The sequence below is a fragment of the Aedes albopictus genome, chromosome 1 (genome assembly GCF_035046485.1).
Source record: "Aedes albopictus strain Foshan chromosome 1, AalbF5, whole genome shotgun sequence".
NCBI lineage: Eukaryota > Metazoa > Arthropoda > Insecta > Diptera > Culicidae > Aedes > Aedes albopictus.
The window spans coordinates 60,036,430-60,324,787 of record NC_085136.1 but is presented as its reverse complement, the minus strand read 5'-3'; the positions used below and the strand labels follow the sequence as shown (position 1 = coordinate 60,324,787).

At 42.1% G+C, this 288,358-nt stretch overlaps 11 protein-coding genes across 19 annotated transcripts; 6 read left to right on the top strand and 5 right to left on the bottom strand.

Moving 5' to 3' along the window:
- Positions 1–52,703: 52,703 nt before the first annotated feature.
- On the bottom strand, positions 52,704–214,444 carry LOC115269373 (fragile X messenger ribonucleoprotein 1 homolog). 7 transcript variants are annotated; one of them, XM_062844633.1, is made up of 14 exons: positions 214,412–214,444; positions 86,333–86,385; positions 86,116–86,263; positions 85,884–86,047; positions 85,631–85,811; positions 85,497–85,567; positions 85,094–85,150; positions 68,266–68,413; positions 68,045–68,194; positions 67,848–67,994; positions 67,574–67,787; positions 67,108–67,503; positions 66,132–66,209; positions 52,704–55,576 (listed from the first exon to the last, which is right to left on the bottom strand). In XM_062844633.1, the coding sequence occupies exons 1-14, from the start codon at positions 214,427–214,429 to the stop codon at positions 55,122–55,124; spliced, it is 2,280 nt and encodes a 759-aa protein (XP_062700617.1). In that variant the 5' UTR covers positions 214,430–214,444; the 3' UTR covers positions 52,704–55,121. The 7 variants fall into 7 exon arrangements, with proteins under 7 accessions (XP_062700617.1, XP_029733900.2, XP_029733901.2 ...); XM_029878040.2 differs by lacking the exon at positions 214,412–214,444 and adding an exon at positions 99,884–100,041; XM_029878041.2 differs by lacking the exon at positions 214,412–214,444 and adding an exon at positions 99,884–100,041 and having other exon boundaries at positions 66,132–66,206.
- Positions 130,945–166,733, top strand: LOC115269374 (carbonic anhydrase 1-like). Its single transcript, XM_029878046.2, has 4 exons — positions 130,945–131,365; positions 148,849–148,935; positions 165,280–165,438; positions 165,682–166,733. The coding sequence occupies exons 1-4, from the start codon at positions 131,335–131,337 to the stop codon at positions 166,326–166,328; spliced, it is 924 nt and encodes a 307-aa protein (XP_029733906.2). The 5' UTR covers positions 130,945–131,334; the 3' UTR covers positions 166,329–166,733.
- On the top strand, positions 172,885–174,138 carry LOC109427544 (carbonic anhydrase 1). The gene is made up of 2 exons (XM_019703112.3): positions 172,885–173,341; positions 173,405–174,138. The coding sequence occupies exons 1-2, from the start codon at positions 173,059–173,061 to the stop codon at positions 174,067–174,069; spliced, it is 948 nt and encodes a 315-aa protein (XP_019558657.3). The 5' UTR covers positions 172,885–173,058; the 3' UTR covers positions 174,070–174,138.
- Positions 182,453–183,377, top strand: LOC115256413 (transcriptional activator protein Pur-alpha-like). Its single transcript, XM_029854912.2, has 2 exons — positions 182,453–182,822; positions 182,879–183,377. Exons 1-2 carry the CDS (start codon positions 182,520–182,522, stop codon positions 182,945–182,947), a joined length of 372 nt encoding a protein of 123 aa, XP_029710772.2. The 5' UTR covers positions 182,453–182,519; the 3' UTR covers positions 182,948–183,377.
- Positions 183,528–196,600, top strand: LOC115269375 (heat shock 70 kDa protein cognate 2). Its single transcript, XM_029878047.2, has 4 exons — positions 183,528–183,675; positions 184,202–184,396; positions 194,406–194,801; positions 194,863–196,600. Exons 2-4 carry the CDS (start codon positions 184,223–184,225, stop codon positions 196,207–196,209), a joined length of 1,917 nt encoding a protein of 638 aa, XP_029733907.2. The 5' UTR covers positions 183,528–183,675; positions 184,202–184,222; the 3' UTR covers positions 196,210–196,600.
- Positions 196,729–204,904, top strand: LOC109427542 (uncharacterized). The gene is made up of 4 exons (XM_029878048.2): positions 196,729–197,174; positions 197,245–197,378; positions 203,918–204,041; positions 204,104–204,904. The coding sequence occupies exons 1-4, from the start codon at positions 197,022–197,024 to the stop codon at positions 204,902–204,904; spliced, it is 1,212 nt and encodes a 403-aa protein (XP_029733908.2). The 5' UTR covers positions 196,729–197,021.
- Positions 204,916–205,999, bottom strand: LOC109427473 (3-hydroxyacyl-CoA dehydrogenase type-2-like). Its single transcript, XM_029855142.2, has 3 exons — positions 205,823–205,999; positions 205,599–205,763; positions 204,916–205,541 (listed from the first exon to the last, which is right to left on the bottom strand). Exons 1-3 carry the CDS (start codon positions 205,829–205,831, stop codon positions 204,948–204,950), a joined length of 768 nt encoding a protein of 255 aa, XP_029711002.2. The 5' UTR covers positions 205,832–205,999; the 3' UTR covers positions 204,916–204,947.
- Positions 214,445–214,540: 96 nt separating the features above from the next.
- Positions 214,541–252,852, bottom strand: LOC115253538 (3-hydroxyacyl-CoA dehydrogenase type-2). Of its 2 annotated transcripts, none has more exons than XM_029878051.2 (3): positions 252,241–252,852; positions 220,320–220,484; positions 214,541–215,391 (listed from the first exon to the last, which is right to left on the bottom strand). In XM_029878051.2, exons 1-3 carry the CDS (start codon positions 252,247–252,249, stop codon positions 214,798–214,800), a joined length of 768 nt encoding a protein of 255 aa, XP_029733911.1. In that variant the 5' UTR covers positions 252,250–252,852; the 3' UTR covers positions 214,541–214,797. The 2 variants fall into 2 exon arrangements, with proteins under 2 accessions (XP_029733911.1, XP_029733910.2); XM_029878050.2 differs by lacking the exon at positions 252,241–252,852 and adding an exon at positions 221,099–221,674.
- Positions 227,109–252,244, bottom strand: LOC115256405 (TAR DNA-binding protein 43). Of its 2 annotated transcripts, XM_029854886.2 has the most exons (3): positions 251,642–252,244; positions 228,944–230,572; positions 227,109–227,966 (listed from the first exon to the last, which is right to left on the bottom strand). In XM_029854886.2, the coding sequence occupies exons 2-3, from the start codon at positions 230,484–230,486 to the stop codon at positions 227,908–227,910; spliced, it is 1,602 nt and encodes a 533-aa protein (XP_029710746.2). In that variant the 5' UTR covers positions 230,487–230,572; positions 251,642–252,244; the 3' UTR covers positions 227,109–227,907. The 2 variants fall into 2 exon arrangements, with proteins under 2 accessions (XP_029710746.2, XP_062700618.1); XM_062844634.1 differs by having other exon boundaries at positions 227,389–230,572.
- A 12,352-nt stretch (positions 252,853–265,204) lies between the features above and the next one.
- LOC109427539 (transcription initiation factor TFIID subunit 3) lies at positions 265,205–276,773 on the bottom strand. Its single transcript, XM_019703104.3, has 3 exons — positions 276,396–276,773; positions 273,002–276,328; positions 265,205–266,607 (listed from the first exon to the last, which is right to left on the bottom strand). The coding sequence occupies exons 2-3, from the start codon at positions 276,325–276,327 to the stop codon at positions 265,455–265,457; spliced, it is 4,479 nt and encodes a 1,492-aa protein (XP_019558649.3). The 5' UTR covers position 276,328; positions 276,396–276,773; the 3' UTR covers positions 265,205–265,454.
- A 163-nt stretch (positions 276,774–276,936) lies between these two features.
- LOC109427538 (cell division control protein 6 homolog) lies at positions 276,937–278,587 on the top strand. The gene has a single exon (XM_019703103.3). It carries the CDS (start codon positions 277,091–277,093, stop codon positions 278,480–278,482), a length of 1,392 nt encoding a protein of 463 aa, XP_019558648.3. The 5' UTR covers positions 276,937–277,090; the 3' UTR covers positions 278,483–278,587.
- Positions 278,588–288,358: the final 9,771 nt, after the last annotated feature.

Below are 288,358 nucleotides of genomic sequence, written 5' to 3'. Positions count from 1 at the left end.
ATCGAGTTCAAATCCACACATGTAACTCATGAATATTAGGGCAATAACCTGTCAAAAAATCAGCATGATTGATAAACGCATCACAATATAACAACATTTTAAACTTTGTTGACAAAAAGTTAAAATTTATACCATTTTTTTTCATACAAAATCGACCATCGATTTTTTTTTAAATAAAAACGTTTTTGTTCATTACACCACATGTACTTCATATTCCAATGAAGAACGAGTGGATTCCGTGCCTTGTTCTCTCGGCCTTATAAAGGGTTAAGATTCGAACTCGAGACCCGTCGATTGACAGCCACATGCCTTCCTACCTACGCCATCCTAAAGATGATGAATTGCAGCTCTCAAATAAAAACATAAACTACCCGTGGTTTAATAATGATCAGACTTCAACCCCTATTCAGCAGTGGAGAATTAGCACAGAACCACAGAACATTATGGTTAACAACTGAACAACAGATTAATTCAGCTGTTGTTCACTAAAAAAAATACGTGTTTTTCATCATGTACTCTGAGTCGAAGTACGATGAAACGAAAGCGCTTATTTGACTTGTGAAAAACACATTATACAGATACATGTGCTAATATTTACATGAACTTAACAAAAAGCAGAAAAAGGACTTATTAAACTATATTGTAAAGGAATTACTGCGAGTCGAAAAAAAGTCTTATTAAATGCTTGAAAAGTGTTTTAAATTATCATTGTTTATACCGATACGAAAAGTTGAACATTGGCTACTTTTTCAATTGGAAATGCATTTGTGCAGTAATGTGTACAGCATAATTTTAGTTGAGCTATAATTACTATTATAAAGCAACAATTCAGCATGCATGCATGTTTGCGGCTTGCGAATGTTAGTTGGGTTGCTATAGATTTTTGAAAAGCTCTTTTCCAAAGAAGGCTTAGAATACTATTTTCAAGTAAGCTTGCAAAGCTCCTTACCAAAGAAGCATAGAAGGCGTCTTCCCAAGACAGCGGTGAAACTCCAACGCAAAGAAGCTTGTAAAGCTCATTCTCCAAGATGACTGCCAAGAAGTGCTTGAAATTTTCAACTAGATTTTGAAAATAAAAACCTTTGATAAGAAGCTCACGTAACATTTTTCATTTACGTCATCACTCGATTTGCAGAAGCTTCTGCATCTTACGAGCGACTACCACCCAGCTTCTGGTGAAGCCCTATCTTCCTGCAGCTGTAATTATCTCCTCTGAAAAGCAAAAAAAAAGCAATCATATGAAATCACAGTCCGCAATCTTCCTCCTACACGTACGATTTACCTTTGAGGGTGTGTTACTTGTGGGAAGCGATGGGGTAACAGCATCAATTTTTGACCCAATCCATTACTAATAATTTCTGGGTAAAAAGCTTAAGATTAATAAAGAAAATACACAAAATTCAGGTCATTCAAATGTTACTCACCAGAACGCACGTTATACAAATCTATGTTGAAACCAGATAGAGCTAACTTAAGTGCTGTTCTCCAAAACATGACTGTGGCCTACTATGGTATTGCAGTTTGAAATTCTCCACAGTACTCTCACTCGCTGAAATCTAGTGCATTTCCCCTATCCAAGGTAGCTAATCGCAATTAGACCTCCGCACGTTGCTATCGACAACGGTGCCCGGTTCCTCCTACACAGGAAGAACATCGTTTATCAACCGCTTCCGGGCAAACCGGGCTTCCTTCTATCGCCCAAGACCGACTTGAAAACAGACAGATTTCCACCTCAGATTGCCTCACAGCAAATTCCCACGCCCCTCCGCAAAAACCGCTCAAACTAGCAACCGAAGACAATGCCACTGAAATCCTATAGCAACGCCGCAACGCAACCATCATCAGGAGGACGCAAAGCCAACTGAGATTGTTTCCATAAAGTGAAGCAGATTGAAGTAAACCACCGTGGGCGAAAGAGTGCTGAAGAATGAAACACACCGATTGAGTGTATTTATAATCGACGCCATCTTTTTTCCCCAGCATTATGAATGTCCTTGACAGATGACAAGAAAAAAAAAACATTGCATACACCTTAATCTATTGAAACAAAACAAAAATGAAGCAATTTTTAAAAACCAATCGGAATCGTTCCCCATTCAAAATTTAAGAAATAAAAAGAAATCAAAACAAATTCAGAAAATTTCAATTCTATATGTGTGCGTGTCCGTAAAAGTGCGAAGCATGAAAAGTAATTCGAGAATCCCATTCAGCTATTAAAATTAAATAATTGAAAACAGATAAAAAAAACTATTGATTAGCTAACGTGATAAAATGAAAGTGAAGACACTAATTTGAAGCAAACAGATGAAAAAAAAACAACAACAGTTACATGTATTAAATAAAAAAAAACTGCATCACAATCTTGAGATGATGAGAAAAAAATCAACCCAAACCAACAGTCGAAGACCGTATTTTTATTCCTCACAGTCGCCTCTCCTACACACACTGTCATTCCACTCGCTTGTTACGTACGTACTAATCGGCATCATTCTGATTTGTTCGCCGTCATCGCTATCATTCTCATTGCGTAACGTGTAAGTGGTACACCTACCTTTTATATCATTTTCGCCCGCTAGAGTTCGATTTTTGCGACACAAATATGAATTCGCCATCTTTTAAAATGCTAGTGACTTTTTAGAGAAAGAAAAATAGATCATTATAACATTTAACAACAAAAAAACACCGGTGCGCAACTGCTTTATTGAGGCCTAAATTGAGGACATGAGAAATACAGCAAAACGAAGAAAAATTGTAACCATCTTGGCTTCTTTTATTTTGCTTTGAGTTTGAGCTACCTTCTGCAACAGTTCTTGAGTTCTATTTGTGTTATTCGAGCGATTGCATCAGCGAAACGGCTGCAAGCAAAACGAACGTGATGACCTTTCCCTGTTTCCCTTTCGATTCGATCGAAGCAAGCGCGCTGCACGGTAATGTGTCGTCGTCCGTTGCGCCCGTTGCGCCGTTGGTATGGAGACGCATGGTTGTTCATCTAAGCAGTCCATTCGAATGGCACGTGGAGATGGGTGCAGGTATAGACAACCATGCGTCAACATCTTGGTCAACATAGGTTTCCTCAAGTGTTTTCTTTCTTCCGTCGCTACCGATAGTGAGTAACACGTATACACGTTAATAAAAAAAAAGTAACACGCATCGAAGAATTGTTGAAAGGTAAGTTTCATCATACTCTAAGCTAAGCTTTAACACAGAGCCTCATCAATCTTTGCCAAATCGGTTTGTAAAAAGGGCACTGCATTGGCACTGCACTGTTTTGATTTTGTATGAGATTTTGACGTTTATTAGCCTTGTTGTTTACAAAATATCTGTAAGAGTGAAAGGAAGGTGAGAGGTTCATGCAGTGCCCTATGCCAACCTACCTTTCTGGTGAACAGTGGATTCAAATGTTTGGCAACCCAACTCAAAACAAAAACAAGACGACGTTCAGCAAGTAAACCATTCAAAAGTGATCATCTAGTCTTTAAAACCGTCATTGGATTAAAAAGACACTACACCGTCTTCGGCCAGAGGCCGCACAGACTGAACATAACTAACATTAGACAACGGACAACACATGAAACACCCAGTGCCCCAGTGGAGTATTTTCCGTTTGACGAAAAGTTTTCCCCTACTGGAGCGGGAATCGAACCGACACTCCGAGGCTTACGAGACACCTAAACGACTGACGCCGCTAACCGCTCGGCCACGTAGCCCACCAATTAACTTTGAAGATGAAGTTCTCTGCCGTGTCGGGACAAACTAAAGGACGAAAGAATTGCATATTCTAGAAGCTCCTTCAAATTTGTACCGAAACAACGTCACAGGCAATCCAGAACTGTGAGCCCCAAGCGAAACAAAAAGTAGAGGGCACCCAATTACCAAAAGTGTCCGTAAATTTGCTGATTGCATGGCTTAAAACAACGCTCGTCCGCAAAATGGTGCTACTCCAGAGAAAAATCTGTCAATCCTCCAGGGATTCCTTCAGGGATTTCTCCAGGTATTTATTCAGGGACTTCTTCAGAAATTCCGCCAGCAGATTTCACTGAAGTTGATTCAATAATTACCTTCATCTATGTAGTAACTTTGCCTTTATATCTCCATACACACACACTCCCATATAGCCCATATAGCCGAGGCGGTAAACGCACGGGTATTCAGCATGACCATGCTGAGGGTGACGGGTTCGATTCCCGGTCGGTCCAGGATCTTTTCGTAAAGGAAATTTACTTGACTTCCTTGGGCATAGAGTATCTTCGTGCCTGCCACACGATATACACATGCAAAATGGTCATTGGCAGAGGAAGCTCTCAGTTAAAAACTGTGGTAGTGCTCATAGAACACTAAGCTGAGAAGCAGGCTTTGTCCCAGTGAAGACGTTACGCCAAGAAGAGAGAGACACACACACTCTATCATAGCCCAAAGAAATACCATAGTATCTTCACCCATTGTTCCGCGTAGCCCCTCCGAATTACCCAGTAGCATGCCGACCCTGTAGACCCAGTTCTAGGGGTCTCATGCTACTGAGCTAGTTATCCGGGAGTATCGGTTTAACCACTGGGTCGATTGAGCAGTCTGTAAGTCTCAGTTAGTCTCATTCTTCAGAGATACATCCAAGAAGTTCAGGGGATTCTTTCTTCGTTCATTCCTTCAGGTATTCTTTTAAAAGCTCCGTTAGGAGTTTTTCCTGGAGTTCATACAGATATTCCTCCAGGAATTTCATCAGGGATTCAATCAAGATGTTCTTCTGGGACTCCTTCAGGAGTTCCTTTAAGCATTCTGCTAGAAGTTCTATTCGAGGTTTCTCTTGCAATTAATTCAAGTAATCCCCTAGAAATTTCTCCAGAGATTCGTCCAGGAATTTCTTGAAACCCTCCAGGAATTTCTTCAGGGATTGCTTTGAGGATTCCGTCAACATTTCCTTCGGGGATTCGTCCAACAAGGTCTCTACAAATTTTATCGGAAATTTTTCTTGGAGTACCTTCAGAGATTTCTCCCAGATCTCTTAGTGAGTTCTTTCTTTGAATTCTGATGAATATTTTCATTGACTTCATCAAGAATTCCACCAGGAACTCCTTTAATGATTTCTGCAGGAATTCTTTCAGGAATTTTGCGAAGATTCCTCTAATAAATTCTTCTTGAATTCCTTCAGAAATTTCTTCAGCGATTTTTCCCGAAACTCTTTGAGGGGATTCTCCTGGAATTACTGGAGAGATTTCTCTAGGAACTCGTTCAGTGAGCTTTTCCAAAATTCCTCAAAAGAGTTTCTCCAGGAACTCCTTCAGGGACTCCTTCTGGAATTCCTCCAAAAAATCCTTGAGGAATTTTTCCTGGATGTCCTTTGAAAAATTTCTTCTGGAATCCTTCGATAAATTTCGCCTAGAGCTCATTGATGATTTTTTTTTCTGGAATTTCTTAAAGGATTCATCCAGGAGCTCCAGGGATTTTACCAAGAGTTCCATCAAGGATTCACCAGAAATTGATTTAGGGATTTCTCTAGAGATTCTATTACAAGTTTTATATTTTTGTCATTTGTCCCATTTTAACTGGTAAATATTGTCCTAGTTAAATTCACATTTGTAGTACTCTGGCGTAATAGAGCATCATAAGATCTCATCAGTCTTATTTGATGGCCTCCATTCAGGTCATTTCGGACTATGATTAACTAGAAGACATGTATAGGGCACTGCACTGTTTTGATTTTGTATGGGATTTTGACGTTTCTTGGCCTTGTTGTTTCCAACATTTCTGTAAGAGTGAAAGATAAGGAAAGAATTTCATGCAGTGCCCTATAGACTCTTCCCGAACAGGCACACCAAAGTGTAGACGTCTTATATTAAAACGAGATTCAGGGTGCCCCTTGGGATAACAAAAATCCTATTTAAAACTTAGGCTATGAAAGCAACTAACGATCAGAACAAAAAGGAAACCTGCCTGAAAACATACGATGACAGGATCAACTGATGGACCAACAACATTTACGAAACCTCATCCTCCTGTGATTGGAAATTGTTATCCATTAGGGTAACAGGGCAAAATATATGTTCTGTTTTGTATATTTGACCACATGTAATGTTCTAATTTATTACGCATTTGAGGTGCTCCACTACAACATGTTATATTGTTATGCAGTAGTTCTTCGTTGTTTTTTCGTAATAATTCCTCCAGGAATTTCTTCTTGAAATCCTTCACATTTTTTTCCTGCAATTCTTTACGAGATTTCTCCTGAATTTTCTGGAGAAATTCCTTTCGTAATCGCTGAAGAGATTTTTCCAGGAACTTCTTTAGAGCTTTTAGAGATTCCGGGATTGCTGGAGAGATTTCAATGTTTCCTCCAGAAAATCCTTCAGGGATTTCTCATAGAATTACTTCTCCAGGAGTCCCTCCATGGATTTCTCCAGAAAATCCTCCAGGCATTTCCTAGAAACTCCTTCAGGAATACCTCCAAGAATTCGCTTAGGAACTCCTACTGCAACTCCTTCGGGGATTTCTCCAGTTCCTTCAGGGATTCATCCAGGAAGTTCTTCATGGATTTCATCACGAATCTCTTCAGGGATTTCTCCAACAATTCCCCCAAAAATCTCTCAGGAACTCTTTCAGGAATGCCTCTAGAAAATCCATCAGCTTCTCTTGGAGTTCATTCAAGGATTCCTCTACATGTTTCTTCAGGGACCCCTCCATGAATACCTCCAGGGCCTTTCCATGGTATTCTTTGAGGAATTTCTCATGGGATCGCTGGAGAAATTTTTCCAGGAACTCATTCAATTACTGACATTCCAACCAAATCTGGAAGATTTTTAAAGGAACCACCAAAAGAAGTTTCTAATGAAAATGATTTTCAAGCAATTTCGGAAGCAAAACTGGAAAATGCTCTGCAGCAATTTCAAGAATTTCTTGAGATAGGTATTCCTGAAGGAATGCCAAGAAATAAATCCTTAAATGATGTCTGAAGAAGCTCTAGAAAGAACCTCAGAAGGAATTCCTGAAGGGTCTGAAAGAATCACTGAAGAAAGGTTTCAATAAATTCCAACCCGTAAAGGAATATCTAAGGATCTTCTGGGAAACCTCTTGAGGAACTTCTAGAAGAATCTCTTGCGGAATTTCTGAAGAAACGCATGAGTAAAGCCCTGGAGGAATTCCTGAAAAAAAAACGCTAAGGGAATACAAAGAGAAATGAATGAAGGAACCACTCAACGAAATCCAACAAAAATTTTGATATTTCGGTATACCCAGAAAAATCTTTGAAAAATATCCTGCACGAATCTCTTGAGGAATTACTGAAAACAAAACTGTAGAAATCTTTGCTGAATCTTTTGAGGGAATCGCTAGAGGAATGCCTTAAACTCTCCAAGCTTTTAAGGACAAGGTATTTGGAGTACATTGCTCAAAACTTCTAGAGCACCGTTTTTTAGAACCGTTGAACGGATTCGGATGAAAATGCATCACGCTGTTGACAACCACTGAACAATTAGCGTGATGCATTTTCATCCAAATCCATTCAACGGTTCTAAAAAACGGTGCTCTAGAAATTTTGAGCTATGTACTCCAAATACCTTGTCCTTAAGGCATTTCTGCAGAAATTGAACTGTTTTAGTAAATAGCTGGAAGAGTATCTGACGAAGCACCTGGACATATTTTTTGAGAACTTCAAAGCTGAATTCCTGGAAAAACTCTGAAAAAAAAACTGAAAGACATTCATTAAAGGATTTTTGGATACCTATATCTTTGGACGAATTCTTGCTGAACTCTTGAAAAAAGTTTCTGCAAAAATTCCAGAAAAAAAATCGTAAAAAATATTTAACGCAGAATTTTTATCCGAATATTTGTTGAACAGTATTCTTTGAGCTCTTTATCAAAACTCCAAAAATTGGCTTCTTTAGCGGTGTTGAGATAATTCCTTATTCTGAATCTGCATGCCAAACTGAGCCGAAATCCAAATTTTCATGAAATTTGATGCCCGGGAACCTATTTTAAAATCAACTTGAAGTTTGTGTGGGAGCGATTTGTCGAATCACCCCTTGTCGTTGTTTGTACTGGGCGGAGCTGTCAAACAGTTGCCCAGCTGTCAAAAGGTGATTTCAAAAAATTTCTTTGAAATTGATTTTAGGTACCAAAATAAGGTTCTAAAAATCTGTAAAAAAAAAATCATAGTGGCTCAGAAAAAGGTGCTCTTTCGTATAAAATCGAAAAATCAGTATAATTTTCTTAATTTAAAAACCCAATTCCGTAAGGAATTAACCCAGGAATGTCTTCAGGATTTTTTTAGAGATTTTTCCGAAAATTCCATCGGAAACTTCTCCAGGAGTTCTTTGAGAGATTTCTCAAGGAACTCCTTCCAGAATTTCACCAGGAATCCATACAGATGTTTCCCGAGGGACTCCTCCAGGAATTTCTGCAGGAACTCCTTCAGGGATTCCTTGTAGAACGCTTCAGGAACTCCTTCAGTGATTTCTGCAGGAATTCTTCCAGCAATTTTGCGGAGATTGCTCTAGGCAATTCTTCTAGCATTCCACCAGAAATTACTTCAGCGATTGTTACCGGAATTCTTTGAGGGTATTCCCCTGGAATCACTGTAGACATCTCTCCAGGAACTATTTCAGCGAGTTCTTCTCAAATTCTTAAAACGATTTCTCCAGGAACTCCTTCAAAGATTTCTTCTGGAACTCTTCCGAAAACTCCTTGAGGGATTTTTCTAGGAAGTCAAAAATTTCTCCTGTAATCCTTCGATAAATTTTGCCTGGAGCTCCTTGAGGATTTTTTTTCTGGAAGTTTTCGAGGGATCCATCCAGGAAATCCTCCAGGGAGAGCTTCACCAGGAAGTGCTTCAGAGGCATTCATCCAGAAATTTCTTCAGAGATTCCTCCAGGAATTTCTTCTTCAAATCCTTCACAGATTTTTGCTAGCATTCTTTAAGAGATTTCTCCTGAATTTGCTGGAGAAATTTTTAACGTAATTGCTGGAGATATTTTTTTCCAGGAACTTCCTACAGGAACTCCTTCGAGGATTCATTCAGGGATTCTTTTAGAGACTCGGGAATCACTGGAGAAATAAGTTTCCTCCAGGAACTCATTCAGGAAATTCTCATGGAATTCCTTGGGGGATTTCTCAAAGCGTTTCTGTAGGGATCGATCCAGGAAATTCTTCGTAGACTTTTCCAGGAATTCTCTTCAGGGACTTCTCCAAAACTTTCTCCCAGAAATCTTTCGGGAAATCTTTCAGGAATCCCTTTAGAAAATCCGTCAGGGATTTGTCTAGGAGTTCATTCCTGAATTCCTCTAGATGTCTCTTCAGAGATCCTTCCATGAATACCTTCAGGGATTTTCTCTGGTATTCTATGAAACATTTCTCATTGGATTGCTGGGAAGAGTTTTCCAGAAACTCTTCAAGGACTTCACGAATTTAGAGATTCCTCTAGAAAATCCGTTAGAGGTTTTTGCTTGAATTCTTTGACTAATTTATCTTGAATTTGCGGGAGAGATTTCTCCTTTAATTGATTCAAAGATTTCTCCAGAAACTTCTTTAGGAGTTCTCCCATGAGTATCTTCTGGGGTTCCTAGAGTTCCATAACGGATTCCTCCAGGAGTTCCTTATGTAGTTTCTCTAGAAGTTCCCTCAGTGATCTCTCCAGGATCATATTTCAGGCATTCTTGCAAGAGATCCTTCAGAGATTTCTCCGGGGGTGTCTTCAAGGATTCCTCCTGGAGTACATTTGTGGATTTCTCTAGGAGAGTATTCGACTTTTGAACTTACTTACAACTTACTTTCAGTCCTGAGCACCCACGGTGGTGCAGAGAGCCGAATTGAAAGATCTCCATTAGTATGGGACACGATTGTATGGAAAAAATAAATCCTCGCTCCAGTCGACTTTTTAGATCCCATTTAGGTCCCATATGAACTGTACAAAATTTCAGCGCAATTTACAAACTAAGCTATGAAAGACCCCGGTAGAGTAGATGAACATAAGAACTTCAGAAACATACGAAAAGACACGACGAGGATGACCAAGAAAATGTTTAAACATGTTTTTTAGCCATTTTTCATTTCTTGATTTAAATGGGTTACCTTAATGTTTGCCTTACAACGGAACATCTCACAAAACTAAGTTCAAACCCTCTGCCGGAATGATTTCAGGGTGCATACTGCACATATTATACATATATAGTAGTTTCTATATGAAATTTTCATTGCTTCAAAGATTCTGTTATTATATTGATGTTCTAGATTCAGAAATCTAGTGCGAACTTTTGCCCCACTGTCGAGGTTTTAACAATGTCACTTTCTGTAAGAAGCACTAGTAGTTTATTGTTTATTCGAGTGCACCTCTCGAACTACTATGGAATAACGATTCTCCGACGTCAAGAGGTTATGAGATTCTTCTTCTTCTTGTTACTACAAATTCTTATTCCAAAAGGTCCAAAAATTCTATCAAAACACTTCGAAATACATTTTTTTTTTCGCATAACTCTGCCAAACCATAACGAAATCATTCCAATTTTTATTGACGAGTAACTGACCTGATTATGTGTCGAACCCATACAGATTTGTTTGTGTTCTTAACTTGTGCTCAGAAAAAGACCTACTGCGAACTTTTGCCCCGTGCGAACTTTTGCCCCGCATTACTCTACCAAGATTTGGGAGGAGGAAGTATTACCGGAGGAATGGATGGAAGGTATCGTGTGTCCCATCTACAAAAGGAGCGACAAGTTGGATTGCGGGAACTATCGCTCGATCACACTACTTAGCGCTGCCTACAAGATACTCTCTCAAATTTTATGCCGCCGTCTATCACCGATTGCAAGAGAGTTCGTGGGGCAATATCAGGCTGGATTTATGGGTGAACGCGCTACAACGGACCAGATGTTCGCCATCCGCCTGGTGTTGCAGAAATGCCGCGAATACAACGTGCCCACACATCACTTGTTCATCGATTTCAAATCGGCGTATGATACAATCGATCGAGAACAGCTATGGCAGATTATGCACGAATACGGATTCCCGGATAAACTGATACGGTTGATCAAGGCGACGATGGATCGAGTGATGTGCGTAGTTCGAGTATCAGGGACACTCTCGAGTCCCTTCGAATCTCGCAGAGGGTTACGGCAAGGTGATGGTCTTTCGTGCTTGCTGTTCAACATTGCTTTGGAGGGTGTAATAAGAAGAGCGGGGATAAACAAGAGTGGGACGATTTTCACGAAGTCCGTTCAGCTGCTTGGTTTCGCCGATGATATTGATATTATTGCTCGTAAATTTGAGACGATGGCGGAAACGTACATCCGACTAAAGAGTGAAGCCAGGCGAATCGGATTAGTCATTAATGTGTCGAAGACAAAGTACATGATGTCAAAGGGCTCCAGGGAAGAATCATCGCGCCCGCCTTCCCGAATTTATATCGACGGTGATGAAATCGAGGCGGTTGAAGAATTCGTGTACTTGGGCTCACTGGTGACCGACGACAACGACACCAGCAGAGAAATTCAGAGGCACATTGTGGCAGGAAATCGTGCCTACTTTGGACTCCTCAGAACTCTACGATCGAATAAAGTTCGCCGTAACACGAAGTTAACCATCTACAAAACGTTGATTAGACCGGTCGTCCTCTATGGGCACGAAACATGGACCCTACGTGCAAAGGATCAACGTGCCCTTGGAGTTTTCGAACGGAAGGTGTTGCGTACCATCTAAGGCGGAGTGCAGATGGAAGACGGGACTTGGAGAAGGCGAATGTACCACGAGCTGCATCAGCTGCTGAGAGAACCAACCATCATCGTCCATACCGCGAAAATCGGGAGGCTACGGTGGGCGGGTCACGTCATCAGGATGTCAGATAGCAACCCGACTAAAATGGTTCTCGATAGTCATCCGACCGGTACAAGAAGACGTGGAGCGCAGCGAGCTAGGTGGGTCGACCAAGTGGAGGACGATCTGCGGACCCTACGCAGAGTGCGGAACTGGAGACAAACAGCCATGGACCCAGTGGAATGGAGGCGGCTACTATGTACAGCAGAGGCCACCCCGGCCTTAGCCTGACCGGTAAGGTAAGGTAAACTTGTCGGAATTCGTGAAAAAATTTCTGGAGAAATTGCTGGACGGATTCTTGGAGGAATGTCTGGAGAAATCATTAGAAAAATTCCTGGAGGATTTTTTGGAAGAATTCTTGGAGTATTTTCTTGAGAAAGTCTTGGAGGAATTCTTGGAAAAAGTCTTGGAGTAGTTCCTGGAGAAATCCATGAGGGAATTCTCGGAGGAAACCCTGGAGTTATCCCAGGAGTATTTTCTTGAGGAATTTCTGGAGGTTTCCTGAAAAATAAAGGATTTTTTGGAGGATTTTTTTTGAATAAATTCTTGAAGGAATTTCTTGAAAAAATCCTCGGATGTATTTCTGGCAAAATTAATGAAGGGATTCTTGGCAGAAATCTTAGAGGGTTCTCTGGTGAAATTCTTGGGGAAGGTCTAGTAGGAGTTTTTAAAACTCCTGGAGGGATTCTTGGAAGAAATCTAGACAGATGTCTTGGAGGAATTCCTTGAGGAATTCTCGGGGGAGTTCCAGATATTATAAGAGGAATTCCTGAAGGAATTTCCGGAGAAATTTCTGGTGAAATTTCTAGAAGAAACTCTGGTGGAATCCCTGTAGGAATTTCTGGAAGAATCCTTTGAGGAATTCCTGAAGATATCCCTGGATTAGTTGTTGAAGGAAATCTTAGATGAATTCCTGAAGGAGCTTTGGAGGAATTCATGGAGAAATGCCTGAAAGAATTCCTGGATAAATCTATGGAGGAATCCATGGAGGAATTGGTGAAGGAATGCCTGATGGATTTCTTAAGGAATCCCTGGAAGAATTTCAAGAGAAATCGCTAGAGGAATCCCTGGAGAAATTCCTAGGAAAACTTCCTGGAGGAATCCCAGAATAAACTTCTTAAGGAACACTTGGGAAAACATCCTTGAGGAGTTTTCAGGCAACTCCTGGAAAAATCCTTGGAGAACTTCCGTGAAATCCCCGGGGAATTTCCAGAGGAGTTCCTGAGGAACTTTCGGAGGAATTCCTGCAAGATTTTTTGAAAGGTTCCTAAAGTAATTCCTGAGAAACTCCTGAAGGAATTCCAGCACTGCTTCTGAAGTAACTTTCAAGAAACTGCTGGGAAACTCCTGAAGAATTTCACGGCAAGACCTGAGACATTCCCTAAGAACTTGTAGAGGTATTCTCGGGGAGCATCACGATAAATTTCTGAGGGACTCCTGGAGGAATTTCCAAGGAACGCCTGGAGGAATTCTTGGGTAATTTCCGACACTTCAAAATACCATAAAGATCATTTGTATGTCAGTGTATGCACAAGTAACAAAGAAATACTCAAAATGTTATGACATACAAGAGAGGTAATCGTGAAAGAATTACATCGATTAAGTAAAGAGATACAAGAGTAGAACTTGTAGATCTTGAAGGTCTTTATTCCAGAATGATCTAGATCACCTAGAAGTGATTGTTGCTAAGTTATCAAAATTGCACTCTGAGGCTCCAAGAGTAGCGTAGATTATATATTCCACGAGCATTCGCTACATTAAAAATATCCTAGAATTTACAGATATTACGACCCATACTTCAAAATACATTGGGTCCATGTGAATGCAAGTGGACACCCAAATAGCAACAAATAGAGATTCTCGTAATATAATAAGGTGCAGAGTGAAAAAAAGCAAGAGTAGAGCCTGTAGACCTTGAAGGTACTAATTTCAGAATAGTTTGGAAAACCTGGAATATCCCATGCATGTACCAAAAGTATTATACAGGGTGTTCAATAAGTTCGGATACACCATATAACTTGAATTAATTTCACATCTGTAATTCAGATTTTCAAAGTAAATGTATTTGCTGAAAGGTCATATAACACTGATCAAATATAGCATATGGTTTTGAATAAAGTCTTTTTCTACTTTTTTTTATTAGCCTTAGATGTATCTAAAGTTTGTTAGTTCCGGCACGCTGGAATAACTTTCGATAAGTAGCTCAAGCTACAGAAGTCTAAAACGTTGACTTTTGAGTTTACATCTCACTATACTAAATTAGAATAACTAAATTAATAGACAAAAGCTTTACACTGCTATTTCAGTGATGATATGGTGATAAATTTGCAAGTTTAGTCAAAATGTGCTTAAATCTTTGAAAAACTCATAAATACATTATATAAAGCCAATTATGGTTAAAATTTGCCACAATAGGGATATAATCAAGTTTTGGAAAAGATAATGATAGATTAAACTGAGATATAACGCAGCCTTGCTTTTTGACAAAACAAAAATCATTAAAACAGGTACAGCGGCAATTTTAGCAATTTTAAAGATCAAAATAAAATGAGTCCGTACTTCACCCAATCTGAATTTTATAGATTATTTCGTATGGCCATAGTTGCTACCACTAATGCTGAGGACAACAACCTAATTTGATTTAACTTAACACCATTACTCAATAAAAACTAGACGAAATACCAATGACAGACGTGCGTGCCGGCTGAAAGGATCTTGAGACACATTTGCAATTATTACAAAAGGATAAAGGACAGTTTGTTTCAAAACATATACTGTATTTGATCAGTATTATGTGAGCTTTCAATTAATACATTCACTTTGAAAATCTGAATTACAGATGGGAAATAAATTCAATTTTACTGTGTATCCGAACTTATTGAACACCGTGTAAAGGGTAGTACGGTCAAATTTTGGTCATACAGTTTTTTTTCATAACTTTAGACTATGTACACCAAAATAACTGATTTTTGGACCAGTAATGGTACGTTGTATGTAGCTTATACCATAAAATTTTCATCAAAATCGGTTCAGTATTTGCGGAGATATTGTTGAATCCTGAGATCTGCCATTTTAAAGTTTTGTACAAAGAGGATTCAAAAATAAGAACACATTTCTACTGTTTTATTTATATAGGCAGAAAAAGTTGACCGATTTCAATGAAAATTTTTCAAACGTAAAATATGCATGTCAAAATGTTGTGTAAAAATTTCATTCAATTTTATCGAGCCGTTACAAAGTTATATTTTTTATGTAGCACCCGGTCAGTTTTTTCATATTGAAACTGCTACAACTTTGAAAGTATTCATACAAAATGGCTCAAAATTTAACTAAGAACATATTTTTATAATAGTATTATACTGATAAATTTTCATAACAATCGGAGCAGTATTGGTAGTTTTATAATCAAAAATGTGATTTACTGTCCTTCAATTGCCGAAAATTTACTATGGAGCGCTTTGTACAAAATTTTAAAAAGGCAGGTCGTTGGTTTTATCTATATATCAACCAACACTTAATGGATTTTGATGAAAATTTTATGGTATAAGCTACACATAATGTACCATTACTGGTTCAAAAAATAGCTGTATTGGAGTACGCAGTCTTAAGTCTTATGAAAAAAATGGTGTGACCAAATTTTGATCGTGCCAGCCTTTAGCTGTGTACTGAGGTTCCATCAGCAGTATAGACTACATTCCACGATTTTTTTATACAACTAAAGCATGATACAGTATGTAGATATCGTTACCCAAACTTCAAAGTGTATTGGAGGCCATTTGTATTTCACGGGATGTCTAACTACCACAATATCAAGTTGTACATAGCATTGCGAGGTCTAATGGACATCAGCGTGACTAAATTTCTTGAACAGAGTGAACACAAACGATGGTAGATGTTGTAGATCTTAAGAAATTGTATTACAGAATAGTTTGGATGATCACCCAATTCATGTACCATGAATTTTCTAGGATTGCTTTGATGCTTTTTGACTGAGTTCCGTAGACTATGTTCTGTGATCAATATGGTTATATTTGGTATGAGGAAGATGTCTGGGGTTCAAAAATGGCCACCATGATATCCACGATAGCGGACTTAAATCCAAAATGGCGGCTCAAAATTAAAGATTGCGACTTTTTTTTAAAGAAATTAGGACTTTAACATCAAAAACCAGATATACGATATGGTTTCTGATGTCATGAACAGAATTTTTGTTACAAGTATGAAAGTGCGATATTCATCAACATGCCACTTGAGTTTTGTTGAAATGGGGTTTCGAAGGCACGAGATAGGCGCCATCATCACTAGATGGATTAATTAGGGTTTATTTTGTGTGTTTAGGATAGCACCAAAGTAGGAAGGACCACGTGATTTGGCCTTGGAAGCGAAATTTACGGCATACTTCCGAAACCCCACACTTCCCGCATATGAGGTGTGGCATAGCTAATGCATATCTGGAAGATATTATGAGTTCGATGCTGAAACAAATGAATGAAAGTCTACAAAAGAGGAAGGATGAAAGTCTACAACTTGGTGTATGTGCTTTATGAGCAGGCTCTTATAAATTCTCTAGCCTTTAAAATATAAAAAGCTGCTTCACCTTTAGATAAAGTTTATGATGAATGCGACGATTCCCGCCCTAAAAATCATCGTTTGACAAATATGGCACTCACTTATAACGTCATCGTCATATGCTCATTCAACCGTTAAATTTAAAACTTGATTCTGGGTCGGTCCTATCCCGTGCCCAACGAGCTTGACACCGTAAAGAACCTCATCTAATATTTACCTCCCACCGCAGTCTCATACGCGACCCGGAAAAATTACTTCATTCTTTTTTATCACTGTCAATGTTGCTTCCTCTACCTTACCACGTGATGCGGTCCCTGGGACTCCCAAAGACGACGCCGACAACCGTCGTCCATCAGTCAAGGTGAGATCGCACATTTCATCATCATCCCGTACCGGGGAGACCACCCGCCCCGTCGTCCGTCATGGCACACACCTGGTCTGCATGTCCGTGTATGACGTGTTCTTCTCATCATACCCACTCCCACTCACTTCAACCTGCCCACTTGTCACCAATTAGATGATGGATGAGCAACACGCTCGGACTAGAACAACCGAAGATGGAAGGACGACCGTCGACGACGACGATGATGAGCAGGTGAATAAGTTATAAAGTTTCATCGCCACAAACATGCATTTTCCACCCGACACCCGGTCGTCTTCCTTCGCTCGCTTTGGGATGTGATGGGTCGGAGCCGGCGGAGAAAAGTCCCCGGTATCAAATGTCCTGGTTTCAATCATTCTCTTACCTTGGGAGCGGCGCCGCGGCGGTAGCTCGCCGTTCATCATCCGTCTACCCGTCCATCTGATGCCGTCAGAAGAAGTGTGGCACAGCGACAGCGGAAAAAGCACGAAACTTTTCTCCTTTTGCTCTTTTCGTACAGAGAACGACTACGCCGAGACAGGGATGATGGTCGGTTTTCCACTTGCACCTGATCTTCACGAGTACATGTAGGAGGGTAGGCCCAGTCCATCATACGAGGAAGCATTGAACCAGATGAGGAAAAGGCGAAAAGTTTTTCCTGCTTTCTCTGGGAAGGTACGTATACGTAGAAACAAAAAATGGTAATGATGTCACGTTTTTTTTTTGCCAGGCTGCGATGACAGTTGGTGTTCAAAAGGAAGAATCATGACGGTGTTGGGCTGCTGGGGCTGCTGGAGCTGGTTGGTTGAAATGAATTGGAGCGAACAGGTCATGAGAGGCTGATGAGTCAAGCGCAGAGTGGTCACTGGAAAAACGAAAAACTTCTCCAGGTGATTTGTAGCTGTCGTTTGTTTGCCGGGGTAATGAGGTTTGGGACTAAGTAGTAGTAGCTATGGCAAGTAACCTTTGCTTTCTAGATGTGGTAAAGTTTTTGGAATATACTGCAAAGGTAGAGGACCCATTATACATAGAGCGTTAGAGAGCATCCTTTAACGCCAACGCCATACTCCATTCTTCATGCACACCACCGCAGATCGTCCTTAGCTCGCAGCGCTCGAAAACTTCGAGTGCTTGCAGGTACTTCTCAAGCATGGTCCATGTCTCGTGTCCGTAGAGGACCACCGGTCTTATTAGCGTTTTGTGCATGGTACATTTGGCACGAAGGTGATTCTGTTCATACCGGAGCTTCTTCTGGAGCCCGAATTAGGCACGACTTCCACTGTTGATGCGGTTTCGTCTATCATGTCTATGTGACATTACCTCCTGAACGAATCTAGTCGTGTTTTGGTTTCCACCTTGCAGCATGTACAAATGTTCATGTCAATTGGATTGAATCTAACTGAGTTATAGCAGCACTTTGTTTTTCACGCAGGCACCACCAATTTGACCTTTGCTGCTTCGCGTTTCAAGCTGGTGCACAGCTCTGACACCGTTCCAAATTTTCTGTCATAATGTTCATGTCATTTGCGGATGACACAAATTGACCGAAATTTGTGAAAATCGTACCCGAGCTTTCTTGCCTGGCTAATCGCATCCTATCGCATCACACTTTCTTCTAGAGCGATGTCGAAGAATAGGCATGAGAGTCCGTCATCTTGATCTGAATTACGCCATACCCAGCTTTTATCTAGCAGCTTCACAGGGAATTTATTTAAAAGTTTCACTGGAAGTTCTATTACGAATTATGTTGTGAAAACCTGTAGGACTTTGCCGGGGATTCTTCCTTTTTTATTTTTTTTTTTTTGGGTTTCAGAAGCTACGTGACAGCTTATTTGTCAAGGCTGAACCCGTTATTCAAATTTACCCGTTATTCAAATTTCATCTCTACAAAGACCAATGTTTAGACAGTGTTGTGGTGACTTAGCATTCTCTGTGAAACTGACAACACTGATTAGTGAGCAGAGCAAAAGTAAATTGTATATTGTTGGATGAATAGGTACCGGAGCAGAGTAAAAAAACATATTTTGATACGGAGATCAAAAAGTGATGTTTGTTTGTTTTGAGATAAGAGGTAAAAGTACTGAACATAATATCTCAATTTTACTCCTGGAACATCATCATCATAGCACATTTAGCTCTTGGTAAGATCTAACCAATAGCAGTGAGCTATTTGGTTGATCTTTAAATATCAAATTTTGCTATTGGTTAGATGGTTCAAGAACAAATTTTTGCTATTATTTTCAGTCCCGAGCAGATGAGAATAGCAAATTAATAACTACGAAATAACAAAACCTGTTTTTTATATCTCGTTTTGTTATTAATACATTATCAATGCAAAACATTCCGAAAACACATTTTGTTGGACAATTTCATTTTGTTATGATCAAGCAATTGGTGTTCATCCATTAAATAACACTCCTCTAATATGTTTTGTTTCAGTAAAAGTTCTGCTACTATTGTGCTATTAGGACTGTACACATATATGATTAAAAATAGCAAAACAGTTTCGAAATCAATCCCAATTAGGACATTTCGTTTATGTATAGATACGAACAACTGCAACTTATTCCATTCTTTCTTGAGTTAGGGTAGGACGGGGCAAGATGGCCACCCGGGGCAAGATGAGCACCCCTCCGTTTTACTACTTTTAAGATGAATTTTGCCCAAACAACTTCAAAATCCGTTAGAATAATGTTCTTCCTGTTTGTAAACCTGATAAAAGGTACTTCATAATGAACGAATTAAAAAATATCGTCAAATAAGTCAATAGCATGGATTTTTAGCATTTTCTTATAAGAAATCATCAGAATAAAATAAGGTTTTTATGTCAGAATCAAATTTTTACCATAATTCTGGTTATCAGCCAACATTACTAGCTTACTGCAAAGCATTTTAATTTACATTAGAAAATATTTTCTAAAAACAAACATTAAAATTTATTCAATTTTAGTTATTTACCTATAGTGGGGCAAGATGAGCACCCCTGATGGTAATATAGAAAATATTTTGAAATTATTGTAATTTATTTATTTATTTATTATTGAGAATTTCATCCGACAGTGATGTCTTAATGAATAAAAATATACAACTAATTGAACATAACACGTGTTAGAATAGCCTTAAACCTCTTAGTCGTAATATTAAAATCAAACAAGTGTACTACTTCGTTGAAGCACTCCATCATTGATCGCACCGGCTCTTGGGATGCATAATCACGGCGTCTGAAAGGCAATCGGAGGAATTCGGGGCGACGAAGAGCATATCCAGGAACGTTGAAGTTGATCATCTGAAGCAAGTTGGGCGCGTCAATCTCCGCCGATAGAAGTTTTGCTACGAACATAGCCTTAGCCCGTTTTCTTCTCTGCTTCAAAGTTTCCAGTCCTATCAATTCACAGCGGCTCCCATACGGTGGCAGATTTAAAGGGTCATTCCACGGCAAGTTCCGTAACGCGAACCTGATGAACCGCTTTTGAACGGATTCTATCCGGGAGGCGACAGTGCTGTGATATGGATCCCATACAATCGATGAGGTTTCGAGAATAGGTCGAACGAGACTAACATACAACGATTTGAGCGTATACGGGTCTCTAAACTCTTTGCACAGTTTGCTCACAAACCCTAATTGACGGCGTGCTCTGTCGATAACTTCTTCATGGTGATTCCTGAATGATAGAGCCGAATCTAGCGTCACGCCAAGATCACGAATTGATTCGGTTCTGTTTAACAATTCCCCGTCAATGGTGTAATCAAACGGCACATGACTCATTTTGCGGTGGAAACTAACGACAAAACATTTGGGGATGCTTAGTTGCATCTTATTAGCACTGCACCACTGTAATTCTTCGTCCGGCTAAACAGGTGTTCCGACACAATTATCTCAAACAACTTTGAACACGCACAGAGCGATGTAATACCACGATAACACCGTACATCGTTTTTGCTGTCCTTTTTATGCACCGGAAACATAAACGATGCTTTCCAACGCGTAGGAAAAGTTGAAGCTCTTAATGAAAAATTGAACAGATAAGCGAGAGGCTCCAGCAATTGCTGACTGCATTTCTTCAGGATACATGCGGCGATTCCGTCAGGTCCAGGCTGATAAGACGACTTCAGCTTTTTTACTGCTTTTCGCAAGGATTCAGGTGACACAACGAACATAGTAACATCTACGCAATCAGCTGGCGTCAATTGCAATGCAGCATCAGCACTTCCGCGGTTATTGGCAAACACGGAACTGAAGAAAGAGGCGAACAGTTCACATTTTTCGGGCAGGCTATTGGCACGTTGGTGGTCCAGATACATTGACGACGGTAAACCTGACTCTTTGCGTTTGGATCTCACGAAGTTCCAGAAGCTTTTGGGATTTTGCTTTAGATTACGTTCTGTAGAGGCGGCGTGTTGTCGATATAGTCTACAGTTCAGACTACGGTAACGATGGCTGGCGAACTTGAATGACAACTTGTTCATCGGTGTGCGGTGTTTACGGTATACTCTATTGGCTGCGTTGCACTTCCGCTTCAGAAGTCTCAGTTCGGCGTTCGACCAAGCTGGCTTTTTCGGGGGACGACGTTGTGGCACAAACATCGCAAATGCGTTCTGGGGGATGTCCGTGAATTTCTCAACAGCTTCATCTAGAGTAGTGCAACTAGTCACAATTGACCAATTAACCAGTGTCAGGTGTTCACTCAGTCCACTGAAATCTGCTTTTCTGAAGTCTAATGCATTGAAATCGAAGTCGTCCTCGAATGCATCCATCGTTGGACCACAGTTTTCGACGCAAAACAGAAAAGGTTTGTGATTGGGATCGATTGAAACGAGAGGATCGTCAACTTCTTCAATAGTGGAAACATTCACCAACTCTTCACTGACAAATAGTAGATCCAAGACGTTGCCGTACTGATTCTTCAAGTCATTTAGTTGCCACATATTGTTTGAGCTCATTCCGTCAAGCAATGTTACGTTGGACTGTGTTAGAGATGAACAGGCGACGTCCACGGAACATGTGTGATCCACGTGTCGTATCCAGCGAATTCCTGGACGATTGTAGTCACCAAATACTGCCGCTGCATCATGTTTGGAAGATGACATCACGGATTCCATGCAGGATATATGGCGGTCAATAAGTTGTGCATCGGATGCTTTATCCGGAGGAATATACACCGCTCCAATTGCAAGATTGCATCTATTCGTTCTCAAGGACACCCACACATGTTCAAATCCAACTTCATCGACTGGAATCAGGTTGGACGGGATGGTGCACTTCACCGCGATGAGTGTACCGCCAGAACGTGTTTTGGTACTTGTCAGCGGCGTTCGGTCCCCGCGATAAACCATGTAGTCATTGTTGAACAGCATGCACGACGGAATCACTTCATCTAGCCAGGTCTCAGTCAGCACAATCACATCGTATAGTGAAGCAGTGACAGCCGTGTAGAAATCCTCAATTTTCGTTCGCAGTCCTCGAACATTCTGGTAATAAATCGAGACACCAATGCTCTGTTCGTCGGAGTTGTTGATCATTTGCGGCACTGGCTCGATAGTAGGCGCAATATCGATATCGTCATCACCATCTTGCGAAGCTTGTGCTAGGGTAACTGGTGCAGTCGTTAATGAGCTAGAAGCAATGCACGGATCAGGGACCGCTGATTGATTACAGGAGTTAAACTTGCCTTCAATTTCTAGTTGGAAGACCCTTCCACCACTCCCACACGCAGGGCCGGGACGACTGCAGAACGCTGGCTGGAATAGCTCGACTGCGGTGGGGGGCTTCAGAGCTTCCATGAAGCCGACATCAGTGCGTCCCAGGGTTGATTTCATTAGCGGAGACGTTGGAACAGATACAAGTTGGCTGGAAGCGATGAACGGATCAGAAGACATCGAGAACGTTACTTTATCGTACTTGCCTGGAACATTCATTTGGAAACCCCTAACACCACTCCCACACGCAGGACCGGGACGACTGCAGAACGCTGGCTGGAATGGCTCGACTGCGGTGGGGGGCTTCAGGGCTTCCATAGGGCTAACATCGATGCGTCCCAGTAGCAGCGGAGGCGAGATTATGCGATTTTCTTCCTTCGAGATACGGTGAATCACACAGGAGTCTGGCTGATGTCCATTTGATTGGGTAGCGAGCGGCGGAAGTTTTTTGGTTGTTCCATAAACTCCCTAAACGTCAGTCCATCCAACCAAGTTGACGCCAATAAAGCTTGTTCTTTCAGCAATGGATCGAGGCCGATTTTGAATGAAACAAACGACATGTTCGAAACATCCTTCCCTTTTGGCACCAGGCGAATCACGTCGCACGGCGAAGAGAGATCCAAACAACGAGCCACAATCTTCTGCACATCATCGGGTGAGATGAGTGGTTGGAAACCCGATAAATATAGCCAGAATTTTGGCGGTGTCGGTGTGGGCATGATAGAACCGATTGATAAATCGCTGAGATCAATGGTTCTCGTACCACGATCGGTATTTAGAGCAGTAGAATCATATTGCTCAGCTTCCACCCGAGGACGTTTTACTCCGACTTTCGGCCACTTCCGAAACGAAGGTGTAATCGATTGATTCACCCGATTTCCACTGAGTTGAGCTGACGACAACACATCAACCTTCTTAGTTAATTTACCAACGGCATCAGCAAGCAGCTGCACTTGGGATGATAAATTATCCGGCGTATCACCCGCGTGAGCGGAGGGCTGGGCATCCAGTTTATCTTGCAGGTAGCATTTAATACTCCGACCGTTCAGTTCAACCCGGCAGTCGTTGCAAAAAAACACCGCTTTGCCCTGCGAGAGAATGTCTCGATTGGCACGGTGATTGAATCCACAGCACTGCTGGCTAATGTGGAAAAAAGCATCACAAAAGCCGCACCGCACGGGCTCAATATCGTTCACCTCCAGTTTGCATTCTTTGCATTGTTTCTTCTCCATCTCCATGACTGCTAGTATATCGGGAAATATAGCAAATTTATTTCCGATATTTTTGCTTCTTCGAAACCGATATTAGTTTATCTTGGGCACTTGAAGAATTAACTTTTCGCAATACAACGGACGCGACAAACGTTACGAATTTTAGACTAATTACACGACGAAAAACATCAAAAATAGTAGACGACCAATATGTGCGTGATTGTTAACGAATCGTACACTATAATCCACTGAATAGTGCCGAACATTGGTTTCCGTAACCTCTGCAACTATTTGGTTGAGTAAATTTCTAAAAATAAGCAACCTAATAATCGTTTATTGATTTTCGGGTCATTTTGTATAATCTATATATCTATATATATATATATATATAAATGAGTTAGAAGACCCTTTGAGGCAACAAAACTCACGAACGGGTGAACCAATCAGGATGACTCTTGCATGGTTTGATTCGTATTCGTAATGGCTGTGTTTATATGTATAAAAAGTTACGAAAATCAACTAGAAAAGTAAGAAAATTGATAAATTACTGATTTTTCATGAACTGGGAAGAAAATCAACATGATCTAAAATGAAACCAATCTAGAGTGCGGTGCTATTTTGAGCTCAACAATTGTCAAACCTCCACAAGATGGCAAGACAAAGTTTGCCGGGCCAGCTAGTGTATTATAAAACCGTATTTTTTTTTTTCAATAATCGAAAAAAATGATAATTTTAGAACGTGATACCATAGCTATACACAAAGTTCACTATATCAATCACTGTATGACCAATTTATTGTTAAAATATTGGGATTTTAATGAATTGCTCTTCTTGCCCCGTAGCATATTCGAACCGACCATAAAACATCTTTTTTGTTTAGTCAATTAATCATCCTTATTGTGAATTTTGAACTCTCCCATGTTTATGGGTGATAGAAAACAAGATATAGAAAAGAACTACTGAGAGGTACTTTGAAAAATTGTGTTAACTTTCAATAAACTCAACGTGATCCTTAGGGTGCTCATCTTGCCCCGCCCTACCCTACTTCCCAACTAAGAGAGAACCTGCACATTTACTTTAATTTTCTATGAGCACTTCCAAATTGACTGAGAGCTTTATTTGGCAATAGCCATGTTTACATTTGTGTATTGTGTGGCAAGCACGATACTACTCTACGCTTACTTTAGGAACAATTGGTAGACTTTCTGGAATCGTGATAGGAATCTCTAAAGAGATGCGTGGAAGATGTGGAGAAATTTCTGAAAGAATCATCTTAGGATTTTTTTGGATAAATCTGCAGATAAATTACCATAGAAAACCTGGTAGAATTTTCAGAAAGCCTGGACGAAGAATCCTAGACGAAGTTTTCTATAAAAGTCTAGAGAAATTCAAAAGTATGTACTAATCCTCGGAAAAACTTCAGCAGAAATCCTCGGAAGAATCTACGAAGAAGTTCATGGACATTTTTAGGAACTTCCGAGGAATTTTTAGAGGAGCTTTCTGAAGAAATCTTTTTTTGACGAATCCTTGTAGAAATTTCCGGTGTAAACTAAAATATGGAATTATAACTCACTCTGTTATGAGTTTGATATCATAACAAATGTTGCTCTCGGATTATTATCAATAACATATAAATTTCAAAATATGTTATTCAAATATTTTTCAAATTCACTGTTATGAAGTTGTTATTGAATCTAACAAAATAAGTTATTGAAATGGTTTTCCAGGAACATTTTTTTGTTATGATGTTTGTTATTTTGCCGCTTATGACAGGCATTTTTATAACATAATATGTTATGTTAATAACATAAAAATAACGGATCATATTACTCAGTTATTTTGTCAAAATAACGCATTTTATTATGCTGTTGTTATTCTCTTCTGCTCGGGGTACTTTTACCTCTTATCTCAAACAAACCAATATCACATTTTGATCGTCAGTACTTGAACTCTGCCCGGGTAGACACTTTAATTCCTAGACACTTAAATCTCTGCTGGTCTCCCTGAAGAAGTGCCTGAACGAATTTCTTAAGGTATATCTGGACAATTTCTGAATGAATCTGTGATAGATTTTTTGGAGAGCTTCTAGAGGAATTTGTGGAGAAATTTGTGAGATAATTTCTGAAGAAATCCCAGAAAAAAAAACTGAAATAATCTCCAAAATATTTCTTTTATTTGGAAAGATTTTTGAAGGAATTCATGTAAGAAATCCCCATATCACAAAGTTTCGCTATTGCTCGTACAAAAGAACAAAAAATAGTTAAACTCAAGAAGATAACTTACTTTTTCTACATACAACATTACCTCTGGAGGCTGAAAAATCATAATTTTCACTCTGATATACTGATATATTAGTAAAATGATGTACATAGTTATGTTATTATGTTCACGAGGGCGGAGTAAGAATTTCCTAGAATGAAAAAGGTGATTTTTCTTCTAAGTTCGAGGATCACAATATTTTGAAAAACGATACAGATAACTTTTCTTTTATATATGATGCCGCAAATAATTCCGTGAAAAACCACATCAGCAATCACTACAGATATCATAAATGAATCTTCCGCCCTTTAAAAATTATCAGCATTATCATTTATTTCTTACTCAATAAGAAATGGGAGCGCTAACAGAAATTGAAATACGAGAACGGAAGTTTTCATATTGTGAGCGCAACCATAAAAGAACTGAAACTAAAGCAAGTTTATCCTACATATATGAGGGCGCATACATGCCAACTTATCATGCAATTGGTAGGGGGAGACGAGGCCTCTCAAAATCAATTCAATGCGGACAAATTCGACGCAATTCATTTTCAAGTGAAAATTAGAGTTTTACGCTGAAAAAAGTTTCATTTTTTCAAGCTTCTCGCTCTACCCAACAACGACAAAAGTTAGCCCAAGGTTTTGGGAGATAAACCCCTCCAAATACCCAAGTACCATATATTAGACGCCCCTCCATCTTTTACTGAAAATACGGAAAACTTTCTTTTTTCGCCTTTTCTGGACAGGGCGCAAAACTATCGAAAAAATCTCCAAGACGATTTTTTACATTCAACAGGGCGGAAACTATTTTATCACATGTTTTTCTTATATTTGCCAGGGCACTCATACTGGGAGTTGGAAAGTTTTTTTTTTTACTTCAAGAGCTGATTACTCAGTGAGTAACTTGGAGTAACCACGATGACACCACTGGAACCCACTATACCCTAACTTAAATTAAAAGTCAATAACTTTGAAACATTGACTCCCATTCCAATTGATTTAAACGACGCCCCTGATAGAGATATCATAGGTAAATTGATAAGAACAAAACATTTGTCTGAATTTGAAAAAAATTAACTAATTGATACACTTATAAAAAATCATAAACTTCGTTTAAAAAATAATGAGAAGCTCACCACGACAACAATAATTAAACACAAAATTCCCACAAAAGATGATAACCCAGTATATTCAAAAACATACAGATACACGCACCAATTCAGAAAAGACGTTGAAGATCAAATCAAGGAAATGCTCGATTGTGGAATTATTACCCCATCTACAAGCCCTTATTCGTCCCTAATTTGGGTTGTCCCGAAGAAAAAGGACGCTTCTGATAAACAAAAAAATCGAGTCGTAATAGACTAAAGAAAGATCAATGAAAAAACGATCAACGATAAATTTCCGATGCCAGAAATTGAAGATATTCTAGATAATCTAGGAAAATCTCAATATTTTACAACATTAGATCTAAAGTCAGGGTTTCATCAGATTGAAATGGACCCTGCAGACAGTGTTGGTAAAAACTCAAATTCTCAAATCTCATGGTTGAGTTGTTTCACGCGCGATTCTTGACTCGCCAAACTCATCGCCGAAAAAATCATGCATGAGTTGACTCGCGATTTCACTCATTGCTTTATTTCTTTGTGTTCTTATTATTTACATCAAAGTTTTTAGGATTATATGATAGAACAAAAGCAAATCTAGCGTACAATAACATTGAATGCCGTTCAAATTGATTTGGATTCGTTTTACAAGCGAACGAGATTTTGGCGCTTGACTCGTGAGAGCGAGATTTTGCATGAAAATCTCGCGAGTGAGAAAATGATTCAGAATCGCGCGCGAGTTTGCTCACGCAGGAGCGGTTCATGAGTCTGCTTTGAGTGTGATTTTACCAACACTGCAGGCTGCAGATCGAGCCAAAACCGCTTTCTCGACTACCCAAGGACATTTTGAATTCACTAGAATGCCCTTCGGTTTAAAAAACGCGCCCGCCACATTCCAAAGGGCCATGAACAATATTTTATAGAATTATATCGGTTCGATTTGCTACGTTTATTTAGATGATATTATTATCATCGGACATAACCTAGAAGACCATCTGAACATCGTATGTAAAGTTCTAGAACGACTTGCCCAATTCAACCTCAAAATTCAGCTAGACAAGTGCGAGTTCTTAAAAAGGAAAACCGAATTCCTCGAGCACATCGTTACATCAAACGGTGTTAGACCTAACCCTGAGAAAATTCAAAAGATTCTCGACTGGAGAATACCGACTAACGAAAAAGAAATCGACAATCTGATTATCTGGTTATTATCGTCGTTTTATCAAAGACTACTCCAAAATAATAAAACCAATCACCAAATATTTGAAAAAGGATATACCCATCAACACAAAAGACCCGAAATACATTGCATCTTTTATACAAAATGGAAACACACCATCGCTTCGGACCAAATACTTGTGCTGTCTCAAGTTCAGGATAAAATCGAACGCCCCATCGCTTTTGCTAGTAGAACGCTTAACAAAGCGGAAACAAATTACTCAACCATAGAAAAAGCAGCACTAGCCATTATTTGGGCAATACGAAATTATAAACCGTACCTACTTGGCAACCAGTTTAAATTATACACTGATCACAAACCACTTACATTCATTAAAACATTAAAAGAACAATAGAATACTGAACTGGAGACTAGAACTAGAAAATTACCAATATACGGTAGAATATAAACAAGGAAAAACAAATGTCGTGGCAGATGCACACAGCCGCAAAATAGAAAATTTAACGGAAATTAACGCGAACATAGACGAAGGAAATCACGAAGACAACGATACTGGACAACAAGTTGACACACCCGACAACACATCTGAAGCCTTGGAAACTGTTCACTCGGCCGACACCTCCGACGATTACTTTATTAAATCGACCGAAAGACCAATAAACTACATACTATAGAAACCAGATCGTATTCAGAATATCAAGACTGAACATAGAATCAACCGTATCCCCCTTTACGAATTACAGAAGAGCAACAATCAGCATGGACAGTTACGACGAGACTTCAATGACAGCATACTTGAAAAAGTATCATAATGGGAAACAAACGGCCATCTTAGCCCCTGAAAATTTAATAAACCTTATTCAACAATGTAATAAAAATCATTTCAGTAGTTCTGGAAACAGAAGAAATGCCTTAAAACTTCCAGAAAGAAGTGCAGAAAAAAAAAACAAGAGAAGACACTTCTTGAGGAATTGCAGAAGAATGTCCTATAAAAATCTCGCAAAAAAAAAACACATTGAGAAATCTCAAAAGAAAACTTTAGGAGAAACAGGAATCTCAAAAGGAATTCCAGAGAACAAAATCCCAGAATGCCGAATGATACTTCTGAAGGGATTTCAGATGGTTCTCCAAAATTGAGCCCTGAAGAAACTCCTGCAGAGATCTAAGAAAGAACTCCTTGAAAAATTGGAAAGGGAACTACCGCAAGAACCCCAAGATGCACACCAGAAGAAAGTTCAAGAGAAATGCCTGCAAGAGTTTCTTGGGGAATCGCAGAAAATAAAATCTTCCAGGAATCTGTGTGTAGAGCTTGCTTCAACTTGAGCTTGATTGACCGCTCCCAGTTGCTACTCCAGTATCTCCAGATCAGCTACACTCACTCAAGGAATCAATGAGATAGTTGGTTAGGTCTATCAGGCATCTTCAGAGTGAGAGCATTGGTGATCATCTATATTTAGGCGAATGGCGCCTGCTGCATCATGCAATCGTTGATGATTGCAATCGCTCGTTGCCAACAGGCCGTTGAGTCAAGCGTTGAGTCCTCTGCGCCTGCACAAGGTCATGCGAATATCAGAGTGTTGATGGGAAATGTTTATTTTTGGTACAGTGTTCACGCGTAGATGCATGGATGCCTGGCGTTAAGTGATACACGGAAATAAATTTTGTTGTAGAAATTACCGATTCCATAGTAAAATTACTAACCATACCTATGATTCTCAACCGACAACAAAATCTGTTTAGTTCACTGAGATAACAATGTATTGTAGTAAATTTGACTAAGGCCGTTCGCAATGCTGTTTTATTTTGTATGGCGAGTTTTAAAAATTTTAAAACTCGTCATACAAAATAAAACAGCATTGCGAACGGTCTAAGCGCAGTAGCCTCAACAACAAAATATTGTCATTTTTTCCTGGACACGCATCTTACAACACGGTATGGTTAAAAATACAATGCCCAGCTGTTAAATTTTGATTATTTTTGTAATGTTAACAGCACTGCTAGTTAAATTGACAGTATTTTAGTGGAATTAACAGGAAATAGCTGTCGGTTGAGAATCATAAGTACGGTTAGAAATTTAACTATGGAATCGGTAGTTTCAACAACAAAAATTATTTCAGTGTATATTGTATGAAGCGGCACAGATCTTTTGATTGCATTATTTGTAGGCGTTATATGAAATATTAACACTGTGCTGTGATAAAATTTGGAAGGTAAGGGAAACGGCTTTTCAATCCGTTTCTGGTTCTAGCGATAGCAATGAACATACGAATATACATTAGATGTATGTGTAGATGAGAGAGAAAGTAGATAAAAATATACAAAGTAGGAGGGAAGGGACGAGCCAGGCTTGTAGAAATCTATGTGAAGAACAAGCTATTAAGTTAAAATTAATGAATAAAAAAATAGTAAAAAATATAAGAATTCCAGAAGCAATACATATTTACCACAAAGAATTTCTGGAGCAATTCCAGAATGATGTCACAAACCAAGTTCCAATATTGATCAAAATCTGGTCAAATGCGAAAAAAAACTCAAAAACTTTCTAAAAAATACCTAATTCTGCATGGCATTTCTTTCAAAATAAGCTGCAACCCACCATCTTACAATATTTGAAGGCAATAATAATTTATTTGACTCTTCTCCAATCTGCGTGGGTGCAATTTTCTGATTTTTTTTTTTTTGTTCCAATTTTCTTTTTTTTTGTTTTTGTTGCTTATGTGTTGCATTATCCAATGTTTCCTGCTGCCACGAATTCCATTTTAAGTGAGTTTTGTGTTTGTTTGTGTGTGTTCAATTCGAGCAATTCGAAGTGGGAGTGGGGAGAAAAAACTAGCGCTCCGCATCCTGGCTTTTACAAGCAATTGGGTTTTTTTTTGTTTGGGGAGGGGAGACTGAGGGACAAAGATTTCGGGCATCCGTTTCTGCTGCTGCTGTTGTGACTAATAATCTCTATTTACGACAAGTTTTTTTTTGTTTTTCAATTAGTTCCTAGGTGTGTGTTTCACGTATCAAAAAGAGGTGTCTACAATATTTTTTTTGTTTTGTTCTGTTTCTGGTACAACGCGTTTGTTTTCTTCGTTTGTTCACTCCTTCCGTGCGACTCGTTTCTCAAGTTCCAAGTTTCCAGAGTGGTTTTTCCTTACTTGTATAAATTTGTTCTCAATGTGTTTTTGCTTTTTTCATTTCTATAAGTTACATAACTACAATTTTACATTAAAAATGCTTCTTTTTCATTTTCATTTTTTTTATTAGTGTTCGAGTGTTTCTGTTTTCTTTGTGTCACTGTGTGTCTTCGTCAATCACTGCTCGTCCTCCATGCGATTCGGTTATTCTCCAAAATTCAAAATAAACGAACACTCAATGTTAGTATGATTTCTCGACTAGTTTGGTTATAGAATGTTTGCTTCGGTTTATCTTTTTGTTTCTTGTTCGCTTATTTTGCTTGCGTTTAGTAGTTGTCGGCATTTTATACAATTATCTTATGAGTTAGATATTTGTTTGTCATTTTTGTCGGTTTCTGTTTTCACTATTCAATTCATTTGTCCAATGTTGTGTAACATGTATGTTTATAGCAGGGTGAGTAATTTGGCATTAAATGCTCATCTTTAAATTGCTATTTACGTGGTTTTCTGTATTATTTTCATAATAGGTAGTTTACATTAATCAGTTTTATTCTTTTACTGCTGTAGTATTATGTTTTCACTATACATATTCGGTTGCAATTACGACATATAGTTGTGTTGTTTTTTTTTCTCTTTATTCTGTATTAATACGCTTTCGGGCTTTAAAAAGGGTCAAATGACACGGACAAGTGTCAAGTAACTGACCCATGCCTGACGTTTGAGCGCTGTTTGAAAACTTCGGATCATTTACATTTTTTTTTTCAAATTTTTCAATATAATAAAAAAAAACTAAACAGAACAAGATAAAAAGGAAAACAAAATGCAAATAACGAAACATGATGAAACCTCTTCTTCGGCTCGACGATCAATTATCGGTCGCAGAACCTGAGCCTGTGCGACCGTGTAGATAATTCCTCCTTTGCCCGCCAGCTTACCCGTTAACTCCTTCTAGCTAGAGCAATGAAATCTTATCGGCAACATGAACGTTTAATTTTGATTCATCCAGCAGCATTTCATGAATTAGCCTATTCAGTTTCGCCGGAGAAGCATGTTCTACAACAACCTGTTTCTGTACATTGCTTTGTGATCAATAAAGAGATGGCGGGTCTGCAAGTCGTACTCTACGAACTCATCTAGATTTTTCTTGTTTGCCCGGGTCCTCTAGATATCTCCTGTCGAATCTTCGTCACCAATTCGTTAATTATGCTGCTACGGATAACAGTCGGTTTCCATCATTGCCAAGGCCATAGTGGCCTGTCGTCGACAGCTCCACGAAACCTGTCTGTCTGGATGCATGAAGAGTAAAGACGTATGCAGTGATGGAATGTCGCGTCTGAACATCGTTGGCTCGGGTACACCGAGGTCGACACAGCTTTCCATCCCGAAACGTTCTAGCGAATGTTTATCATAGTCCTTCTGACACGGTAATCGGATTCAAAGCACTTTGTTGGAAAATTCTAGGTACTTCATCGAACACTTCGTTGCCGGTTGCTTCCTCAATTCGTTGACGTAGCACTGGTTATTCAAGAATACCTAAAAGAAATTCGTCGACACAGCCACAGTCATGATCGTTCCATTGTCAGTAGTAAACGGACGTGACAGTCGATCATTAAGTTTCTGATTTCAAAGCCCGCTAGCTTTTTATCAGTCCACATAACGCTTTCTTCAAGTTGCAGAGGCTTCTCTGACATCCGATACCTGATGAATCCCTCCGGCTACCGTAAGCCCTTTTCTCTCAGATCACCTGGCAATATGAAGCTATTGAATCTATTTGGTAGATCTCGAGGTGCAGAATAGTCGTCAACGTCAACAGATAGCGATCAGATACTGCGCCAACAGGAACTCCTCACATCAATGACATTCAAGAAGAGGCCGTCCACCATCATTTCTTGAGCTATTGAACGGCATCTTCAACATCATTTGAATTGATTGGCACAAATGTCCCAAATGGAGGATAACGTGCGTCTGGAGCCGGCCTTCTGATACCACCTCACGACAATGTTCCGCGTTTAATGTTTTATGAACGCTTCCACAGTTATTAACACGGAGGTCAAGGAAATTTAATTTACGGAAAATTCCTCCACCGTCCGAGAATCGAACCCGTCACTTTCGGCATTGTCTTGTATACCCAGTCAACCAGTGATCGTATAAGATGTTGAATAAGATGTTAAAGTGGAGGCGATATGCGTACATTTTACATGCGCCTAAATGGAGGCATGCACGTATATGGCCTTCACCTTATCATCTTGTGCAACACTTTATACGATTACTGGTTGTCTGGGTAATACCTGCGCGCTGGGACACTATCTCACAAATCTTGGAAGCTTTAACACACCACTGGTTATGATTAATTCTTGATCCTGAGAACCATTCTACGCAGCATGCACGTGTTTCCCGGAGTGCTGCCTTCACCTTTTAATCAATCCATCACGCCAGTGTCTTAGCACATTTTGGTTTGCGACCAGGTTTTCGATAGAACTACGTTGTATACTCGGTACCCCAGACAACCAGGAATCGCATAAGGATGCACGCTGTACATCGTATAAAGTACTATTTTATGTCACTATCGCATATATGTACGGCTGAGGGACAATTTCCATCGCATATGATGTTATTTTTTGAAGTTACTGCGATGTATCTGGTAAAATCATATAAGAATGCAAATTAACTTTTATAATGCATGACTACATCGTAGTAGACGACATTCCGATGTTTTGTTGCGACGAACTTTGTTTATTCGCAAAAGCGTTCGAGTGAACTCGCAAAGTGTCAATTGAATTCGCATAATTGCGTACTGCGATGATTATACGACTTCGCTTGGCGCTTTTCTAATTATGTCAGCTTAGCTCGCATTGGTCTCTCTCTCTCTTCTTGGCGTAACGTCCTCACTGGGACAAAGCCTGCTTCTCAGCTTAGTGTTCTATGAGCACTTCCACAGTTATTAACTGAGAGCTTCCTCTGCCAATGACCATTTTGCATGTGTATATCGTGTGGCAGGCACGAAGATACTCTATGCCCAAGGAAGTCAAGGAAATTTCCTTTACGAAAAGATCCTGGACCGACCGGGAATCGAACCCGTCACCCTCAGCATGGTCATACTGAATACCCGTGCGTTTACCGCCTCGGCTATATGGGCCCTATAGCTCGCATTGGTGTACAAACTAAATCGCATAAAAGTGAAAATAAACTCGTTCAAATGTACATACAAACTCGCATAAGCTAGATCGTTAACGTTGGCATATTGCGATGTGATATGTGATAACAATAAAAGAGGTGCTGTTGGAGTACCAAAAAGTTAAAAGAAAGTGAAAAGTCATCATTAAGGTTACAAAACAAGTTACAAAGTCATCATTTTTGTTTTGTTGACCTTATAATTCACTATGGGTGGTGCTAGCAAGAGAGGAGTAGTGGTAACTGTGCGGGAAATCATGCTACATCATTTTGATTTCCGAAAAATTTGCCGAACACGTACAGCGCACGGAAACCAAGTGCAATCCAACAAGCACTGAGGTGAGTTAGAATGTCATGACATTTAATCAGTGTGTTTCATAAGTAGTGTTTGGTGCTAAGTGTGAAGTGCGGCTCGATAATCCAAAGGCTATTAGTTCGATACTTAGGTGACAAGATTTTTTTTATTTTGAATATTTTAAGTCGCATAAGGTGCTATATTACGTCGCAATAGTGCATACCGTACATCGCATAAGATATCGCTTCAAGTCATATAGCGTCATTATTTTCCCGTCAATGCACGTATAGCGCCTCCACTTTTGTACGCATAAGGCACTTTTACTGCATCTTATGCGATGTAACTTTACCGTATAAAAGTACGTATAACATGAACATAAACTTCATTATACGTGCAAATTGGTTGTCTGGGTATGTTCATGTTATACGTACTTTTATACGGTAAAGTTACATCGTATAAGATGCAGTAAAAGTGCCTTATGCGTACAAAAGTGGAGGCGCTATACGTGCATTGACGGGAAAATAATGACGCTATATGACTTGAAGCGATATCTTATGCGATGTACGGTATGCACTATTGCGACGTAATATAGCACCTTATGCGACTTAAAATATTCAAAATAAAAAAAATCTTGTCACCTAAGTATCGAACTAATAGCCTTTGGATTATCGAGCCGCACTTCACACTTAGCACCAAACACTACTTATGAAACACACTGATTAAATGTCATGACATTCTAACTCACCTCAGTGCTTGTTGGATTGCACTTGGTTTCCGTGCGCTGTACGTGTTCGGCAAATTTTTCGGAAATCAAAATGATGTAGCATGATTTCCCGCACAGTTACCACTACTCCTCTCTTGCTAGCACCACCCATAGTGAATTATAAGGTCAACAAAACAAAAATGATGACTTTGTAACTTGTTTTGTAACCTTAATGATGACTTTTCACTTTCTTTTAACTTTTTGGTACTCCAACAGCACCTCTTTTATTGTTATCACATATCACATCGCAATATGCCAACGTTAACGATTCTAGCTTATGCGAGTTTGTATGTACATTTGAACGAGTTTATTTTCACTTTTATGCGATTTAGTTTGTACACCAATGCGAGCTATAGGGCCCATATAGCCGAGGCGGTAAACGCACGGGTATTCAGTATGACCATGCTGAGGGTGACGGGTTCGATTCCCGGTCGGTCCAGGATCTTTTCGTAAAGGAAATTTCCTTGACTTCCTTGGGCATAGAGTATCTTCGTGCCTGCCACACGATATACACATGCAAAATGGTCATTGGCAGAGGAAGCTCTCAGTTAATAACTGTGGAAGTGCTCATAGAACACTAAGCTGAGAAGCAGGCTTTGTCCCAGTGAGGACGTTACGCCAAGAAGAGAGAGAGAGACCAATGCGAGCTAAGCTGACATAATTAGAAAAGCGCCAAGCGAAGTCGTATAATCATCGCAGTACGCAATTATGCGAATTCAATTGACACTTTGCGAGTTCACTCGAACGCTTTTGCGAATAAACAAAGTTCGTCGCAACAAAACATCGGAATGTCGTCTACTACGATGTAGTCATGCATTATAAAAGTTAATTTGCATTCTTATATGATTTTACCAGATACATCGCAGTAACTTCAAAAAATAACATCATATGCGATGGAAATTGTCCCTCAGCCGTACATATATGCGATAGTGACATAAAATAGTACTTTATACGATGTACAGCGTGCATCCTTATGCGATTCCTGGTTGTCTGGGTAAACTTCATTATACGTGCAAATTGGTTGTCTGGGACATGTCTAGATGTCTAAATCTTTCAGAATAGGATACATACTAGCGTGATTCAAAAAATCGTTTTTACTCCACACCGCTTATTCGATTCCTAACCAGATTATATGCCTTCTTTTTGAACTTGAACTCATTTGGCTGGAAATTAAGACTGCACAAGTCCTTCAAAGTTTGTTTGGGAATTACAATGGGAAAACGATGTTTTTCATTCAATCGAACGTAGCATTTCCCCAAGTGCCCTAGTGGGTTAGTCGACCCTTGGTTATCCTAGGACTCTATCAGCTACAACTTTGCCGAAGACTCTCGCTTTGAAGGGCTTCTGCAGTCTCAATTTTCAACCAAATTAGATCAATTTGTTTGAGAAGGCATATAATCTGGTAAGTAATCGAATAAGCGGTGTGGAGCATAAACGATTTTTTGAATCACGCTAAAACATACAGATAGGATGAGGACTACTATTGATTGCCCTCAAATATCGCGACGGAGTTGCAAAATTCATGCAGTTCTTCAAGAGCACTTTATAGCTACATGGATTCGGGTGCGCTGAGTGCTACTGCACCTCGCTAGATGAAGTAGTCAGCTATCTTTCTTCGCGAATGTACTTGATTCTCATACCTAAAACATTCAAACTTTGTATGCAGACAGTAATCGTGTCTTGATCTCTAGAAGCCCATCTTGATAGTGATTTCGTCGTTGAATCGGTCGTTGCAAAATCTAGGGAACTGATTTAGGCCACACGCCGATTTCAGCAATTGACAGACTTGACCAGACTTAGCCGTGACGCCTTCTGGAATGTCCAGGAAGATCGTTTCCTTCAAACGGCCGTGGAGAGACGGACATTCATTTGATGGAAATAGTAGCATTGACGTATGACGCCAACTGCCAAAACGGTCCTAGGCTTAGTCCTTAGGCTAATAGTAGCCAGCCAAGCATAGGCGTAGGTGCATAGGCTCATCGTAGTCTTGTCTCGTCCGATGCTTCCATCATCGTCAGTTTCGTCGAACTGATCCGGTTGATCATCTTCTTCCCTCATCTCAGGTTTTCAAAGTTCTTCCGGAACGACGACTTCTGCATGCTCCTCTTTTCCATTGGAGCATCGGAGAACCAAGGGCGATTGCTGTCTACTGGTTCAGTGTCCACTTCATACGGAAAGCGAGTTTGGTCGAACTATACGTCTCGAACCTACCATCGAACCATTTCGATGGACAAACGATTAAACCTCTCTGCCGTTCCATTCTGTTGCGGAGAATACGCAACCGTTCTTCTAATTGTCAGTCATGCTCAGTATTGTGAGTTTAGTTATAAAAACTTGAGATTTATACGACATTGCGTAAGCCGTACCATGCCAGATCGGAGGATCGATAGGTCCGTACACGTCCGAGTGAATCATATCCATGACACGAGTCGCACGCTGCCAAGTTCCGTCGAAAGATTCGCGGGAATGATTGCCCTTCACCAGGCACGTCAACTTGATCAACCCCCTAAGTTGGCGCCTATGCCCTTCACGCATGGTTCACACCGATTTTATCCGGCATCGTGCCCATGCCTTCCACCATGTTCTTTTCCACGAGTTTCGTGCGATTGGTGCGATACTTTCGGAGCTTCCAAGGTTCAAAGTCGAGAATACTGCAGCATTGTTCACGACATGATCGGTTGACCCGGAATCTAAACAACAGTCGTTCATTGTGGTTCATCTTGTCATGTGTGCTCTTTCTTGTCGCACTTATGACACTTGTCGTTGAGTTTCTTCAAGATAGTCCGGTTTTCTTCCGCGAATACAATAGGGTCCTAAAATTAAAGACGAAATCTCGCTTATATTGAATAATACGATCAAGCATGGTATTCTAATCGGAATTGTACTTTACTCAAACTTGAAAAACAAAGGAATAATGAGAAAATTCGAAATAAGTAAAATGGTAAATAGTTCTACTTTGACATTTGAGGTCAACCTTGTGTGACTGAGCTCGACATTTTTCGCACTGGGGTTTAAAAAATGTTCCTATCTGACATACACGGTGAAAAAAAATCACTCAAAGTATGTGTTATAAGCTAGGGACGAGACAAAAGGCTAAAAAAATAAAAATTATATATTTTCAACTACGGTTAATAAAAACGTCAAAAAATGAGTAAATACAGGGAATAGACAAAATGATCGGGACAGGCAAAATTTTCCCTTCTCAAAAAATATTCAAATAGCTGTAACTTTTCGAAAAGTGCACCAAATATTCTCAAATTTTTAATGTAAGTGAATCAACTAGTTGTGTATCAGTGGACAAAATTTGGAAAAGATCGGGCTATTCTGCACGAAGTTATAAAGATTCTAGAAAAAGGAGTATTTATCCGATAGCCAAATTTGAGCTGTTATATCTCCGGATTCAGTGAACTGAATGCAATGAAATTTTGACCATATATGGCTTATATAATGAGCTTTGAAAAACTTTTGACTTAAATTAAAATTCTTAACACGGAAGAAAAGTATAACGATTAGATTATTTTTCTAATGAAACACCAAATTTTCTTAAATTTCAACATCGTTTCAAAATTCAAGATGCTAATTATAGTTCATTTATTTTCCCTCTAATTGTGTTGAATATAAATATGTTTTGAAAGGAAGTAACAACATAGCCGGCAATTCATTGAAAAAGTAATGGGATGCATATTAAAAATAGACCAATTTACTAAAAAATCATAAAATAAATGAAATCGCTATAATTTTTTCTCTTGTGAAAAATTTCAAGTTGAGTCAAACGTTTTGCCTGTCCCGATCATTTTGTCTATCCCCTGTATGTACTCTTGAACCATATATTGTGGTTTAAAACAAGAATCCCGATAGGACTTTAGGAGCCTATTGGCTTCTCATTCAAACCATGTTGATGCCCGAAGAGTTGCTTGAATTCTTCGCCGTTGCTTCACCTCCTTGGCCCGTAGTTGACGAATCAGGTCATCAAAACATACCCTAATCACAGACAAACAGACGTAACACTTGTGAAATTTCCATCGACCACGCTTTCAACAATCATTTTAAACCTTCATAGTTGTGGCTTTCACATCCAGAGGCACGCGCATAGTTTTTCTTTGCGTTTGACGTTTCACACTAGCGCCTTCTGTTGACGATACTGCGCAACGCAGTGTTTCGTGAAGCATTTCTACCAGGTGATGGTAGTGTGAAGTGGGCAATGGATTTTCACTAAAATTGTTCTAGGTGTTACGTCTGTCTGTCTGTGCACTAATGGTGCCGAATGAACTCTTTGTTTCATCTTCAAACGTCCAAATTGCTAAAGCTCGAAGCATCTATTTCACTGTCCGTTTGTCACGAGCGATCTCCAGGCAATCATCTCATCGATTTTGCCTTCTCGTCTGCCTCGTCGAACTTCGCCCTTTCTGCGATCACTTTCGGGAATTTTTCAGTTATTTAGTATGTTTAAGCTAAAGGAGGGGCGTAGTCTGACTTTCCAGTTTGATCAATGAAACAGGGGGTACGCAACCAATAACAGCTTCTAATTTTCTTCACTATTTTTTCTTAATGATCAAAGCGTATGCCGGCAACCATAAGCGTACCTAGGTCATGGCTCTAGGGGGGGGCCAAGGCCATCTCGATGAAGATTTTTTATACGAAAATGATACTTTTCTCCTGAATTGCGTGATTTTTTTTCCAAAATGGATTATTCTGGAGGGGGCCAGGCCCCCCCTGACCACCCCCTATTTACGCCAATGCCGGCAACTCAAGCATCTGAAAATGACGTAGTTTCGGCTTCGTTCCATCAACTTTAGTCGTGCATTGGGGTCATTATGACCCAGATAGACATGCTGAGAGTGTGCTACTCCAGCGTAATGAGCGTCAACTAATGCAAGAAGAAGGTTCAAAAGTTGGAACCGTGGTTCGAACGGGGTTTTCCTCGGCGGCTTCATCAGCATTGGCGTAACTAGAGGGGGGGCCAGGGGGCCAGGCCCCCCCCAGAATCCGCCAGGCCCCCCCCAGAAATTTTCCATGACTTTATATATGGAAATTAGAAAAAATCTGAAAACCACTGTCGTGGTGACAAACACAGATCTATATTCTCAATTTAGTTAAAAATCGGAGTTTTCGACTAGCGAAGTTGGATTTTTCTCCAAATCCGTGCGTCGGACCTAACTTCGGAAGTGGTGCGCTGTATAGCAAACAGCTATACAGCGCACCACTTCCGAAGTTAGGTCCGACGCACGGATTTGGAGAAAAACCCAACTTCGCTAGTCGAAAATTCCAGGTTCCAACTGCACGTACAGTAATAGAAATTTATTTGGCATAATATGTGTTTAAATTGACAGTTATTGGAGACAAGCAATACTTTGTACATCTTCTTTTTTAAATCGCTAAGAAATTAAATCTAAATGATAATTTCCAGGAATTCCTGGATGGGTATCTTTAAGAATCTTTGAATTTTCTAGCAGCATTACTGCAAAATATGGTAAAGTGCTTCTTAATGGTTGAATTTGCAATGGCATTCCAGCAAAAGTTTGTGAATTCCTAGTGAGAATAGATGTACGTAGCTGAAGCGTAAACGCGAGTGTATTCATTAAAACCATGCTGGAGGTGATTTCTAGTCGGACACTATTAATTTCTTTTATTTCGTGGGCCAGGGGTATTTTTGCGTCTATCAAACAACGCACAAATTCAAATGGTCATTGAGGAAGTTTTAATATATTTAAAAGCTGGTGCTGCAAGATGTAATCGTAAGTTTGAAGGTATTCATGATTGGACATGTAAAAGACTTGGTATTCATGAGATAATTGTGAAAGAATTCCTGGATGACTTTTTGGAGATTTTTTTGGCTTCTATGTCCCTCTAAAATTATCTAAAAGAATTTCAATACAAATCGCTGGAGGAATTCCTCTAGAAATCCTTCAAATTATTAAAAAAAATCTACAAGTAATCCTGAAAAAGCCCTGGGGTGAATCCCTGAAAAACATTATGAACGAAATACTGAAATTTGTTAACTAACCGCTGAATAATTAAAAAAAAAAATCCCGAGAGAACTTTCGGAAGAAATCATTACAAGAATTCTCGAAGCAATACCTGCAGGAATCCCTGGAGTAATTTGTGAAAGTATACCTGGAGGAATCCCTGGATGAATTCCTGGAGGAATCCGAAAAGCAATTATGCTAGGAATTTCAGCAAAAAAAAATCTGAAGAATCCGCATCATAAATCCCTGTAGAAATTACTAGATTTTTTTTTAGATGAATCATTGGAGGAATTTCTGGATGCATTCCTGGAGGAATCCTTAGAAGAATTCTTCAAGAAATCACAGGAGGAGTTTCTAGATGTATTTCTGGAGGATATCCGGGAGAACCTTCTGGAAAAATTCCATGCGGAATCTCTGGAAAAGTTCCTGGACTAATACCTGGAGCATTAGGGGATTTTTTTTATTATCGTACAAATTGGTATGAAGTTTCTGAAGGTTAATAAAATAAGGTAGGGATCATATATATTTGAAAAACTAAATTGAAAAAAATCAGGGTTGCCTAATTTTCCGGAAAACTCCAGTGAAAATCAAACATTTTCCACAGACACCACCTACTTTGAAAAATCATAGAACGAAGCATCATAGGCACATTTTTTTTTGTGAAATCATAAGCAAATTTTCTCAGCAATTCCAAGATGGATTTCTGGAGGAAATCCTAGAAAATTTTTTGGACAAATTCCTGGCGGATTCCCTGGAAAAGTTAATGGATTGATTGATTGATTTGTCTTTTTTAAAGAGACTTTCAGCCATTGGCTCCAAAGTTAATGGATACATTTCTGAAGTAGGCATCCCTGGAGAAGTTCCTGGAATAATGCCTGGAGCATTAGAGAAATTTCTGATGAAATTCCAAGATAAACTTCTAGAAGAATTCCCAGAGCAATTTCTGGAGGAATTCCAGGAGGAATTCTTGGAGGAATCTCACGGAAGAATCCTTAGAGGAATCCCTGCAGGAATTTCTGGTATATTCTTGGAAGAATTCCTGGTGGAATTTCTAGAAGAACCCGTGAAATAACTCCTGGACGGATTTCTAGAGGAATCCCTGGAGTTGAAATTCATGGATTTATTCCTAGAGGAAACCTGAAAGAATTTCCGGAGGAATCCCTTGGAAAAAATCCTATAGAATTTCCTGAAGAATCTCCTGAAAGAATATCGGAAGCAATCTCTAAAGGATTTCCTGCAGAAATTCCTGGAGGAATGCTGTAGGAATTTCCGAAGAAATTCCTGGAGGGATTCCTGGATCAATTTCTGAAGAAATTCCTGTAGGAATTTCTGAAGAAATACCTATGGTCCATATAGCCGAGGCGGTAAACGCACGGGTATTCAGCATGACCATGCTGAGGGTGACGGGTACGATTCCCGGTCGGTACAGGATCTTTTCGTAAAGGAAATTTCCTTGACTTCCTTGGGCATAGAGTATCTTCGTGCCTGTCACACGATATACGCATGCAAAATGGTCATTGGCAGAGGAAGCTCTCAGTTAATAACTGTGGAAGTGCTCATAGAACACTAAGCTGAGAAGCAGGCTTTGTCCCAATGAGGACGTTACGCCAAGAAGAGAGAGAGAGAGAGACCTACGGTAAATCTTGGTGGAATTTCTTGAGGAGCCCCTGGAGACACTGCGGTAGTAATTTCTGAGGAATTCCCAGAGGAATTCCTGAAGGAATTCCTATATGAATTACTGAAGGACTTTCTGAAGGAATTCCTGGAGTATTTCTGGAGAAACCTCATAAGGAATTCCCGCAAAATTTCTTAGAGAAATTTCTACAAAAATTCTTGAAAGAATCCCTGGAGATATTCTTGGAAAGAACCCTGGAGAAATCTCTGAAACTCTGGAGGAACCTTAGGAAGGATTCCTGGAGGAACTTCCGGACAAGTTTCAGGTGGAATTTCAGGAGGAATTTCTGGACAAATCTTTATAGGAAATCTTGGGGAAATTCCATGGAACTATTCATGGATTAATTCCAGGAGAAATCCTTTAATCAATTCTTTGAGGAATCGTTCAATGAATTCCTGGAAGAATCTCTAGAGGAATTCTGGAAGGAATCTATGGAGAAATTTCTGAATATATTCATAGAGAAATTCCCAAAGAAATTCCTAGAGAAATTCCTAGAGGAATTCTGAGAGGAATTTCTAATGGAGTTCCAGGAGAAATTTCCAGAGGAATTTCTGGAGGACTTACAGGAGCAATTTCAGAAGGAATTTCTGGAAGAATTATTGGAGAAATCATTGGAGGAATTTCTGGAGGAATCCATGAAATAATTCCTGGAGGAATGTGTAGAGGAAACCTCGGATACTAAATTCCTGGATTAATTCTTGGGGGAAACCCTGGAAGGATTTCTGGAGGAATTCCCGGAACAATTCCTGAAGGAATTGCTGTACGAATTTCCGAAGAAATTCCTGGAGGAATTCCTGGATCCATTCCTGAATAAATTACCGAAAGTATTCCTGAAGAAATACCTGGGGTAATTTTTGGTGAAATTCGTGGTAGAACTCCTAGAGGAGTCCCTGGAAAAATGCCTGGATGAAATCCTGGAAGAATCCCAGGAGGAATACCTGGAATAATTCTTGAATAAATTCCAAAAAGAATTTGTGGGGAAATTTTTAAAAGAATCCCCTGAGGATTTCCTGGAGGATTCAAAAAAAAATATTTGAAGGAATTCCTAGAGATATTTCAGGAGGAAATCATTCAGGAATCCCAGGAAGAACTATTGAAATATTTCTTGGATAAACTCCGAGAGGAATTCTTGGGGTAATTTCTAAATGAATCCCTGGAGGATTTTCTAGATAAATTCTTGGAGAAATTGCGGTAATAATTTCTGAAGGAATCCTGGCATTAAGCCTGGAGGAATCCCTATAGAAATCTCTGGAGGAACTTCTGGAGGAATGCCTGGAGTAACCCCTGGATAAATTCCTGGAGACATGCCTGTATCAATTCCTGGAGGAATCTCTCGAGAAATTCCTTAAGAAATCCCTGGAGGATACCCTGGGGAATTGCCTTGAAAAATCCCTGGAGAAATTCCTGGACTAATGCCTGGAGTAATCTCTGGATACATTTCTAGATGAGTTCCTGGTGGAGTTTTCAAAAGAATTCTGGGAGCAATCTAGTGGAGTTTAGAGTTTTTAGAAGAACTCCCGAAGCAATCTCTAGATGAATTGCTGGAGAAATCCTGAGATGAATCCATGGAGAAACTCCCTGGAGAAATTTCTAAAGAAACCTCTCGAAAAATTCCTAGAGGAATCCTTAGAGAAATTTCTAGAGAAATTCTTGGAAGAATCCCTGGGAAAATTCTTTGAAAAATCCCTGGAGGAATCCCTGAAGCAATTTCTGGAGAAACCTCAGGAGGAATGCCTGGAAAGTTTTGGACAAATTCCTGCAGGAAGTTCTGGATAAATTCCTTGCGGAATCCCAGGAAGAATTCCTGGATTAATCTGTAAAGGAGTTTTTGTGGAAACTCCTTGGAACTATCCCTGGAAGAATTCTTGAATGAATTCCTGGAGGAATCTCGAGAGAAGTTCTGGAAGCAGTTAATGGAGGAAATTTCTGAAGAAATGCTTAAGTAATACTTAAGTAACCTCTTGAGGAATTCCTGGAGGCATCCTTAGAGGAATTTCTAGAGAATTACTTGGAAGAATTCCTGGGGGAATTCTTGCAAAAAAAACTGGAGGAATCCCTGAAACAATTTCTGGGAGAACCTCAGGAGGAATTCCTGGACAAATCTCTATAGGAAATCTTGAGGAAAATCCGTGGAACTATTCATGGAAGATCTGCAGGAGGAATCCCTAAATGAATATCTTGAGAATCCCTGAATGAATTCCTGGAAGAATCTCTAGAGGAATTCTGGAAGGAATCCATGGAGAAATTTCTGAAGGAATTCAAGGAGAAATTTTTAGAGGAATTCAGAAAGGAATTTCTGGTGGAGATCCAGGAGGATTTTCTGGAGGAATTACTGCAGGAATCATCGGTGGAATTCCTGGAGGGATCCATGAAATAAATCCTGGAGGAATGTGTAGAGGAAACCTTAGAGAAGAAATTCCTGGAAGAATCATCGGAGGAATTCATGGAAGAATTCCTGGATCCAAACATGCCAGGAGGAATACCTGGAATAATTCTTGAAAAAAATCCGGGAGGAATTTCCGAAGGAGTTCCTGGAGGAATCTCAAGATTCATTCCTGATGAAATAAAAAGTTCGATTTCTGAGGGAATTCCAGGAGGATTTTCTGAAGAATTCTCAGGGGAAATATTGAAGAAACCGCTGAAATTCCTGAGGAAATCCTGAAATCCTGGATTAATTCCTGCGGGAGTTTCTGAAGGAATCCCAATAAGAGTTCTTCTAGAAATGTTTAAAATAATCTCGGAATTCGTTTTTGTAAGAATAACAGAATAAATTTCCGGTGAATCCCTGGAGGAACTCTTGAAGTAATTTCTGAAGAAACCCGATGAGGAATCCCGGAAGCAAGCCCCATTAGGAACTCTTTATGGAATCTCAGGAGAGCTTTCTTAGCGAATACCTGGAAGATTTTTTGTAGGAATATTCCTGGATAAAAAAAATGAAGAAATCAATGTCTGCAGTAATTGTTGAAGGAATACTAGGATCCCTAGTGGAGCGGACCTGGTGGGATGGTTAGAACACTTGACTATCACGCCGAGGGATCGAATCCCACTCCCGACAAACTCGCAAAATGTGACTTCTTCCTTCGGAAGGGAAATAAAGCGTGGGCCCCGAGATGAACTAGCCTAGGGCTAAAAATCTCGTTAATACACATAAAAAAAACTAGGATCCCTAAAGGTTTTTTGTACAAATTTTTCAAGCAATTCTTGGAGTGTTTTTTTAAGAATCTCTAAGTAAAATTTTCTTAAAGAATTTCTGGAATATATTCCTGCAGTAATACTTCGAATCATTTCAGATGTAATTATTGGAGCAATCTCTAGTGGAATTTTGGAAGGCATATATGGAGATATCCCTGTAGAAATCTCTGAATACCTGCAGAAATACCTTAAAGGATTTCTGGAGAAATTCCTGATGGAAACTTCGAAAAAAGCACTGGAACAATTACTGGAGGAACCTCTATAGATATCCCAGGACAAATCCCCGAAAAAATGTCTAGTGGAATCTCTTGATGAATTCTTGATTGAATTTCTGGAAGAAGCCAAGATGGAATCACTGAATTAAGCTATGAAAAAAAATCTTGGAGGAATTGTTCGTACTCATATAGTTTACAAAACTATGAACAAATCTGAAACAGTCATTTTGATTACTCAAAACTACAATACTGATTTGCATATTCACTTATCGGGCGCCCATCCCGCTTAAAATTCATCTCAAGTCAGGCCCCCCCTGGGCCCCCTCCAGGAAAAAATCCTAGTTACGCCAATGTTCATCAGCAATCAGTTTTGGAGATGCTTTTCCGTGTCTACAGCTTCGACCCAGTACTTCAACGGCTTTCTCGAGCCTAGCTACTTGGAGCGTGCCATTTTGATCAAAGAGCAGTTCTTCTACCTTCGCCACTCCGTTTTGCTGCGGAGTGTATGAAGTGGTGAAATGTTGACGAATCTCGTCTACTCGGCAGATTGCATGCAACTCACGCTTCTATATTCACCGCCGCCGTGGTCGGAACGTATGAACTTCGGCAGTCTGCCAAATGCGATGTTCATCATCTGGGCGTTTTCCTTGACACGTAAATGGTCGATCCTGCACTACCGTCGGCTGACTCTAGCTTACTGCGTCGTCTAGATCCAGGAAACTAGACTAGTTCCTGATCGGAACACATGTCGAATGATCTACGCATTCGACTTCGCTGCTGATCCCATTGTGAGGAAAAGAGTATGTCTGCTTCTTCCGAGTTTCTTGATGAGCCGCTGGCACCTGTAGCTGGGTTTGTATTTCACGTTGACCTTTCAACGACCTTCGGGCTGGGATGTGTTTTTTCTTCAGGGACGGATATTTCTTCAGTAGCGTTTCTGCCCCGGGTAGTAACAAAAATGGTAAAGCATTTGCTTCAGTGCCACGTTTGACTGTTTGACTCGAGCACCGAATCCAGCACAGCAGTCAAATAACGTTTCGCTACTTCATCGACCACCTTGGAGGCAATGTCCAATGTCAGCTCCTCGTCTGACCTATTCTTCAAAGCTGTGATCAGTATCGAAAATGATAACGGTAGACTCCAGAACCATGTCCCGAGCACTGCAAACTTTCACAATCCCTCGCCAGTTATCGTCAGCATAAATAAAGTACCTTTGATTTCGAAAATGTACCGCTCGATGTTCTCGTCGTCGGAGTACCGCTTGTCACAGACCCTTTAGAGTTTCGACCCTTTCGAAACTCAGCCAGGCATATTGAGCTCTTGTTGTCGCACTTGATAATCAGAGGCTCGTTGATACCGTATAGCTCACGGATGAACCCTCGCCACCAGACGACCTGTTTGAGTGACTGTGGAAATTGTCATGTATTCCGCTTCCATGGTCGATAAAGCAGCAGTTGTCTATCTTCTGGAACTCCAGGAAGCCGCTCCGCCACACTGCAGAAATACGTAACCGCTGACAGATCGCCTCGTCTCCGGAACGTTCGCCCAGTCGGCATCGCTGGGGTCGATACTGGATTGCAATCCGCCATATTGAATTTCTCGAGCAATTCCTCGAAGTACCGCTTCCTTCTGTTCGATGGAAATAGCGTGGTCGGTCCTGGTGACATGCAGCCCCAAAATCTGATTGGTTGGTCCTTCATCCGGAGTTCGTCGCACTACTGCTGTTCCACATTGTCATACACGGAGCGTTAGAGAACAAAAGAAAGTCGTCGACGTAGACCGCCACGTTGATGATCTTGCCACTTTCCATCTTGTAATACATGCACGGGTCGTACTTCGAGCGCTTCATCCCTATCCGGGTTAGCTTCTGGTCCATTGATGTTCCATACTCTGCTAGCCTTCTTCAGTTAGTAGACCTTCCTGGGTGTGGCTTCGTACCGGAATCCTTTCCGCTGCTCCATGTATATCTCCTTACCGTCCAGATCGCCTTGGAGGAACGTTGTCACAGAGTCCATCTGGTACACGATGAAATTCAGCTGCGCGGCCAGCGCAAGGAGGTGTCGAATGGTGTCGTAGCGGACAAAGGGGCAATACTTTTTGCTGTAGAAGAGACGAACCAGCCAAGGGCTGAAAATTTCTATAATATAGCTAAACTGCCGGTGGACGCATAAATGTCACATGTGCAAAAACAGACAATCGAGAAAATCGCGCCAAAGTTCGAAAAAGTAAATTGTCTCAACTATGAAGCATAAATGCCGAAACGTGTTCTAACATCAACCATTTTTTTTTATTTAGGCACTATTTTTTGTTTTAGAGCGATTTTAAAATTTCATGGGATTTCCAATAAAGTGTGACATAAACGTCACACTTCCACTTCAACGTCCACTTTTCAGAATGTGACAAATCGGCGTTGCTTTTTTTCAACAATTTTCGGAACAAACTACCTATTTTTATTTCCCTATATGATAGTACACCACGATACATGAACATGGGCTGCAAAATCTCAATATTGCCAAAAATGCACATGTGACAACTATGCTTCCACCGGCACTATGGACAGGTATAATTTTACTACAGAACACAGCTTAGCGACCTACCCTACCTTGTTGGCTTCAAAGTAATTTTACTCCAACGCCGAGCGTATAGTAGAGCACCAGCTTCGACGGTCTTGGGCGATGTTCCTCCACTTTTCCCGAACGTGTAGAGATCTTCTTCAACCGCATGCAGCCAGTGCGTTCGCGGCCGCCCACGAAGTCACCGGCTTCTACCTGGTTCGTTGCTGAATATTGTTTTCGCTATTCTTTCTTTCAGCATTCGTACTACGTATTCAGCCCACTGAAGGTACAAATCGTGATTCATGCTTCTGCACCACACTGCATTTTCTTGTTCCCCACCGAGAATTGTCCGTAGCACTTTGCGTTCAAAAACTCCGAAAGCTTTTCGGTCTACGTCCTTTAACGTCCACGCCCCGTGACCGTAGAGGGCAACCGGAAGAATCAGCGTCATATAGAGCGAATTTCGTTTGCGTTTGCATGTTACGGGACCTAAGCTGGTTACGCAATCCGTAGAAGGCCCTACACTGAAATGTGGCTTGCAGTAATGACAAGCATAACAATGTTTTTAAATTTACCATGGCAAAACATGATCATCGACTCACCAACGCTTCTTGTGTGCGTTTTGTTTCTTCTCACATCAACCGGTTCGATAGCCGAGTGGTAGCGTGCGAGCCTGGTGATGTCAAGGTTCTTGGTTCGAATCCGGTTGCCAATAGAAACTTTTTTTAATTGAAAATCGAGTCCATGGTAAAATTGAAAACATAATTCTGTTGAATTGAAACGAAAATCAGTCTGCACAAATTTAGTGGCGTTGTGTATTTAAATTGACCCTCAGAATAGTAATTTTCACCGCAAGCCGCCGTTCAGTGTACCCTCAGCTACAATACGCCTTCTCACATCACGGGAAACATCATTGTCATGTGTCACAGGTGTTCCTAGATAAACACATTCTTCAACTACTTCAAACACATCTCCATCAATCACTACCACAGCACTAACACCACTAGCCCTGCCTCTGTCTCTACCCGCTATCATATACTTCGTCTTGGTAAAGTTAATCGTTAATCTCTCTATTCAGAGGAGCACTGGCCTACACTCAGCCAAATAACCTTAAGATTTCCATAAGGCGAATTCATAATGATTCGGATGAATTTCATAAGGCCACTTTATGACGTAAAATCGTCTCACAGCTTGGCTTTTATTCATGTTTAGCAACATGGAATACTCAAGCGTCGGTAGCCGCGTGGATAAAACACGGGCTCGGTGATCCCGACGTTCATGGATCGAATCCAATCTGCATCATTTTAAGATTTTTTTGTTCTTTTCATAAGTCTATCTTATGAAATTTGTCATAGCAAGCACGAGCAATTTTCATAAGGTATTCTTATGTCATCCATAAGAATTAGTTATAGCAAATTTTCATAAGGTATTTCGATGACTTTCGTTAGTTTTTTTCGCTGAGTGTACAATCGAAGCCGATGAGATCAATATCGTCCGCAAAGCCGAAGAGCATGTGAGTGACCGTGTGTTGGTAGCGCCAAACCTCATAATCGCTCATTCGAGTGCAATGTTGAACAGCTAATTTGAAAGAGCGCATCATTTTGCTTCAATCCATCCAAGGTCACAAACGAGGGAGACATTTCGTCTGCGATCCGAATACTAGATTTTGATCCATTCAGCGCCAGTGTTGCTCGTATTATCCTTATTAGTTTCGCCGCAAAACCATGTTCTAACATGATCTGCCAAAGCTCATTTCGTTTAACTGAGTCGTACGCTGCTTTGAAAACAATGAACAGATGGTGAATCTATTCAAGTTATATTTAGGATCATTCGAAGTTAAATCATTTGATTCGTCGTTGATCGACCCTCACGAAAACCAGGCTGATATTCGCCGACGAAAGACTCCTCAAGAGGTTTCAGTCTGTTGGAGCAGGACACGCGACAGTATCGTATATGCCGATTTAAAAAAGGTAATCTCTCTGTAATTGACACACTCTCATCTGTGTCCTTTCTTGAAGATAGGGCATACTGTTGGAGGTGGCACACCCTAGTGCAACATCAACGTGGTGGCGATGGCATGCGTGACGATGCGGTTGCCAATGGTAACACACGTTTGAATTTAAGGCGTTAATGTGAAAATCAATCGCAGCAAACTGGTTGCTTTTATGTACCTCTTGTATGTTGAATTGAAATAAATCTTTCTCTTTGCGTTCAGTCTTGTAGTAGAAAAGACGTGTTTTCATTTTGCTCCCGAACCTGGTTCAGACTCTGCTAGTCCTCGAACAGGTTATGGGCCCAGCACGTGTGACCCGCCGAATTGAGAAGCAGAAGCCGTTCCTGAAAATACAGCTCAGGTTAGAAGTTCCCTGTTTTCCGGAAGCTGTCTGAAGATGGAGTGGGCACGGATCGTGAAGCTGACGAACACGAACTACGAAGCGTGGTGCTTTTCGATGCAAGCACTGCTACGACGCGAGCAAATGTGGAGGTATGTCGACCCCGGAACTCCCCCGAACCCTGTGACGAACGCGTGGCTTGAAGGAGACGAAAGAGCGCTAGCCACGATTCAACTGACGGTGGATGAGAGCCAGTACGGGCTCATCTGCTGCGATGTCTTGCTGGGTTCCAATCTAAAACTTGCTTGCAGATTTCGTTTCCACCCCTGCGAAGAGTGTGGCCGACCCAACACAGCTTTCGCTCCCAAACTTCTGTTGCTAGCGGCTTTTGTTGACATTCAGCTCACTACTTTCAGTCTAGTACATCACTGATTGCGTGCTATGGTGCTCATTCTACGAATGGAGTGACGTGACAAAAGTCAGAGTCGTATATCGAGATAAGAAGTGATGAAGTGACTCGTCGTGTAAATCAAATGCATAGTCGCCTCATTCGAATCGAGACTTTTGTCATGTCACACAATTCGTGGAATGAGTATAAATGTTTAACAGCTTGAAGGTTGTTTATAACTAACAAGCTGGCGCAGTATTGTGTCACGCATCATTGCCCATAGCGTAGAACCTAAGCATACTGTTCCGTTCAATGCATTATGGTGCTTTAGCAGCCCCAGGTATTGGTCTGTGCTGGTTTCTCTTTCTGCGATGATTCTGTTGCTCTGTTGTGTCGGATACCCGTCGCTAACATGAGGGAGGCGTCAAAACCGCCAAATCTGAAGTAGATCGATCTCACAGTAATCAGATTATTGTCATTAGCAAGTAAATAGAAGTTTGCAATACTACAGAGAAGTTGAGATAAGAACTAATGGATAACAAATCAAAGGAAAAGATATAACTGAAAGACAAACAAATGACATTTCTTTTTAAAGTTCAAAACAGAAGAAAAACCCATAACCAATTTACGCTTTTTCCAACTAAAGTACAATATACTCACAGAAATAGGTTGGCCTATATTAATAATAAATAAAAAAATATCAGTGAAAAGCCTAAAAACGATAATGTTTAGCAGTGTGTATGTGTGTGTGTGTTTGTATGATCCGAATTGAAAACAAAACTAATTTAGCTCTTTATCTCGTGTTTGTTTCTTTGTTTGCTTGTTTGCTTCTTTTTTTTTTTTGATCGCTTGATTCGCTTCTAGTTTTGTTCCAACAACGGTCGTCTAACTGCCACGAGTGGCGGTTAGAGTTACTGCGGCATACTAACACCGTTGCGTTGTTTGATTTGTAGTAGGTAGTCGTAACATCCGTTTCCAATCTGAGCTTGGAACGGTTATATAGTTTGCTCCTTTTCGATCCACTTGTAACACTTTCTCATATGCAGGAAAATGAAAAGCCTAGAGATTGTTAAGGGTGCAAATTTTACACAAAATTAAAGCAATTAAGGTCCATTTATGTTTTTGATTACATCAGTGCGCGACGGATGGTGAATTTTAACGAAACGCAGGATAGTTGATTCGATCGGGGAAAAAACCGGTTGAATTTAGATTGCTTATGCTTACCAAGAACAAAAAAACGAAAACTCGGTTAAAACATACGTTATTAGTGCAATTGTTTTATATTCCAGTCCTAGTAAAATTCCTAATCTTCCACGATCCTCGAGGTAACCTCTCGAGGTGATTTCCTGCATTTTTTTTGTTTCGTATCCTACTTCTTCTTGTGTGTTTCTTTTAGTCCAACTTCTACGCACTTCTACTAAAACTACTTCTTGTTTTCAGCATAATTACGACACGGATTTCTGCGCTAGAATACATAATGTAGTATCATTTTTTTGTTGTGTTGGATTTTTTTTTGTTTTTGTTACATCTGCCTAAACCAGTGATGACTCACATTAAGCTTCTCAAATGTTTTAGTTTCATTTTTGCTTTTGCGTGTAATACGACGGCGACGACACAAGTTGTTCGCGTAAAGAGAGGGCCGCATGTGCTGTTGTTATACGTATCGCAAGAGTCGTTTATGAACCGGGGACTTTTGCGGAACTGAAAAGAGCAGGCTCCCTGCACTGAAAACAGAAGAGCCATAAAGGTTAATTGTTAGCCTCTTAAGCAGCCGTAAGACTACTGAAGGTTCTCTTCGGAACTTTTAAGATTCTAGAAGTTCATTTCGGGCTTTCTATACAGGAGTTTCTCCAAGGATATTTCACAAAAGTTCTCATGGGATTTCTCTCGGAGTTTTTCCTGGGAGTTCTCTTAGAAGAGAACTTCCGGTTTTGCTCCCACGATGCCAGGATTTCTTTCAGAGTTTTTCAGGATTTCTCATGAACTTTGTCACAATTTTTTTTCCAGGGCTTCCTTTCGGAGTTCCTTTTTGGGAGTTCTGCAGTAGCTTTTGTTGATATTTCTCATGGAGTTCATCTTGCGATTTCTTCGAGTTTATTTCCAAACTTTTCTTCGTTGTGATTCCAGCATTTCTTGCAGTAATCCTTCCGAAATGTTTTAAAGATTTTCACGGGATTACTCCCTGAAACTCAAGCCAAAGGTGGCCTCTAACCTCTAGCGTGCGCAGCGATTTCTTTTTTCTCACTCATTCTCGTAAACAAACACGAAAAAGAAACAGATGAAAGAGGGGGCACTTTGCCTCCTCTTTTATCTCGCTCTTTTTCACTTATCAAAGAGAACGAGCGAGAAAAAAGAAAAAGCTGCGCACGCAAGTGCCTCTAACTTGAAATTTGTTTTTTGAAAAATAAATAACAAAGATTAAGAAAAATCCATCTAGTGGCAAAAGCAAGAGACAAGTGTCAAGCTTTACAAAGTTTATTCGAACCGTAACAGAAAAAAAAGAATAAAGGCGCCCCGTGGTATAAACGACACAAAAATACACGGCCTTCCCGAATATACATGATAGGTGGTGGTATGGTGTGTTGATAGTTCAATAAACGCTTCCTCGTCTATATCTCTAACGAATAGGTATTCTTCAGTGTTCTCTCGCGCGTTTTTTTGTATGAATTCAGCTTGGTTGTTCGAATTTGCTCTCATTCTTCGTTTCCGTGCATTTGCGCGGAAGCTACATTCGATGAGCAAACACCACCATCATCGACCGAAACGTTCCTGCTGCACAACTATTCCATCAAATAGTGTGTAGTATTTTCTTTTTCTGGTTTTTGCTGTTCTAACTGTTCCTATTGTTTGACCTGTCGGTTGATTTTCAGAATGTTGTATGTGTGTTGCAGTTTTTTTTCTTTTGAATACACGCAAAAATATTCATAGTAGCATTTAGGGATAGTATTCGGCTCGGAGTCCGCGCGCAATCCGAACCCGAGCGTTGTTGTTGTTGTTGTAAGTTGCGAATTGTTTGTGTGTATTGTTCTTTATGCATTTTTCTCATAGTTTGGGTAATTAACTTTGTTGATAGTTGTTTTGAATAGGTTTTATGTTGTTGTTGTTGTTGTTGTAGTGAGTGGGTGTGTGATTGATTGTGTTCTACTTGCGATTGTTTCACACTCCCACCAACAGGTGCGGCGGCAAAGCGACCAGTGCGGTTGCCTTGGCAACCTGTTGCTTACGCGATTGCTGCGCCGATTGCGGCAACGGCTGCTGTTGGGCGAAGCTTCTTCTAAGAGGAGCCATTGACCAGCGTTTCCTTGCCACCAGTGCCACCAGCATGATGGAGGTGATGGTCAGCGGTGTTGTTGAGAACAGTGGCGCCGCCAGCGGCTACCGCCTGGTTCTGCTGATTTTGCTTATGCTTACCACCACCGCCGCCTCCTCCTCCGCCTCCACCGCCACCGCCTCCTCGACCGCCCCGGTTTCGGAGGTTCTCCCGTTGACCCTTGGGCGGCGGTGGCTGCTGTTGCTGGCTATTGCTGCTGTTAGTGTTGTTCGGTACAACTCCGACACTGCTGGTACTGTTGTTGATTCCAGCGCCGCTGTGATTCTGTTGCTGCTGCTGTTGTTTGCTGTTGACGCTCGGCACGCTGCTTCCGTTGTTGTCATGATGATCTGCCGTACTGTTGGCGGTCGCGTTGCTTCCGGACGACTTAGCGTTCATCGATTGGACATTTCCGTTGGCTGTTGGAAGAAAAGTGGGAAATTCAGCTTATTAGATAAACTTAGGGTTTGTCATACCGTGCCATGCCCTAATACCGTGTGCCTCCTAATACCGTGTATTTGACAGAAGACTCAAATATTTTACTAAGTGTATTATATTTTTAACTGAGTAACTAGTTCAATCATTAGCATATCGAACATTCTCAAGTTAGGCGTGATAAATTTGGCACATATTTACAAAAAACAAGTAATTAAAAATATTTACACAATGTGAGTGCAAAGTAACAATACACGGTATTAGGGCATGGTTCCTTCAGTGTTCCAAATATCGTGTTTCGGCTAAAACTTGCAAACTGAAAATATTCTTGATACTTTTTACTTTATGAATCAATTGCACAAACCTCTAGGCAAAGTTCGACGCATAGGTTCTTTTAAGTATGAACTTAGTATGATTGATATAGTGATGATTCAAAGGACCACCAATGTATGCGGGTCACATACACGGTATTAGGAACAATGCTATGTTTTACAATTTTGATTTTAACAATGGATTAAACATTTGGAATTCCATTAATCATATTTATTATACATAATACACACAATAAGCAATAATATAGCGTTTGAAAAATCAAGAAACATAGATTATTGATTTTTACAGGGCTCTTTGAAGGGAAGAGCATCCTTAAGGTCACGGTATTAGGGCATGGCACGGTAATGATCATCCGACATTATCCTGCTCTTCTTAGCATAACAATCACGTTCCTTCATTCGTGTTACTTTTGTTCGTGTTGACCTTAACCTATCCAGCCAATATAACGTTTTACTAATGAACGAGTATGAAGTTTTGTCTGCATTAGCAGAACTACCAGAATAACTTTACCTACACAGGGATCCAACATATATTACTTGGAATTAGTTGTACCTGTCGTGTCCGAAACGTATAAGTACTAATTAGTTAGGTGGTTAATAAATATGGGAAAACTCTGAAGAGTTGTGTGCTTGATTTCAGCTAGATTGAGGAGGTACGTCCCGAGCGTCTGATCACCAAGCAAGTGCGGCTCAAATAGCGTCTTTTCTGACTTCCAGTTGCTGAGTATGAAATGCTTCTCCACCGGCAGCTCCACCACGGTGGATAGAGGACCTTAGGCCAACAACCTACTGATTCCGAAACCCAAAAAAAACGTAACAGAAACCGAAAATGAAAGATTGCGAACTGATTCAACGACAACGACATCTAGCGCGAAACAACGGACAACAATTGGAACTTGGAATGTATTAACCCTAGTCCAGCAGTGTAAACTGGCACAACTAGCCAATGAGGCATGCGTATGAAGTTTGAGATCCTAGGACTGAGCAAAGTCTGTTGGCCGAACTTTGGAGAACACAGAACGGCGTCGGGCCAAATTCTGCTATACTCTGGTCTACGATATGAACACGCTCCTTGCCACCGTGGACTTGGTTTCTTGCTCAGCGCTCACGCCCACGCTGCGCTCATGAAGTGGAAACCTATTAATGAGAGGATAATCGTAGCCAGATTCAGAACACGGGTTCGAAACCTTACCATGGTCCAATGTTACGCGCCAACCGATGCTGCCAAATTGTAAGACAAAGAGAACTTTTACAGCCAACTGAATGCAGTTGTGAACAAGATTCCGAAAGGTGATAGATAAGATCCTCATGTGCGACTTCAACGCGAAGGTTGGATCCGACAACTCTATGAGCACGTCATGAGACGCCATGGTCTCGTAGAAATTAGCGAGAACGGAGAGCTGTTGGCAGAGTTTTGTGGCAACAATGACATGGTGATTGAGGAACGCTCTTTCCCCATCAAATCGACGAAAATCAATGTGGTTGATATGCATCAGCCGAAAATGGAGACGGAGACTTCCCTGACGTGCGGAACAAATGTAGCGCTAACGTTGCGTCCGACCATCATCTCCTAATCGACGAGATCCGGCTGAGCATTGCTAGGATCCCACGACAAGACTAGAAAATCCGACACCGGCTCAACACACGCCGACTAGACGACGCTGGAACTAGAGGACCGGGCTGCGGATATTTTGGAAGGTGGAAGAGTAGAAGATCAATAGAGCGCCATCAAGTACGCCTTCGTCGCTACCGGCGAGAATAATTTGGGACAGTTACGCACCCGGAGAAAGCACTACTGGATCACAGATGACACCTGGAGGTAGACAGAGGAGCGATGGAACGCCAAAGCCGCGATAGAGCGAGCGAAAACACAAGGAGCCAAAGCCGTAGCCCGTCAGCGCTCTTCGGCTATCGAGAAGGAAGTGAAGCTCTCCTGTAGACGAGACAAAAAAGCGTTGTCGGACACCCTAGCCGACGAAGCCGAGAAAGCCGCAAACACCGGCGACATCCGTCTTCTGTACCATGTTTCACGTCACCTCAGTGTAACTAAGATGAATGCTACGATGCCCGTGAAAGGCACGTCTGGACAGTTATTGACCGACCCGGCTGACCAGTTGAAACGCTGGTTCGAGCACTTTGGAAACCTTTTTCAAGTTCCGTCCGAACCACCAACATTTCAGCAAGATCAACCAAGGGCTCGAAGCATTACCCATGTCAACACCGAAGCTCCATCAGTGCAGGAGATGGAAACAGCCATCCGTAGCATGATATCAAACAGAGCCTCGGGGGTCGATCGCATATCAGCAGACATGCTCAAAGCTGACCTCATAGTACCTGCACAACTGCTGCATCAATTATTGTGCAACATATGCGAAACCGCGATATTTCGGGTCAACTGGATGCTTTTACTAGCTGAGAGCTGGAAGCCAATGTCAGATGCCCATTTTGCCACTCTTTTCACTGCAGCAGTGTTTTCGATAACGACCCGGAAAAACCGTCCTGGAAGAAAGTTACGAACAAAGTGCAGCGTATGTCCGCCTATGCCCCAATTTTCTAGTTGCCTTAGAACGAAAGGTGCCCAGTCCATGTACGGTTGAACGCTTTAGAAATATCCAATGAGATGCCTTCCGCGTGGTGTCCTTGGTCAGAAGCTTCCTGAATAACATTGCTGAGTTAGGCAAAGTATCCTAGATGTTCCGAAACCTTGACGGAAAGCATGCTGTCGAGGGTCTAGAAGATCGTTAGCTTCTAGGTATTGTTTGATTCGACGGTTGACCATTCTTTCCAAAATCTTTCCAGCACAACAGGTCAGAGAGATGGGACGGTATTTGGATGGGTCACGAGTGGGGGTATTTGCTTTGGGAATTGGCACCACTAGGCATTCCCTCCAGATGTCCGGAAACGCGTCGTTGAGCCAGATGCTGTTATACAGGTTTAGAAGGGCGAGCTTACCTATGCTCAGTAAGTTTTTCAAAAGAGGATATCCTATCTCATCCGGACCTGCTGATTTGCCACTACTGCGTGCAAGGGCAACAAAGCCCATCTCTCTGGATGAGAATGGCTGGTCCAACGCTGGGTCTGCAGTGTGCGGAGGAACGATGAAGCTTCCTATGGACATTGTGGATGGGTTGACGGCGTTCTTGGAACTAGTTTCATATCCATCGATGGCGAAAAGACTAGATAAGTATTTGCCAAGCTCGTGGAAACGGAAATTTACACCATTCACACTACATGTGATCGATCCCAACATCGTTTGGATCGATCACATGTAGTGTGAATGGTGTAAATTTCCGTTTCCCGTCTAAGGCATTGATGTGATTCCACAGCTCTGCTGAGATTTGTGATACATTCATGCTTTTGAGGAAGTATTTTCAAATTGCGTTTTTGGCTTCGAAGATAATTTGCTTGCAATCGTTGTTAAGTGCCCTGTGCAAATGCATCGCCGAATCCCTTTCGGGGTGGTCCAATGGGAGGCGTCGAAGTCTGCGAAGTGCTTTCCATCTTGCCTTGACAGCTGCTTTGGTATTAGGGGGCATCCATTTAGTACGTCACGCCAAAAATGGGAATTTTTATCCCCCCCTCCCCCCTTCGTACGAGTTTTTCCTATACTTAATGCATTGCTTGTCACACTTTTCAGAACCCCCCCTCCCCCCTCTAAGCGTGACGTACTTTATGGATGCCCCCTTATCAGACCACCAACGTGTTGTTTTACGTCCACGATTGGAGCTTGTTCGTGGAATGGAGTTTTTGGCGGCGTCGTAGACAGTCGAAGTGAATTCGGAGAAGGTTACTGGAGAACGATTTCGCAATGATGCTCGAATTTGTGTGTCGTATTCCACCATCTAGGTCGCCTGGTTGTTTGTGGGATGGTTGCCCCGGCGGCTAAAGTAATTCATATGGGGAAGTGCAGCCATAGTCAGGCGGCCGTTGACCGATGGCCGTTTAAGCGATTTTGCGTATTCCGAACAGGTTTGGGAAAAGTGCACGTTACAGTGGCAGTGTTTACGATGGAATAGGTTTGGAAAGCTCCATCCGGAATATCCGAACACCGTTTAAGACCCCGAGGAAGAAATCTTTCCAGGTTTCCTCACGAATCGCCGACTTCATCCAATTCACGAGTTGTTGCGAATCGTGCCATCATCCATAGAGATCGGAATCGTTTACAGCTTACCGTAGAATTCCACTTGATGCTTCATGTTGTGTTCTTGGATCATACTTTGTGCAACTTCTGGTGATTCGGTTCCTACGTAAACACAGCGTAAACAGATGCTTGATGTAGGGCAGTTCGATGTTCAATTTTCGAACGATGAAATTCGAGATATCGATGTACTTGAACTTGCTTGCTACCGATCGGAAGCCGATGACGAACGTTTGGTCGACTGTTGAAGCCATTTCGCGGCTTGAGCATGTTCCGTTAATTACTTACATTCAGTCCTGGGCACCCACAGTGGTGCAGAGGGTCAAATTGAAAGATCTGCATCCTGAGCGAATGCCAGCCATCGCCATGACCTGTGGCCAGATCAAATTTCTGCCGACTTGCTTGATTTCGTTGATGAGGCTCCACGTTGAAGATCCAATTGTGAGGCCACCATGCACGAATTATACACCGCAGGCATCTATTGACCTGCACTGCCGTTCTACGCATAGTTGTCCCATGTTGAAAAACTTGAAACTGAGAAAATCGCGATTGAAGTTTCAAACAGGTTTTCCATGTTTCTTGGCCAAATGGTGCAACAAATCGGATTTAAGTTTTCATAGTATCGTTAGAAATCGCTTATATTTTCATGCCTGAAGTATTTCCAATCAAATATTTTTAAAAATATAGTGTTTTTAGCAAAAAAAATGATTAGTGGGACTGTTATGCCTAGAAATGTGGTCCTGTTGGCGAAATTTCTACGCATATCAGTCCCACGATAGTTAGTCGTCTCTTTTCACGTTCGATGTGGTCTGTTCTGTACGTTTTTGTTATATATTTTTTTTTAATAACAAACAATGTTAGCTTTCCTTATAACATTATAAGTCTCTCATGCATAAGGCTCAAATGTCTCGAGGCAAAACGGAGCCGAAAGACAACATAAGAGTGGCTTCACATTTTAACACTTTCTTAATAGTCTGGTAAGTAGGAACTAGGTGAGTGAGTTGGTGAATAAGAAGTTGATTAGTGAATTGACGAGAGGATGAATGTGAGGTGCTTCAAGATTAAGTGAGTTGGTGAGTGAGTCAGTTACGAATTAGGAAAGTTACAGCTTACAGGGAGTTGCCCCGTTAATTTTAATGTGTTGGTTAAGAGAATTGTTAAATTGGTGAGTGTGTGTGGGATAGTTAGTAACCTAAGTGACCTAAGTGAGTAAGTGAGTTTGTTGGTTTATGTGTATGTGAGATCTGTTCCGAAGGAGTGAGTGCATTAGTAAGTGAATTAGTGAGTTAGTAAATGAGTTATAAAGTATGGGTTTCGTGGCCGTGCGGTTAGCAGCGCCAGCCATTTAGGCATTTTGATATCCACGTAGTGTGACTTCGATTCTCACTCCAGTCTAAGGAAACTTTTCATTAAACGAAGAATTATTCATTGGGCCACTGGGTGTCGTACACTCAAATCTCTATTGAAGAAATAAGTCGGGGATATTTAAATGTATTCATTACGTATTATTATTTTTTTTTACCTTAATAGCTCTTCCATCGCAGTTTACGTCGAAATATATACAGTATTATCGAAATAAGCGATTAGAACGTGAGCCCAAAAACGTTATAAGGTCGGAAAGGTCATTGGGCCGAAAATGTTGATAGGTCGAAAAGGTCGCCAGGCCAAAAACGTCATTGCACCGAATTGGTCATTAGGCCGAAAAGGTCATGAAATCGAAAAGGTCTTTAGGCCGAAAATAAATTGAGGCCGAAAAGGTCTTTAGGCTGAAAAGGTCTTTAGGCCGAAAAGGTCTTTAAGCCGAAAAGGTCTTTAGGCCGAAAAAGTCTTTAGGCCGAAAAGGTCTTTAGGCCGAAAAGGTCTTTAGGCCGAAAAGGTCTTTAGGCCGAAAAGGTCTTTAGGCCGAAAAGGTCTTTAGGCCGAAAAGGTCTTTAGGCCGAAAAGGTCTTTAGGCCGAAAAGGTCTTTAGGCCGAAAAGGTCTTTAGGCCGAAAAGGTCTTTAGGCCGAAAAGGTCTTTAGGCCGAAAAGGTCTTTAGGCCGAAAAGGTCTTTAGGCCGAAAAGGTCTTTAGGCCGAAAAGGTCTTTAGGCCGAAAAGGTCTTTAGGCCGAAAAGGTCTTGAGGCCGAAAAGTCTTTAGGCCGAAAAGGTCTTTAGGCCGAAAAGGTCTTTAGGCCGAAAAGGTCTTTAGGCCGAAAAGGTCTTTAGGCCGAAAAGGTCTTTAGGCCGAAAAGGTCTTTAGGCCGAAAAGGTCTTTAGGCCGAAAAGGTCTTTAGGCCGAAAAGGTCTTTAGGCCGAAAAGGTCTTTAGGCCGAAAAGGTCTTTAGGCCGAAAAGGTCTTTAGGCCGAAAAGGTCTTTAGGCCGAAAAGGTCTTTAGGCCGAAAAGGTCTTTAGGCCGAAAAGGTCTTTAGGCCGAAAAGGTCTTTAGGCCGAAAAGGTCTTTAGGCCAAAAAGGTCTTTAGGCCGAAAAGGTCTTTAGGCCGAAAAGGTCTTTAGGCCGAAAAGGTCTTTAGGCCGAAAAGGTCTTTAGGCCGAAAAGGTCTTTAGGCCGAAAAGGTCTTTAGGCCGAAAAGGTCTTTAGGCCGAAAAGATCTTCAGGCCGAAATGGTATTTTGGCCAGGTCTTGGTGAAATGACCTTGTTCTATATGTACCTGAATTATTCGGCTTAATGACTAATGACCTAATGTCCTTTTCGGCCTTATTACCTATTCGGCCCATGAATTTTCGGCCTAATGACCTTTTCGGCCTAATGGCCTATTTTGCCTAATGACCAACAAAGCATACAACTGATTTAGCTTTTGTATTAATTTTAAATGACAAGAAATATGTACATACAGTCAAACCTCCATGAGTCGATATTGAAGGGACCATCGACTTGTGGAATTTGTCACCACTCTATTTAGCAACACTGTTTGATTTCTGTGTGCTTTAAGAAATTTGGTGACTCAAATCAACTGGAGAAGGATGGCGTGATCTTCCCGAATTAGATATCGTTTATATGTATAAATCCAACAACAACGATCTGATTATAATGTATTGTTTAAATGCACTTCTCGTAGGTTACATGTTTCTATAACTTACATTTGGAACATTGAAAGAATTCAAAGAAAAGATTTTGCAAAAGTATCACGCTATGGAGCCGACAACTATGATGTTTGTTTCTTCTACTTTACGATCAATCATCTAGTTTTGCCAACTCATGATCAGTGACAATCTCCATTGCTTCACTCAAACGATTGTCACCGGAGAACCATGGGTATGACTACAATCGGCAGCGTTGCCGCAACGAAGGGGGTTGTCGGCACAGACTCATAGAAATATCGAGTAGAGGAACTGATATCCTTTGGAAAGCTATTTGAATGGGCCATCATAGTAACCCAGAAATTATTTTTTAGTGTGGAAAATTTACCTTCATGTGTCGATATCGAGTCAAGGAACATCGACTCATGGAGGTTCGACTGTATCATTGAAATAAAATATGTTTAGAAATACAATAGCTTAAGTTTTCAAAACATTCTGCACCTTGCCTTCCTCTGCTTGTATTCGTCTTCGATTTGAGTTTAACCCAAAGGTGTTCTTTTTATTTTCTAAATTGGCGATAACTAAGCCACTCACTAACCGACACACTAATTTAATCAAATTATTGGGATAACATATTGAAATAAAAAGTGAAACTCATCAACTCACTTTCCAACAATATTTCAAGCTTGCTTAAATTCTGCAAATTTTCACATGTACCAGTCATTCAATTCAGCAACCTCTTTGTCATTATAATTGATCGGCTTCGTCATGCTTCACGACATTTGAGCCTCCTAATTAAGTTAAAATGTTTATGTTTGGTTTATGAGCTCAACGTGCATTGCAGCAATATTTGAATTTAGATTGAAACTGTAAGTTGCGAAGAAATAACATTTTTTGTTTGACTGGAAAACAAGTTTCGTTCCAGCTGGAGCGTAATGCCAACATAAAAGAAGAGTTTATACCATACAGTATTGAAATAGCCATGCTATTAGGTGACGTAAGTTACTAAAAATGCTTAATATGTCGGTTTTACGTAGATTTTTTATAGTGGGACTGTTATGCGTAGAATTTCAGTTGTGGGACAGACATGCGTAGAAATTCAGCAGTGGGACAATTTGACTTGACATGCTTTTCATTGAGTCTTCGAACAAAGTATGTTATTTTTTGATGTTATATGAAAATATACGTATAAATAGAGCGCCTGGTGCAAAAAAGTCAAAATCGTCAAAAAGTAACATGGGACAACTATGCTTAGAACGGCAGTGCAATCGTTGAGTGTTCTCCACTGATACACACAAGGTTTCACTGGCCTATAGCAGCACAGATTTCACGTTCGAGTTGAAAATTCGGATTTTGCTGCGTCGGCTAATCTGGTTGTCTTTCCATACATTTCTTAAACTCGCAAAAACAGCCCACGCCTTCTGGATCCGTGCACCTGTGCCGATCTTGGTGCCGCCATTTGGCTACCAAGATATTGGAAGCTTTCAACATTCTCCACTGACTGCCCAGCGACTGTAAAGCTGGAAGGGTTGACCGTGTTTACATCCAACGATTTGGTCTTGTTGACGTTGATGGTAAGACTTGCCGCTGAGTAGCGGCATATCAGAGTGCCGTTGAGCTAGGAGAGCACCGTCATCAGCCAGTTCGAAGTCATTTGGGAGCTCCATGGTAATGGACTGCCACAGCTATCCACGATTTGGTTAACGATCAATCGCACCTTCCAGCATCTCGTCGATTACGATAAGGAACAGTAGCGGTGCCTTGCCTCACTCCAGCTACGATCCGGATGGGATCGGACAAAACACCGTTGTGCAGTACTTTGTACGAAAATGCCCTGTACTATGCTTCAATGAGGCCGATGATTTCTCAGGGAGACCCTTGCGCCTGAGGGCTTCCTACATGTTTCCATGATTGAGACAATTGTAGCTCTAGCCTTCTGATCACCCTTTTCTCATGCTGCTACTTCTGCTACGTTTGCTTGCGTTTCTTCTGGTAAGGATCCGGCCACGTACTACCAGAGATCCTCATGAATCAGCAATAGCACGATCTTGAACATCCAGCTTAGAGTAGTTGGATCTGTTCAATTTAATCACAATAAACTAGGAAAACTTGCTATTAGAAGGCACGGAATATTGCTGATTGACAAATTGAGAGATGAAATTTGTCCAGTCTAAATAGTCTAGTCTACACATACACAGCCATTCATTGAAAGACTCCTGGAAAATGATAGAATCGACTACTTCCATCATTTTTCTTGTCATTATTATTCATTGTAGTACATCGGAGATGTCACACCGTGAACACTCTTTTTGTGACTTCAGAATCAGTTTGGCATTCTATTCCGCAGAATCATTACCTGTTCTGTGGCTTAGTTGGTTAAAGCGCCGATCTAGCGAATACGGAGTCGTGGGTTCGAATCCCACCAGAACGCGATTTTTTTTTTCATCTCTCAATTTGTCAATCAGCAACATTTTGTGCCTTCTAATTACAAGTTTTTCCATTATGTTTCAGACATACCAGCAAATCTGGTAAAATACCTGTGGAAGGGCAATATGTACCATTGAATCAAAATAAAGTTTCCAAAAGTGCTCTTTTTTTAAGCAAACTGAGATTTGAGAATAAATGGCGGACCAAAAAGGAATAACTGTGGGGAGCCACGAAAAATCATGAAAATTACAAAAGCAGCCGATCCCATCATTTTCCATAATCTGACGCCGGAAGAAGCAGGGAGAGTTCGCAAACCCTTTGTGTTATATGTGCGGGTTTCCGGTACAAAGACGTATCGGACATTTTCAAAGGGGTGCTACCGAAAACCATTTCGCAGAATGAGCCATTCCCCACAGTTCTATCTAGCAAGTTAGAACTGCAAAACGTGAGTTTGGGCATTTTCGACAGCTGGTAGACAAATTCCGTAACCAGCTTGGTATCCAGTGCAAGATAGTTCTTATAGAGCCGGTTGAATAACTTTTTGCACTACATTGGCTGGATGAGGGCTAACGATGGTTATGCTTAAATAGGATAAACACGTTTCATGATTCAGATACTTACATTTGTTCGAGTGACCTGGATTCTTCGATCTTCGGCGACTTCGAGCCGGAATTCCTTCATTCGATGAGTGACTATCTGCTGCAAAAGATATAAAGTTTGAGTGAGGTTTTATTTCATAGTAGAAAAAGGAAGTTCAATTCTTAATATTAACCTTGTTAAGACGATTTCATACACCAGTGGTCAAAAACTGCGGATCCCCACGGATTATTTAGAGATTCGCAAACTGATTTCTGATGGTGATGATGAATATGAAATAGGTACCTGTATATTTGATTCAATAGCATTCTCCCGAAGATCATTCGCCAGAGAACCATTTCCCGAAATTCCTCCGAATGTGACATTCCCCCGGAAATTTCCAGTGATAAAAGGAAGAATGCATACCTATATCCCCTAAGAAAAAGAATTCTGGGGAACAATCCATTATGGGCAGTGAAATGTTTGGAAATGGTTTTCTATCGAATAGTTTTCGAGGGAATGTTATAGAACCATTACCTTTGAGAATCTTCTGAACATACAAGAAGCGAATAAAGTTGGTATACCTACTTCTCAAAGCATCTAGACAGATGGACGTAAGGTGATTGAAAGGTGAAAGTAGTACTTTGACGAACGTTCGAATGGCTCTGTACATGTGCTCTGAGAATCATGTTGGTCAGAACAAAGAATGATGGGAATTGAACAGCTTCCACTCTAAATCAAGCAAGATAACCATCATACAAACACTTTTTGGAGCTTCCCCAATTTCATCATGAGATAGAAAAGCAAGGTTTGTAACAGTAACATTCAAAAATGCGTTTATTAGCAAAAAATACGTTAACAAGTTCATTGTTTTGTGGTCTTACTCCAAACCACATGATTCAAGTCACACATCAGTGTACCACTGGACAAACATTTGAATTCGATTAAAGACATTCATAAAACGGAGAAAAATATAAAACGTTTCCATTCCCTACTAGCTACCAGATTTCACGGTACCTACCCCTATCAACACTGTTCAGCTCCCGGTTGTTCTCCTTCTGGCTGTTCTCCACCTGATCAGCCCAGCGATCCTCATGGAACGGCTGTTGCTGCTGCTGTGACGACGACGAAGACGACGCTGGCAGCTGAGACGACGACTGCTGTTGACTTCCAATGCCGCCGCTGGACTGGCCTTGCGATTTGTTCCGATCGGACCGTTTGCTACTGGTGCCTCGTTTTTCGCTGTAGCCCCGTCGGTTACCTCGTCCTCCGCCACCGCCGCCACCACCACCACCACCACCGCCTTCGGAGTAGGTGTTGCGCTGGTCACGGTCCCGGTCTCGATCGCGGTCACGATGTTCTCCTCCGCCACCTCCTCGTGGCGCATACTCGTCGTCACCGGTGGTATCTCGACGGCCTGTACGGAAAATATTGCATTTTTTTAGATGATTCCGTATGAATGCCAACAATCGCAGGTTTCAACTCACCAGAATACCGCGGATTGTTGCCACGTCCACCGCGACCGCCTCGACCACGCATGCCACCTCGGCCGGATCGTCCACCGCCGTCCACGTCGCTACTGTACGCCCGATCCGACCGACGATTCATGGAGAAGTTCTGCATCGAGCCCATCGTTGCGCCTTGGATCGCTCGCAACTGCTGATCGATTTCCAACTTCTCCTGCCTCAGCTGTTCAACTTCCTGCAATCCAAGAACCATTATGCTTTATGTTTCCAACGAGAAATGCAACACCCCACTCACCTTTAAATGCACTAGATGATATTCGAGCAACACTTTCGCGTTGGCGATGCTCTCGACCGTACCGACAAATACGAACGGTACCTGGCCTTCCTCCCGTGGGATGCTCGGCTCCGGCTCGTTGTCCCCCTCGATCTGCAATGAGACAGACTTTGCGAAAAGTTCAAAACAACAACAGCCGAGAATGCTCGTCGACAGACCTTAACGCGCACGACGCCGCTCTTGTCTACGATCTCCTGGATGATGCGGCCGTTCTTGCCGATCACCTTGCCGACGAGATTCCGCGGGACCTGCAGCGATTCCTCGCTGTACTCGAGCATGGCGCGGGCCTTCCTGACCGCTTCGTCAGTCTGTGCAAAAGAGAAAAAAAAGTTATCGTTAGCTAACGAGTCTAGTGAGAAACGTGCAAACTTGACAATACCTCTCCAGAAATTTTGAACGTGCAGGTGTTTTCCTCGAGCTCGATGTTTAGCACACCGTCCAGCTTGCGAGCAGTCTGGATGTTAGCCCCGTGCGCACCGATCGCCAGTCCCATCAGATCCTCTCGTACCTTGAACTCGTCCGTGAATCTGGAGGAAGAGGAGCAGTAAAGAATAGAGTTTCGTGAATCATGGTGTTCACGACAGAAAGCAGGTACACATGAAATGGATGAACATGCAGTGAAATGGTTCGAATTACCAACCGAGGAGAGCACTACATAGAATGGGTGTAGGACAAGAAACTACTGGAAAATGTTAGTTCTTAATGTTTGCTGCTGCTAAATAAATAATAATAGCAAAGACAAACAGACATAGGGTGGGGCGGGGCAAGATGGGTCACCTAAGGATGGATCACCATAAATTTGTAAATACACATCGTATTGGTGTGTATTCGTCCGCTGCTCTTTAATACACTAGTTAGCTATGCTAAAAGTCGGTAGTAAAAGGTTCATTAAATACAAAATATGATGGAAAACAAGCAGTTTTAAAAAGTGATCGATTTTGCGCCGTGACCTTTTGAGTAATTCAAATTTTTTCAACGAAAAACGTCAAAATATAAGATTTGTTCCGCATTCATATATGATCCATATCCATACTGAGTAAACAAGAGCTACTAGTAAACATTTTACAAATTTATTTGGAATATAAAAAAACTTTACGATTTGAGTCGTCCTAAGGCGACTTAAAAATCGATGTTTTCACTAAAAAATTATCATAATTTTATGTTATAATTTTGAGCGTTCATTTCGCTTGATTGAAGTCATTTATGAGATAGTCTTGTAATAAAAAATAAATAACTTGTGAATGCTCCAAAAATACGTTCAAAATTGAAGGTGACCCATCTTGCCCCGCGGCCGTTTATATGGAGATTATATGGAATGTATCGCATAAGAAAAATGGCTAAAAACCATTTTATTTTTTATTTCCAATGAGAGTGAATAAGTTTACAATCAATGCCCCAAGCTTGTGTATATTCATGTTGGTCATCTAACAAAATTATCAACATAATTAAAACATGAGTAATGCGCCCGAAAATGGCACTGACCCATCTTACCCCGCGACCCATCTTGAACCGCCTCACCCTACCCTCTATAGGGAACTCATTCCCGACTCACTGCTAAACCATTTTCATTGCAGCCAATCCCTACATCTCTCCGGGATCAGTTAGAAGGTTCAGGGTTGTTACGAGAAGCGTGGAAAAAAATCCGCGCCAAATCCGCGCGAGCAAAATTTGAATCCGCGCCAAATCCGCGCGATTGTGAAATGAAATTCGCGTCAAATCCACGAGAGTGTGGAAGTAAAGTTTATTTTTTCTACATTGCGTATATATTAAACATAAAATTTGAACAATCTACAATGGTGTATAAAGAAAAGGCACTTTCAACTGAAATGGACTAATTGAGGTGGGAGCTAAACTGTTGATTCGTAAATTAACGCTGTTCATCTAAAATGTTCTAAGCGTTCTGCAATTTGAAGACGTTTTGCCACAACTCTATTTCATGTTTTTTTAGCAATGTTCCTTAAATAAGTTTTAGTAAAATCGTTGCCGCAATCTACAGAGTGTTCTTGGAAAAATCTGCCAGAGCCCGTCATTCAGGAGAATATACCAAAAGATTTGTTAAGAAATTTCTATCAAAGAAAATATTGGAAAAATTAAAAAAAAAATAACCATGGAGCTATCTATTCAAAATCATTGAAAAGACCGGAATGAAACGGGAAGAATTTCTGAAGTTTTTATATACAGTACCCGATACAAAATATGTATTTCGAGGAATTCTAAAAATAATGAGCATGAATTTGAGTAGGACATTGTGAGGGTAATTCTTAGAAATTTGAAAACAATGCTAATGTCTGGAGAATCCTAGTGAGACATTATAGAAAGAAACTTAAACTTTAGATAAGTATTACACTAGTTTACAAAATAAAACGATAGTCGTGAACTTCTGTCAACGACCAAAATTTTTGAAGCACAATTTCGAAACCGTGCTTCAAAAAATTTAAGTTTTAACTCAAAATCGAGTTTTACAACTTTTTAAAATATGGAATTTCATAAAATTCAAATATCTTGCGTTTTGTTCAACCAATTTTGAATCTTTTTCTATAAATTAAAAGCTGAATATAACACCATTCAATCATCTGAATGCAGGTTTTGCGTCAGATTGATGAAAATCAAGATATTGGCGAGTTTTGGGGGCAATCTCCTTAAATTTTATCAAAATTTCCAAAAAATTATGAAGAAACGTATTTTTTTTTCCAATAAGAAAAAAAAACAATTTAAAAATTCTTTCTCAACGTTTATTTGACATATTATACAGTGTCGGACAAAACAATAAGACCACCGGTCCTATTTCATACAAAATGGCCAAGTTTGACGATATGGTACTCGGTTTCTAGTAAACCAATTTGGCTGAAATTTTGACAGCCGACTTCGAATTATTGGAATTTTGATTTGTATCAAATTGATTGAGTTCTGTTCACTACTTCCAAAGATACAGATATACGGTGCGACAAAATTCTAACACCAGAATTCCATGATGGATATTTGTTGTCAAATCAATAAAAATGTCCCCAAATTTGAACGGCATCCTTAATTTTAGTACTTGTTTATCAATCATCAAGTATCAGATACTCTCATATATCCTTTGATCATGGCGATCTGAAAATGGTCCTATTATTTTGTCGTTTCGTATATCTGGAACTTTTAATGTAGTGAACAGAATTGAATCAATTAAATACAAATCGAAATTCACGTATCTCCATGGCGACTGCCAAAATTTCAGCCAAATCGATTCACTAGAAACCGAGCATCACATCGTCAAACTTGGCAATTTTGTATGAAAAATGGCTGGTGGTCTTATTGTTTTGTCCGACACTGTATGTGGGTGAGTTACAGTAAAAAATTCTGCTCAATCGGAGCATTGATTACGGAGAATGTGATGTGTGAAGTGAGCGACTTTGCTTAAAAATAGAACAAAAATCGATTTCAAGTCATCAACCTTGTGTGGAAAGACGAAAAAATTTCCGCTCTACTGTAAATTTTTTCCTTGGAGTTTTCGAACTCAGGGCATGATTCTGCACTAAAAACGGTCATCAGCTTTTTTTTTCTAGTTTGTTTATTTTATTGGCTCGCTTGTTTTAAATAAAACTCTACAGAGCCGAGAATCTTGCAATACAATTTGTTATTTTAAAAACTATATTGAAAACATCAATAACGCGTTCTTCTAGGGACCTTCACTCTCGGTCCGGAACCGGAACTGGAACCAGCACCAGAACCTGAAGCCGCGAATTGGGCCCGACGTTGATTAGCTTGGGGGTTGAACATCGCTTCCTGGATGGCTTTGGCCACCTGTTCCAATTCCTTGATGCCTTGTCTTCGTCTTTGCTCCTTTTCGGAATCAGTTCCACAATTGCGCTCCTGCGTTCGTTCCGCATCCGATATTTCCGGCAGATCAATATATTCTCCGTCGTCTTCCTCCAAAACTTCAATCAGGTCATCTTCACAAGTTTGGGTATCCTTAATTACTTCCGGTACACTTTCTTTTCCAGGTACGACGTCAGCGTATGAACAGGATTCCTCGTTAACTTGCCTTTTCTTATCCTGCTTGGTCCGAATCTTACGCTGAGGACAGACGTCCTTCCGATGACCAAATCCTAGACACAAAAAGCAAGTGTCCTTCAGACCTTCGTAGAAAACCCTTGCTTTTCTATCGCCAACATCTATTGATGGCGGGATGCTCTTTTCCACGTCCATGTATACTCCTCGAATCCCCGTGTACATGTGATCAAGACCCAAATCCGAAGGAAACTTCTCTCGAATCACATGTTCTATTCTTCCGAATTCCCCGAGTGTCAACGACAAATTTGCGTCAGGGAGTTCCGGTTGCAGGTCGAATACGCGGACGTACTGCATATTAGCACCTGCAATCGTCATCCTCACTGCTACTGATTTTCCGTTTTTGTAAGCAAACTGCCGCGGCTCCGTGTTTTTCCCAAGCGATTCCGTCATAGCCTCGTGGGAGATGAACTTAACATACAGTGAACGGTCTTGGGCTGCTTTATATGCTGTTTCCATTAGCATTAAATCCGTGTCCAGCTGCTTTAGGAAATTAGCTATTTCCACCCATGACGGCGGTGGACTACCCGTCGGAAATCGAAACTGTACGGTATTGATAACTATCTCACTCATTTCGATTTGGTGCTGTTTCTAGCACGGATTGCACCACGGACAACTGAAGCAAGTGTTAACGACCGACAGACAAAGCGCGCTTGAATACTGTTTCCAACACAGCGCGAGCTGCAAACCACGAGAAACCGAACTAAAAGGAACACAATTGAACCCGTCCGTGCTCGACGACGGCAGCGGTTGAACTGGTCATCAGCTTACCGAGTTCAAAAAATGCTGTAAACTAACGTTATCCACGGAGAATACCTTAGGTTCGTCAACAAATTATGTAGACTGTTAGGGGGCGGGGGAGGACTGGTCAAGCTCCATACTAATTTCGAAAATTTCGGGGAAAATTTTCGAAAAAAAGGGTGGTTCTGAAATGGTCAAAAATGAGCCTACGTAGTTTGTGGACAGCGTCTTGAGAAAATATTGAAGAAATTTCAAGAGGAACACATGGGGAGATGTCTGTACAAATAGATAATACCTTCCTCCACAGTTAAAATACTAAAAAATCCCTACAGCAATCATTGGAGGAAACTCTGGGAAAATTCCTGAAAAGATAATGTTTTATTTTTTTAAAGATTTTCTTGCTGGTTTGAAATTCCTTCAGGATGTTTTTTCCAGTACTTCTCCAGGTACATGTCCAGTTATTTATCCATGAATTCCTCAGGGTTTTTTTTTCCAAAGTTTTCATCATTAATTCTCATAGGGATTTATATGCCTTTTATATAAATTTCCTTCATAATGCTCCGATAGTTTTTCTAAAATGATCTAAGGATTTCTAATAGAAATGGCGTTATTACTATGCGGTGTACCTACATGGATTCCTGAGAAACATTTGTAATGAAATTTCTAGAATCAATTTGTTATTTATTTTTTTTTAAACTTGTATTCAGAAGATCATAAGATCAATCAATCCATGCGCGTAGCTAGTTTGTACCCCCTGTTCAAATGCCGTGCACACTTGTTATACAGTACAGCCAGCGTGCACGACTTTGGAACTAAAAATTATTATAGTTTTGTCAGAAACTCTTTCGGGAATTTTCTTTTCATTTCGATATTTTTACAGGATTTTTTTACAGAAAATAATCAGGCATTACGAAACAAATTACTCGAGAATTGTATAGATGAAATCATTAACCCAAAAAAGAAAAAAAAAATCATTCAAAAAGATCTTAAGAACAATATCAGAATAGATCCTTAGAGGAATTCCGGGGATACACCCTGAAGAAGACCCTTGATGATTACTTGGATTTTGTTATAGAATTTCTAAGAAGTATTCGGAGTAGAGCTCGAAGTTTAGTTTATTCCTCTAAATCCAATAGATAATATGTTATGTCGGATGATCATTTATAAAGGTGAAAGAGTGCTAGCATGTTTTACTTAAATACCGTAAACCGGGGTCAAATTGATCAGCGGGGCGAAATTGATCATTTGGGTACTACATTGTAATTGCATACCAGGAACTTCTAAGCGTCGCAATGATCTTAAACTTCTTACTCCATCTGATCTAGTTCATAAATGTCTAAAGATGAGCTTAGACTTTTATTTGTTTAGAAAACAGTCAGTTTTGCCTTATTTTTTTTTAGGAATTTGCAATGTATTTCTCACTTAGCTGAAATCATTGCCTCTAAACAATCGATTGCCACTAGGACTTCCCGTAATTTTTTTGTTTTAACATTTTTGTGGAGCCTTGGTTAGAAAGTTATGAAGCTATTCTGAATTTGAATAAGTTAAAAAAAAGTTCTTTTTTTGACGAAAAATTCGTTTATTGTAACAAAAAACACTATTTCAAAGGAAATTGCCTACCTTTAGGCGTTAAGGGGGAAATTTCAAAATTTAATTTTGCATTTTAAGTGTCAAATTCACTAGTTGTAAGAGTTTTGACGCGTTATTCGGGTTTAGAACAGCAAAATTAAGTGGATAAGGATTTTTATCTTTTTAACCGATGCTTAATTGTATACTGATCAATTTCGCCCCAAAGTGGCATCTTCAATTTTTTGATTTTTGAAGTAGTTTAACTGAAAATTTAAACTTGTTGATCAAAATTCTGTCACATGGTTTCATAGAGATCCACTGGGTACTGATTTTACAGAAATTCTTTTGGCAATATTTGAATTGTCACTCATGTTATCCGCAAAAGTTGTTTTAAAGTGATCAATTTGACCCCGGATTACGGTACCTATGTTGTAAAAACTAATTATGCTTCGACAATAAACTACATAAAGGTAATGTAATTATTCTGGTTTAGTTCAGAGTTTCTAGATCAATTTCGTATTGAATTATTACTGAAACATATTGCCCAAGATCCAAAGGCTCTAGGATTCATATCAACGGGAATAAAAGTTATTTCAAGCACTAAAATGGCTTAACTCTCAGTATGTTCATATACAAGAATCATAGAACAAAATTCGTCGAAGGGATTCGTCAAGCGCTGGTTGGTAGATCAAATTAAGGCAATCTCACACAAAAAACTATGATGCAAATCAGAGTAGAATCATGTACAAAATTTGCATGACAGAATAGCAAAACCAATTCCGCGCCAAATCCGCGCGAGGGCCGAATTCCAGGGGCAAATCCGCGCCAAATCCGCGAAAATCGCGAAATCCGCGCTGTTGTAACAACCCTGCCAATCCTCTCGCGTATGTTCTCCAGCTTCACCCTGTTCAGCGGTTTTATTAGTATATCCGCCAACATGTCCGCCGATGGGCAATACATCACATTTATGTTTCGTGATTCTGCCAAATCCTTCACGAAGTGATATTTGGTGCCCACGTGCTTGGATCGCTTCAGTCCTGCGTTCTCGTCCAACATCTTGATGCAACTTTGGTTTTCTTCGAAGATCTGTACTGGTTTCTGTACAGGCTCCCCGAAGTCCTTCATTAACTTTTTGAGCCAAAGCAGCTCCCGGCAACTTTCACAGCTAACGAAATATACTCTGCTTCGGTCGATGAAAATGCCACACACGCTTGCTTTCTGGCACACCACGAAATCAAGCCACCACCCGAGCGAAACAGGTAGCCCGAATTTCCGGCCCAGTCTGCGTCCGCGTATCCCTGAAGTTCTTCTTTGCCGGCACCTAATACCAGCTTCAGCTCGCTTGTCGCCTTCAGGTAGCGCAGAACCCTTTTCGCGTCCGTCCATTCCGCATTCGTTGGCTTGCTCACCTGCCTCCCAAGAATCGATGTACTCATAGCTATGTCTGGCCGAGTATTTACTGATAGATACAGCAAACACCCGACGAGGCTCTGGTACTTGTCATTGTTCGGTAGACTCTCCAACTCATCCTTTTGCTGTAGATATCCGACGTCCATAGAAATTCTTGATACCTTCGCATCCGCAAGTCCAAACTGTTCAACCAGCTTGTCGATGTATGCCTTTTGGTCCAAGCAGTAGGCGTTACCATCTTTCGTCACTCTTATTCCCAAAAAATGCTTCACCTCTCCAAGTGTTGTAATTTGGAACTCCGTAGCCAAAGCCTTCACAATCCCGTCGTATTCCTTGTCGTTGGAGGTGATGACCAGCATATCATCCCCATAGACGAGGATATACACTGTGCTGTCATTTCGCACAAACAAGCACGGGTCAGCCAGCTTCCGCCTGCTTGAATCCGAGTCGCGTCAGAACATTTTTCAGCTTCTCGTTCCAAACTCTGGCTGACTGCTTCAACCCGTAGAGGCTTTTTCGCAACCGACAAACCTTGTCACTTCCCGCTCGTAGTCCAGATGATGCCCGCACATAGATGGTCTCCTTCAAATCGCCATTCAAATATGCCGTCTTCACATCAACGTGCCTTACCTTCATTCCGTCTCGCCGAGCGACGGTCAACAGAGTACGAAGCGTCACTTGCTTCGCGACGGGGACGAATACTTCGTCGTAATCTAAACCGTACCGTTGTGTGAAACCTTGCGCCACTAATCTAGCTTCATAACGTATTATTTTACCTTGCTCATCCTGTTTCTTCTTGTAGATCCAGCGGCATCCGATCGTCTTGCTTCCTGGTGGCATCGATGTCAACTCCCAAGCCTTGCAATCCCGCAGCTACTTCAGCTCGTCGTTCATGGCAGCCTTCCAGTGATCACTCTCAGGATCACTCACCGCCTCCTGGTAACTACGATGCTCGTCCTGCTGACACTTAGCTAACCTGCCATCCGCCATATAACGTTCAGGTGGAATACCTTTCGTTGGCCTTGCTGACCGACGAGGTGTACCTGCGAGTTGCTCCTCCTGAAAGTGGTTCGACTCCTCCTGGATAGGAATGATATCCTCATCTCGGCAAAATTCATCACTTTCACTGGCATCTTCATACACAATTTAGTCTGCTCGATCGTCAAAGCCATGCACCAAATTCTCACAAGATTCATCATCAAAGCCACGGAATTCTTCTTCGCTATCGTCATCCGGACCACCATCTGATTCATCGGATTCTTCATCGGACCCGTCCGACTCCTCCTGCTCCAGGTTGCCAGTCGACCTTGCCGACTTCGTTTGTCTTCAAGTCGATGAAACGCCACGCATTATGCTGCTGGGAATATCCAACGAAAGTCATTTTCCTCGCTTTCGACTTCGCTTCGTCCGCTTCTCCTTCGGGATGAACACGTACGCCTCTGAATCGAACACCTGAACACAAGCTCATGTCCGGCTTCGTCCCGTAACAAATCTCGTAGGGTGTCTGTTGTATCGGCTTCGTTGGCAGCATATTCTGCAGACAGTTTGCCGTGTTAACCGCCTCGGCCCAGTACCGATAGTGCAATCTTGACTCAATTATCATGCACCGAGCCATTTCCACGAGCGAACGGTTCTTCCGCTCCGCGACTCCGTTCTGCTGCGGCGAGTATGCTGTCGTGAACTGCTGCTGAATGCCCTTCTGCTTGAAAAATTTGACCAACTCTGCGCTGCGATACTCTCCTCCTTGATCCGATCTAATGATCTTCGGAGGTCTTCCGAACTGCGTTTTCACTAGATGCACGATGTCCCGGATAGCATCCACCGTATCCGACTTCTTCTCCAGAATGTACAGAGTGGTATAGCGGCTGTAGTCATCGATTAGCGATAGAAAGTATCGACGACCACCAGGTGTAGCCGTATTCATCGGCCCGCAACAAGTCGGTGTGGATCAAATCCAACACTGCCTTCGACTTCCGCTTTGACTTCTTGGGGAATGGCAGCCTTGCCATCTTACCTTCCAAGCAGGGTTCACAAGTAATTTTTACTGAGCAGTTACGTACCTTGATGCCGGTTGCCAAACCTTTACGCTCCAGATCCAGAATAGCTTGAGGATCACGGTGTCCCAGCTTCCGGTGCCACTCGTATATGCAATCCTTTGCATGACACTGCCCCGAAACCGCATTTGCTCGTTCATCGGCCCTTGCTCGACGGTGCAACAGCATTCTTGTCGAAGACGACTTTCGCTCCCTTCTGAACGAGCCTGCCAACCGATACGAGATTCATGTCGAGCTCCGGAACGAAAGCACTGAGCGAAATCTGCTTTTCGTCACCACCGCCTCCGACGCAAGAAAATTTACACGATCCGACGCCTTTTACTACCGCCCGTTTACCGTCGGCAACCGTTACGGATTTCAGAGTGTCCTGCCGCTGTTCACTGAATGACACGAAATACTTCCGATTTGCGCACATATGCGAACTCGCGCCGGAATAGACGATCCATTCTTTCGTCGCGCACTCACTGGCAAGAAACGTAAAAACTTCCTATTCTGATTTGGCAAGCTTTGCCTTCGCTTGCTTTTTCGACACTTTTGTCTGTTCACGGTGCCCACTCGCTTCTGAGCTACTAGCACCTTCTTCTTTCTTCAGCCGCTGCCACAAGATGGAGTTCTTCTTATGGCCGGGCTTCTCACAGAAAAAAAACAAAACAGACCACACTTTTCTTCTTATCATCCGCGTTAAGAACAACCGAATCCACTGCCGACTCCATGTCGCATATTCGTTTAAGCAGTTGCACTTCGGTCGTTAGCGTCTTCTTCTGGCGCTGCTTTTCCAAATTGTCGCTCACTTCCTTCGCAGAATTCGTATTCCGGATGTGCCCGTGTTGACTTCTTGTCAGCAACAAACCGATCGTCGCGCGCGCTCGCTGGTCTCCATCGTCCCAGGCAGCCACCGCCACCGCGTTCGAATCGGAAGCATCCAGTTGCGGCTTCACACCCGGCGAGAAATATCCACGACGTGTCTCTACGTGTTCACTTTGCACAAAAGAACAAAATGGCTACTTCACAGGCCCATGACCTTTTGGATGGAAAATAGCAGAGAAAGCAGTAAAACACGTCTTTACATGTTAAGCCACTAGGTGGTCTCACATTCCTAGGGTGGACTTTTCCAGGCATGGTGGCATTGCATGCACGCGAGAGCACCACTTATATGTTAATGGTCGCAGCTCAGCCCGAGTAAGTTTTGCTCATGGCGAATTATCTCCCTAAATACATCGTTGTTCAAGTATGATGTTTTCCATCTGCGAGAACCTGGGGCCTAGTCGCCCCTTCATCCGCATGCTGCCTGCTGTTATTGAAGTCGATACTATAGCGAACCGGCAGATGGTCACTGTGAGTGAAGGGATCACCTAAATTCCAGTTCAAACTACTTGTTAGGCCAGGACTACGAAAAAGTAATATCGATGATCGGCCCCACTTCGTTCCGGTTAAAGGTACTTTTAGTATCGACATCTGTCAAATCGAAATCGAGCATGGCCAGTGCGTCTTGCTGGATCTGACCCCGCTGATTCGTGAAACGGTTTCCCCATTCTAAGTCACACACTATTACCACCGGTCTTCACCCTGTCAGCACAGCCTTCAATACAGTCCAGCGTCTGCGTGATCTGCTCGATCGACTACCGTGGAGACTCATAGCAGCTACAGAGAAAGACCCTGGTGACTTTGGCGACACTATCATTTGTAAATTGTAGACACTCCTGGACTATTGACCCGTTTTTCATCTCACCGTTATTTTGGACCCATCCGCCACTTAATTGTCATAACCGATGATTCAGACACTCGAGTATCATTTCGCCGGTACGGGTACGTCGACGCCAAGATTCGTGAGCTTGGCATCGCTCTTCATCGCCTTTAAGACCTCTTCTTAGTACAAAGACTTAATGAAGAAGGTGTCTCTCTTCTTGCGCTTGGCACCTAGCTCTCCTTGGCTTAGCCTTCCTAACCACCAGTTCCTATTTCTTCGACCTCTTATTTTCCAGCCTGACCACCGGAGTCCAAGGGGCGTCCTCTCTTTGACCCGTCCTAATCTGTGGTGGCTAAAGACTTACGTAAGGTCGCAAAACTCTGCTCCTTTCAATCAGGGACGAATCCCCTTTCATGCCCTACCTTCCCAGCTTTCCGGGACGCCTGGTCGGGCTCCGATTTACTGACATTATTGTCCTTCATTTTCTAGGTTATAATAACCTCGCGAGCACCGCTTAGAAGCTCATCACCTGACGGTTTGCTCGCGCGCTAGCGCAAACGCTCTTAATAAGCAATAACCGGGTTCGTGTTTATCGACTTACGAATTCTCAGCATGTCCTGCTGCGGACCTCAACTCGCTGATGTTAGCAAAACAAAACTCTTTATTTGTTTATGGTCCTCATCAACCACGTTCCATCCATGACTTCCGCCGTACTAGTCGCGCACAGCTACCACCTCATGCGTCTTTGCTCTCATTGAACAAACATTGTAGCTAATGGATCTATGAGTTTGTAGTCCAGATGTTTGACTGAAAATCCGATTGCTGCGAACAACGTCAAGCTCATTCCGATCATGTCGCACTATTGTCGGCTATCGGTGAGTCAGATATTATAACGCGGACACGAAGTTCAGCAACCATGGCGACGTGTTCTTGGACTACGAAGATCTCAGGACGCTATTTTTCGCTCCCTCACCCGAAAACCTGGATGATTGGCATAGGCGGTTGGGCCAGCTCAGCAAGTAAAAAAATGACCTAGCTTTCAAAGTATAATTCTAGGAATCCGGGATGACGAGTTGTATCGTTTGGGTTGAAAGAAAGCTGTTTTCAATTCAATTCATTTTTCTGTAGTCAATAACACTATTTCAAAGAAAGAACTTAACATTAACAATTCAGAGAATTGGATAACCTTACAACTGAGAACAATAATTCCATTTCATCAATAAAGACGTATGTACAACATTTAGAAACAGCTAGCTACGGGTAGTTCTTTTTAGGGAAAACGAGTTTCCAGAGTTAAAAAAAACCCTAGATCTCATGATTCTTAAAGCTAATATCACAGATGTTGAGGGAGGAGTGCTTCGATGAGCGGATTTGCGGACATTGCGCAGAAAGTCCTGAAGGATCTTGTAGCAATGCTAACGGTTTTTAAATTAAGAAAAAATCAATGATTTTATATTTTTAAACGAAAGAGCACCTTTTTCTAAGCCTCTATGATTTTTTTCAGATTTTTAGAACTTTGTTTTGATACCTAAAATCAATTTCAAAAAGATTTTTCGAAATCACCTTTTGACAGCTGGCCCACTGCTTGACAGCTCCGCCCAGTACAAAATGCGACAAGGGGTAATTCGACAAATCGCTCCCATACAAACTACAAGTTGATTTTTAAATAGGTTCCCGGGCACCAAAATTCATGAAAATTTGGATTTCGGCTCAGTTTTGCATGCAGATTCAGAATATGGAATTATCTCAACACCGCTAAAGAAGCCAATTGTATCAACACCAGCCAGCTTGTGGAGATCGTCGGTCGGATACCACGGGTTCAGGTTGTAGACCATCTTGAGCAGCTTGTTCTGCTTCACCTGGAGTCGTTTACGGTGCGATTTGGTGCAGTTGTCCCAAACCGTGGACGCGTAGATTAGCATTGGCCGGAAAATGCACTTGACCACCAACAACTTGTTCTTCACGAGCAGCTTCGATCGGCGATTCAGCAAAGAATGTAGGGCTTTTGTCGACCGATCCACTTTTCCAGCGATGTAGTTAACGTGTTTATCGAACTTGAACTTCGGGTCAATAATCACTCCCAAATACTTCACCTCGTCATCCCACGTACTTTGCTGGCCATTGACCATGATTGATCGACGGAGGAGGTGACGAGTGACGCGTCTCCTGGTGAAGAAGATGAACTATGCGTTGAAATTCCTCAAGGTTATTCATTGCCGTTTGTAGGTGAGTGACGACGATGTGCGGGTCTTTGTCTGACGCCAGGAACTCAGTGTCATCCGCAAAAAATGCGTATGTTACGCCGTCGACCATCAATACGTCAGAGGTAAGAACATTGTAGAGTGTCGGACTTAGCACGCCAAAAGCAATGTTGTGGGCACGCGAGTACTCACCATTTACCGAGAAAGATCGGTTCAAAAGGAAGTACTGCACGATCTTCACTAGGTAGAGGAGATTCGAGCGGAAGAGCTTGAAAACAACAGCGTCCTGCCAAATCGCATTGTAGGCTTTTCCGACGTCCAGGAGAATCATGCCAGTCGTCTTTTCCGTTTGAAACCTGAGTTTCACCTTTTGCGTTATGCGAGCGAGTTGATGCTCCGTTGAGTGTTCCCTTTTGAAGCTGAACTGCTCGGGTTGAATGCATTGATCAGTCTCCAGGTAACGCGACGGTTTAAACGGGCGAGGATTACCCTTTCGAGGACTGCTCCAAACTGCTTAGGAAGCTTTTCGGTAGGCAGTTACCTAGATTGGTGATATCCTTGTTCGCTTTCGAGTAGAAGTGCAAAACCGACTGTTGACTGCATTCAACCAGTTCCACAGCGTCACCAAGAGGCAGGCCCAGGCAGACCGCAAGCTGAAAGCCATTCCCAGCAACAACGGTAAGGAATTAATTAATAAATCGACTCAGAAGTGCTTGAGGAAGCTCGAAGTCCAGCTTCAGACGTTGACCGAGTACACACCGCAGGAAAACGTTTTGACTGAACGGTAGCGGCTGTCGTGCCAGGAAGAAGAGCCTACCTAAGAAGTCGTTTATGAGTCAGAAGCTGAAGGAAGAACTGAAGACGGGTTAGACGGTCGTCAGCCAGAGAAAATCCATTGTCAAGCACGTGGACGTGGACATCAAACCAGCATATCTAAATGGCGGACTGTAGTTCATTTTGTACATGTGGCAGCTACCGGTGACGATTTTCTGGGAATCGAGGTAAAGAAGAGCGAAGCCGCATAAAAACTGAATCAAGCGGTGTACATTCGGAAGCTTGTTTCACGGTCTAAAATGGAAGCGAAGCCATCGAAGACGCCTCTTGACTGAGAAGATGGATGAGCTGAGTCTGATCGGCGGTCTACTGTATGTAGTGGGCCAAACGAGACCGGATATTGCTTTCAGTACGTCTTCTTCCAGGCGGCATTGTACTTTCCGAAATTAGCAGGCCTCCAGTTCCAATGTTTTGTCGGAGTCCAGGCTGCAGCATGGCCGCGCTGTACTTCTTGTCGAACCAAACGTCCTGATGACTGTGTTCTACGTACCTGATCGTGTTCTCGGTTGCCACTAGGCTTCTGCCAGGGACCTATCCAAGCTCATGCTAGTCCGACAACGCTCTCTCGAGATTGTACGGGTATACAACGGTGATATCCAGTTCATTCAGCCGCTCTAAGACGTCCAAGGCGGCCGTCGGAACCGCAAACTGTTGACTACGGAGAGTTTAGGTTCTGACGTCCTTCAAACCGAACTTGATCGATTTGCGCTTTTATCTACCGTGGTGATCTCCATGTGTAATGAATGATAAGCGAGGCTGCGTTGGAAGAAGTTGCGACAAATGTCCTCTACTGTACGTAGAGGCGGATATTCTTTTTAATTAATTTCTTATTCTTAAATCAATTCAAAAACTGCACGCGCATTTCTTTTTCATGCGAGGGCCGGAACCTGAGCTCGATCTAGATGCGGCGAATTGAGCCCTGCGTTGATCGGCTGTCGGGTTTCCCATCACTCCGTTTATCGCCTTCGCCACTTCCTTCAATTTCTCCATCTGGTTTATCGGACGCCATTCGTCTTCTGAGCCTGCCCCCGATTCGCAAACGTCAGGTTGTTCTTCTTCCTCTCGTACGTTAGATAACTGATCCGTGTCTTCCAGTACTTCAATTATTTCGACCTCCGATGATTTCAGATTTGACGAAAATGTGCCTCTAGCATCCGAACGAGGTTCTTGGTCCTTCTGTTGTTGTTTCCTCGGCTGTATCCGGGTTTTGCCTTGAAGGTAGAAATCCTTGCGATGATTTGCCGCTCTACAAAGGAAACAAAATCCTTCAGTCCATCATAAAATACTCGTCTTTGCCAATTTCCGACATCAATCGTTGATGGTTTGTCGCTCTTCACATTATTGTACACGCCACGCACGCCATTGCAAATATGTTCAAGTGTCCAAGTTTCGAGTCTGGAGCGGTATTTTCGTGAGCTACATGTATGTTGTATTTTCCCGAACTTTCCCAGTTCCGACAACAGTCATCGCACAGCTCCGGCGGCATATCGAAGATTCGGACATACTGTACGTTAGCTCCAGCGATGCGCATACGCACTTCTATTGTCAATCAGTGAGTGTTCACAAGTTTCTTTGGGTCCACGTTGTTTCTCAAGCATTCCCACATCGCTTCCATAGACGAGAACTTTATGAACCTTATGAACAGTGAACGGTCCTTTGCTGTTTTATGCACTGTTTGAATTTGCATCAAATCCACATCCAACGATTAAAAAAAATCCCTATTTCCGCCCATGTCGGTCGAGGACTACCCGGAGGGAAGCAAAATTTGCGGTATTAATTAACTTGCACCGACAAATGACGCAACGGTGAATGACCGCGGCAGACGAAGCACGCACCATTTGCCTACTGACTCAGAACAATCGGATGGCAAAAACAAAGGATGACCCGTAAGTCGCGGTACAGCTCTACTATCGCTTCACGCTCCCGTTCTTCCTGCTGACGATTCTTCCTCCGGAAGCCTGCGTTCTGTCTGTCTGTCGCCTCATTCGCTTTCCCACGATGGTGCAACAATTAAGCCTATGCTGCATTCTTCTTGTTTTTCACAACCTACAGAAGTAAGCGATCTCCAGTTTGTGCCCTTTACGGATAATTTCCATCCAATCAATCGACGGACAAAATTCGTATTACCGACGACAATCCTATCGTTACATAAGAGCCTCCGCATACTGTTCTGGTCTATAAATTCTGAGCTACTTATCCTGTCTGCGGTGAACTATCTTGGTTTGTTCCTTTCCAGTTACCCTTAAATGTAGGCACCATAGTTCCAACCAGAGGATGTTTCCACAATAAACATTGGACAATTGATAGGTAGGTAATCGCTCAAAAGAATAGAATCAAAAATCAACTGGATAATGCAGGAAACTGAACAAATAGTATAATGCAGCAAACATATGTAAATGTATTATCAAATTATAGAACTAAAAAGAAATACCACATGAACTAGTGACAAGCTGCTACCTAATACTACTTCCATAGATTTGCCCATCTACTTCTACCACTACTACTACACAGAACTAAGAAGAGAGGGGAGTTTTAGTATGAATATCGACGGTAATGTGCTCGCGTGTTTCCTCAGTTTCGGTTTTAGTGTATCATATTCAATGGGATAGTAGTTTTTTTTTTTGGGGTTTAAGTTTCAGCACTAGAGTTTGGATGGATTACCTCTCGTTCATTGATTGTCCAATAAAAGCGGAAATTCTCTGATTGTTAGTAAAATTTCTGGAAATGAAACAAGACGAGAAGAGAGAAGAAGAAAAAAACAGAGCTTCGGTATTTGGGTTGATTCTTTGGTGTTTTCGTTTGGTTGGTATAGGGGAATTTGTCTGGTGGAAATTGAAGAGTCAATCTGTGGCGGCAAAATTTGAACAAACTTTGGGCTGACTAGCTTTCGATACTGCTGGCTGACTGTTACTGCTGCTATTTGCCTGGGATCAACTGTTAGCAAGCAGAATGAATGGGGTTTGATGATCGTTGGAAATGATGATTCGAAAAAGGGTTGTGTTTTTGGAAGAAGGGAATTCGTGTTTTTTCTAGGGAGTTTTCTAACAAACGAAAAGCAACTTACCCTCCAGCATTTTGTAGCTTCGTCGATTCTAGTTGTCTGGCAGCTTCTTCGGTTCGTTTCAGTAGCATCACCTGGTGACAAACAAATAGAAGCAATTGTAGATGACATTCCGAGCAGCTCTACGAACCTCTCACCTTTTGGCTCAAATTTCGGAAACACATCTCCTGGATCATGTTTGCCCTCCGTTGGGTCGCTTCGCTCCGCGATATCACCAGCAGGGTGCCCCGTTCCGGCAGGTACCTACACTCGGCGGCACCGATCGCTTTCTGGAACTCTCGATGCACGCCGTCGATTTTGGCACTGCTCAGCAAAGCGCTAAATGGGGAGAGAGAGAAAACCAGGCGTTTATAATGCTTACAGTGAAAATCCCACAAATCAGATACTCACTATTCCCGAATATCCTCGGGAACTTCGATCTCGAACCGGAAAAAGGTCTTCTCGTTGATCGGCGGGTTCGTGTTCTTTGCTCGCAGCCGGTCAGCTGACACGATTTCCGTGTAGCTGTTGTCCCAGCCGAGGTATTCCACCACGAAGAATTCGCCCTTCATCATCTGGAATGAAAGTATATCGAGTCATTATGTGATCAGTTCACGAGGGCATGGCTCTAAGGTATACGAACCTTGATGACCGCTCGCCACCAACCGCAGGCTTCGTTATCGTTGGACCGGGAGTACACCTCGACCTCCATGTGCTCGCAGAATGTGGTCGGGGTTTCGGTCGGAGGTAGACGGACTTGGCTGAACAGGAACTTGGACTCTTCCTGCCAGCTGGGTGATAGAGAACGAATAAGAAGAATGATTAGATAAGAGTATCGCTCATTTGGATCATATACTCACTCATTTTCAAATGCAACTAGGACACCATCTTCGAACACATCCGTGACAACACCCTGTGGATGAAAAAAAAATACAAAGAAAGTGTGAGTTAATTTGATAGTACAAATTTACATGTACATTCAGAATCCCTCATAATATCAAGTATTATTTGATGCAGTGCAAACGCGATTTCGACCGCCACACTCGTCCAGTTATCAACAATGTACGATACCGACGACCGCCTTCAACTACAAGTGGAAACAGGAACACAGCATATCCAATCCACCTCTTTCAGGTAGGTAACGTCAAGCTGATACGCTGTTAGGCGTATCCGGCTTCGGCTAATCGGCGAGATCTGGCTGTGCATTGCGAAAATCCATCAGACGCCGGTTCAACACACGCCGGTCCTCCGTCGAGGAACTGGGGAACTGTACTGCGGATACTCCGGAAGCTGGAAGCGTAGATGATTAATGAAACACCATCCAGAACGCCGAGCACTTTGGAAATCTTTTTCATGTTGCAGTGCATCGTTCTCAAAGTCCTTTGCAAAGTGATCCTCAGCCTTCTTCATGCATTAGCTAACACGTACCATGCTGGCGTAGAACACGTGCAGCGTTTCCTTCTGGGTCATAATAACCCCAATGCACGACTAAGGTTAACCGGATACAGGCAGCAAGCAGGATTTCGTGACGGACGATCCTGTGTGGACCTTTTTGTCAAGCCTAGTATTATCTAGGAGCAAATCAATGAATTCCAAGAATCTATCTACCTGGTGTTCATTGATTACGAAAAAGCTTTCGACCGTCTCAATCATGAAAACATGTGGGTAGCCCTCAGGCGCAAAGGTGTCCCTGAGAAAATCATCGGCCTTATTGAAGCACAGTACAGGGCATTTTCGTGCAGAGAACTGCACAACGGTGTCTTGTCCGATCTCAGCCGGGTCGTTGCTGGAGTGAGGCAAGGATGTATACTATCACCGCTACTGTTTCTATTAGGTACAATTGATCGTGAACCCAATCGTGGGTTGCTGTGCTTCGAACTGGTTGATGACGTTGCTCTCTTAACTTAACTCTGATATGCAGAGTAAGCTCAATGATCTTGCCGATCGCTCTTCGGCCGCTGGTCTTACCATCAATGTCAACAAGACCAAACTTTTGGATGTAAACACGGTCAACTCTTTCAGCTTTACGGTAGTTGCGACAAGCAGAGAATATTTAAAAAATGTATGGAAAAACAATCCGATTAGACAACTAACCACAATCCAAATTTTCAACTCGAACGTGAAATCTGTGGTGCTGTACACTCAGTAGCAAAAAAAAAGCCGAGCTGATTTTTTCTCCTAAAATCCGCCTTGTTCAATCAGCTGCAACTTTGGCAATTATCAATATTTTTGGCTGAAAATTTTACCTCCTCATCATCAATATATTGATAACTAGCTTTCCCGGCAAACTTTGTCTTGCCCAGCTGTGATGGTTTGACAACTGTTTGGTTCATTCCAGCACGGCACTCTAGATCGGTTTTATTGCGATCGTGTCGATTTTCTTCCCAGTTCATAAAAAAAATCAAGTTTTTATCAATTCTCTTACTTTTTAGATGATTTTCACAACTTTTACTACTTATAAACACAGCCACCATGAATACGAACCGAACCGTGCAAGGGTCATGCTGATCGGTTCGGCCGTTCGTGAGTTTTGTTGCCTCAAAGAATCTTCAAACTCATTTTTATATATATAGACTAGCTGTCCCGGCAAACTTTGTCTTGCCCGGTTGTTGTGATTTGACAACTGTTGAGGTCATTGCAGCACCGCACTCTAGATTGGTTTCATTTCGATCATGTTGATTTTCTTCCCAGCTCATGGAAAATCTAAATTTTTCAATTTTGTTACTTTTCTAGCTGTTTTTCGTAACTTTTTGTACATATAAACACAGCCACCACGAATACGAACCGAACCGTGCAAGAGTCATCCTGATCGGTTCACTCGTTCTTGAGTTTTGTTGCCTCAAAGGGAATTCAAACTCATTTTTATATATATAGATATAGATATATAGATATAGATATATAGATATATAGATATATAGACTAGCTGTCCCGGCAAATTTTGTCTTGCCCAGCTGTGATGGTTTGACAACTGTTTATGTCATCGCAGCAACGCACTCTAGATTGGTTTCAATACGATCGTGTTGATTTTCCTCCCAGCTCATGAAAAATCAGTGTACTTTTTCAATTTTCTTACTTTTTAAGTTGATTTTCGTAACTTTTTCTACTTATAAACACAGCCACCATGAATACAAATCGACCCGTGCAAGAGCCATGCTGATCGGTTGATTCGTTCGTGATTTTTGTTGCCTCAAAGGAACTTCAAACTCATTTTTATATATACAGAGTGCGTTACGCGTTACACGTAATGCGTTACAAACATACATATGTTAGTGAATATACAAGTAGTTTGCATAATTTACAAATTTTGGCTTGTGTAAAAACTTTATTATAAGCAAACAAATTGAGGGGTATTCACGCATCGAGGAACCTTTCCTACTATCAGTGGTTAGCATCTACATACATTGTCACAATCTACCGGACTGAGAGGCAGAACTTCGGGCCCTCCTTGGACAAATTGACGAACCTCGACTAATAGTAGGTAATTTCAACAGCCACCATCCTCTTTGGGGCTCCTGCATCCCCGATGCTAGAGGTACAATCTGTGCAGAAATCGTTGAAGATTGTGACCTAGTCGTACTGAATGACGGAACTCCGACTTTTACGCGAGGTCGAATGGACACTACAATCGATGTGTCATTGGCCAGTAGAGGAATTAGGGTGCCTGTACCAGTTATCGCACTACCTAAGGAAAACTACTTCTACAAAAATAAGAAGAAAACCGACGAATGTCGACGATATGTCAAATGATAGATTTGTTTTCATACTTTACAGGAAAAATATAAAATCTGAGCCAAACCCACTTTTACTATTTATTACGGCGTGTGCCAATGATAGGAACCCTGTACCAGTTATGGACATACTTTTTAATTTCGGTTCCACTTCGCACTATTTACATGCATTCTTCATGGGATTTGCCATAACTGGTACACTATGGCGAAATAGGGTGCAAGGAAGCCGAAATTTTAACCCTCTACTTCCCATGGTTGCTCTAGAGCACCATCGATTTTCGACGAACTCCGGACAAACGGAATTAGATGAATATGATGCAATAATTTTTAGAATATGGTTATAACCTCATAAGGTTAACCCAACTACTACCTACTTGTTTCAATAGTTGAACTATTGATAAACAATCAAAAACCTATTCATTTACAACCAAATTTTTTTTCATTGATTTCGAAAAATTTAGCCAATTTGCAATAACTTTTGTTCTACCACTTTTTTCGGAAACGCTTTTTTGGCATAGATATAGCCGTTCAAAGTCGTGGGAAGGAAAGGGTTAAGGAAAATGATTTATTTCTATCATATTTTGAGCAAAATGTGAAATTTGAATGAGTGCAATCATCTTTTATGAAAGTGATCGATTGTTCACATATTTTTCTTGATGATTTGCATCGTTAAAGGTTGAAAATCAATTATGGCGAATTTGAGGTACTATAGCCATAACTGGTACACTGTGCCTACCAATCGACTGCTGTGGTCCTGCCTTGAGGACCCCATGGGAAGCGATTACCGGCCCATTCTCATTAGTGTAAATAATAAACATCTCGACGTCCTCGGTGGTGTTATGACCAAGCGGATTGGGCCGCATTCGAATTAGCCATAGAGGAAAATATGGATAACAAAAGCCCATCTACAATCGGTCAGCTCACTACAACAATCTTCGATGCTGCTAAAAGTTCTATACCCAGGACGAGTGCTACTCCAGGGCGTTTGCTAGTCTCTCTTCAATCAGTGGCTACGATCATCATTTCATCAGACGAAACAATGTTTCATCAACATCTTTGGAAGCAGTGACCATTCCTCATGATACCTCCTCTCTGACTATAAATCAACCCTTCACCATGATGGAACTTACTTTTGCCTTAGCTAGTGGTAAAGGTAAATCTGCCGGTCCCGATGATATTGGGTACCCCCAACTGAAGCAAATACCGCGAAGGGCAAAGCAGACTCTACTAAATCTACTGAACAGAAAATTAGACCGATGACCTTTTCCCAAAACAATGGAGACATAGCCTGGTAACTCCTATACCAAAGAACGGTGCTTTTTCGACTGAACCAAAGGACTATCGACCTATTTCACTAACGAGCTGTGTCCGTAAAGTCTTCGAACGAATGGTCAACCGCAGGCTCACCGATTTCCTGCAAGACAAAAACTTGCTGGATCAACGACAACACGCCTTCCGAAAAGGTTTCGGAACAGGAACCTACTTTGCCTCTCTCGGTCAAGTTTTAGATGACGCTCTCCGAACCGATCAGCACGTAGACATAGCAGCTTTGGACATTTCCAAAGCATACAACAGAACCTGGACACCATTTGTCCTGAAACAATTGTCTGCATGGGGCCTGGCTGGGCACATTCTCCATTTTATAAGAAATTTTCTTCTGGACAGGACCTTTCAGGTCTTCATCGGGAGTCACAGGTCAAACATAGTCAGGGAAGAGACCGGAGTTCCCCAGGACTCCGTTCTCGCAGTGACACTATTTCTAGTGGCTATGAACGGAATATTCGAGGCGCTCCCCAAAGACATACATTTTTGTTTATGCTGACGATATTGTTATCGTTGTTGTTGGACATAAGCCAGTTCTACTTCGAAGAAAACTCCAAGCATCTGTCACGGCCGTCAGCAAATGGGCTAAATCGGTAGGATTTGAACTATCTGCAGATAAAAGAACCTTCACACAAATCTGCAATAACCGGCACCGAGCGGATTTGAAGCCCATAAAAATTGAAAACAAGGTAGTGCCTTACAAGATTTATTGCCGCATTCTCGGTGTCCATTTAGATCGTCATCTCAAGTTTCAAAATCATTTCAACATGACCAAAAACGAATGTGAATCCAGGGTCCGTCTACTACGATCAATAACCAGTCGTCACAACCACAATAACCGTGAAACTGCGTTGCGGATATCATCCGCGATCGTAACTAGCAAACTTCTATACGGGATAGAGCTAACTTGTCGGTCATCTGAAGAAATGCTACAGATATTAGGGCCAGTATACAATCGCTGTGTAAGAATAGCCTCCGGTTTACTTCCATCCACCCCCGCGTCGTCTGCATGTGTCGAAGCAAGAGTATTGCCATTCTACTACGTTATCGCCACTGCTATATGCACAAGAGCATTGAGCATTCTTGAAAGGAAGTATGGAGATGTAGAGGGAGTGTTTCTCCTTGGGGAGGCTAACAAACACCTTCAGGAAATAGCCCATCAGGAACTCCCCCCGGTAGCGGAATTGGACCGGATTGGAAACCAAAGGTGGGACTCGCCTAAACCAAAGGTCAACTGGGTCTTCCAACGACACTACAAAGTCGATGAAAGTTCGGCTGGAGTCCTAAGTACTTTCAAACGTGTGAAAACGACAACATTAGCCGGATATGATATAATCTATACCGATGAATCAAAGGCTGATGATAGAGTTGGTGTTGGGGTGTCAGGAATGGAACGAGACTTTCATAAACGACTGCCAGACATGTGTCCAGTTTTCTCCGCTGAGGCTGCAGCCATTCACCTAGCGGTCACAAATGCAACGGCAACTCGTACAGCGATACTATCTGACTCCGCAAGTGTTCTCAAAGCCCTTGAAACGGACCGAATACGCCACCCGTAGGTACAAGCAATTCGTGCGGCAATGAATCCTGGTATCCTCTTCGTTTGGATTCCTGGCCACTGCGGCATATCCGGCAACGAAAGTGCTGATCGGCTTGCGGCCTCAGGTCGTAACTCCACAGCTACTCACAAGGCAAATCCCCTCCCAAGACGCGAAAACTTGCGTCAAAAATATAATTACGGAAGCCTGGGGTGCAACATGGCAACAAGAACGTCATCTCTCTCTTTGCAAGGTCAAGGGCGAGACGAAGAAATGGATCGACCGAACCAACTGGAGAGATCAACGAATCCTATCTAGACTGCGAACTGGTCACACACGTATTAGTCATATGCCGTCTGGACGATTTCATCATGTTATCTGTGATGTATGTGGAATTCGACAGACCATTGAACACATACTTGCAGTTTGTCCTCAATACCAATCCTACAGAACTACATACGGACTAGACACTGGAATTAGAGACATCCTTGCAAACGACCCATCCGTAGAAGCAGCCCTGTTACTTTTCTTAAAAGATTCAAAACTCTACGAGCAACTTTAGCTAATAAATACTTAAAGTTGAAGACAGAAGCCACGACTATTTGTAGGACTACGACAATGATTTACGGAACAACAACAGCCCTTAACCAATGATGAAAAACGCACGTATGCAGGACATGATTCGCTACCAATATTTGTAACAAAATAATATCAAACTCTGTAATTATTTAAATTTGTAGGTGTAGGAGGGGCATAATTAGCAGCTTAAGCATTTTGCCACTAAATCCAGAAAATTAAGTGCAACCAATGTGTAATTTTAACGTTCAATCCTCATTTGAACCTTAACTGACAAGAGCTAATCGTTGAAATTCCGAATAAAGTTATAGGGTAACGGTTGAATTTTGGACCCCTAGAGGACATTGGTTTGAATTTAATTCAAAATCAAACAGATTCAGAGGGTATTTACACTTAATGATGATGTTAGTATGTTCGTAAAAGTCTCTACTGTCCGTTAAAAATACCTACAAGGTCATTTCTGGCTGAAAGTTTGATGAAAATAAATGATTTTTGAGGCATCAGTTTTCACTGTTTTGGACACCCCAATATATTTTGGACCCTCTTCAGTATATATTTTGGACACCCGGTGTTTAAACTCGTTTGAAAGTATTTTGGAAGAATTTGCCGCTTGAATATGATAGATCACATCCTAATTACTTGATTGACAAAGGCTGATTAGACGAACTTTGCGAATTTAGTGCGCTAGAATGATAAACGTTTTTGTTTACATCTGCAAGTTTCCTCAGCACCGCAATCTCTTTTTGTAAACATGATGCGACACTCGCTCGGATGACGAGATTGGCAAAAAATAATTTCAAGGCAAATAAGGATATTTCCAGTAAGGAAATGATTGCTGCCCGTGCAGAGCGATTTTATTTAGCAAATGATTCTAAAAATTTCCATCATCTTATCATTAAACCTGTGTAAGTTGTGATAAAAGGGCACAGGGGGTCCAAAATATATGGGGGTCCAAATTATATTGGTTACCCTAAATGTTGCAAAATTTTATGTTTTTAAAAACGTATAAAATCGCGAGTTGCGTTTTGAGGGTGGAGCATAATGAGCACCCTAGGTGGGACAGGATGATCAATACCAGTTTTGCATACAATCAAATGCTAATTGACTATTCTTGCTAATGATAAAGCATACCGTCAACAATCAATGAGAATTTGAAGGGATTACGTGGTTTAATTTGCAGGGAACTGTGGGGTTTCAAGGAGTCTTCTTTTGAGGATTTTTTAAACGGTGATAATACACAGATATGCAGCTACAAATCGAGTATTATGGCGGCAAATTGTTGATTCAGTATTATCATGAATTTGATGTTAACTAAATAAATGAAATACACAGATACTGAAAATTTCAAGCTAATAAATTGAAAGTTACAGACAAAACCTTACTATATGCATTAAAACAGAGAAAACCATAATTAAAAATCGTTTGTTGAAGATGTTTACCATTTTCATTATTTTTTCACCAGTTGCTCATTTTGCCCCACCCTACTACCAACTCTTTGAAGCATATTTTTTCAACAAAATAATTAGGCGCCGTCCACAAATTACGTAACGCTCTAGGGGGAGGGGGGAGTATGGCCGAGCGTTACGGTCCATACATTTTTTTTTAGGATTTTCATACAATAAAGCGTTACGTTTTTTTTTTTTTTTAGGATTTGCATACAATAAAGCGTTACGTAGGGGGTGGAAGCTCAGGTAAAATATCTCCTGGGCGACCATTGAAAACACCACCCCCGGCGAAGACTGCCGCTCGAGCCTAGCTATTTAGCACTGTAGTTGGAGGAAATGCCAATGCAGAACCTGTAGCTTCCGGGAAGGTAAGCCCAACTCCCTGGGTTAGTGGTTGCTAGTCTTTTTTACGGCTGGCTCGCAGGGCCTGACACCAATTGGTGTCAGGCACTGCGAGCCAGCCGTAAAAAAGACTAGCACCGGAAAATCAACAAGAGAAGAATGCGAACCGATACCAATGGCGACGACCACAGCGACGAAAAGGGACTTGCGATTGGAAGCTCGGTACGTGGAACTGCAGATCTCTCAACTTCATCGGGAGCACCCGCATACTCGCCGATATACTGAAGGACCGCGGGTTCGGAATCGTAGCGCTGCAGGAGGTGTGTTGGACAGGATCTATGGTGCGAACGTTTAGAGGTAATCATACCATCTACCAGAGTTGCGGCAACACACGTGAGCTGGGAACAGCTTTTATAGTGATGGGCGACATGCAGAGGCGCGTGATCGGTTGGTGGCCGATCGACGAAAGAATGTGCAGGTTGAGGATCAAGGGCCGATTCTTCAACATTAGCATAATAAACGTGCACAGCCCTCACTCCGGAAGCACTGATGATGACAAAGACGCATTTTACGCGCAGCTTGAACGCGAGTACGACCGCTGCCCAAACCACGACGTCAAGATCATCATAGGGGATCTAAACGCTCAGGTAGGCCAGGAGGAGGAATTCAGACCGACGATTGGAAAGTTCAGCGCCCACCAGCTGACGAACGAAAATGGCCTACGCCTCACCGATTTCGCCGCCTCCAAGAATATGGCCATTCGTAGCACCTTCTTTCAGCATAGCCTCCCGTATCGTTACACCTGGAGATCACCACAACAAACGGAATCGCAAATCGACCACGTTCTGATTGATGGACGGCACTTCTCCGGCATTATCGACGTCAGGACCTATCGTGGCGCTAATATCGACTCTGATCACTACCTGGTGATGGTTAAACTGCGCCCAAAGCTCTGCGTTATTAATAACGTACATTACCGGCGGCCGCCCCGGTACGATCTAGAGCGACTGAAGCAACCGGATGTCGCCACCGCATACGCGCAGAATTTCGAGGCAGCGCTGCCGGACGAGGGTGTGCTCGATGTGGCCCCTCTAGAGGACTGCTGGAGTACAGTCAAAGCAGCCATCAACAACGCAGCCGAGAGCACTATCGGGTACGTAGAACGGAGTCGACGAAACGATTGGTTCGACGAGGAGTGCAGAGCGGTTCTGGAGGAGAAGGATGCAGCGCGGGCGGTAATGCTGCAGCATGGAACCCGACAGAATGTGGAGCGATACAGACAGAAGCGGAAGCAGCAGACCCGTCTCTTCCGGGAGAAAAAGCGCCGCCTGGAAGAAGCGGAGTGCGAGGAAATGGAACTGCTGTGCCGTTCACAAGAAACACGCAAGTTCTACCAGAAGCTCAACGCATCCCGCAAAGGCTACGTGCCGCAAGCCGAAATCTGCAGGGATAAGGACGGGAGCCTCCTGACGGACAAACGTGAGGTGATCGAAAGGTGGAAGCAGCACTTCGACGAGCACCTGAATGGCGAAGAGAATGTAGGCACGGAGGACCAAGGCAGCGAAGGAAATGACTATGTTGGTGCAGCAGAGGACGGGAACGAACCAACTCCCACGCTGAGGGAAGTTAAGGATGCCATCCACCAGCTCAAAAACAACAAAGCGGCTGGTAAGGACGGTATCGCAGCAGAACTCATCAAGATGGGCCCGGAAAAGTTGGCCACCTGTCTGCACCAGTTAGTAGTCAAGATCTGGGAAACCGAACAGCTACCGGAGGAGTGGAAGGAAGGGATAATCTGTCCCATCCACAAGAAAGGCGACAAATTAATGTGTGAGAACTTTCGAGCGATCACCATTTTGAATGCCGCCTACAAAGTGCTATCCCAGTTCATCTTCCGTCGTCTTTCACCTAAACAGGGTGTCTACTCATAACTCAAAATAAAATTCCCTTAGTTTTCCAGGTTTTTCCAGATGAAATTTTGAAAGTTTAAAATTAAAAAAAATAACCCAAATTTTCTAAAAATTATAAAGGGTGACTTAGAATATCATCGGCAGGTTTGTTCTCTTCGTCATGAGGGATTTATGTCGGCCAAATTGCCTGAAACTTGATCATATTTAGCTTGGTTGGGAAGGATTTGATGCCAACTCTGAGTTCAACAGGTTTCCCCATGACGAAGAGAACTGCCGAAAATACGTAAGTTCCCCTACTCTTCAAAAATTCTTTCAAGATTTCTGAGCGTAATTCCTGGAATTTCTTCCAAAGTTTTTTCCTGGCTTTCCGCAGAATTCTTTCACGAGATATCTGTGTGAGTACGTTTTTTTTATCTGTATTAACGAGATTTTTAGCCCTGGGCTAGTTCATCTCGGGACCCACGCTTTACTTCCCTTCCGAAGGAAGAACTCACATTTTGTGTGTTTGTCGGGAGTGGGATTCGATCCCAGGTCCTCGGCGTGACAGTCACGTGTTCTAACCATCCAACCAGGTCCGCTGTTTGAGTACGTCCCAATATTTCTTGCAAAGTTTTTCCGATATACTTTCAGAGATTCTCGCTGGATTCCTCCTGAAGATCCATCCAAAACTATTCAAAGTTTCTTCAAGAATGTCATTGGTTGGGCCTCATCGCCATGCAGTTAGTGCCCAGATGAATGAGGGTTCGATTCCCGCTCCGAGTGATGAAATTTTTCACGAGAATAGCTTCTTATCCGCAGCCACTCCGTGTTAAGTTTCGTTCAACCGGTACAGCCGCCGGCTGAAGTCAGTGTCCATGTCTTTTTTTAGTGGTTTTCCGGAATAGCTATCCAATAGTTTGTGTCGGGATTTTTACCGATAGTTTTCCGATATTTCTCTTATTTTCCTCGCGGAACTTCGTCCGTAGCTGCTTTCAGGATTCCATGAGGTTTTCAGAATTCCTCCTTGGATGTCCTTAATATTTCTTCTCGGGATTATCATTACCTAGAACTTTTTTCGAGATGTCTCATTTTTTCTCAGGTTTTTCCTGAAGTTCCTGTCGAGATTTCTTCAATAACACTTTGCATAACAGAAATTTCCTATAAGGTATTTCGTGAGTTATCCCAGGAGACATTCTGAAGAAAACCCGTAGAAGAATCCCTGCAACAACTTTGGGAGAAATCCCTAAAGTAGTATCCCGAATCTCGGCACAATTTCTGTTAAAGATTCCGGGAAGAATTTCGGGAATAAAACAGAGAATATTTGTAAAAAAATTCAGGTGGATCACTGCAAGAAATTTGATACAACTACAAGGAACATTGCAATGTTGTCTCTGTATTATTATTTATTATTAGTTTCTTGACCATGTCATTATATCATACTTGTTAACCATCATTGGGGCTACACCCAGCCTGTTGATGAAATTAATAAACAATAAACAACAGCCAGGCTCTGAAACAATGCATGAGAAAAAATCAATGAGAAATATCAGCAATAACTCCTGTGGAAATCCCAGTATGCACTCTGGAAAAAAAAATCTTAGGAGAAAGTCCAGGGTAAATTAGGAAAACTCTGAGAGACATCTCATGACCAACTTCGGAAGGAATCTTCTGAGAAAAGTTCCAGGAGATACTCCGAGAAATCTCAGGTAAATTTTTAAAATAAAGCTCGCGAAAACTTTTAAGAAATTCCTGTTGGAGACCAGGAAGAACATCTCAAAGAAAATCCAAAGCAATTGTTTGAAGATATCACAGGAAAAAAATGAAATAAATCTCTTGAGGAACTCTTGCAGTAAATTAGTGAAAACTCCTTCAGAAAAAATTTTGTTGGCACACGTTGTTGGGAGAAGTAGTAGCAAACAAGTATAGCTTTCAATTTCTGCCGAAAGAATTAAGTTTTGACAAGTTTTAGTGTAGTTATGATTTTTTGAAGTTCAAAAATAGTCGAAAAACACAAAATTGATTTGATGCACCTCTTAAGTTCAATGGATTTGTCTGAAATTTTGACCAGTTACTTCTTTTAGGATGCCAATCAAAATATGGGGGTGGACTTGAGAATCAGAGAACATTTTTGAAAAAGTGGACAGGCCTAGTATATATACTAGTATATACTTATCGTATTCAATAAAATTACAAATTACAAAATTATGAATAGAGAGGGAAGCTTGAAGCAGCTCAAAGTAGCTTTGACAGCTATTTGTTAACATAAAAGTATAAGCAAGTTGGAGTAACCTCGAGCAAGTGCGAGTTGAATCATTGAGTTACTTTTACAGTTATTGTTCAAATAAACAACTACGAGGAAAGCCATTAAACAGGCCAAAGTCTATAATAACTTTAGTTCAAGCTACTTTTCTCAAAAACCCATCTTCAAATAGCTTAGAAATAGTCGTTTGACTTGAGCTTACATTCAAAAATCCCTGCTTTCGTGACAACCCACTGCATCATTTCAATGAAAACTTTTTAATTGCCGAATTTTAACATTTACCTTACACGCCCACTCTTCGCCAGAACCGCCAGGGCGATAGATCTTCTTCTATCACAAAAATAAATGAGCATATGGACACTTCGACCGGGGAAAAAAGGTGTAGGCATTAGGACACCCTTGACATTTCAACCCCTATTAAATTACTGGAAATAGAACTCACGGCTGGCTATAGCCTTGCCCCGAACAAGAAGGAAGGGGCAACGTCTCTTGAGACAAACCTCTCCTCCCCAACATTCGCAACACTCATGACAGTCCCGTTGCTCAAATTCGTGTCTCGTAGCCGTTTCGTCAGCCGTGTCACGGCCTACACGATGGAAACCCGGGAGATCCGGCAGCGGCTGCCTGCTACGACTCCGCCAGCACTTCCTCCTTGGAAACCCACCCAACAAACCACTCTTGACAACGTCTTGACGACGATCGAAAAATTATTGACAGCTCTTCCCGACAGCAACAGCAGCAGCAAGCCCACAAGAAACACAAACGCAAAAAAGGATGGGCCGAGACGAAGAACGGCGATCAAGAATGAAGAATCCGGACACCGCCGCCACCAACACTACTACTGTGGCCAGTCAGTGTCCGGCACGAGGTCCCATCCCAGCGGAATCGGCAAACACTTGCTTCCCCGTCGTACACAACAATGTCCCGCAAAAGATCACATCCAGATCCGTCGCGGAAAAGTGCCATTTCCCATTCATCTTTTTCCCTCGAGAAACCACGACGGGACGTCGCACAATTTTCCCGACTGGCTGCTTCTTCGTTCTTTTTTACAGTCCATCCATCCGATCCGCGGAGAAGGAACCGCACACAGCACAGCACACCACTTTTTTTCTTGCCCTCTTCTTTTTTCCTCCATGGCGTCCGACGGGCGCTCCGCGAACTCTCGCGAAAAAAATTTTCACCGCCCCACAAAGTGTCACTTTTTTCGGCCGCAGCGCGGTCGCCGCGGCCGCACTCGATTCACTCCCGCTGGGGCCCGGTCCGGCGCACCGGAAGGGCCACACTTTGACGGTACTTTCCGCAATATTCACCTTATAGTTGGCTCCGTTTTCGCCGCATACTTCCACAAAGAGTTCGTCCATTTTGGATTTGTGAATATTTCTTTCTCTTCTCCCCGCACTCACTGACACTACACTGCTCAGCAGCGCTCTTCTTCAACACTACACACAACTCTTGCGGCTGACGGCTGGCTCGCTGGCGCTGGCACCAGAAAAACTCGCAAGCTGCTTCGCGGCTCACAGTGGGACGATTCAAATTCTTGGTGACCAAAATTAAATCGTGTGATGTTGCAGCACTTTCGCAAATTTCTCGATTTCTCGAACTGGGTCATTAGCCATTGGTAATCGATAGAGACATGGGATTGAATCCCATTTCCGAGAAACTCACAAAATGTGACTACTTCCTTCAGAAGGGAAGTAAAGCGTGGGTCCTGAGAGGAACTAGCCTTGGGTTTAAAATCTTGTGTTAATAAAGATAAAAAGAATACTTTTATTTGATTTGTATGCAGCCTGAACTAGAATTTGAAGTCTATTACGCTGTTGTAAAAATTTAACATCCGATCATTAAAATGTTATAGATGTAACTTTGCGTAGAGAAAGTTTATATGCGCGTATGTAGATTGTAATGATGCAACAAGATGATTTTGTTTCATGCCCCAGCATTAGGTAAAATGAGATGCTTATGCTTATACACGAACAGTACCCCATAGACGAATTCTTAACTTTCCTCGAATGTACATTCCCTAGTTCAGTAAATGTTAACCAAAAAATCCCACCATCTATCCCACTGTGCGGTTGCCGCCTGATGGCCGATGAGTGCATGCACTGGCTTTCGGCTCGCGCTGTGCGGCTGCTGCTTGCTGGGCTGCTGTCTTTTCAGCTTTTTTATTCTTTGCTCTCAAACACGAGAACGGCGGCAGGCGAATGACAACCATAAAACGGAACAAATGAAAGCATGAAGTTTTCAGGAACTGTCGGCACAAAGAGGAGAGTGTGATGACAGTTTGCGCGAGCAGCCCAGTACGGAGGGTTAGCCTAACATTAGCCTAATGTGAGACTAACTGGCCAGCATGTTAGGCTAACTTTTTGTCTCACTTTTGCCTAATGTTAGTCTAAAATTAGACAGATATGACACACTTTTGTTAGACATGTTGCAAATTCGAAACATGTTTGTTAGTCTAACATTAGACTAACGTTAGACATGTTTTAGTATGGGCTGTTAGACGAATGTTAGGCATAGATTTTATGCTGCTTGTTTTCATTCCAGCTGTCATCCGAGCAAGAAGTGTGATTGTAGTAGTGAACTTTTATCGGCGTTCACTACTACAACCGCACTTCTACCTCGAATGAAAGCTGGACGAAACATATTTAATAAAAAAAATCGGAACCTGTTTTAATTTTAATTTTAATTTTAGTTTTAATTTTAATTTTAATTTTAATTTTAATTTTAATTTTAATTTTAATTTTAATTTTAATTTTAATTTTAATTTTAATTTTAATTTTAATTTTAATTTTAATTTTAATTTTAATTTTAATTTTAATTTTAATTTTAATTTTAATTTTAATTTTAATTTTAATTTTAATTTTAATTTTAATTTTAATTTTAATTTTAATTTTAATTTTAATTTTAATTTTAATTTTAATTTTAATTTTAATTTTAATTTTAATTTTAATTTTAATTTTAATTTTAATTTTAATTTTAATTTTAATTTTAATTTTAATTTTAATTTTAATTTTAATTTTAATTTTAATTTTAATTTTAATTTTAATTTTAATTTTAATTTTAATTTTAATTTTAATTTTAATTTTAATTTTAATTTTAATTTTAATTTTAATTTTAATTTTAATTTTAATTTTAATTTTAATTTTAATTTTAATTTTAATTTTAATTTTAATTTTAATTTTAATTTTAATTTTAATTTTAATTTTAATTTTAATTTTAATTTTAATTTTAATTTTAATTTTCATTTTCATTTTCATTTTAATTTTAATTTTAATTTTAATTTTAATTTTAATTTTAATTTTAATTTTAATTTTAATTTTAATTTTAATTTTAATTTTAATTTTAATTTTAATTTTAGTCTAGTCTAGACGATGTGCGGCGCCCGGCACTGAAAATTGGAAGCGTTTGCATACAGGTACAGTGGAACCCGGAGAAGCACGATATTGTCGGACGGAATGGGCAAGGAAATGGGTTTTAATTGCCCGTTGTGAAGATTTATAGATTTCGACGCAAATCAGGCCAAACATGTCTAAAGATCCTATCTGCAGAAGAGAGGCTCTCTTTGGTTTCGCTCTCTTTCGTTAATATTTCAGTTGTTTATTTGTTTTAATATGTTTCCAGTTCAAAACCGAATTAGCGACATTTTTTCTTTTACTTGCGCTGCTTTTGCCTTGCGTTAAACACAATGTCGGAAGTGGGGCGCTGTATTGTACACCTGGTATTCTATACAGCGCCCCACTTCCGACATAGTGTATAACGCAAGGCAAAAGCAGCGGAAGTAAAAGAAAAAATGTCGCTAATTCGGTTTTGAACTGGAAACACAATATGTTTGTCTCCTTGCATTGAAACCATTGTCTTTTGATTTGTACTGTAAAAATAGTTGAAAAGTGTACCATTACATTGCAATAATGGATCATCGAAGCCGACTTTTTCGCAACTCACCGCATCAAAACAAAAGCGCCACCGTATATGGACGGTAACACAGTGACAGCAGTCGAGTTACGTCAAACACACAAGGCTACAGTGGCGCTATCTGTTCATTTCATAGCGGCCGTTTTAGTTATTTTAGTGATCCATTGAAAGAGAATGTGAACAAAGAGAGCCTCTCAAATGCAGATAGGACCTATTGAAATGTTTGGCCTGAAATATATAAATGATAAGGCTCATTTTCAGCGTCAGTGCGTTGTTACACACCAATATTTTTTTTCGCTGGAAATCAGCAAAGTTTTGCTAAATTTTGCCGAGCTGAAAATTCAGCAATCAGTTCAGCAATAAAAATTACTGAAATTTTCAGCAATTTCGGATGTCATCGTAAACGTCAAGAGTTTACTGAAAAGATCAGCAAATTTTTGAGGATTGCTTGATTTTGACAGACGTGGGATTCGGTAGCACATTGCTGATGGATTTCAGTAAATTATATCAAAATAAAAGAAAATCGGCTTTTTCTTTATTGGTATTACAGTAGACTTTCGGTCGGTGCAAGCGGTTAAACCACCGACGAACCGACGTGACAGCTAGAACAAATAAATTCAAATTTGTTGTCCGCGACGCCATGATGAAAAATAGCCGAACACTATCGCCACCTCTATAACGGCTCGCGATTATTTGATAGCTCGACACCGAACCCCCGTGTGTTCATAGAGGAAACGGTTCGCGTCTGCGCTGATTTGACAGAAGCGATCGCTCGCTTCGGTGGCCGACCGTTAAATTTGGGGGGGGACACTTTTGAATCACCACTGTCACGTCGGTTCGTCGGTGCTTATACACTCAGTAGCAAAAAAAAAAGCCGAGCTGATTTTTTCTCCTAGTCATGTTCAATCTGCTGCAACTTTGGCAATTATCAATATTTTTGACTGAAAATTTTACCATTTCATCATCAATATATTGATGATGTATGAACAAAATTTCATATTGATAGAAATTATATATTTTAAGTTATAACAACTTATATGAAAAAATCTATTTTTGGACATACCTTTTTCAAAAATCCGTATTTCAGTGAAAAATTTAAGTAGCTTCATAAAAATTTCACTGCAGCGTCAGTAAATATAGGAAATGTTGTGGTCAAAATTTGAAATGTTTTCATCCAGCGGTTTGGACCACAGAAATCGTCAAAGTTGAAGTACTACTGTGGGTGCCTACAGTTTTCACTCCATATTGACCACGCTGAAACACCGGTGCAGAAAAAAAGCCGAGGTCAATTCGTTCCATTAATGTTTAGATTCAAGTTTTAATAAACCATCCATATTATATGACATATTTTTATAAATTTTCGTGTGGTCTGCTAGTTGTTTATGACATTCTACACGTAACAAATAGTGCGTTACGCGTTACACTTAATGCGTTACAAACATACATACACACTCAATCACGCTTCCACTGTTCGGTAATTTATTTTTTGCAATTTCTAATCGTAATAGGCTGTTTTACCCCACGCAAATCTGACAGGAAAAGGCCTACTTTCCCACACCAAATTAACAGTGCTGTAATGGTTCATTACAGCACTGATTTGCGTTGCGTAATGAACCATTACAGCACTGTCAAGTACAAGACACTGAAGACGACCTTACAGTTGAGGTCGAAATACGTATCTGTCAAAGGATGCAAATTCTTAGTGGAATTCAAAGGAACCGTACTTAACCCGATTTTCTTTTATTTACTGTTTTTAGTTTTGGTCAACTTGATAACTATGTTGATGCTTTCTGGACGCAGTTTTGAACAATTGTGACGACTGCGCAGTATAACCTGTTATGATTAGATTTTCTTTAGCATTGGCTATGAACATCAGTGTGCAGTTTGATGAAAAAGTTTTGTTAAAAATTATCCTCAAGGGTAATTTATGAAATAGGGTCCTAAAATTAAAGACGAAATCTCGCTTATATTGAATAATACGATCAAGCATGGTATTTTAATCGGAATTGTACTTTACTCGAACTTGAAAAACAAAGGAATAATGAGAAAATTTGAAATAAGTAAAATGGTAAATAGTTCTACTTTGACATTTGAGGTCAACCTTGTGTGACTGAGCTCGACATTTTTCGCACTGGGATTTCAAAAATGTTCCTATCTGACATACACGGTGAAAAAAATCACTCAAAGTATGTGTTATAAGCTAGAGACGAGACAAAAGGCTGAAAAAATAAAAATTATATATTTTCAACTATGGTTAATAAAAACGTCAAAAAATGAGTAAATATGTACTCTTGAACCATATATTGTGGTTTAAAACAAGAATCCCGATAGGACTTTAGGAGCCTATTGCAAAAAACGTTGTACGCAACTCGGTGCAGAACTCGATTTTTCCAGCACTCGTCGTAATGATCCAACTCGGCAAGCCTCGTTGGATAAATGTACGACTCGTTCTGTAAAAATCGTCATTCTGCACCTTGTTGCGTAAACTACTATTACGATTTTTGATCAGTAAAGCGAAAAAATACCGATACTTCAGTTATTCTACATAAAAATACTGACTCTCAGCAACACATTTCATTTGTTTGCTGAAGACGGTAATTGCTACTACCGGTAGCTCAGTAATACTGAGTATTCACTGAAAAGAGTGAAAAGTCAGCAAAAACAAGTGTCGACTTTCCAGCATTTACTACGTTTTACCGAGTTTTCATCAAAATTCAATGAAAACAAACTTCGCGCGCATATTGGGCAGCTGTCAAACGAAAATGTTTTTCGCAATGAAGATGGTTGCGGCCATTGAAGGAAGAAACTTTTGCTGCAACTGCGCTGCTTTTAAAGTAGATTTGCCATTGGAAAAATTGCCCTTCCCCAAATCTGATTCTTGCTAAGAAAATCCCACAAGGTAAGTTATTGGATATCTCCGCTGAGTAATGCGTTGGTTGTCAGTAAACGACAGCTATTATGGGGATGAAGTGCAAGATAAAGTGTTCGGTAATGTTGTTGTGCAAATTTACTTAGATTTACTTATAGCTTGCTCACCGGCAAATCTTTTTCCGAAAAAGCGTCTGCCATGAGGTGACGACATGGACATATAAACTAGTAATTCCAGTTCCATGAAGCATGGGGGTTCGGGACAAGGCCGGATATAAATCAAAGCTGGAACAATAGTTAGGAATCTGGAATCAACGGGAGGGCTGGGGATCGCATTAACTGCTGAAAAAATCGGTAATAAAAAGTAATATCAATTTACCGAAAAAATCCGTAATACATTGACAGCAGAATTTACTGACTAAATCAGTATTCATTTGACAGCTAGCAATTTCACGCTATACTGAGTTTTCGGTAACGAAGAAAATTACCGAGTTAACTCTGCTGTTCAAAAACCCAGTAAAATTTTACCGACTCCGGTAATCAAATCTTAGTGTGTATGTAAGTGAATATACAAGTAGTTTGTATAATTTACAAATTTTGGCAACTGTAAAAAAATATTTTAAGTAAACAAGTTGTGGGGTATAATTTAGAATCACAAAGTGTGATATAGAAAGGCATGTAATATAATATGGATTGTTTATTAAAACTTAAATCTAAACATTAATGGAACGAATTGACCTCGGCTTTTTTTCCGCACCAGTGTTTCAGCGTGGTCAATATGGAGTGAAAACTGTAGGCACAAACAGTAGTACTTCAACTTTGACGATTTCTGTGGCCCAAACCGCTGGATGAAAACATTTAAAATTTTGACCACAACATTTCCTATATTTACTGACGCTGCAGTGAAATTTTTATGAAGCTACTTAAATTTTTCACTGAAACTAGCTGTACCCGGCAAACTTTGTCTTGCCTACTGCGTTTTTTGACGTTTCAAGTCCCTAGCCAAGCCCAAGTCCCCGTTCAAAAAGTATGAAAACTCGATTTTCAAAAACTCGCAATTTTCCCATGTTTTTTGCCTAATAAACCTTCCTTGGGTGAAAACTAACAAAACAAAACTTAGACGACCCAAATCTGACCATCCGTTCGCAAGTTATGCGCGGTCCCACGTATGCCACTGCATTTATATATATATAGATAGATACGGATTTTTAAAAAAGGTATGTCCAAAAATGGTTTTTTTCATATAAGTTGTTATAACTCAAAATATATAATTTCTATCCATATGAAATTTTGTTCATACATCATCAATATATTGACGATGAAGTGGTAAAATTTTCAGCCAAAAATATTGATAATTGCCAAAATTGCGGCAGATTGAACATGACGCATTTTAGGAGAAAAAATCAGCTCGGCTTTTTTTTTTGCTACTGAGTGTACACCGGTGTACTCTTCAACAGTACTCGAACGAATATTTTTTTATTTACATTACACTTATAAACAATAACATCGATACCGTATTTGCGGCCATGGTACATCTATACAACATACAGGTAGTCTCGATTACGAAGGGTGTTAATTGAATCCTTTGGGAACGTTCATAAATTACGTCCAGCATTTGGGGGAGGGGGAGGGTCTAGAAAAGTGTGACAGTACGTGTATTAGGTATGGGACAATAGCGTGACAGAGGGGGGAGGGGGGTCAAGAAATCCCGAAAAACGATGGGCATAATAAATGAACCTTCTCTTTCATGTTTTCAACACTCCCCCTCAAGTCAACATCCGAGTATCACAGACTTTCTTTATCACAGATATGTTTAACCTGAACATAAAAACCTCTGACAACTTCTTTTCCCCAAAGTTAAAAAATCATTTTACACGTTTCGATCACCGTGCTAACGAATGTTCGGCTTCCTTACATTCTACAAGAATCCTACACATCTTTTAACATCTACATAACCTCCATGTCAACGCACACAATGCTCCCCCTATCCGAGCAACTAGTCCAATTATTGTCAACTGCTCCGTAGTCTACCAGAGTTTGACAATCACAATGCACACTTCCTTGCAGGGGGTTTCAAACTGTTATTCATGAACTGTTATAACTTTTCTATCAACTATTTTAACAACACAACAAAACTAACCCTTTCTTCTTTCATCGCCATGTTTTCTCTTCTTCTCTCAATGGCCGAAAAGCTGGTTCCTCGTATCCGTGCTGGCCATCATCGCTGGTTTCACGTTATTTCTTTTACACGATACATTTAACTGGTACTGCTTGCCTTTGTAATGTCCGACAACCGTCACTTCTCCTTCCTTCTGGATTTCCACTTTATCTCCGATGAAACTGGCGTTCATGCCCGATCTTGCTACTCGACTAACCGAGAAAAGATTACAGCTGAGTTGGGGGATGTACAATACATTCTTCGCTTCACACTTTGTCTTCTTATCATCAACATCCGCATAAAGCACCATATCTCCACAATATTCCGCCAGCATCCTTTCACCGTTTGCTACCATCACTGCTATTGGCTTCTTTAGCGGTGTTGGGATAATGTCATATTCTGAATCTGCACGCCAAACTGAGCGGAAATCCAAATTTTCATTAATTTTGGTGCCCGGGAACCTATTCAAAAATCCAATTGAACTTTGTATGGGAGCGATTTGTCGAATCACCCCTCGTCGCATTTTCTACTGGGCGGAGCTGTCAAGCAGTTGCCCAGCTGTCAAAATGTGATTTCAAAAAAAATCTTTAAAATTGATTTTAGGTATCAAAATGAAGTTCTAAAGATCTGAAAAAAAACATACTGGCTCAGAAAAAGGTGCTCTTTCGTATAAAATTAAAAAATCAAAATACTTTTAAAAATTTAATAACCCAATTGCGCGCTCTAAACGCCGTATCTCACTGAAAAAGTTGGAGTCCTTCACCATATGGTTTGTTGCACCAGAATCTACGAACCATTCCATTTTAACAAGATCTTCTTTTTCTTTCAATGCCAGGAATACCACCTCCGCGCCTTCGGACGAACGATCTTCTTCCATCACTTGATTAGTTTTGTGGTCTCGGTAATTCACTTTCCCGTTGTATTTCCGTTCGGGAACCACTGTCACGTGACAATCAATTTTTCTATGTCCTATTTTTCCGCACCGAAAACACTTCACCTTAGACCAAACATGTCTACTCGTCATGGCAACACCCTGAATATCGCCGTCAGGGGCCAACTGATTCATCTTCAAATCCACATCGAGCAAACGCTTTTTTCACAAAGTCCATTGTTACACCGCCTGGAAGAGTCTCGATCGCGGTGACGACGGAATCAAATGACGGCGGCAGCGTTAACAGCAAATGGCAAATCGCATCCGAATTTCCACCGCGGCGACACTTTCCTTCAATTCGCGAATCAAGCAGTCGAACTTTAGCAAATGTTCCGGCAATCTCACATCAACCCCTTCCACATACTTCAATGTGAGGAGCTGCTTCCGAATATACAATTGCCCGGCAACACCGCGACGTTCGAAAACTGCCCTTAACGTGTCCCAGATTCGTTTTGGAGTAACACCGTAACACAGTCTTTCACTAATTCAAGCTGATTATCAGCTATGGCCGAAATAATCGAAGCTTTACACTTCTTCTTCGCGGATCTGCGTTCCACCATTTCCTTTTTCTTTCGAGATTTCACTTCAATGGTATCGGCAGCCATCTCCTGCAACTCATCAATCTCCCGGTGGAGGCAATCAAGCAGATCGAATGTATCTAGAATGGTTTCCATCCGGAACTTCCAGTTGTGGAAGCCGGAACCATCAAACGCGGCGACCTTCAATTTCTCATCCATGCCTGGACCCATTACCTGTTGGAGGCACCACACAGCGGACAACAACAGCGGACGAGAAACGAATCGGCGGAAGGACTTCACGGACCGGGAAAGAAACTTATACACCGGTGTACCATAGACTAATTTCAAGACCTCGATGTACCAAAGAAAACGATCAAATTTTCGGTGACCAGTCCGGTACCCAATAAATATTCATAACCGTGTATTTTTTTTCCGTGTAAATTGCTTTTTGTGTAAATTTCATTTAGCGTGTTACACTGATCTGACAGCTCTGACAGTAAGGGACTAAACATAAATTATGTAAAGTGAGTACCGAGGATTGTTCACAATTTGCGAACTTGACTGCGGAAAAAATTGCGACCATGACGCCGCTGGGTGTACTCTTCAACAGTACTCGAACGAATGATTTTTTATTTACATTACACTTATAAACAATAACATCGATACCGTATTTGCGGCCATGGTACATCTATACAACATACAGGTAGTCTCGATTACGAAGAGTGTTGATTGAACCCTTTCATGTTTTCAACAAATCTTACCGCATTTGGTGCTCCCGCATTTGATATGTGCACTTTGAATGCACACATCAATATTTTCGGACGAAATAAGCAAGGAAATGGGTTTTTCTTGGGGTTTTTACCCATACAAACAAAAATTGCATTTAATGCAATCTGTATCGTCATCGCGGTTGAAACCCAAAGTTTCCCCACACGCGACAATCGGTTTTTCTCCAAACCCATGAGCGCTTGCACACTGACGTCATCATTGTCTCCTTCTCTTTCTTTCCTTCGGCGTCGGTCCATAAAGCCGTCCTTGCCCTCAAAAAAATTTGAGGGCAATGTTTACAAATTGTATGAAAATTCGATGAGGTTAGGTTTTTGATGCAAGCCTCTATACGTGAAACCTATTGTGGATTTAGCACCAAATTGGTGTCGGAAGTAACTTCATTGACTTCCGCTGGCTTTCCTGTGCGTTAAACATTACGTCGGAACACGGAGAAAAAGCAGTCCAGTTTGTAACAACCAATTTCTTTGTTATCTTACAAACTTGAAAATTAGTTGTATTTAAGTTGAGTTTGGTCGTATTAAAACAAAAATCCTAGATTGAAACGATCATTTGTATTGGTTATTTTCGCCTGTAAATATTATGCGAAAACAAACTTGATTTTGGTACTTCCAAGCCATCGTGTTAGTTTTTTGTAGAAAAAGCATAGTTTGATTTTACCAATATCCAGTTTATTTATTTCTGACCTAAAAACACGAGAAGAAGCTAAAATCTTAGGTAAATACAATAAAAGCTGCCAGTTCCACCAAACTAAGATCCCAGTTGGTGAAATATCAACGTACGATTTTGGTTTTAGCAAACTAATATTTTGGTTTGTTGCATTAGTGGTCTCGCCACCGCCAGCTTCATTGTTGTTTTTGTCAATAATGAAATATTTTTGTGTAAGAGTTTGGAATCACGATTATCGAGATTCATCCGCTTCGGCCGGGAGAAATTATTAGATTATTCATCCGGTTCTCTTTAGCAAAAGGCGGATGCTTAGCAAGCAGGTAGGTCATATTTTTTACTGAAAACTGTTCGTCATAGGATTCTAAATAGAATCCATGTTTTGTTAATCATTTCAGCTAAGAAGGCAACGAGCGTGAAGAGGGTTTTATTCACGGATATACATCGTTTCCCGTTTTCAAACCTTTCACGAAGAAGTTCATTTAAATCGGTCTCGAACCCCTCGAATCGGCCCGATTATATCTTTCGCGAAGACCATCGATCTATTGGGTTTCTGTGGAGATTATAACGACCAAGACCCAGACGCTTTCAAATAATAGAGGAAAACGGAAAAGTTCTGAAATGTATGTCGATTAAAATTGTAATATTGAATAAGCATGTTACTCATTTTTGTGCCAGCTCTTTATAGACAAAGTTCAATAAAGTGTTTCAATATGCATTTAAGAATTTTATTGTTTTATTGATTCTAGAAGAATGGAGTGAAGGGATAAGAAAGGTATTGCTGTGTATAAGTTCAACAAACACGTTGTTTAATTTTAACTAAAGTGTTCGTTTATTTGAAGCTAAATTTTGATTCACTCAAACTAAACAATTTAGTTGAATTTACAATAATTTCACTTAAATTTGGCTACTGTCAAAATTATTCAACTTTCATATTGGTAAAATCAAATAAAAGTTTGTTTGATCGAATGTCTGAGCCTTACCTTTCATTTTAGTTTGTTTCAACCAATGTCAATTGCTTAATCAAACCAATGTTTGGGTTGTGCAAAATTCAATGCGAAAGTTTGGTTGAATCAAACTAATTTTTGTTCGTGTTTACTATTTATTTTTCTCCGTGAAGTAGTGCGCTGAATAGAGCATCAGATTCACTATACAGCGCACTGCTTCCGACGTTATGTTTAACGCACAGGAAAGCCAGCGGAAGTCAATGAAGTTACTTCCGACACTAATTTGGTGCTAAATCCACAATATCGTCGGGCAGTGCGCTGGGCAGCGAATCTAGCCCTCTATCCAGTGCACTTTGCCCGACGCACGGTTTAGCAGAAAAATCGATTTTCGCGTATCAAAAATTCCGATTTTTAACTGCACGAAGAATATTTATTTAATGAGTTATGTTTTGTGAAATCCCATTTTGAATTTCAGTGATTGAGTCGTTTAGACAATCTTTTCCATCACTCAAATTAGTTGACTGATAAATTCTATGTACGCTAACCCGAGCACTAACCACATAGATTGCTGTCGGAGCTCGTCGAGAGCCGCAATCGGGTTTCAAAATTTTGAAAAATGTATTGATTTTTTAATTTTATATTAAAGAGCACCTTTTTCTGAGCCACTATGATTTTTTTCAGATTTTTCGAAGCTTGTTTTGATACCTAAAATCAATTTCAAAGAAATTTTTTGGTATCACCTTTTGACAGCTGGGCAACTACTTGACAGCTCCGTCCAGTACAAAATTCGACGAGGGGTGATTCGACAAATTGTTCCCATACAAATTTCAAGTTGATTTTTAAATAGGTTCCCGGGCTTTAAAATTCATGAAAATTTGGATTTCGGCTCAGTTTGTCGTACAGATTTAGAGTATGGAATTATCTCAACACCACTAAAGAAGCCAATTGATCGTATAGCTAGGGATTTCGAGGTAGTGCGAACATATTGCATTACTGCTGCACTATGCCCTATTAGCATAAATCACATTTTGAAGTAATTTTAAGTTGTCACGACTTAAATTTGGCATGCAAATAATGATACAATAAATTTAAGAAAAACGGTCCTCACTCACGCTATTCTGGATGAAAAATCAACGTTCGAAAACACATGCATTTTGTATAAAACAAAAGTAGAAAAAATGGGTCGAGGATCCCTGAAAGAAAATTGGGTTTTAAAATTAGGAAAATTTCATTTTTTTTTTTATTTTTAAACAAAAGAGCACCTTGTTCTGAGCCGCTATGATTTTTTTTCAGATTTTTAGAACTTTATTTTGTTACTTAAAATCAATTTCAAAGAGATTTTTTTAAATCATCTTTTGACAGCTGGGCAACTGCTTTACAGCTCCGCTCAGTACAAAATGCAACGAGGAGGGATTCGACAATTCGCTCCCATACAAATTTCAAATTGAAAATTAAATAGTTTAAATAGGTTCCCGGGCACCAAAATTGATGAAAATTTGAATTTCGGCTCAGTTTGGCAGTTTCCCACTTATTTCTGATACGGTATTCCACGTATTCCGTTTTTATCACGGTTTTCAAGTGTTTAAATTGTGGAGAAACTCCAGAGAATACAAATATGGCTGCCACAACAGCCAACTTGGACCATGCCCCTACTCACGTTTTCAAAAGCACCAATTTTAAAAATTCGTAAACAAAAGCGCTCTATTTAGAAAAGCTGTCTCATTTTGCAAGTAAACAAAGCCAGGATTTTTTTTTTGCTTTTATTAACGTGTATTTTAACATTAAGCAAATTCTGCACTTCAAAGCCACGATAAATAAGCTTCGTTTGTCAGATTCGTGCCTCTAAAGTTTGTATGCAAAATTGCAATGGGATTTCTTGACGTTTAACCTTAATTTCCAGTAAAAATTTCAGTAAATCAAGCATAATTTTTCAATCCGACGTAACTCGAGAATGTAAACAAATCCGGGTTTACTGCTGCATGCATGATTCATAAAGCAAATTGAAGAATCCACATCACTGTTTGATGATTTATTGCTTAATTTGTTTAACTAAGCATATTTTTCGAAATGACGTATCTAACTATTTTGATGTTTACAACTTTACTGATAGATACACCGTTTTGATACATGAGAAAACCAAACGACGTATCTAGCCAAAATCAAAAGTAACAGATACACCAAACTGGCACCATACAAAAGCGACGTATCTGGCATGACGTATCTCGAACCAACCCGGTGTATGTGTATTTTTGTCAAAATTCATTGTGAAAATGATATGGAATGAGTAGGTTTTGTTCCTTACCTAGTGCGTGCAATATCCCTGGTGATGTTAAGCACGAAAAAACTTATGAAAAGTCTTTTTATAAAAAACTATTTTAGTGAAATGGTCGTCAACATTGACCATGAATTTACTCAGATCAGTGAAAAAGTTAGATACGTCGATTTGAAAAATTATGCTTGAAATCTTCCGCACTAACAATTTAAGTACCGGGTCATCGAGTCAAAACAAACGCTTCCATCTCGCGTGGTGAAGCGTTCGCCTCTCCGTTTCTCTCCCGTCTCTCCACTGGACCGAGTCCGTTATTCACTCACACACACTCATTTATGTTGCATGCATGCATGCGGCTCGCAGAGAATCCGCACAACCACCACCCACCCGATGCAGGAAGCAGGTGAAGCATAACAGCATACCGCCCGTCGTCGCTTCTTTGCGTTGGTGATTTGGCGCCTCCATCGAAGCACGTGCATCGAGTCGGATTCGAAGTGAACAACCATGCGTTCTCCATTTCCAACGGTTTATTGATAGAAACACCATGCAAATGCGCTAGTACACCTAACGATTATGACTAGGGAGGTTGTCTTCTCTTCTGGGAAGATGCACTCATGTATGAAATCCGTTACGTAACTTAGGTGAAAATATTATGCATATTTCTAGCAGTATATATTTTCAACTTCAAGTGTTTGCGACGTCACGAATGCAATTGAACGAATTTAAATCCACTCCAGAGCAGCGGGGAGGTCTTGCAATATGTAAATGACTTCTCGCTTTTTCACCCTTCTGGTCCGGTGTTCGGAACGAACGACCAAGGTGGTGCAAGTGTGAGCAAGCATAAAGCGAGGTAATAATCCGCGAGCTCTTCCTTGAACTGAACTCGTCCACCTGTGCATATGAAGGTGATGATGATACTCGAGCGATGAGTCTCTCTTATCATCTTCGCTTCGCGGTCTACACTATGTAATGGATCGCACTTCAAAGAGAAAATTGGTACGCGCGGAATCCTACTTCCCGGTGGCACTACTGTATCAGCTTTACAGTCAGCGTTTCCTAACGTCTCTCAGATGCCCACTTGCTGGGTCGAATTGAAACCGTGCTGATTCCTCCCAGAGCTTGTTTCTGAAATGTCCTAGTTTTTCTCAGGATTTTTTCTTCTCGAAATTTCATTAAGAAGTATTTGCAAACTTTCTCACTACATTTTACCTGGACTCCTTCAGCTATCCTATGAGACATTCCGAAGAAAAATACATACAAAAACTTCGGGAGCAAGTATCAAAGAAATCCCAAAAGGAGCAACCAGAATCTCGGGACAATTCTGGTGGATCACTGCAAGAAACTACGAGGAAAAGTCTGGGAAAAGCTCTGAATGAAATCACAGAAGAACTCCATGAGAAATATCAACAATAGCTCCTGCAGAAATCCCAGGAGCCACTCAAGAAAAAAAAATCCAGAAGAGAAAAAGTGAAAGTATGTGTTACAATTCCAGGATGAATTCAGAAAACAAATTCTGAGAGATATTCCACACTGCAAATTTTGTTTACTGGTATTCAGCAAACTTTGCTGATTTTTTTTTGTGCTGATTTCATTCAGCAATGCAAATTTACTGAATATCAGCAATTATTTTTCAACTTACTGAACCATCCAGGAATTTTGATAGTTGATCAGCAACGTTGTGCTGAAATTCACCATAAATTTTGTGTTGGAAACGTTTCAAAAAATTTGGTGCGCAGGATCAACACCGGAAGAAATCTTCTGAGAGAAGTTCCGGGGGAAAATCTGAGAAAAATCTCTTGTTGAACTTCGAAACAAATCCCGCAAGAAACTTTTGGAAATTTTCCAGTTGATGAAACTCTAGTAGAAATCCAGGGAGAAGCTCCAGAAGAAAGCTCACGAAAATTTAAAAAATACAGAAGAAACTTCGGAAGGAATCCCGGGACGAACTCCTTAAGAAATTCTTAGAGGAGCTCTATTAGGAATCCCAGGAATAAGGATCCTGTAGCAACTCATGGGGAAATTCCGGGAAGAACTCCTGGTGAAGTCCCAAAAAGAACAGCGGAAGGAATCACAGAAAATCTTCAAGAAGAATCCCGAGAGAAACTTCAGGAGAAACTCCGAGACAACATCTGCGATATATTCTAAGAGAAACTCATGTAGAGAATTGGGCAAAACGGTGGAGGAACTCCGAGAAAATCCCACGAGGTGGCAATACCGGGAATTTCACTGGAAGGCAATTATGTAGGCTCACCGTGAAAAACTTCAGGAGAAATAGGTTGGGATTCAGGAACCCTGGAAATTTTACAAGCGAGAATATCGGAAAGAATTGTTCGAATCTAAAAAATAAGAGTAGGAATCCGGAAAAATCTCCGCGAGGAAAAAAAATAGGAAAAATACACATCTTGTGAGAAATCCTGGAAGGAATTCCAAGAGGTAGTTCTAGAGAAGTTCCACAAAGCAAATCTGACGGAATTTCAGGAAAAAATCTTGTAGCAAAGTTTCAGAAACATCTGCTATATTCAGGAGTCGGAGTTTTCCTCTTGTTTATCTAGCGTGGTTATCCAGACTTGCTTTTCACATAATCATCCAGAAGAAAATAATCATACCTACACCTTCAGGTACCAACAAGAATGATACTACTTGTAGGTAGACACAACTAACTAAGAATAGCACCAAAGCACTACCAGTAGTTAGATACTACACTAACGAGCGTAAAAGTTCCGGGAAAACTTGAAAATTAGAAGATACAGCATGTTGATTATTTTGCGAATTGAGAGATGGAATTGTGAAAAAAAATCAGATCTGGTGGGATTCGAATCCACGCCTCCGTATTCGCTAGACCAGCGCTTTAACCAACTAAGCCACAAAAGAGTTAACCATTCTGCGGAAAGCCAAACTTACTCCGAGCCCATACCATAAACACTCCTATTTTCACAATTTCAATTCAAAGTTCCATTGTACAAAAATGTCTCCAGTAACTTCTTCGGGGACTGCATCACAAGCTCCTAATGCTTAGAAGAGCTTTTACAAAAAAAAATCTCTAGGAGCTTCTTTGCAAATGTATCATTTTATAGCAATTCGAGGCAAATTCTTTAACTATATACAGCCTAATCAATGTCTATGCTCTATGATGAACGACGAAACCGATGATGTAGAGGATGCGTTTTACGAATGTCTCAACAAAACCTATGAAGAATGCCCAATGCTGACTATCACCAGAAACTGGACTAGCGGATAAGCGGGATCAACGAGAGTGATAATCTCAAAACTCTGTGGGAGTTTATCCACGGACCAATAAGTAAGGCAGCGCGGGTGGACGACGAGGACTGACAGAGGTGATGGGCGAGAAGAATGTTGCCAGATGCTGGTGTCGGGGATCCAGAGAGCAGGACGCAAGAGTAGCCGAAAAATGAATTCACTGCAAAAAGAAAAGAGAAAATGAGATTGCAAGGATCAGAGTTGATGTACACGTGCTGTAGTCCCATGCAGAGATGCCAGATATACAGATTTTTCTGTATTATACAGATTTTTCACCTTTATTTATTTATTTATTTATTTGGTTAATCAACAGGCTTATTTAGCCCAAATGATTTTATGTGTATACTTATTATCTAACATACAGAAAAATACAGTTTTTCTAACAAACACGGTGCAGAAACATGAAATGAAATAATTAAACAATTAACAACTACACAGCAAACTTAATAAGCTATCAATGATCCAAAGAAAGGTATTCTAGACAATTTCAGGGTTCCCAGTAGCCAGTTCCCCGATGCACGAATTCCCGAAATAACAATCCAGTAGGCCAAGTAGATTCCATTACAGCTCTTTCCTTGTGCTTCCAGTTCACACCAACCTTGAAAGAGATGTAGCGCAGATCCTCGTAATTACTCCACCGGGGCATTAGTTTGATAACGTCGGGTGGATCGGTTGCTTGCAGTGATTCGGTAATCATCTTACTCATGGCATCAACAGTAACGTGCTTGGCTACTCTCGTAAAGAACATCCAATACTTTCGACGCCTAGTAGATGGTTCAGCTTTTGAACCCATCAGCAATTGCGTAGATTCGTTCATGTTTACTGACGATATTCTCTGATGATTTGTGCTTGATTCAGGTGTAGAAGTAGAAGGCATCGTGAAGTGGTTTCTGTTTGGCGTTTGGGAACCACTATTCATCGTTTTCAATTCGGCGAAGCTCTGCTTTAGTGTTGAAACCTCAGATTGCAGTTGGCTGACAGTATGTTCAATATGGCTCACATGTTCGGCATCACTTCGCACGGTTGAGGCATTTGTTATTGCGGCGCTCATAATAAATCCACATTGGGCGGCGGCGATATGCCCGCGAGGAGATTCCCGCGATACAGACGCAATGTCAAAATCGAACAGAAACTGTCATCCACCCAGCAGCATCGCAGCAGCCTTCAGGCCGTTCATATAAAAACAAAAGTTAACACAATGGCAACTCAGGTGGCCAGAAATCGTAATAATATTTATCGCGACATTGATTCACTTATGTGCATACACATCACCTCGTCGGCTTTGTGTTTAATAATCGGGATGTTGTTTAGTGATGCTGCAGGGGGATACGGCTTCATCTTTCCCATTTCCACATTGCGTCTGTATCGCGTGCATCTCCTCGCGGCCATATCGCCGCAGCCTCATGTGGATTTGATATACAGTGTATCAAACAATTGTCCGTACAGCCAATTTTTTGTCAAAATACTTTTTCATTCAAATGTTAATAACTTTTTTATGCATCAATCAGAAACGCTGAAATTTTAACCAATCATGAATCATATATTAAAGCTCCATTAGTAAAATTTTGAGCAAGATCGAATAAGTTTTCTGAAAGTTATAGAACTTTTAGTAAAACTTATAAGATTTTTGAACACATTTTTAAAACATCATATCTCAATATGTACTCAATGGAATTTTTTCAATTTTTTTTGTGTTACATCTCAAACCTTAGGCTTTCATAGGCAGCCATGTTTGGGGTTTTATATTCACTACAAAAAATATGAAAAATGTGCGTTTGTAGTTGACGATGTTTTAAAATTTACCATATTTTGCACATATAATCTGCCAAACGTTTTACACCAATAAAAGTGCATTCACTGAACGAAAAATCCATAGGACCTACTCTTCATATGTAGTTTAGTAGGTCCTGTATAAAAATATATCATTAAGAGAGTTTAAAAAAGTTGAAAACACTTGGCACTTTTATTGATCAAAATATGACAAATTTCCAAATGATACTCTGAACATATACAGATTTTTCATATTTTTTGTAGTGAATATAAAACCTTAAACGAAGCAGCATATGAAAGCCTTAGGTATAAGCTGTAACACGAAAAATATTGAAAAAGTTTCATCGAGTACATATTGAGATATGATGTTTTAAAAATGTATTCAAAAATTTTATAAGTTTTACTGAAAGCTCTATAACTGTCAGAAAACTTATTCGATCTCGCTCAAAATTTTATCAATGGAGCTTTAATATATGGGTTATAATTGGTTAAAATTTCAGCGTCTTTGATTGACGTATAAAAAAGTTATAATCAATTAAATGAAAAATTATTTAGACCAAAAAATTGCTGTACGGACAATTGTTTGATACACTGTAAGCGCCGCATGTAGAATTTCTGACCATCAGGTCGCTCATAGTGGTGCGGTCATATTTTTGCAACTTGATGGAAAAGAAGAAGACTAACGCGTTTCGCGGATTTATCTTGCAAGGCACAATATTGCCGTTTGTTGTTTGCGGAACGAAGACAGACAATCATCACACAACCACAGCACATTTGCGAAATCAACACAAACTCTTAGCTGGTACTGGTTCACTTGAATACAGTTCAAGTGGTATTCTTTGCGACATCCATCACAAACCATTCGTTCAGTCATACCACCGATATGCAAAGAACATTTATTGCAACCATACGACAGGCTCATTGTAGTGTTAATGCGGAGATATTATCACAGACGGATTGGTTCTCGATAACAATGAATCCGGAGAGAAAGAAATTGAGATCACTTTTTGCACTATTTCGTTCGTTCGGTTGTACAGAATCGAATGCTAATTATATCGTAGGACGCGGCTTAACATTAGCTTGAACTCGAAGGTACATTAAATAATTGCGATGTTCGGTTCACTGCAATTTCACGCGAAATACGACAGGCAAATTCGCACAAGACATTAATGCAATCAAAGCACACACACACCTTCTATACAGACAAGATACAGAGTACAGAAAAATACAGACTTTTTGAAGTTTGATACAGATTTCTCCAGAAAGCATAAACATTAATAAATTCAATGGAAACTTTATAAATATCTGCTTAAACTTTAAAAAAATATGAAAAGTTGTACATTTTCACACATGTTTTAGAAAAATAAAAACTAGTAAAAATTTTAAACCGTCAAAAAGTAGTACATTTTTGTTAGTTTCTTTTGCAATCTAGGACTCTCGGTGTCTGCTATACCCTGAAAAACGGCGATACAGAAAAATATGTATTGATACAGATTTTTGATGAAAATAATCTGGCATCTCTGGTCCCATGTACGGGAGCCATATGACAAGCGAGCTCCCAGGAGCTCTGTACATTTTGAGACTGAAAGTTGTGCGCCTCATTTTCTCAAGATGTGTCTCATGAGCTTCGTCTCATGCACTGATTAAATTAGAAAATTTCACGCCAAAAACTTCCTAAACGAACGAGAATTGACACCTTAGCCTTTGCATTGAGAGTCCCTAGTCGTATCTTATAGACCAATAACCAGACACTTGAGTTGAGTACGGAAAAAAGTTGTTGAGGTTCTTCGTTACCAAGAAGTTGTTTTTCACTTTAGATACCAACAGCTCACGCAGCGCATGAGACGAGCTCCCCGGGAGCTATGTGCCTGGCTCGCACTCACCAAATTTTTGTGAGCCTCCTAGCAGCGCAGCACACTGCGATTTTGAAGAGCTGGGAGACAATTTGGTGCGAGGCTCGCTGTCACATATATGTACACATGAGCAATGGGAAACTCTGGCAAGGATGGAAGAGTATGAAGCAGAATGATATGCGGAGGTTTTACGAAACTGCCAATGGCGTGCGAAGAAAGATAACGCTTTCTCATGTTACGTACAACGATCACGATGGAAACTTGCTGACAGATTACACAATGGTGGCTCTCAGGAGGAGAGAGCACTTCGAGGTATTGTTGAACGGTGGGAATGGAAGAGCGACAGATATAATTCGAGTTGACGACTACAGACAGGCTATGGAACCTCCAGCGCTAGACGAGGTCAAGACAGTCATTAGAGTGCTGATGAACAACAAGGCTGCTGGGAAGGACGAATCCCTGGCAGAGCTTCTCAGGCACGGTAGCAGCTGTGTCATCAACTCTTACAGCGTATTACAGCTTGACGAAGCCGCGATGCTCCGGGAAAAATGGCGGCACTCGCGAATACCAGGTATGAGGGCACTGGAGCACGTGGCACTCTACCGTCAGGATTCCGTCCTATGTACGTCTACAGTCTCGGGTTGTCGTGATCGAGAACTGTGCCTGGCTGGGAGCTGATAGGTCCACGCAATGACTTTCGGGTCTTTCTACACGGACTTCAAGGACTACACCAAGAAACCAAGGGGTCCTGCGGGCGGTTTGGAAACCGATGGATGACGTGTTACTGATGGAGACGTTAGGGACTTTGGTCGAGGGTTTCTTACTTGGATATTTCAATTGGTCTGCCTCTTCCACAATCTATCGCACAAAACTTGCTCTTTTAAACTCCTTTTAACTTCGGCAAGTTCCTTACTTTGATATCCACTTAGCTTGCGATTAGGCTTTGTCCAGCATCCTATTTAACAGGCTGAGGCCAACTGTGAATTCCTTAGTCGGCGAATATCAGGCGCATATTCTCGATAAATGTCGGACGAGTACAAGTTGCAGACCCATCATTTGTTTATTGATTTCAAGGTGTCGTACGATTCAGTTAATAGAAACGACTTATGGCAGATTATGGTAGAACATGGCTTTCCGGCGAAGCTGATTAGACTGAATCGTGTGACGCTTGACAAATCGAAATCAAATGTACGAGTTGCGAATGAAATTCCGTCATCTTTTGTAATCTTAGACGGACTGGAAAAGGATGTTGGCGTGGCGTAGCTAGGAACTTGGGGGCCCGGTGCGGAACCAAATGTGTGGCCCCTACTTGTTACTCTCGAATGATCGTGCTGTTGTATTTTATACAAAACGTTGAAAAAATCTCGCTTTTTGTATTCAGCATTGGCGTGATGCTGGCGGAGGTGGCCAACTTACTGGCGGAAGGTTAAAAACTGTTTTCTGCATTCCTTTATGAATTTCTTAGGGCATTTCTGCAATGACACATCTCGGAGTTTCATCAATGAATCAAGTTTTTCTCTAAGAATTATGTCGAAAAAATATTTAACAATTTATTTAGAAATTGTACCAAGTAATCATTTATGAATTACTTCAACAATTGCTTCAATGTTTTCGTTAAGAAGTCTTTCTTGGATAATAATTTGTCTTCAAGAATCTTTTAAGTGGTTAATGCAAGGATGTCATTCAGTGTTTCTCCAAGCAATCCTCCAGAAATTCTTACAGTGTTGCCTTCGAGGATGTTAACTAAAGTACTTCAGAGCACTTAACCCTCTAATACCCAATCCCGCCTTTAGACGGGGTATAGTTTGAGCATTTTTGTAATTTTTGTTTCGTGGAATATCAAATTTTTTATATTTTTGGCTGATATTTAGGACTGTTTTGTATATCTCAAAATGGTTTTTAGTGTATTTTAAAGCGTATTTACATTTTTTAAAAATCGTTGAAAAATTGATGTTTTAGTCACCTTTTAGAAGTCATTGTTTATTTTGTATTGAATCGCTACAATTAACATATTTTAAATTTTTCCCAAATCATTCTATCCTTGTTTAATAGTTTAAGGGAATTGAATACACTCTAAAATTATTTTCCTTAAAATTACACGGAAAATAAAATTTTCTGTGAAAAAAATTTAAAATAATTATATTTCAATAATAGTCATAAAATCTCAAAATGTTTTCATCTCAAAAAATCCGTTCCCCAAATTGGCTTCCAGGAAAAATATAAAAGTATGGTGATGTTCAAAAATAAAAATTAGAAAAATCAAAAACTGAAATTCACGAAATCGAGAATTAAAAAGAATCATCTTCCAAAACATGTTTAAATCGATTTTAGATGACGAAAAATGATATTTAGATCAAAATAAAAAATTTTGGTATTAGAGGGTTAAAAAGATTCTGGCGAAGCCTTCATCGAGTATTTCTCGAAATATTTGTTCAGGAAGTCCACCAAGGATTCTAATAATAATATCTCTGAGGATTCATTTATAAGATCATCCAAAGGAGTTCGAGAAAAATCACTACAAAAAATTCTCCAATGATTCTTTTGGAATCAGATATTATTCCAAGAAATAACATTGGAATTCCGCCGTAGACAGAAAAGTTCTTCTAGAATTTCTTCAAAGATGTCTCCATGGCATCTTTCAGGAGATCCTCCAAATATTCTTGTATTGATTTTTCCACATAAGTCAAGTATTTCTCCATAGATTCTTCAATTATTCACTCACATAACTCTTTCAGAAAATTTAAGAATTTATTCTGGTATTTCTTTAAGCATTCATCTTGGAGTTACTTATGATTTTTTTTTCCAAAAATACCTTCTGAAATTCATCCAAGGACTCCTTCAAGAATAACTGCAATGCTTTTTTCAGGAAAATAGCTGCAAGGATTCTTCAAGGAGTTTCTGTGGAGCGGATCTGGTTGGATGGTTAGAACACTTGACTATCACGCCGAGGACCTGGGATCGAATCCCACTCCCGACAAACTCACAAAATGTGAGTTCTTCCTTCGGAAGGGAAGTAAAGCATGGGTCCCGAGATGAACTAGCCCAGGGCTAAAAATCTCGTTAATACAGATAAAAAAAGGAGTTTCTCTAAGGGGTTACTGAGAGATTCATCCGGGAATTTCCAAAAAATCCATTAGATAATAATTGAAAAAAAGGAAAACAGAAATTTCCGTAGGAATTCTTTAAAAAATCCTTATGGAACTCCTCCAACGAATTCTTCATTATCCGTCTACTCTAGTAGTTTCCCCAAGGATTCCTTTAGAAAGTTTTGCTAGCATTCCTCTGGCAATTCTCCTAAAAACTTATATCACGATTTTTGATAAAACTCCTTCAAAATTATTTGAAAACTTTTTTCCAGCAGTTTCCAGCACGCATCTCAGTCAAGAATTCCTCCAGGATTAATTATTGATTCCTCCCGGAAATTCCTCCAAAAAATCGTTTAAAAAAATGGGAGCGTATGAGCTTGTGTACCATTTTATACTGTCTTCCTCACTCCTTCGAGACAATTTCAAAACAGAGGACACAATATACGTCCAATTACCCGTGAGAGAGAGCGAGACAGCATTGAAGGGTGCACATGCTTAAAAATAAAAGGAACAGATACCGTATTTTAGCAAATCATAAAACTCCATCATAAGTTACTCCAAGGATTCCTCCTAAGACTATTTTGCCACTTTCTTGAAGAATTCTTTAAAAATGCCTAGAAGCATCCTGATCAATGCAAGGCTAAGACTTCATAGAAGATATCCATCTGAAATTCTTCAGGAAACGCTTCAAGAATTCGTACGGGAATTTTTCCAAGAATTTCTTAATTATTTCTTCAAAAAAAGCAATTAAAAGGTTCTTTCAGAATTTCTTCAAAGATCTTGTTAGGAACTCCTACGAAGGTTTCATCAATCAGATAAAGCATTCCTTGCTGAATTTATTTATTAACTTCTCCAAGGATTCTACCGATGATTTCTTTTGGGTTTTTCCAGGGATTGCTTTAGGAATTTTACCATGTTTTTTTTTTCAAAATTTTGAATTCCTTCAAAGAGGCATTTTGAAATCCCTCCCAAACTTCCTTCAGGAATTTTTCCAAAGTAGTTCATCCAATAAATTCTCTTGCGATTTCTCTAAAGATTCGTTAAGAATTAATTGTAGTATTTTTTTTGAGTTTCTTAAATTGATTTCATTCATTCATTCATTCTTAAACTGATGCTTCCAGGTATTTTACAAATAATTTGAACAAGAAATCTCACAGAAATTCTTTTATGCAAGGATTTCTTCATGTATTTATATAACTTACTACTCCTGCAAGATTTTTTCGAAGATTCGTACACAAATTCCTCTAAGAAATTCTGTAGGGATTCCCCCAGAGGATCTTTTAAGTATTTTTGCTAGGAATGCTTTAAAATTTCTCCAATAAGCTTTTCAAGGATTCAGGAATTCCTCCTTGTTATGTGTTATGTGTACATAACTGCTAACAATAATTAATATTTTCCAGGTTTTTCCCCGTACAAGTTATATTCGCTACAAATTATTGAAACGCTGAAAAATATTAAAAAAAAACAACAATTTGTCCAAAACTTTTATTTGTGAGATGTATTCATTCTACCATATTTTCTATAATGTTAAACATTTTTCAAATAGCCGAGATGAACTAGCCTAGGGCTAAAAATCTCGTTAATACAGAAAAAAAAATTCCAATTTCTTCAGGCTGTTCTAAACTTGACTATATTGTGAAGATTTGATAGAATAACCGAAATGATTAGACCAAACATGTTTCGAGATAGAGCATCCTGAACATGTATAGTTAATTTCCGATACAAAAGTAATATGAAAGATTTTTACGGGGTAACTCACAGGAAATTCGTTGAATGAATTTCCGAAGTAAATGCCAACTGAATTACCCGTAGGAATTTCCAAGAAGAAGATTTAAGATAAGTGTTGAAGTTATTCTCAAAGTAATTACCAGAGGATTTTTCGAACGAATTAGCATATCATAGCATAGCATAGCCGACCGTACACTGTCGATAGAGACGTTTAATGCGCCAGAAAAGTTGCCTGGGACTTGACAAACCTTTCATTTAACGAACTCTCGACACCTGGCCAGGTCTTACAATCAGCGGGGATGGGGAGGAAATGTTGATTAGATATCTACTCAGAATATGTCCAAGAACTTGGCCCACTTCATAGATATCTGGAGTTGGAAATTGGATAGGGTTTAATGGGGTGCTTTCCTTGGCGAAAAAGCGTATGAGAAATTGTCAGGGTTTAATCATTTACCTGGTTACCACTGAAAATGTAAACATTAGCATTAAGCAAGTCGCACAAATTTCGTAGGTAGTAGAGCCCTAGACCACAGTTATGAGGATTGCCTCCTTCCCTTCGGATACCAAAACACAAAGATTGGAGACTTATCTTTGACTTCTCGACAAGACTGACGCAATCCTCCAACAGTCTAGAGTTGTCCTGGCCTCGTCCTTGCGACTGCTGAGGAATAAAAAAGGATGGATAGTTGAACACCTAAGAAAGATGTAGAAAGTTCTACGACCTCTCAGGCCTAGGTGTCGGGGGGATATGGGTGTTGTTCTAGGTGTTGTTAGTGGAAGGGTACTCCAAAGGATGCGGTTAGGTAACGTTCAGGCACACCATTATTAGACTGCTTAGTTATCTGCCCAATACGTCCTGGTTTCCTCGTCATCTGCATTTGTTTGAAATAATTGATTTTTCGGTTGAGAATCTGAAATATTAGATAATATTACACTGACGTCGAATAAGCTACATATTAGTGATACGCTCGCCACAGATTATAGTTTTACCATATTATTTGTATCATACAATAAATTTACCTAATTCCTGCTGAAATAAAAACGTTGATTAGCAGCAAAATTGAAACAAAAATATTACACAAACATCAAAAAAGTGCATCAAACTTTGATCTTGGAGTATTTGTAAACTACTGCCTGATTACATTAGCCCTCTAATACCCAAATTTTTGATTTTGATCTAAATATCATTTTTCGTCATCTAAAATCGATTTAAACATGTTTTGGAGGATGATTCTTTTTAATTCTTGATTTCGTGTATTTCAGTTTTCGATTTTTCTAATTTTTATTTTTAACCCTCTTCGTGCATTAGGGTCATTATGACCCCTAAACGTGCACTAGGTCAGCGAGGTGCGCGCAAGCTAATGCACGAAGAAGGTTAAACTTCCCCACACTTTCATATTTTTCCTGGAAGCCTATTTGGGGTACGGATTTTTTGAGATGAAAACATTTTGAGATTTTATGATTATTGTTGAAAAATGTTTATTTTAAATTTTTTTCATAGAAAATTTTATTTTTCGTGTAATTTTAAGGAAAATAATTTTAGAGTGTATTCGATTCCCTTAAACTATTAAACTAGGATAGCATGATTTAGGAAAAAATTAAAACATGTTAATTGTAGCGATTCAATATATAATAATCAATGACTTCTAAAAGGTGACCAAAACATCAAATTTTCAATGATTTAAAAAAAATGTAAATACGCTTCAAAATACACCAAAAACCATTTTGAGATATACAAAACAGTCCTAAACTTCAGCCAAAAATATAAAAACTTTGATTTTCCACGAAACAAAAATTATAAAAATGCTCAAACTATACCCCGTCTAAAGGCGGGGTTGGGTATTAGAGGGTTAGGAAGGAAAATTTCAAGATCAAAATTTGATTTGGTAGATCTTTCGCCGCAACGCACCATTCTAAGGTGTGGGTAGATCATGGGTATACCAGAGGATTTTTCGAACGAATTGTCAAAAAAATAACGAGAAGTTGCAAACGGAAATTGCAAAGAAATCTCCGTAGAAAAAAAATCTGAAGAAGCTTGCAAAGCCATGGCTGAGGCATTGCCGAGAAATCATTGAAGAAGTTTCCAAAGGAATTGCCCAACAATTTCTCAAAAGAATTACCACAGAAAATTTTCTATGAAAATTCTAACAAACTAATCTACTCCAAGCGTTTCTGAAGGATTTCTTTCAGTAATATGCATTTACAAGAATTCCATAAAAAAATTCTTAAAGATTTCAACAAACTATTTCTTTTGGGGCTACCCCACATGATCCCTCCACCAATTTCCCAGAGGAATCCTTCAGGAATTCCTTCAAGATTTTCTTAGAACTTTCTTCAAGAGTTATTTTTACAATGCCTCAAAGGGTTTTTCTTGAAGTCCTTACAACGACTTCTTACGAGTTTGTTCAAGGATTTTTTCAGTTATACCTGAAGGGATTTCTTCAGAAAATCCTTCAATAACTGCTGTAGGAAATGTCTAAAGATCCCTAAGGTGATTTTTTTAGGTTCTCTTTCACAATTCGTAGGATACTTGCTTTAAGAAATTGCAATAAAGATTTAATCTTTTTCTCAAGCCGCGTTACAAAGATTTCTTCAGGGATTTCTCAATGCTTTCTTTCAAAAAACAACCACAAAAAAATCCTCCAAAATTTCCTCAGGGGGTCTTATAAAAATTTCTCCAAGGCCTCCTGCAGAAATTACTCCAAGGAAATCTATAGGAATTCTTATGAAAATAGTTTTTTGATTTGCACCAACGAATTTGAGAGGAATGGAGCACGTTCGGTGTAGTATTAGATTTGTAGTAATGAGCTAAATTTTAGTATGGTGAGAAGGTCAATTCTCCGTTTCTGCAATGAAATGGTGCAAAAAGCGTGGGTATTATGATTCCTTGCCTAATTTGATGCTGTTTGAGCAAAACTTTGGATAACTATGTTGTTTATGTTGCAAGAAATGAAGAAAACAACAACACTGTTGCCCAAAGTTTTGCTCAAACAGCATCAAATTAGGCAAGGAATCATAATACCCACACTTTTTGCACCATTGCAGAAACGGAGAATTGACCTTCTCACCATACTAAAATTCAGCTCATTACTACAAATCTAGTACTTCACCGATCTGTCCTATTCTTTGGGGTTTCCGCCATGGATTTCTTCGAGAAATAATCTAGGCATTTCGTAATTAATTCTTCCAAAAATTCCTTTGCTTCACGTAACTCCCAATAAGACTTCTAGTACTTCTAGTACTTCTAGTACTTCTAGTACTTCTAGTACTACTTCATAGTACTGTAGTAATCCAAGAATGTTATCAAAAATACCTCTAAAATCAACACAAGGTTTTTTAATAGATCTTAGAATTCATCTAGAAGATTATTTAAAGATTCCTTCAAAAATTCCTCCTAAAATTCCTGCAAACATTTCTACAAGGATTCCTTTGGGAATTTCTCTGAAATTCCTTTAGAAAACCTCTAAGGATCCATTCAGTTATGACTCCAAGCATGATCTCAGAAATTCATCAAAGATATTTTTCATGAGGAACTCCTGCAAGATTCCTTCTAGAAAAAGTCTCTAAAAGAACTCTTGAAGAAATTCCTTAAGGTTCATCCTTCATCCTTCAATCCTTGTTGAATGACTTCATGACATAATCCTTAAAGGACTGTATGAAGGAATTTTGAAGAGGTATTTCTGAAGGATTGCTTATAGAAATTCCTAAAAAAAATCCCTTGAAGGAATTCCTGAAGGATTCCTTAATGATTTTTTGAGAAATTCCTAAAGAAATGCTAGGAGGAGTTTTTTGAGGAAATTTCTAAATCAATGCTCAAAATAATGTCTGAAGTATTCCATGAGAAACGTTCTGAAGTTAATCTCACCTCACCTTAAGTTAAGTCAACAGCTATATTTGGTCCTGTGGTTAGGATCTCAGGGACTTTTTCACAATGCTCATGAGTTTTACTTCCATATCGAAACTGTCGTAACATTCAATTTTGTTTCTAACACATCAAAACTAAACTACTTGAATAAAGCGTGTACATTTACAATTTTTAATAATAGGACCTCAAATAAGCCATATGTGTGCTCCATTCCAAAAACTCTTGATAATCACGAAGGGCCCTTACATACCTATCAGCAGATATGCGAAGTATTGAACTTACACTTATAGGAAACTATCGCTATTCAAAGAACTTCATTCAAACTAGTGTTAGAACCCTTCCCTGATTTGGAGGCCCCCTGAATTCGGGAGCCCGGTGCGGACCGCACTCTCCGCACCCGCCTTGCTACGTCACTTTGGCGATGCTCTTTCGAACTTACTGTTCAACACAGCACTGGAAGGAGCAAAAAGGAAAGCTGGTGTGGAAAAGAGCGGAACCATTGTCACGCCCACGCGGTCGCATATGCTCCTGGGCTACGCGGTCGATATCGACATCATCGGGATCGACCGTCGGGCCGTGGAAGAGGCGTTCATACCTATTAAGAGGGAAACTGCGAGGATTGTACTTGCGATTAACACAGCAAAGTCAAGTACATAATTGCTGGTGGTTGTGAAAAGTTTGATGCTGTGGACGAATTTGCTTCCCTTGGTACTCTAGTGACGTTAGATAATGACGTTACCCGCGAGATGAGAAGGCAGAATGCGACTGCCAATCGGGTCTTTTCCTATCTGCAAAACCAGCTGAAATACTGTAGGCTACCGGAAAAAAAGACAAAACTCACGTTGTACAAAATTCTGATTCTTCCGGTCGCTTTATACGGTCATGAATCGTGGACGTAGAGAGAAGTTGATCGAAGAGCCTTCGGATTCATCGAGCGTAAAGTTCTGCGAACAATACTCGGAGGTAAACTGGGGGACGGCATCTGGCGGATTCACACGAACTAGGAGTTGTACCAAGTTAGTGAAGCGAATAAAACACGGCAGGCTGCGGTGGGCTGGGCACGTAGCACGTATGCCGGAGGGACTACAAACTAAACCCATGTTGAGCAGAGAACCAGAAAGTGGCCGTCGGCATCGTGGAAGACCACTCACACGTTGGGTTTTTGCAGTTTAGGAAGACCTAAAGACGCTTAACATTAAGGGTAACAGGAAGCGAATGGCCCAGGACCGAGAGCAGTGAAGGTGAATGTTTCATTCGGTGTAGACTCACCACTACGAGTTGTAGTCCATCAAGTATCAAGAAAGTATACTCCCCAGTTGAAATGTTGTAATTTAGCAGAAACTTCCCATTCAACCTCAGGCAGCGAACACTTTCACGCTTTCACCTTTTTTCCTGACTAGAGCAGCACTCGAGAGCAGAGATCTACTTTCTGAAGTATCATCGCCAGGATATGCAGCTGCAGGCTGCAGTTGCAGCCAAGCGGGGGATAAACCTGCCTCCTATCACCGCACCATTGAGCGCTTGTGATAACGCTAGCTGAGGCTGGGGTAATCACACACTCGCTCGCATGCTCCTCCCGGTCGTTCAGCAGAACACTCTCGCATCCCGAATTGCGCGCGCCTGCTGGCATAATCAGTTGCTCCCTCGCACGTTCGTTATACCATGTACCACCATACGCAGTCAGATGGTCGCGGTGAAGCTGAGCGCAGTCCCGTAGTCGTCGTCGTCGTAGTCTTAGAGTCAATCCATCATTATCGTCGTCGCGGGCGGCGTCGTCATCGTCGTCGTCCGTCATGCTCCTGGCTGACTGACGACGACTAGACTATCTTCTGGGAAACGCATTATAAAAAGGCACCTGTCACGACCCGGCCAGAGTTAGTCCGTCGGGAACGATCGTCGGGGGTGGACAGCCTAATCGGCGAACAAGGATACTAGTATCAAATACCAACGTGAAGAAAAAGACGGTTAAAATTTGAAACGCAACAGATTAGTGGATTCGATTCCGAATCGATTGTGGCGTAGGCAAATCAAAGTGAGATAATCGTGTGGAACACCTATTTGGGGAATTGAACGGCAGTGTGATAAGGCGATAACACGACGCCACGCCAGCGAAGGGCCGCTATTTTTAATCCTTGAAAATCCGACAATGACGTCCAATTGGCTGATCGGTTTGATTGGTGAGTGCGAGTGGCATTATTTTGAATTATGGTGGTGCGGGCGGCGATATCGCCTCTTCAATTGTTTCCCAAACGACGGTGATAATTGATTGTGATTGGATAAGGAGCGTGTTTTACAATCCTTCGTCAAACTGATGGGAACTACCGGAAGGAAACGTTCTAGAGACTTGGGTACAAACAGCTGCGCTACCAAATCTTTCTGATACCTATCCATAGTTTGTCGTGGTCGTCGGAAGCCATGACTAATTGGACAACGTTGATGATCAAAGAAGCTATCGAACGCCGAGGATGGCTTATCAGAGGCTCTGAATGCATGTTAAGTGACGGTGCCGATTTTGATTGATCGGGTTTACTGAAACGTAGTTTACGTACTGATTTGCTGACTATACTTTGTGACGACAGTATAAATACCCTTTGTCATAAATCATCGGACAATAATTATTGAACTGCCTACATGAAACACCATGAATTGAAACAAAACATGGTCAAACGGACATCTTTTTACAGAAAAACGAAATATTGATTAGCAATATGTGATTCTTTTTTTTACATTCTGGTCCTTCATTACATATTTCACATGCTGCTTGCCTACTTGTCTTCATTCTTGTTCTTCCTTTCTTCTCTCTCTATAATTTCTTCTAGTGTTTTTCTTCTCTTCACATTTTTCTAATGTTAACTTTTGTTCTTCTTATTTTTTATCACTTCTACTCATTCGTTTACTTTTTGCTGTGTGCAACATTCCTTATATTTATCTCATTACAATCATTATTTTTGTCAATATTTAAGTCGTTTCAGTATTATTCTTGTATAGGGGCATTACTAACGGTACGCGTTGTTGAACACGGTATAATGTTCTCTATAGGGTGGTATATATGTATTCAACACTTAATTGGAATATGTTTATTCGCCGAGATTTGCAAAACCGAGTAATCAACAAACATGTGAAAATTAATCAAATTGTAAATTGCGCATTTTCATTAAATTACTTTTTTGCAATTTCTCATCGTAATAGGCTGTTTTACCTCACGCAAATTTGACAGGAAAAGGCCTACTTTCCCACACCAAATTAGCAGTGCTGTGATGGTTCATTACAGCACTGATTTGCGTTGTGTAATGAACCATTACAGCACTGTTTTCAGTTTTGATCAACTTCTTGATGCTTTCTGGACGAAGTTTTGAAAAATTGTGACAACTACACAGTATAACCTGCTATGATCAGACTTTCTTAAACATGGCTATGAACATCAGTATGCAGTTTGATGAATAAGTTTTGTTAGAAACTATCCTCCAGTGGTAATTTATGAAATTGCAAAAAAAAAACGTTGTACGCAACTCGGTGCAGAACTCGATTTTCACAGCACTCGTCGTATATACACTCCCGATCAAAAGTTTGGGGCCACCCCCTCAAAAACATGTCATTTTTTAGGCCCATATTTTCGCCAATTTGCGTCCGATTTCAAAACCCTAGGTCTCATTCAAAAGATAATAAGTCAAAGAAACTTTGAACATGATTTAAAAGAAACCTTTTCAAAAAAAATTGTATGTAAACTTAACCCAAAGTTGCCAAATTTTCTAAAAAATGGATATAAACTTACGGCAGTGTCGCTGGAAATTGGGTCGACCAAATTTTAAGATAAGAGCGGTAATATAACACATTTTTTATTAGCTTACAGAACTTAGCTTACAGAACTTAGCTAAAAAAATCTAGAGAAAAAGTTATTAAGTAAATTAACCCTCTAATACCCAATTCCGCCTTTAGACGGGGTATAGTTTGAGCATTTTTGTAATTTTTGTTTCGTGGAAAATCATTTTTTTTACATTTTTAGCTGATATTTAGGATTGTTCTGTATATCTCAAAATGGTTTTTGGTGCATTTTAAAGCGGATTTACATTTTTAAAAAATCATTGAAAAATTGATGTTTTAGTCACCTTTTAGAAGTCATTGTTTATTTTGTATTGAATCGCTACAATTAACATATTTTAAATTTTTCCCAAATCATTCTTTCCTTGTTTAATAGTTTAAGGGAATCGAATACACTCCAAAATTATTTTCCTTAAAATTACACGAAAAATAAAATTTTCTGTGAAAAAAAATTTAAATAATAATATTTCAACAATAATCATAAAATCTCAAAATGTTTTCATCTCAAAAAATCCGTTCTCCAAATTGGCTTCCAGGAAAAATATAAATGTGTGGGGATGTTCAAAAATAAAAATTAGAAAAATCAAAAACTGAAATTCACGAAATCGAGAATTAAAAAGAATCATCTTCCAAAACATGTTTAAATCGATTTTAGATGACGAAAAATGATATTTAGATCAAAATCAAAAATTTGGGTATTAGAGGATTAACTCTTCATGTCATCGACCAAAAGTTTGGGGTCACTATCGTAAAACATGGAAAAGTGATTTGTTGATATCTTTGTCATCTTTCATTCAATTATAATTCTTCTTGGCTTATTTGAAACAAAATGAATGATACTTATTGCATGGACATTGAACCACACATATTTGTTGAAATTTACATACTCATTTTTTGAAGTGTGGTGAAATGTGTTAACTTTACATAACATTTTTATATACAAAAATCGTTAAATACGTTAAGTTAACGACATCAAACGTAAATTTAGTTAATTATCTTTGAAACGAGCCAAAACGAATTAAAATTGAACTATAGATGACGAAGATATCACCAAATCACTTTTCCATATTTTACTAAAGTGACCCCAAACTTTTGGTCGATGACATGAAGAGTAAATTTACTTAATAACTTTTTTCTAGATTTTTTAGCTAAGTTCTGTAAAAAGCAGTTGAAAGCTAATATAAAATGGGCTCTATTACCGCTCTCACCTTAAAACTTGGTCGACCCAATTTCCAGCGACACTGCCGTAAGTTTATATCCATTTTTTAGAAAATTTGGCAACTTTGTGTTAAGTTTACATACACAATTTTTTGAAAAAGTTTCTTTTAAATCATGTTCAAAGTTTCTTTGGCCTATTATCTTTTGAATAAAACCTAGGGTTTTGAAATCGGACGCAAATTGGCGGAGATATGGGCCTAAAAAATGACATGTTTTTGAGGGGGTGACCCCAAACTTTTGATCGGGAGTGTAAATGTACGACTCGTGCTGTAAAAATGTTCATTCTGGTGGAGCGGACCTGGTGTGATGGTTAGAACACTTGACCAGTGCTGGGAAAATTCGCGAAGATCATTCTGCGGAGTCCAAACTACGCAAATCACAGCTACCCATGGATACAACTGCAAAACCATCCGCTACCGTAGCCTAGTTTGTTGAAATTCATTAGCAACCGTATGTTGCTACTGTAGCTCGCTCCTGTAGGCCCCTACAGCTGTTCAAATGGGAGTTTGTGCACATACAACGAGGTATTCAGGGACAAGGCTTCGGTACAAATGGGGCTTTGCTGTGCTGACCATGGTGACGGTTTGTGTTGGTCTTCGCAGAAGGAAGCGGTCGAGTTACTGGGAACGAGACAACTGGATGAGCAACGCCTTGATAGAGTGACGGGAGGGCATTCGTTGACAGAATTGAACGAGAAATCGGGGAAATGGCCGCTTAAAGAACGGTAGAAACGAAATGGGGTAGTCTAATCCTAATCAGACGAACTATCCGAAACTGATCCTTGGAGAGTACGGAGCATCGAACACAATGGCCATAATAAAACACTCCAGTACTGTGGGAATTTGTGATTAGATCAGAAACACACTCATAATTGCACAAACCTGCTGTACATAGAATTAGGATCATCGATGACAGCAGTCAGACGTCAAAGTCAGTTCGGCCTCGATTTTTGAGATTCGAATGCTTTTTAATTGGCTCGCCCATACCCAACTTTCGAAACGCCCCAAGTATTGAGCCCACAACGAGTGAATCTGTTTTGCACGACAAACGAATTTCAATGAAACTCATTTGAAGCTCCCGCTCTGTAGCTGCTACTGTAACGATTTATTAGAACGCCTACTATATTGATACAAACAAATTACTACAGCATATGAAAAGACACCGCTACAATCATCAAATTCAAGCAAACTACTGTTACCATTCCCAGCACTGCACTTGACTATCACGCCGAGGATCTGGGATCGAATCCCACTCCCGATACAGATAAAAAAAAAAGTTCATTCTGCACCTTGTTGTGTAAACTACTATTTTGCAATTACGTTGTAAAAACATCCACTTTTCAATTGTCTGAAGTGTGCTGAAATGGGCTACTTTTCACAACTAATGCAAGTGTGAAAAGTACTATTTTTCGGCACTCTTAAGAGCGTAGAAAGCTCTCTGTTAGATGGTATGTAGCGCAATCGATACACAACACAGTGCAAAAGCTAAGTCATGTTAAATGTAACACATCCTCGAATGGTCTGTACGGGATAACTTTTTTTTCACATGCGTCTAGGGTCTTTGCGATTTTCGTCCAAGTTTTGCGGGATATGAAAGCTCATAGTTTGGTTATTTTGTTCTCCAAAAATAAATCCTTCCACGATGTTTTCCCATAAGAAAAGTTTTCAATTAATCTGGGAAGCTTAGATTACCGTAGACTGAGTGTACATTATGGCAGGTCAGATTTCGAACATGTTGAAAATTCAAAGCTTCTATATATGTATTCATTACAATCCTTGGTGCAAAACTAGAGTCCTGTCAAATTTTCAGCCATTTCGGTGGTGATTTAATGGTGGCCCAAAAGCAAAATAGGTCTACATGGAAATTACTATGAAGAATTTTCAAATAACTTTCTCCGCGCTGTAGAGCATTTACATTTGAATGGTCATACTGTCAATGTTAAATTGAATTCTCCAGATCTCAATGATAAATGTTCCCGTAGACTAGAACTTATTTCGACAATCGAAAAAAAAATATATATATTGAACAAATTCTTACCCACATGCGCATCTTCTCACATGATGTCCTACAAGGCGCGCAAGAAGGTAACACGCATACTATGATTGTGTGTTTATCGAGCTTTAGACTTCTGTTTAAGCATGCATGGATGAATAATAATCAATCACTTCTGTCTAGTGAGTTCAAACGAGTTACAGTCTTCTGCAACATTCGTCATTGATATCTGAAGAAGTCAATTTGACTTCGACCCTATGATTCCATCCATGTGTAAATGCTCTACAGCGCGGAGACCTCTCGACGAGTCAGTCCTCGGCCGACCTATCACGGTAAGGGTGACCGTAGCACCTTACAAATGTCAATTTCTTAATTTTGATTTGGTTAACCAAGCCACGAAATTACACTGATGAAAGAAACATATGCCGATGAACATGCCCGAAGCTCATGACAATTAAAACTAATTTCCTCTCCCGCTTTGACATACATGTGCACAACAGTGTATGAGTTAGATGTTCATCTAATCGAAGGAGAAGGAGATTTGGATTGTGAAAAGAAGCAAAACCATGTGCAACTGTGGAATCGAGCTCAGTTCTACGCCTACTAACGACGGAGACAGTCGAGTAACTCCGTAGCTTGAAGGAATAGAAGCACCCGTCTAGCAAATTGGGAGTCGTGAGTTCGAGTCTCGCCGGAGTACGTAGATTTTTTTTCATAATTCAAATCTCAATTTGTTCATCGAGCAAATGTTTCTGTTATGCACATGGATGTCAAAGCATTTTTACGAGTGTATTTTTTTGTTCATCAGTAAATGCCTTATATTTTTTATCCAATCGAAGCATTGTCCATTCGACTAAATCTCATATACTACCTCTTCGATAAAATGGTTTTCGACCAAATGTCATTCCACTAAACGTCATTCGACCAAATGGCATGCGATCAAATGTCATAGATTCAAAATGTAATTTTTGGACGAAAAATAAAAGAAAAATAGTAAGCTTGCGAACATACGATTAGCCGATTTTTTTTTTAAATTAAATAACAAAAATCTTATAACAAAACTTATTCAAATTGAAGTATTAATGTTTTATACATTCTTTAAAAATATATCAAAGAGGGTTCTCACGTGAGATGATTTGGCAATTGTGTACGCCTGAAATACTTTAAGGTAGCAGATACCTTGCGTTAGCGTTAACATTTACGTGGTTACGGTGTATTTCGAAGATCAGATACTAACAACATTCATGTATGTACCTTGCTCAGTATTGCTTTTCGGACCAAAGTAGGGGAGTTACCATCAATTTGTTTATTAGGCAGCGTCCATTTAGCGAGATGAACTAGCCTAGGGTTAAAAATCTCGTTAATACAGACGAAAAAAAAAGCGTCCATTTATTACGTAACGTCAAAATCGTCATTTTTTGACCCCCTCTCCTGTCCTACTCTCGACAAACTACCAAAAATGTGGGTTCTAGATATAAAAAATGTCTCAATAATGCCTAAGAGATAAACGAACATACGTTTGATAGAAGCATCAGTTATTGCCAGCCGAATGATTTGGCCATAGTGAGTGTGCTATTTAGCCTGTTGCGATCTTAATCGGCATAAATGCTTGTTTAACTAACAATTCGTATATAAAATGAGGATTACAGCTATGAAAAGCATAGATTTTGATTTTAAAAAATGTACGAAAAAAATAACTTTCCCTAAAAAAAACAGCTCCTATAAAGGGGGTTAAATCAACTGAATTGGTTGAAACATAACAGAGAAATTGCAATGGGCGTAGAGTAGCCTTTCAAAGTTAAATGTCAAGGTTAAAGATGTCCTTTTTTATAAATTTTGTTCAATTAAACTTCACTTACTGCATTCTCCACCATAACAATTGTCACGGTATGTGTAAGCAAAAAAAATCATCAGTACTGAGCTAAACGCAACTTGTCCAATCAAGCCCAATTGGACAGATGTGACATAAATAACGAACACGCGACAAATTGTCTGGGTGCTCGTCGAATGTGCGAGTGGGTCCATTCTTTGATTGGGGGTTGCACTTTTATGCGGCCATGGTTATTTTGGGGATTACTGCCTGTGATGAATTGCAGTCTGTGGAATGCCCGCAACGCGGCGCTATCAGATCGTGGTTGGCTTTGCGTTCGGTGTGTGCTGCGCGACAACGCAACCATCACATGACATACTAAGTACCACGCGTCTCCATCGCCGGTTGGTGCAACAAAATAATGCTATAGCTCTAAGGTGATTGAGTGATGATTGTTGTAGAGGCGCTAGCTATATTTTTTGCGACTCATGGAACATTCCCGTAAGGCTGGACGCGGGCAATCCTGTGATCATCAGTCATCGATAAGGGCAATTGAACGTAGGTGGGGTACCACGCGACATTTTTTTTTATTTACGTCAGACAATATACACACCGCTATCTAATCAAAGTGATTTGCACATCATCCTTCCGACAGGATCTTGTTTTTTGTTTTACATACATGGGTGAAATTCCAACGACATGGTAAAATTGATTCGCACAATTCTGTGTACGGCAATGACGCAGTATTGTACTTATTAAAACAGCTTCTGCTCAAAATGCATTTTTTAACGAAGTAATGGTAATGCTCAATATAGATTCTTCTTCTCCTTGGCTAACGTCTCAACTGGAACAAAGCACTATACTGTGTGAGCCCGTTTTAGCGTGTTTCGATGCGGCATTCGAGTGGAGTGGTATCTGGTATGAAGAACAAAAAGCATCCATTGAACTACGCTCGCTCGAAATCAAGGTCAAAGGCAATCATAAATCAGATAGTGTCAGTTAATAAGCCACAATAGATTGTACGAGTAGCAGCGATAACTTAGCAGGCGGAGCTTTGGTGCATTCCAATAAATCACACCCACAACTGCATCCAGTAGTCATCTCATGTAAAATCATTGTCGATATATCGTCGGTTTCCTGCAATAGGGGCACAACTCAAAATTTGTCATTTTTTAGATTTTGATTGCAAATGATGATAAACTATGTAAACTATCATCTCACAAAGACCCGTTCCGAAATTCATTGAGAAACGCGAGATTTGGGCATTTTCCGCAATAAAGGCACAACTCAAAATCAGTCATTTTTTTCAATAGTCGTTGAAAAATAGTAATCCAAAATTCATGAAACAGATAGTCCTTCAGTCCCTTCCCATGATACAATAATCAAAATTCGTTTACTTTTGTCAAATGATGAGAGAAATAAGTGAACTTGCAGGAGGTGCTTCAAGATTGTCAATTTTCAAACGCTCATACTGAAAATTCACATTTTTTGAGTTGTGCCCCTATTGCAGGAAACCGACGATATAATCAGACGATGCTCCTGGCGGAGCGATGCACCCTTCCTCTTCTTGAGCTGTAAGCAATGAGCTTTGTAACTTTTGTTTACAGCAATAAGCTCCTAAGGTTGTTGAAAAAAAATCCACTTTTATTATATTTATTATACTAGACGACCAAACATGATATTCTCATCACAACAGGTTTTTTTCCCAACTTCAATAAAGAGCAAACTCGAAAACAATGAAGTGGAAAACATCTCTAGTTTGACGTTGAAAGTCAAGCTTGACGTAATGGAGCTTAAAAAAACTACCTAGGGTAAGAAATCATACTTTGAACTAGTCGAATTGTAATCTTAATTTTGAACCATTTCGAAATTCATCACCTGGTAGTAATAAGCGATCAACGATCACCCGGTAGTATTGACTTAAAAAGCATTGAAGAAAACGTTTTTTTTTTATAGAAAAAAAACAATTGAAAAATTAGGGGTTGTGTGCTAGTAGTGGACCCTGCGCCTATAGTGGACCCCCTTCAGAAAAATTCAAATATAAATGCCCAAATCAACTATTTCCAGGCAACTTCCACCGGGGGAACATCAATTACATTGCTACACAGCAGTTCCTAGCAAACAAATAACCCAGTGGCCGCAACACTCAGTTATTTTAACTATTTAATGAATGTAAACACTCAAAAGGGTCCATTATGCGCACACTCAGGGAGGGTCCACTATAGGCACCGTCGGCGGCGTGACAGCTAACATGGAAATCAAATGGGGGGTCCACTATAGGCACCGAGATATTTGTAAATAATCCTATAATTGACCCCGGTGGTGTCCATTATAGGCAACATCGATGCGTATTTTCAAATGCGTATGTCACTAGAAAAATATAATAATGTTGTATGTTTGACGTTCGTAACATAAAGAGGGGACGTGAAACTTATTAAAAAAATCCACTTCGGAACAATCCACTGCCTTAACATAGCTAAAAAGCAGCAGAAGTAAATTTCGATGGCTTAGGGGGTCCACTACTAGTACCCAAACCCTACTGTGATTTCACCCTTTTCCCCCCAGAGGAAGCACATTTCTGGCGCACTCGTACAGCTCACGCATTGTTTAACACACAATAAGTGAATACGTCCGGGGTGATCTTCCAGTGTTGACCGACAGACTGCGCTAGTGGTTGCTTTGTTTACTCTTGGGTGATGAAAAATTCCAAATTTAGTTTCCAAATTCCTGAAGAATTGGGTTGTGTAGTAAACAAAATATTGTTATTTTCTATACCCTAATCGAAAGAGCTCATTTTTCTAAGTATAACGTGATTTTATTAGATTCCAATACCTTTGTTTTGATGGTTAAATTAACAAAAAAGGTTTAAATTTTGAGGATAGAATGACAGTTCAAATGATAAAATGACAGTTCGACCCGAACAAAAAAATTTCCCCATACAAACAAGGATTTTAAAAATAGACTCCGAAAATTATGAAATTTTAGATTTCGACTAATTTTTGGGCGGAGAATCCGATTATGAAACAATCTGGATACCCCTAAAGAACCCTATTCCAAATATTCTAAGTTGAGATTTCACTGCTAAAGTCTAGTACGCACCTGGTAAGAAAAGCACTCCAGAAAAAATCCCTCTAATTACCAAAGGAATTTTGACATCTGATTAGTATGGGAAGAAATGTCACTTTTCCTTGAGGAATAATTGAACGGAATATTTTTTTGCCAGGAAAAGTGACAGCTCCATTTGATTTGCCCGGCAGGCGTTACGAGCGTTACACAATTTTCATTTCTTTCCAGCTGCGGACCGCTCAAGAAATTTTAACAGTGAAATCATTTCTTGACCGTTTCTTGGCCTATCTTTTTCCACAGTACTTATCAGGTGCGTACTACCCTTTAGCATAAAATTGGCTGTTGTGTGAATTGCTAGAGCTGTTGCCGCCAGTAGTTCAAATCTAGATTAAGAACCAACGTCTTGCAATCCCGCTTCAACTGTGCTCAGAGTATCAGAGCTACAGATGCACAAATCTCGAGAAGGAAGCAGTGCCTTTTATTATTATGTTCTTGCTCACTTGTAATAAGCTTAAAATAAGAAGCTCAGGTACGCTGGTTTTGTTAACGAAACGATTTGTGCGCTTAAAATCGTGAGTAGATGCCAAAGTCGGCCATTGTGGCGGCCATTTTAGGATTCTAACAAGTCTGTCCTTAAAGATTGCTCCAGTTGAAGTAATTCCTCAAAAAAAATCTTACTGGAAGTTCTCCAAACCTCCAGGTGTTCATCCCAAAATTCCTCTATCGATTCCTTCAGAAATAAAGATTTTTTTGTAGAAAGGCTTTCTGAAATGTTTGTTGGAGGTCCTCTGTAAATTCCTCTAGGGCTTTTTCAGGAATTTCTCTGAGATTCTTCCAGGCCACTAGAAAATTCTTAGGAGTAGATTCTTTTAGGAGCTCCTCCCAAAAGATCATCGGATATTCCTCTTGGAGTTACATCATAAACTTTTCCTGGGATTTATAGAAACCTTTCTTCCGGGATTCTTCAATTATCCCAAGGATCTTTCAGGAATCCGTTCAAAGATTCAAGTCTAGTCTAGTCTAGTCTACACATACACAGCCATTCATTGAAAGAATCCTGGAAAATGATAGGATCGACTACTCCTATCATTTTTCTTGTCATTATTAATGGGTGCAGTACATCAGAGATGCATTACAAGCCAGGCCAGGCCTACTGTGCAGCATTTTTGTTGTTTTTTTGGAATCAGCAAACGGGGACATCTCGTACCAACCGTTCTGTGAAAAGGGAGAATAATATATCGCTTCGTTGGGAGTGACTTTGATAAGAATGGTAATGTCACTCCATGTCCTCTGGAATCCTGGGCCCAGAGATGGCATTTCACCGTAGCGATTCACTGCGGCGTCAGTTTATCGACCACACTGGGGATAGGAACATTTTTCACCACACCAAGAAGCCAGTTTCTCTTGTTTTGGGTGGTAGGTAGACCAAGCGCTAGTGAGTGCTCTTGCTCGTCCGCCTTGGATCGAGTGTGGCTCACTCTTTCGCGCGCATCGCTCTCCGGCGCTCTCCCGTGTTTTCACCCAGTAGTCACCGAATTATCACCATGGTGTCGCCGGGGCGAGAACTCTCCGGTGTTTCACCGCAGCGCGCACTCTGGCGCAAAAACCTCACTGAAGCGCGCGCCCGGGTGATTTTTTACACTTTCACCGAAGAGAATTTTAAATCGCTCTCGCCGCACTGTTGTGTGGCCTAGTGCTCAGGTAGCTAAGAGATTTATTTCTACCCACCAAGCTTGCGCGCATCCGAATCGCAGTGGTGGATCCACATATAAGAGAAGGGCTCCTGTTCAGATGCACAGCGTGAGTGGTGTATTTTCTATTTCTCTTTCCCACTCTGAGGATATGGACATCTCTGGTTGGGGCAACGGTATTTTCCCCGTATGCCCTGGCTCTCAAGCCTAGGCTTAAGCGCCTTTACTCGCTCTCTGAAACGAGATCAAAAGTTATGGTATCCATCCCTCCCCAAATAAATATTTACCCGTTATATTTTGATGTTACTGATACAGGTTCAAATAAACAGCTGGAACTAGTTCCAGTTCACGGTGTATATTTGCTTGTTCTCATATTTGCGTTTGTTTGTTCACGTTTATCAGAACGGTTTTCTGAGCGTGCATGGAGTCCTTGGAATTTTTGTTTTAATAAATTTTCTTTCTAAAATTCCTGCAGAATCCTTGCAGGTAGTCTTTGAAAATTCCTGAAGAAATATTTGAAAGAATTTCAGAAAAATTCCTGAAGCAGTTCTAGCAGGAGTTACTGAAGAAATTCTTGGAAAACCCTTGGTGGAATTTCTATACGAATGTATAATAAAAAAATATAAAAATTCGAGAAGAAACCGCTAATCAAAATTAATATATTCTGAAAGAATTTCCGGAGGAACTGCTGAAAGTATTTAAAAAGTAATCCCTGAAAGAATGTCTGGAGAAACACTTAAACTCCTGTAAAAATTACTAGAAAAATATCTTGAGAATTTTTTAAAAGAATTTCTGTAGAAATTTCTAGGAATTACGCATTTCTGAAGAAATTTCTAGGAATTACGTATTTCTGAAGAAATTTCAGAATTTGTTTATGAATCCGAGTAAAACTTCCTAAAGGTATATTTGGTTTAAATACTGGAAGAAATTCTGGGGAAATGCATGGAGGAATACCTAGAGGAACTTCTGAAGAAATCTTTGTATGAATTTCTGCAGGAATCTCTAGATCTAGAGAAATACCTGCTGGAATTACTGAAAAAACATGAATAAACAGGTTCTTATAGTGGAATTTCTAAAGAAAATTTTGGCGGAATTTCTCGTTTACTCGTTTAGTCTTCGGACAAAAAAAAAGTGAGGATATTTGAAAAGTTTCAGTAAGAAATCAATAACATAAGTCATAAAAAATATTGCAAAAGATGCATAAAAGATCTAAAAACAAATATAATAATAATTCGAACATTTACAAGAGAAAAAAGTACAAATTATCACTGTTATTTCTATTAGGTCTAAACAGGTGGTTCGTAAAGTGCTTTTTATGATGGCCTCCTGAACGGTCATGAGAATCAAATCTTGATTTTAAGACTGAACTCAAACCTTTATTGAGCCAAGAACGGCCAGAGTTACATTTTGTCACTATCAATGGTAGACAAATCGCCGATTTCGATGGGCTGTCTGCTATCCGAATTAGCATGTACTTTGTTGAGTCACCGTCACTTTCTTCCATCACAACTAAACTGACTGCTGCTATGGCAGTTAAATATCACTGATAGACTTTTTTATATTCGCCTACAGATCACACACAGCGATGAGATTCGCCAAAATATCAGTTTAGTTAAAATGATAGTGCTTCGGATTGTGGATTGCGATGTGAACTTCAGAAGCGTTCCAGGGTGTTCCAGAGAGTGTCAGGGAATCAATAGTGGTTTCAGAAGCGGTTCAAGGGTTTTAATGTTTAAAGGGGTTTCAAAGACGTTTGAGGGGGTTTCAAGGGGTTCCAAAAGCGTTCCATAGGCTTTCAGGATATTTAGGAGCGTTCAATGGAGATACCAGGGGCTCTAGGGTGTTTCATGGGGCGTTCCAGGGGGCTTTCGAAACGTGTTTAAGGGCATTTAACTGAAACATTTAAGAACGACTTGAAACGCCTTGAAGCCTTTCTGGAACATAGTTGAAACATTCTTAAATGCTTCCTGAAACCGTCGGGAAGCACTTTCAAAACCTTTCCCCCAAAACCCATGAAATAGCTTGAACCTCTCTAAAAGCTGGAAACGCCTAGTAATGTCTTGAAACTCCTTCGGAAAACTCCTCAAAACTCCATTGCATACACACTAGAATCCCCTGAAGCTTTCTAAAACCATTGAACCCCCTCTGAAAAGTCCTATAAACTCCCTTGAATGCTCTATAAAATCTCAAATCAAATAAATAAAATAAAAATAAAACCACCTGAAACAATATGAAATGCTTTGGAAGCTTCTGGAACTTTTTTGAAAGTATCCTCAGACTTCTGGAAACCAGCTTCCCCTGAAACTACATCGAAGAATCCTGAAAAACGCCTTGAAACTCTTCAGAAATACTCCTGTAACCTTTGGGAAAGCTTTCAGAGGACAGCAGGCACCACTTCCACAATGCCCTGCAATAATGAACTTCGAATTATTAATTGCTAAATTTTTTTCAAAAGTGTGTTGAAAACTACAGTGGCGCTTACATCAGCTATGAGAATGTGAGCAGTCCCACCCGAAATGGCTTGAAATTTCACCAGGCTTGTAAACATTCGACACTTTTCACTACCTTCGTTTCGTTGCCGCGGTCGGGTGTCAGCTTGCTTTGTTTCATTCGAGCGCGACCGCTACCTCTCACACACAACACGAGCGGCAGAACGAAGATCAATAAACAAAAAAGTGGATCAAATCATCGTCGTCTGACACGATGACATTTGTCTAATTCCAGCTTTTTGCAAGATTTCAGCCAATTTTAATTAAGATTGGTATAATATTAGTTTATTCGTGTGTGATAAATCGATTACGACACATAAATTTGTCCAAAACAGCTCTCTTTATGGGAAAGACAGGAATAACAAAAACCGAATCATCTCCCGAAGACGCAATCGTGGTCAAGCGCATTCATTCGACATTTTTGTTCTGTACAGTAGTTTGATCGCTTGTGTTGCGAATGTTGGAGACAAAGGCAGCCGAATATCGACAAAAAGGTGTCAAAGACTGTGATCGCTAACAAGACTGAATTTCACTGAAAAGCCCTTGAAACATCGTTGAAAGGCACCTGAAAACATTGAAAACCCCGATAAACTTTTTGGCATTCTCTGAAAGTTCTTGAAACGCCTTGAGGCTCCTCTGAAACTTCCTTAAATTTCACATGAAAGCTTCCTAAAACCCTTAAACTCCGGAAATCATTCAGAAACCACCCTTGAAACAACTTGATACTCCTCTCTAACATCTCGAAGACACCCTCGAAAATTCCCTTGAACTCCCTCAAACCTATTAGAACCCCTTCGGGACCCTTCTAAGCACCCATGAAACTTTAAAATGGAAATGAGGCAAATTTTTAATAAAAAAGAATCAAAATTTCGACTACCAGACTGTTGTGATCGGACGCTGTTGCAGTCTTTCACTGCCGTGTTCGCAATCTTCAAATTCCATCTTCACTTCTTAACGTTCGTTGAAGAACTGACGCTACATTTTCATTTTCTATCATTGGTCAAGAAGCAAAGCCGTCTATGATGATTTTTATAGCTCATCGCCATCTTTGATCACCATGCTGTAGTCTATACAACACATACATCTAGAACTGTTTTATAGTATTTTATTTTCTTTATTTCACTTCATCTGCCTTTTGGCTTAATGAACGACAATTAGTAGTAAGAAAGGTCAACTTTGGGATGAGCTAACTGAAGGATGCGCTATTTAGATCAAAAACTGAGAAAAGGCTTTAGGACCCTCAAAACTGTGACAATTTGGTTTTCAATTTCAGATTTTAACAACTCATACAAAATAAATTCTAACTTAATTCCGCCAAATCACTGTTAGTCATTGCTCTTCGCTGTGGCCTCGTCCATCACAGCAGCTATCAGCGTTCTGTGCGTGTTTTGCGGAATCTCAGTTCTCAGTAGCCACCCCATTGTTATGGAAAAGAAAAATAAACAATCTCGATTGCGTCCAATCGATTGGCATTCGTGTCACGGGACATTGTTTGTCCGTGCATATCTCCGCGGTGAAATTGATGGATGGATGGACTTATTTGAACGAGCGGGATTTGTACCTGCTGTGTACGTAATAGATCATTAGCTGAACCGTTGAACGTACGTCTGTCGTTCAAAGAAACTGGTTATCTTCGGATGGTCTAGATTGAACCGGAAATTGGCAAAGGGGACACCGATAGACGAAATGGCTCCTCCTTCGTGTTGAGGAGATAGCTTTTACTGAAGAAGAAATGCATTTTTCTTAACAATTCGAGAATTGCATTTTTGAGATGCAAAGAACCTTGAAGCTCGGAGACTAACATACTTTGTGGTCTAGTATCTACAGCTTCTAATGCTCCGTATGCAAAACATCCTGTGTTCAGTACCAAGCCCGTCCCGTTCCTACTACATACTTTGATTTTCTCTATCTACTTGTTCACTCTCTGTACTTCTCCAGTCTTGTCTCAAGTATTTATAATGTTCATAGAATCGGGGTTAAAAAGTGGTTTCCCTCCCTTTTTTTTTCTGTTCGGGTGAGCCACTGCGACCAGTATTTAGATCTTTTGTGGCATTACCCGTATCCTTAGTATTTAGTGCATGTCGTACTACTCCATTGTCATTGAGAGGCAATGAAGCATCGATTTCTGTACAGTTCCTGTTTTGTTATCCCAGAGGTGCAAGAAATAGATTGAGATAAAAAGGTCCCGTTATCATAGAGATTTAAATCCCAGCGAAAGAGCGCCCCTAATCAAACACAATCTATTTGAATTCTGAGAAAAACAAAACGGTGGTACTGATATTTATCCATGCATCGGAACTCTAGCCCCATCCATGTCTTGCTTCTAGTTTAGTCCCAGGACAACAAAGAAAAACCCGGGACTTTAGGCTAGTTGCAAAACTCTGTCAAATTAGAGAATGTGTTCTGCAATAAGAATGCACGTGAGTCCTTGAATTACCAGAACTTAACAGTCCTTGATAGGTTAGTACGCAATTAGATACGTAAAGCATGTTTGTTTTCCTAACATCAAGTGTAGTCTCGGGTGGGCAAAGTCCGATTCTTTAACTATCAGCAAGGCAGAATAAATGCAATTTTAGAAACTGTCACCAGTAACAAGGACTTTGTACCATGAATCCTTATTACCAAAACACATTACCCCAACTTGACAAACCGGATGTCACTAGGGTTCGGTTTGGTAGATCTTGAACCGTAACGCAACACATAAAGGCGATCTACCTACGTTACGGGCTCCGTTAAAGATCGAGCATGTTTTAAACCATTCAACCATTCATCCATCAGCACGGGTCGCCTGACACCTTGGATTGGGGTTCCCTGTTTAGTGGGCTTTTACCCCTGGAACAGGTGGTCCGTAGTGTTATTCTTAGCCAATTGAGACAACCGCTACCGACACTACACAGCTATCTAGGCTGATCGGGAAAAGAAGTTAATATTGATGATCAACTTCATACTTCCCTCCCTTTCAACTGTCATATTACTCTACAACTCGTGATCATCTTCACAGTAATCTCAACACATGAACATACGCCTGCCAAACGGCATCCACACACCAACGTGAACCTCTGCCAACCAACTATTTCTCAAAATTTCTGACATCATAATTTGAACTTGCGCAGACTCAGTGTACTCCACGGTCTGCTGTGGGTAAGCGATTGCTTCATCACTTCCTTCTCTCTTCCCTATTCTCTATTCAACAGGTTATGGGCCCAGGTATATCCTGGTTGAGTTTATAATGCAAAGAGAGGAGAATGCCTACACTGGAAACAAAGATAGTTTTTTTGTTTCCATTGCAAGCAAATGAACAGACAATTAGGAAAGTTGGGAATCTTTTCGGAATATAAATTTACTTGTTTTCTTTGCACAGAATAAGCAGGCACTTCGTGCCTGGATAAACCTATGCGAAAATGTTCAAGAGAAAGCTTTAAATTGGAATTCTGGGGAAGAGCTTATAGTATATTGATCTGAAAAGCAGATTCTGCTGGAACCTCACCATAAAAAAACACTTAAGAAAACACGCTAGACAAGCCTAATTGATCAATCTACTAATCAATAAAACATCGTTTTCCGTCTCATTTCAGCTGTCTTGGTAGCAGCGCTTCTTCCGCCCATAACCCGAGCTGACGAATGGCACTATCCGACACCCGCACCAAATGGAGTAATTAATGGTAAGTTTTTTTTTTGGTTTTCATCATGAACGAACACTGACCATCCTCACTCAAACAGAAAAGTTTCATTTCTCTTCTTGCTCCAAGACACCCAAAGAACAAAGTAGCCTTTAAAGATGCTCTTCCATCTGTGTCGTCAATAGTCGTGGAGGAGTGCACAAATTCCTGCTCGCACAAGTAGTAGGCAATGAGATAAATAGCGGATACGTTTCAACGTTGATTATCTTGATCACCGTCGTTGCGCAGCAGTGGGCTACCCTCTGCTCTGTGACCGAGAATTGGATTTATTTACCTAGATTTGCCTTTGTCGTCATATTCATTGCACCAACCCTTGGTGTGGCGATATGCGACTTACGGAATTGTAGATGTTGCATGTTGTGGGAAAATTTCCAGGCAATCAAGACTAACTGACAACATATCTGTGTGACACTGAATATCCACTGGAAAGGAACCACGCAGTGGCACGTCTTACCTGACCGGCTGTCGACGAACAAGAGGCCGAGAGTGGCGTCGCCTGCTTAGATGGTTTCGTGTGCTATCGCCGTCCGCTCGTGACAGGCGTGAATACAGAATGTTCAGCAAAGTATACACTTTGATATAAGGGCTGTTTCACACCCACACATCCACCCTTCTCTCTAAAAAAAAAATTAGAGAGGGCCGCGCTTACAAATTTCCAAAATACCCGTAGCTCAAACCAGAAAACACGTTTAAAATAGTTTCTCTTGTAAATCGACGCTTTTTACCATTTATTGCTATCTTACTATTGTGCGGGTATAGGCCTTTCCAGCTGACAGGTCCATGTATGCCACTGTTTACAACCGCCGAACAAAGGCGCAAATGCGAAGCTGTCATTTTCATAGGAGAACTGTCAAAGGCCCGAAATATCAGCTGATATAAGACGTCAAATGAAAAGGCCTATTCCCTAATCGAACACGACGGTTCAGAACGTTCGTGCCTCAAACTGTCCCAAATATTTGTCAAAAGTGACAGAGTGGCAGTGCTTTTTTTGTTGCTTCTCTCACATTTCATCTTCGCTCTCTTCCTTTTTCCATCGATGGCAACAGATCGATGGTCGCATCAAAAACGAGGTAGTTTGTGCAAAAGTGGCAGCAAGGACACTTAATTTGATGGGATTAGCAAATTGTCTTGCACAACCCAGATCTGTCAGACTTCCCAAGAGTGTCAAATTTCCCAAATATGTCAAAGTCATGTGGACTACGGTGTATCCATTCGTGGTTGACGTGCATTGAAGGCTCGTGGGTTTCTGCTTTCGTATTCGTACGCGTTGCAATACACGAACACTACTTTAGTAATTAGTGGAAAATTGTAAAACAAAATCAGCTGTTTTAGGAAAAATCAAGCGGGCATATTTTCAATCAGTACCTTAAATTGTTCGGCAGTTAACAATGGCAGCGACGAACCTGTTAAAAGGACTATTGTGCATGCAACGAAAAGTACAATTTCGGCGCCCGTTTTCCGAGGCTTCGATTTTATGGTCGAAATTCATTCGCAGTAGAAATATCACTTGTTATCATATCATCCGTCATCACAGCACCACGCCATGACTTATGTTTCTTTGACATCAAAGCTAAATGGTATTTTCAAATGGGTCTATTTTCCTATGTTCATGTTTCTTTATTATACTCTTCACTGTTCAACTACATAGGTGCTCGTTCGGTAAAAGCCCTTTGACTGCAATGCTTTTTCTTTTAATTGAAAGTCCGCTAAGTGAAACAATGCTGTAAGTATCGCACTGCTCTCCGTCAAAATGAAATGTCATCAGAAAACTTTTGTTGTAATGCGATGTTTTTCGAATGGAATTTTTCTGCATTTTACAGTGGCTGACAGTTCTTTGACGTCTATCAGGTGTAGCAGTTATCATTTTTCATTTGATAAGCGAAACGTTAACATGCTGCAATGATCGAACATCTACTGTATCTACTCATGGCCAGTTTGCATATCTGTTATCACAAGGCCGACAGTGCTGGCAGCAGAGTTGTACATATTCAGGATGACTAATGTCAAATGACACTCGCTCTAACCATCACTTCAAAAGACAAACGCAGTCCATCAGAGCTAACCCTCGCTCAAGACAGATTCGAGTACATCCAACAGCAGCGATCGTCCCTTCGGCTTGAATTAAACCATAAAACACGTTGGCGTGCTTTGTTTGTGTTTGGTGCAATGCAATAATATACACAATCAATCGATCTTCATCCTGGCCCTATCAGATGATAATCATCCAGCAGTGAGTGACAAGCCCTGCGTCTGAACGACTGGTGATGCGCCTCGAGCTGCTCAGGAGATGTACAAACGAAGAGCGGGAGCTCCCACCGTATTGGTTCGTCGCGAATGTGTTTGTTAGCGACAAAGAGACGGTCGGCTTTTGCGTTGATGGAAAAAGAAGGCAAATGTAGAGTTTGCGGTTTTTTTTCAGTCAAGATGATAATGGTGTACAAGACTGGCTAGCCGCAACACCCCACTTCCTTTTAGATGTTTTGAAGCTACATCAGAAAAACGGATGACCTTGTAAATTGCATACAATATATGAGTATTGTAATTTCATCTGACATCCAAGATCCTATCTAGGTATTTTATCAAGCTTCAATGTTACTTCCTTTTTGTAGCTAACAGAGCAATCACCATCAAGATGGGTTGTATGTTAAGGTCTTTTTTTTTTTTTTTTTTCCTTCAAAACCATAGGGGGATAATCTGCTCAACAGACACCCTAACAGAAGGTTAGGGTAGTGTAGGTCTGACAGGCCGTCTTCTACAACAAAAGTAAAATCCAGGACTACTCTCTCCTCGTACCCACTAAACCATTCCTATGGTCGCCAAACCCTACGTCTCTCCGGAACCACCAAGAAGGTATTGCTTCAGAGAGGGGCTAGTGCACATCGCATCCATAAGGTTAGCTGCGTAGCCTGCTGTAACGAACATCGATGGCTCGCTTTGGAGAGTCCATCACGGTAGCATGCTGGCGCTTAGCCAGTTTCCCGAGTGGTCCTCGCCACTATGTTAAGGTCTTCTTGAGCGCATCATGACTGGGCTAGTTGCAGTTAGTTCCAATACAATCTCTCTGAAATAATGTTAAACTTTCTCCCTACCACGATGTTAATATCATCTGCTAAGCATACAACTTAGAAACCTTCAACGGTGAGCTCCGATACCGCATCATTTAACTTTATCGACCACAACTGGATACGCCAGCAAAGTAATAGCCTAATGACCAAATACAGCCCCGAGACAACTTCTTTGTTAAAGACGCTATGGCAATAAGACAGAAATTACGAAGTGCCTGTTAAAACTGTTTTTTTAACACCCAAGCATACGTTGAATTCGATAGCTAAGAAAATCAGGAAAATTACCTGCTGAAGACAAAGCAAGATATCCTCAATTCAATCATATATTTTTTTCCTTCACGAGTACCTACCAAACCTTAGTATTGAGTACAAGCACCATGAAAAATACACGCTTGTGGTACACAGCGTGAGCGTGGGCGCTGTTGCAGGTAGTCAAAAACTCGACTGCTCGAGGGTTAATTCTCTACAGTGGTACACAATTTGAGAAAAAAGATTAACACTGTGGTTCTGTTGCGCCATGGCACTTTTTGACGGGAACACTCTTTCCTTAAGGTTCTCACAACTGCCACAATGTCGAAATAACCGTTAGTCTTTACCACTAGCACCGCTAACCTTTTATAACCATCAATGTATGGACATTATCAATCAATTATTATGCCATTCGCTGTTAAATACTCAATACATCGCTCTTAATAACTAAAATTACTACAGATTGTAGTTGTATAATATCATAGACTAATTTCAAGACCTCGATGTAATAAAGAAAATGATCAAATTTTGTGTATCCAGTCCGGTACCCAATAATATTCATAACCGTGTATTTTTTCCGTGTAAATTGTCTTTTGTGTAAATTATATTTAGCGTGTTACACTGATCTGACAGCTCTGACAGTAAAGGACTAAACATAAATTACGTATAGTGGGTACCGAGGATTGTTCACAATCTGCGAACTTGACTGCGGAAAAAAAAATCGCGACCATGACGCCGCTGATAATATGCTCACATTTCTAAGCGAAGGAAGTACAGCGAGGATTCGCTCGTTGGGTTTCAACTGCGCCCCGCTTAAAGAATCGTTTTTTTTTTGGCCAACTGACAATTGATTGAACTGCCCTAGACACACGTAAGTGACAAGAAATACGTCAAGGAAACAGTCACATACTAGCACAAACGCTCTCGATGGCTCTCGACTACATTGACTGGCAAGGAAATGCTTTTTTTTGTTCTCTTCCCAAACTGCATTCTTCAAGAACAAATACTTGCAACGGAACAGTACTATACTGTAACCACAACATGGTATAGTACTTAAGCAGAAATATCAATAAGTTTCAAATTTCTCTTATCAAGCTCATAATAATATTAAGGTACGTTGAATTTCTTTTTAGAATTCCGTTGAATACGACTCTTTTTAACTAAATGCATAATTGGCATATCTGACAGCGCAAGATTTCGTCTACTTTTTTCTGTGTGCAATGTGTTGATTTTCTGTACACGGAACAAGAAATCAACCCCGAGGTTTTTTTCCTGTACTCATATCGACCCTTTCGTGTGAGAGCTTCAAATTTAGCTTAAATACGTGAAAGCCCTGAGTGGGTAGTTTTCAACTGATCCTGGTAGAAAATAGCAACTCATCACATAGTTGTTTCTACCCAGCGTTGCCTTTCATAGTACCCTAGTGGATTGAAATAAACTCACTATTGGGTAGATGGCAAACCCAAATTAAGCTTCTCGCAAGGACATTATCGGCGAAGTCGCTACCGCTTGTTTTGTTTTGACAAGATTTTTAGGGTAATCTGTTTATTTTCGTGTGTACTTCTCAATGCGCTACTTTCCGTCCGCTTTAACTGGCGCGGAATTTTGGTCCGCCATCTACATGCGCGATTTGTTTGTCCGCTTTTCCATGTACGACGTCTCTGTCCGCTATTTTTATGCGTGAACCATCAGTCCACTTTTCTATGCGCGATTTGTTTATCCGCTTTTGTCCCATGGGTGACTTTTTTTTTTTTTATTTGCCCGCCACTGCGCCAATGCGCGACTTTTCGGTCCGCTTTTTTTTAAGCGCGTTTTAATTATCCGCTCTTTCTATGCGCGACATTTTGTCCGCCACTTTAATGCGCGACTCTTCGGTCCGCTTTTCCATGTGCGACTCTTCCGTCCGCTTTTTTAATGCGCGACTCTTCGGCCCGCTTTTTTTTTATGCGCGATTTATTTATCCGCTCTTTCTATGCGCGACATTTTGTCCGCCACTGTAATGCGCGACTCTTCGGCCCGCTTTCCATGCGCGACTCTTCCGTCCGCTTTTTAATGCGCGACTCTTCGGCCCGCTTTTTTTTTATGCGCGATTTATTTATCCGCTTTCTATGCGCGACATTTTGTCCGCCACTTTAATGCGCGACTCTTCGGTCCGCTTTTCCATGCGCGGTCATTTTGACCCGCTCCGGGATGAACGATGGTAAAAAACTGCAATCCACAATTGCTTCACTTTGTAGCGGCTTTCTGCTGCTGCTGGGTGCGACGCTGGGTGGTTCCTTTCCATTCCAGTTTTCGTTCTTTAATTAGGTTCTACGTTTATGTTGCGAAAAAAATTGCAACACCTGGCAGGAAAGCCATTGTGTGACACTGAATATCCACTGGAAAGGAACCACGCAGTGGCACGTCTTACCTGACCGGCTGTCGACGAACAAGAGGCCGAGAGTGGCGTCGCCTGCTTAGATGGTTTCGTGTGCTATCGCCGTCCGCTCGTGACAGGCGTGAATACAGAATGTTCAGCAAAGTATACACTTTGATATAAGGGCTGTTTCACACCCACACAATATCAAGTCTTAGTTCCTCGTTCGGAGAAGTTCCTGCATTCTGTCAAGCATAAGACAAATGAGGTGATCCATTGGGGTAGAATAGAATATACAGGGGATGGCCAAAATGTTTAGGATAGGCAACTATTTTTCTCCCACAAAAAAACATAACATGCTCTAACTTTTCATAGAGTGCATCAAAAAATTTCAAATTTTGACTGTTTGTCAACCTATTATATGTACATCATTGGTACAAATTTGGACTCGATTGATTAATGTTTCGTAATGTTAGAACCGTTCGGGTAAAACACTATTTTTTAGACAACTCATTTTTGAGCTGTCATATCTCGGAGACCAGTGAACCGAATTGAATGAATTTTTTAACGTTTATCAACAATATATTGATACTTAATACAACGTTATAAAATGTAATATTTTCTCACGGCGAATCAAGTTATACCGGGTTGGAATTTTGACCCATATAGAGGAAAATAGGCCAAATTTACAATACCACACAAAAATTACGAAATGTGTTCTTCCTTCAATCTGAATAGGCTTCAATATATCTGATTAGAGATAACATGAGAACAGAAGTTGAAAATCTTTGGATATCAAAACTAAAATTTATTGACATTGATGTAAAAAAATTACATTTTTTCGAGAAAAACCCAAAAATTGTCAATCCATGATAACTTTTTTCAACGTTTAAAAAGTACCTATGTTTAAATAGTTCGTGAAGCATTTGCACATTGTTAGTGTACGTTCAAAATTTCATTCAATTCGGTTCACTGGTTTCCGAGATATGACAGCTCAAAAATGAGTTGTCTAAAAAATAGTGTTTTACCCGAACGGTTCTAACTTTGCGAAACATTAATCAATCGCGTCCAAATTTGTACCAATGATGCACATATAATAGGTTGACAAACAGTCAAAATTTGAGATTTTTTGATGCACTCTATGAAAAGTTATAGCATGTTGAACTTTTTTGTGAGAGAAAAAAAAGTTGCCTATCCCAAACATTTTGGCCATCCCCTGTATGTCAGAATCCAGGTAGTCGAAGTGGTAAACGCGAAACTATATTTTGCTGAAGGTATCTACAGGGGATAGACAAAATGATATAACTTTTTCTCTTGTTAATAATTTCAGGTTGAGTCAAACGTTTTTCAAAACTCATTATATAAGTCATAAATGGTCAAAAATTCATTGCATTCGGTTCATTGAATCCGGGAATATAGCAGCTCAAAGTTGGCTATCGGATAATTATGCCTTTTTCTAAACACTTTATAACTTCGTGCAGAATAGCCCGATCTTTTCCAATATTTGTCCACTGATACACAACTAGTTGATGAACTTACAATAAAAATTTGATGCACTTTTCGAAAAGTTACAGTTAATTGAACATTTTTAAAAAAGTTAAAATTTTGCTTGTCCCGATCATTTTGTCTATCCCCTGTAGGTTCGATTTCCGGATGATGCAAAACTTTTAGGTGCTAGAAAATTCCTTATATTCGTTGGGCATAGAAAAGCAATCTCTCAGTTGATAAGTGTAGAAGTGCTCACAGAATACTGCGAATTATCGGGACGCCCAAAATTTAAATTAAAGAAAAGTGCAATTAACTGAAGCTGTTTGCAAAAAGCATCCATTATTCACAATCTGACGGTTAGTTTTCAAAGAATTGTAAAAAATGGGCAAAAGTTATTCTAGATTCTAGATGATTTTGGTAAAATCCTTATCTTATTTGACATCTATTTTTAAACAGGTGGAGCGGACCTGGTGAAATGTTTAGAACATATGACTATCACGCCGAGGACCTGGGATCGAATTCCACTCCTAACAATCTCACACAATGTGGGTTCTTCCTTCGATGTCTGACTTCCTGAGATTAACTAGCCTCACGTTAACAATCTCGGTAGCCAAAACCTCAATATCATGTGAAAAATGGAACATTCTGCAATGTAGCATTAATATGATAACAAACTTTGAAAAGTAAATGTCAGTAAATCACACCATCATGTACGTTCGATTATTTCCACATCCCTGTCAGAATGGCGTGTTAAACATCCCATTACGTTGACCTCCTTGGCCTCGAGTGTCGGAAGAATTAATTCTCATTTCTGCGGGGTTATCAAACTTGTTAGCAAGATGAGGCTCCGCAATTCGCTTCGCTTAGCATTAAGCTCATAAATTATATAATTACCGAAAGTCAGACAAATTTACTTGCTCCCGCTCTGAGATGCATTATCAGTTCATTGCCTGCGGCCAGTCAGTTGTAGCGCCTGCAGGAAACAACGGGGATTTCACCGTTGGCAGAATAGCATGACTCAAAGCAGCAGGGATTATCTGTGCTGCCCAAACGCAATGCAAGTGAGCGATAACCATAATCAATATTACGGTTCGGGGTAGACGCAGACGCCGGCCCCAATTGGATGAGCCTCATAAAGTAATTTTGGAACAATCTGGTTTATCTAGGGTAATTTGTTGCCCGTCGGTAGTTCCTCAGTGACCACGGCGTCCGCATTTATAACACTTTCCAAGGATTTTTTGCTTCTTCTTCGAATTGCTTGAGAATGCTACCGACTTGTCTTAAACCGAATTGCCCTGCCTGTCGGATCGCTTCCTTTCTTCGGTCAGTAGACGTTGCTTGACGAGGTGTAAGTTCAAATCTTCTTCTGCTACGTTCTCCAGGGCCATCACCAGTGGATCGAACAGTCTGGCAGCGTCAGGAAGAGCTGCGATACCAGATCACTTTCCGCTAGCGTCGCTCCGGCTGTCTTCAACTTCCTAACAAGCCCATCGAACTCCAGAAGATGCGTCGGAGACGTCCGACTTCTTACATCCGAAGACGAGCCAACTGCTTTCGAATATGGTTTGGCTCGCCATGGACTTCTACGCGTAGGTCGTTTCCAGACTAGTCCACATCTCCCGGACGATTGCCAGGTACTCGTCCGACAGGCAGCTTACCAATAACGCTTTGGAGATCCGGTCGGTCCCTTCAAATTTCACCCTTTCTGCTCCCACTACCGGTGCCTTCTTCGTCAGGCGTACGCGGTAATTCCAGTTCTGGAAATCTGCTCCGCTTCCTTTCAGCAACGGAATGTTGCAGGATAGATTCAACGCCATCCGGAGAGAGATGACGCCCGATTACCTACTACGCTAATACTTTTTGAATATTATTTATTATTTATTATTATTTTTGAATATTATTTATTATTATTTATATTTATTTATATTTGTGGAGCCTCGTGGCCGTGCGGTTAGCGTCACCAAGCGTATAAACGTACCATGCCACGGGGTGAGGGTTCGATTCCCGCTCCGAGTGATGAAACTTTTCGCAAGAAATGTCTCTTCCTCGTATCCACTGGTGCTCGTAATATGTGTCATGTCCGTTGTCTAATGTTAAGTTTCGTTCAGTCTGCACAGCCTCGGCTGAAGACGGTGTCCGCGTCTTTTTTTTTATATACAAAAATCTGCATATTTTCATTCACAATTTTACTAAGCTGAATATATCAAAATGTACATTTCTAAAAGTTACAATGTATTTTGAATTTCTGTATCGAGTACGACGTACCTTCCCCATAGACGTAGTTTACGTCAAAAATTGCTTGTGCAAGAACCTAGTAAGTAGGTATTCTTTGTGATTTTTCAAAAGGATTCCTGTCCGAGATTCTTTCTGGGATTCCTCTAGAATTCGTTCATGAATTCATTCCGATTCCTTGATTTTCCATCAGGGTTTCCAACATCATTCTTCCTGGGTTTTCTTCCGGGATTCCTTCAAGGATTTCTTTCGTGAAGCCTTAGGAATTCCTTACAGGATTCCTTCAGAAACTCCTCCCAGGATTGCTTCATTGAATTTCACCGTATTTGCTTTAGGGTTTCTTCCCGGGATTCCTTACGACATTCTTTCATTGATTTCTCCCGAGATTTCTTTAACTATATCCTCCGGAATTAATTTCGGCATTCTGGCAGGTATTCGTTCTAAGATGCCTTGGGGATTCCTTCAGGTTTTTTCACAGATTCCTTCAAAAATGTCTTCCGGGATTATTTCATTGATTTGTCATGAAATTGCATCTGTGATTTGACCCGGAATTCCATTTAGGATTCTGTACCAGATTCCCTTAGATTCTGTCAATGATTCAAGGATTCCTCCGTTAAAAGCGGGAATTCTTCCCGGAATTCCATCAGGGCTGTTTGCCGGTATTCCATCAGGGATTTCAACTGGAATGTCCCTCGGGATTCTTTCATTGATACTTTCCATGTTTCTTTTCGATACCTCCTGAGATTCATTCAGAGTTTTTTTTTTTCAAGAATTCCCTTTGGGAATCTTTTAAAAATTTCCCATTAAATCTTTCATTGATTCCTGCATTGATTACCTCCGACATATTCGTAACAATACCTTCCGAGATTCATTTGTGGATTCCTTCAGGGAATTCTCCTGGATCGCTTCACAGGTTTATGGCGCGATTCCTTCATTGATTCTTCCCGGATTCCCATTAGGAATTTCTCCTATGATTCTTTGAGGATTTAGTTCCGTGATTCCTTCCGATATTTCTTTCAAGATTACTCACATGATTTTCCGGAGACTACATTTCTCCAGATAATTTTCCCGGTACAAAAACACAACGTCATTTATGAATTCTCGATTCTCACTCACGACCGGGAATCGAACTCAGGTGCTCTTAGCTTGGTCCTACCGAATAAGCTGAAGACGGTGACCGTGTTTTTAAAACACACGCAGAGCGGACCTGGTGTGATGATTAAAGCATGTGACCATCACGCCGAGGACCTCCCACTCGAATCCCTCTTCCTGCACACTCACAAAATGTAAGGGAAGTAAAACCGTGGGTCCCGAAATACACTGACACCTGGCTAAAAATCTCCGTAATAAAGATAATAAAAAATCAACACACACATACGGCTGGCATCCACGCACAACATGTGAAACCTCTGACAAATAGCCCCAAAATAGGATCGCATCACCGACCAAAGGTGACTGACATCCTACCCTACACTGAAAGACGGCTTGCAAGCCGTTAAATTCAGAAATTGATCTCGGTAAGCGGTTTACCGAGAATCCAACAGCTGATATCTCGGTAAAATATTTACTGATTCTCGGTAAAAATTTTACCGAGATTTCGGTAAACCATTTCGGTGAACTTTGCCGAGATCTCGGTAAAAAGTTGGATTGCCGAGATCTCGGCAAAGTTTTAACAACATCTCGGTAAAACTTTTACCGAGATTCAGTGAAAATTGTTACCGGACTCTCGGCTGTTGGATTCTCGGCAATCCATTTGCTGAGGTCGGCGATTTAATTTAAGTGTGTGCGGTAGTGACCAGCATAAAAATGTTTTCAAATTGACCATGGCAAAACGTGATCATCGACCCACAAACGCTTGTTGTGTGTATTTTGTTTCCTCTCATGTCAACCGGTTCGATAGCCTATGTAGTGGTAGCGTGCGAGCCTGGTGATCTCAAGGTTCTTGGTTCAAATCTGGTTGCCAACAGAAACTTTTTTTTTTCATTGTGAAACGGATCCATGGTGAAGTTGAAAACATGAATCTGTTGACTTGAAACGAAACTCAGTCTGTACAAATTTAGTGGCATTGCGTATTTAAATGGACCCTGCAGAATAGTAATTTTAACCTCAAGTCGTCTTTCAGTGTACTGATGAATACCCTTTCCGTGGTGTTCGTGAAGATGCATAGTACTTTCGGTCTCTAGTAGTAACAACCATCACACTCTAACGTTCACTTCCCTTCCCAACTACTGTAGTGTTTACCAAATATCTGCTATTTTTTCTCAAACGTTTACCCAAGGATTCTAGAGATTCAAGCTAAAATGTCAATATTTCATAAACATGATTCAAAAAGGAAAAAAAATAAAAAGAGATCCATTTACTATCACGCTGTATATCGATATATACGCTAAATTCGCGTTACGCAAAACACAAATTACGCAGAAAAACTACACGGTTATGAATATTATAAGGTACCCAACCAACTGGCACCTAAAATTTACATCAATTTTCTTCGGACTACGTAGTCCTAAGTTATTACCTTAATGATCAATGTTTCCTTTTTCATGGTACCTGCTTATGGCGGCATCTTTCTGTTAAAATTTAAATATCACTACGTAATAGTCTAATAGAGTTGCAGAGATAGTCGCATTTTAAATTCCGTACGTTTCAGCAATCGTGTGCTACTGTGGCAACGGTCTTGCAACAGATTTAGAGTGGGTAACATTAGCTGTGTTATGTTTGAAAAAATAAAGGTATTTCGAATGTAAATGGAAAGTGCATAACGTTAAATTTAGTGATTTGGACAGCAATACCCAAGCAGGAACGAATAACTGACACATAACTGCAGCATACCAAAGTCAGATATCATACCAAGATAAGGTATTGGTCAGTAACCCTCGTATTGAAAATAACTTATTTTGGTATTTTATAGGTATTGATAAAATACCTCAACGAGTATTATTCAATTATGGAAAAATCTTTATTTTTATGAAAAAATCACCGATTATTCTTTAGGTACCATACTTGATGTCATTATTCACGTGTTATGCACAGAATACACACCAGTTATTGTTATACTGCCGTTCTACGCATAGTTGTCCCATGTTATATGGGATTTCCATATAACATGGGACAATTATGCGTAGGACGGCAGTATAGGCATTTCACCTCTTATGCAGGACTTCTTAATACCTCATCGAGGTTGTAGGTATTCGGTTTTCCATACCTGAGTTTGGTATTCTTCAGCTATTTTCTACTACTCGGGTAGAAACATTGTTACCAGTTATCACAGGGATGACAGATGATTTTTTTTAAATCTGTACGACTTTTTGGAAAATCTGTATCTCATACAAAATTCGCAAGAAAAATCTGTATTCCATACAAAAAATAAGTAACTCCGCTAGATCAAAAATCTGAATACATATGTAACAAGTTTCTGAACTGAGTTAGACAAATGAATTAAAAGATTGCCAGGTGAGTGAAAGCATCCTTGCCACCAACATGTTATCAAGTTCTGTTTTGTACTATTTCATCACACATATTTCAATCAGCGTAGCCCGAAAATGTACAAAATCCTGTGCTTTGGATCAATGATCGTTCCTGATACGCCCTCTATCAAGTGTCCAGCAGCGATAAAACATGGCATCGAATCTGTCGAAGGTCATCCAGGTTCTATAAGATGCCTGAGCATTTCTTACAAAAATTGAAAAACTGGTGAAACATATTAAAAATTGCAAAATTTTAGTTGATTTTTACCTGATTCGTAAATTGTGTCATAACCGGGGGGAGCGACACTAGTTTTGCCAAGCCGAAAAACCCCAAGAAAAGCCGAAAAAAATTGAAAAAAAACCGGTAAAACCCGCAAAACTTTTGCGGGTTTTAGCGTCTTTTTTTGGGCTTTTTTCAGCTTTTTTGAGGTTTTTTAACTTGGCAAAACTAGTGTCGCTCCCCCTGGTCATATCCGCTTTTTCCTCACAATTTGTGAATCAGGATTTTCTTTCAATTTTTATGTGAAGTCGCCATTCCACAGCATGTTTGCATCATAAACATGCTGATTCAACATGTTACAGTAGGTTGCTGCTCAATTTATTCCCAAAAAGCTGTACAGAAACGTCTGAATTGCGTGCTGAATTGTCAATTTTTTTTCTTATCGGCAACAGTCGTACGTCTTGCAAAAGCGTCTAAAAAATGGCAACAATGACAGCATAAAAATCACGCCGACAATGTTTAGATGTTTTGTGATAAATTACCTTTTGATTTTGTTATTTAAAGCCAGCTGATTCATAAACTGTGGGTGATTCATCGGTGTGGGGTCACTGTATCATACAAAGCACAATCTGTAGGAATGCTCGAAAATCTGTAGCATACAGATAAACTTGTATATATGGCATCTCTGCGTTACGGTTACGTTGAAGCTTTTTTTATAGAACTGAAAGTGAATAAATTAAGCACAGACAAACAGACGTTACACTCTAATATTTTGCATCGTACACCGATTCAACGATCTGTTTGAACATTGATAGTTGGCCAAGTGGCCACTCGTGGCGCTCACATCGTTTTTGCTCGAGTTTGACGTTTGCCCACTACCGCCACCTAGTTGATGGTCGGCCAAACTCAGTCCTTTTAGCAATTGGCGAATATTTATTTATTCATTTATTTATTTATTTAATTCATCTGATTTAAGTCTACATGAATATTTAAACTAAAAACTATAGCAAACTGGAATTTGACACTTTTCTCTTAAAACATCTAGAACTTTCACCAAAAACAAATATCTCATCGAGTAACGAAAAGGTTCGAACGCACGCAGTTAATGGTTCGTAGAAGCAGTAGGCTGTTCTGTGAAATTCAGTTAACAACAAAGCCGAAGACCTTAGTTGCCTCTCCATAGCTCGGAAGTTGATTCGTGACAGAAGAGAGGGTGCATCAATTTCGCCGTTAAGCAACTTCACAATGAACGTAGATTGCTGGATGTTTCGCCGTCGCTGCAACGAATCGAGTCCAAGAAGCCGACATCTCTCAATATATGGCGGGAGGTTTTGTGGATCACGCCAAGGCAAATTCCGCAGTGCAACCCTTATGAATCTGCGCTGGATTCACGATTTGATTCGAAAAATGTTTGAAGTGTTACGTCTGTTTGTCTGTGAATTAAGGTCAAGTTTTTTATATGAAATAGAACTCGATGATTGACAGCAGATTACTACTGTTTTCATACTCATATAGGAAAACTGATATAAACATGAACCAAACAGTTCTGTTCCATTTTTAACGGGAGAATACTGATAAATCGATTGAAACCTATCAAAAACATGTACATATTAACCCAGCGCCACTTTTAATGCCGCTTCAAACACATCACGTCAAGGCTGTAAACGGAGATGCTGCATTCATGAATGAAGTGAGTGCAGCTTATCAATGACCACAGTTGCGTACTGTACACACGTTATTAATAACTAATAAGCCACAAAGCGTCTGATAAAGGGTCATCTCTGTTTGATCCTGCCACTCTTCAGCAGCCAGGAAATGATCAAGCCTGTCCTCAACCAAATCACGAATTCCTGATTCGATTCGATGTAATTAACCCTTCAATAACCACTTCGATATCGAGGTCTGCAGTGCAAATGCGTTTTTGACTTGCGTACGTACTTGGTAATTGGTCTGTGAGTACGCGCAATTATCCGATTGTATGTATCAACTAGCAAAACTACAATACCCTTGAGCTGCCGTTGACACCTGGACACGAATCAATCCAATCGAGCCCAACTAACTAGCGTCTTCCTTTACCTCTAAACACACAAGACTTCTAATAGGTACTAGACCAAGTACCAAGCTGGTGACGAGTGACGACGACAAGTGGTTCCGGTGGGGCATCTGGAGGGTAATCAAACAATTAGAGCCGTGTCGAGTTGGGTTCATAAACCACTGATAATGAAAACTCGACACGGTAGCGCGGTAGCGAAAGTGTATCAACAACGAACGGCCGGTAGTGAGCGCGAAGCGCGGTTATCAGTCGCAGTAGGCTGCGACTATAGTAGATGATCCTAGCATAACCCTATCGATCGTCGTAACCCCGTGCAAACTCAGTAGGTGTAGGAGCATTCGCGCCTACTGTGATCAGTTAGTTAGCGCTTTCCTTATTCCAGATGTGTGTAATCCACGCGAGATTGTTTGCAAACAGGAAAAGTTCTCTGGCAAATTGCCGCGCCGTCGCGTATCGCGCATGGACGCATGGCATCGCGAGAGTGGATTGGTGCTGACCTTTCTGTTGATTTGCGGAGCCATAACAATCCGCCACATAATCCATCATTCATAGATTGGGGTTTTTATGGTTGAATTCGATGGTATTGTACGTTAATCTAGGCTGCGGAGACTACCCAATTCGGGCAACACGCTTTAATTCAATTACAATGCAAGATTCTACAAATAGACGTTTAGAAGATGAACCCACAGCTACTAAGTGGTCCTCTCATTGACAGCTGTATTCTGGTCTAATTTGGGACTCGCAGATGTTCTGACGTCCATACCAACTGCGGCGAGGTGAGTTACCTCATTTGTGCGATTCTGTAAGGTGAAATTCGTTCCTAGGTCAGTGCATTCCCGTTGTCAACCGTCGCGACGTGTGCGGCGCACATATCTACTTATCGCGCTTCATTTGCCGAACAGAAATACCCAAATGGTATGAGCGTTGTGTATTTTTACAAGACAGAACGTCAATCACGCATTTATGCGGGGCAGACCAAAAGAGTCGCGTCATGACTACTTTGTCTTTTTCCATACTCGTCCAACATTCACCACATGTCACCGCCTCCTACGATTAGCTTTGCGCGTACATATGTGCAACGGCATTTTTCTCGAAAACCAATTATATTTGCGAATATTATTTCAAGCGCTTGTCCCAACAAAACGTGGAATTGTGTCTAATGATTTTTCTTCTATCCAATTTCGTTTTCCCGACAGAACCGGAGCACTGGGGTGGACAATGTGAAACTGGACGGCGCCAATCGCCAATCGATCTGACGTACCAGGCTGCCGTCAAAGGGGACTTCTCGCCGTTCCTGTTCAGCAATTACATGAACCCCATCCGAAACGCTCAGCTGACCAATACGGGTCATTCTGGTGAGTTAACACCTAACATATCTGATTATTAGTAGGGCGTCCCCAAAAAGTGTTAAAATGTTAACTTGCTTACTCATGGAATGATAGATTAGGAGCTCAGGGACAAATGTTTCATAAATGAAAAAAAAGTTTTTGGGGCCCCAATCTAGCAAACTTGGAGTAAGTAAGTTCTACTTTGGAACACTTTTTGAGACACCCTAACGTCCATTTAATACTCATTTATCTCCCTTCTTCCCCAACCAGTTCAAATCGACAACAGCGACCCCTCGGTAACCCTGTACGGCGGAGGACTTCCCGGCAAGTTCATCCTCGACCAAATGCACTTCCACTGGGGATCGGAGCACACCATCGCCGGCGTCCGCTACGGCTTGGAGCTGCACATGGTCCACCACGATTCCCGCTATAACTCGCTCACGGAGGCTGCAGCCGTCAAAAACGCCGTAGCCGTCCTGGGCGTCCTGTTCCACGTCTCCAATCAGGACAACACCCACCTGGATGTCCTACTCGAAACTTCCCAGGACATTCGCGATGCCGCTGGCAAGAGCGCTCCCCTAAAGGGCAAACTGTCCCCGCACAACCTCCTGCCCAAGAACCGCACTTCCTACTTCCGGTACGAAGGATCCCTCACCACGCCGACCTGCGCCGAGTCCGTTATCTGGACCGTGTTCACCGAGAGCCTGCCCGTTTCGTTGGATCAGGTCGAACTGTTCAAAACCATCCACGATCCCACCGGTCACGAACTGGTCGTCAACTACCGCTCGCTGCAACCGCTGAACGCCCGCGCCCTGGTTTACCACTCCGAGAAGGATTACTCCGGAAGTGGTGCCACCCTGCGGGTCGGTGCGCTTACTTTGATCATGGCTGTCGTAGCGGCTCTGCTGACAAAGTAGGCGGCGTAATCGAGAGGGCAACATAATGAAATACTCGGCGAAGAATAGAGGTGCTTAGATGAGGGGTCTTCCGGGACCAACCGGAAGGACCTCGCGGAGGGAGTTTGTGATAGATTTGTGTTCTGGTCGGTAGCATAGCTACATTGGGTACGCATGGAAAACCCGTTTAGAGGCGAAAAGCAACTCGGTTGTGCTGTCATAGTTCGTTAGAGAAAGAGTTATACTTAGTTTTGTGACATTAGCTCGTAAGCCACCCAAAAACCATTGTCCCAAGGATCAATATTACTTAGCTTGTAAGGAGAGAACAGGATAGCTTGATGAAGGTTATAATATATTATTATAATTGTTCATAGAAACTGTATTGTCCGTTAACAGTCGAAATAGAGTTTATTGTGGTTGAAGAAATCTGAAGTTAGTTTATTTGAATCCGAAATTCTATCAGATTCCGTTCAAAGGAAAGAAAGTTCAAGAAGAAAGGGATACAGACATCCTTCGACGCCAATGAGGGATCTGGAACTCGTTCCATTGCCGCCAATCCCATTGTCTCCCCTGAACCACCACAAGGTATTGCTTCGAAGTCCTTCCGTTAGCAGGGACCCTATCGTCCGTGATGCGGGATCGAATCCAACCTAGTAGGCTACCATCTCGACGCGGAATACCAGAAGGCTTTCTTCGCGGCCAACTGCTTTGTCCGATAGAAGAATCGAGTTTGACGTCATGGTACCCGTATGACATTCGTAGCTGACTTCCGAACTCTTAGACCATCTTTTGGATGTGACTGACCTAGCCACTACTCCTTGAGTCCACGCGCCCCTTCTCTGTAGTTCTACTAAACGTACACATACTAGGCACTCGAGAAAACCTGAGAATGTCCGAAACACTTTAGATACTTTAGTTTTGTGGTGAGTTTCCTGGAGCTCATCCACAACTGCGATCCAGGGGGCTGCAGTTAGTTCAACTTCTTCGATAGATTCACCGTAGATCTTCAGCGTACTCCTAAGGATATTCGAAAGCACTTCCGACCCACCTCTGCGTCTTATACTAGTACAGGTACCTAGGTGTTCCCAGACGTTAGACCGCATTGGCAATATCCGCCCAACTGGCGCTTTTGGACGCGTTTCTTACAACTAGAGTCACTAGTGAACAATAGCGAATTTTTCTCCTACGATGGAGAGCTATTTCGGCGATCACTGTTACCAATGAAATAGTGTCTACGGTCAACCTCCCTTTTCCGCAAGCTGAACTGGTTACTCGAGCGATAATCTAACACACGATGTGCCTCAATAGACTATTGATCTCCGAGTGGTTTTCCCGTCTATAGCAATAAGACCAGGCTCTGCCGCTTCCAAACCTCTCGGAAGGGTCCTTCGTCCTTACTGCATTAGCAGATCTGAGAATACCGGGAGCCTCTGTAATAGCTACTCATAAGGCCAGATTAGGAACTTTGTCCGGATCTGGGGTTTACCTTCGCTAAGGGATTTCGCAATCCCTTTCGCCCCAGTCCCCAGCAGCCCTACGAAAGAAGGCAAAGGATTCGAAGCATGAGGCTAAAAGAGCCGCTCGATGATTCTCTTCAGCATCTTTGGAGTATCACGACCCTGTAGGCCTCAACTTACGGGTTCGCATCGCACGCACGCGTAAGTACCGCTACCAGCTCGTCTCCGCTTAGATCGAGTGGGTTTTGGTCACGGCTGTTCGCCTTCCTAAATACCTCGTCTTTGAAGGATGATGTCTTCCACCTAAGAGGATTTGACCTGGGCCTAGCCGTTGCTTCCTTTGCCCGCTGTCTGCTGTTCGTTGTTGTAGTCGATACTGTAGCCTGTAGCGAACCGCCAGGTGACCGCTGTGATTGTAGGCATCGTCTACCCTCTAGTTCTAACTACTTATTAGGCCAGGACGGTAGTGTCGGAGGGTGCTTTTCGGATGCATCACAGAGAGACGTGTCGGAATAGAACTGAGTTTATTTATTTATGTATCGTTTGCCTACGATTGGGTGACAGCAAGCACTCTAAGATGTATTCACTCAAGATTCCTAATTGAAGTAGTGTGGACACCAGAAGGACTACAATAAGTAACGCCGATGATCGACCCCGCTCCGCTTCGGCCAAAGGTACTTTTAGTACCGACATAATCCAGATCGACATCTAGCATTGCCGGCCAGTGCCTCTCAAACGGCTTTCTCAATCCACGGCCCAGGCCCTGGAAGTGACCCGCTATTACCACCGGCCTTCGCCCTGTCAGCTCGATCGACTTCTGCACGTCCATATCGTTTCCGTATTTCCGAACACAACATCCGCAACTAAGTTGCCGTTACCGGTGAATACTCGATATGGGTCCGCTATGATGGCGATATCCACCCCCCACTCAGAAACTGCTTGACAAAGCAGTTGCTGAGTTGCGTTACAGTGGTTAAGGTTCAGCTGCGTTATCTGCACTGTGATTTGTCAGCTACGGCTCTTCTGAAGGCCGGGCACCATGGACTTCCCGTTGAGTGCGTGTTATTCGCGGATGTCCTGAAGCAAAGCAAAGACGTGGGTGGACTCGTGCAGCCTTGTACTTTATGGCCTTCACCGCCGTATCACATGCACAGCTTGCTCCTGTCAGGGCCTTCACAGTCGCATGATTTGAGTCCTGGTTCCAGATACCTGAAGCAACCCTGTGGTGGATCATGTAAGGTCAGTTGGCATATTCACCAGGCCACCTTTAGCTTCCCTATTTTAATGGTCTTATTTGCGTCCGCCACAGGTAGCTGTACCAAGGCGATCTCTTTCGCTTCGGTGATCTCGTCTAGATTCTTCACCTTCAGAGTTGCCTCCGCTGCGCTGTAAGAGCCCTCACCTCGACGTCTTGGTCTTCACCAAGGACCTCTTCCGCCAAACTTTTGTATGCGACGCCCTTGCGTTCCTTATCGCGCTTGCGCTTCAGCTCCAGGATCATCTCGCCCGTATGAGTACGTCTGATACTGCACACGTCGGCTCCCAGATCCACAAGCTTGGCGTCGCTTCGCATCGCCTTCAAGATGTCCGAGTACTTCGACTTTTCGGTCTTGATGACGAGCGCGTCACCTTTCTCGCGCTTAACACCTACCGTAAACCGGGGTGAAATTGATCACTCGGGTACTACATTGTAATTTCATACTAGGAACCAGTGCTGAAAAATTCATTTCGTCATACCTAAATTCAACTACCTACAGCTCATTTTAGAAGCTGAACCTGAATATATGGTATATGAAAAACTTGTGTGGCTAGACCAGTTCTGCAAGAAAGTCACGGAAAAACCGCTATTCTTCGAATATTTAAGGTAAATGTCACGGACTACCTTCGAAAAATGCCAAATGATATTCACGGTGAATATTAATTGGCATTTTTCAAAGGTAGTCCGTGACATTTACCTTAAATATTCGAAAAATAGCGGTTTTTCCGTGACTTTCTTGCAGAACTGGTCTTGTCGCACAAGTTTTTCATATACCATATTCTTGGGTTCAGCTTCTAAAATGAGCTGTAGGTGGTTGAATTTAGATATGATGAAATGAAATTTTCAGCACTGCTAGGAACTCTTAAGCGTCGTAATGAACTTAAACTTTTTACGTCATCTGATTCGTAGTTGTCTAGAGATGAGTGTAGACTTTTATTTTTTTAGAAAAAAGTTAGGGTTGCCTTATGTTTTCAAGGAATTTGCAATGTATTGCTCATTTAGCTGAAATCATTGCTACTAAACAATCAATTGCTAATAAGACTCTCCGTAAATTCTCTGTTTTAACATTTTTGTGGAGCCTTGGTTGGGATGTTATGCAGCTAATCAAAACCTGAAATAGTTATAAAAAGTTCATTTTATGAGGAAATAGCCATTTATTGTGATAAAAATCACTTATTTCATATACAATTGCCTACCTTTAGGCGTTTAAGGGGAAATTTCAAAATTTAATTTTGCATTTTAAGTATTAAATTCACTAGTTGTAAGATTTTAGACGCGTTATTCGGTTTTAGAAGGGCAAAATTAAGCGGACAAGCATATTTTCCTTTCCAACCGATGCTTAATTGGGGTTTTAAATTTACAAAAAAAGTATTGATTTTTTGATTTTATTCGAAAGAGCACCTTTTTCTGAGCCACTATGATTTTTTTCAGATTTTTAGAACTTTGTTTTGGTACCTAAAATCAATTTCAAAGAGATTTTTAGAAATCACCTTTTGACAGCTGGGAAACTGTTTGACAGCTCCGCTCAGTACAAACTGCGACGAGGGGTGATTCGACAAATCGCTCAAATACAAACTTCAAATTGATTTTTAAATAGGTTCCCGGGCACCAAAATTCATGAAAATTTGGATTTCGGCTCAGTTTGACATGCAGATTCAGAATATCAAATTATCTCAACATCGTTAAAGAAGCCAATTGTATACTGATCAATTTCGCCCCAAAGTGACATTTCCAATTTAATGATATTTGGAGTTATTTAACTTAGTTTAAATTTGTTGAATAAAATTCTGTTACGTGGTTCCATGGAGATCCACTGGGTACTGATTTTACAGAAATTCTTTTGGCAATATTTGGAATTCCACTAATGTTATCCGCAAAAGTTGTTTTAAAGTGATCAATTTGACCCCGGATTACGGTACTCTTTTACGTCTTGGTTTGACGTTCCTGTTCACCTCGATCTGCGGTTTCTTCTTCCTGCTCTTACGCTTGACCTTCGTCCAAGGAGGGTCCTCCCCTTGGTTCGCCTTCCTCTGTGGTTGCTGAGGGCCTAAAACGGTCGCAACCCCCTGTTCCCTTTCATCCGGGACGGACGAGTCTTTTCCGGCCCTTCCTTCTCAGCTTTCCGGGACGCCTGGCTGGGATCCGACTTGCTGGGTTAATATTATCTTAGCCTTGCGGGCACCACCAGAGAGCTCCTCACCTGACGGCTGCCTCACCCGCTTCTGTGATGTGCTTATCACAATCAGTCACATCCGCCACACCTTTTTGACTTCCTGTGAAAACGAAGGCCTCCGTCTGGGTAGACGGCGTAACCTTTACTTCACCGGTTCCGCAGCTGCTAAAGCTTCGCGAGTCTCACGTGATCTTGCTTGGCATCGTCCATCGACTTACGAAGTCGCAACAAGGCCGTTTTAAGAAGCTTATTAGCTGCTCAGCCACCTCAATCGCGGACAGTCCTTCTCTCTTTTTGTTGATGGCCCTCGTCAACCACACTCCGTCCAGTATCCCCACCGGCTGGCTTGCCAGGGAATGGATCGAAGCCCCTAAGCTGGAGTTGCGTGCGCAGCCTTCTCGCTTCTGCCTTCTCGCTTCTTCTTAACGGAGACCTCGTCAACCCACTTCTTGCGAGAAGGATAGCCTCACCATTATCACTAGCTTCTTATTGATTTGCTTGTTTATTTGAATTAGTCTTCATACTTAATCCAAAGAGTTGTACGGGAAAGGAGGTCCACTACGCCAGAGCCCTGCATTAACGCGGTAGTCCCATTATAAGCTAGCGACTACGCGGCTGACTGCCTCGCACGCTTCTACGATTGCTTGTCCTAAGTTATCGCAACAGGCGTATCCTTCGGGCTTCCCGCGAATGTGAAGACTTCCATCTGGGTAAACTTCGGCACCTTCAGCTTCACGGATTCTACTGCTATCGCTGTTGCAATGAGTTCATCAAGGTTCTGTTTGGCCGCCACCATTGACTTACGAAGTCTCAGCAAAGCCTGCTTGAGGTCCTTGATGATGCTCGACTTCAAGAATGCAAAGTCTATAATGGAGTCAAGCTGTTGCACAGCCACCTCCATGACAGAAAGCCCATCTCAGTTTTCATGTATGACCCTCAACAACTACTTCTTCCAGAACACATTCTACAAACTCAAACACCTCCAGTCTCATTTCATAACTCATAGCCTCAAGTAGTAGCAGACGCCGCTAGGCTTTTCCCAAATTGTTGCAACAGTATGAGAAAAACCCGTAAATAAAATCAAAACAATCTTATCGAGCATCTCAGCATTGGGAAATTATCTTTCCGCACATGTCCCCTGTCGACATTTTACTACGAAAACAATCCATATTTTCCCCCCATTATCATACAATCGTTGAATTCAAGAAGAATGCGTCATAATTACGCGCGTAATGATGAAGGGACATCTTCACCGGGTATCATGTCAACGTCCAAGTAGGCGATGCTGCTGCTAATCAATCATCGCCACTCGCCGCCATCTGCGATGCTGCGCGGACACGGGACCTCAATGCCTACTCCGTGTTGTTATCTCCATCGCAGGCGATGGAAAACAACGATACGCGGCCTCTTCTAGAAACGATCAACGGAGTGTGATTTCACTTATCGATACTCTCGGTGAGATGTGACACCCATCGGTGGATCTTTCCAAAGGTGCGACAATGGGAATAGCTCTGGAAGATGGTGTAAACAAGCGCACTTGAGTTGCGCACCCGTGTCCACTCTCATCGCAAGCCTAATCGAGCGCAGATATTGAGGGTCCCGTGTTCCAGCCAAGTGCCCGGGAGCTCCTTATCTCTGACATCTGTAATCCCACAATTCAGCCAGTTTAATTATGATGGATTACTGAGTGAAAGAGTCACACACTAACAGCTTGCGTCAATAAAAATCAAAGACCCAATACGGGCTTAGTGGCAATATCGAACTGGCACCTGAACTTAGTAGAACATAAATTTTCGAATCGATTGGAACGAATTTACCTTCGGAGGAGCTCTGTGCGTTGTAACACGCCTAGAATGATTGATTATGGCCGATAATCGTGTTACTGGAAGCTACTTACTTGTTGTACTGGGATTGACGCTGACGCTATCCGTATGCGTTGCCGATACATGGCACTATCCGAAACCGAATCCGGACGGGACCGTAGGAGAGCCGGAACACTGGGGAGGGAATTGCGACACAGGCCGTCGCCAGTCTCCAATCGATCTCAATATGAAGGCGGCCGTCAAGGGCGCCTATCCGCTGTTCGTGTTCGACAACTACGATCAACCGATGAGGAATGCTTCCCTAGTTAACAACGGGCATACAAGTGAGTTAACGATATGGATGAGTGTTGAAGAATGGGTCAGTGCTAACGTATAGATCGTTTCAGTTCAAGTGAGCGCCGGAGAAGTGTCGGCTTCCGTCTACGGAGGTGGCCTTTCGAACAAGTACATCCTGGAACAGTTCCACTTCCATTGGAGTTCGGAGCATACGATCGCAGATCAACGATACGCTCTGGAGGTTCACCTGGTTCATCGCAACTCCAAGTACGCAACGTTGACAGATGCTGCGGCAGAGAAAGCCGGAGTGGCCGTGCTAGCCGTATTGTTCCACGTAGACGAACAACCGAACGAGGCGATCAAAACCATCCTGGACGGGACAGCATCGGTTAAGGACAAAGTGAACGACTATGTAAGACTTACGGGAAGCTTTTCCCTGGAAAGTCTGCTTCCGAAGTCTCGCACAGAGTACTTCCGCTATGAAGGATCGCTAACGACGCCCATCTGCGCCGAATCGGTCGTGTGGACAATCTTTCCCCAATCGCTACCGGTATCGCTGGCTCAACTGGAAGAGTTCAAAACCATTCGCGACGGTGAACACGAGGAACTGGTTCTGAACTATCGTCCGGTACAGCCGTTGAACGCTCGGGCACTGGTTTGGGTCGCCGAAACGGAACAAAGAGCTGACGATGGAAGCAGCTTTTTACATCCAAACTTGTTGTCTATGACCGCAGCGCTAATGCTGTCAACTGTGATCTGTTACTTAAGGACTTAGATATTTAAATTACCACAGAATGTTTAGCCTAAAATAGAAAGAGACTGATATAAATAGCCATTGTCTGAAGATTGTACCGTTTTTTGATTCGATAGCGCCTTGGGAAATTTGCCACGCTTCTACGGTAGTCAAGTAAACGCGCGCTCGGGAGAAGTGGCAATTAAAGTCCCACCATAAAATGACGATCGGATGATAGCAGCCGCCAAGCCTCGTGCCCGTCCTATTGAATGGTTCTATTTTCACTTTTGGGAGCAATAAAAATCGCAGGTTTCCGATAGCTGACACGCGGTTATTGGTTATCTGTGTGACGTACCGTCTGCTGTCAATTACCCGTCATCGTGACGAAAGTTGCAATTCGGCATTCGGGACGAGACTACGTCCGAAAAGTTATCTATCCATGAATGGTCAATTTTCTTCCCAATTGACTTCCATTGCATTGCTCATCACAGCCTAAGGTAGTTCACTGTTATCGGAGGGATCAACTTAATCCATCAAGTGCAGCAATTGCTTATGATTGACAAATATAACTCCGGCTGGCTTATCACCACAACAATAGAAAACAATGGAAATAAGCTTGATAGAGTGTTAATCCGCTCGAAAACCACCTGCGATACCATTTCACTGCACTGCGCAGCAATATACCTAGGGAAATGCACGTGACACGTTCCGTCAATAGCTGGTCGTCAGCAAGTTCGAAACGCATTTGGAACGTGTTGTTTCAAAGTTCATCCCAAGAAAGGGCTGATAATGATTCTGCGAAGAAGTCGTCGTCTTCGTCTTAATCGTCGCGGCTTTGTTTGGTGGTATTGCAAGAATTGCGCGTTGCTTCGTTATGACTGATTACGTGATGGAATTCTACACATCTACGCAAATGTGATGAATGGAGACGAATTGGGTTTCAGTTGAGCTAGGTATCGACCTGGAACAGAATCGCTCAATGATTTTGAAAGGGGTGTAGACTCTATGGATCTCATTAGCCGGTTTTGCTTATATCCTAATGAGGCTGCTTCGGATATACTGTCAGTTGTGATGATTCAGGAATCGCCTAACTATACTACAGTTTCCAAGAATCGCCGCTTGCAGGATGCCGTTCAGGTCCTTTTTCAATTCCAGCTTGTCTAGGTACCTCAGGAGACATTCTGGAATTACTCCGTTTTCCGAGAGTACAACTGGAACTATACGGATGTCCTCCAGGAGCTACATTTGCTTCAACTGCTCCGGTAGTTCGAGGTATTAGATTATATTACCGGTGAACGTTGATTGGACCATTGACCATCATCATCCACTGCACCTTTTTGTCGTATATCACAATGTCGGGTACGAATGAGGACGTCCGTAATGATCTACAGATCCCAGTAAAGCTTAATGCAACTATTTTCCAGAACGGGGTCCAGCTGGTACTTATATTAAGGCACAAATCAGTCGACCAAGTTGTGTTTTAAAGCAAGTTGTTGGTGCACAATCTTGGCAACTTCGTTGTGGTGATCGAGGTAGGCTGATCAAGGTAACACTGAACAGCCTGCAACGACATGCTCGATCGTTTCTTCTACTGAGTTGCATTTCGTGCAATATGCACGACAGATTCCGGTCGTTCATAAAGAAGGTGTGGGTAATTCTTGTACTCCTTCCCCCACTTTTCAGTTGGTAGCCATAGTTGCATTGGTTGAGCGCTCTGCTACGGGGTTTCATTGCAAGGCATAACCATAACAGACTGGAGGTATCGCCTTGAAATATCCCCTCCTGATGCTGAGAGTTCTGGACCGCAACACAGCTCTTCCGTAGGTAATTTGTAGGGACGTGCTCCACATCCCCATCGCGTGTTGCATTGGCCTGATGACGTTCCCGTCTATCTTTGACAACTGCAGTACGCCTCAAGAAGGTACGAGTGCGGTACTGAGTCGTACGCCTTCTGATAGTCGTTTAACGCCATGCTTAGGTTCCTCTGCTTCTCGGTGGCTTGACCCACAATTACTGCATCTCTGATGATCTGATCTTCGCAGCCTTACGTGTTTTTGCGACACCCTTTTTGTTCCTCGGTCAACACGTTGTTGGCATTGCCGTGGGCTTGTATCCTCCTCGCTATTACCGACGACTGCACTTTGTACAGACTGGAAGGGCACGTTATTGGTCTGTACTTTGCTGAATCCGTTGAATTCCGCCATCCACTTGTCGTGAACCGTCGTGAGTTTTAAATATCAAAAATTGTGCACGAAATCGAGTCCTGATGCAGCTCAATTTGTGCTATACCGGGTAGCCTCATGTATATCCCGGGCGGTTGCTACGACCGCGGTCATGTCTCCAACTCCATTACACTGTCACTCTAATTCTGCCAACCATATCCCATCGTCGTGGTGCTGGACAGGGCTCTCCCATAGATTGGTCCAGAACTGTGTAACGTCGCCAAACTTCGGAAGGCCTTATCCATTATCAGACTTGTCGTTTCGAATGCAGTTATAGAACTCCCTTTCGCTAATGTCGGTTTCGCTAACATCCGGTTTCGAACATTCTCCATAACGCCGCAATCATTTTGCAAGGTCACTCAACCGCTGTATGTATGTACATGCCCAGCCCATATCACTATGATGTCGGCTGACTCCTTCCTAGGTAGGTTTTGTTGTCCAGGAACGTTTTTTCTAAGGCGTACAGTTTAAGTACAGTTGGACGCGCTCTTTGGGATCCAGATGGAGCTTCACTCTCTTTTGTTCAGTGTCTTCTGTAGCGGAAATGTCTAGCTTCTGAGGTTACCCATTACCTACTTCAAGATGGCCGTTCCTCGAGTGTTTAGAGGAAGTAGACTCGGCGCTGTACTTATTCATGATTATGGAAAATGGAGCGTTTCCAAAGGTCAAGCTGCCACAAATCAAGCTTCCGGTTTTCAACGGGAAGGTTCACGATTGTACCACCTTGATTTCCATAGCTTGATCAATAGCAATACTCAGCTTACAGTCTGTTTATAACACGTCCCGCAAAGAGTGAAACCAAATCTACCTATCAAACTATCAAATCGGCTACCTGTCGAGCACGCCAGCAAAAGTTTGAAAACAAAGTCTGGGGAAGAAGAAAAAACAACAATCAAAAGAAGCCGTCTTTGCGGGACTCTGATATAAACAGACTCTAACTCAGCTGACTCAAATGGACAAATTCAGCTATCTACGGTCTTCACTCTCCGGTGAATCAGATCGGTGGAAATTTCTGCAGTGAACTAGAGCGTAGCCTGACAAGCACTAGAAGCCAGCTACGAAAACAAAAAGCTCATTGTGAAAGCTCACATTGACGCTCTGTTTGCTGTAGACGGACTCAAGAAGGAGAGTTACTACGGGCTCAACTATACGATCAACGAATTCAAAAAGAATCTCCAAATGCTAAACAAGATTGGAGACAGAACATCGGATTGGAGTACTTTACTGGTGCGCATGGTATGCAGCCGCCGGGATCCTGCTACTTTGAGACATTGGGAGACCTATCATAGCTCGAAGAACGACCCAACCTACTCTAATCTCATCTCCTTTCTTCGCAACTACTGCGCGATGCTCCAATCGTTGCTCCACCGAAGTTCAGTCAAGCATAACAGCGACCATTGATGCCAAGTAGGTGCCCAATAGGTGCCATTTCTGCAACGAAACGTGACATTCTGCATTCAATTGCGCGAAGTTCCACAACTTCGTTGGACCTGCTTAAACACAGGGCATTACGATAGAACCTGCAAGCGAAGAGAATGACACCACTACCATCAAAAGCACCACTCCATGTTGCATGGTGGAGAAACACGATCCTCCGTTCCAAACTTGCAGTCAAGACCGCTGACACAACCCCAACGACAGCAACAGTCACAATCCAGTTCAGCACGATCAAACCAACATACACATAACACTAACACAGCTACCTCTGCCAACTCGCATAATACGCACACACCCCCAATCACGGAACAACCCGAAAAAATCATGCATGAGTTGACTCGCGATTTCACTCATTGCTTTATTTCTTAGTATTCTTATTACTTACATCTATGTTTTTAGGATTCAAAATCAAACCTATCATACAACAACATTGGATGTCGTTCAAATTGATTTGGAATCGTTTTACAAGCGAACGAGATTTCGGCGCTTGACTTGTGAGAGCGAGATTTTGCATGAAAATCTCGCGCGTGAGAAAATGATTCAGAATCGCGCGCGAGTTTGCTCACGCAGGAGCGGTTCATGAGTGTGCTTTGAGTGTGATTTTACCAACGCTGCTTATTAGCGTTTTGTACATGGTGCATTTGGTGCGTGGGTGAATCGTTTGCGACCGCAGTTCCTTCTGGAGCACTAGTAGGCCCGACTTCCGCTGATGATGCGCCTTCGAATTTCACGACTCATGTTGTTGTCTTTGAGACTTTGTTTTTGAGGCATTCACCGCCAGTTCGACCTTTGCTGCTTCGCGTTTCAGGCGGATGTACAGCTCTGCCACCATTCCAAATGTTCTGGCGATAATGTCCATGTCGTCCGCAAAGCACACAAATTGACCGGATTTTGTGAAAATCGTTCTCCGGCTGTTGAGCCCGGCTCGTTGCATCACACCTTCTAGAGCGATGTTGAACAGCAGGTATGAGAGTTCATCACCTTGTCGCAGTCCCCGGTGAGATTCAAATGAACTAGACAGATCGCCCGAAACCCTTACGCAGTTTCTCACACCGTCCATCGTTGCTTTAATCAGTCTAGTCAGCTTCCCGGGAAAACCGTTTTCGTCCATGGTTTTCCTTAGCTCTGCGCGGTCGATACTGCTGTATGCCGCTTTGACGGCGATGAACACGTGATGCGTTGGGACCTGGTATTCACGGTATTTCTGGAGGATTTGCCGTACGGTGAAGATCTGGTCCCTTGTCGACCGGCCGTCGACGAAGCCAGCTTGATAACTATCCACGAACTCATTCGTGTTAGTTGACAGACGACGGGAGATGATCTGGGATAGCACTTTATAAGCAGCATTCAAAATAGTGATCGCTCTGTAGTTCTCACATTCCAAATGGGCGCTTTTTTGTTAATGGGGCAGATAACCCCTTCCTTTCACTCCTCCGATAGCTGTTCGGTTTCCCAGATCCTGACTATCAGCCGGTACAGACAGGTGGCCAACTTTTCTGGGCCCATCTTGATGAGTTCAGCTGCGATACCATCCTTACCAGCTGCTTTGTTAGTTTTGAGCTTATAAATGGCGTCCTTAACTTCCTTCAGCGTGGGAGTTGGTTCATCTCCGTTCTCCGCTGCACTGGTGTCGTCGTTGCCTCCGTTGTCGTGATCTGCCGTGCCTACGTTCTCCATGCCATTCAGGTGCTGATCGAAGTGCTGCTTCCACCTTTCCATCACCTCACATCCGTCCGTCAAAAGGGCTCCGTCTTTCTTCATACTCCGCTTCTTCCAGGCGGCGCTTTTTCTCCCGAAAGAGACGGATCTGTTTCTGCTTCTGTTTGTAACGTTCCACGTTCTGTCGGGTCCCTTGCTGCAGCATTACCACCCGCGCTGCGTTCTTCTCCTCCAAAACCGTTCTGCACTCTTCGCCTGACCATTCGTTCCCACAACCCACCACAAGCCTAAATCTAGTTTTATTACCCGTTATTTCCACTCAAAACATACTCCTGTCAACGGAACTCGTCAAGATCCATGATCGGTTTGGCAAGACGATGCTAACCCGAGCTTTTTCTCGGATTCTTGCTCGCAACATTGTTTGATGTCCAAGAACTTCTCGAACAAACTAAATCTTCGAGAAGCTCCGTCGCATTTGTCGGTCCAAAGAATCGGACCATCTCAGTCGGTCTCTACGAAGGCAGTTTCAGCGTTGGTGGAACCAAGAATCTATACTGAATCAGAGTTTTTTGAAGAGATGCAGTTCCACGTTCTGCCGAAGCTGACGATACCGTTGCCGACTGCTTCCAAGTGGAACCTGCCTCCGTCGATGACTCTTGCTGACCCGCGGTTCCATGAATTTGGTCCGATTGATTTGATAGAAGGTGACAAGTGAAGGCCCAACTCTACAGAATACGGTGTTCAGATAGATATCCCAAGTAACAATTCCATTGCTGATTGGTTTTGTTTGATTTTCATTAAGGTTTTATTACAGCAATAATTAAAACTCACAGTTTTATGACTGCTTTTATGAAAACCATTGATAAAATGTTTTATAGTATACTTGAAGATATTAATAAAGACAGATTTTTAGAGTAAACAAAACTTTCCGATATGTAAACCTTCTGGCAATCATTATTACCACAATAAAACTGTTAAAACTCTTAACAGATGACGATCCGTTCGATTAGTAACGACATCTATTGGTGGAAAAGCAAAAACTACGACACTGCTAGGTTTATTGCGGTCATCATAAAAGTAAACTTGCTTTCGTTTTATTTTCGCTGATTATGGTCGTCGCCATATTGAATAATTAGCTTACGTGAATGGAAAATAGTTAATTTTGCTTAAATAAGCAATGAATTGATAGTTTGCCACCATTTTCATACCATGCTCACATAAATAAACTCTCTCTGCTGAGTTTTCTTGTGATTCGAGATAGTTTAACTAAATTCTCAAATTGATTTATTTCATTCCAAGATGATAATATTCACTATTTTCGAAGCGCATTAATTTTATGATTCTGCAATCCCAATATTCACGGTAAATTCGAATGCGCATAAGCCTACCAGCACAATAACTACTGAAATGTTACTTTGAAATGATCGCATTCTACTTACGAATGATGTATCCTCCTGAACTTTACGTGCCATCGCAGAAGCTTCTCTACATCTTGAGCTGTCATAGTTTTTGTTGAAAAAAAAAACAACAACAAACGAGAATGGAATATTTTTCAACTAGATTTTAAAACGAGTTTATTGCTACTCTTAATGCGGTTTGCAAAACCTCTCCGAGAGTGGTCCACTTAGCCGGAATATGCTCTTAAAGAGGTTTTGATGTATGATTCAGTTTTATGGCAAGTTTTATAAAATTGGTCATGAAGATCTCTTGTAGAGCCGAACAAAACTTAAAATGTTACTTGGGTAGTTAATGGTTCATTTCCGGGAAATACGGCGGGTATCAGAGTCTCTGTAATCCACGTCTGCCCTACGGCGGAAATCCAGGATCAGCTTACCAAATTCTGGGAACTGGAGACATGCAGAACTACCAGTACCCATTCTACAGAAGAGTCAGCTTGTGAGGAGGTCTTCGACAAGACTACAACTCGAGGCAGCGAAGGGCGTTTTGTTGTGACGCTACCAGCTGAAAGAATCAAGATCTAGCTGAAGTTGAAGAATCTCCTGTTGATCCTTAATCTGAGCATTCTTTCGTCGATCGGTCACTAATTGCTCACGCGCCTCTGCATATCGATTATCACGATTAATGCTGTTCCCAGAACGTGTGTTTAGCCTGGTAGATGGTATAACTATCTTTAAACGTATGCATCATAGCTTCTGTCCAACACACCTCTTGCAACGCTACTATTCGACAGTATATTGGTGAGTATGCGGGTGCTCCCAATTCCCATTGACATTGAGGGAGCAGTTTCACTCGGATGTCGAACAGCCGCTCCTAACATGAGGAACAGACGCCGTTGTGACCAGTACTTAAATGTTATTTCGACATATCTAAGTTCAACCACATTCACCTCATTTTAGAAGCTCAACCTAAGAATATAGTATATGAAAAACTTGTGCGGCTAGTCACGTTCTACAAGAAAGTCACGGAAAACCTGCTCTTATTTAAATATTTATGGTAAATGTCACTGTCTATCTTCGAAAAATGCCAATTGATATTCACCATGAATGTCATTGGTATTTTTCGAAGGTAGTCCGTGACATTTATCATAAATATTCGAAAAAAAAAGTTTTTCCGTGACTTTCTTGTAGAGCTGGTCTAGCTGCACAAGTTATTCAAATACCATATTCTCTGGTTGGGCTTCTAAAATGAGCTGGATGTGGTTGAATTTAGATATGTCGAAATGAATGTAATTCTTATGAAATTCGTTGATGAATCATGAGTTAATAGGAAAAAACAATTCGATTTACAATCTGTAAGAACCGAACACACCAAGAACCCACGTGATTGGACTTTAAACCCCAATTTTCGCACGTCAATCATGGGCAATACTGCGAATGAATGAAATGGGAACCCCGATAATGTTCTATGATACCGATGATGCCCACCGCGCGAAACAGAAGCCAAGAACAAGTGCTACAACATCGGAAGATACCTGAAGAGATACAGCGCAGATAAATTATCGGAACAGTGTTGAACCAAACGACGCACGACGAGATAACAAAGCGTATTGGACCCTGTTGTTCACCCTTCTTCTGCTTTCAGAAAAGTAGGTGCACAGCGCGCGTTCAATGGACGCTATGGAAACGGGAACGCGAACGATTGCTTTGATGGGAACTTCGTTAGATCGATAAGCGCACGATACGGAGTTGCTGAAAGCCTAAAATCTGTCGACAAATGGGCGGAAAAGGTAAGAAAAAGCCCGCCGGAAAGCCAGGTGGTAAAGAATCGGGAGATAAATCTCCCGCTGGCAGTGCAGGTGGAGGTGGTGGTGGTAGCGGTGGCGGCGGAGGAGGCGGTTCAAGCGCTGCCGGTGGCGGCGAAGACGACGAAGTGGACGAAGAGGAATCGGAAGCCAAGCCGAAGAAAGGCAAGGGAAAGAAGGGCAAAGGCAAGGGCAAGGGATCGTCCAAGTTTCAGGGCGATCTTTTTAGCGAAGCCGCCATGGAGAACGCGTACTATGTGTGTCATAACATTCAGGTTTGAGACTTAACAAATTTCAAGAGCAACACAGAAATGAAAAGTTTATTTTTCAGGACGTCCTGAAGTCGCGCGGTTTTGCATGGCCCGAAGGGCAGAAAAAGAAAAAGAAGGGCAAAAAGTAATCGAAGGCAGTGGTGGCTGGTAAACGCCTTCGTTTGCCAATGCCAAGGGAGCGGTATTTCGAATGCAAAGAGCAGCGAAATCTCCGACTTCGAAAGCGTGCGTGACACGCGGGTAGTCTACGCGTAGGCGAATGGTGATCGACTCAACGAAACGTGATATTGGGGTGGGATAGTGTTTGTGTAACTTATAAGCTTGTGTATAGAAACAAATGTAATGAGAGAATGCAAATAAAAAGATAAGCTTATAATGTATTTAGTTTGTTTTGGAACGCCAAGCGGGTCGACTGTTTCAAATCTGTTGATCTTGTTTACATGACTTACGCAGATGACAATGTTCCGAGATAACTCTGCTACATGTCGTTACACAATACATAATAAGTTATATGTAACTATCAATATGTTAATAAAATTGTATCTATTATTGTTTGAATCTTTGAAATTATCACTCTCCTCCTGAGAACGTCTCGCGAAAATTTGAGATTTTCAATTCCAAAATGTCATTCGCTCACGCGCCAGTGATCACCTCACGCTCACGATCGTGACGTGACATCGTGAGAGAACCACTTTAAAAGCGATGTGATCGCGGCGCCGACTTGGTACTCTGTTCGTCGCGATTGTCCGGTAAAGATCTCGTGCGGTTTCACCTCTCGGAGCCAAAAATCCAGTCTGGTTCTTCATCTCCAGACCTCACCACAAGTTCACAGCTAGTGTCCCTCAAAACCACAAGTGTAAGCCCCCGGTGAAAATATGCACTAATTGGCCCCGAAAGTGTCTAATTGAATTATGATTTGGTGTGGCGTGGTGGCGATCGATGAAGGATTGATCGTAGGAGGCTGATTAGAAATGCTAACGAGAAGCTTCCCAAATAAGGACATCACAAGTGACTGTTGGGCGATGACGGTGGCAAATTGATGATTAATTGTGGGAATGTGTAATTGTGAGAAGATTTGGCTGCACATATTCGGAATCCGAATCGGCGTTGATCTAGAATGATCTTGTTTTTTATAGAGTGTGCGGCTAAGAAGTGGGTGATGCAACAGAAACATACAAAATCGGTTCATTCGTGGGAGTTACCGAGCGATTTTCTTGCACGCGCGTGGGAAGAAAATTTTGGAAAGATTTATCATCGTCATCGCTTTTCCGCTTGACTGGAGGATATTTTGGCGGCGGATGACTATTTTTAGAATATTGCATTCATATTCTGCAAAGTGTTGGATTATTATTGTATGAATTCCGTGTTTATTGCTTCAATAGGTTTGAAAAAGAGTGCGAAACATGGGTAAGACACCGGCCGTCGGAATCGATCTGGGAACGACCTATAGCTGCGTCGGGGTCTGGCAACACGGCAAGGTGGAAATCATTGCCAACGACCAGGGCAACCGGACTACCCCGTCGTACGTTGCCTTCAACGACACGGAACGGCTGATTGGCGATGCTGCCAAGAACCAGGTGAGTTATATCCTGCCAAAAATGGCAAACTCTGGGCAGGTAGATTTGCAATTCATTAACCACGCAGACACCTCTGGCAGGGCTTATCAAGAGACACACGATCGTACACTAATCGAAACCGAATGGAAGTAATTCGATGACATATTATTTACACTGCATAAGTTTGTCCAATATGGCAATAGGGTCGTTCGAAGTCAACCTGAACAACTTATTTAAGGCGCGCAGCGCAGCACGCAGACTCTGCGCTGTCACAAACCTCTATCTCGTCGATCAATTGTCTCGCCTTAAAAGGACTAGGACAGCTGCGATCGCGTATAAACAACCTCGACTAAACACATGTTCCGTGTCGCGCGTCGCGATCAAGTTAGCCAAAATTTCTTAACAGAGCGCGCAAACTTTTTCGATGCGTTATGCGTGTCGCGCTTGTATCCTTATCTCGCACGCAACAAACTGGTCCCGCAAGTCGCGCCAATCATCAATGTTTGGCACCTTGTCTAATTGAAAATGTCACTCCATAAGCCCGTAAATATTTCCCTAGTTTCCCACGCATGGCTCTTCATTACGGCCTTTCTTCTCAATATCCGCGGTGGTGTGGTTTGGGATGCACGCGCGTTGATGGACCAAACAGCCAGCGTGAGATTCCAAAAATATCTGCGCCGTTGATCCCAAACATAGCTAGCGGGCGGGCAGCACACATGCGGTGGTGCGGTTTGACCTTAGCCTGTTCTGTCGTCGACTCTCGCGATCAGGTTGACAATGTTCGTTCGGTGTGTATCGTATACGAAAATTGGGGCAGTTAGTCTTCTGCGGTAAGACACTCCAGGTTGTAGACTGCGTTTAGGTTAGAGTAATGCGGGGCAAAAGTTCGCACGGGGCAAAAGTTCGCAGTGGGTGTTTTTCTGAACACGAGTTAAGAACCCAAACAAATTTGTATGGGTTCGACACATAATCAGGCCAGTTACTCGTCAACAAAAATTGGAACGATTTCGTTATGGTGTGGCAGAGTTAAGCGGATAAATGTGTTTCTAGGTGTTTTGATAGAATTTGTGGACTTTTTGGAATAAGAATTTGTAGTAACAGGAAGAAGAAGAATCTCATAACCTCTTGATGTCGGAGAATCGTTATTCCATAGTAGTTCGAAAAGTGCACTCGAATAAACAATAAACTACTAGTGCTTCATGCAGAAAGGGACATTGTTAAAACCTTGACGATGGGGCAAAAGTTCGCAGTAGCTGTGGGGCAAAAGTTCGCACTAGGTTTCTGAATGTAGTACATCAATATAATTACAGAATCTTTAAAGCAATGATGGTTTCGTATAGAAACTACTATATATGTATAATATGTGTAGTATGTACCCTGAAATCGTTCCAGCAGAGGGTTTGAACTTAGTTTTGTAAGAGGATCGATCGTAAGGCAAACATTATGTTCACTCATGTAAATCAAGAAATGCAAAATGGCTAAAAAACATTTTAAAACATTTTCTTTGTCATCCTCGTCTTATCTTTTCGTATGTTTTTGAAGGTCATGTTATGTTCATCTACTTTACCGAGATCTTTCATAGCTTAGTTTGTAAATGCACAGTTATAATTCATCCCCATACTGACGGAAATATGATTCGATTACGGTTCCGTTCAATAGTTTTGCAGCAGATTTGATTTTTCATGTATTTTGGGCAACACGTATCTTTATGATAACCCCACAATGTATTTTGATAACTTCAGTAATGCTAGAAAGGACAGCTTCTAGTTAATAGTTGTGGAAGTCTTCATAAAATACATTGTATACCAAAGCTGAACACCAGGTCGTATTCCAGTTGGGCCGTAATGCTAAGAACAGAAAGAAACAGATTTCACGGCTAGAGTGAAAGGACGAACATGAATTGCCATGATATAAATGAACATCGCACCAATAAACTACGCTTTTCAAGGTGCGAACTTTTGCCCCGCATAATGCGAACTTTTGCCCCCACTATGGGGCAAAAGTTCGCATTGGAGTACTTATATTAAAAATTATATTACTAAAACTACAAAAGGAACGCGAAAAAATCTAGTACTACGTTTTGAAGGCAACATGATAGGGACCCGTTTAACGAAGAAAAACGATATTATTTTCTTTTCGTTTAATAGCTATTTTGTAAAGTCTGTTAGGTGCGAACTTTTGCCCCGCATTACTCTATTTCTATTTGATTACATACATATGTTAACGTGACAGAGTGCGTTGTTAGCTATTTGTAGAAATATATGAACGTTAGCGTAATGGTTCGTTCTAGGATTCCATCAAGAATATTTCTGGGATATTTTAGATTATCTCGTACCATTTCACTATACTATCTCTTGGAATTCGATGAGAAGTTTTCGAGGAAAGAGTTTCTGACCTCTGAGCCCTGGGAGGAGTTCTTCTTAACTCAGATGTCCCTTTACAAATTCTACATGGAGTTTCTACGGGGATTGGCTTCAGTAGTTCAACCAAGGATCGGAACACATTCTGAGTTTTAGCCAAAACATCCCCTTGAATTTTTTTCAATCGTTGGTTTTCAGATTCATCCATGTGTCTGAACTACCTCTAGACGTTCTTGCAAGGTTTTCTTCAGAATTTCCTACAAAAATTCTTCCAAGATTATTTGCTTGGAATTTCAGCAAAAAATCCTCCATATAGTCCTCGATGTGTTCCTTCTGGATTTCATCAGTAATTCCTTCTGGAGTTCTTCAAAGAGTTGGTAATCTTCCTGGAAATCTTTTTGGGACTCGACCAAGAAATTCTTCTGAGATTCCTGCAGGAGTTCTTCTTTGATTTCGTTCAGGATTTCCTTTTGAAACTTCGATCTTGTATTCTCCCGAGAGCTTTTGCTGGATTCTCTCTTTACTCGTATTTAAAATTCCTCCAGGATTTCTCACTGCGTTTTCTCCAGTAGACGCTTCTGGAAATGCTTCAGGAGCTTATTCTAGGAATCCTCCTAGGATTGTCTTCTTATTTATGGCTCTTCGTCCCCACTGGCACTTGGCCTGCCTCGCTTCAACTTAGTGTTCTTCGAGCACTTCCACAGTTATTAATTGAAGGGCGTTCTTTGCCTGCCATTGCATGAATTTGTATATTGTGTGGCAAGCACAATGAATACACTATGCCCAGGGAGTCGAGAAAATTTTCCTGACTGGAACGGGAATCGAACCCGCCGTCTCCGGATTGGTGATCCATTGCCTTAACCACTAGGCTAACTGGAGACCCTCCAAGGATTGCTTCATGGAATTATCCAGTAGCTCCTTCCAGGGATCCTTGAAGAGCTGCTTTTCAAGATTTTTAGGAGTAGTTCCTCTGTTATTCTTTTAAGGGAATTTTCCCGTACTTCTTTCTGGAAATGCTCCTACTGTCCCTTCTGGGAATCCTCCAGAAGTACCTTCTGCAAATCCTTTAGCAGTTTCTTCTAAAAATCCTCCAGACGTTTCTTCTGGAGCCCTCCTGGTATGCCTTATGGTAATCTTTCAGGATTTTTTTTGAATCCCCAGAAGACACTTCTTAGAGGAATTCCTAAAGGAATCCTAAATGAAATTCATGGATTAATCGACTGATGGAATTCCCGAAGGCGTCTCCAGATACAATTTCTGTAGGAAGGGAGTTCCATGAGGAATCAACAGATTAAATTTCTAGAGGAATTGCAACAAGAAAATTCCAGAAATTTCATAATGAGCTCCTGGAGTTATCCCCCGAAAGACTTCTAAGAGGAATCCTCAGATCGAATTTCTAAAATAATTCCCAACTGAAGTTTTTGGAGGAATCCTAACTTGAAATTCCTGAAGGAATCCAAAACTTTATTTTGTAGTAATCCTTAAATAGAAATTATAGCATCCTAGCACCGGCCGGAGTACGAACATCCTTAGGGAAAATCGGGACACCAAACCCGGTGGAAACTTGGTCGTATGCTGACATGGACGGCAGGTTAGCTTCGGCAAACTTACTGACTCCCTCCAGACAGTAAACCGGGGAGTTGGTATTAGGCCTGCAAGCCGGTCATAAAAAAACGAGCACCAACAAATCAACAAGAGAATACGAACCGAGACTAATGGTAACGACCCACGCTAACGAAAAGGCTTTGCGATTGGAACTGCAGATCTCTCAATTTAATCGGGAACACCTGCAATTTAGACTGGGTCAACAAAGTCGATTTTTCGGAACAAAGCTTTTTCGATTCATTTTAGCGTCCAAAGCAACTGGGCAAAATTTGGGAGCGATTGGTTGCTTCCCCGTATTCCGCATTGCGATTGAAATTTGTATGGAATTTAGTATGGAAAAACGTGCTTTTTTGCATTTTTCTCATAAATTGAATTTTTTTGTCTATAACGATCTAACTAATGATGTTAAAGTATAGCCTAGGATATGACGAAAAACTTTGCCGAAGACCGCAAAGTGATTCGACACTTGTAAAAAAAGTTATAACGTACCGATTGCCCGGTGGTGCTTAACATTTAACATGTAAAGGAATAACATCAATAATAAAATCTTAAATTTTGGCCTAAGTTACCAGGCGAATAACTTTTTTCACAAGCGTCGGATTACTTTGCGGTCTTCGGGAAGGTTTTTCGGCATATCCTAGGCTATACTTTAACGTCATTAGTTAGATCGTTTTAGACGAAAACTTTCAATTTATGAGAAAAATGCTAAAGCACGTTTTCCCATACTAAATTCCATACAAATTTCAATCGGAATACGGGGAAGCAACCAATCACTCCCAAATTCAGCACAGTTGCTAATATAGATTGAAAAAGCTTTGTTCCGGGTTGATACGATCAAATTTAAAGTTTCTCCATACAACGTTGACCCACTCTAAGCAAAATAGGGTTGTATGGGAATTACTATGGAGAATTTTCGAAAAAGATTTTCCGTGCTGTAGAGCATTACCCACGTGAATGAAGTCATAGGGTCAAAGCCGAATTGAATTCTTCAGATCTCAATGATGAATGTTGCCGAAGACCGGAACTTATTTCGACAATCGGGTAAAAAGTTTTTAAACAAATTGTTACTCACATGCACATCTTCATACATGATGTCCTGCAAGATGTGCAAGAAGGTAACACGCATACTATGATTGCGTGTCAAGCGTGTCGACCGAGCTGCGGTCTGCGGTCTTCTGTTCAAGCATGCATGGATGATTATTGATTAATAACTTCTGTCTCGTTAGTCGAAACGAGTTACGGTCTTCGGCAACTTCATCATTGAGGTCTGAAATATTCAATTTGACTTTAACCCTATGATTTCATCCATGTGTTTATACTCTACAGCGCGGAGAACTTTTTTTTTTTTTAATTCTCCATAGTAATTCTTATATAAACCTATTTTGCTTTTGGGCCACCATTAAATCACCACCAAAATGGCTGAAAATTTGACAGGACTCTAGTTTTGCACCAAGGATTGCAATGAACATAGGGAGCTTTGAATTTTTTACATGTTTTGAACTGCCCTAATGTACAGCCTACACTCCGGAAACACTAATGACAAGGACAAATTCTACGCGCAGCTCAAACACGAGAACGATCACAGCCCAAATCACGATGTCTAGATAATCATAGGAGACTTAAATGCTCAGGTTGGCCAGGAGGCGGAGTTTGGACCGACAATTGGGAAGTTTAGCGCAAACCAGCGATCGATCTAGAACGGCTTAATACTGATTGATTTCGCCGCCTCTAAGAACATGGCTATTCGTAGTACCTTCTTCCAGCACAGCCTCCCTTATTGTTGCACCTGGAGAACACCACAGCAGACGGTTTACCAAATCGACCTCGCCCTGATTGACGGACGGCCCTTCTCCGACGGTCAGGGCATATCGTGGCGCTAACAATGACTCTGACCACTACTTGATGATGGTCAAAATACGCCCAAAACTCACAATGTACGGTATTGGCGGCCGCCCCGGTACGATATTGAGCGACTGAAGTGCCACCGCATACGCGCAGAATCTCAAGGCAGCGTTGCCAGACGAGGGTGTGATCGATATGAACAATCTGGAGGACTGCTGTAGAAAAATTAAAGTAGCCATCAGCAACGCAGCTGAGACCACTACCGGGCATGTAGTAGGACGGAATCGATGGAACGATTTGCTCGACGACGAGGACAGAGCCGTTTTGGAGGAGAACAACGCAGCGCGCGCGGTAATGCTGCAGCATGGAACCTGGCAGAACGTGGAGCAATACAGACAGAAGCGGAAGCAGCAGACCCGCTCTTTCGGTAGACGAAACGCCGCTTGGAAGAAGCGGAGTACGAGGCAATGAAATTGTTGCGCCGTTCTCAAGATACACACAAATTCTACGCGAAGCTCAACGCATCTCCTAAACAGGCTTTGTGTCGCAAATCAAAATCTTCAGGGATTAGGACGAGAGCCTTCTGACGGGCAATCGAGAAGTAATCGAAAGGTGGAAGCAAGGATACTTTCGAGGTGGTGGATGAATGTGTCTGATTCGGTTCCTTGCTAACTGCAGACATTAACGTGCGCCGTGAAATACGAAGGTGCAAAATCAATGGAAGTCGTTCCTACTATGGACTCCAAAAGAAAATGTAGTCAAAAAGAATCACCCCGTACCACATGGTACGTGCACTGTGCACAAGACGCTAATAAGATCAGTGGTCCTTACGGACACGAGTCATGGACCATGTTCGAGGAGGACCTGCGAATACTCGGAGTTATCGAGCGACGTGCGGTATACCTTATAAGGACATGCAGAAGAACGGTGTGGCGGCGAAGAATAAACCACGAGCTCGCTGCACTCCACGATGAACCCAACATCGTGAACGTGGACAAAGCAACATAATAACCTCCTCTCATGAAAAATTAGGCTTATCATAACTCAAAGATTTTGTGACAATTTCGTTGCAAAACTCAACAAACATTATTGTTGAGTAATTAATTAATAAATCGCCCCTTAAGCTTGATTTAAAAAAAATTAGATGAATAAACTATTGTTCAGCTATCATTGCTACGTGGGAATAAACAAGTAGCGATCCATAGTCGAGTTCATCATAAGCAATTCAAACATTTTGCGACATTTTTCGACAAACGAATACCAGTCTTTAATAAATAAATTGTGCACATAAAAATTTACTGAAAAAACCTCTCGAGATATCCCTGAAGCACAGACAAACAGACGTAGCACGTAGAAAAAATTACGATCAAAATCATAGTCACAGATGCATTATCGCCCAATGCTAAAACACTGTGTGTCGCAAACATGGCCCTAGATGGCGGTAGTGTGTATATGTCAAACAGGAGCAAAACCGATGTGCCGCCGATGCCTAATTTGCGTACGACGATTATTTGAATCGATCGATAAAAACGTGGACGATGGAGGGTGAGTAGAGTGAAACATCTGTTTGTACCTGTAGGATTATCTGAAAAAATTGCCCAGGGGATATTTCTGAAAGAATCACTGGACCAATTTTTGAAAAATTTTGAAGGAATTCCTCATAAAAAATCTGGCGGAATTCCTGAATAAAACCTCGCAATAATTCTCACAGTAATTCCAAGATGAGTTTTTATAGGGATCCCTAGAGAAATTTTCGTGGAAGTGTTTTTTTTTGACATTTCTGAAAAAAATATCAAGTCAAATTCCTGTGAAAACCCCTGGCGGAATTTTGAAAAGAATTTCAGGAGGAGCTTCTGAAGACATACCTGAAGGAATCCATGAACACTTCAATAGACCTCTGTAAAGTTTTCAGACAAAATATTTAGAGAACATGCTACATTAATTCTTGTAAAAGCAGTTCTGGAGAAATTTCTGAATAAATTCCTGAAAGAACCCGTGGAGATATTTCTAAAAGTATCCTTGGAGGAACTCCTGCAGGAAATTCTTGAAAAAGTCTGAATTTTTGTTTTTTGAAGGCTTTTTTTCTGGAAGCATTTTTGAAAGTATCCATGGAGGAATTTATGCGGGAATCCTTGGAAGGTTTTTTAAGGTTATTTCTGAAGGAATCTCTAGTGCATAGATTACCAAACTTTCACGCCCTTTTTTGGCCAGCAGGTATACTTTTAGCGACCCTCCATAGAAATTCCCTCATCTGTTGTCTGTTACAATAAAATATTCGCCTGTACCTCGCGATCCCCTGGATGAAGGCTGGTGAAATCTATGAAGAAAGCTCTGGAGAAATTCTTAAGAAATACAAGAAGGAATTCATGGAGACTTTTAAAAACATCCCTGGACACTTTTTAAAGGGAATCCGTGAAGCAACTTGCAGAAGAAATCAAAGATTTTCTAAACGAGTTTTTGGATTTTTTTAGAAATCGTTAGAGGAATATCTGAAGGATTTCTAATGGAATCTCTGGAGAAATTTCTAAAAGAATCTATGGAGAAATTGCTGAAAGAACCCGTTTAAAATTTTCTGAAAAGAATCTGTATGATCTCGTAAGGAAATCCTTGAAGAAATTTGCGGAAGAAACCAGTGCGAGATTTTTTAAGCGAGTTCTTGGAGATTTTTTTTAGGAACCTAGAGTAATTCCTGTAGGAATCCGCCCAATAAACATTATTGCTGTACAACAAATGAATAAGAAGCTCATAAGCTAGATTTTGAATATTTTAGCTGAAGAAGGTGTTATACAGCTTCCATTGTTATTTGGGCGTGGAAGAATTTCCTACAGAATCCCTAAAAAATTTGCTGAAGAACTCTCGCGAGAATTTTATGAAAGGATTCCTGAATGAATTTCATAAGGAATATCTAGAGCAGTGAAGAGAATTATCAGACAAAAGAGGCACAAAACAAACAACAAAGAAGGCGCAGCGATTACTCTTTATCCCAACTGGTAACAGATAATGACATGATCCCGAAAATTTTTGTTGCAGAAAAAACGGAAGCTGAATTTGTTGCATACTTTTCAACTCGTGAATAATCAATTATTACCAACCCAAAATCGAAACTTTTTGATGATACATCTTCAGCAGCGTTGTAGTCTTTATCGACTCGAAGTTATCGATCGAAAATCACAATGCAAGGCTTAAAAATGTCTAAACTCGTGCCGCATCTTTATCCTAATTTGTTCAAGTTGGGATAAACCTATGTCGCATTGGGTAGAATGTCGCAACAAATTCAGGTTGCGACATTGTCATTATTGTTGCACGATGGTTGAATTTTGATTGATTTTCTGAAGGTATCACTGGAGGAATTTATTAAGGAATCCCTGGAGAATTTATTTTAAGGAATCCCTCGAAAAATTTCTAAAGAAATTGTCAGTGGAATTTCCAAAGGAATCTGCAAAATTTTGTTTGAAGATCTCCTGGAGGATTTTTTGAAGGAATCGATGTAGAAATTTCTGAAGAAATTCGTGGAAGATTTTCCAAAAGCATCCCAGGACGGATTTCTGAAGGAATCCCTGGAAGGATTTCTAAATGAATTCGTAGTTGATGATAGAAGAGAAACCAGCACCAAAAGCGATTAGTACCAGCAATAGGGTGTGGAACTATTTGAGCAGGGGGCCTATTTTTGGTCCTTTTCGCTTAAGGACAGACTTGTTGGAATCCCAACATGGCCGCCACAATGGCCGACTTTAGCACCTACTCACGATTTCGAGGGCACAAATATCTTCGTAAACAAAACCAGCGTACCTGATCTTCTTATTTTAAGCTTATTACAAGTGAGCAAGAACAGAATAATATTGTCTATCCGGTTGGAATCAAGACCGACATTCAATCAAAAATTGCCATTTTCTTGGTCCACAAGTGTCGCAACTGTTTCGCATCTAGTGCGCTGTGTTGCTGACAATAACAAAAAGGATGCGCACTACTTTTGACATGACTAAAAAACGTCGCGAGTTGGGTCGCGTCGCGACTTGATTATGCGAAGTTCGGTTTGGTGGCGGCCCGACAATAAACTGCTTTGTTGTGTAACGCTTGCTTCTTGAGATTTGTGCGTTTGAAGTTTTGATGCACTGTTGAAGCGGGATGTCAAGAAGTTTGTCCTTAACTCAGTCATTATTATATCACTTGACTTGAATTTTTGAACGCGATGAGATATTGCTAATTTTTCCTCTTCACCGCAGGTGGCGATGAACGCCAAAAACACCGTGTTCGACGCCAAACGTTTGATCGGCCGTCGCTTCGACGACCAGAAGATCCAAGAGGACATGAAACACTGGCCGTTCACGGTGATCAACGACGGCGGCAAACCGAAGATCCAGGTGGAGTTCAAGGGCGAAACGAAGCGGTTCGCCCCGGAGGAAATCAGCTCCATGGTGCTGACCAAGATGCGCGAAGTGGCCGAAGTCTATCTGGGGGGTAAGGTGAGCGACGCGGTCATCACCGTGCCGGCGTACTTCAACGATTCGCAACGGCAAGCGACCAAGGATGCTGGAGCCATTGCCGGGTTGAATGTTATGCGGATCATAAATGAGCCGACGGCGGCAGCATTGGCCTATGGGCTGGACAAGAACTTGAAGGTTTATTTGTAGAACATCCGTGTAGTTGAGAAATTGATAACTTCTATTATTTCTATTTCAGGGCGAGAAGAACGTGCTGATCTTCGACTTGGGCGGTGGTACCTTCGACGTCTCCATCCTGACCATCGACGAAGGTTCACTGTTTGAGGTGAAATCTACGGCGGGAGACACCCATCTGGGTGGAGAGGACTTTGACAACCGCATGGTGAACCATTTCGTTGAGGAATTCAAACGGAAACACAAGAAGGACATGAGTGGAAACATTCGTGCTCTTCGTCGACTGCGTACGGCTTGCGAGCGTGCTAAGCGTACTCTATCGTCGAGCACGGAGGCATCGCTGGAGATCGACGCCCTGCATGATGGTGTCGATTTCTACTCCAAGATTACGCGTGCTCGCTTCGAAGAGCTGTGTATGGATTTGTTCCGCTCGACGTTGGCTCCGGTGGAGCGAGCTCTAACCGACGCCAAGTTGGATAAGGCTGCCATCCATGACGTGGTCTTGGTTGGCGGATCCATCCGAATCCCCAAGGTTCAAAAGATGTTGCAGGACTTCTTTTGCGGAAAGGCCTTGAATTTGTCCATCAATCCGGATGAAGCCGTAGCTTACGGAGCTGCCGTTCAGGCTGCTATCCTCAGCGGAGACGGAAGCTCACAAATCCAGGATGTTCTGCTGGTGGATGTTACTCCGCTCTCGTTGGGTATTGAAACTGCTGGAGGCGTCATGACCAAGATCATCGAGCGTAATGCTCGTATACCGTGCAAGCAACAGCAGACTTTTACAACCTACAGTGACAATCAGAACGCTGTGACGATTCAGGTATTTGAGGGTGAACGTGCCATGACCAAGGACAACAACCTTCTTGGAACGTTCAATCTGACTGGAATTCCACCGGCACCACGTGGAGTGCCGAAGATTGAGGTAACGTTCGATCTGAATGCCGATGGTATTCTGAATGTTTCGGCCAAGGATAGCAGCACCGGTAAGTCGGAGAAGATCACCATCAAGAACGACAAGGGTCGGCTGTCGAAGGCTGAAATCGATCGGATGCTGTCGGAAGCGGAGAAGTATCGGGAGGAAGATGAGCGTCAACGTGAGAAGATCACGGCCCGTAACCAGTTGGAGAGCTATATTTTCAACTGCAAGCAAGCGGTGGAAGACGCTCCGGCAGGGAAACTTTCCGATGCGGACAAGCAAACGGTGAAGGATAAGTGCACTTCGGAGATGTCCTGGTTGGATGGTAATACACTGGCCGAGAAAGATGAGTTCGAGCACCATCTGAAGGAGTGTCAGCGTGTTTGCGGACCGATTATGGCCAAAATGCATCAGGGCGGAAGTGGGGCAACTGGAGGCGAAAGTGGCGGTGCATCAGCTGGCGGTAAAGGACCGACCGTTGAGGAGGTTGATTAAACGTGTGTGAAAGTATTGTAAGGGCCTGATTCAGAAGCCGAGGGTAGATCGTTTGGATTCTGGCCACAAGTGTTGTCGAGCAAAGTAGTCACGTGTGTTCAAGTAGTCATGTGGCGAATCACAGCCAAAATGAAGCATAAGATAATTACATCACACAGAAAGTAAAAGATCTTAGTACAGAATTATATTTTGCAACAAAACTGTTTGCATATGTGAGATATCTTCTAACATGATTTATAATCAAATCATTGGCAACGTTTCAACCCTGTATCCAAAAACCGCAACTACTAACAATATAACCGGCGCTTGTTTGTTTGGGTATGGCTTTCATATTTATGCATTTATAATAAGGTGAAGCGAAAATCGAATAATAAATAATGGGTAGCAGGTATCCGGTCTATAATGTTATTTTTTATAGAGAAATGCCCTTAAATCGAAGCAAGCATGCGGTTGAACGCGCTCACTCGACGAACGAAGCCTACTTAGAATGAGCTCAATTATTAGTTGTTCTCACGGCATGCTACTTGATCACCTCAGAGAGGAATTCGATTACATAGTTGATGGAGAGCTTTTTAATGGTATATGAACTTCACTGCAGCAGCAAAATAGTTTACGCTGCTCAGTACTATACTGACCAAGAACGTATCGAGTCGTACTTTCCAACATCTTTTACGCGCCAATAACACGCACGGAACGAAAATCGTTTAGCAATCCATCTGCTGACTAGTGTTGACCCTCGCGTGAACTGTTGGAATCTTGATCGAGTGAAGGTAGCAAAGTCGAACGATAACGCCACCCCGACAACCGGCCAGATGGGTACCCTGAGCAAGTACTTTTACGAGGCAACGCGGAACAAATCCTGTAGGGATATGCTCCATCCGGGATACACGTGCTACGATGCGGGGAAGATCTACATACGCCAAGGGATTGTCGGTGCCATGCGACATTATCTTCCAGGGGCTGTGGTAACGTCGTTGGTTTCCCGTGGGAAAGTGTGTTAGGGTGATGTGTACCTAATTGAGATTGCCATTGCAGACGGCGTTGCTCTTCAAAATGAATCAATGGGACGATCCGCAGGTGTGGAAAACTTTTTTCCTACAGTACGCGCGGTGCATCATTGCCGGATTGCCGATGACGGCTGGTAGCTTTCACTTCTTCTGTGGATTCTAGTAAGTATATTTTTATTGTGTCAATCTGATCGTAATACACCCAGAAGTACGATTCAACTAACTTCTCTCAGCAATGATGACAAAACAGAAGCTAAATTTGTTGCGTACTTTTCAATTCGTTAATAATCGATTAAATCGAAACTGTTTGATGATAGATCTTCATCAGCGTTGCAGTGCTTTCGAAGTTACCCCTCGAAAACCGTAATGCAAGACTTAAAAATCTCAAAACTGGTGATCAAAGATCTTTATCCTATTTTGTTTAAGTTGAGACAAAGGTGTGTCGCATTGCATGGATTTTCGCAACGAATTCAGGTTGCGACATTGTCATTATTGTTTGTTGTCCGATGGTTGAATTCTGATTCAGTGTTCAGGATTAAGATTAAGAGATTTAAGAACACTCTCAGTCGATGACCCCCAATGAGAGTCTATTAGAGGTGGGGAAGAAGATACTTCGTGTGCGTGAGATCCGTGTCTGGTGCAAAACTTGTCACTACAACAAGCAAAGCGAGCTTCTATGAACGCGTGTCAAATAGTGACGTCACTATTTGTGTTTACATTTTTCTTTCCTTACTAATACATAGCCATCTCTTCTTCCCCACCTGTAATATACTCTCATTGGATGACCCCGATCTTGCACCTGAAGGACTGGAATTCGGTAGCATCTATCGCCTTCGTAAAAAGATTTACTTGCTACTCGTTGGTACTGATCGGTTCGATCTTGAAGGTCCAGCCACATGGTCCTTGATGAAATGGTGTAAACTCGAAATGGTGTTCGATGTTCAATGTGCTTGATACAGCATTCTTGGTCATTCCACTCGGTCCATGGCTTTGTGTCTCCAGTTCCGCACCTTCACCTGATCGACCCATCTAGCTCGCTGTGCACCACGCACGTCTTCTTGTACCGGTCGGATGACTCTCGAGAACCACTTTACTCGGGTTGCTCTTCGACATCCTGATGACGTGACCCGTCCACCGTAGCCTCCCGATTTTCGCGGTATGGACGATGGTTGGTTCTCTCAACAGCTGATGCAACTCGTGGTTCATTCGCCTTCTCCAAGTCCCGTCTTCCATCTGCACTCCGCCGAAGATGGTACGCAACACCTTCCGTTCGAAAACTCCCAGGGCGCGTTGGCCCTCTAATCAACGTTTTGTAGATAGTTAACTTCGTGTTACGGCGAACTTTGTTCGATCGTAGAGTTCAGCGGAGTCCAAAGTAAGCTCGATTTCCTGCCACAATGCGTCTCTGAATTGCTTTGCTGGTGTCGTTGTCGGCGGTTACCAATGAGCCCAAATACACGAATTCTTCAGCCGTCTCAATTTCATCACCGTCGATATAAATTCGGGGTGGCGAGCGTGGTGATTCCTCTCTGGAGCCCTTTGCCATCATGTACTGTGTCTTCGACACATTAATGACTAATCCGATTCACCTGGCTTGCGTTGCGTTGCGTGATAACGGAATAATTCTAATCCGATTCGCCTGGCTTCACTCTTTAGTCGGATGTACGTTTCCGCCATCGTCTCAAATTTACGAACAATAATATCAATATCATCAGGGAAACCAAGTAGCTGAACGGACTTCGTGAAAATCGACCCACTCGTGTTTATCCCCGCTCTTCTAATTACACCCTCCAAAGCAATGTTGAACAGCAAAAACGAAAGACCATCACCTTGCCGTAACCCTCTGTGAGATTCGAAGGGACTCGATAGTGTCCCTGATACTCGAACTACGCACATCACTTGATCAATCGTTGCGGTGATCAATCGTATCAGTTTATCCGGGAATCCGTATTCGTGCATATTCTGCCATAGCTGTTCTCGTTCGATTGTATCATACGCCGATTTGAAATCGATGAACAAGTGATGTGTGGGCACGTTGCATTCGCGTCATTTCTGCAACACCTGGCGGATGGCGAACATCTGGTCCGTTATAGTGCGTTCACCCAAGAATTTAACCTGATATTAGCTTAGCTTAGCTTAGCTTAGACTGACTGCACATATCTATGGTTGCTACTCCGTGATTGACCCGAACCAATGACAGTTGCGCAATGAATCAACTGAATAATTGACTGGGAGTGGTCAACATTCTCACTGTGCACGCTTCAGAGATTCTCTTTTACAGTACAATAACGGCGCCGGCCACGTCCTTGCAGTCAGGTTGGGAAAGGGAAGGAATATTAGTACCAACCTTTGTTAAGTGAAGGACCGCGTTTACCGCTGCGACTCCACCAAAGGCTGCAGGAAAGTGTGTTTGTTATTAGGGAAGGTATCGTTGGGTCAAAATTCACTTTGATAAGTAATATGACCTTTTGATGTTTGTTCGCCATGCTGGCCGCCGTGACATTGTTCGCTTTACGCGGAAAGCAGACAATCGAACACTCGCGGCAAGTGATCGCTCAATATTTACCACAACCGACGTGTCCGAACAAGCACACAATCACGCGGGAAGCAAACAATAGATCACTCACGTCAAGTGATCACTCAATATTTACCACAACCGACGTTTCCAAACAAGCACACAATCTCGTCATTGTTCGCTTCACGCGGGAAGCAAACAATATATCACTCACGTCAAGTGATCACTCAATATTTACCACAACCGACGTTTCCGAACAAGCACACAGTCTCGCCATTGTTCGCTTCAAGCGGGAAGCAAACAATAGATCACTCACGTCAAGTGATCACTCAATATTTACCACAACCGACGTTTCCGAACAAGCACACAGTCTCGCCATTGTTCACTTCACGCGGGAAGCAAACAATAGACTACTCGCGGGAAGCGATCGCTCAATATTTACCACAACCGACGTGTCCGAACAAGTACATAATCTCGCCATTGTTCGCTTTACGGGAAGCAAACAATAGATCACTCAAGTTAAGTGATCACTCAATATAGTTTGTACTTGTGGTATAAAATTGAATTAATATAATAATTGGTATAGAATCAATAGAAAGAGAATAACAAGGAACAAACTCACCGGATAATCGCCTGTCATCAATCGAACTAAAAATGAGAAAGGAAAAAAATAAATCGGAGTACCGAAGACAACGCGCGCGCGAATCCTGTCTCCAGCTGCCGAGTCGTCACTACACACACTGATTGAAGCCGGGTCTTCTTTCTTTGCCATCAACTGAACCAAAAAGCGCAAAGAGCGACTGGCAAAAAATGAATCGAAACACCAAAGGCAACGCGCGCGCAGTTCCGGCCTTCAGCTGCCGAGCCGTCACTACAAACTCAGCACGCCGACGCCGACGACCACCACGAAAACCCGACCGCACTTTCCGAGCATCTCCAATGCACTAGCACACTCCCGATCGTACTGCCGTTTTTCTCTAACCTGATATTGTTCACAAACTCTCTTGCAATCGGTGATACACGGCGAGATAAAATTTGAGAGAGTATCTTGCAGGCAGCGCTCAGTAGTGTGATCGCGCGGTAGTTCCTGCAATCCAACTTGTCGCCCTTTTTATAGATGGGACACACGATACCATCCATCCATTCCTCCGGTAATACTTCCTCCTCCCAAATTTTGGTAATGACCCACCCAGTAAACACACGATCGTATATGATGTTGCATAGGATGCTAAAGTGGAGGCGATATACGTACACTTTACACGCGGGTAAATGGGAGCATGTACGTATATGGCCTCCACCTCAGCATCGTATGTAACATCATATAAGACTTTGTGTTAGCTGGGCAGTGTAGTGCTCTCACCAGTGCTTCTCCACCATATTTTAAAAGCTCGCTTAGTAATTGATCTGCTCCAGCGGTTTTGTTGGTTTTCAACCGGCCAACTTCCTCCTCAATCTCTTGGAGGTTTGGGGCCGGAAGTCTTTCGTCCTGTGCACATACTTCTAGATCTGTTACCACGCCACCTTCAATACTTGCAACGACGCCATTGAGGTGCTCATCGTAATGCTGCCGCAACCTCTCGACCACCTCACGATCGCTCGTGAGAACATTCCCGTCATTATCTCGGCACATGTCAGCTTGTGGCACAAAGCCTCTGCGCCAGCGGTTCAGTTCTCGTAGAACCTTCGTGTGTCCTTAGCGCGGTACAGCTCTTCCATCGCTTCGCGATCTCGTTCATCCTGCTGGCGCTTCTTCATCCGGAACACTGAGTTCTGCCTATTCCACGCCTGTCTGTAACGTGCCTTCGCTCTCGTACGGTATTGCAGCATTCTCGCCCATGCTGCATTCTTCTCGCTTTTCAACTGTTCACATTCGCCGTCGTACCAGTCGTTTCTGTGATTGGGAGTCCCGAAGCCTAGTGCTGTAACCGAGGTAATATCCTATGGCGGAACGGATGTCCCTCCAGCCATCTTCAAGTATAGCTGCACCGAGCTGCTCTTCCGTTGGTACGGCCACTGTTAGCTGCTGCGCGTAGTCTAGAGCCACTTCTACGTTACGCAGTTGCTCGATGTTGAGCCGCGGCGTTCGACCTCGACGCGTGGTAATAACTGTCGAAAGTTTTGAGCGCATGCATACAGCGACTAAGTAGTGTATCCGAATCTATATTCGCACTGCGGTATGTGCGGACATTGGTTATATCCGAGAAGAATTTACAGTCGATTAGAACGTGGTCGATTTGGTTTTCTGTTTGATGGTCGGGTGATCTCCAGGTGGCTTTGTGGATATCTTTGCGGTTCTTACAGTTGAGGTCTTCCAAAATTCCGACCAACAGATACGGGTGCAGCTAGCGCAACATATTCGATCTAGCTTGAAGACATGAAGACTGTTGATTGCTTCCGATCGAAGTCCATGCTTGAAGACATGGAGACTGTTGGATGCCCAGGACACTGCTGAGCCGTTAACATTAAACAGGAAACCCGTTAGGTATCGACTTGCGATCTTCCGTGTCGGATGCCGCCAAGTCGGCGTCTATGAATCCCATGAGGTGGTCTGCTGTTTGCATTTCACTTGAACTGTAGTCCTACGGTAGCGATTCTTTTGAGGTACCTAACAACCTTCGAGGATAGATAACCTTCATCGTCTTTAGTGTTGCACACGTAAAGACAGAGGTCGCAGATGGACCTTCGGAATCCCAGCTTCAGTAGAGTCGTGGTAAATCTCTCATTTCAACATCGTGGTGCTTGTATTAGCCCATAGACATCTCTGCAGCTTACACACGTTGCCTGGTAACACCCTTAACGCATTGTGATACTTCCTTGCACAAATCCTCCTTCAGCACTCCGTGGAGGAATAGTTTTAACGTCCATATGATGTACTCAAAAACCATGATCTACCGCAATCACCAGCACCACGCACACAGTAGACAGCTTGGTTACTGGAGCGAACGTATCCTCGAAGTCGATTTCAGGACGTTGGAGGAAGCCATTAACCATCAGGCGCGACTGCCGAACCGATCGACCGGTCTCATCCTTCTTGAGCCGAAAAATCCATTGCGTTTAAAGCGGTTTCATAAAACGGAGCTCATCTTGTACCGCCTGGTTCCAGTGATCACGGTCATTACGGGTATTAATTTCATCATATGTCTCAGGATTGTCTGAAGAAGAGGGCCAACCAACAGTACTTGCTCCGCCTCTACGGGCTAAAGATTCCAGATCTCGTCGCGAATTGAGCGGTTAGAACTTTATCTTCATGGTCGAACAGCTAACAGTGGGCTTCGTGGCCGTGCGGTTAGCGGCGTCAGTCGTTTAGGCGTATTGTGAGTGCCACGGAGTGAGGGTTCGATTCCCGCTCTAGCCGGAGGAAACTTTTCGTCGAACGAAAAATCCTCCACTGGTCCACTGGGTGTTCCGTGTTGTCCGTTGCCTGTTAGTGTATGTTCAGTCTGAGCTACCTCTGGTTGAAGAGGGTGTAGTGTCTTTATAAACAGGGTGCAGATTAATTATTCAGATTGATCTTCCCCTCTTGCTCGTAGATTAGGGGTACCATCCCAAGTAACATTTTGATGGCCAATTGTCTTGTAGAGGTTTCATAACCGTCACAAAACCTTCTTTCCTTTTATTTATGTTATATGATGGTTCTAAGAATCTCCTCTAGCCTGTTAAGCTATAAAATGTTAATTGGGATCAGTCTTTCTTTCGCATGATTTCTTGCATCATCGGCCCAGGAAAAAAAAAATTCTTCGAACTTAACGTCACGAGTAAATCACGATTCTCGTCTCGTCCACGTCCCACAACCGGTAGCCATTAGGCGCGTAACCGGCCATGATCAGTTATCGACTTTTCGCGTCGAGTTTCATTTTTTGTTGACTCGGTAGCCAGGCAAAAGCTTGACATCCAATCCTTCTCCAAACGTGGCTTCCTACTATACCATAGTTCAGCAGGCTTAACGTTGCTTGGAATCGCCGAGGTTGGGCTTCGGTTAATCAGGAACGCATCCAAAAGCACAGCTTCACACCAGAACAACTTTGGAGCATGGGATTCGATCAACAGGGTACGATAATTTTCGATGAGACTTTTTGCTTCTTATGAGTTACATTTAATTTCTAAAATTGAATCGACCAGAGAATTTCTTCGGTATCAATTCGATGAAACCTTATTTCATCAGTTAACATTCCATTGCCATTTACAGCAACCTGTTCGGCCGTTTCTCTGCACCATTCTTCACCTTCATTCCATCGTTTCTCGGCGGCTGTACATGTATGTTCCTCCCTAGAACGATCGTGCACGCTCAGGGTATAGGACTCTTCAATATGGTATGTATCTCCTGTCTTTCTTAATTGATTCTCCCTCAAACTTTTCCATTTTACTCCCACAGTATATCGAATTTCTCATACGTCGCCTGCGTGGAAAAACAGCCGAAGCCCTACGACTTTCCAAACTTGCCGGAACGCTGTTCTTCAGCATCTTCAGTGCCGCCATGCTGCCGGCCCTCGAATATCTACAAATCAATCGCTTCTGGTTTGCCAACATCTACCGAAAGCCCAGCGCAGACACCAACGAAGAAATCCAGCCGAACTGCTGCCCACATCACCCGAAGCGATCCTGCGTTCAGCACGTCACCGCCCAAGTCAAGAAGTCCTTCTACTTCGGACTGGCCATCTGTTTGATCAAGAACGCACTTCCTCGGATCGCCATGGCGTTCCGGAGTCCGCTGCAATTCATCCGAACCATGGTTTTCCGCTTCGATTATGGTCTAATTGGGTTCTTCACTGCCTACAAGGCACTGTACGAGTTTTTCAATTGCTACCTGATTCAGAACAGTAAGCTTAATCCGCTGGTTCGTGCTACCATCACCGGGTTCATCAGCGGAACTGCATACTGCCTGTATCCGAACTATTTGCTTTTCACATACCCCATTTCGGAACTAGTGGAAGTTTACTGGTTGGTGTACATGAAATCCAACCTACCCAAACCCAAGATAGTGCAATTGATTGACCGATTCCCAACGACTTTACTCATGTACATGTTCAGCCTGGGTATGATGTATCACCTGAGAGTAGTCTACCCGTATCACACCAATCGCTACTGTCACAAGCTGATGGCGATTGGTACTACAGGGCGTTCAGAAACATTGGCCCGTGGATACGCTGAGATAATGATGGGTTACAGGGATTAGGGGCCACTATTTGTAAAAACCACTCGTTTATTTTGCAAATAAATCAAATGTTGAACCTAGCCGCAGCATCCAATCGAATCACCTCTCCATTTAGCATAGGGTTCTCCACAATATCCTGAACCAGTTTGGCAAATTCCGCCGGATGTCCAGCCCTCTTGGGAAATGGAATGGTGCTAATCAGCATCTTTACCGCCTCCTTGGGTAGCTCTCCGGTCATCTTAGTGTCAAACAAACCAGGCGCAATCGTCATCACCCGAATGCCCTGACCGCTAAGATCACGGGCAATCGGTAAGGTCATTCCAATAATGGCCGCCTTCGTGGCTGAATACGCCGCCAACCCCGTCTGGGCATCGTAACCCAGTACGGATGCCGTATTGACGATCACTCCCCGTTGACCGTTACCATCCGGATCGTTTTGACCCATCAGACCAGCGGCGAACCGAATTACGTTGAACGTTCCCACCGTATTGACGTTCAACAGCGCTTGAAACGATTTCAAACTGTGCGGTCGGTCCTTTTTGAAGTCGTAGACCTTCTCCGGAAAGGCGATCCCGGCACAATTAACTAGAACATCCAACCGACTGAATCGACTTTTGGTTTCTGCGAGGACATTGGTGACATCTTGTTCCGAGGAAACCTACAACGGATATACTTTGGTTATGATGACAGACTTTTGGAACTCAGAATTTCTTACATCCGTCGGTACGAATATCACATTTTCCCCTAACTGAGAAGCGACCTTTTCTCCGTTGGACGATGGTAGATCGGCCAGAATTACTCGGCATCCTGCGCGGGCAAACCGTTCGACGGTGGCGAATCCAAGCCCGGACGATCCACCGGTGATCAATGAAACGGCATTCTGCAAATTATCGATCGACTAAATACTGTTTTTACGAATACGAAATTGAACAAACGAACCTTCAACATTTTCTCCGGACTTTTAGATGAATACTGGACCAGCAGTGATTCGTTATCGCGCAAAGCCAACGATGAGATAACCGATGGTGATGGGAAAACGTCTTATCTACGGTAGCTTTGCAACGGTACAGAGAGCATTTTGGTGACTGAACTTGACCAAAACATAATCGGATTGACTGCATATGAAGAAAGACATATTCAATATTGAGTTGCATATTGTTTGTAATGCAAATGTAAATGTTCGTATAATGAAAAACAGAAGAAAATGTTTCCTAGGCCTTGGATGTACCACAGAGCAACAAAATTACAATTTAGCACATATAAATTTACATTGAACGTTTGCTTCTTCTTCTTCTTCTTTGAGGCTCTACGTCCCCACTGGGACTTGACCAGCCTCGCTTCAACTTAGTGTTCCTTGAGCACTTCCACAGTTATTAATTGAAGGGCTTTCTTTGCCTGCCATTACATGAATTTGTATATTGTGAGGCAAGTACAGTGATACACTATGCCCAGGGAGTCGAGAAAATTTTCCCGACTGCAAGGGGAATCGAACCCGCCGTCTTCGGATTGGCAATCCATAGCCTTAACCACTAGCTGTTTGCTATGCTGCACTAAAACATAGAGACTCTCCACAATTGGCAGGCAATAACCAATTTGTGGAAGTAGATCTGTTCCAACGAGATTGTTCTTTTAGGACAAGGTTAACTTCCAGTTGATGAGATGATGGAGTGTCATTAGCAGGATGGTACGAAGTCTTGTCAACCAATTGGGTTTTTAAATTTTGAAAAATGTGTTGATTTTTTGGTTTTATACGAAAGAGCACCTTTTTCTGAGCCACTATGATTTTTTTCAGATTTTTAGAACTCTGTTTTGATACCTAAAATCAATTTCAAAGAGATTTTTTGAAATCACCTTTTGACAGCTGAGCAACTGTTTGACAGCTCCGCCCAGTACAAACTGCGATGAGGGGTGATTCGACAAATCGCTCCCATACAAACTTCAAATTGATTTTTAAATAGGTTCCCGGACTCCAAAATTCATGAAAATTTGGATTTTGGCTCAGTTTGACATGCAGATTCAGAATATGGAGTTATCTGAACACCGCTAAAGAAGCCAATTACCTAAAAAGAAACTTGGCATCCAAGGCCTTTTCAAGATAATCGGACACGTTGAACTATACTACCGTTGAACCACAAAGGATGATTTTCTTGGATGGTAAATGACCGTAGATCGGGTTTCTACTCTTCAAAGAAAAAATACAACTTGACTTGACAAGAGACAAACTAGGAATGAATTTTATTTAAATTTAATATTAACCTATGGTTGCTTTGATTCTTTCTCGCTAACTAGATCATCTTCGCCAACACTCCTCCTCGACGGAAGAATCCTAGCTGCGATCCGGAATCTTGACTGCTTGACACGAGGAAGAGGCTTCGTCATCATGTCTGCAATCATTTCGGTTGTTGGAAGGTATTGTGGACTGATGATTCCTTGCTGCTTCAACTGACGAGCGTAATGGAACCTTGTATCCACATGTTTCGAACGCCGTTCACTGAAATTAGATTCCAGTTGCTTGATGGCGCTCTGGTTGTCTTCGTGAACTGTAACATGTAGCTGGGTGTGGATTCCCAGATCGTCGAATAGGCGTAGAATCCAGGATAACTCCTTGCAGCTTTCCGTTATCGCAACGTATTCGGCTTCCGAACTGCTTAAGCTGACACAATCTTGCTTCCTGGAACACCATCCGATCATACCACCTGCGTACCGGATCAGATAGCCCGTGGTCGATTTCCGATCCTTCGTGTCGCCGGCCCAGTCAGCATCTACGAATACCTCCAGTTGAGTGGAGTCTGCTCCAAGGATCAGTTCGTGATCAATAGTACCTTTCAGGTACCACAGGATACGCTTGGCCTCAACCCAATCACCCTGTGATGGGCAACTAGTTTTTCGTCCAAGAATTGAAACTGCTGCTGCAACATCAGGGCGAGTGCACATGGCCACGTACAACAACCCACCAATTAAGCTGGCAAACTGGTGGTTTCGTCCGCTTTTTTCTTGAAAATCCAGCGGCATCCGATGGCTTTCTTGCCAGCTGGCAATGTAGTTAGCTCCCACACGTTGTGATCGTCCATTGATTGCAATTCTTCCCTCATTGCGTGCTTCCACATATCCGCTTCTGGACTATTTACTGCCTCTTGGTAGGTACGAGGTTCATCGTCATTGTGGCGCGCAACTCTTCCGTCAGCAGCACCGTAGCGTTGAGGTGGAATACCCCTGTTCATCCTGGATGATCGTCTCGGTGTGGCGACCGCACCCTCGTCGTGGATTGATCCCGTTTCTTGTTGAGAGACTTGATCCACCGTATCCGCATCTTCGTATAGGCTGGTATCCGAATCGTCCTCGAATCCTGGGAAATCTTCTTCACTGTCGCTACCGGCTGCGTCGTTCCTGGCTTCAATTGCCGGTTCAGGCTGACCAGCTGTTCCACGTTGCTCCGTCTCGTTTCGCTGGACATCGAAAAATGATGAGGGCAAAAAATGACGTACCTTCATCCTTCACAGAGAGCTGCACGTCTTCATATCGATGAACCGCCATGCTTTGTGTTGCAGCGAATAGCCGACAAAGATCAGCTTTTCAGCCTTGGATTCGAGCTTCGTTCGTTTGACATCAGGGATGAAAACATATGCTGCTGTTCCGAAAACTTGCAATTTCGAGACGTCCGGTTTCACTCCGTACCAAATTTCGTATGGAGTCAGTGCGACCGCCTTCGTTGGCAGTAAATTTTGAAGAAAATTGGCTGTGCTAATCGCTTCACCCCAGTAACGGTTGGACATACCTGCCTCCAGCAGCAAACACCTGGCCATCTCGACCAGCGAGCGGTTCTTTCTTTCCGCAATACCATTTTGTTGCGGTGAATATGCTGCTGTAAACTGCTGTCGAATACCTTCACTCTTTAGGAAAGCCACCAGATTAGAGCCACGATATTCCCCTCCTTGGTCCGACCTCAGCACTTTCGGCGGTCTGCCGAATTACGTCTTCATTTTCTGCTCGTAGTCCTGGATTGCATCGAACGTTTCAGATTTCTTCCGTAACAGGTACACCGTTGTATACCGGCTGTGGTCATCGACGAGTGTCAGGAAATACCGACGACCACCCGGTGTTACGGTTCGCATTGGCCCACACACATCACTGTGGACCAGATCCATCGCAGCTTTCGTTTTCTTTTCTGCCTGCTCCGGGAAAGGCAACCGTGTCATCTTACCTTGCACACAGGTCTCACATGGCAAAACCAAACCGCATCTCTTGATGTTGATGCCCGTGGCGAGTTCACGGCTTTTCAGCTCTTGGATGGCCGCGACGTCCCGATGACCAAGCTTGCGATGCCAGTCATGCAAGCAACTCTTCGCCTTGCACGGCTCGATCACAGCACCCACGCGCTCCACCATTTGCAGATGATAGAGACCATTATAACGCCTTGCCACAGCAGCAATCCTTTCACCACTGGCAATCGTACATCCGTCTTCATTGAACGTCACGTTAGCGCCTTTCTGGACAAGTTTTCCTACCGATACAAGGTTCATGTCCAGGTCCGGGACAAACAGCACTCCGGTCAGCTCCACCTGCTTTTCTTCACCATCGCGTCCGTAGCATTGGATTCGGCAGTTGCCAACACCTTTCACTGAAGCTTTCTTTCCGTCAGCAACCGTCACAAAGCTTGGCGTACCGTCGCGTGCCTTCTCCACGGACAAGTAATATTCCCGGTTGGCGCACATGTGCGAGCTGGCGCCGGAATCCAAATCCGGCACAAATTTCCCGAATGGAGGAGAACGTGCCTCTAGAGCCGACCTACTGAACCTTCTTGGTATCCATGGCAACCGCTTGTTGACTCCGAGAATTTTCACCACGATTTTGCTTCTGCCACAACGTGCAATCCCGCTTCTTGTGACCGACCTTCTGGCAGTGGTGGCACACGATCGACTTGAATTTTCCGTCCACTTTCAACACCGCTGAATCCGCCGGAACTGCCTCTCTGCGCTTCTGGACTTCGTTGATAATTTTATCCATCACCAGAGCCAGCGTGAGGTCGTCATCCGACCGGTTTTCGAGTGTGGTGGTCAGGACGTCGAACGTGCTTGGCAGACTACGGAAAACAAGGATTACCTGGAGATCGTCGTCGAGCTTCGTTCCAGCGTTGGCCAACATTTCAAACACAAATTCGGCCAGGTCATCCTCGATGTCGTCTCCTTCCTGGAACTTGAGATCGCAGATCCGTTTCAACAGATGCACCTTCGACGTCAACGACTTCTTCTCGTGCTGTTTCCGCAGGTTTTCCCACACATCCTTGGCGGTTCGCGTTGCTCGAATGTGGCCGTGTTGAGTCCTAGCCAGCAGCAGCCCGATGGTCGCACATGCTTTCTGGTCGCCCTCGTCCCAGGCAGCCAGCTCCGCCGCGTTCGTCCCGTCAGCAGCCTCTTCCGGCTTTACTCCGGGCACAACGTATTTCCACAAACCTTCTCGCACCAGCAGGAACTCCACTTCAAGCTTCCAGGTTTCATAGTTTCCGTTGGTCAGTTTGGCGATTCCAGTTCTTTCCATCTTGAATGTCCTCAGCGGGCCCAAAACCTCTTGGATGGTAAATGGCCGTAGATCGGGTTTCTACTCTTCAAAGAAAAAATACAACTTGACTTGACAAGAGACAAACTAGGAATGAATTTTATTTAAATTTAATATTAACCTATGGTTGCTTTGATTCTTTCTCGCTAACTAGATCATCTTCGCCAACAGATTTTGCAAACCGAAATCAGAACAAATCTAAGGAATTAAAAAAGGGATGTAAGTCTTCACCGCGTTAATACAAAACTATTCAGATAGTCTGCCAGGACATTCAGGCTTCATTGAAAACAAGATATGAGTGCTCTAGTGAACCTACTACTGTAAACCACTGAAGTTTCATCAGTCAACAACGATATGGAGTCGCCATCCGAAAGTGCAGCTGTGTTTGAGGTGAATTTGTTTTATTGATTGTATTGGTGCAGCTTGTACTCCAGGCCATTGTTTCAGACAAACATGTCGCTAGCTTTCACGATATCGTGCAACTGGAGGACTTGGCGAGACTTGTTCCGTCTTCAGTCTGAGGACATTGCAGTGGGCAGCCTAGTAGCAGTAGATCACTTTAAAATTTGATAACGCAGAGTGAGACTATAGCTTTTAGGTGTGTATCTCGTAGTCCAAGCTGGTATGCACTAACCGCTGGAAGGGCTCCAGTCGATTTTGGGATAGTTTTTTTGGGTAATCGAGTAGGTATTTTGGCCAGAGAGCCAACTTCCCCAAACAATGGGAAGTAGTCCGAGCTGAGATTTTGGGGAATGTTCTCTTCAATTGTCTACGCACGAAATGTTGTCTATGTGGTAATTCCATGGCAAGTAACAGTATTCTATCTCTGCGAGGCGGATCGCACTTATGCTGTCGCAACACATGGGGTGATCTTTTCCGACACTCCAGATAACTCCTGTCGTAGTACTTGTCGACACTATGGACTTTCGTTGACAGCTCCACGAAATCGATTCACCTGGCTTTATAAAGATGTATCCAGTGATGGAACGTATCTTAACACCATTGCTTCGCTCAGCGAATCGATACAGAACTGTCTAACTTAATTTACGACGAAAGAAATGAACGGACGCGTACCTTGCACCAGGAGCTAGATACCCCTAACAACTAATGAAACGGAACGTTCAACGTCTGCAATCGTCTTTCTGCGGCGCCAAAGCGCATCTGTTTTGTTAGCCTTTGATTTGCGTCAGCCAAGGTCTCTACTGGAATACAATCCAAAACCTTCTAGTAACTGCTGTATATAGTGCTACTGGGCCAAGCAAATACGTTGTCCGACTGACGCGTTACTCGGATTCCAAGGACGCCATTGACCAATACAGATCCTTTCCGGATTCTCTTACCTTTCCTTACCGATCAGGCTGAGGCCTGGGTCCATGGCTGTTTGTCTCCAGTTTCGCACTCTGCGAAGGGTCATTCATTCGTCTTCTCCAAGTCCCGTCTTCCATCTGTACTCCGCCGTAGATGGTACGCAACACCTTCCGTTCGAAAAGACCATGGGCCAGTTGGTCCTCTGCACGCTTCTCGGACATCTAGGGTCCACGAAACCCTCCGGCTGCTGCATTGGTATATCTAGATGCTTAGATGGCTTCTTCTCTCTGTTCACCTTGCAGAAACGCGGATACTTTATCCATCAGGTGAATCATTAGCTTCAGACTAGCGAATAACGACATCAAATAGTGGATGGTAGCATACTGGACAACGGGCGAGGTCTTATACCTCTCGGTAAATCCGTCAGGGTTCATTCTCACTTCATACACCCACTTGCAACGGAGTAGGGTATCGCGCCACTTGGGCGGTGGCTTCTATATTCGTCTGTTTTCCACTATAACTCAGTCAATTTTGAACCAATTGACTTGAAATGTTGTACACGGGTAGATACTATACCTATCTCACTGCATTCCAAAAATTGTGTCAATTGGTTCAAATTTGACTGAGTTATAGCGGAAAACAGACGAAAATAGAAGCCACCGCCCAAGTGGCGCGATTCCCTACTTTACTTCCTTCTGGTAGATCGGTGATCTTCCAAGTTTTGTTCTTCATCAACGCCCGATACCACTCCACTATATTGCGCCTTTCCAACAATCGCTGTCCTCGCACGCAATGTGAAGTACCATGAGGTAGAAAACTGAAGCTCAAATGAAATCCTCGTTACTTGCCGCTCCCTCACTTTGAGCCTTACTAACTGATGTGCGTATCATGAAATGTATCATCGGCATCTCTTAATTCCCCGGAATCTGGTTCGCTTAGATCGCCTTGTGCTGGCGTCTTGTCCGTCCTGATATTCTTAATGCCTTCTCCCATCTGCTTTTCGTGAATCTGTCACTGCTGGTTGAACATCGTGCTCTGCTAAGATCGCACGTTTTCCCGCTGAAACTTGCGTAAAAATTCGCTAAAAATGGCCTTCGGAGACGTTAAGATCCCCAAGGGACAGCAGGAACTCAACAACTTCTTCGATGATCACAGCTACATCGAGAGATACGTTCCATCGAAGGCCGACCTGTCGGTGTTCGATGCCCTGGACAAAGCTCCGGCTGGACACTACGCATATGTTCAGCGCTGGTACCGTCACATCGCCTCATTCAGCACCTTACTTGAACGATAACCACTGGTGCTTGCCTTGGATGATGCAAGCAACACATCGTGGAAAATTCTTGTTCTAGAATGTCATACCCGTCGCTAGGGACTTCGAACCGCTATTTATTGCTTGGGACTGACAGGCAACCTGACATGACTTTACCGCAGACTTAGCCACAAATTTCGGTAACCTGGTTCGTCCCATCGCTTGATTTACAGTGCTTGCCGACTTTCACGTCCTGCAGGATTTTTGCCTCGATAACGTCCACCGTTAGCTTCATACCCGACGACTCCAATTCCAGGATCATCGGTTGATGCTGCTTCGAAAGCCCCTTCATCAGCAAACATGCCAGCCAAGTATCGTCCACTTTAAATCAAACCTCAGAGAGGTGATGAGTCGCCGTAAGGCGTCATACACAAGCTGCGCAACGCTATAAGGGAAACGTGTCTTGGCCGCGTATGACCCACGAGCTGTAGTCCTCCGGAGCGCGTAGCACTTCTCGCACCAACAGCGATACTGCACTGCCCGACAACCGACCTCCGATATTGGCTTGATTGCTGGATCCATCTTGAGAACCGTTTCCTTGTGCCGATTCGGGATTCTTGATGATTTGTGGTTTCTCCACGCTTCGTGCTTTGCGTTCAGGTCACCATCTAGCGGTGAGAGGTTCAAGCACGATCCGGTAAGGTCTGGTCCGGTCGACGAATGGAAAATTCAGCACCCACCAGCTGAAGAACGAAAGCAGTCATCGACTTTGCAGCCTCAGAGAGCAAAGTCATTCATAGCACCTTCTTTCAGTACAGTCTCCCTCATCGCACAATCGATGGACGATACTTTTTAGAAATCATCGACGTCAGGGTTTATCATGGCGCTAACATCTACTCTGATCACTACCTGCGATGATCAAACCGTGCCCTACACTCTCCGCCAACATCAATGTACAGTACCGACGACCGATTCTGTACGACCCAAAACGACTGAAGCAATCGATCAAAGACGCAGCTGAAACTGATAGCAACATCGAGTAAGAGAAGCGCAGTTGATTTGTAAGTCGAGGAGTACAGAGAGGTTACATGGAATCCGCCGAAACGTGGAAAGATACAAACAGAAGCGGAAGCAGCATATCTACCATTTTCCGGAGATGAAACGCTGTCTGAAACAAACGCAGAAGCTCGACGCATCTCGCAACGGCTACGTTCCATGAGCCGAAGTGTGCAGCGAGAATGACGAGAGTCTTTATGAACGGCCATAAGGTTATTGAAAGGTGGAAGCAGCACTTCAACGATCACTCGGTTTATCGGCCATAAGATTCCGTTCCCAAACTCCGTTCTTTGTAGTATGTTTTAGTAGGCATCAAATAATGTGTGATTACCGCCCTCCAAAGAATCAACTCCACTTACCTTTATCGGACGGAGCATACCAGTGAAAGTCTTCACGGGAAGCTACTCAGGGACCCTCCTTTCGGATACTGAAACCCCCGAGGCAAGGAATGTTCACTCTTGACGCGAAGTAACGACTCCATCTGAAAGTTAACAAAATGCACTCCTGAGCAAAACACTTTATTTTCCATGGTTCAAAAAGTAGGCACGATATGCACACAATAACGACTGCTTGGCAGTTGTTCCCACAAGGAATCGATCCACCAAGCACATTGGCACCGGTGAACTACTAGCTACTACTACCCCACAAACTCTCACTTAGGACCTAATAAATGCATCTGAGTCCGTCTTATTGTGTTGCGAATGATAACTGGATCGAGGAAGCAAAAGGACTGTAGTGTAGTACCTTAAGGCATCATTCTCAGGGCTCCGTCCAATCGGATCACCTCTCCGTTCAACATCGGATTCTCGACGATCGACTCAACCAGCTGCGCATATTCCGACGGTTCACCGAGACGCTGCGGGAATGGCACGGTCTTAGCCAGGAAGGCCCGTACCTTGTCCGGAAGGGCTTGCAGCATCGGCGTGTTGAACAGTCCCGGAGCGATCGTGCAAATGCGGATACCTTGGGTGCTGAGGTCCCGGGCAATCGGAAGGGTCATTCCGACAACGGCGGCCTTGGAGGCAGCGTACGCCGCCTGTCCGATCTGTCCATCGAAGGCGGCAACCGAGGCCGTGTTGACAATGACACCCCGCTGCCCGTCCTGATTGGGTTCGTTCTCACCCATCAGGCCAGCCGACAGCCGAATGACGTTGAACGTTCCGGCCGTGTTGACCAGCAGGACCCGCTGGAAGTCCTCCAGTTTGTGGGCGGCTTTCTTGTTGAAGTTGTAGGTCTTAACGGCTACGGCGACACCGGCACAGTTGACCGTTACGTCCAGGCGGCCGAATTTGGTCTTGGCGAGGTCCAGCGCACCGGTGACGTCCTTTTCCGAGAGGACCTGAGGGGTGGGAAATGGGATTTGGATTGGGTTAGACTTGCTGTTATCATTACATGGTTCAACGCAGTTTTTAATCAGCTCTCGATTTTACCTTTCCCGATTCCAACTGAAAGACTCTATTGATTTCCCTGCAGTTTTCCTAAAACATGCTAGAATGTCTGAAGAAACGCGAGGTAAACAATATTCTACAGATTATAGAGTTACCAACGAAAGGCTGAAACACCATGTTTTCAAATATCAAAAGTCTGAAAAGACATAAGGCTGAAACAGTGATTCTAGTTTTCAGAAGGCGTTCACAAAAAATAAGCTTTCACTAAACCCGGGCAATCTGCAAGCCAAAGGAGATTAGACTCTGTGGATCTTATGGGCCGATTTTGCCTTGGCCCTTGGGTTTTGCTTATAGCCTATTAAGTCTGAATGTACTTTTAGTTGTGATGATTCAGGTCCTGAATTTCAGGAGCAGTGTAACTGTACTGCACGTCCTAAGAATCGCCGCTTTCAGGATGCTGTTCCGGCCCTTCTTGAACTCTAGCTGGTCTAGGTATCTCAGAAAAGATTTAGGGATAGCTCCAGTTGCCAAGAGAACAATCGGAATTATGCGGACGTCCTCCAGGTGCTAAATCTGCTTCAACTCCTCCGCTAGATCGCGGTACTTCGTTATATTGCCGAAGAACGTTGATTGGACATAATGTTTTAATCACAGTTTAACGGTACAGCGATATCGATGAGGGTTACCCGTTGCACCTTTTTGTCTTACCTTGCCGATCAGGCTAAGGCCTGAGTAGCCTCTGCTGTACATAGTAGCCATCTCCATTCCACTCGGTCCATGGCTTTGTGTCTCCAGTTCCGCACTCTGCGTAGGATCCGCAGATCGTGCTCCACCTGATCGACCCATCTAGCTCGCTACGCACCACGTCTTCTTGTACCGCTCGGATGACTCTCGAGAACCATTTTAGTCGGGTTGTTATCCGACATCCTCTTGACGTGACCCGCCCACCGCAGCCTCCCGATTTTCGCGGTATGGACGATGGTTGGTTCTCTCAGCAGCTAATGCAGCTCGTGGTTCATTTGCCTTCTCCAAGTCCCGTCTTCCATCTGCACTACGCCGTAGATGGTACGCAACACCTTCCGTTCGAAAACTCCAAGGGCGCGTTCTGAACGTTGGGTTTATGTTTCGTGCCCATAGAGGGACTACCGGTTTAATCAGCGTTTTGTAGATAGTTAACTTCGTGTTACGGCGAACTTTATTCGATCGTAGAGTTCTGCGGAGTCCAAAGTAAGATAGATTTCCTGCCACAATGCGCCTCTGAATTTCTCTGGTGTCGTTGTCGGCGGTCACCAGTGAGCTCAAGTACACGAATTCTTCAACCGCCTTGATTCCATCACCGTCGATATAAATTAGGGATGGCAGGCGTGGTGATTCCTCCCTGGAGCCCTTTGCCATCATGTGCTTTGTCTGCGACACATTAATGACTATTCCGATTCGCCTGGCTTCACTATTTAGTCGGATGTACGTTTTCGCCATCGTCTCAAATTTACGAGCAATACTATCAATATCATCAGCGAAACCAAGCAGCTGAACGGACTTCGTGAAAATCGTTCCACTCGTGTTTATCCCCGCTGTTCTAATTACACCCTCTAAAGCAATGTTGAACAGCAAGCACGAAAGACCATCACCTTGCCGTAACCCTCTGCAAGATTCGAAGGGACTCGAGAGTGTCCCTGATACTCGAACTACGCACATCACTCGACCCATCGTTGCCTTGATCAATCGTATCAGTTTCTCCGGGAATCCGTATTCGTACATAATCTGCCGTAGCTGTTCTCGATCGATTGTGTTATATGCCGTTTTAAAATCGATCAACAAGTGATGAGTGGGCACGTTGTATTCGCGGCATTTCTGTAACACCTGGCGGATGGCGAACAACTGGTCCGTTGTAGCGCGTTGACCCATGAATCCAGCCTGATCTTGTCCCATGAACTCTCTTGCAATCGGTGATAGACGGCGGGATGAAATGAGAGAGTATCTTTTAGGCAGCGCTCAATAGTGTGATCGCGCGGTAGTTCCCGCAATCCAACTTGTCGCCCTTTTTGTCGATTGGACACTAGTATGGGACACGCATGTATGAAAAAATAAATCCTCGCTCCAGTTGACTTTTTAGATCCTATTTAGGTCCCATATGAACTGTACAAAATTTCAGCGCAATCGGTGAAACTATAATTTAGCGCAAGCGGTTCAAAGTTTGCATAGGATTTACTATGGGAAAAGTTACACTTTCAAACAAAAAATCCCAGAGGTCGCCCTTTGTCTCCTTAATTCAAATCGATCAACGCTTCTTGTAGAAATAACATTTATGAAACTTTCCCTCGAAGACCACAACACGATTGGATGCTTGTGGAAAAAGTTATTGATTTATTACCGATTAGTGATCCAACGAACAGCTTTTTGTTTTGTTTTATCAGCAGCACTGCTGCTGCCGCTGTTGCATAGGGTGGCGGGAGGCATCACCACCCCCAGAAACAGCAGCAGTCAAGGCAGCAGCTACAGTGTTGCTAATAAAACAAAACAAAAAGCTGTTTGTTGGATCACTAATCGGTAATAAATCAATAACTTTTTCCACAAGCATCCAATCGTGTTGTGGTCTTCGAAGGAAAGTTTCATAAATGTTATTTCTACAAGAAGCGTTGATCGATTTGAATTAAGGAGACAAAGGGCGACCTCTGGGATTTTTTGTTTGAAAGTGTAACTTTTCCCATAGTAAATCCTATGCAAACTTTGAACCGCTTGCGCTAAATTATAGTTTCACCGATTGCGCTGAAATTTTGTACAGTTCATATGGGACCTAAATGGGATCGAAAAAGTCAACTGGAGCGAGGATTTGATGTTTGTCCCATACTATTGGACACACGATACCTTCCATCCATTCCTCCGGTAATGCTTCCTCCTCCCAAATCTTGGTAATGACCCAGTGTAGTGCTCTCACCAGTGCTTCTCCACCGTATTTTAGAAGCTCGCTTGGTAAGCTGATAATTATAGCAGAGTACAAATCGGTCGACCAATTTGTACCTCGGCAACTTCGTTGTGGTAGGCTGATCCAGTAAACATTTGCTATCCAGCAACGTCATGCTCGATCATTTCTCCTCAACAAAATTGCACTTCCTACAGCGATCCTCCACGTCTCTTCGTGTGATATGTACATCTGGTAATTCTTCGTCGTAATTACCCGGACCTGGATAGCTATCATAATACCTAATGTTTCCAAGAAGAGGTCTTCCCACACCAGCCATGTGTTCGACGCCGCCTTATCGATGTGCTCGAGCTCCAGTTGATGGGGGTGCGTCTCATGCATCTCCTTCTGCTTCCACGTCACGATCATCTCGTCTACGATCTTCATATTTCAGTTCAGCGGTTAATCTTTCTGCGCCACCGTGTTGATCGCCTTCGCCTTGTTACCGGCTGACAGAAAGCTCCTCAGAACACAGTTGACACGATGCAAGAACTTGTGCTGCAGCTTCTTCTTGATCCTGTTCGTTCACTGAGACATCAGTAAGCTGGATTGAGCACATCACGATTACTTCTGCCAAGGCCTTCGCAGAATTGGGCTTCGTTCATCAGAATGCGTTTGAGTTCTATGATGTGTATGCATTGAAGACAGCCTATCGCTCTCTTGTTCGTAGTCATCTACCTTTCTACTCACCACTTTGTTTCAATTCCCAGCAAGTCTGTCCTTTCACCAGTCTCCTTCTTTTCGAACAAGAGCAAAGCTGTCCTTTCCATTCGCCAATTTACTTCAATTTCCAGCAAGTCTGTCCTTCCACCAGCCTGCTTTATGTCCACAAGAGCAAAATGGTCCTTTCTATTTGCCAGTTTGCTGTGATTTCAAGCAAGTCTGTCCTTCCACCAGTCTACTTCTTTTCAAACAATAGCACAACTGCTCTTTCTTCTCGCCAGTTTATCTCAATTTCCAGCAAGTCTGTTCTTCCGTCAAACTGCTTATGTTCAAGCAAGATCAAAACTGTCCTTTCCACTCGCCAGTTTGCTTAATTTTTAGCAAGTGTGCTTTCCGCCAGTCAGCTTCTTTTCAAACAAGAGCAGTTGTCCTCTCTTTTCGACAGTTTTTTTCAATTTTCAGTCATTCGTTCTGCCAAACTGCGTATTTTCAAACAAGAGCAACACTGTCCTTTCAACTCGCCAGTTTGTTTCAATTTCCAGCAAGGCTGTCCTTCCGTCAAACTGATTATTTTCAAGCAGCAGCGAAACTGTCCTTTCCAGTCACCAGTTTGTTTCAATCTCCAGTAAGTCTGTCCTTCCGTCATTTTGCTTTTTTTCGTATAAGAGCAAAACTGTGCTTTTTATTTGCCTGTTTGTTTCAATTTCCAGCAAGTATGTACTTCCGCCAGCCTGCTTTTTTTTTAAACAAGAGCCAAACTGTCCTTTCTACTCACCTGTTGGCTTTAATTTCCAGCAAGTCTTTCCTTCCACCAAGCTGTCTCTTGCCTACAAGAGCAAAACTGTCCTTTCTACTCGCCAGTTGGTTTCAGTTTCCAGCAAGTCTATCCTTCCGCCAGACTGGCCGCTTTGTAGCGGATTTCTGTGAATTGCAAATACTACAGGCACTACTGCTTCTGCTTTTGGTGTATCCGTTCGTATCCGCTATAATCTATCAACTGAATTGAATCCACGAGGCGAAGCTCTTTTTGTATGTTCGTTTTGTTGTTCATTGTCGACTCAGTGGGACCAATCAGTAGGTAGGCGAATATTTTCTGCATCACCATTCCCTTCCCTGCCTCTATTACTCAAGCGTAACATCTGAAAAGTTCCAAATACTAAAACATTTACGCAATTTTGATCAGATTCGATCGGAAAAAGATAAAATTTTGAGCTGATCAAAACAAAGTTAAACTTTCTTCCTAAAACAAACACTTACGTCAACCGGCACGAAGACGACATTGTCGCCGAGTTCCTTCGCGACGTCGCCACCCTTGGACGTGGGGAGATCGCACAGCACTACTTTACTTCCAGTCCGGGCGAACCGTTCCACCGTTGCGCGTCCCAGGCCGGAGGCGCCACCAGTCACCAGAGCTACCGCGTTCTGTCGGATGGTCGAAACAAGAGAAATAAAGAGAGAAAAAGAATAAATCACATGATTAGAGAACTCAGCTTCCAGTCGAGTCCAACAGAGCTGGGACAAAGTTTTAAGACCAAATCATAAGCTTATAAAGAACACAACAATTGTAGGTAGCACACAAGCAACAACAACAACAACGGCACAACCAAACACGGGCAAAAGGGAGAATCACACTCTCGATATCTTTCAAGAACAAGGGGGATTGGCAGTGGCGGTGGGTGTGGTTGCTGTTCCATCTTGACTTTCCACGCCGGTTCGAATCGCGAGTGCGCGCGCGCATCGGCTCAGAGCTCTTTCGGAGATTTGATGAGGACGACGCGCGCACACACAGACAGACACGGATAGACAAGAAAGGGAACTGTCTCGCTCACTCTCAAAGAGAGAGAGACAGTGAGAAAGGTGGAAACAAACGCAAAATTTTGAAAAATTTAAAGAATTTTGAACACCACTAAAGAGGAGTGAAGGAAAGGGGTGAGAACTTGTAAAGAATGACTTAAGAATTAGAGAAAAAAAAACTGTGTTACAAAAATTAGGAACGATTTGATATTATTGAAGGTTATACGCTAGCATTTACTTACATCATCATCATCTCGCGCTCTCGCGTCCAAAAAATCATCCAATTCACATTCGATCCGATTGTTCTTTTCCAGCGCGCGCATAAAATATTCGTTCGTTCGTTCATCCCTCGCAGTATCTCATTATCATCATCACCAGTATCACGCGCGCAAAAAGATTCGCTCATCGCATTGCAGGTAGGTAGGCAGTCATCATCATTATCATCATCGCTAGCGCGCATCATCTTACTATTCACGAACACTTTTGCAGGGAGGATTTCGTCGTGGTGGGTTCTCATGGGTGATTCTCGTCGATGAGCGAATGACGCGGCACTCATGTGGATGAGTGCTCACGATACGCAGTCATGGCCGAAATGGGAGAAGAGAGACACGGGGGTCGACATATTCCAAAAACAAACCAAACAGACAAGGGGACGGATACGGGATCGATGGGCAAACTGAATCGTCTCTCAGACATGAGTTACCAGACTGGGAGGTATAGACGGAAGATTGTGATGGATGGAAATGTGCTGACGAGTTGTTCTTTGGCATGAGGCTGAAGAACTGAGAAAAAGTCCGATGCATGAAAAGCTTTCAGGGAAAGACGTTTTGAGCATCTCTATAAGAAAGCTTCACACGCCGTTTTTGTTCATTTTGTTGAACACATCTGAGCAGCTATCTTCCCATGTCATTTCTGTTTTTCATTTCTTGTTGATCTTAAAACAGCTCTAAATGAGCTTCCTAATCAAATCTAAACAATCCTCCAGAACAGATCTAAAGGATCTTCCAGGAACACGTTTCCAAACTACTTTTGCAAAACTCTCAAAACAGCTCCAGTACGAAAAAAGCTCAGGAGAGCAGATCTAGCTAAGTCTCCTTATCAGCAGTGATGAGATATGTCACAGAATTTCATGGAGAAAACATGTCATGACATTTTTCAGATGTTTGGTCGAATGAGAAATGCTCAAAAGGAATGAATAGAAAGACTGCAGAAAGGGCATTTTTTTCTAGTAATTCAATCAAATGTCTTTCGAACACCTGTCCTTTTGACGGACCGTCATTCGACCATTTGTGATAAGGCCTTTCTAGTTTATAAAAAAACTTTTTGAACAATATTTGAGCTTCTGGGATGTTTATCTGACAACTTTTGGATGATTTGGATGAGAAGTTTCCTCAGCAGTTCCTGGGAAGATCCTGAGCAACTGTATAAAAGCTTTTCATTTTTCAGCTTACAAAGTTTCTCAGTAGCTTGGGAGAAGCTTTGCCGGATATGAATACAAGTATCTAATAAGCTTTGTTAAAACTATCTTAACAACTTGATAAATCTATTAAATCGAATTTCAAGCCATTTCTCCGTCAGAGATGTTCTGAGGAGCTTATTGAGCAGTTGCCAAAAGCTTAAAAGTACTCAGAAAAGGCATTCTGAACTCTTAACAAACTGTTGTTCGATCTCTTTCCAGAGATGTTCATTTATCAGTATTCGAAAAACTCCATGGAAGCTCCATGGCTTCTAAACAGCTTTCTCGGTAGCCATTTGTATTTGTTTAGCATTGGACGATTTTTAGAAACAGCAGCTATTTTCTGGGCTATGTTATGCAAAGTTGAGCAACTTTCTTGTAACTTTTCTAAAAACTCTTGGCAGGCTTCCGAGTATTTTTTTTCTTCTGAAACTTCAAAAAAGACCTTAGGTAAGCTTCCAACGAAGCTTTTGGCAAGCATCTGATAAAACTTCTTACAAGGTTTTAACATCTTCTCAAAAGCTTCTGATGGAGCTTTTGTCTTTTATAGGAGCTTCCTCCATGTTTTTGTTTCAAGTTAAGCTTACTCCAGCTGTAGCGATCTGTCTGTGCTGTTGGATTTGTCCATGAATTATTCCTGAAAGCTTCATGAAATATTTTGTTATGTGAATTTGGAAATTTCTCATTAAAAGGTAGGAGATGGTTTTGTACGCTTCTGCATGCAAGCTTCTGACGAAGCTTTCGCCAGTTTCTGATGAAGGCTTCGGCAAGCCTTTGAAGAAGCTTTTTGAAAAGCTTCTGATGGATTTTCTTTAAGCGTCGGATGAAGCTGTCTGTAAGCTCTTGATACATGTTTTTGTACGCTTCTGCTGAAGCTTCATTGTTTGCTTCTGGTGAAGCGTTCCACATGCTTCTGAGCACTTTTTTGTACGTTGTCGAAAGAAATTTTCTTCAGCTTTTGATGAAACTTTTAACAAGCTTCTGGAGCAGATTTCCCAAGTCTTTAATAAAGCACTATCTCTCTCTCTCTCTCTCTCTTGGCGTAACGTCCTCATTGGGACAAAGCCTGCTTCTCAGCTTAGTGTTCTATGAGCACTTCCACAGTTATTAACTGAGAGCTTCCTCTGCCAATGACCATTTTGCATGCGTATATCGTGTGGCAGGCACGAAGATACTCTATGCCCAAGGAAGTCAAGGAAATTTCCTTTACGAAAAGATCCTGGACCGACCGGGAATCGAACCCGTCACCCTCAGCATGGTCATGCTGAATACCCGTGCGTTTACCGCCTCGGCTATAGGGGCCCTTTAAAGCACTATCATGATTCTGATTTAACTATTAGCATGCTTATGGCGAAAATTTCTTGAATTTTGCTTTCCGAAAGTTTTTGATGAAGCTCCTTGCAATGTTTTGGCTCTACAAGTTTCTCATCAAAATAAAAGCCTTATGAGGACGTTTTTTGAACTTCTACAAACTTCTCCAGTTTTTTAAGAAGGCTTCGGCATGCTTTTGGAAAGCTGCTGATGGATTTTTCTGCAAGCTTCAGACTTCAGATGAAGCTGCCTGTAAGCTTCTGATGCATCTTTTGGTAAGCTTCTGCAGAAGCTTCCTTGTTTGCTTCTGATGGAGCTTTCCACAGGCTTTTGAGCTCTTTTTTGCATATTCCCGAAGAAAATTTTCGCAAGCTGTTGATGAAACTTTCAACAAGCTTTTGGAGAGGATTTTTGCAAGCTGGTGAAACCTTTTCAATAAAGCTTTATCATGCTTGTGATACAGCTATTAACAAGCTTCTGATAAACATTTCCTGAAACTTGGGATGAAGCTTTCTGAAAGCTTTTGATGAGCAGCAGTGTTTTGATAGATGGCTCTGGAAGTTTCTTATCAAAAGGAAAATTGTTCAGCAAGCTTCTTATGAGGACCCTTCGCAAACTTCGGATGAAGCTTTCGTCAGTTTCTGATGGAGCTTCCGGCAAGCTTTTGATAGGCTTCTGATGAAGCTATATGTAAGCTCCTGATAAATCTTTTTCTAACCTTCTGCAGCTTCCTTGATTGCTTCTGATGAAGGGTTCTACGAACTTCTGGACTTTTATCAGTTTCTGACAGAACATTCAGCAAGCTTATGATGGTGCTTAAAACTGTATGCAAGCTTATGTTAGATATGTTTGAGAGCTACTCATTAGTCTTTTTGTTGTTGTTTTTTTTTTGCAAAAGCTTTTCGAAAACATCTAAGAAAATTGAGCTTGATAGCACTTTTCTGCAAGTTGCTGAGGAAGCTGTACGCAAACTTTTGATGAAACTTTCAGCATGCATCTGGTGAAGCTGGTGAAATCTGTCACGATGTTCTGCAAGTCTTTGATAACGCTTTTGATGCAACTATAAACAAGCTCGTGAAGAAACTTTTATACGCAGCTGATTAAGCTTTTCCAAGTTGCTGATACAGCATCTGACAAGCTTTTGATTGAGCTTCTATTGAGCCGAAATTTTATGCAAGTATTCGTTGAAACAGTCTGTGATGCATCTTTTTGTTAACTTCTGCCGAAGCTTCCTGAAAACATGTAAGGCAACTTTTTGCATGTTTGGGATGAATTTTCGACTGAAGCTTTTCGCATGCCTAAAATGGAACTTGCAGGCAGATTTTAGCGCAGATTTCCGCAAGTTGGTGAAGTTTTGCAGAGTTTTTGTTAAGTTGTCTTCCAAGCCTTTGGAATTTCTGGAAACCTATAGCTTTCAGCTATTTACAGATCCTAATCAATCTTTTTGTAAGCTTCTACAGAAGTTTTCTAAAAAAAAAACATCCAAGGATTTTTTTGCGTGTTTTTGAAAAAGCTTTTTACAAGCTTCTGAGCTTTCTTTTCTGCAAGTTCCTGAAACTTTCCGCAAGCTTTTGATAAAGCTTTACGAGAAGTTTTAAGCAAGCTGGTGCAGATCTGATTAAATGTTCTGCAAGTCTTTAATAAAGCTTCTGATGCGACTAAAAGCACTTGGTTGAAAGCAGTTGATGAAGATTTCCCCAGTTTCTGATGAAGCTTCCGACAATCTCCTGATGAAACTTCGGTAAAGTCTATGATGAAATTGTATGCAAGCTTCTGTTCAAGTTTTCTATAAGCTCCTCATATGTCTTTCAGAACGCTTTTAGTACGGATTTACACAAGATGGTGTTGCTTATTGCATGGTTCGTTGTTATGAAGTTCTCTTCAAGTCTTCGATGGCGCTTTATGATGTTTTTGATGAAGCTGTATGAAAGCTTCAGATGAAACTTTCTGCACGTTTTTAGCGATGACTGGAAATCTGATCAAACTTTCTGTAAGCTTCTCTGGGAGCTTCATCGTGTAAGTTTCTGCAAAAAATGTGATGTCCTAGTTTATTGCGCATTTGTAGTGTTCCAATATGAGATGTTCTATTCGATTATGCATTTGTAGTGTTCCACTATATTTCATAAAAATTTCCGCAAGCAAGTGGAAGTTTTTTGAAAGGCTTGAATGAAGTTACCTGCAAGTCTTTGATGAAACGTTTTGAAAGATCTTTCAACGGCCGGACACATTTCCAAACAATCGCAGTCTTCTCATCCCTCCATTCCACTCCAGTCAACCCTCAATCTTAACTACTTAAACGACTCAAACTGGCATTTTCTTTTCTTCTTGTCTCAAACCCATATTCCCACAGGAATAATCAAACACAGCACACGCCAATCGATACAGATCAATGCATTTTATAATTTTTCTTCTATCTCCGTCTAAATTTCATCATATTTACGCTCCATTCATTTGTTTTGATCATATAGATTAATTCACGTATATAGGGTGGGGCGGGGCAAGATGGGTCGCGGGGCAAGATGGGTCAGGGCCATTTTCGGGCGCATCACTCATGTTTTGATTATGTTAATAATTTTGTTAGATGACCAGCGTGAATATACAAAAGCTTGGGGCATTGATTGAAAAATTATTCACTCTCATTGGAAATAAAAAATAAAATGGTTTTTAGCCATTTTTCTTATGCGATACATTCCATATAATCTCCATATAAACGGCCGCGGGGCAAGATGGGTCACCTTCAATTTTGAACGTATTTTTGTAACATTCAAAAGTTATTTATTTTTTGTTACAAGACTATCTCATAAATGACTTCAATCAAGCGGAATGAACGCTCAAAATAATAACATAAAATTATGATATTTTTTTATTGAAAACATCGATTTTCAAGTCGCCTTAGGACCACTCATATCGTAAAGTTTTTTATATTCCAAATAAATTTATAAAATGTTTACCAGTAGCTTTTGTTTACTCAGTATGGATATGGAGCATATATGAATGCGGAACAAATCTTATATTTTGACGTTTTTCGTTGAGAAAATGTGAATTACTTAAAAGGTGACCCATCTTGCCCCGCCCTTTTTTCACGGCCCAAAAGCGATCACTTTTTAAAACTGTTTGTTTAACATCATATTTTGTATTTAATGAACTTTTTATCGACTTTTAGCATAGCTAACTAGTGTATTAAAGAGTAGCGGACGAACACAAACCAATACGATTTGTATTTACAAAGTTATGGTGATCCATCCTTAGGCGACCCATCTTGCCCCGCCCCACCCTAGTATTCACTTCTTTCTCTCGCTCTCGCGCTCTCTAGCTCACACTGCGCTCTCGTTTACAATAGTTATTACTGGAGGACGACGGCAACGTCTCTCCTGTACGCACGCGCGCGCTCGTACGCTCACCGCTTCTACCACAGGTGCCGCGAAAGGCCGAGGATCCGGAGGAGGTAGGAAGGAAGGGTAAAAGTCAAAAACACACACTCACAATCCTATTACAAATTGCTATTTTTCATCGTGGTTTGTTAGCGAAACTCATTCATAAATATCGGACTTTCCTGCGCGCGCGCGAACGTCTTTGCAATCTTCTCGCGTACTTAACCTCTCTCTTTTGCTGTTGCCATCTCCGGCGTAACTCTAGCAGAATATAATATATATTTTTATAGTAGTAATAATAATAGTATTTTAATCATTCACCATCATACCAATTTCAATCGGATGCAGTTTTTGCGCTTTTGCAGCTTTCATTTCAAGTAAACACGCTTCCGGATACAGTTTATAGTTTTTTCTCTCATTTATCTCGTTTTAATTAATAGCATATAGTAGTGTTCATTGTGAATTTAATTCGATATCCTTGCTTAAGTTCTACTGCGAAAAGTAGTATGTGTTTGTAGGTAGTGATACTCTAGCTCCTCTAAGTGAAAATTCCTCCGCTTGGTTTTCCTCTCTACTTGAAACAATAGAGAACCTATCTACTTTGTAAATAAAATGATTCATCAAACAGAAACCAAAAAACAAACGCTCACACCAATCAAATCGAAACGTGTTATAAATGTGTATTTATATTTAGTGACTAACGACGACGACGGTCTTCTTGTGGCAGCAGTAGAGAAACTGTTTTATCGACCTTTATTCACTCACTTCGTTCAAACAATAATCGATCGCAATCACTTTTACCACTAATCTGCGGCGCGCTAACGTGTTTCCGCATGAACTACAACACAACCACTACCACCGTAGTTCAAACCCCGAATGGTTCTTCTGTGCCGACATTTCACGCACTTGGAAACTATTTCATGTACGGCCGTTCCCTCATCTGCCGCCGTTGCTGTGGACGACCTTTAAAACCTACAAATAAGGCGGTAATCTAATGAAACAAGGAAACACATTAAAGCGAACACGGGTCGAATGGCCATTCCACAAGCGCTCGTTACCGTCGATCGCCAAAGGAAATCATGTTCTTCTTTGCCGATCACACGGCTCTAGGGAGCGCTAGTGGAATGGCCCCGACCCGGAATAGAACTCATACAGTCGTTTAAATAAGGACAATCTCAATAATTTATCATCTCGGAAAATATGAACAAACTCTCTCTGTCTTGCTTACACTCTCTCTTGTTTTCTATGTGTATGTGTGTCAATTAAAACTTATACAACCAAAATCAGGTTAAAAGGAAAGCGGAGCGATTCTGAGGAATATAGATTCTCCTAACATCGTCATTCATCATCGTTTTCAGTTTGTGACTAAACATTCATCCACTTAAAAGCTACACTGCACTTCTACTAATTTTCAAAGCTTCCATCATCGTGTGATCGCTAGGAAACAAACAAACTACAAACGCAACATTCCGCCGAGTTACAAGTGTTTAGTTTAAATAGTTTTCTAAATCTCTCCCTTCTTTCGTTTTCCGTTTTTCAAATCACGATTTTAAGTTTAAAACGTCTTTTTTTCCCGTTGCTAGGAAGTCCCCTCATTCTTTCGCTCTTTCACGACTCTCTCTCTCAGCAGCAGATGTGTGCGTGTGAGTGTCTCTCTAATGTGTCCACAATGCTTGAGGATGTGTAGTGTGAGTGACACAGAATGAGTTCCAAACAACAACGGGGTAAAAGTGCAAGTGTGTGTGTGTGAATGTGGATGTGTGTATGTGTTAAGGGGGACTGTGAGTTCTGCCTTCTTTTCCGTTTTTTTTTTTAGGGAGAGGATAATAAATGTGTAAGCGTTTCATCAGTTCAACTACTACAAAGCCGGAGAGGAAAACCGGTCGGTGTCTATTGTCGATTCTGTTCTCCTCTTCCGGCGGGGCCACCGGCAGCGGCGTTCCCATTACCTGTTCCGTTCCACGGCAGATATTCCTGTCCGGAGCCGGGGCCGCCAGAGCCCGGCCCAGCTGGATTACCCGGTCCGGCAGCGCTTCCGCTTTGTCCCGGTGCCCCTGGTCCTCCAGGGCCACCCGATCCCTGCGGATTGTTATGCATCTGGTTTCCGATGAGGCTCCACTGGCTCAGGGCCGCAGCAATGATGGCCGGATTGATCGGCATCTGGTTGAGGTTCATGTTGCCTCCAGCGGGACCGTGGTTTCCGATGACTCCCGGCGCACCGCTGTTACCACCACCCCCCGTGGCCCCACTCGTCGCTCCACCCCCACTCAGATGATTCCCACCCATCCCCGCTGAACCGTGGTGGCCCCCATGAATCCCAGCTGCGTTTCCCTGGCCTCCGCCGTTCGGGCCAGGGCCTGTCGAGTTTAAACCCAAGGCCTGAAGGTTGGGCATGCTGTCAATGTTGCTGTTATTTTGGCGATTCTGTTGCGAGTACTCATTGTAGTTCCAGATTGGCTGATTCTGCGGCATACTGTTGTAACCACCTCCGCCGCCGCCGCCTCCTCCCCCGTGGTGATAGTTCGAATTCATGTTCGAATGGGACTGCTGACCTCCGTAATCGGATCCAGAAGAGCCACCGCCGCCGCGGCCACGTTCATCGTAGTTGGAAAAGTTTCCTCCCATCTGGTTCTTCTGTTGGTTCCGGTTATGCTCCGGCCGCGGGGAGGCCGTCGATACGTAAACCGAGGCACCCTTGATCAGGTGATCCTCGCCGCACAGACTTTGAGCCACGTGCGGATCGATGAACGTTACAAATGCGAACGCTCGGAACGGTTTCGGGATGAACACATCCGTAACTTCTCCGTACTTGCTGAAGTACTCCCGGATGTCATCCGCTGTCATTTCCTCCGTCACGCGACCCAGGAAGATCTTGCTCGGCATCTGGTGCTGCATCTGGTCCTTGCTGCTCGGGACCTTCACGTCACACCAACGCCCATCGATCAGGTGCCGCTTGGACAATGCCTTCATCTGCGATTCAAACTTGGCAAACCGGATAAATCCGTATCCCTTGGACTGTCCGGTCTTGGGGTCCTTCTTGATCTGAACCACCAACAAATCCCCAAATGCATCAAAGTACTCGCGCAGTCCTTCCTCCGTCGTTTTCCAGGGCAGTCCCAGCACGATCAAATCCGTAGTCGTGCGATTCCTGTTCTCAATGCGCTTCGTTTTGGGAGTGGAGTTCTCCAGCTTATCATCGCTCTTCCGCTTGTTCTCCTTGGGGAACACACAGATGTACATGTGGTTGCCCCAGCCCTGTTCCGGCGAGAACGGATGCAGCTTGTTATCGTTCAGCCGTACGCCACGGATCGCTTTGTTCTCCGGATTGCGGTACTTCAGGCCACAAGCTCCATAGAACTGGGCCTGCAGCGTCGATAGCGATAGAGTTCCGTCATCTTCCAGTGGCAGTTCGACTGCTTCCTCACCTTCTTCCTCGACGACCAGTACTGCTCCTGGCATTGCCATCGGATCGTTTCCGTGCTCCGAGTCCATCGATGTTGTTCCGCCGCCTACCCGGTTACCTGCTCCGTACGGGCTGTGGGGGAAATCTGTTGACGCGAACAGCGTGTAGCGGTTGCCTATGGGGATGGTTCGAGTGAATCAAGGAAGAAAATATGGTATTAGGTTAGAAGAATTTGATAGTTCCGGCCGCAAACGACGAAAGGAATAACATTTTTGCAACAACGAAAGGAATGGGTGAGTGCAGTTAGGGTAACAATGGGTATTATCGGCAGGTTTGTTCTTTTCGTCATGGGGTTTTTTTGTCAGCCAAATTGCCTGAAACTTGGCCATATAATTCAGCTTAGTTGGGAAGGATTTGAGACCAACTCTGAGTTGAATAGGTTTCAAAAAAAAAACCCAAAGACGAAGAAAACAAAACGGCCGAAAATAGGTGATTTCCCCTATTTGTAATTTTCTTTTTTTTTTTTTTTTTGCTAGGTTTCTAGCTGCACTCTGAATAGAGTTGAAACCTCTACACTAGACCCGAAGATAGAAAAGAGTACGTAATCTTTCAGAAGCAGTTTGCCAGCCGTACGCGGAAAATGATATCCATTAAGACACTGTTGCCTACTGACTCAGAAAGTTACGGTAGAAGGTTGGAAAGTTTTCAATTGGTCAGTCAGTCAGGATTTGCCTATGTAGTGTTATGGTCACACGGTTTGTGTTTGTCGTCTTGTTCGATTTTGTGGTATGGTTCAATATGTTTTTCTTCTCGTTAAGTCAGTTGTCGTATGTTTGTTTTTTTTTCATCGAATCAATCAAACCCTGTATGTTAAAATATAGTCGATCCTGTGTCAAATTGTTTTCTTGATTTCGCTAATCGTTTTCTACTTCTCTGTGTTCATCTCTTGTGTCCTTAAATTGTCATCGGTCCAAAACCCACAGAAACATGCAACTGAACTTCTGATATTTTTCTGTTGGTGTCAAAATGCCATCTAAGAGATAAACAAAAATACGTCAAGTTGGTCAGTTGATTGCAATAAAATTTTAAAATAATAAAGATTGCTTGTCAACTATTATGTATTCGTCCTCCTACAAATACTATGAAAAATGTTCAAATTCGTTCAATTGTCCTATCGGTCCTACCAAGATAAACCATGTCATATTCTCATGCGCGGCCTAGAAATGTCAACCTAGTCATACAAAAGTAACGTTGTTCAGTTAATAAAAAGCAATCAGTTTTTCGTCCAAACTGTCACGTCGAACGCATTGACGTCAACAATGCGTTTAAGTGTTCGCACGTTAGCTTCGAATCTATCAGCACAATTAAGTGCTGCAAATCTCCTTCCCACTATTAATTCTTCGGTCGATTTCAATTGCTTTATTTAAAGAAAATATGACCAACATTGTAAAAATTCGAAAAAGCAACTATGACATTAATGAATTACTAATCAAAATCAACCAAGAAACGTGGGAAATAGAGCCCAAACAACATTTTGAAGTCAGCTGGCTGTAAAAGGTTCCAAAACCTGTCACAAATCCTATAATGCTTTTATTAGGATTTGTAACGATCATCAAAACCTTCTCAAATCCAACCGACTTGGAACTATTGCTTGGGAATAGACTCTAATGAGCCCTGGCGGATCCTCCATGTTTATCGAGCATGTCTGATGCATATGATCAGCCATACTCCATCTGCAGCAGCCGGTTCGTGATGAACCGTTGGAGGCGCATTAAAGTGTTAAAAAGGTGATATGTTTCACTAAAGAACACTACATTACAATAATCAAAATGAAACTCCTTCACTTTAATACCGTCAACCCCTGCGAACTTGGCCAGGGATTTCCCCTATTTGTAATTTTCGATTTTTAAATGATAAAATGAGGCACGTACGCACGATTCATATAACATTGGCATAACAATTCCATTTTACAATTTAATTTGTTTGTATAACTCGATGACTCCAAGTCTTCGGTGCACAATCAGAGAATAATGCTATGAGGGAGTCTCTGCGGAAGGAACTCCTGATGGAATCGCAGGAAGAACTTCTCGGGGAAACGCCAGAAAGAACCTCCGGTAGGATCTCAGAATATTTCTGGAGGAATATCAGAGAAGAATGTTGGAAGAGAATTCCCGAGGGAGCTTCTGAAGATAACCCCGGAGGAACTCTTGGATGGTTTTCAGAAGAAACTCCAATAAAGAACAGAAGTAAGAAATATCAAGATCATAATCCCAGGGGTCAGAAGCTGTTTTTAGGTGTTCTAACAAAAACTTCACTAGTAATTCCAGAGATAACTAAGCGGAATCGTACGAAGTTACCTAAAGTAATCCCATAAATACTTTTGAAGAAAAACCCTAGAAAAAGTTTAGGAAATATTTCAAGATATTACATAGAAGAATCCCATGAGATTTCCTAAAGTTATTCCAGAAAAAAAAATCCTAAAGTAATCCGTGAACGAGGTCCATTGGAGTAATCCGTGAACGAAGTCATGGAAATCATTGAAGGAATCTTAGAAAAAAAAGCTCATGCACCAATTCCTGGTGGAACTTTTTAGGGAAATCTCAAAAGAATACCTGGAGATCCCCCGAGGAACTTTTGATGGATTTTCAGCAGCAACTTCTGAAGGGGTTTCTAAGAGAACTTCTGTGAAAATCCAAGAAAAAATCTTAGGGGACGCCAAAAGATGGCCATGGAATGGCAGCCAAAGAGAGCCCTTCAATCAAGAACCGTGGAGTTACAGGAACACTAAATTTAAAGGTGGAAGGTTAAGTTCCAGTGGAAGCGTACAACCAGAACTGCTATTGAACCGCTAACGGCTGTTGACAAAAACCATCCACCGTTTAAAGTTGGTGTTCTCTGTATAGTGCCACTTGCTTTTGTTTCTAACTTCGATGCTGCTAGTTATGACTCCGTAAAGCCGATAACTCCGTTCTGCATGCTGCATTTCTCTCTTGGAGACTTTTCTTCACGATCGACAGCGTCAATGATGCGGTGGATTATTTCATCAATGTTGACAGCGATATAGTTGCCTCCCATGTTCCCCTGGCCAGAGCTCCTCCAAAGCCAATCTGGTCAAATAAACGATTACGGTCACTGAAGCGTCGTCGTTCGGGCGTATTGCACCGGTATTACAATCGTCGGTCGCAGTATCTGAAACAGCTGTTCAACACCACTAGCAGAGAGTATACAGTTAACAACAAGTTCCTGCTGTACACTCGGTATATCTACCGTAATCAGCGCAATCTACATCCAAATCCAAAGTAGTTCTGGAACATCATCATATCTAACTAAGCGGAACGACGACAGACTTCCTACTTCAATGTATCTTGAAGAGCTACAAGCAAACTCGATTGCTGAGAAGTGCGATCCTTTTGCCACTCAGTTCAAAGCGACCATGAGCAGTTCCACCGCGTCATCTGCTCAAGTTGAGATAGCTTTTTTGATTTTTGTAAAAGTTTTTTCTAAGATACCTTCAGGAAATTTTATGAAATTATTTTATGAAATCTCTAATACAAGTAATCTTCGATATAACGTACCCTCGATATAGCGTACCCTCGATATAGCGAATTCGATATAACGTACATTTTGCTTAGATATAACGTACAACATTGAAAATTTTTATTTTTCCCACGAATAATCCTTAGATAAACTACGAAATCACTCAAATCAATGTTTTGTTGCAGCATTAGCCTTGATACCCAGAATTAGCGCAATTTGGGGAAAAATTTAGTGTACGTTATATCGAAGCAAAATGTACGTTATATCGAAGCACAAAAAACGAAATTACTTTTTCGTCAAAACTCAAGTTTTTCATTATTGGTTTTGTGAATTTCACCGAAATCATCATTTGGGATTAATTTCACGTCGAATACATCAATACTAGCAAAACAAACATTAAAATTTTCTCTGCTTCGATATAACGTGCACTTCGATATAACGTACAAAAAGAAAACTTTTTTGTACGTTATATCGAAGAGTACCTGTAACTCCTTCAGAAAATCTTCCTGCGATTCTTTTTTTCCGAAAGTCTTTTTTTTTGTTTTGGGATTCCATCAGTAGTTCCTTCTGAGATTCTAGAAAGAGTTTTTACTGGTATTCTTCCGGGAAATCCTTCTGGAATTTGTCCAGGAATTTCTCCTGAAATTCTTTTCGAGATTCGTATAGGCATTTCTTCCGGGATTCCATCTGGGAATAATACATGGGCTTTTGCTGGATTTCCAAAGAATCTTCTTTGGAATTTCTTCCGGATTGTTTAGAATACTTCAAGATTTCCTTCTAAAAATTCACCAGAAATTAGGAAAACCTTTAGAAGTTCCTGGGATCGTTCCTGGAGTTCCTTCTGGAAAGCTTCCAGGAATTCCTTCTGAAAATCCTGCAGGAGTTAATAGGTGCCAAGGAAATTCGAGAATCTCTCAGGAGTTTTTTTTTTCTATGAATTCACACGGAGTATTCATCCCTGGTATTCTTCCAGGAAATCCCTCTGAAAGTTATCAAGGAAATTCGCCTGTCCTTTTCTATCTGTATTAACGATATTTTTAGCCCTAGGCTAGTTCATCTCGAGACCCACGCCATGCTTCCCCTCCAAAGGAAGAAATCACATTTTTTTGTGAGTTTGTCGGGAGTGGGATTCGATCCCAGGCCCTCGGCGTGATAGTCACATGTTCTAGCCATCCAACCAGGTCCGCTCCGCTGCCTGTTGTTGGGAATTTCTACAGGAATTCATCCATGGGCTTCAGTTGGATTCTCTTCAAAATAGTCTCAGGTATTTCTCACAGATTTTTACTGGAATTCCTCCAAAAACTCCTTCTGGAAATCTGCCAAGAATTCCTTCTGGGAATCTTTTCTTATAGGAGAATAACCTCCATAAATTCCTTCTGAAAGTTTTTGACGGAATCTCCTGATGTATTTTCTTTAAAAAAAACCGCCGCAGAAGTTCCTGACGGCATCTCCAGATGGATTAAACTATAGATGAAATTCCTGAAGTTATCTCCAGATGAAATTACAGGAGGAACCCTACAAGAAGTTTCTAGAAGAATGTTTTTTTTTAATTCCTTTTTATTTGTGAATTTTAACTTAAGCTAATTCTTCACACTTTCTAGAAGAATCTTCAAGAGGAAATTCTGAAGGAATTCTTTTAAAAAGAATCTTGGAAATCGTCATTAGGGGTTCCTGGAGTTATCAGTAGATGGATCTCGTGCAGGAATTCCCAGAAAAATATCCTGAAGAGTTTCCCAATGGAATTGTTGGTCGAACTCTCAAATACTGGAGAAGTCCGTAGATAGAATTCCTGGAGAAATCCTCCAAAGGAGTTTCTGAAGGAATCTGCAAATGCATTTCCGGGAGAAATCCACTGTCGGAATGCCCGATGGAACCCCAAGATGGAATTTCTAGAGGATTCCTCTAGAGGAAACCGTATGATAAACATATACTATTGATAGCGGAAGTTTATACGGTTCAAACTACACTCCCTAGGATAAATTCCGAACTAACTCCGTCTGGCGCCATCACACACGGTGAGTATCTGAAGTTAACTGATACTCACCGTGTGTGATGGCGTCAGACGGAGTCAGTTCGGAATTTATCCTAGGGAGTGTAGAGAATACAAGACCCAATATACTGCAGCAGATCCTGCAGAAATCCTAGAAGACTCTCTAAAAAATCTTAGGATAAATTCTGAAAAACATCCCAGGATCAACACCGGAAGGATCTGTCTCTCAGAAGCTCCGACAGAAATCTCAAAAGAAATCCCGTGAGAACCTTTGGGAAATATACCAGCTGAAACTTCTGTAGAAATCCAAGGAAAAACTCTGGAAGAAATCTAAAGGAACTTTATTAAAGAAATTGCACAGTGGCGTCTGGTAACCTCACTTTTTACCTGTTCAACAACTCTAAAATTTGCATTTGCAAGGAATTTATGATTATAATCAAAATGGAAATGGGTGATAACAAACTTTTCTCGTCATTTCTACTAGTTACAAGCTAATTTGCTCCAAAAATTCAAGATTTTATACTTGTTGAACAGGTAGATTTGAGGTTAGGGAATCGCCACTGAAATTGCAGGAGAGACTTTGGAAGAAATCCCGAAATCGTACAAACAATTAGTGAAAAACTTTTTAAAACCATTGGAGGAGCTTTAGTAGAAATCCCAGAAATAACATCTTCAAGAGGAATCCCGGGAGAAACACTAACAGAAATTCCGCGACCACATCAGCGGTACATCCTGAGGGAAACTCTTGTGGAGATCTCGGGATAAATTCTGGTAGAAACTCACGGGAACTCCAGGAGCCATACTGGGAAAACCTCCAGTGAAATTCTGTATGATCTGTATATTATTTCCGTATGTAAACATTCCAGAAGAAATCGATCGTAATTCCAGAATCCTAGAAGATTCTCCAGAAAGTATCCCGGAAAGAAAAATGTTCGAATTTTGGAAAAATGCTGGTACCGTCAAATGGGGTAACTTGCAACACTTTCCGACTTTGAAGCAATATCATTGAAAATCTAAACATTTGAAACATCCTGTGAAGCATCGTGTACGCTAATCGCCCCGAGTAGAATACTTTGCAGCACTTGGTTTAACAAAATACGTTGCCACCTAATCAGGAGGTGCGAAATACATGCTTGTTGCAAGTTTCCCCATCAGTGGGGTAACTTGCAACATAGGACATGAAACTAAGTTAGCTATCATTGAACAGCACTAACATACTAGTATTTAGTCGTATTGTAAATTTTTGATGTTATGCATGAAACATACCATGAAAAGAAGTACAATAACCAATTGACATATATTTTTTCATGAAAGGATTGATAGTTACTGCAAGCGATAGTATATCGTTTAGCAACAGGTCTCACGTCCCTCAAACACAAAATATATATATGATTCTCGTGACTTAGCACTCATTACAAAATGTCAACAATGATTATTGTCATTTCTTGAAAAGGTAGAGTGAGTCATCTTCAAGTAGTTTTCAGTTTGAAGTGGTGTTTGGCAATTTCAGCTAAATTAACATGATTGAAACACACCTTTTTTACTTTGTAAATGTCAAATTCGCTAATTTGGGTATTAAACTGAAATAATTTACACCATTCATTCAGAATTGATGTTGGTGATTGCTTTACAGCGTTCATAAACAAAAATTGAACTTTTAACATGATGAAACATGAATGCAACTTCAAAATGTGGTATTTCCTAACAATGTTTGAAGGTCACGTGCAAAAAAAAATGTAAAAAAATGAATTGTCATTTGAAAATGAACGCGTTACGTAATCAATAAATGATCCATTTCGATTATTTCTGTCAAATATATCGTGAAATGAAGATAAATAATAGAAGGTTTCGTCAAATTCAACTGTTTCAAGTTACCCCATAGTGGTTGTCGAATATAATAATGATTTTTTGCATTACTTAGTCGATAAGTTTATCAAACTTTTATCGTTTAGCTAAGCTTACTATTAGGTACCCTAACTGCAAGCAAGGTCATCAGACTTATCGCACTTACCATAAGGGAGAGGTCAAGCACGATTTTCATACTTGTTTTTATAGCATAAAATGAGCAATCCGTTTTAACAGTGTAGCTAAACCATAAACAAAGAAACAAAGCTAATTTTTATACTAAATCGATCTTTGATACACATAATCGCTATAACCGAAATAGTAGGGCATACTAGTTTTCATTAGTATTAGAAAATGCTTTACATTTAGTGTATGTCATCGTGTTGCAAGTTACACCGCTGTTGCAAGTAACCCCGTTTGACGGTAGTAATCCGGAAGAATCTCCGGAAGGAATTCATAATGAAATACCAGTACCCTGTGTTTCCTTCCATTCGGGAGGCATTACTTTACAAGTATCTCCTAGATTCCTAGATTCTTCCAAGTAAAAGCCTTCACAGATTCCTGTAGAAGTTCCTTCTGGGATACTTTTATAAAATATTAAGGAACTTTTCTATGCAATCACGCGGAACTTCTTATAATTCCTTCCCATATCATTCCGCTTGGATATCTCTCGAAATTCGTGATTTTTTTTTCTGAAAAAGGTTTTCTGACCCCTGGGATTTCTTAAGAAGTTTGTTTTAAAGCATTTTCATTTACATCTCGATCAATTTTTACATTCATCAACTTAAACTTGATGTTCTGTGTATGGTCACACACTATCATCCTAATTGTGTAAAATAAATATACGATATTATCAATGCTTATAACATATTACACTTCATTCCCAGTAGCTGTTAAGATTTATGAATGCTTCATTTTACACCTGCGTGTAACTTGTTCTCTAACTCTAGGCTTACTTAAATTATTCATACAAAGAGTCAATCGTAGCAATAGAATTTCTCAAGAAGTTCCTAAGGAATCAGATAAGCCCACACGTCACTTTTTTAAATTCTTTCTGGATTTGGATTCGGTAATTTTGTCAAGAAATCCACCAGGAATCGGAATATATTAGGAAAATCATGCTGTGTTCTAAGCAGGACATCCTCTTAAAATTCACCTATGAGTTGCTTTTAATATTTGCCAATATTTTCCTTTCGAAATTCCTACAGGAACGTCTACCGATTCTTTTATTTCTTTATTTCTTTATTTTTCTTTAACTAGCTTCATCTGCTTATGCTTAATGAAGCTTTAAGATGAGGAAAAGCCTGTTTGAGTAGACCAGCAACATGTCTCTCTCAAATAGGCGTAAAAACCTCATTTCTTTTCAAATAACATTACAGTAGGTCAACATATAAAACTTAAATCTAGTGTACTGCAGGTGTTCTCGGGATACATCCATATGCAGGAAGCTCAGGGGTGACCGCAACAACAATCGAGAAAAAAAAAACATTATGTAACACCGTCAACAAACATAAAAATCATTGGACAAAATCTCACCTGTTTCCCATCGGAAATGAGTTTCTAACTTGCAAACGCCGTTGGAAAGTAGTACTGGAGCAGTTGAAATCGAATAATTGAAAAACTTCGTTGAAACTAGCAGATGCGAAGCGGATTGGTTCGTGAAGGCCGTATTCTGTATGGCGTGGCTCAAGCTGTAGAAAACTACGTTGACGAATGATTCTCTCCGGAGCGTAAAGGTTAAGGCGTTCCAATAATTCAGCTGAGTCTATGTCTCCGCGTAGAATTTTACCAATGAAGACTGCTTGATTAATGAATCTTCTTTCACTTAGCGTCTGTAGTCCTAGTAGTCTGCAACGATCTTCGTACGACGGCAGGTTCTGTGGGTCACGCCAGGGAAGAGTCCGTAGAGCCACCCTGACAAACTTTTTTTTGAACAGCTTCCATTCTCGAAATCCAGTTCGCTTGGTATGGACACCATACGACAGAGCACGACTCCAGTATAGAGCGAACTAGTGCACAATACAATGCCCGAAGACACAGAGGGTCATGAAATTCGCTGGTTAGTTTGAAGAGGAAATCCAGCTGTCTGTTGGCCTTGGAAATTATGTTCTCATAGTGTAGTCGATAAGAAAAAGCTGGATCGAGGATGACACCTAAGTCACGAATATGATCAACACGCTCCAGTTGCTGATTAGAGATGGTGTAGTTATAAACAATAGGCCTTAACTTTCGGTGAAATGTGATGACGCTGCATTTTGCAAAACTAAGTGTCAGCTTATTTTTGGAACACCATTCTACGAATATGTCCAACCATTCTTGAAGAAGAAGGCAGTCTTTTATGCTATTGACTACGATGAATAGTTTCACGTCATCCGCATAGAATAAACGATAACCAGGTGGTAGTAGTCTTGACAGTTCGTTGATAAAGATTGAAAACAGCAATGGACCTAAGTTGCTTCCTTGGGGAACGCCAGACGTATTGGAGAAAAGTTCCGACGACTCATTACCAATTCTAACGCTCAGTTTACGGTTAGTCAGGTATGACTTGAACCACTCGATGAGATTAGAGGAAACTCCCAGCTTGTGCAGCTTACTCAGTAATATATTGTGATCTACACGGTCAAACGCTGATTTGAGGTCAGTGTATATGGCATCAATTTGAGATCCTGCATCAATTTTTCGTATATAGAAGGAGGTAACAATTTCATACGAGACTTTATTCAAGATTGTTTTCCGAGTCTCTTCAGATATTACTCTAGGAGTTGCTTCTGGGGTTCCCTCCGAATTTCTGTCTGGAATTGCTTTAAAACAATTCTATGATTTCATAAGGAGCTCTTTCTAGGATTCTTCAAAGAGTTACTTTATGGAACTCATCCCAAATTCTGCATCGGAAGTTTCGTCTGGAACTTCTGGAACGATTTTTCTAGATTCTATCTTTATTTGCCTTTAGAATTCTTCCAAAATTTCTTACTGCGTTTCTTCTAAGAGTTCTATCTGGTAATCCTATAATAGTTTATTCTAGGAATTCTCCAGGAGCTGCTTCTGGGACTTCTCGAGGAGTTGCTTTTGAAAATTCTCCAGGATTTCTCTATATAAATCCTGCAGAAGTTCGTTCTGGGAGCCCTCCTTGCATTCCTTATTCAAATCTTCTAGGAGTTGTTTCTAGGAATCCTGCAGCAGTTCTTTCAGTCAATTCTCCAAGGGTAACTTGTGGAAAACATACAGGATTGATGGGATTCCCTTAGGTGTTCTTGGGAAAATCCCAAGATCGAATTTCTAGACTTCTGTTCCATGCATTTCTGATGCATGAAAATCCTAAATACCCTAACTTGAACAATTATAGGCTTAGGACGTAGTCACCTGTTTGCTTCTAGAAATATATGAAGTACTAATCCTTTTTTTCTTACGACTTAGAGCATCGCCACGGGCGTCCCTATCTGGGTCCCTATCCCTATTTCCGGGCCTTGAATAGGGACCCATGTTCACACCGGTGGTATCTAAACGGGAATGAAAAATAAGGACGCGACATGGGATTAGCGATGGGTTTCTACATTTGGGGACCCACTCAAATCTTGCACTGAGTTGCTATTCCGATGGTTTGTGTGACGTCACTTTATTTATACTTTGCGGTGAAGTGAGCTGAGCAGTGGTATGAAAAATGAACAGCAGTGGATCAATAAAGCATGAGGTGAATATTGATGCACTTTGTCACGTGACTAGATGTTTTACAGAACCCTATCATAAACAAACAGACGCAACTCTAATAATTCCCACGTACACCGATTCAACGGTTTATTTAAAAATTTAAGACAATGATTTTTCATAAGGGCCTAGCTGACTTAATGGATTTCTCTTTGTCGACTCTCTCTCTTTCGAAATAAGTTGATCAAAACAAACAAAATCATTATTCTTTTTTCTATAGCAACATGTAGTCGTCTTCTTCGCATTTCAAACAAAAAATCTTTGGAAACTCAACACACATTCTGTGATAACACAAAGAGAGGATCGATGAAGAGAACTCAAAAATGTCAGTTAGGCACAAATGAAAAATCAGTGTCGATTCAATAGTTGGCCAACTGCCCATCTGAGGCGCTCGCAGCTTTTTTGTTCAAGTTTTACATTCGCTCACTATTGTCACCTAGTTTATGATTGGCCACTCTATTGGCCAAACTCAGTCCTTTTAGATTGGGTGAATATACTTCCGCGACTATGATTTTGAATAACAAACGTATCACTTGAAAGAAATTGCTATTAAAATCATCGTCATTTAAACATAATCATCAATGCCAAACACGCTGTTTCACAAAACGCTCAGTAGGTGCCGGTAGTGAGCGAACGTCAAACAGGAGCAAACATTATGAGAGCGCCGTCTGCGAACAATTTGCAAACTACAGAATATTTGATTTAAATATTCTTTAATAAATAAAACGATAATAAATGACTAGAAGGAGACCGGAGACGTCTGCATGTCTGTGACGAAATGTAAGAAGTGTTGCGTTTGTTTGTCTGTAACCGTTTATGCCTTTGTGATTTTATGCAGGATTCATCAAAAGCCATAAGGACATATTTAATTTGCTTCAGTTTGTACTACGTCCGATAAAAAGTAAGGACCATTTTTAGCAACACACGGTGGAAAATCAATATGTTTTTCAAGTCCCTAAACCCAAAATAGAAACCACTGGCGGGAAGGTGGGGTGCTATCCTAAAATAACACCCGGCAAGAAGTGGTATAATAGGGATAACGATGAGGACTCCCGTGGCGGTGCTCTTAGAACAACTATTTCTATGCCAAAAAAAGCGTTCCCTGAAAAAAAAAGAAGCCGAACAACTCCTCCTCTCCTTTCTCCTCTTCTTGGCGTAACGTCCTCACTGGGACAAAGCCTGCTACTCAGCTTAGTGTTCTATGAGCACTTCCACAGTTATTAACTGAGAGCTTCCTCTGCCAATGACCATTTTGCATGCGTATATCGTGTGGCAGGCACGAAGATACTCTATGCCCAAGGAAGTCAAGGAAATTTGCTTTACGAAAAGATCCTGGACCGACCGGGAATCGAACCCGTCACTCTCAGCATGGTCATGCTGAATACCCGTGCGTTTACCGCCTCGGCTATATGGGCCTTTGAAGCGAATAATTAAGAACATCCATTGGGATGGATCCCTCCAACCATTTGCGTAGAAAAACGTAGTCAGTCGAGTCTTTCCGAGTAACTCAAAGTTTTCGACAGAAAAATCTTTTTAATATAGCGCATTTAGTTCACCACTGGACTATCGCACTAGTTTTCAAGAGTGCGAAAACGAAAATAAAAGTGCGCGATTGCATCCAATCAACTCGGTGGCTTCAGAGCACTTATTCATCATACATCGAAGCATTAGTGCGCCGAAGACATCAATTGGATTTGATTTTGATGCAATCGCGCAGTTTTATTTACGTTTTCGCACCTATGAAGACTCAGTGCGCAGTCCAGTGGTGAACTATGCGGTATATAAACCGGCCATTAACTGGTCAATTAGCATCAGAACATCAAAAGAAAATGCGTTTTCTCTGTAAAATTTGCACATCACTTTTAAAACGTTATTCATCGTGAAACAAGTGCTGCACAATTTTTGTAAATCTGTCAAGAACAAAACATTTTATAGCAACTGGAATGATGACAGTTTGTGAACTTTCAAGATAGGTTTAAAGATCAACATGCAACTGTATACAATGGTAATTAAACGTTTGGACCACTGTAGAATAAAATATATTATTTATATGGATATGTATGTGTTTATTCAAAAATGAGATGTAATTTTTTACAGTGGAGCGCAGGCTTACCCCCCGTGGGTTTTTGACAGATAGACTTGCTTGATTTTTCTTGAAATGTTTTTTTCCGGTTAGGACTAGTAATCCTACATTATAGAGATCTGCGGAGGCGGCCATTGTAAGCCAATCGTGCAGAAAGAACTGTCAAAGTGTGAGCCAAATGAACAGGCTGATCGTTCGTAAGAAGGCGTCGATTGAACGGTATTGCAATCCGAACTAAATAAATTAAAATTATTTATTTTTAATATCGAGAAATTGACGGTATATGTAAGTTTAGTAAAAAGATAGAATTTAATTAATTCTGCTTTCAAAAGCTCAAGCTTATGACGAAACTTTTGTTGCTGCACTTCTCGAAAAAACTTTCATTGCTGCTTCTTGCTTCATTTCTGCCGATATGTTTAGCTTAACACTTTGCAATAAATTTCAGATTTCATCGATTGCTCCGCTATTTTTTTCAAAATTTTGAAAAAAAAAAATCTACCATAATTAGAAAATGTAAACAAAACAACTTGAACCACTACGAAGTCACGCACAAAGTTTGAACATCTAGCTTTGCAGCAAGTGTTGGCAGCTGATGTAAACAAAATGAACAGCGTTGCCGAATCGACATATGTAACTTCCGCTTATCTCTATGTAGAGGATTTCTAGTTAGGACCGATCAGGCAGGAAGTGAGGAGAAATTTTTTAGTTAAATAAAGAGCGTTAACGAGGACGGTTGTAAAAACTTGAAATACAGTCCACTGATTTTTAATTACGACCACTGAATTCCCGAATGAACATTTGGTCCAATCGGTCCGGATAGTGGATGTCGCGCGGAATAAGTGGATTTTTTCGGAAAAAGTGTAGCTGTTCACGCGTCGGGAAGTGAAACGGAGTTTGGCTGCAGAGACGCCGAAAAGTGAACTATCGGCCATTGGGGCGGATATTTTTTCGGTGTGCGGTTTCGGCTTCGGTGGTGATCCGGCAAGTGCCCAGCAGAAGTACTTTAACAGTGACACGTGGAGGCCTGCCGATAGGTTCCGTGTGAAAAACCGACGGTTATTGTGTTGGTCGAAATAACACGTATCACCCGTGAAAAAAAAGTGTTTGTGGAAGAGCCAAAGCATTTTTGTGGTGCTGCGTGAAGAAAGAAAGGCGGAAGCCATTTTGCAATTCCGTTTTGGCTGCACTCAGTGAAAAGTGTTTGTGGAAAGAAAAGCCTCGGCATTTTGAGGTGCTCCGTGAAGAAATAAAATCGGGTGCCCATTGAAAAAGTGTCGGCGGAAGAGCCTAAAGCATTTCTTGGTGTGCAACGCGGAAGAAAGAGTATTTTAAAGTGCAGGACGGAAGCCATTTTGAATTTCGTAATCACCTGCATACGGCAATAGATGTTGCCAGAAGTGCCGAAAGAATAAAAGATGACCTTCACTAAGGTCAAGTGAATCGGTTTTCGGTTAGTGATGGGAATTGAGGCTTAAAAGAACAAGAAGACGAAGAGAAAGTGATAGTGGCATGCTGTTGCGATCGGGAAACCCGAAAAAGAGGATTTTGTTTTCGTCGCCCTCTACGGCGCCGCTTACTACAACGCTTCGCTCTCCCCAGGATAGAGTAGTGAAGGGTGTGGAACGTGTGGAAGCTGATGTTGTTGGTGCTACGCCGACGCAAACCACTAGTGTGCGGATTCAAAAGGAACAACAACAAGCACGGCAAAAGCAAATCGAGATGGCGGAGTCGGTTGCCGCACTGGAACAGTGCCTAATCGCTACAAGAGGTAAGGTGGAACGCATCCGGCGTTCGATCGAAGCTGCGAATCAGGATCACGGTAAGTTCTCTTATCATTGCCTTAAACTATATGTTGAAACGACGATTGCTGCTTACAACGAATACAACTCGCTGCAAAATCGGATTTATCTCGCTGACCCTACACGGCGAGTTGAGTTTGAAAAGCAGTACATCGATTTCGAGGAGATGTACGAGTTCGTGCGAATTTCGCTTGCGGAGATGATCCAGGCGCACGAAGAAGCCCAAAGGCAGGATGTCGAAAGGCAAATGAAGCTGGTCGAAGTCCAACCTATTCACCAGCACGGTGGAGAACTTGGACCTGCGCAGATTGTGCCGTCCCTCTTGTTGCAACAGACGCCGTTGCCAACGTTCGACGGCCGCTATGACAACTGGCACAAATTCCGAGACAGATTCAGGGATATCGTGGATAGATGCACTGCTGATTCGCCTGCGACTAAACTGCATTATCTCGATAAGGCACTAGTGGGCAAGGCCCAGGGAGCCATAGACCAACAAACCCTGAATGATAACAATTACGAGGGGGCCTGGAGGATTTTAACCAAGAAGTTCGAGAACCTCCGCATGGTGGTCCAAGGCCACGTTACACAGCTACTGGCGTTGAAACCGATGGCTCGGGAAAGCCATGCGGAACTGAAGGCTCTACTAGATGGCGTGGAAAAACGACTGGAGTCTCTGGAATTCCACAACCTAAAGATGCAGGACAAATTATCTGAGGCAATACTCGTGAATCTGGTAATTTCCCGTCTGGATTCGGAGACGCGCAGGGCTTGGGAAGCCACTGTGGAGCATGGACAACTACCCGAATATGAAGAGACCATGGATTTTCTGCGAGAACGCTGCTACATGTTGGAGCGATGCGAGTTGTCTGCGAATACGAACAAGCCCAGAAACGTGACAAATCAACGATCTGGTACTCCATCTACAGTTAGCAAGGTGCATACGGCTACTAACAATCAAGCGAACTGCTGTCCCATCTGTAACAACGAACATTCGATTGAAGCTTGCGAGAACTTCAAGAAGATGACTGCGAACAGCCGGTATGCCAAGGCAAAGCAACTTGGCCTGTGCTTTTTGTGCCTGAAGCGAGGACACCGTACGGCGAATTGCAAGGCAGATAGTAGCAAATGGTGTGAGTGCAAGAATAAACACCATGCTTTGATGCACCCGAAGGACAAGGCCGAAAACAAGGATGAAGCGGCGAGCAAAGCTGAAGCAGTTCCTGTTCCTGACGTCCCTGGAACCGTTGGCGAACCTCGTGTTGTGGCGAAATGTGAAGTTCCCGCTACCACTACACCGAAGCAGGTCTTGCTGGCAACCGCTATTGTGGACGTGGTCGATGCCGGTGGCGCGTTCCATAAATGCCGCGCGCTACTGGACTCCGGCGCAATGGCAAATTTTGTTTCGGAGAGAATGAGTGACGTGTTGAGCCTGCCCAAGGACTATGTAAACATCCCAATTCTCGGTGTGAATGGTTCCAAAACAACTGTGAGATTCAAGATCAACGCTACAGTGAAATCAAGAGTGAATGATCACGAGTTTACTTTGGATTATCTGGTAGTGCCACGGGTAACTGGGGCGCTACCCTCGCTGAAACTCGAAGCCAAAGGTTGGCCGATACCTAACGACTTGCTATTGGCTGATCCGAGATTCTTCGATCCTGGTCGAATCGATATGCTGATAGGAGCGGAAGTATTCTTTGAACTGATGCAGGCGGGCAAGATCCGAATGTCGGCTGAATTACCATGGCTGCAGGAGAGTCTTCTTGGCTGGTTGGTTGCCGGTCCCGTAAGCGATGTCCGTAACGTTGCAAGCGTTCAGAGTTATCATGTGATTCCCACCAGCAACAGTGATTATCAGTTGAACGAGTTGATGAAGCGATTCTGGATGATAGACGAACAAGTGCTTGAACCATCGGAAATAGATGAATGCGAACGGCATTATGTGACTACGCATGAACGAGGTGACGATGGAAGATATGTCGTTCAACTACCGTTTCGTGAGGGTGCCGGCAAGCTCGGAGATTCTCGAGCACAAGCGGAGAAGCGATTTAAGGCACTCGAAAATCGACTGGAGAAGTATCCCGACGTCAAACAAAGGTATGGAGATTTCATACGGGAGTACATTCAGCAGGGACACGCAAAGGTTTTGAACGACTCCGAGAAGGACACCGCTGGGACCTACTATTTGCCTCACCACTGCGTGTTGAAGCCTGGCAGCTCAACGACCAAATTACGCGTTGTATTCGACGCGTCTGCGAAAACGACGACCAACTTGTCCCTAAATGATGTGTTGATGGAGGTACCAGCAGTGCAGAGTCCATTATTCGACATTCTGTTGCGGTGGCGTTTGTACAAATACGTTTTCTCCACGGATGTGCAACGCATGTACGAGCAAGTGAAGGTGAACGCGGGGCACACCAAATACCAGAGGTGTGTTTGGCGAGATGAGCGATTTCAGCCATTGATGGATCTGGAATTGCAAAGGGTGACGTACGGCATAGGACCTTCTGGTTTCCTGGCGACGAGATCGTTGATCCAACTTGCTCAAGACGAACGAGACAGTTTTCCGGAAGCAAGCGAGGTCGTGCTGAAATGCTTTTATGTTGACGACGCGCTGGTGGGAGCGAACACCAGGCAGAAGGCGAGAAGGCTACGTGAGGATCTTCAAGGTTTGCTGGAAAGAGGAGGATTCAAGTTACACAAATGGTGTGCGAATGACCCGTTGCTGTTGGAAGGGATACCAGCCGAGGAGCGAGAGAAACAGCTCTGTTTCGAAGATATTGATGTGAATGGAGTGATAAAGACGCTCGGGCTCTTGTGGGATCCGGAAAGAGACGAATTTCTGTTTCGTGTTCCGGAAATGGCGGTTACTTCAGGAGTACCAACGAAACGTGAGGTGTTAGGTGAGATTGCGAAATTATTCGATCCTTTGGGTATTTTGAGCCCGATCGTGGTGCTTGCCAAATTAGTGATGCAGCAGTTATGGAGGAAGAAGCTTGACTGGGACGATGCGATTCCCAGCGAAGAACTCGAGGTCTGGAGCAAACTGAGAAGAGAGCTGTGTGAAATCAACAACATGAAGATTCCGAGATGCGTTGCAGTTGATGATCCAGTTGCATTTGAGTTGCATGGCTTCTCAGATGCGTCTCAACGGGCCTACGGTTGCTGTATATACTTGCGGAGCGTGAATGCTGCTGGAGATGTTGGTGTGAAATTGATCTGCGGCAAATCGAGAGTTGCACCGTTGAAGGAGTTGAATCGAGTGGAGAAAGAAGAAACCTCGCCGTCAGAGATGACGATTCCGAGGCTGGAATTGTGTGCGGCGGTTTTGCTAGCGGAACAAATGAAAACAGTGCGCGAAGCTTTAGAACTGAACGTTCGACGGGTAGTTCTGAGGTCGGACTCTGAGATCGTCTTGTGTTGGTTGAAGAAGTTGAACTCAAATTTGCCGATATTTGTGCGTAATCGAGTTGCGAAGATTTTGGAACTGACCCAAGATATGGAGTGGCTACACGTTGGCACGAAAGACAATCCAGCGGACCTAGTGTCCAGGGGTGTTCAACCAATGGAACTAATGAAAAGTGAATTGTGGTGGGATGGTCCGAGACTATTGACAATCGTGGAAGAAGTCGAGACACGAAATCTCGAGGACACATACAGTGACAATGATGTGCGTAGTAATGGAGAAACTGTTGCTCTCGTGGCACAAGATTGCCGACTATATGATGTGATCCAGAACTGTAGTGACTATCGTAAGATGCAAAGAGTATTCGGCTATGTGACACGATTCATCCACAACTGCAGCGTCAAGCGACTGGGAGTTGATCGTCGAAGTGGTGGATTGATTAGCCATGACTATCGTGATTCGACTTTGGCAATGGTGAAGATTATTCAAAATGTTGTCTACGGAGAGGAGATTGAAAATATCAAACGAGACAGACCGGTGAAAGGTAAGCTTCGAAATTTGAATCCTATTTACGACGAACGCGAGGGGTTGCTCAGAGTTGGAGGTCGAATTCGACATTCCGACTTGTCGCGGGACCAGAGGCATCCCATGATCCTACCCGAGAAAAACCTTTTTACTGATCTGATCATCGATACGATTCACCGTGAACAATTGCACCTCGGATTCAATGGATTGTTGGCGAAGGTTCGGCAACAGTACTGGCCGGTGAATGCGAGGAGAACGCTTAATCGTGTGCTGCGAAGATGCGTGAAATGCTTTCGCGCGAAGCCAAAGGACGTAATACAGTTTATGGGAGACTTACCGAGCGTGCGCGTTACCGCCGCTGAACCTTTTTCTCGAACGGGCGTCGATTACGCCGGTCCATTTCTACTGAAGGAGGGCAGATCGAGGGCTCCACGGAAGGCGTACATTTGCGTTTTTGTATGTATGTGTACTAAAGCGATGCATCTGGAGCTCGTGGGCTCCTTGTCAACAGACGGATTTCTCGGAGCGTTGCATCGTTTCGTGAGTCGAAGAGGAAATGTTGCCGAAATGCGTTCAGACAACGGCACGAACTTCGTTGGGGCTGAACGACAGTTGACGGAATTGCGGAACCTATTGGCCTCGCAAACTTTGGAGAACAAGATCTCTGAATTCTGCCAGCCTCGTGGTATTACCTGGAAGTTTATTCCGCCACGAGCTCCGCATCAAGGAGGGCTCTGGGAGGCCGGAGTCAAATCCGTGAAGAATCATTTGAATAAGGTGCTGAACGAATCACATTTGACGTACGAGGAGATGTGTACTTTGCTGTATCAAATAGAAGCGATTCTGAATTCACGTCCAATGGTCCCGCAAAGTGACGATCCCACGGATTACCAAGCGTTAAGTCCGGCCCATTTCCTGGTTGGGCGCGAGTTAACATCGATTGCTGAGCCTTACTACGGGGATCTGAAGGAGTCATCGTTGTCCCGGTATCAGTTAATCCAACGAAGAAAGCAATCATTTTGGCGTCGGTGGTCAGCTGAGTACGTGACGGGATTGCAGAAGCGTGGGAAGTGGTTCAAAAACCCTACTCTCCTGCGTGAAGGTTTGCTTGTGGTGTTGAAGGAGGATGGGTTGCCCCCGCAAACGTGGAAGCTTGGACGAATTATAGCTACGCACCCTGGCAAAGACGGAATCGTTCGCGTGGTAACCGTGCGAACCAACAGCGGAACGTACAAGCGGGCAACCACGAAAATAGCTGTGCTGCCGATTGACTGCGAGGAGCATTCCAATGAGAAGGAGATGAGCCATCCGGCTCCGGGCGGAGAATGTTTATTCAAAAATGAGATGTAATTTTTTACAGTGGAGCGCAGGCTTACCCCCCGTGGGTTTTTGACAGATAGACTTGCTTGATTTTTCTTGAAATGTTTTTTTCCGGTTAGGACCGATCAGGCAGGAAGTGAGGAGAAATTTTTTAGTTAAATAAAGAGCGTTAACGAGGACGGTTGTAAAAACTTGAAATACAGTCCACTGATTTTTAATTACGACCACTGAATTCCCGAATGAACAGTATGTATGCATACATTTTTTACCTTAATTTGTTACATATATGTACCGTATACGAAATAGATATTTGTGCGTAATAACACTATAATGTTAAAATCCTTGCCTATAACATGTCATTATGATCAACATTGTACTGTTTGTGTATCGAATTATACTTTTTAGCAGAGTATATTAAGCTTTTCTGGGGAATGGATTTCTGGGAAATGGTTTTCTGGGGAATGTTATAGAATCCAAGATTGATGTTAAACTATAAATAACTAGTACTTAAGGGAAAAGTTTTAATAAAACTTCAAGTGTTGACAAAAACGGAATAATATGTTGATAAAAACGGATAGTGATAAAACCGAAAATCCCGCTGACCTAGAAAACATCACTGTTCTTAACGAATTGCCTAACAACTGACCAACTGTGTGCAGCTAGATATGTATTTGCTGAGAACCAGCAAGAGGAGCAAACCGGCCCTAAAAATAAACTTTGTGCACTTTCGTCTACCGCAGTCAACCCCAAGGAAAGAGAACAACGAAAACACGACACGGCCAGAGGCTGTTGTCAGTAGTGCATCACCGAAAGAAAAAAAAATGAAATTCAAATTTTATGCGAAGGTCTTTGTTGGGTGACCTACCACCCATCCATCATCACCCATCACGCGGTCATCCAGTAAAATAATGATGTCTCTGACACGGCATTGATCGTCAAAATGTTATTCCTTCGTCGTCGTCGCGGCCACTGTTTGAAAACTCATAATCATTCATTGTGGGTCGGAAAGTAGGTAAAAAAGGAAGGAAAAAACTCACTCTAAACTCGTTCCACCGAATCGTTTCTCTCTCGCTCGCTTCGTCGCCTCTGCTGCTGCTGCTGCTCTTTCCGCTGCGTGCCTTCCGGAGGTGGTGGCGTCGGCTGAGCCCCCCTCTAAGTATAAAAACTATACGCACTCTCACACACTCTCGAGCATCAATCCGGGAGGCAGGTAGCCCTACTTCGAATGAAAATCGATATTTTCCGATCGCTAATGGGGGCTATTGTGAAGTGACCCGAATTTTATCTCAAACTTTCAGAGTCGTCGTCGACGTTGCTGTCGTCGTTATGGGAACTACTCACAGCAGGCAGGGGAAGATTGAGTTTTACCGTGTGGGGGGCGCAAGGGGCGTAGTACCAGACGGAGTGAAAATCAAGATGGAGGAACCACACACTCTCGCCGTCGTCGTTCGTTCGTTCGTCACACCGCGATGATGATTGCTAGCGCCGTTGCGTGTCACAAATTGGGAAAATTCGACCCCACGCCAGCAGTACTCTGTTAGGTAACAGCAATCTCGCACTTTTCACTCACTCACGCACGCACTTTTTCGCCCAAATCTCAACAAAACCACCGACTTGCATCCACTTTTTTCTATACCTTCAGCATATTTCAGGGGGACCTGCTCGGTGCGACGATGAAAAAATTCCACTCGTGAAAATTTCTTCTTCCTCCTTCTTAGCGCACTGTTCTTCTTCGCTATTGCTGCTCCGCCGATGTCGGTACTTTTTCGCCGATCGAAAAATCCCAGATTTCCTGCACAGAAAAATTGCACTCTCTCTTTCTCGATCGCGCCGCGCACTCAACAACTCGCGAATGACGTCCCGGATCTAGCGGATTTTCGCCTAGTTTTTCCCTGAGCCACCGAAAATGTTCTTACGTAACACCGCAAAATGCTCACAACACCGGGAGGGGTCCGAAAAATGAGGAAAAACCGGACCACACACACGCACAGCCGCTTGCTTTCGTTTTTCTATCGAAGTATCAAAGTCGGAAAATTATTGATCCTCGTCCGTTCAAATCACGCACGCATCCAGAATGTATTCACCGCACCGCGCGCACCACACGACCAACACAAAATCGTTCAAACCGCACGGACTCCGCAACAAACAACTCGAACAACTCGCGTACGCGCGACCTCACTCTCGATCGAACGATTGCTGCAAGATGAATGAATTTTTTCTCCGCGGCGGAAGATGGCCGCCTCGGCGACCGTGTGAGCCGAAGCGGAGTGCAAAGCGGAATTCGGTGATGACAGCTGATCAGAGACTGGGAACGGGTTTGTTTTCATGCAAGGGGTAGGAATGTGGTGCGAAGTACTAGAGTGAGTGATAAGTTGCACGGAAAACTGTTTTTTTCTAAACAGACTATCACGGAAATAAATAAATAGTAAACACTAGAGTAAACCGGACACCGCTGGCTAAAATGTTTCAAGCGTGTAAGTAGTAATTTTCAAGAGTGCGACGGTTGAATATGACGTCATGCGCTCCATTGATGTTCTCCAAATCGTGACGTCATGCTCGTTTGGATACAGATTTTGACAGTTCGTTTGGATACAACGGATTCATCAACACGGATCTATGCTTACTCTACTATCTATAGTAAAAACAACCAAAATTTAATTTATATAATTAATTTAATTTTAGTTTGATTTAACCGGAATTCAGCATTGAATTGGTTTCTTTAGCGGTAAGCAAAAAGAAAATCGTGTTAAGTATTTACTGTTCCTTTGAATTCCACTAATAATTTGCATCCTTTGACAGATACGTATTTCGACCTCAGCTGTAAGGTGGTCTTCAGTGTCTTGTACTTGACTCGACTTTAGCGGTGTTGAGTTTATTAGAGTACGCAATAATAGGGCACTGCACTGTTTTGATTTTGTATGAATTTTGACATTTCCTGGCCTTGTTGTTTACTAAATCTCAATAAGAGCGAAAGAGAGGGTGGGAGTTTCGTGCAGAGCCCTATAACGACTTGTTCGTACGGTTCGTACTAAGATTGGAACAGAAGTGAAAATTTATTTGACATAATCCTTAACTAGCATAACCATGAGTTACTACGATAAGTTTCACAACACTCCTCCTTAAGCCAGTTATGCTCCTCGATTTCGCTCCAATTTGATTCGTTGAAGCGGTTTTGTTAATCCGTCAGCTACTTGATCTTCGGTGTTAACATATTGTAAGTTGCTTTCATAACAAAACGCGCTGCCAACTTCCAGTCGGCATGTCTGAATCATCGCAACGAATCAAGCACCACCTCTGCTGCTGTTTGTGTTAGTGAGATCAGAGAAACGTCAGACTCCCGCCTGCTGATTGGCTGCGACGACTCTGGCGACGGTTTCATCTGCGACGGATTCAAATCGTCGCGTTCGATTGGCGATCAAATGTGAGGTTAGGTAACGCAAAATTTTCAACTTTGGAAGCAAAAATAACATATTTCTTGTCAATACAATGCGTGAAAGTTATGAGAAACTTCACTTTTCTTCCATTTGTATAATTAGTAATTCAGTCTAGGGTTCGTAATTCACTGATTTAGAAAAGCGCCACCTGCGCAATTTAGCTTTACCGCAGACAGACGTTCAAGTTTGACTCAGCAGCTTGTGTAAAAAACATGGCCGCCACAAATTGCCAAGTGGCAATCAGCGAACAGATGGCGTTAGCGACGTTCATATTCAATCGCTGCCTCACATGTGCGTTGCGACCAACAACTGTCACCACGGTCGTCTTCCAGCCGGATGGCGGGAAAAGACCGCACGTGTTGCACGCTAATAATGTTTCCACATAATTTGTGCAGAGTAAATGACTTTTATTTAATGTCTAAAATCTTTTGCACAAATTAGCGCAGGACTCTTGTAAAATAGTTTACACATTATTACTTTTATTTTACATATATTTGCTTGAATAAAACTGCATTTGGATGAACTTCACTCGCATTGGGAAATCTTTGTGAATGTGACGCAAATGTAGGAATGATTTTGACAGTGTTTGTTTTGATTTTATTTTTCGGTGGGTGGTGAATTGGGTGGTAAGTAAGCGGCTGGAAGCACGTGGTTTCTCAAACTGTCAATTGCACGCGACTGCACTGTGGCAATCGGTTGCCTAGGTGTCGCTAGTGAAAATTTACATAGAAAATTTGAATAAATTTGTTCGAGCTAGAACGTCTGTCTGCGGCTTTACGTTTGATGGTCAATAAGGGGGGAAACCGTCAATAAATAGTTGATGTTTATTATCCTTCGATCCAGTGTGTCTCGGATGTAGTGGTGACGAATGTCGATGTGCTTCGTTCTTGGAGTGTAACCGCCGTTCTTGGCAATACAGATGGTGCTCTGGTTGTCACAGTAGAGGTCTATCGGTTGCTTCATACCAAACTGCGACATCAGCCCATGCCACTATGAAGCCTCTTGTACTGCAGCAGATAACGCTATGTACTCAGCCTCACAGGTGGACAATGCAACGGTTGGTTGCCTCTTACAGCTCCATGATACCGCTCCGCCTTGCAACAGGAACATGTATCCACTGGTTGACTTCCGGTCATCCGAGTCAGCGGACCAATCAGCGTCGGAAAAACCACGTATCTCCTCGTTACCAGATGTTGAGTACTGCAACTTCATCGTTGACGTTCCTCTCAGGTACTGCATTAGGTGCTTGACGGCCTGCCAGTGACTTGGTCCGGGATTGGTGTTGTACCTACTCAGTTGGTTGACGGCGAACAGGATATCGGGTCTGGTGCACTGAGCAAGATACATAAGGCACCCTACCGCTTCCTGATAAGGTACCGTAGCCATTTGTTCGGCTTCTTCTTCGGTTTGCGGTGACATTTCCTTCGTCAGTTTGACTGCGGTGTTCATCGGCGTTGATGTGGGTTTTGATTCTTGCGTCTTGAAACGGGTCAAAATCGATTGAATGTGGGCTTCTTGATCGAGCGCTATGCCATCCTCCGTACGCGTAATTCGGATCCCCAGGCAACTCTTTGCTGGTCCGAGATCCTTCATGCGAAACATGCTGCTCAGCTTGGCCTTTATTTCGTCCTTCATGTCTTCGTCGTTGGAAAACAGCATCAGGTCGTCCACGTAGATTGCGACAAACAAGATCTTGCCGCCACTGAACTTGTAGTACAAGCACGGATCGTACCTCGAAGGCTTCAGTCCAAGCTTCTTGAGGGTTGCATCTAATTTCGCGTTCCATACACGGCTCGACTGCTTCAGTCCATACAGGGCTTTGTTCAAACGGCACACCATTGGCCGCTTTCCAGGTTGCGCAAAGCACGGGGGTTTGTGCATATAAATCTCCTCGTCCAGGTCGCCTTGGAGAAAAGCGGTGACCGCGTCCATCTGGTCGACGAGAAGGTTGTGTTTGGCAGCAAGCGCAAAAAGGTACCGAAGAGAACTGTGACGAACCACTGGCGAGTAGGTTTCGTCGTAGTCCACCCCCTTTCGCTGAGAGTAGCCCTTGATGACTAGTCGTGCCTTGTAACGGTCGATGTTCCCGGCAGCGTCGTGCTTGGTCTTGAATACCCACTTGCACTTGATAGCCTTTCTTCCTTCCGGGAGTGTTGTCAGAGTCCACGTGTCGTTGTCCATGAGCGCTTGGTATTCATCATGCATTGCTGTCTTCCACCGTTCGGAGTCGTCTCGCGCCAGTGCATCCTGATGGGTGTACGCTCGGGTGTACGGATCTTCAGTCGCTGCTCAAATCCTGGCCTCGGAAGTGGACTTCGCGATCCCGCTGAACTGACCCTGGCTCTCGGGTCCGGTGGCATCAGTTTCGTCACGTGAAAAAGGAACCTCGCTTCGAGATGTTGTACCCTCGTTGGACTCACGCTGGTTTCTGGGTCCCGGGAGTATGATGTTTCGTTTCTGAGAAGGAAAGGAACTGGGGAGACCTTTCGTTGGAACAAAATCTTTGTACTTGCCTGGAAGTATGTGCTCCCGACCGCTGCGCCTCGACACCTCTGACCTAGGTGGATATGTGTTTTGTCGCGGTGGGAGCACGGGGGTCAAGTTGATCACGGTGTTGCCAGCATCCTCAACTTCACTCAGGGTCACGTCGTTATCATCGGAGGTTTCATCGGTGAAGAATTCCTCGTCCTCGTCTTCGCTTGGTGCTTCCTCCTGGACTTCATTCGGTGATAGGGATACCACCTCTTCATGCTCCATGAGAATGATTTTCCTGGTCTGATTTGACGATGCTTGAACTGAGACAATCTCACCTTCATTGATGAAGTTCACCTCCCGACTGATGATAATCGTCTTCAACTCCAGGTTGTACAGCCTGTACCCCTTGGTTTCCTCGTCGAAGCCCGTCAGAACGCATTCTTCGGATTTTGCGTCCCACTTCTTGCGTTTTTGTTTTGGAACGAAGACCGTGGCACGAGTTCCAAAAATCCGTACATAGGACAGATCCGGCTTCTTGCCAGACCATGCTTCATCCGGGGTACCGTCATGGCCTTTGGTTGGAAAACGATTCAGCAGGTACATAGCAGTAGCAACAGCCTCCACCCAGAATCCTTTCGGCAGTTTGGGCCATGTGCAACATGCACCCAGCACGCTCCACGATGGATCTGTTGGCACGCTCCGCCATTCCATTTTGCTCCTGGCGGCTCCTGGGTATACGCATTTGTTGTTTGGTGGACGATTCCGTGTTTCTTCAAGTAATTATTGAAACCCGCGTTGAGGTATTCTCTTCCGTTGTCTGTCCGAAGTATTTTCAGCTTTCGTCCAGATTGTCGTTCCGCCATTGCGCATGGAAATCCTGGAAAGTTTTGATGACCTCGGCTTCCGACTTCAATTTAAAAAAAAATACGTCCACATCCTGCGAGACTTGTCGTCCACGAAAACTATATAATAGCAACTTCTCCCAAGCGATTTGGTCTCCATCTTCCCGCAAATGTCAGAATAGACCACGTCGAGTACTCCTTCCGCGCGAGATCCTTGTTTGGAAAACGGATGTCGACTATGTTTGCCCATAGGACATACCTTGCAATCAGCCATGCTTCCTCCAACGATGTTGACACAAGTAACTAGTTGTAGGGTCCACTTCCGGAAGCAACTCTCGCAACGGCAAACTCCAGCTCTCCAGTCCAGAAGCTTTTCTCCGATCGTTCGGATTCACCACACTTCCCACATGTTCGCTGTCCGCCGTCCGCCGACGCTCCACTTCCTCGCAACTGTCACTCTACACGCTCATTCGTAACTGCTCATTTCGCACTATCTACACACTCAATGTAAACATAGAAAGTGCATGCCAGTACAAACCCTACACCCCCATCTTTCTTTAAAAAAATGATAGGAACCTGACATCTAAACAATCTCTCTTTAAATAACACTAAAACTACAGACTCCATTGAATTCAGCAAATTTAACCCATGCTTTGAAATGCAAGCCTTATTATCACTCAGCACCAATCATTTACACTATGCAACTCAATACTTGAAAACAACAATCCACAACGCCTCCGCTGGACTTTTTCCAGCCCAGTCGTAACATTCCATAAGCAATCTAACATCAAGGACCTTCCCCACCTGCTATTGGACGAATTTGCACATTGTGGAAAACTCATTGATATATCACATCTAGGAAGTCTCGAATACCTTACGATCGAGACGGGAATCCAACTCAGCTTCTCTGGGTTGGAAATTGCAAGCCCTATCCATTAGACCAGTGTTGCTCAAACTGCGGCCCGCGGCTTAGACGCTAAAACTAAATTTGACCCGAGGTATGCTTCAGCCCAAGCACCACTGCATTAGACTAACTGGAGATCCAACATCTGTCAAACACGAAAACACATCCGCGAAACCAGAAACAACTATCCATAACCTTCCCCTTCTTAATTATCAAACCCCGTCACCCAAATTATCAGAACAATCCACAAAACAAGACTCAGTGTTCAGCAGCTACCATCAACCTCCTTGCATCTTTGCATGCCAGCCCACATGCTCCCCAACATCAACGTGATGTGACGTGGCTCAACTATTTTCGAATAACTTCCCCTTGGCTTTTCAAACCTTTTCCAATTCTTATTCCAACCTTTTATCAATGAACAACAGTCAATAGCTTTGTCAATAGTAACACATACACACTTTTCCATGGCAAAGAAATAATTTAGAGAAGCCACTCTATTCGTCAAAGTTCGATAGAATTATATAAGCCGCACTGTACCAATGCGTCAAGCAAGTGAATAAATGAATATGAATAATGTATATGAGAGAAACTTTTTTTTAAGCAAGACAAAATGCTTAAATACATAGGACAATGCCTGTTTTAACACTCCAAATGTTTTAACTCTTCAACCAGCTGACTGTTTCCATTGGTGCAGAGGTTACCGGGTCGATGTGAGTTCCAACACTTAACAAATCCAAACAAAAACATACCTTAAGGATTTCTTTACCTCTAAAAAATTTTAATTTTCATGGCACAACACATCTTAGCCATCCACAATGAACTCAAACCTTGATGTCACTATTTTTTCTTCTTAGCCACGTTTTCTGTCTGTGCCTTATACTCATTTGGTTTGATAGGAACCACGTGTGTCACTCTCCGAACTTATACTTTATTCGAACTACACACGGCTTTTCATAATATTGCCGACCCCTTCGGTGTACGGTGGAAGATTTATTAATCATAGACGTCAACTCCTTTCAACACTAGATATTTTATTTTTCAGCCAACTTCTCAAGTGCGTAATTCAATGACGCACAAAGTCCAGCCAAATTTTCTCATTCCAATCCCAACCATCCGCGTACAGATAGCTAGCCAATCTTCAACAACCAAGTTTCAGCAACCCTTGGTATAATCAACAATCCATTCTTGAATCCAGCATCCGGGTCAGTAAACAAAACATGTCTCGCTTTCCCTTCCACTCCTTGCCAAAACAATAAAACATCACACGCTCGCTTGGTGTAATTATGACAACTGTTGCATCAAATCCATCGAATTGCGAAAACCCTGTTCTCCTCTTCCAAGCCTAAATCAATGGATCAATTAAGCAAACTTTTCTAGTGTTCACCGCATGTAAACAAAGGCGCCAGCGTATATAGACATTAACATTGTGACAGCAGTGGAGTTACGTCAAACACACAAGGCTACAGTGGCGCTTTCTGTTCGGTTCATAGCGGCCGTTTTAGTTATTTTAGTGATCCATTATATACATGTATAACCCATTACAAGTACTTTCATACCATGGAATACAATGATTCACGCCCGCACGTCTCTCGCAAGAACTATCAGGCGATAATACGATTTACTTCTAGTGCTCTCAAAGTCTCAAGCGCAACTTGGAATCTCTAAGTCAGATCAATCTTCCTAGAGGCATCCTCAAACCATGGAAACACTACACTGCCTTCAAACACAACATGCAAGGCATCGCTTCTCCATCATCCAGTCAATCATCACCCTGTTCCCAATCAATGGATCCACTAATATACCCTGGTTTTCTCCAAGATGTAATAGAAGCACTTCTCAATTCCCAAGCACCCTATTCAGATAGGAAGGAGCTTCTAAAGCAAACTACTTTATTTCCATGCGCCCCCAGCCATGGAAATGTTACCATGTTGTGGTTACAGGAACTGCCAAAACCGCTACCAACTACTATTGTGTACTCAACGCACCCTTGAGTCATGACAACACAACACTTCGATGTCACCTGATTGCAGGAATTTACGGATCATTTTCCAGGCTCCCCCAAGCCATGGAATCACTACCTTGCTCCCAAGCACCCTGCTTGCAGGAACTTTCAAGGTTAATCATTCTCTTTGATCGACAACCCGCAACGATCAAATGTTTCTTTCGACCGGCAACCCGCCACGGCCTCGATTATAACCGGCACTCGCAACGGTTGAATTCCTTTCGACCGGCACCCGCCACTGTCTCAATTGTCCTTTCAACCGGCACCCGCAACGGTTGAATTTCTTTCGACCGGCACCCGCCACGGTCTTTTCGTCCTTTTCAACTGGCACCCGCAACAGTTATTGCTTCGACCGGCACCCGCCACGGTCTCATGTATTCTTTTAACCGGCACCCGCCACGGTTAAAATTTTCTTCAACCCGCCACGGTTGAAAAAAATGTTCAGGTAAATACCGATTGTACCACGCGCATTCACACTTCTCCACTGAAACATCATACAAGCACGCTCTCTCAATGAGCTGTCCAAAAATTATTCTTCAACACCTGCATTTTCAAAACACTGTCATCTATTCCGTGCAAATAATTACACTTTCTCTTTTAACTTCACCTGCCGAATTGTTGCACCGTTGCACCGTTTCTCCCATCATCACAACACCAACCAACCTGCCAGCAAGCCATCTCAAAACAAACACGCTTAAGGGGCCAAAAAACATTCACCGTATACGAGGCCTTCCATCCCATCCTCGTCGCCAATTGTAGGGTCCACTTCCGGAAGCAACTCTCGCAACGGCAAACTCCAGCTCTCCAGTCCAGAAGCTTTTCTCCGATCGTTCGGATTCACCACACTTCCCACATGTTCGCTGTCCGCCGTCCGCCGACGCTCCACTTCCTCGCAACTGTCACTCTACACGCTCATTCGTAACTGCTCATTTCGCACTATCTACACACTCAATGTAAACATAGAAAGTGCATGCCAGTACAAACCCTACACTAGTCCAAACACTCATGAACAACAACACGTGGACTAACAACCCTCCTGGAAGGAAGAAAGGATATCAAATGCAAGTGGGTATTCAAGACCAAGCACGACGCTGCCGGGAACATCGACCGTTACTAGGCATGAGCCAATAAGCTTTCTCGCTACAACATCGGTTGTCTCGCATACAATGTTGTACTTCGCATAAAATGTATACGCATCATATCGCCTCCACTTTTACACGCAAAAGGCCTTTTTCGACTAAATGCGTTAAATTTATCACGTTGAGGAGCACGAGACGGCGCCGCAACGGCCGAGGAAGCGCAGATGACTGGAGCAGACCTCACGCCGGCGCTGAACCGTAACAGGAGCGGTCTACCAAAGATGCTGGTAGTTGCCGAACAGCTGACGGCTATACAGAGGGCGGACTACCATCAGCAAGGACCTGAAGCTCCGCAAATCGCTGGCTCTGGCTATCAAGAAGTAGTATGAACTCCTGGTCGAAGAGCAGAGTGCGGCTGATACGAGCAGGGAGGAGCACGAAAGTATGCAGTTCGCCGGAGCCGTAGCGGAGAGGTGAAACCGTCCTACGGCTCGAGCATGGTCGGACGAAACCTGCCGAGGAGACGCGACACAAGAAGCGTCCGGCAGAGGCGGGCGGAAAGCCATAGAGAGTAACCAGGCTGCCAAGTCGGTTGCGAAACGCGCAAGGGGCAGGGAAACGAAGCCCCAAGCCGAAAGGGTCCAGCAGGCACGCAGATCGCCACGATAAAGCTCCCTGTCGGGGAGGTGAACAAGGCGACTGCAGTCGGTAATATCAGAGTAGGGTGGTCAGAGTACCCGCTCAGCATTAACGCGCTGCCAAAGGCGACACAAGTCGTGGGCATGTAAAGGCCGCAACAGGAGCAGGAATTGCGGAGTGGAAGGCCACATCGCCAGGAAATGCAACTCGGCACCAACATGCCTGATGTGCACGGCGAACAAAGGTCACACGACGGGCCGGGCCTAAATGACCACGCACGCGAGAAGGTCAAACAAACCGACGAAAATGCAGGTTACACAGCTAAATCTGAACCACTGTGAAACCGCACAACAGTTGCTATGGCACACATTGGAGTAAATCACATCAAAACCTGATCATAAGTGGAAAAACTCAAAATGAAGTAATTGGGTTTTCCGTTGTGTTTTTGCCAAGTGTAGTTATCGTGTCATCGTTTGACAGCTAAGCAGTGTACAAATGTTTTGTTTACGCTTATCAGAAGAGGTTAAGTGAAGCTGAAGTTGAGCCGTTTTCTTTGATATAACTCACAGCGCGTGCTAGTTTTGACCGTACAAAGTGAATGAAATTGATAGTCAATCAATTCAACAATGCAGTTTGTTGAAGAAGGTTAATGTTGTTATTCTGTTAATTTGAAACCCAAACAAATTGACGTTGAATTTACATACAATATATGAAAATATTGAAAAAAATATTTGATGGAATCCTTTACCGTACATTCAAAATGAAATAAGTTGATTTTCCGGCTGTTTCCGGAAAATCTGCGTTTAGTGTATGATAAAATTATTGTTCCTCTTTCAAATGCAGAAAGAAAACCTTCCGGATGTTTCCGATTTCAAAAGTTGCAACACTTTGAAAAAATCGTGATAATTATATTATTCTATGATATTATTTGCCTTAAAACACTATTTGGCCCTCTGAACGTATTTTTGCTGAAAACTAGAACTCAACAGCTTTCAAGCAAAAAAAAGAAGTTTATAATCGGTCAACTGGTTCAAAAGTTGTGATTTTTTGAAAAATTTTAGTTTCGAAAAATCTTGACTTTTACAATCATAAAACTGGTCACCCTAATGACGAAATAAAAAAAAAACGAAAACTATGAAATACGTTTCATTACTAATTTGGGTTGCATTTGGGTTGTGAAAATGCGTCAAAATAATTTTGATCAGTTTTGATGTAGGGTGGGGCGGGGCAAGATGGGTCACCTAAGGATGGATCACCATAACTTTGTAAATACAAATCGTATTGGTTTGTATTCGTCCGTTACTCTTTAATACACTAGTTAGCTATGCTAAAAGTCGATAAAAAGTTCAATAAATACAAAATATGATGTTAAACAAGCAGTTTTAAAAAGTGATCGATTTTGCGCTGTGAAAAAAGTGCGGGGCAAGATGGGTCACCTTTTAAGTAATTCACATTTTCTCATCGAAAAACGTCAAAATATAAGATTTATTCCGCATTCATATATGCTCCATATCCATACTGAGTAAACACGGGCTACTAGTAAACATTTTATAAATTTATTTGGAATATATAAAACTTAACGATTTGAGTGGTCCTAAGGCGACTTGAAAATCGATATTTTCACTAAAAAATTATCATAATTGAGGGGGTTAGAAGCAAAGGGGTGTGAGTGACAAAAACCTACTTTCGAGTAAATGAGGTTTAAAGTTTTTGAGCAATTTTTCATCCCATATAAAATGTATGGAGCTTCAAAATCAACCCAATTTTCTCTGATTTATTGTAATTTTTCCAATCATCGTAGAAACAATCTTAAAAAAGTTCCTGAAAGCTTGAAATCTAAAGAATTTTATGATATGCTCAGCTCAAAATCGACAAAATGGTCACTTACACCCCTTTGATTCTGGGCCCCTCAATTTTATGTTATAATTTTGAGCATTCATTCCGCTTGATTGAAGTCAATTATGAGATAGTCTTGTAATAAAAAATAAATAACTTTTGAATGCTCCAAAAATACGTTTAAAATTGAAGGTGACCCATCTTGCCCCGCGGCCGTTTATATGGAGATTATATGGAATGTATCGCATAAGAAAAATGGCTAAAAACCATTTTATTTTTTATTTCCAATGAGAGTGAATAATTTTTCAATCAATGCCCCAATCTTTTGTATATTCATGCTGGTCATCTAACAAAATTATTAACATAATCAAAACATGAGTAATGCGCTCGAAAATGGCACTGACCCATCTTGCCCCGCGACCCATCTTACCCCGCCCCACCCTACTAGGTGCTCCACTGTGTGGCAGTCAGTTCCGTAATCAAGTACAGACATCGCCCTACTATCGGACTCATACCGCATCCCTCCCGATAACGGTAATTGGATAGCCGATAAGGCCAAGCTCGCGGCGATCTGTACAACCGGTCGTTTTTCGGTCCAGGAAATAATTTCCACGTCGCACGAGGATTTCGCAATAGTAAAGATCAACGGGGTGTACTACTGCAGTTGTTATGTCCCTTTCAGGTGGCGGATATACCAGTTCTCGTCTATGCTGGATTCGCCTATGGTCATGGAGACTTCAACGCTTAGGCGGTTGAGTAAGGTAGCCGCTCGACTAACGCGAGGCTGGGCTCTACCCGAAGCTATGGCTTATAGGCTGAACGTGGATGTCACGAGCGTAGACGACAAAAATTTACAGTAGGAACGGTGCAGAGTCCATCATTGATTCTGGAGCCCAGGTCTGACCCCTAGCTCGGATTGGAGGATTGACGATGGATACACGCACAGTAACGATCTGGCGATTCGATACAGGGTGAAACACGGAAGAAGACATCCACAACCGAAGGTCATCGACCGTCATCGGGGATGGATGATCTCGAAATTCGATAAGCCGGCATTTGTGGAGCGATTGGTTATGGAGGGTAACACCGACAATCTACTCAGCGATGATCTAATCGGAACCCTAAACCGTACATGTGACGCCGCAATGCCAAGACAATCCCTAGCCAGGAATGAACGGACTTAGTTATAGCAGCAAATGCCCAAAATAAGTACACCTGCCCAAATGGTACAAAACCCCATTAAGATCAGTGAATGCAGAGTTCGAAGCGATTCGCGTGTATTACTTTAGGAGAGTTCCCACCTCCTCTTAATAACTACTGTATTTCCTACTCCCCGACACCTGTACTATGTATGGATATTCGAAATCGAACAAAAACGCGCTTTTGCTGTTTAAGTTACAATTACAATTCATTTATATAGTTTATATTGAATGTTCGTCCAAGGTGTTATTTTAAAATAACCATTTACGCTAAAGTAACCTTGCTAGGTTACACGTTCTACAAAAAACTGTCGTACATCCATTTCATTATCATAAACCTAAAACTCTTAAGAAAAATGACAACACTACACTGCACTGCGTCCCTCGGGAGCATGCTTTTCACAACATCCGGTTTATATCGAAACACACAACCCCCGCTTCTAATCCTTGGGGTTCTTCTTGTCCTTCTTCTTGCGCTTCTTCTGCTTCTCGTCCCCATGCGATTCCTGCTTCTTTCCGATGCACACCCGACAGTACCAGTCCTCGTTGGAATCGGGCGGAACCTGAATCCCGACGCACACCCAATGGTACCAGGCGTCGCACCCGTCGCATCCGATCATGGGCGTTCCGTCGTCGACGCGGCCACACGCCGGACAAATCCAAACCACGTTGCCATCGGCGTCCTGCACGTTTATGGGGGTGTTCAGGGGAGCGGGAATGGTGACGCCCAGGCTGGCCGAGGCGGACGTCGATTTGGACGACTTCGGTTCCTTCGGGGGCTTCTTGGAGGAATGCGGGGTAGGGTGGTGGTCCGAAGAGGAGGACCCAGATGCGACCGCCGGGGATGGCTTCGGCTGCGGTGGATGGGCGGGAGTTGGCGTGACCGAGAACAGGTCGATTGTGTCCGGAAGGGCCTGAATGCCGCGAGGTCGCGGCTTCGTCGGTTGATCTGTGCCGGAGAAATCCAGCTTGCCAGCCGCTTTGCTCGAGTGGTCGACGGACAGCTTGGGAGCTTTAGCGGATTCGTCGGCGTCTTTGCTTTTGCCCTTACTGCCGGGGGTTTTGAGTTTCGGCGGTCGGGTGAACAGGGCCGATATCCGCGCCAGCTCCGGTGATGCTTCCCGCTTGACTTCCGCTGGTTTGGGTGCGGATTCAGCGGCAGGTTGAGGATGGTGATCCGGAGTTCCGGAGCGGGGTGATGGGGTGTTCGTGGAACCGAGTTTGAGCATCAGCTTCGGAACGGAACCGGACGCGGCGTCCGGGCTGTTGCGGTGCTCCGTTACACTGATGGACGCCGCCGAGGGACCGGAAGTGAACAGATCAGAGTTGGCCGAACTGGACAGATTGAACGAGCTGCGTTGATCGCTGAAGGAGGATTCCAGAGCGGCAGCGGCGGCTCGTTCTTTTTCTTTTCGTTTTTCCTTCTTGAGTTTCTCTTTTTTCTTCTCCTTTTTCTCCTTCCGTCGAATCTGTTCGTGCAGTGCGGCGGCGTCTTCCTGCGGGGCAGCACCTGCTGTGGTTGCGGCGGCGACGGCGGTGAACGATTGCTCCATGGCGCCGTCGGAGAGTTCCTGGTTCATCGAGTGGGATGACCTGAATGGATACAGGGAAGAAAGAAAATTAGATATGGCACAACAAAAATTAAATGAGATTAGGGAGCGGACCTGGTGTGATGGTTAGAACACTTGACTATCACGCCGAGGACCTGGGATCGGATCCCACTCCCGACAAACTCGCAAAATGTGAGTTCTTCCTTCGGAAGGGAAGTAAAGCGTGGGTCCCGAGATGAACTAGCCTAGGGCTAAAAATCTCGTTAATACAGATAAAAAAAAAAAAAATGAGATTATGCATTTAGATCAGATATGTCCGGCAATCCGACCATTCTGAAAAAAATGATGAAAATTCCAAACGAAAGTGGATGAACCTAGGAGTTGAAATTGATCCGGAAGGATTTTCCAGAGATAAGGTCAACGTACCCTTCTATCTTCAGAGCTACCTCTTAGAATTTACTCCAGGATTTCGCACAAAATCTCTTTCAGTGGGGATTCTTCCGGCAATTCTGACCGACACTTCTTCCAGGATTTTTCCTAGTTTTGATCTGTTTTGATGGAGATCCATTCAAGAGTTCTTTCCCAAATGATTTCAATAGGTTTTCCCGGCAATGAAGAGTCCCTCGCAGGATTTCTTCCGGGATTTCCACAAGAATTCTACAGAGGTTTGTACATAGAGTTTTTGCCGGAATACCTCCTGGGATAACTTCGGAATTCCTTGTAAGAATTTGCAGGAAATGTCATTAAGGATGGAAAACCACAAGAACAAGGATGATCTGGAGAGGAACTTCAAGAGAAATCCTGGGAAATTATCTGGTAGAACTTTTGCAGAAGTCACGCAAAAATTTCAGAAGAAACTATTGCAAAATAATTAGAAATTGTCTTAGGGAAGTGACCTATTATCCGTTGTCTGATACCACAGTAGCTGAAACTCCGAACCGGTAGCACAATTCGTTTAGAAATTCGGCTGATGACGACTTAACGTAGATGGTGATCGAACTATAGTTCTACATATATGTAGTTTCACTTCAGGCAAATTTGGAATGTGAAACACTGTTTAGCATTGGCGTAAATAAGGGGGGTCAGCGGGCTTAGCTCCCTCTAGAAACTGAAAAGCCCTTCCTAGAAAATCTCCCTAGAAAATCTGTGAAGCCTCCTAGAATATTGAATATAGCTCTTAAGCCCCTTTTGGAATCCAGTGAAGGCAACACGGGTTCACTCCCAAAGATGAGCAGTTTGTAGTCATGATTGCAGATGGACCATCTTGGTGCCTTCGAATGAGAGGCACATTTGCTGCGTTTCTTGGCGAAATATTTTATTGCGTTGTCTTTTTCCGGCCAAAAATCATTTTTCATTTCATTTCATTTATTTATTTGTACACTTGACCAATACAATATGTTTTTATAAAGATCTAACATTGAGACACGGGAAACCTTACAACAATAACATCAAACAAAATTACATTTAGTGTATATCAGAGACTAACAAGAATCGACGGGGAAGGAAAATAAAATAAAAAAAAAACCTTCGAAAAAACTTATAGAAAGATGGGACAGGAAAGAATATCAATAATATCACAATACTACACGGCCAACTCTTGTAAAAGAGGGTTTACAGAGGAAGAGCAACTCTGCAGGAATTTGGGAACCAGCCTCTGGAACCAGTCGTCGATCCGGTCAACACCGGCAAGCCTGTGAACATCATCCGTCGGATGGAAGGGGCTCAGACCCAGCATCATCTTCAAAAGACGGTTTTGCTTGACTTGTATTTTGTTCCGGTGACACAGTGCACAGTCGAACCAAGAAGGGAATCAAAAAATCATGAATACGTGAGATTGCTTTCAAACTTTCGAAACACTGCGATGGCGGAAACTGCGTAGTATTACTAACGAATCTGGACAAAGTAACAAGAAGAAACGTCAAATTTGTAACAGTAGCTGTCATCCCCATTGTTGAGATGAAAACTCTGTGAAACTGACAACACGGTCTGAAGAAAAGATAGCAGTGAAGAGTATTGTGGATTTAGCACCAAATTGGTGTCGGAAGTAACTTCATTGACTTCCATTGCCTTTTCTATGCGTTAAACATAACGTCGGAAGTAGTGCGCTGTATAGTATTGTCGGGCCGCCACTAAACCGGACGTCGCACAATAAAGTCGCGACGCGACCCAACTCGCGACGTTTTTGAATCATGTCAAAAGTAGTGCGCATCCTTCCCGTTGTTGTCAGCAACACAGCGCACTAGATGCGAAACAGTTGCGACACTTGTGGCCCAAGAAAATGGCATTTTTTGATTGCATGTCTGTCTTGATTCCAACCGGATAGACAATAAATCTGATGCTCTATTCAGCGTACTACTTCCGACGTTATGTTTAACGCATAGGAAAGGCAGCGGAAGTCAATGAAGTTACTTCCGGCACCAATTTAGTGCTAAATCCACAATAAGAGACCTGTAAACAAGTTATATACTACAAAACTGGACACCATGTTCGTATGTTGCTCCAATACCCAATTGTATAACACAAGACACTATTTCACACCGTTTTCAGCCTGAGCCTGATCATACCGAACATAACCGAGGTATATAGGTTTGCTGTTCAGATCTTCTTGGCCTGCGCTGACGTGTTCGTTAAGAATCCCCGAGTGGCTCTGTCATTCCATCCGTGATTTCTCTGGAATACTGTTCAGGTCAAATTGTGGTTCTTCTGGTTCAGTAGTTCTTGGATTCAAGCCCCATTTGTTTAGTAGGATATCCAGTGGGGCTTGAAAAGAAGTTTCGTTTTCTGCCGCATCAGCTGGTTCCGATTCACTATGGCTTCGAAGATGATTATAGTGAGATTAGGTAACGTGTTTGGCTGGCTATTCCCATGCACTCAAACACCTAACCTGCTTCCCAACCCCAACTGTTGTTTTTGAAAACCTTGGGCCAGACTAGGTCCTGTAGGTTGTAGCTTGGCTCTATGTTTGCGGTTGTATTGGCAATATTGCTTGCTTTGTTCCATTTTGTGAAACGATGTTGGAGGTTTGAGCAAGTCTAGCGATGTCCGAAGGGATTCCAAAACATACGAACAGTGGCGTCGCGTAACCTCACTTTTTACCTGTGCACCGACCCTAAAACTCGCAATTGCAGGGGATTTATGATCGAAATCGAAATACAAATGAGTGAAAGCAGTTATTTTCGTCATTTTTCAATTATTACAAGCAAATTTGTTCAAAAAATTCAAGAATTTATACTTGGTGCACAGGTAAAAAGTGAGGTTACGCGACGCCACTGCATACGAATATTCTTTGACACATTTCCAACTTTGCAGATGTTGTGATTCGACGAGTTGGGATTACTTCGGGATTACTTCCGGAAGACATCGACTAGGACAAGGTAATACCAATCGTCGGCTCGCCCGACAAAATCGATGAAGTCATTGCCAGGGTTTTTGAGGTGCCGTGCCAATCGGCGCCTTGCAGTTGCGGGTAATCAAGCATGCTGTTGCTGTTTCTGAAAAGCTTACGGTAGTACTGAGTGACTGATCTCTAGATTTTCTTCGTCGTGGGTATTCTCTAGTGTATCTCGGTTCCACGTTGAGGAATCGTTGAATGACCATAGGGGATGGTTGCTAAGCTCTAACGAAGATACGCCACGAGATGCACAATCACGTAGGATTTTCGTGCGCCAAGTGTTTTCTAGGCAGGTGTTCCACTTGCGTTGCGAGGATGGCCAGATAGCCTCTAAAATTCGATGGTGGAATGCGTTTAGGCGTACTGTTCGATTTGGAATCTTCCGAGTGGTGTTGCCACTTGCTGCATGAGCATCGCAAACAGTTCAGCTGCGTTGAGCTCCAGATGTCGGACCTTCGTTTTCACCGCGAGCTAGGTTACATGAACATCTTCGTTCTTGTACTTGTTGTTGGACTTGTTCCAGTAGATGCAGATCCTCATTAACCTCTATCCAGTTGAGATCGTCGAGTCAGCATTTTTGGTAGAGGATTTTCACTCGCATGATCGCAAATAAGAACCATCCAAATAGGTCGAATAGTTTCACCGAGTCCGACAACAGCTGGTGTTTCGTGTTCGGCCCGTCGATTGGCATAATTCAAGGCATGGTCGATCACTTTGAACGTGAAAACAGCCTCGGTTGAAAGCCAGTGTAGGGTTCCGAGCCATTTGGGCAGTTGTTGGTATTTTGGGAAGTTTTTCGCTACAACACAGTCAATTCAAAACCAATTGACTTAAATTATACAGATACTTTAGGTATCTCACTACGTTCCAAAAATTGCATCAATTAATTCCAAATTGACTGAGTTATAGCAGAAAAGTGTCCAAAATAGAAGCCTTGCCGAGATGATTCAACTTCTCTATAACAGGCGCCTTCATAGTGTTTTGTTCGTCCGCAGGAAATGGATCGACATCGAGGTATTGATGGCGTCCGATAATGATCCCAGTACTTCAGGCTAGTTTGAACTCCATTTACGAAGGATAAACCCAGGTTCCCCAAGAATCTCGTTGATTTACGCTATGAGCTGTATTGCTTTTTCCGCCGAATTCGCACCTGATGTTGGATCATTAACATAGGTATCTTTCACAACTCGTTTCGCTGCTGCCGTATGCTTCTGATGCATGCTGATTCGTATCGTATGCTTCTGCTGCCTTGTGCAGCGCTGGGACCGCAAAGAACCCTGAATTCTTCATCCCGTAGGTAACGGTTAAGAGAAGCAAATGTTGGGATTGGTTTATCGGGTGAGTCTTACCATAAGTTGCGCATGTGGTCGGTGTCACCAGGGTGTACTAGCACTTGGCGATACATCTTCTAGATGTCCGCTATAAAGATCACCAGGTACGATCGGAATCGCAGCAACACGTCGAACAGATCTGCGTTGATGTTCGGAGCATCCAGTAAACTATCGTTGAGACGACCCATCGAACACAACCCGGAGTGTGGTGGTGCCGCTGTCTTCTTTAATCACTTCATGGTGCGGCAGATAGTTCTTGATATTCCCGCATGGACGCCATATCGCTGCTTGGAATCGCTGTCATTCTCGAATCGACGTTCCATGCGTCTCAATCGCCTGGTGGCGGCGACCAGAGTGTTTCCCAACTTGAGCTTCGAGTCATCCAGTGGCAAACGGACGATGAAGAGACCTTCCTGCGAGCGTATGAGAGCGGAATTGAAACCTTCAACCACCCTTTGTTCATCCTTGGTGAGCTGCTGTGGAGTTCCTGATCATCCCAGAAATACTGCAGCGTCCGGTCGTTGTCAATCTCTTGGTTCAGATTGATGCCCGAGTTGTAGGTATGAACAAATTCCTGTTTGGCGAGCATACCTGCGACCTTTTATCCGAAAATGAAACGTTGTACTACAGGAGTTTCGTAATGGTTTTTGACCTGCCATGATTCAAATACCGACAGGAAGACATTGGCACATTGGACTCGCTGAATCACTGGCACGACAGGGTTGCCGTCAGTTTTCTTAGAACGTAGGCTTGAGTGGTTAGCTTGATTTTATCCTAGAAGAGCAATGATAACACCAGCCTGACCTTGCCGGCTGTGTGGCCAACGACCTCTGCGTTGACGCTGGTGATCTCCAGTGTAGCGTTGCTACGTCTCAACTCAAGATGCTTTACCTACATCATTTCCTTGAAGCGGTCACAGTGCTTGGCCGCTTAGAAAGGCTTTGCATGTCTCGAACATTGGACATCGACATCGAAGATTTTCTGCGCTCACAAAGACCGTGTTTTTTTGACCTTCTCCAAAAGTAGGTGGATGAGAACCTTGAGCCGACGGATGACATCGTCGGATGTGGCCACCAACTTCTGCAGCCCGGATACAGTTGACGTAGAATGGTTGGTCGATGAACTCTCGAACCAACCAGGGCAAACGCGGTATACTTTTTCTTGTTGTAGTGAGTCTCAAGTGTTTCCCAGGCTTCTTTGTAAAAGGCGTTGCTGATAGGGAACGAACTGACCATTTTCTTCGCCTTGCCGTCCAAGTACAATGGCAGGTAGTACATCTTCAGCGAATCCTTAAGGTCTTTTCTGCTTTGGATGGTGCTCACGAATAGGTCTTTGAAAGAATGCCAGAACTTCCGTTCTCCTTTGGTACATGATCAATGCTTGCTGAGTCTCGACGAGAGCTCCGATGGCATCTCTCAGGTCATTAGCTAAAAATCCTGACGGAATTCTAGCGAGAACCAAAGCAGGATTTCTTAGAGGAATCCCAGCAGAAATTTTTAAATGAATCCCAACCGGAACTTTCCTGAAGGAATCCCTTGAACAAATTTTTGCATAGATTTATGGAGAAATTTGGAGTAGTCCAAAACGGACTTCGTAGAGAAATTCCAGCAGATATTCCTGAAGGATTTTCGAGAAGGATTGACGTTTAATCTTGCTCAAAAAAAGCTAACAAATTCGAGTCATTATTGTTACTGTAACCATTCCCCGGTACTCACCTGGGCCTCTCCCGGTCGCGATCCTTGCTCTTGTTCTTGTCTTTCTTATCCTTCTTCTTCTTGACCTTGCCCTCCTTGCCTTCCTTCAGCTTCTTGTCCTTTTTGTGTTCCTTGTTTTTGCTGCGCTTTTCGGATTTGTCCTTCTGGCTTCCGACGACGGAAGGCTTAGTGCCAGATCCGCCGGACGATTGCGGCGGCGAAATGCCCATTGCCGCCATGGTCACCGTGGACTGACTGTTGGTGTCGGAATCCGTCTCGATGACGATGGTTTCGCCGGGGGTGATGGGCGGTACGGTGGGCGAGGCAGCCGCAAGGGTTGGGAGGTGTTGGGGTTGTGGGGGGATTGTGGTAGGGGTTGGGGTCTGCGGTGGGGGGTGATGCGATGGGATTATTGTGGTGGGTGTCGAGGACATGGGGAGGTCTTTCTGTGGGTAGATGGGGGGTTCTTGGGGGAATTTGGGCTGCTGGTGCGCCGCTGGAGGTTGAGGGATGATCGAGGACGGGACGGTTGGGTTCTGGTGAATGACGTTGGACTTGATCGAGAGGTTGAGGGATTGCTCCTGGGGGAAGTGTTCCTTGACCATCGGCGAGATTTGGTTCTTCTTGCGAGAGGAGCTGCCGGCGGATGGTGGGGGTGGAACGGGATCGATTTGCAGGGATGGTGGCACCAACGGGGCGACGTTGCAGGTGCTCTTCTGCAGATCGAGCGGGGTGTGGGCCAGTTTGGTTTCCGGATCCAGGTTGTCGAAGTCCATGGAGGGAGCTTTTGTGGGACGCGGATTTGGAAGTAGTTTGCTAATGTCAAACCGTGGCGGCAGCGTAGGCATTCCGAATCCTGGCGGAAGGAATGACTGGGCCGGATTAAACGGGTTGAAGAGAGGGTTTTCCGGGATGAGACCGGGGCCGGATGGGAGCGGGAACATTCCAAACATTCCGGGATTACGCAGTTGGGGTGCGAGGAAGCCCGGCGGCATCGGAGGCATGGCCAGTTTGTTGAAGACGTCCTGCATGGGCGATTTCTTGTCGATTGGTCCGGGACCGGATGGAGCCGGTGGGAACTGCTGAAACTGTTGCAGAAGTTTGAGTTCTTCCAGGAGACCGGTAGCAGCTTTTGCCTTCTTGGAAGCGGCCGTTTCCTTGGGCTGTTTTGGTTGCCGAGGTTTCTTTTTCTTTTCCTCCTTAACCGGAGGGGGAGGAAGGCCAAAGTTGGGAAAGTCGCCAAAGAGTGGACCAGGTCCGGCTCCAAATTTGCCGGAATCGCTCATCCAGGAGGCGGACGAGCTTGAACTGGATGGCATTTTGATGTCCGGCGTTTTCGGCAGGTTGGAGGGAGTCTTAGGCGGAGAAAACTCTCGGAACGATCCGGAATGACCCAAACCGCCGGAATGGTCGCTCGGAGTCATGCCCATGTTGAAGCCCATGTCCGGCGAGGACAGTGTGTCCTGGAAGGACATTCCGGAGCCGGACGTTTTGGGAGCTCGCTTCCTGCCCATCGGAGTCACCGGGAATTGGGGCTGATGGGGAGGGCTTTTGTCGTCGTCGATGACGATGATGGGACCTTGTGGTGGAGGCTGAGGGGGAGCTTCCTTTTTGGCCACCTTCTTGAAGATGTTCAGTTTGTGTTTCTCGGGAGAGGCATGCATCGGCGGAATCGAGGAAGGACCCGGCGCCGGAGTGATTTCCAGACTCGGATGGAGTTTCTGGAGCATGTCCAGCTGGGATTGGGCGACGTTGTCCGGGAACTTGGGCTGCTGGTGCGGAGGCAGGGTCGACTGAAGTTGTTTTTGTGGGGGGAATAGCGGTGATTGAAAGAGTCCTGGGAGGGGCTTCTTTCCCGGGGGAGCGAGCATATCCAGGATGTTCTGGGCATTGAGGGGGCCTCCCTGGAATTGTGCCAGCTGTTCCATGTACTGGCGCTCCATCTGCTTCTTTGTCATCTTAGTACGCTTGGGTTTGGGCGGTTTCGGCGGTGTGACCTTATTCACCAATGGCGCAGGAAGGGGAAGCGGAGGCATCGTTTGATCTGGTGGGAAAATGGCGCCAACATCCATGCCCGGATTAGGAATCATTGGCGGAAGCTGAGCTTTCTGCTTCGGTTCCTTCTTCTTTCGAGGTGCTTTCTCCTTCTTCGGTTTGGGAAGCGGAGCGACCGGAACAACCGGTGGCGGAACTAGCGGCTTCTCCAGTTCAATCGGTAGCGGTGGTTTGACATCCGGAACCGGCATTGGAGGTTTTGGAGGAAGCTCCACTGGGGTCGAAAGTGGTTTAATGTCCTCTGTGATTGATGAAACCGGTGCAGGTAGCGACGGAGAAGCTTCCAATTGCTCCTGGGGAGGGATCGTGGGAGTTGGTGGCCTGCTCTTCGCTTCCTTCTCCTTGTCTGCACTATCCTTCTTCTTGTCCACCTTCTTCTCTTTCTTTTCCTTCTTCTCCTTCTCAACGGGCTTTTTCTTAGCCTTCTTTCCGAACTTTTCATCGATCTTCGCCACCGGTAAAACAGTGGACACCGGCGCCGGTGGTGGCGGTGGGGGAGGCTTCGGCTTCTCTTCCGGAATTTCCGGCGGCTTCGAATCCGGCAACCTGCCCTCCCGGGCCGGTGAAATAAAACCCGACGTGGTCATAATCACGCTGCTAATCTCCCTGGTCGGTCTTCTCTCATCCGAAAGCGTCTTGGACTTCTTAGCATCCCCTGCAATGCCTCCTTCTCCGACTGGCCCATCCAGCGGCCTCTTGAACGTGACCACTTCCTCACTCTGACTAGCATCCATGACGGCCACTTTCTCCGCTCCGACCTCCTCCATCTTTTCCACAACCTCTCCGATGTCCGGCTTCACATCATCCTGATCCACCTCGCCGGATTCCGCTTCCACCCCCATCATCATCATCTGGCGGCGTCGTTCCTCTTCCTCCTGCTCTTCTTCCGAATCCACCAGCATCGGCGGCATATGCTCCGGAATGTGCACCGGCCTGGTCAGCGTCTCTTTGCTGCCCGGTTTCATAAAGTTCAAATGACTGTCCTTCGGCAGCGGATACTTCGGAACCTCAAACGGCCGCTCGATCGGATCCACGTACTCCAAATACTCCTGCATTTCCGTCAGATTCATACCCATCTCTCTGCATGCCAGCGCCACGTCGTCCAAATTGGGATCCGTCCGGTTGTACAGCTCCGCGTACCGATGCGTCACCTTCGTGATGTCCCGCAGGTACTGGTCCAGGATGTCGATCATCAACTCCATCGGAGTCGACTGGATCGAGTGCCATCCGATCGTCTGGCAGATCTGCGCCACCACCACCTTCAACAGCTGGTGCGTGTAGCGTTCCGACATCCTGAAAATCAACGATATTAGCATCAAAATTAGAAAAACTACAAAGAAAACCGATTATTCGGCACTACCTTGTTTTTGTTTATCACGGCGATTGAAAACACTGAAAAATCTAGCGGGACTTGCACTTTCCCCAACACCCACCCCACCACTCACAAACACAAACACGCAATCAGCGACTTTCTTCTCTTTTTGTTATTTATGCCCCCGCGCGCAGCCGAAAAAAAGGGAAATCCACGACTGATTGTGCAGAAAACAGCCCGACGGGCGCATAACTTTCAATTTAACTTTTCCGGACCATAATTGCACATTTTGCACCGAATTCCACTTGCACCGTACGTAACGAACCCGGCACTAGCGAACGACACCACTTTTCGTCACTTTTGAACCGAAATTTACCCAGAAAATCGCGATTAACTTTTATCCAATACGGCACACGACTCGGACAGTGATGAGGCGTTCATCGATGATTCGCCATTTTCCCTTTTTCCTCGGGGACTTTCTTTTTGTGGGATGCTTTCGCGTGTTGACGTTTTTCTACGTTTTGACGTTTCGCTTTCACGCACAGTTCGTGCGAGGGGTAGGACGCGACTCGGGCACCCAATCTAGTACTGCACTGTTTATCGCAAACCGACAAAAGGTGCAAAAAGAGCGCGCGCAAAATTTCCATCAGCTGCCGCGACGACGATCATCCCAGAAACATTCGGAAAAGCCGCAAAGTTCTAGTTCTAGTTTCCGCAGTAGTTAATCTCGATTCCAATAAAAAATGCCCCGAATTGTTCGTCGTCGCACCGCCACGGCCGCCTCATCAGCAGTGGCAAGTAATGTGCCCGAGGAAAGTAAAGAAAATTGCACTCCCCCACGGCGGGGTCGTCCGCCACGAAGAAAACTGGACAGCACTCCGAAGGAGGAAGAGAAAGAGGAGCAGGAGGAGGACGTGGAAGTTTCGCCTCGGAAGCGGGCCAAAGGACGAGTTCCGGCGGAGAAGGAAGCGGCAAGCGTGGCGGCTGTGGGATGCCTTCCGGAGCGGGAACGCGAAACCGAACAGCTGGCGAGTTTCGTGGAAGGTGTTCTGGCGAGTGGGGGTTCCGGCAGTGTGTACATCAGCGGTCCACCCGGGACGGGGAAAACGGCCACCCTGACGAGGATCATCAGCGATGCAAAGCTGGGACAGAAATTGAAGATGGTGTATGTGAACTGCACGTCGATTGGAGCGGCCGGAGGAATTTACAAGAAGATTTGCGAAGGGCTGAACTTATCCGTCGGAGGAACCACGGAGAAGGCCCACCTAGCGGCCGTTGAGGCGTTTTTGAAGAAGAAGCACAAAACGGTCATGTTGGTGTTGGACGAAATCGATCAGCTGGCGAGCAGTAAGCAAACCGTGCTCTATAACATCTTCGAGTGGCCGGCCAGACAAGGATCCAATCTCATCCTCGTGGGAATCGCCAATGCGTTAGATCTAACCGATCGTCTACTGTCCCGACTGCAAGCAAGATGTGAGCTAAAACCGCACCTGATCCAGTTCCTACCGTACTCGAAGCAACAGCTGGTAAACATCCTGCGGAACAACCTCCAGCAGAATCAGAAATCCGAGATGTTCAACGACGCCGCCCTGCAGCTGTTGGCGGCCAAAGTCGCTTCCACTTCGGGCGATGCTCGCCGAGCCCTTCTACTGACCCGGACTCTGGTCGAGTCCACAGACAACGAGCACCGCCAGGAAAAGAAATCCCACCCAAATCAAGCCCAATCCCCGCCGAAAGCCGTCCAAATCCGGTCGGTCGTCAGCACCCTGAACCAGGTCTACGGAACGACCCAAACCATGACCGACGACGAAGCCTTCCCGCTGCAGCAGAAGCTTCTGGTCTGCGCCCTACTCCTCATCCTCAAAGCGAGCAAAAACAAAGACATCACCGTCGGCAAGCTGCATCAGGTCTACAAATCCGTTTGCGCCAAGCGAAATCTCCTCTCGGTGGACCAGGCCGAGTTCAGCAATCTCTGCTCGCTGGTGGAAACCCGGGGCATCCTGCGGCTGCAAGGTAAGAAAGAACCGCGGCTGAACCGCGTCCAGCTGCAGTGGGACGAACAGGAGGTGCACAATGCGCTCAACGATAAGCAACTGATTGCCAGCGTGCTCAGCGACACGTCCTGTGTCAAGTGAGCCGGTGATAATTTTTATCGAATAAGTTTTTTTTTCTTATGAACTGGCGTTTTAATTTATTTTGACTGCTTTTTAATCCTAAGACCAAACAATAAACTATTGATATTAGACGAGGCGTTACGTTTTTCCGTCCGAAAAGAGCATTGCTTATGTAAGTAAGCCATGGAATTAGAGCATTTTAGATCCATCAAAGAAGTCGCTTTCTTTCAGTTCATGCTGTTTCAGTCAAGAAAAGTAGGCCGTTAGTAGGGATTACAAGCAACTACCTAACTTGATCGCAATAACAGTCATTGCTTGACCTTCTGCATAAAACGTAAATCATGACCTCAAAATTGGGGCAGTACTTCAGACACAGGGGCTGCTCAGACATATACCTAACGTATGATAACCTATCGTAAGACATATGGACAATTAGAATAATCGAATTTCTCTGGAAAGGTATTCATACTCATTCTTCGGCTTAGGGTAAAGATATGATGTCATATGATGATTATAAGATTTAAGAAATGTATCGAAGTGCATTTATGTACGCAGCGTGATCATTACGTGCCAACCGCCGACGACGCCCAAACCATCACAGCCTCCCTTATGTGCATGGAGATTCCCATCCGTAGCCTGCGCCATTCATTCATCTTTGACTACCGATCATGGATGCCAGATGTGAAGACCACGGTGCCCCCACAGACCGTTATTATAAAATAAAAATGTCCATCAAAACTAAGTTCAGGGCTCGAATTCCATGGCCATTCTGCACCTCTAGGCAAATTTTTAAAATAATTCCTAGGAGGAATCTCGAGAAATCTTGATTTGATGTTTTATACTAAGAAATTTCAAAGAAATTCATGTTCGGATTGACCTATATCGCTAAAATACCTACAAAAAAATGTCCAAAGAGTGGTCAAAACTGTTACAAACCAGTTTATATTTACTAACGTTACTACAATTATACATATACTGACATATACTGACTAAACTGACTTAAGTATGATCGTTTACATGGCTTACTTGTTTCAACGTACCCGAGTAGGTGAAAAAATCTTTAATCATTCATTCGTTTTCAGCTATTAATTAATGAATTACTGGAGAACAAAACTAATATTGATTTGATTGAGTAAAGAAGTAAAAGATCAGAAATTATATCAAAATCAAGTATGGAGAAGTGCTGATACAAAAGTAAAACAATATCAGACAAGATTTGTCAACCCTTTCATTGAAAAATAAAAAAAAACTGCCAACATCGTACCTTCAGCATTAGGATTCACAGGCGGCGATGCTTACTGTGGCTCACTGTTGTGAATATGAGGGAAATAAAAGCATAACCCAAGAAACATTTTGATAGCCAATTAGGCTTGTAGAGGTATTGACATCCGTCATAAAACCTAATACCTTTCATTTTGGTTTTATGATGATTCTAACAACCTCTTCTAGCCTATTTGACTAAAAATGTTACTGAGGAAGGTTATTTGTTTCAACTTAGAAAGAAACATATGGCATTTCACTCACATTGAGTTGTCTCTATGGGTGTATGTATTCTATTTCGTTCAGAAGAACTGGATTTGTTCTTATGTAGAAACTTTTAGATACCGTCGTGTGGGGCTACTTTTCAAATACGGGGCTACTTTGGACACTTTTGAATATGGATTTTTTAAATTTGAAATATCGTTCAAATCTGTTTGATGTCTTTGGGACTATTATGACGCAATATTTTCCCCTTCATTTGGTTGAAATTGTTTTTCAAACAAACTCTTTATTGCTTGTCAGGAGGCGAAAAAACATCGAATGAATCATAAAAATATACATAACGTATCAGAACATTTGCTCTGTAAGCATTGTTTCTGTAGTTCATAAATTTCAAAGGGTTGCTCAATTCGTGCAAGAAGTATCGACATAGCATATACAATCGAATATTTGTATGGATACACAATATAAATGACCGTTTCACCTAAATAATGGAATGATGGCCCCCAGACAGCCTTTTAGTCTATATTAAAATATCACGCTGCTCATAAAACCAAAGGTAGCACAGAACCACCTAAAAACGCATATATTTATTGAAATAATGTATGATATAGTACACAACAGTATTGGTACAAAGTAGTATTCTAAATAAACCCGGAAATTTAACTGCAGTTTTGTTTTAATTATGAATGTCCAAAGTAGCCCCCCTCTGGTTCTATATGATATGTCTTCGATTGATGTATGGACAACTTTTTTGTTTATGGATGGATTTAGTTCAAATTTTGCATGCATCCTACATACATACTCACAATTATTATGTGTAAAAATTGTGGAAATACATTCACTACTCTGGGAGTTATAATGTCATAAAGTTGAAAAACCATTAAAAAGTGTATAAAGAAGCCCCGCACGACGGTATTTCAACAACAACAAAAATATATAATATCACTTTGAGTTATTCGTGCGATGTTTATCAAATCTCTGAACAACTTATCAAAATCACATCGAGATATAACATCAAACATTTTTCGGTCATTCAGATATTCTCGTCTACCCGGGTATGCATAAAAAATATAAAAATAAAAAAAAAATTCCTTCCATTTTTTTCAAGAATATATTTTACATTTAAAAATTATAAAACCGTTATCTATATATATTGAAATGAATTTCTGTTTATCTGCCTGTCTGACCCTTATGGATTCGGAAACTACTGAACTGATCGGTGTGAAATTTTGTATGTGGGACCGGGGAAAGTTCTTAGCTTGGTGTAAGACCTTTCCGGTATCTGGAACGGGGGTATTTCAAAAAACACAGTGGGCAGGCAGTACGACGATTGCTGGAACAGCTGGTTATAAAATAAAAAAAATCTATCAAAACTAAGTTCAGGACTTTGACCCTGTGGTCATCCTGCACCTCTGGGCCAATTTTTCAAATAATTCCTACAATTCATAATAAATTTCAGAATAATCCGCACAGAGATTTAACAGCATACCTTCTAAAATGTCCATAAAGTGTTCTCAGTTGATTCCAGCCAGTTTGTACTTGATTCCCTTAGAACAATAATAAATATTTATTTCGACTTATACCTATTCACATAATTCTAACCGTTGTTGTGGATCCATGTCGAATTCATGGAATAACGTCATCCCCATAATATTTCCCAATGAACTAGGATATGTCACTTCTTATGCAAAAGTTGACTAAATTTTTGAAGGAAAATAATTTACGCGAAGCGAGAAACGGATCAACTGATTTTCTTTAAAATAGCGCCTAAATTTATAAACTTCAATTTTTTTTTCAAAATATCTCAAGTTTATCTTCATTGACTTAGAAAGATATATCAGTATGCATTTTTGAGATATTTTATATCATACCAATGGAGCGCAGAGGAACACCACAACGCACTTTATCACCTCAGTGGAAAATCGAAGGAAAAAATAAACATTTTATTTTTCAACACTGTTTCACATTTATTGCCAAAATTCCACAATAAACGCTAATATCGTTTTGAAAACTGGAGAACAAATAGTAAACATGTTGTAAAAACAATATTATATAACTTTTGGGTGTAAAAAATATTCATGAAAAAATAGTGGAAAAAATATTTTTTATGGGTACATGCGTTAAAACCAGTAATCCATGTAGAAAAACATACTTGAGTCTGTTTAGTCAGTTAATTAAGCTCAGTGATTAGTAAACATGTATAATTGTTGTAACGTTTTTGAATATAAACCGGTTTAAAATAGTTTTGACCACTTTTTGAACATTTTTTGTTGGTATTTTGGCGACATTATTCAATCCCAACATAATTTTTTCTTGAAATTTCTTAGTATAAAACATCAAATCAAGATTTCTCGAGATTCCTCCTAGGGATTATTTTAAAAATTTGCCCAGAGGTGCGGAATGGCCACAGGATTTGAACCCTGAACTTAGTTTTGATGGACATTTTTATTTTATAATAACGGTCTGTGGGGGCACCGTGAAGACATTTGAACTTCTGCGAAGACATTAATTTTTGTGAATACATATTGACGACATTTCAAATTTTGTGAAGACTTTTGAAGACTTTTGAAAGCATAAAAATAGTATTTATAGGTATTTTTGATCCAACCCAACAATTCAAATCTTGGTAAAATTTCAGTTGAAATGCGTTTCAATTTTTTGTTGATAAAAACTTAAAGATTCCTACAGTTTATCCGGAATTCCTCCAGGAGTTTGCCGAGAATTTCTTCACAAGTGCCTTAGGAACTCCTCTAGTAGTTCCTAGGAAATTCCTTCATATATTCCTCGGAAGGAGGAGGAGCAGTTCCTCAAGAATTCTTCCTGGAGTTCCTCGGGAATTGTTCCAGAAGTTTTTCGAGAACTCCTCCAGGAGTACCTCAGGAGTTCCTTGGAAATCTATTCAAGAACTTATCGCGAATATCTCTAGGAGCTCCTCGCAAATTCCTTCATGAATTCCTCCAGGAGTTCCTCGGAAATTCCTCCAGGAGTTCCTCGGGTATTCTTCCAGGAATTCCTCGGGAATTTCTCCACTAGCACCATGGAGATTCTTACAGGAGTTCCTCGTGAACCTCTTCAAATTCCTCCAAGAGTTCCTCAAAAATTCCTCCTGGAGTTCCTCGGGAATTCCTCTAGGAGTTCTTCAGGAGTTCTTCAAGGAGATCCACATGAACCCCTTCGAGGTTCCTCGAAAATTCCTTCAGGAGTTCCTCAGGAATTCCTTTAGGGGTTCATCGAGATTCTTCCAGGAGTTCCTCCGGAATTCTTTCAGATGTTCCTGGGGAATTCCTACATAAGTTTCCCAAAAAATCCTCCAGGAGTTACTTAGGAATTGCTTCAGGAGTTTTCCGAGAATTTCTTCAGAAGTTCTTCGGGAATTCCTTTAGGGATTCCCTGGGAATTCCTCTAAAATCTCCATTACGAGATATTCGGGAATTCCTCCAGGAGTACCTAGGGAATTCTTCCAGGAGTTTTGCGGAAAATTCTTCCAGGAGTTCGTCGGGAATCTCTCCCAGAGATTCGCGGGTAGACCTCCAGGAGTTTCTCAAGAATTCCTGAAGAAGATCCTTGGGAATTTCTCCAGGAGATCCTCGAGAATCCTAGATCCTAGCATTTTCTCGGGAAAACTTCCACGGAGGAGTTTCAGGAGTTTATTAGAATATCAACTGGATGTTCCTATGGATACCTCTAGGAACTCCTGACGAAATTTCTGAGGAACTCCTGGAGGAATTTTTGGGAAACTTATGGAGGAATTCCTGAGGAACTCTTGGTGGAGCTCCAGATGAATTTCTGAGGAACTCCCGACGATTTCCAGGAGGAATCCCTAAGAATCTTCTGGAGAATTGCCCGAAGATCTTCTTGAAGGATTAACCGAAGATCTTCTTGAATAATTCTCGAGGAACTTCTGAAGGAATTCCCGAGGACCTCCTGGAGGAATTCTTAAATAACTCTTGGAGGAATTCCCGATGAACTCCAGGATGATTCACCGAAGATCTCCTGGAGCTATTTCCGAGGATATACTGGAGGAATTTCCTAGAGATTCCGGGGGGAACACCCCCGGAACTCCTGGAGGACTTTTCGGATTTCTTTGTAGAACTCGTAGAAATGAATACGAGGAACTTTTTTGGGAATTTTCGAGAAAAAACATGAAAAGTACTAGGGAACACCTAGAGAACCATGTATTATTGCTGGGGGTGTTCTTGATGAACTTCTGAAGTAAATTTCATGGAAATTCTGGAGGGGATTTCCCGGGAGATTCCTGGAGAAATTCTCGGGACTCTTGGAGAAATTTCCATGAAACTCCTGAAGGAATTTCATGGTAGCTCCAAGATAAACTCTCGGGGACTTCTATAGAAATTGCCTGGAAACTCCTGTGGGAATTCACGAAGAACTGATGAAGAAATTTCTTATAATCTTTTAGCAGAATTCCCATGAATCTGGAAGAATTTCCGATGATCTCCAGAAGAAATTCCCGTGGATCTCCTGGATGAATTTTCCGAATAACTCGTGGCAGAATTTCCGAAGAACTACTGGAGGAATTCCCGAAGATCTCTACTAGGAATTTCCGCAGATCTCCTGGAGAAATTCCCGAGACACTTCTGGAAGAGCTCCCGTAAAATTCCCGAAAATGTCCTGGAGAATAATTCTGGAGGAATTCCCGAGGAACTTCTAAAGGAATTTTCGAGAACCTACAAAAAGTCCCAATTATCTGCTGGATGAATTCCTAAAGAACTCTTTGAAGAATTCCCTAGGAGCCCAAGGATGAATTCCCGAGGATCATCTGGGAGAAATTCCGGATTTTTCTGAGAAACTCTTGGAAATAAATCCGAGGAACCATGCATTATTGCTAGAGAAGTTTTCGGAAGACTTCTGAAGTAAATTTCGTGGCAATTCTGGATGAAATTTCCGGATCATTTATATAGTTAGTTGAAAAAAATTGTTGAGAATCTCCCTGGGATATCCCGGAGGGATTCTACCACAATTACTGCAGCAATTCTTCGGTTGCTTCTAAGGGGATTCTTGGGGAATCTATGAAGGGATTCCTGGAGCAATTCTCCGGGACTCGTGGATAAATTTTCATGAAACTCATAAAGGAATTTCCTTGGAGCTCCAAGATACACTACAATCTCTGGGACTTTTGTAGAAATTGCCTGGGAGCTTTTGCGGGAATTTCTAAAGAACTGATGGTGGAATTCTCAAGAAATTCTTGGAGAAATTTCCAAGGGATTCCAGGATGAATTCGCGAGGATCTTTTGAAGGATTTTTTGTAGAAATAAATCCGAGGAACTTCTTGAGGAATTTTGGGAACAACCGTGAAATATTCGAGGGGAATCCTGAGGAAACCATGTATTATTGCTGGAGGACTTCACGGGGAACTCGAAGTAAATTTCATTGAAGTTCAGGGAGGAATTTTCGAATAATTTATGAAATTATTTTCAGTCAAATCATGGAGAAATTCCCTGGGTAATCCTGGAGGAATTCTACCCAAATGCTGCAAGAATTTTTCGGAAGCATCTTAATGAATTTGCATGGTATTCTTGGGAAGCCATGGTATATAGAATTTCTCGAAGACTCCTGGAGAAGCTTATCTGTAACCTTGGAAAGTAATTCCCGAGGTACTTCTGTATGAATGTCTGAATACACTTCCCGGTGAACTTAGTAAATTGCTAGGAAGCTTTGTCAGGAATCACAAAAAAAAACTGGAGAAATCCCAGAAGAAACTATTGAAGGAATTCCAGACTCTTGGAGGAATTACAACGCCTTTCTTGATATAAGATGTCATCATTAAGGTCATCACGCATTATTACTTAATATAGAGCGCAGTGAAAACATAGCATATATTGATTTTTACAATAATTTTATACCAAAGCCACAATATGGTGTGTGAAGACATGTGAAGACTTTTCAGCGTGCCTTGTGAAGGCATTCGAAAACTTCACCTGGCATCCCTGCTACCGATTACTTGTACTGTACACTAGTAATCCTACATTATAGAGATCTGCGGAGGCGGCCATTGTAAGCCAATCGTGCAAAAAGAACTCTCAAAGTGTGAGCCAAATGAACAGGCTGATCGTTCGTAAGAAGGCGTCGATTGAACGGTATTGCAATCCAAACTAAATAAATTAAAATTATTTATTTTTAATATCGAGAAATTGACGGTATATGTAAGTTTAGTAAAAAGATAGAATTTAATTATTTCTGCTTTCAAAAGCTCAAGCTTATGACGAAACTTTTGTTGCTATACTTCTCGAAAAAACTTTCATTGCTGCTTCTTGCTTCAGTTCTGCCGATATGTTTAGCTTAACACTTTGCAATAAATTTCAGATTTCATCGATTGCTCCGCTATTTTTTTCAAAATTTTGAAAAAAAATCTATCATAATTAGAAAATGTAAACAAAACAACTTGAACCACTACGAAGTCGCGCACAAAGTTTGAACATCTATAGAAACTGAAAAACTCAAAATTAGGTACTTTTAAACTCAATTTTGAGTTCTTTTTCATCTCCCTTTTCATGCGCTCTTTCTATTGTTATCAGAGAGTGAAGAGAGAAACAGCCAACAGCCCAACTTTTGCAGTTCCGTGCGTCAAGCCAACACTGAGTTTCTAGCACAGTACTCAAATTTGAGTGAATACAACCTAGTCAAAATTTCGGTTGAGTAAAAAAAACTTAAAATTAGGTATTTTTTCACATGGAAGCAAGCGGGAACAACCCAACAAAAACATCGATTCCATCAACTCAAAATTGGCTTGACGCACGCAACCCCGAAGTTGAGTGGAAAGAACTCACTTTTGGGTAGTTTCGTCTCTCCGTGTAGCTTTGCAGCAAGTGTTGGCAGCTGATGTAAACAAAATGAACAGCGTTGCCGAATCGACATATGTAACTTTCGCTTATCTCTATGTAGAGGATTTCTAATTGGGTTTTTAAATTAAGAAAAAATCAATGATTTTCTATTTTTAAACGAAAGAGCACCTTTTTCTGAGCCGCTATGATTTTTTTCAGATTTTTAGAACTTTATTTTGGTATCTAAAATTAATTTCAAAGAGTTTTTTTGAAATCACCTTTTGACAGCCGGGCAACTGCTTGACAGCTCCGCTCAATACAAAATGCGACGAGGGGTGATTCAACAAATCGCTCCCATACAAATTTCGAATTGATTTTTAAATAGGTTCCCGGGCACCAAAATAGATGAAATTTTGGATTTCGGCTCAGTTTGGCATGTAGATTCAGAATATGGAATTATCTCAACACCATTAAAGAAGCCAATTGGGTTTTTTAATTAAGAAAAATGTAATGATTTTTTGATTTTATACGAAAGAGCACATTTTTCTGAACCAACATGATTTTTTTCAGATTTTTAGAACTTCATTTTGGTACCTAAAATCGCTTCCGAAGAGATTTTTCGAAATCACCTTTTGACAGCTGGCCAACTGTTTGACAGCTCCGCCCAGTACAAAATGCGACGAGGGGTGATACGACAAATCGCTCCCATACAAACTTCAAACTGATTTTTAAATAGGTTCCCGGGCACCAAAATTCATGAAAATTTGGATTTCGGCTCAGTTTTGCATGCAGATTCTGAATATGGAATTATCTCAACAACGCTAAAGAAGCCAATTGTCTCGTTTCAGGCCGAAGCAAACTTTCGTTAAGTTTTGCGTGTTCGCCACGTTTCCACGCTGATTCGCAAGGGATGTCCAATTCAGCACGCTATTTTCAATACACACACATAATTAAATCACAATATTAAATTTACAATTGAGTTGTCCAAAAAATGTGTCACGAAACCTAATGCAAGCCTATGGTCCACTGCACGAATTTATTCTGGCCTGCTTACTCTCACACGAAATTTGACGTTTGAGAGGTGCCGACACCGCTCAAACGTCAAATTTCGTGTGAGAGTAAGCAGGCCAAAATAGATTCGTGCAGTGGACTATCCATATACGTGAGAACAAAAGGTGTTTACAAAGTTCTTACAGATAGATTAACACGGGAAATCTGAACACAAACCACTACCACATAGGAATTTGGATTGGTCAATTATAACTGCATCCACCACAACTTCCAATCGTGCTACCGGTCCGAATCCGTTCACCCCGCAAAATCCCCGTTCGACGACGGAACAGGGGTAGATCCGTCAAAGGATTTGGCGAGCATGGGAATGTTGTTTAGTGGGTCGAGGAAAGAGTTGTTTTGGAATCATTTTTCACGCGAGAAAACTTTATAAAGGTAAAATATGTGACCTTCAAAATTAGAATGAGCGTAAATTACTTCAGTTGGCCATATTCAACTTCATTTGTCTTTAATTCGGGAGAACCCGCATGACCGAAACGATGTAGATACTGTCGGAAGCAACCATGTCCCCAAAAGGACCTGAGTCAAGCGGAATGTTACGTCTCCAAGGTGCCTGTTAATCCAA

Excerpts from the sequence above, each read along its gene's own strand:
- LOC115269374 (XM_029878046.2), top strand. The coding sequence starts at position 131,335 with ATGACGTCCAATTGGCTGATCGGTTTGATTG. Across the intron at positions 148,936-165,279 it reads ACCAAATGGAGTAATTAATG|AACCGGAGCACTGGGGTGGA; the intron begins GTAAGTTTTTTT and ends TTTTCCCGACAG. Across the intron at positions 165,439-165,681 it reads GACCAATACGGGTCATTCTG|TTCAAATCGACAACAGCGAC; the intron begins GTGAGTTAACAC and ends TTCCCCAACCAG.
- LOC115256413 (XM_029854912.2), top strand. The coding sequence starts at position 182,520 with ATGGGCGGAAAAGGTAAGAAAAAGCCCGCCGGAAAGCCAGGTGGTAAA. Across the intron at positions 182,823-182,878 it reads ATGTGTGTCATAACATTCAG|GACGTCCTGAAGTCGCGCGG; the intron begins GTTTGAGACTTA and ends TTTATTTTTCAG.
- LOC109427544 (XM_019703112.3), top strand. The coding sequence starts at position 173,059 with ATGGCCGATAATCGTGTTACTGGAAGCTACTTACTTGTTGTACTGGGA. Across the intron at positions 173,342-173,404 it reads AGTTAACAACGGGCATACAA|TTCAAGTGAGCGCCGGAGAA; the intron begins GTGAGTTAACGA and ends AGATCGTTTCAG.
- LOC115269375 (XM_029878047.2), top strand. The coding sequence starts at position 184,223 with ATGGGTAAGACACCGGCCGTCGGAATCGATCTGGGAACGACCTATAGC. Across the intron at positions 184,397-194,405 it reads GCGATGCTGCCAAGAACCAG|GTGGCGATGAACGCCAAAAA; the intron begins GTGAGTTATATC and ends TCTTCACCGCAG. Across the intron at positions 194,802-194,862 it reads GGCTGGACAAGAACTTGAAG|GGCGAGAAGAACGTGCTGAT; the intron begins GTTTATTTGTAG and ends TTTCTATTTCAG.
- LOC115253538 (XM_029878050.2), bottom strand. The coding sequence starts at position 221,179 with ATGCGCGCGCTGGAAAAGAACAATCGGATCGAATGTGAATTGGATGAT. Across the intron at positions 220,485-221,098 it reads GAGCGCGAGATGATGATGAT|AACGCGGTAGCTCTGGTGAC; the intron begins GTAAGTAAATGC and ends ACCATCCGACAG. Across the intron at positions 215,392-220,319 it reads TCGTCTTCGTGCCGGTTGAC|GTCCTCTCGGAAAAGGACGT; the intron begins GTAAGTGTTTGT and ends CCCACCCCTCAG.
- LOC115269373 (XM_029878040.2), bottom strand. The coding sequence starts at position 99,934 with ATGGACGAACTCTTTGTGGAAGTATGCGGCGAAAACGGAGCCAACTAT. Across the intron at positions 86,264-86,332 it reads CTAGTTGCATTTGAAAATGA|CTGGCAGGAAGAGTCCAAGT; the intron begins GTGAGTATATGA and ends TCTATCACCCAG. Across the intron at positions 67,788-67,847 it reads ATCATCTAGTGCATTTAAAG|GAAGTTGAACAGCTGAGGCA; the intron begins GTGAGTGGGGTG and ends CTTGGATTGCAG.
- LOC109427538 (XM_019703103.3), top strand. The coding sequence starts at position 277,091 with ATGCCCCGAATTGTTCGTCGTCGCACCGCCACGGCCGCCTCATCAGCA.
- LOC109427542 (XM_029878048.2), top strand. The coding sequence starts at position 197,022 with ATGGGTACCCTGAGCAAGTACTTTTACGAGGCAACGCGGAACAAATCC. Across the intron at positions 197,175-197,244 it reads ATTATCTTCCAGGGGCTGTG|ACGGCGTTGCTCTTCAAAAT; the intron begins GTAACGTCGTTG and ends TTGCCATTGCAG. Across the intron at positions 197,379-203,917 it reads CACTTCTTCTGTGGATTCTA|CAACCTGTTCGGCCGTTTCT; the intron begins GTAAGTATATTT and ends TGCCATTTACAG.
- LOC115256405 (XM_029854886.2), bottom strand. The coding sequence starts at position 230,486 with ATGGACTCGGAGCACGGAAACGATCCGATGGCAATGCCAGGAGCAGTA. Across the intron at positions 227,967-228,943 it reads TCTGCCGTGGAACGGAACAG|GTTTTAAAGGTCGTCCACAG; the intron begins GTAATGGGAACG and ends CCTTATTTGTAG.
- LOC109427539 (XM_019703104.3), bottom strand. The coding sequence starts at position 276,327 with ATGTCGGAACGCTACACGCACCAGCTGTTGAAGGTGGTGGTGGCGCAG. Across the intron at positions 266,608-273,001 it reads CGCGACCGGGAGAGGCCCAG|GTCATCCCACTCGATGAACC; the intron begins GTGAGTACCGGG and ends GTATCCATTCAG.
- LOC109427473 (XM_029855142.2), bottom strand. Across the intron at positions 205,542-205,598 it reads TGATATTCGTACCGACGGAT|GTTTCCTCGGAACAAGATGT; the intron begins GTAAGAAATTCT and ends TATCCGTTGTAG.